Source organism: Nycticebus coucang, chromosome 21, assembly GCF_027406575.1.
Source record: "Nycticebus coucang isolate mNycCou1 chromosome 21, mNycCou1.pri, whole genome shotgun sequence".
In the NCBI taxonomy this organism is placed as follows: domain Eukaryota; kingdom Metazoa; phylum Chordata; class Mammalia; order Primates; family Lorisidae; genus Nycticebus; species Nycticebus coucang.
Window position 1 is genome coordinate 9380812 of NC_069800.1, and position 231297 is coordinate 9612108.

At 36.9% G+C, this 231297-nt stretch overlaps 1 protein-coding gene, 2 long non-coding RNA genes and 5 pseudogenes across 3 annotated transcripts; all 8 read right to left on the bottom strand.

Moving 5' to 3' along the window:
- Nucleotides 1–23731: 23731 nt before the first annotated feature.
- Nucleotides 23732–28365, bottom strand: LOC128573443 (CAP-Gly domain-containing linker protein 1-like; annotated as a pseudogene).
- Nucleotides 28366–29033: 668 nt separating this feature from the next.
- Nucleotides 29034–31122, bottom strand: LOC128574062 (succinyl-CoA:3-ketoacid coenzyme A transferase 1, mitochondrial-like; annotated as a pseudogene).
- An 11089-nt stretch (nt 31123–42211) lies between these two features.
- Nucleotides 42212–50969, bottom strand: LOC128574066 (uncharacterized). Its single transcript, XR_008376599.1, has 3 exons — nt 50803–50969; nt 49299–49385; nt 42212–42332 (listed from the first exon to the last, which is right to left on the bottom strand). It is a non-coding gene; the product is annotated as an uncharacterized LOC128574066 (long non-coding RNA).
- A 5797-nt stretch (nt 50970–56766) lies between these two features.
- On the bottom strand, nt 56767–179579 carry LOC128573444 (ankyrin repeat domain-containing protein 26-like). The gene is made up of 18 exons (XM_053573719.1): nt 179515–179579; nt 176017–176090; nt 158569–158662; nt 144118–144146; nt 143951–144032; nt 106652–106725; nt 96051–96217; nt 86693–86726; nt 85981–86122; nt 77852–78065; nt 76356–76536; nt 74219–75136; nt 73167–73319; nt 65651–65721; nt 65210–65303; nt 64022–64095; nt 63604–63688; nt 56767–56898 (listed from the first exon to the last, which is right to left on the bottom strand). Exons 1-18 carry the CDS (start codon nt 179573–179575, stop codon nt 56767–56769), a joined length of 2679 nt encoding a protein of 892 aa, XP_053429694.1. The 5' UTR covers nt 179576–179579.
- LOC128574064 (protein lin-54 homolog) lies at nt 114244–116598 on the bottom strand (annotated as a pseudogene).
- LOC128574061 (protein lin-54 homolog) lies at nt 150791–153098 on the bottom strand (annotated as a pseudogene).
- Nucleotides 179580–186140: 6561 nt separating the features above from the next.
- Nucleotides 186141–196090, bottom strand: LOC128573445 (docking protein 4-like; annotated as a pseudogene).
- Nucleotides 196091–196395: 305 nt separating this feature from the next.
- LOC128574067 (uncharacterized) lies at nt 196396–211576 on the bottom strand. Its single transcript, XR_008376600.1, has 4 exons — nt 211546–211576; nt 211383–211464; nt 208471–208538; nt 196396–196453 (listed from the first exon to the last, which is right to left on the bottom strand). It is a non-coding gene; the product is annotated as an uncharacterized LOC128574067 (long non-coding RNA).
- Between the last annotated feature and the right edge of the window lie 19721 nt (nt 211577–231297).

The following is a 231297-nucleotide window of genomic DNA, read 5'->3' on the forward strand; positions in this document are numbered from 1 at the left end:
ACTGAGATTCATCTAGCCAAGTGGTATATTATTTATATTTTAAATGTGAGTTGTTCAGATTTCCTTCCATTTAGCAGCAATGTCTTTATTTATCATCTATTCACTAGATTTAATTCTCATATATGAACCTATGTGCATTAACTAATTTCTTCTTGGATAGAATCTTTCCATATTACTGCAAATATATCTCATCTTTTCTTGATAATCCCTACACTTCCTTCATTCCAATGGGTCTACAATAGTGATTAGCACATGGATTTTCAACTCAACCTTCTTTCTGTTACTTGATATTTCCTGTTGTGACAGTTGCCTCTTTTTTGTCTTATTTTTAAAGATATGATCATTAGTATTACCTTGTGTGTAAAGTTAAAAACTAATTTTGAATAGTCTCAATAAATAGTATTTGTAAATATTATTATTAAACTTTTCCATTTAGGATAATTATTTGGGGAGGGTTTTTTTTTTGTTTGTTTGTTTGTTTGTTTGTTTGAGAAAGTCTCCTGTCACCGTCAGTAAATGTTGTGGCATCATCATAGCTCACAGAAACCTCAAAACCCTGGACTAAACTAATCCTCTTGCCTCAGCCTCACAAGTAGCCAGGACTAGAGGTGCCAGACACTACACCTCAGCTAGTTTTTTTTTCTATTTTTAGTAACACTGTTTAACCAGGGGAGTAAGAAAAAAACAACTTTCTAGGATGAGAGAGCAGAATGCTATAGTGCATGCCTCTCAGTGGGCTTCATTGTGGGGACTTGAGGGATAGTGAGATGGAGAGCAGGGGATGAAGGTCAGCATGGCAGAGGTGTGAGCCCCACAGTGAGTATCCCATGATCTACCTTATGTCTGTAATTTTATTTTTATTTGTGGGTCTGAGGCTGGACAATTTTTTTTTTCATTATTGTTGTTTCTAGGGATGTACATAAACTTTGTGCATGTCAGATTGTATGGGGCCAAGAGATGCAAATGTTGCATGTGAGACCAAATGTATCAACAATAACACACAAAAAGAAATAGTGAAGCTCATCACATGCCTGAATATAGACTCAAAATGGAATAGTAAGGTTAAATAAAATGCATTCATTTCCATTTTAAAGAAGTAATGAATGATGATCAAGTAATACTTATTTCAGGAAAATTTCATGGTAGGATGTTTGTTAACATAGTACATCATGGCTTAGGTCCAAAAAAGATTCATTATCACAAAGCAAAAAATATATTTACATATATTTGAGAATATGCAGTTGTCAGTTCTGTGTTAGCAGCCAGGGGAGAGAATCTCCAGACACACATACAGAACAAGAACAACTTCTTAATCCATTACCCAGGAAAGATTAGTGGTTTGAAAACCACAGCCTGCAAAATATTATGCATTAACATACCAGAACATTTGTGTAAATTTTATGATTAGGTGAAAACAGACTACTCCAACACAAATGATTCAATATTCTTCTAATCATTTAAAGAGATTGGTGAAAACCAATCACGGAAATGGAAAAAAGCTTGAGTGCCAACTGTCAGAAATAAATGCATTATTTGCATTATATTGTGCACACTGGAATGAAAAAATAAGGTGACAACAATAATATAGAATTTTCAGTATGTCAGACCCACCAGCAACAATGGTTGAGTAAATAAGAAATTCCAATCAAATGAAGAAGAAAATATTCAATACCTGATGCATGAGAGGTCTTTCATGAGAAGTGAATGAATTATTGATTGGAGAAAGGGAATCTAACAGGGACCTACAATATTTGGGAGACATTGGAGGAGCTGTGAAGAGTGCCCAGAAAATGTAGCATTCAAGAAACAGACATTTCTAACTCTTTCTGGAAGGAGATTATAGATTCAAGAAAGAAAAGGAAACCAAACAAGAGCTGGAAAAGACCAGTCTCAGTGGAAAGTAAATTACCCTCAACGTTCAGGGATTTTACCCTCACAGATTAAATAAGTAGAGAACTGTCTTTGTTTCATTACTGTAAAGGCAAATCCTGACACCCACTTTCCTTTTCTCCTTCTCAGCCTACCAGCCCCCCTGCTCATACTGTCTCTGATGATGTCACTGAAACTTTCTCTTCTCCAAGGTCTGACTCTTGGAAGCCCAGTACAGGTAGTATGCAGCAGGGGCATGTTTAACATTTCTAATATCTGGAGGGTTGAATTCTTTGAGCACCTCATGTGAAGAGTGGGGGGTGAGGTGGCAAGGCCCCCACAGCCTGGGAGATGTTCAGGGAACAACCTCCAGCTGCTTTCCTCCTGCTGAGTTAACATGTTTTTCCTTCTCTTAAAACTACGTTTTTTTCCTTCTTATGTTTTTGCCATAAGTCGATTATCTCTTTCTTTACCTGGTTAATCTTCAGGAGCTATGCAGAAAACTATGTAACCCTTCCCTTTTTATTTCTTATCTTTCACATGGTAATGATGTTATGCAGTAGAAAACATTAACAAAATATATTTTTCATGATAAAGTTATTTATATTTTCCAGTCATATTGTAAGACCAAAAATATGTTTGTTTGTTTGTTTGTTTGTTTTTGTTGTTGTTTATTTGTTTTTAGAGACAGCGTCTCACTTTGTTGCCCTCAGTAGAGTGCATTGGTGTCAGAGCTCACAGCAACCTGCAGCCTCCAGAGTAGCTGAGACTACAGGTGCCCACCACTGCCCCCAGCTGTTTGTTGTTGTTGTTGTTACAGTTTGGCCCGGCCGAACCTGCCACCCTCGAATATGGGGCCGACACCCTACTTACTGAGCCACAGGCATGCCCCTACAAATATGTTTTTTGTCTATGCTACTTCTTCATAAAAACCCTGCTGAGATACAATAAAATAAAGTTGATTTTACATTTTGGGGTTGGCTGCAGTGTGTCTGCTCCAGACCTACTGATCCCATCCTTGTCTCTTCTATCTTTTCTCTCATTCTCCACGATTCCCATCCTGGTTCATTTTCTTTCATGCTGGTTTGCAATAACCTCATTAAATGAACTGTTCCATTGTCTCTGCACTCTGCAAAGTAGTTTAGTCCAAGGGAACATATGTTCAGTTCCTTTGGGCTATAAAGCAGCAGAATACAATCTTTTCAGTCACTTTTGTGTCTAGGGAGACTGCTGTTGGGGAACTTGGATTTATTTTCTCCGAGGAGAAACTCTTTGCTTGGTTTCTTTGAAATGTCACAAGGTTTGCCCTAAGGAAAGTTTAATTTCCATGCACAACAGCACTCAGGCATCATCTCTCTGTGATGTGCCAGCATTGAGGAAAGATTGAGATTTTTCACATCTCTTGGTGTCCACAGATTTACTAAGGCAAAGATGTTTTTTCTTCTTAAATGTTGTTCGTTAACTTTTAACCAGTTTATAGATGTGTGATTGAAACTTATAAAGCTGTACATATTTAATGCATCAGGATACATCTGTGAAACTATGGCCACCATCAGGCTAAAGACCTATCAATCACCTGATAAAGTTTCCTCCAGAATTCTTTATTATTTATTTATTTATTTATTTTTTATTAAATCATAGCTGTGTACATCAATATGATCATGGGGCATATTTTCATGTATGATAAAATATTTAACATAAAATGCCAATTTTTGGTCAATTTTTAGTACACAATATATTATTATTAGGTAAAGACACTAAGCTGTATACTAGATCTCTAAGACTAATTTATTTGGCATCACTAAAACCCCACAGTTTTATATTATCTTCCCATTTTTCCCTCCCTCAGTCCCTGGCAATCATCATTTCACTCCAAAGAGGTTCTTTCTGATGGGCAAGAAATTGGATACCATTTTTGTTCATTTGAAAAGGACTTCCAAATTTTAGAGAGGAAAATAGCCCTTGACATTTGCTATTTGCAAATGGGAGCCATTGTTGAGAATAGGGCATCATTTATTACTACTAAATAGAGGAACAGGGCAATGTAACCTGGGTGGAGGTGGTAAATAGTGAGTGCAGAGGAAATACATGGGGCAAATATATATGAACCAACTATAAAGCTGTTCAGCGATGGGGAAAAGAGAAATTAAGCATAGCCTAAAAGAAGTATGGAGGTTTGGATGATGTTTTTAAGGTGATTTTATTGGTGTTTTAAGGTGTTTTGAAATATATGAGCATGTTTAATTTCAAGGAGAATAAACATAATTAAGGTATGCATTGGAATATATAGGAAATAACAGCTGAATAATGTGAAGAAAGTGATATGCACAGTAAATAAATTAAAAAGTTATACTGTGCTATATCTCCAATATTCAGAACATATGTGTGCAGAAAGTAAGCATTGGGGGCTGAGCGTCTCTGCCTGACATTACTCCTAGGTAGCCACTTAGAGGGCATGCACTTCTGGTCTCTGTAAGATTTAGAAGTCTTTGACTCTGAAAGGAATGGTTCTTCTAAAGACAGGGCAAAAGTCCTGCACCATGAAGCTATGTTGTTGCCTGGCCTTCAATAGTCTCATGCTAAGAAAAGGAGTCAATACCCTGGGGCCCAGGAAGGAGCATGCTGTGGTCAGTCAGTATCTGGGAGCAGCCTGGGGCAACCTTGGCACCAACAGAGTGGTGGTTGCAGGTGCCCATCAGTTAGTAATGATCCCCACAGACAGATGTTTGAGTGCCGTGACCACAGTGAAACAGCCTCCTTTAGTTGACATCTGTCAGATATCCATGCTGCCCAGGACTAGAATAATCCCCAAATTCTGAGATGTATTAGTGGGTGTTGCAGCATAGCACTCTTTCCCTCTGCAGATTATCCATCTGGATTCAGCATGTCAGTTCAGGCAGCAGCACCTTTATGGTTTCCTGGGCCTTTCTTTAGGGGAGAAAGGTCAATGGGCTGAATTTCTTTCTAGAGAAGTATCAGTGGGGTCAATGTGCAACTTCTTCTACTGAAAGTCATCTCAAGGTCATACTCATATGCAATTTGTTCTCCCTTTTTTCTGTTCTCAATTCTCCTCACCCCTGAATATCACCTCTGGTAGTCAGGATGACTGACATTGTGGAGTGAGATTGTTCCTCATTCCTGAATTTTCTGAGCCTGGCCATCATTTCCATATGTGCTGGCTGCTGCATTTCTCCATCTATGGAAAAAATTCATAAAGGGACCATCACGAAGTGCTAGGTCAATCAGCTGCATGCAAACACTGTCTCCACTTCTCCCATGATATGCCCTTATCATTTGGGGTGATGGTATGATTTATCACAAAGACATATGTTATTAAATGTCATTAGAATGTCTTAGGAGGAGAATCATGGTACAGGCCCCAGGATTCTAGAACAAGGCTATGTCCCCACCAGTCCTCTGCTGAGAATATTTATGTTTCATGGAAAATGACTTCTGGTTCATTACTGAGTTATGGATTTATGAGATGTTTGACTGTAGTGCACCTACTGACCTCATATCTGAAATTTCTCATTACAAGACTACTTTTATTAAACCTGCTAAGTCATAAAGTCAGACAGGTTCAGCACTTTTCCTTGGTGGAAATGTTACCTTTCAGATCAAATCTGAATAGGAAAAGAGGTGTGGGTAAGTGACACAACCAGGCATCCAAGATTCATTATAATTGCACCAACACTACTCCTTTAGCCTAAACCTGTGGCTTATTGAGGGCAGGTGGTGTCCTGCACTACTAACTGACAGAGAAGAAAAATATACAACTTTGTTTTTAGATAGATTGGTTTGGTTTATGGGTAGAGACCAAAAATGGACCATGGCTTCTTTATAGCCAATGTCTGGTATATGATTAAAATGTCAAGCATAAGAAAGATACTTGCAATGGGAGGAGGAATAAATGGCACATCTGGTTATCCATTTTGTGAGGAAGAACAAGTGGCTTGAGGTGGTGATACTCTCTGTTCAAGTTCCTTGAAGGGAAAGAACTGGAGGAGTAGAGACAGGTAAATGGGTGGATGCAGAAAAATGGACATGACTTATAAAATATTTTTCCCATGTCAAACAAGACCAGGTAAGCACTCATTTGAACAAGTAACATTTGCCAAGCATCACCACTGGTAACTGTATGGTGTGATGGGCAGAGGAACAGTCTCTGGACATATTGGCAGAGACTCCCACTGACGAAGACCCCCCTAGCTGCTTCTGCATCTGAATGTCCAAACCATCAGCAGTAGAGACAATAACTGACCACACAGATGGAACTGTCCTTGAGGTGACCAAGGACAAGGCCTGTGTGGTGAGGTGTCCACATACGTCTCCTTCTACCTTGGAAAAAACAGTAGTTTATCCTCACAAGCATAGTCACCTACCCCAGGTATCAGTTTGAATTTCCTACTTGTAGACCAACTCTCATCCAACAAGTGGGGCTTAGAGAATACTGGATCCACAAAACTGGATCCACAATGATGGATTCCATGCATGGAATCCTACAAAACAAAGCACTCCAGTGGTGTACCTATCTCATGATGAGGGAAATATGGGGTAGGAATGCATATATTAAATTGAGAGAATTCTAGCTTCCCTCTACACAGTATTTTGAGTTTTTATTGATTTATTTTTTTTTAAAAAAACTTATTTTTTATATTAATATAAGGGCACCTATGATTAGGTTACATGGCTTTCATTTGTTAGGAAAAGTCCAAGTTGCAGTTGAGCCCTTCACCCAGGAGATGTGCCACATACATTGTCCCCCATAGGTGAGAGCTTACCACTCTCCCTGTCCCCACCATCTTCTTGAATTTAAATATTTTTTTCCTCTCATGCAGGCATGTAGTTGCTCCTTTACTCGTTTAATATGAAGTACATTGGGTGCTTGTTTTTTCATTCCTATGATACTTTACTTTCAGTTGGCTGGGATGCTCAACTCCTAACCTAAAGTTACACCATCATATTGTAACTGAAACAGCTAGAATCATCATTTGATGGGAATAATTGACCTTGATAAGAAGAAGGGGAAGGATGATTTTTTACACTGTGATATCAAGGAGATATACACATAGGAACTATATGGTGGCCAAAAAGTTGGTTCTTTGAAAAGATGAATAATACTGATGAACCCTTGGCTAGACTAAGGAGAAACAGAAAAATAAAATATCTAATAACGACAATCAGAAATGATATAGGGAAAATACAGATGTCACAAAAATACAAAAGATTGTCAATTATTATTATGAAACACCCTATTCCAAGAACTATGAAAATGTAGAGGATATGGACCAATATCTGGAAGCACAATACCATCTGAAACTCAGACAGAAAGTGTCGCAACTGCATAAATGATCACAGGAGACACGGATTGACAGTACACGCTGCAAGAGGTGAGGCTAACCAGAGGTGCAGGATACCACTGAGCACTTCTTGCAGAGTCCTTTTATTGAGAAGATACTTAATGGTCAGAAAGATAACTAAGCAAAGACATGCAGGGGCTGCGTGCTCAGGGACTATGTGTTTTAGGGGCTATGTGCTCAAGAAAATGATCTCATATGGATAAAAAAAGATGGTAAAAAGTTATGTACTCAAGGAAATTATTTCCAAAAATAATTTCCAAAAAATTATTTCCAATTATTTCCTACATGCAATTCCCTTTATTAATTCTTCAAGGAACTGCCATAAAATGTTTGCTATTTAACATCAGCCTTACTAAATCAGGTTTGAGCTTTCCACCTCTGGGATTATTGAGTTACTTGGTGGCTTGCCTCCAAGTGATAAGAGATTTCCAGGCTTGCCAGGAGAATGTCTTATTCTCAAGAATTCCTCACATAAGTTATGAGATTGATGGCTGTTGTAGTAAATATGATTTTTAATCCTCTACAAGAAAGAGTTAGAAAGCTTCAATAGACAATGAGAAACACTGAAATAACATCAATTATAAAAAAGTCCCCCAAAATAAAAGCTCTGGACCAGATGGCTTCACATCAGAATTCTATCAAACCTTCGAACAGGAACTAGTTCCTATGATGCATAAACAATTTAAAAATATGGAAAAGGAAGAAATCCTACCCCAAAAAATTATATGAAGAATCACTCTGATCCCCAAAAAAGGAAAGGAAACAACAACAACAAAACTTTAGACCAATAACATTAAAGAATATGAGTGGAAATATATTCAACAAGATATTAACAAGAATACAATGACACATTAAAAAGGTTATACACCATGATCAAGTGTGTTTTATGCCAGAGATACAAGGTTGGTTCAACATACATCAATCTATTAATATAATACACTACATAAATAGAATAAAAAGCAAAGACCATATGATTCTTTCAATTGATACAGAAAAGGCTTTTGATTATATTCAGCCTCCTTTCAAGTTAAAAACCCTCCAGAAAATAGGCTTAGATGAAACATTTCTGAAATTGTTTGAGGCCATCTACAGCAAACTCTTAGCCAATTTCGTATTGAATGGACTAAAACTAAAGGCATTTCCATTCAAATATGGAAACAGATAAGGATGCACCCTGTCTCTATTGCTATTTAACATGTGTTGAAAAAGTTTCTGCCATCACAATCAGGCAAGAGAAAGAGATCAAAGAAATTTGAATGGGGTTGAGGAGATCAAACTCTCCCTCTTTGCATATGACATGATCTTATACCTGGAAAACCCAAGGGACTCAACTAAAAAACTCTTAGAAGGGATCAAGAAATATAGCAGTGTCTTGGCATACAAAATCAATAACCACAAATCAGTAGCCTTCATAAATGCCAACAATTGTCAAGGCAAGAATAAAATGAAAGACTATTCTTTCTATAAAATCACCAAAGACGATGAAATACCTGGGAATATATCTAACAGAAGACGTGAATGATCCCTGTAAAGAGAATTATGAGACTCTGAGAAAGGAAGTAGCAGAAGATGTCAACAAATGGAAGAATATAAAATACCCATGGCTGAGAGGAATAAACATTGTTAAAATGTCAAAGCTAACTAAAGCAATCTATAGATTTGATGCAATCCCATCAAAGCAACAATGTCATACTTAGAAAATCTTGAAAAAATAGTACCTCAATTCATATGGAACCAGAAAAATACTCTCAACAGCAAACACAATTCCTAGATATTAAAAAAAATCTGGAGGTATCAGGTTGCCAGATTTTAGGTTATACTACAAGACTATAGTAATCAAAACAGTGTGGTATTGGCACACAAATAGAGACATAGACCTATGGAATAGAAAACAGAGTCTAGAGATGAACTCAGCCACATGTTGTCATTCAATCTTCAATAATCCTAACAAAAACCTGAACTGGGGAAAAGAATCATTATTTAACAATTGGTGCTGGGAGAACTTGTTATCCACATGTAGAAAACTCTCAACCTCTCATCACTGACAAAAATTGATTCTTGCTGGATATAAGATTTAAATTTAAGACTTGAAACAGTAAAAATTCTATAAGAGATTGTGGGGAAAACATTTGAAGATAATCTGGGAAAATAACTTTATGAGGAATTTCCCCCTGGCAATTGCAGCAACATCACATATAAATACCTGGTATTTTATCAAGACAAAAAGTGTTTGCACAGCTAAGGGTACAGACAAAGAAAACAGACAGCTTTCAGAATGGTAGAAGCTTTTTTCAAGTTATGATTCTGCCAAAGGCCTGATAACTGAAATATACAGACAACTCAAATTAAACAATAAGAAAAGTGCTAAGAACCCCCTCTATAACTAGGCAAGAGACTTGAATAAAATCTCTGAGGATGACTGAAAAATGGCCTAGAAACACATGAATAAATGCTCCTCATTTTTAATCACCAGAGAAATGGATGGTGAAAGGAAGATGACAAACTGAAAGCAGCTTTTACCTGAGGCTCCTGTCCAGAGCTAGAGATATTTGACTGAAAGGGACTCAGTGAAGTCAAAGGTGGGAACTAAGCATAGAAAGAAGATAGACAAGTGTACATGATCACTGCTGAGACACGTTGTACCTCCAAGAATTAGATGGAAAGAAAACAAAGTCCAGATATGAAGCCCTTCACCAAGTGGATGGGAGATCCCTCCCCAAGCCAGAGACCTGTTTGGGGCTCTCTGTAAGTGAGCATGGAACAAAGGACCTCTCGCATTGCCCCACAGAAGAAAGCCAGTAAAGCTGGTCCTTCTTCTTCAGGGAGGTCCCATCTGTGAGCCTAGGTGTCAACCTGCCTGGAATAAAAGGAATGAAATATTTTCTCCACAATTCTGAACACACAGTTCACCCTTCTCCACTAGCCTGGCTGCCTGAATGTCTACCCTTTGCAGAATCCATAGTGTTTGGTGAATTCACCCAGAGGCTCAGGAATTGTGTGGGCTGCTGGTTACTAGCAGGGAAACTGATTCATGTGGCACCAGGGGTGTGCGGGGAGAGAGAAAAAGGCAGGAAAAGAGGGACATGAAGGAAGAGAAGGTTGCTTGGAGATGGTGCATAGTGGGCACTGGGGCACTGAAAACTCAGTTTTGACTTGGTCAGACAAACTTTCCTGACTTCCCTACCCCCCAAAGGGACCAAGCTTCAGCCCCATGGGTTTTTCAGGTGAAATGTCTGTGGATATCTACTTACTGGGCACTTGAAACTCTTTGAATTCACTCCTGTGAACAGTTATTGTACTGACTTGGACAATCTGTTAGAACTTTCAAACTGGGATGTCCACCTGGGGACCCTCCAAGGTTGAGTGGTGATTGTTTTGTAGTGGAGATGGACATATTTTCCTCCTCCAGGTGTTGCTAGTGGGGCCCAGATGAGATTTCAGCCTAGTACAGTGATTCATTAGGATAGGGTAGGGGAAGCCTGACATGAAGGTAGAGTCAGATTGTGTTATTTCAGCAAGAAAGACCTAGAGTCTTTGACTGCAGCTCTGAAAGAGACCACTGCAAGGCTCCAGGGGAAAAGCCATAAAAGCACAAGCCCCAGCTCATTGGTTAGGGGCTGGTTAGATCCAATTCTTGGGACACCAATTCAGTCTCACCACACCAGTTTTAATTTTCTGCAATATAATTGTCAAATTTCAAAAAATACTCATGGGGAGGAACCATGGAAGAACTCTTACAACATAAATAAATGTTGCATGACCAGAGATGCGAACGAACAGCAGCTTTGCCGTGGGTGTAAACTCGCTTCTGTAATTATTAAGTCAAGAAACAGACTATACACCATGGGATGGCATATAGCAAAATTCTTTATTCCAAGTTTTAGTTTTGTACTCTTCCAATCACGTACACACCTAATCTATTATCTATTAGTTTCATCATCTTATCTTCTTTTTTACATAACTGTAATTTAACTTGAAAGGAAATATTTATCATATCAATGCAATCACCTGTGTAGTAAATCTCTTCCTCTAAACAGTGACTAGTTTCCGAGCAGGTCACAAAGACGAAAATAGCCATAGGGGAACAGAGTTGATAGAATATCTTCAAGCATTCACTCAGTTCACTCAGTATGAAGTAATGACTGTGTCCTTCCTTCAGGGCAGAGTACCTATAGACTTCTGACAATATGTTGTTAACATATGTCAACCCTCTGGCCCGTATCTCTGAGGAAGGGCAGCATGCCCTTGGATCTCAGGCTTCATGGGGTGTACAGCTTCAGAGAAAAAGCCTAAGGAATTTTACAACTCCAAAAAAGCCTAACTCTGTGAGTAACCCAGGAGGGGTCCAGATCTCTTAAGCCTCAGAAAGAAAAGCAAGTCATTTTAAACTCACACTGAATTTACTTTGTGTGCTTGATGTAGGATATGTTTATTTCTAAATATTATCCTACAATAAACAGAATAGATCAACTTCCCCAAGGGATGACAAAGAAAATATAACAGAAATTACCATACATAGAGAAATGGCTGAAATGTCAGAAAGGGAATTCGGGAAAAAAAAAAAAAGAAAGAAAGAAAATTCAGAATATGGATTGAAAATAAGATGAATAGAATGGAGAAAAGGATGGAAATAGAAATGCAAACAGTAGTTCAAAAGTTATCTCAAGAAATTAATGAATTCAAGAACAATGTCACCAAGACTATGGACATAATGAGAAAACATAGCAGAGATCAAGGAAGTACAAAAGTTATTCATAAAGTTTCAAAATACAGTAGAGTCTCTCAGTAATAGATTTGAGCAGGCAGAAGAAAGGATCTCAGAAATTGAAGACAAGTCTTTTGAATGATCCCAAGCATTTAAAGAGGCTGAAAAAAGAAGAAAAAGAACAGAACATCCCATGAGAGAGTTGTGGGATCATTTCAAACATCCAAGTTGTAGGGATTCCTGAAGAACAAGAACAGAACATTCCATGAGAGAGTTGTGTGATCATTTCAAACATCCAAGTTGTAGGGATTCCTGAAGAACAAGAACAGAACATTCCATGAGAGAGTTGTGTGATCATTTCAAACATCCAAGTTGTAGGGACTCCTGAAATAGAGGATGATCCTAAAGGCACAGATGTTGTACTCCAAGATATTATAGAGGAGAATTTCCCACGCAATGCAAGAGGTACAGAAATCTAGATAGCACATAGTTTCAGAATCCTAGGATGACTCAATCCAAATAAAGTATTTCCTAGACACATTGTAATTAACTATGCCAAAATTACTATGAATTAAAAAAATCCTGCAAGCAGCCAGTCATAACAAAAGTCTTACCTACGATGAGAAAAATATTAGGTTGACTGCAGATCATTTAGCCAAAAATTTTCAAGCCAGAAGAGGAGGGTCTTCAACCTTCAATCTTCTAAAACAAAACAACATTTAGCCAAGGACCCTGTGTTCAGCTAAACTGAGTTTCATTTGTGATGGAGAAATCAAATACTTACTGATGTCCACATGTTGAGGACATTTGAAATTCCTAGACCAGCTCTCCAGAAAATACTCAGATCCATTTTCCATAATGAACAGTACAATGTTCTACCCCAAAATAAACATACCCAGATTTGAACAGCAAAATCTAACTTCCACAGGGGTGATGAGAAAGGGTACCCAAGAAGGGTGAGGTCTAGAAGAACGGGTCTTCTCAAGGAGACCACAAGGATACACATGCAGGGTCCTCTCCATGGTGACTCAGCTATTGGGAATTTGTAAACTTAACTTCCTGAAACTTGGAAATTTTCAAGTTCTGTGAAAACCTGTAGTTCTGTAGGGGCGGGAATGCCATCTCCTGCTTGATTCAAACTGGCCAATGAGAAACGTACCTGTGGGGTGGAACTTTATGACTGTCAATAAAAAGGGAAAAACCAAGACAATTGGGGAGCATTGCCATTTGGAATTCTTCTATGCCATAAGCTCCTGGCTGGTGAATAAAGCCCTTCCTCTTATAAACGTGGTGTTTGGGTGCTCTTTCTCTCTGTTGGGCCTTGTCTTCCTGCAACATTTTTGGTTCCCTGACTGGGAAGCGAGATCACCCCTGGAGAAAACAGGCACCTGGTAGTTTCCGCCAATCCTCTGAACCCCCATGTGGGGGCCCCTAATCGGCATGGGTGACGTGAACCACTGAGCGTGCCAGTGAGACAGTTTGGCCTCTCTGTGTGGACACCTCGACTGGGCTGAGAAAGGACCCTGTCAGCGTGGTTTCAAGGAGTCAAACACTATGAGGAACTGGCATGCAGGAACGGGTACCTACACAGGGAGACATCTAAAGCAAGGTATGATCGATCTGGGAATCCCACTACATGTGTGGAATGTGGTGTGACTGAGAGAACTCCAAGGGTGGAGTTGGACTCCCTTCACAGGGCCTAGGGGAGTGTTGTTTTGCCTCCTATGGCTAAGTGGCAGCTTCAGTGGGAAATCGAGGCTGCCCAGTTTAAGAAGTGAGTTGGAATTGTGTGTATGTGAGTGCTTTGAGAATGACTGAGATGGGTAACAATAGATGGGGTTTCCCACCCCCACCCTCCGCCATTCATGAGGTGAAAGGAATGTGTGAGTGTGCCCTTCTTCCCTGCTCCAACTTTGTCCCCCGGCTGTTCTGAGATAAACTGGAATTTCCAGGTTTTCAGCTTTCTGTCTTTGGTGGTGGCCACGTGGCCATGTGGGACTTGGGAGAAATGAAAAGACATTAGAAAGGATGTTGGTGTAGTTTTGTTAATGGAATTTCTTCAGTGAGTGTTTGGTCTCAGGGATTTGAGAATTGAGCCCACGGGCCACAGATCAGTGATAAAATGGCATTTTGTTGGATTGAGGGGCCTGCAGAGAGAGTGGGGGGTACCAGAGCTATTGGCAGAGGGGTCGTGCCTTGAAAAGTGTTGCGGTTGAAGAAGTCCAGTGAGCTCTGGATGGCCCTTGAAAATCTGGGGAAGAGAGTGTAAATCTCGTGCTGGACAAAGCTGTATCCATATAAGCAACAGGTCTCCAAGGTGAATAGCCCCTGGAAGGGAGGAGGAGGCCCAGATCAGAGGTTTCCTGCATAAGTCCTTTTTCTATGGGTAAATAATTGGTCCTGAGAGATATTTTGGCCAGGACTTGGTAGATGGAAAAATACCTTTACAAACTGAAGGGGTGTTCTAGCAAATGAATGAATGAAGTGCCTCACCTTGGACAAGGTTATTGGGTCTTTGCTGTAGTTTTTGTCTGGGGAGGGGATTAGGGTGTGTGCACCTTAGTGAAGGTGGAGCTGTCCAAAAGGTTTCAGGCTGATTTGTCCATGAGCTTGCTGGGGCTCAGAGGGTTTGTGCCTGGAGATGGGAGTCTGATGTCTAAGCTCACCTGAGCCTGAAAAATGGTGGTTCCCTTTCCAGCCCTGAGTGGGAAAATTCTGTATCAATGTTACATCTCATAAAATGTCTCTCATTTGTAAAATGTAATAATTTTGTTGTTTAAATTGTTGGGTAAACTGACTCTTTGTCAAAGGATAAGATTTTTGCCTTTTAAACCTTCTAGTTATCAGTTTGGCTGAGTGAATGGGTAACTTCATGGTAAATTGGGATCCTGTTTTGTGGGAAGTGAGTTTTTGAGAGTAAGAGAAATTAAACAGAAAGGAAAATGGTATTGTGTAAAGAAAGAATCTTGCGTGATAATTTTGTCCTAAAACAGCATGGTTGTGTAAGAAAGTGGAAGGCAGGGCAAACGTTAAAGAAAGTTTAAAATGCTTGTAGATGGTCTGTGCAGGTTAAAAAAGCTCATAAAAGAGAATTTGTGAAAGAATTTACATGTGACCCAGTTGACTATGCATTTCCTTTCAAATCTTTTGGCTTGTAATTTTGTTTAAACAAATGTTTTAGGCCTTTGATATTTGAGGAATCTTCCAAAATAAAAACACTAAATCTGTGGCTTGGTGCCTGTAAGACAGTAGTTGCAATGCTGGGCCACATGCACTGAGACTGGCGGATTCAAACTTGGCTCAGGCCAACCAACAAACAAACAAACAACAACAACAACAAAAAACAACTATAAATTTGGTCTTCTTGAAATATTAAGACCATTGAAAGTCACAGAAAAACAAATTAAACTTATTTGATTTATTAAAAATATATAGGAAACATTGTCAAATATGAAATGGTGATGAATTTTATGTGGATTATGGTTTTATACATATATGTTCCAATATTATAAAGCATTTGTCTGTCCTAATGTATAAAGCATTGGTCTGTCCTAATGTATAAGACATTGCTCTGTCCTAACATATATGGTTGGTAATAATTTTAATTCATCTAAAAAAAAAAACTATTTCTTATGTAACTGTCTGAATCCAAAGTTCATCCTAAAAAGAAAAAGAAATATTAAGAGAAGCTGATGAATTCTCTCAAATTCAAATTTCTGATATCTTTGGAAATTGAATACCTTTGGACTAAAAAGCCGATTTTTAGAACTTTCCTTGGAAAGTTAACATGTCTATGAGTATTGCTAACCTAACTTCAAAAGAACAGAAATCAGTTACATGGAACTTGTCTAGTGTGTAATGGCTTTTTGCTTGAATGATTCTTTCTGTGTTCTGTTTTCCAGAAATCAAGAAAATCTTTTTTTGTCTTTTGAGCTATTTGTAGCTTTTCAAGAAATGTATATATACTTATGAGCAGAGTTTGAAACATGTATTTTTCTCTCTCCTTGATTTCTCTGGAATTTGAAAGCCATTTGTAAGTACTCTTACTTTCTGACAATATAGTTATTTGCATAAGTTCAATAAGAATCTGTTTTGTTCTATAGGACATGATGAAGGCACTGGTTATTTTACCAAAGCTTTGGCTGGAATAGCATTTCCAGAGGTGTGTAGACTGCATTAAAGAATTAAGGTTGACTTTATAAGGCCAATAAAAAAGCCCTTTGGAAAACTGGCCAGATACCCATCAGTAACATTTCCTGATCTGTGGTACGTAATGACAGTCACTTGCTAACGGGTCTGGGAATTGAAATGTGCTTGGGAACTTCAAGAGAAGAGGAATTTACCCAATGCATACAGATATCTAAAGGCACAGTTGAAACCTGGGTTCTGAAAGGATTTCAAAAAGTCCAGCCTGAGATTCCTTATAAGAGGTTCCAGCAAAGTCAATTTTAAAGAAAAGAAGATCCTAGATGTCTAATAATTAATTATTCTTACTGCACTTTATGCAAATAATCAGACCCCGTATACTGAAGGTACAGTTTATTTTGGCAAATAAGTTAGTTCTACTATAATTTGCCTTTAGTAAAAAGAGAAATTGGAGAGATAAAAATAGTTTAAAAGGAGGAAAAAGAGGCTGTGGTCCACCTGTATTTATATCCCAGCCTTGTCTGTACTATCAACTCATAAAATGAGACCTAACTGTTTTACTAAATTGATCTGTTAAATGGGACTAAGAGACTGGTCAAAGAGTATAGAATTACATGCAGTAGTTATATTTTCTCTGAAGCCTTAAGACTCCACAAAGGTCACCTGTTGGCTACACTGGAAACTTGTGCAGTATTAAATGTTATCTAGAATTTCCCAGTAAATGGTGTAACTGTAAACACTTCATCCTACTCTGCTGAATCTGCTGCCAGCAGAAGCCAAGTGGCCCTCTTGTATGAACTTAAAAGAACCCTTCTTCAGTATAAGGCTGGCTCTGGGAAGCCTGAGACTGTTTGTTTTCCAGTGGGAGAGACCAGACATGGAAACAGTACACATTGACCAAGTTGCCACAGGGGTTCAAAACACCCACAATTTTTGGAGAAGGGCTGGCTTGTGACCTCCAGAAATTCCAGGCTGAGGAATTAGAATGTGTGCTGTTCCAATATGTCGATGACCTCTTTTCAGGACATTCTACCCAGGAGGCCTGTGCCCGAGGTATGGACTGTCTTTTATGACATCTAGAGGTATGTGGCTATAAATTATCCAAACAGAAGGCCCAGATTTGCCAGCAGCCAGTACATTATCGGAGATTTACTATCCAGCAGGGGTAGAGGTATCTAGGCATGAAATGGAGGCGGGTCATTAATTACCTCCTCAACCCCATGAGCCAAAAGCAGATTTAAAAATGCTTAGGCCCGGTTGGCTTCCATCGTCTTTGGATCCCTAACTTTGCCGTTTTAGCTAAGCCCTTATATGAGGCAACTAAAGGAGAGGAGAGAGTGCCCTTGGAGTGGGGAGGAAAAGAGGAACATGCCTTCTCCCAGCTATAGATGAGGCTGATGGCTGTTTCTGCATTGAGACTGCCAAACTTGGCCAAGCCTTTTACTCTGTATGTCTCAGAGAGTGATAAAATGGCTGTGGGTATATTAACCCAGCTGTTTAGGTCCTTGCCAAGGCCTGTAGCCTACCTCTCTAAGCAGTTGGATAGAGTGGCAAAAGGTTGGCCACCCTATTTACAGGCTCTAGCCGCTACTGCTCTCCTTGTGCAAGAAGCTCATACGCTGACTCTAGGGCACGATCTCAGAGTGAAAGTACCGCACTCTGTGGTCAATTTAGTGGACACTGAGGGACACTTTTAGCTCTCTAATGCAACACTCTAAACCAAGCCACGCTCCTTCCAGTCAGTGGAAGAGAGACTGAGCATGACTGTACAGAAGTTATAGATAATGTGTACTCTAGAAGAACTGACTTGTGTGACCAGCCTTGGACAGATGCAGACTGGGACTTGTATGTAGATGGAAGTAGTTACGTGACAGCGCAAGGTGAGTGGCGGGCTGAGTATGCAGTGGTTACCTTAACAGAGACTGGAGGCTAAGCCTCTACTTCAAGGGACATCTGCTCAGAAGGCTGAGTTAATTGCCTTGACCCAAGCCTTAGAGTTAAGCCAAGAAAAAAGTATAAATATTTACACAGACTCTAAGTATACTTTTTTGACTCTCCAAGTATGCAGGATATTGTAAAAGGAGAAGGGACTATTAAATTCTGGGGGAAAAAAAAGACATTAAATATCAGCAGGAGATAACTTCAGCTGCTAGAGGCAGTATGGAAACCTCGGAAAGTGGCAGTTATGCACTGTCGTGAACTTCAAAGAGATGCTTCCACCATCACTAAGGGGAGCACCAGAGCTGACACTGAGTCAAAGAGGGCTGCCTCCCAGATGTAACAGGTGTCACGAGTGGCTCCCCTCATCCCTTGGGTCCCTGTGATCACCCCTATCTACTCCTGGGAGGAGAAGAAATGGTTAGCAGCAGAGGGGAATCAGGAAGCAGAGGGAGGATGAATAAAGATGCCAGACGAATGAGTAGCAGTCCCCCAGATTCTAGGAGCCACCGTGACAGGAATATTTGATGAAGTTGCTTGGCCAATACTTCTACATCTCCCACCTGGCAGCCCTGGCCAAAACTGTCAGTCTACAGTGTGTCACTGGCAGCCAGTTCAATTCGTGCCAAGAACAAGTGGTACCCCCAGAGATCCATTCGTATGGAGCAATGCCCTTCAAGGACTTCCAGGTAGACTTTACTGAAATGACCAGGTTTAGAGGGAACAAGTACTGGCTGGTGATGGTCTATCAGACTTGGAATAAGTAAAAGCCTTCCCCATCATGATAAAAAGGACTCCTAAAGTAGTAAAAATATTTCCCAGAGAAATCATCCCATGGTTTAGGTAGCCACTGTTTTAAATTTGACAATGGTCTAGCCTTCATAACAGAACTAGGACAAATAATAAGCTAAAACTTTGAATAATTAATAGGCCTCAAAGCTTAGACAGGGTAAAGCGCGTAAACAGTACCATAAGAGCAGAAATTGGTAAACTCTGTCAGGAAGCAAAGCTTAACTGGCAGGCCTTGCCACTGGTGTTGTTCAAAGAGGCCTCTGTCAATTTTCTGCAATTAAGCTGGAACTCCTAAAAGAACTTGGAAAGACTGAACTGAATATACAAAAACCCTATAAAGAGTAACAAGGAAAATCTCCACCGGGGTAATTAACTGTGTTCTGTTTAGTCATTTGCGTCTTTACATCTTTTCTCTCTGGAAGATCAAGGGGACCAAGTATAGGTCTGGAATCAGAACTTGGTCCCCCTGAAACCAAGGTAGAAAGGACTTTACACCATCATTCTGACCACACGCACAGCAGTGAAGATGGAAAGAATCCTCATCTAGAGTCATCACAGCTGGCTGAATAGGGCTTCCCTGACCCTTGGAAAGTAAAGGTAACTTTTAAGACAATCGACATACCCTGCGACAATCGACATGCCCTGCTCCAGGCACATACTGGGAGCTGGCTGGTCAATGCATGGCTGAAGCCTGAGGAAACTCCTTGAGGGACTTATCTTAATTGGACTTTGAACTTTTGGCAAAGGGGGGAAATGTCACAGGGAAAAGTAAAAACTCGTATGTATATCAGCGCACCACCATGGTACTATTAAGGCCTGAGTAGAGAACCCACCAAGAGTCACAGTCCCTAAAATCTCAGTGCTGAAAAGTAATTAATATTTGCACCTGCAGAAACAAGCTGATATTGAGACCCCAAATTAAAATATATTGGAGTCTCAAAAAGGGGGAATGAGAGATGATACCCGAGAAGGGTGAGATCTAGAAGAACAGGTTTTCTCAAGGAGACCACAAGTATACACATGCAGGGTCCTCTCCACGGTGACTCAGCTCTTGGGTATTTGTAAACTTAACTTCCTGAAACTTGGAAATTTCCAAGTTCTGTGAAATCCTGTAGTCTGTAGGGGCGGGAATGTCATCTCCTGCTTGATTCAAACTGGCCGGTGAGAAGGGTACCTGTGGGGTGGAACTTTCTGACTGTCAATAAAAAGGGAAAGACCAAGACAGTTGGGGAGCATGGCCGTTTGGAATTCTTCTATGCCGTAAGCTCCCGGCTGGTGAATAAAGCCCTTCCTCTTATAAACGTGGTGTTTGGTTGCTCTTTCTCTTCATTGGGCCTTGTATTCCTGCAACAGTTAAATAATTAAAAATATACACAGGACCTTTGAAAAACATGACAGCCAATACACTACTATACCTATCAATTCTTCCATAATGTGAATGGCTTAAATTCTCCTCCAAGAAACACAGGTTGGGTGACTGGATAAAAAACAAACAAACAAACAAACAAACAAACAAAAAACTCAGACCATATGTCTGTAGCCTACAGGAGACTAATCTTATCTCAAAGAAGAAAGAAAGACTCAGGATGAAAGAAAGGATGGGTCATTCATTTACAGGCAAATGAAAATCAGAAAAGCAGGAGTTGCCATCTTATTTGCAGATGTAATTTGATTTAAGCCAACTAAAATAAGAAAAAATAAGGAAGATACTATATATTTGTCAAGGGAAAGACTCACTGTGAAGAGATTTCAATAATTAACATTTATACACCCTACCTGAATGCTCCTCAATTTATAAAGGAAAGACTAACTGACATGACTAATTTGATATCTTCCTGCAGTATAATAGTTGGAGATTTTAACACCCCTTTGGCAGTTCTGGATAGACCCTCCACGAAGAAACTAAAGAAGGAAACAATGTACTTAAACTTCACCCTGGGGAAAATTTACAGAACATTTCATGTTAATAAAACTCAATACGCATTCTTCTCTTCATCCCATGGATCATCCTCCAAAGTTGATCATATCTTAGGACACAAGTCTAATTGTATCAAATTCAAAAGAATAGAAATGATTCCTTGTCTTTCTTGGACTGTGATGACAGAATAAAAATTGAACTCAACAGTAGCAGAAATCTTCATACTCAAGCAAAGTCATGGAAAGAATGATAGCTGGATTAAATATGAGATTAAGAAAGAAATCATCAGATTTGGCGATCAAAATAATAATGAAGACAGAAACTGTGGGATACTGCAAAGGCAGTCCTTAGAGGGAAATACATAGTATTAGATACCTTCATCAAGAAAACAGAAAGGGAGCAAGTCAGCAACTTATTAGGACATCTCAAGAAACTGGAAAAAGAAGAACAATCTAATTACAAACCTACCATATGAAAAGAAATAACCAAAATTAAAGCAGAATTAAATAAAATTGAAAACAAAAGAATCATTCAGTAGATCAGCAAAACAAAAATTTGGTTCTTTGGAAAGGTGAATAAAATCAATAAATCTCTGGCTAGACTAACCAATAAACAGAAAAGTATAATCTATAATAACTTCTATTAGAAACAAAAAAGGAAATAACAACAGATAACACAGAAATTCAAAAAAAAAATCTTCAATGATTACTGTAAGAAAACTCTATTCTCAGAAATATGAAAAGGTGGAGGAAATGGACCAATACCTGGAAGTACGCCACCTTCCTAAATTCAACCAGAAAGAATTAGAGATTTCAAATAGACCTATATTCTGCACTGAAATAGCAGCAAGTATATAGACTCTCCAAAAAAAGAAAATCCTGGGACCAGATGATTTCACATCAGAATTCTACCAAATTTTCAAAGAGGAACTAGTACCTACATTACATGATATTTTCTAAAACAAAGTTAAGGAAGGAATCCTCCCCAACACATTCTATGAAGCAAATACCACCCTGATTCCCAAACCAGGAAATGGCCCAACAAAGAAAGATAAATATAGAATAATACCATTAATAAATATTGATGCAAAAATATTCAATAAGATCCTATAAAAAAGAATTCAACAACATATTAAAAAAGTTATACACTATGTTCAAGTTGGTTTTATTCTAGGGTTACCAGTTTAGCTCAACATATATAAACCTATAATTATAATATGCCATATAAATAAAATCAAAAACCATATAATTCTATCCATTGATACAGAAAAGGATTTTGATAATATCCTTTCATGATTAGCATACTTAAGAAATAGGCTTAGAGGGGCTATATCTTACACTGATAGAGGACATCTACAGCAAATGCAAAGCCAATAGTATATTGAATGGAGTAAAATTGAAAACATTTCCACTCATATCTGGAACTAGACAAGGATGCCCACTGTCACCACTGTTATTCAACACAGTACTAGAAGTCCTAGACTTCTCAATCAGGCAAGAGAAGGGGATCAAGGTTATTCAAATAAGGACAGAAGAGGTCAAAATCTCACTTTTTTAGATAATCTTATACCTGGAATACCCCAGGGACTCAAATATGAAGCACTTAGAAGTGATCAAGGGATATAGCAGTGTCTCGGGATACAAAATCAATACATGTGAATTAGTAGCTTTTATATATACCTACAATAGTCAAGCCAAAAATATGGTCAAGGACTCTATTCCTTTTACAGTAGTGCCAAAGAAGATGAAATACTTGGAAATATATCTAGCAAAAGATGTGAAACATATCTGTAAAGAGAACTATGAAACCTTGAGAAAAGAACTAGCCGAAGATGTTAACAAATGGAAGAACGTACCATGCCCATGGCTGGGAAGAATCAACATTGTTAAAATTTCCGTAATACCCAAAGAAATCTATAGATTCAATGCAATACCCATCAAAGCACCAATGTCAGACCTTTAAGATCTTGAAAAAATAGTACGTCAATTCATATGGAACCAGAAAAACCGTATTAGTAAATAAAATTCTTAGAATTAAAAAGAAATCTGGAGGCATCACGTTGCCAAATTTTAGGTTATCCTCCAAGTCTATCGTGATTAAAACAGCGTGGTACTGGCAGAAAAACAGAGATGTAGATATATGGACTAGCATAGAGTATCTATAAAGGAACCCAGACACATTGTCATTTTTCCTTTGATAAGTGACAGATGGTGGAGGATATTCAGTTCTTTCCCACTTTAAAACAACCACAGCTCAACCTCAGAGAGACCCCAGGTGGACAGCCCATGTCTAGAGTTCTCAACAGATTGACCTGGACAGTACAATCACTGCCTGGTAGGGAGAGATAAAAGGGTCTCTTAATTCCTAGATAGTAGAAATCCACAGACATTTACAGCCAACATACACAAGAGGATGGAGACTGCCCCCTCCTGTGTATGACCAATTCTGAAAAGATCACTAGCCACAGTTAGGACTAAGGCATCAGCACCTCCAGCCTTGTAAGTCTGAACTGGAAATCAGTTCATTTACCCTTCAAAGTCCAAACATGGTGTCAGTGCCCAGCCCTTTAAAGTCCAAACCAGGCATCAATGACTGCACCCTTTGAGAGTCCACACTCCCACAGGCAAAAGTCCCAACCAGGAGTCAGTGGCTTCACCCTTGAATGTCCAAATCACGGTCAGCACCCCCACCCATTAAACTCCCAATCTGAAGGTTTTTACTTTGATAATATCCAAGTAATGTATTTTTGGTGTTGCTTCAATTGCCTGGAGGGGTCCCCTCATAAAGGATACTGCCAGGTGAATTTCTTCAAGGGTTTGCCCTGCACTCTCTCAAAGTATCTTTATAGTGTGATGTCTTACGTTTAAATCTTTTACCTAGATTTGTTGATGGCATCAAAAATTAACATATGAGTTCTCCTGAAGTCTGTACACACAATGCTGGTGTTAAATTGCTTAAACACTAACACGCCTGAAAAAGCCAAGTTCTTGACTTGAGGCTTCATCAGAAGGTCTTGTGGTCATTGCAGTTGGCTGCCCAGTGGCCAAACATCTCTCAGATGTCACAGTACGGGCGTTCCTCACTCTGACTGCCATGGTGTGTAGAGTGGGGAGGGTCATCAGACATCTGTGTCTGAGTAGGACAATCCTCTGTGTCATGCAGCTCAAAGCAGTCACAAATGTCACAGAAGAGGCAAGACTTCTTCTTAGACTGTTTCTCCTGGTCATCACTGTCATAATTGTTGAGCTCATCCCCATTCCCATTGAGGGCTGCTTCTGACATCATCTCTACCTTCATCTTGAGATCTTGATTCTTCCTTTGAAGGTCCACTATTACTGAATTTAGGAAATCAATCTGACTCTCCTGGGCTCTTTCATCCTCTTCTGCCTGAGTATCAGTATTACCTGAGGAGCTGTTGAGCTGCCTCTTGTTTTCTTTGAGTTGAAGCTCCAAGTTCTTTACCTTGAGCTCAAGCTTCACCTTATCGGGCTCTAGAGACTGAACAACTGAATGCAAGGACTTGGCAGAGGCGTTTTCTCTCCTGAGCACTGTGACCTCATTTCTCAATTTTTCCAGCTCTGCATCCTTTTCTGTGAGTAAGGCACTAGTTATACTGATGGATTTTTGCAAGGAGGCTTTTTCTTCATCTGCATCTTTTATGTACTTGGATTCTCTTTTTTTCATTTCTAACAACTGATTATTCAGCACAGATCTTTCCTCTTCCAGCTTTCGATGACTTGTGACTTCGTCTCTGCTTCTCCCCAGCTCCTCGGCAAGTTTAATGTTCTCTTCTTGCAATGCTGACTTCTGTGTACAGACTTCAGGAGAACTCGTATGTTATTTTTTGCTGCCATCAACAAATCTAAGAAAATATTCTGTTCTTCACAAATCACACTTTAGTCTCCCCTTATATGTTAGATTGATAAATTAAATAATTAGTAGGTGAGTTTTCACCTCTTATTTTGTTTTCTTAAGTTTGAAGACATTGCACCAGATGCCATTACATTCTTTGTCCCTCATAAAAAAAATCCCTACCCATACAATACCTTATTAAAGTAACTAAATTATGCCATTACTTTTCGTATTTGCACTAAAATGTTTCCAGGCTGCATTTGTATATTTCGGTTTTTGGTTAAGCTTTGACACTGGAATGAGTTGAAAAAATGTGCCATTTTGCATTTTAATCTACTCATTTAAAAGTATTTTATTCAAAGAAATATCTGAGCTTTTTTGCACTACCTGTTATCAGTAGTGCCTTTATTTCAGGCTTTATAATACTTAGGTGTGATTATAAAATCATGAAACAGGTAAAGGGAGGGGGAAGCCCCCAACTGCTGTGGGGACATTTTATAATCTATATGCTGCATCCGCTTTCTATACTGTGTTTTGTTTATTGGTTTTGCATAATTTTAGCTTATAGATATATGTATATATTTTTTTAAAAGCTATATTTTGGGAAAAACCATATACAATCTGTCTTTCTTTTCAGGTATTTACCTTTATGAAAATGAAAACACTTAAAAAGATCATCTGAACATAAAAGACTAGTCCAAAAAATAGCATCATAAGGCTTTGCAATTATTTTTTCCTTTTGTTTTCATTTTGTTTCTTTACCAAATTCTAATAACTGGAAGAAGTTTCTCCAAAACATTTTTCCTTCTCTAGCAGATATCCCCAGCAATAAATTAATTTAATAATAAGCCAGTATAAAAAACCTAAATTAACCAGTTAATCTATAATCTTCCTTTACAAGTTTAACTGTTTTTAGATGAATGTATGATGAGAAATTCAATGTTAATAATTTTGGATTTTCTTATCACAAAAAATAAAATAAAGGACCTCAACCAACAGAACAGTCTGTCAGCCAGTTTGAATCTATTTATCTTCATTTGAATGTCTTTTAGAATATGTAAAAAGTAATAAAATGCATCTTCCATGCTACATGTATAGTAAGAACTTCTATAATTGTATATATGCTTTTGATGTATTTTCCCCTGAAGATTATCAACTGTGTTTGAGAAGTGAATATTAAGTTAATCTGTTAACAATTGAAATTTGGGGTTATAAACATAATAGGAGTTGTTTCACAAACAGAAAACATGCAAAACAGTATTGAAATTTGAGAAAAGAAGTGTTCTGTATCTACTTTAATAAACGGTTATGGTAAAAAAAAAATCTTTTACCTAGTAAGATTCAATTTTTGTTAATGGTGAAAGGTGTGGATCCAGTTTCAGTCTTCTACATGTTGCCAGCCAATTACCAGCACCATTTGTTAAATAGGGAATCTTTGCCCCAATTTAAATTTTTGATAAGCTTATCAAAGATCAAATAACAATAGTATCTGGGTTCATTTCTTGGTTCTCTTTTCTGTTCTATATAGCTACCTCTCCATTTTTGTGCCAGTACTATGCTGTTTTGATCACTATAGATTTATAGTATAGTCTGAAATATGATAGCATGATTCCTCCTGATTTGTTTTTATTTCTGAATAGTGTCTTGGCTATTAGATTTTTTTTCTGATTCCATATAAAATTAGGTACTATTTTTCCAGATCTTTAACGTATGAAAGTGGTGCTTTAACAGGGATTGCATTAAATTTGTATATTGCTTTGGATAAAATGTACATTTTAACAAAGTTGATTCTTCCAAGCCATGAGCATGGGGTATGTTTTTCCATTTGTTAACGTCTTCAGTTAGTTCTTTTCTCAGAGTTTCATAGTTCTCTTTATAGAGATCTTTCACATCCTTTGTTATGAATTCCCGAATATTTCATCTTTGGCACTACTGTAAAAGGAATAGAGTCCTTGACTGTTTTTTTCAGCTTGACTATTACTGGTATATATAAAAGCTACTGATTTGTGAGCATGGTTTTTGTATCCTGAGACACTGTTATATTCCTTGATCACTTCTAAGAGTTTTGCAGTTGAGTCCCTGGGGTTTTCCAGGTATAAAATCATATTATCTGTGAAGAGTGAAAGTTTGATCTCTGAGCTTCTGCACAGCTATGAACACAGCAAGTAAAGCAAGCAGACAGCCCTCAGAATGAGAGAAGATATTTGCAGGTTATTTTTCTGACAAAGGCTTAATAACCAGAATCCACAAAGAACTTAAAATTATTAAGAAGAAAAGAACAAGTGATCCCATTTCATTGTGGGCAAGAGAATTGAACAGAAGCTTCTCTGAAGAAGACAAGCATGTGACCTACAGACACATGAAAATCTGCTCATCATCTTTAATCATCAGAGAAATGAAAATCAAAACCCCTTTGAGATATCATCTAACTCCAGTAAGAGTAGCCCACATCGCAAAATCAACAAACTACACGTTAGTGTGGATGTGGAAAGAAGGGAACACTTCTGCATTGCTGGTGGGAATGGAGCTAATATGTTACTTTTGGAAAGAAGTTTGGAGAACACTTAAGGAACTAAAAGTAGACCTGCCGTTCCATCCTGCAGTTCCTCTACTAGGTATATATCCAAAAGACTAAAAGTAATTTTACAACAAAGATATTTGCATCAGATTGTTTATTGTGGCTCAATTCATAATTGGCAACTAATGGAAGAAGCTCAAGTGCCTTTGAATGGATTAATAAATTGTGGTATCTGTATATCCTGGAATATTATGCAGCCTTTAAAAAGATTTAGACTTTACCCCTTTTATGTTTACATGGATGGAGCTGGAACATATTCTTCTTAGTAAAGTATCTCAAGAATGTAAAAAAAAGTATCCAATGTACTCAGTACTATTATGAAACCAATTTATAATCACGCACATTTTCATATGAAAGACAAAACAGAAATATAGCCCAGGATGAAGGAGGGGAAGGGAAAGGGTGGTTGGAGGGTGGGAGGGTAAAACAGTGAGACCTCGTCTATCATGCATATTGCAAGGGTACATATCAAATCCATTAAGTGTAGAGTATAAATGTCTTACCACAATAATTAAGTGAAGTGAAGGCTTTGTTAACAAGTTTTATGTAAGGATTCTAAATTGTATATAAAGCAGCACATTATATCCCATTAATGCATTAATGTATACAGTTATGATTTAATAAAAATAAAGAAGGGGAAAATTTAAAATAAATAAAGTCCCAATTAGGTAGTAATGGCTCTGTCTTAACAGGGGTCAGTACCTCTGCACCAGAATCAGTGGCTCCACCCTTAAAGTCTGAAAAGAGGGTAGTGCTACTGCCCTCAGTGCAATGTCGCATGCATTTCTTTCTCCCAAATGTCCCTCTCTTCCCATTCCTCTCTGCCTCTACTGAAGTCACTGTTTCCCAGCTTCTATCCGTATAATGAATGCGCAGACCACCAAGGGAATGGCCACACACTCTGAGCTCTGCAGGAGGTAGACCTTCAGACTGCCAGACAAGGGGGAAAGCTTGGAATGAAAGTTCAGAATTGCAGGGAGAGTATTTATTTTCATGCTGAGCAGGATAATGCCTAGGCTTATGGGGGGGCCACTCTGGAGGAGGAAGAGGCCCAGTATTTAGCAGCTCTCACTCTCATTTAGGGGGTAAAATGAGAGGTCTTTTGTCCCCTTCTCACTTGCAGAGAAAACAATGCAGCATGCCTCCTGCTTTGGGGAGGAGACTCTTTTTCTCCTGGCAACAGACTTTCTACCTGGAATTTGTTCATTAGCACCTCTTTCTTGGAATCACAGGTTTACACAGCTGGTATCATGTGTGCTTGTCTATTTTTTTTCTTATCTCAGCTCCCCTCTTTCAGTTTCAGAGGCCAAATCTGTCCAGAATCTCCCCTTCTGGTCAGGAGCCTCTGGGGAAACTTGCCTCTAGTGGGCCATCTTCCTGCCCACCTCCGTCGAGTACTTTTAAGAGAATAAATTCTAAATGGCTGCATAAAGCCTGAAATATTAGAAGAAAACTAATCAGGTACTGCTCGTTAGTATACAGTAAACCTTTCTAGTTTTCTAGCCTTCTTCCTCTGGGCTGCCTGGAGCAGTTGAAACCTTAAATACAAAGGGTTTAAAATGAAAAACATCCAGCCTGGGACAGGTGTCCACATTTCAGTTTGTGATCTGTTTCACTGCAGGAGTTTTGCTGAAAGTGAAAAAGTCATACCTGGTGCTCTTCTGTGTGTCTTCCCGTCAGGCCTTCCTAGAGCCCAGAGTTAGCCCTTTCTTCTTGTCCTCATGGAAAACAGCTTGTGTGTGAATCCAGATTTAAGCCTTAAAATAATTATGGTCTTCAGTTGATTGATGCTTTCCTCCAGGAACAAGACATCACTGGGACCAATGAATTGCATTCTTGGATTGTTTGATGGATTCACAGATAACCTGGGTGATATTACTTTTCAGTAATAATGCAGTTGACACACTGCTTTCCAGTCAGTGGTAAGGTACATATCTTCATGTTTTTATGTACATTTTCTTTTTCTGAATGCTCTTTGGTGACCACCACTTTGGTTTTGGCACTGGATGCTAAATCCACAGCACCACCATTCCTTTTATCATCTTCCCAGAAATTGTCCAGTTAGCCAGGTCACTTTATCTGGAAACCTGCATTGTTCCTATCATTGTTAGATTGACATGCCCCCCTCTAATCATTGCAAATGATTCATGGCTGGAGAAAAAAGGCATGTTAATATGCTGTTTAGGATATTGCATCCTCATTGATAAGTGACATATGTTTGTAATTTCCCCCTTACAATAATATATTTTCTCCAATTTTATGTATTTATTTTTTTTTGTAGAGACAGAGCCTCACCTTATCACCCTCGGTAGAGTGCCGTGGCGTCACACAGCTCACAGCAACCTCCAAATCCTTGGGCTTAGGCGATTCTCTTGACTCAGCCTCCCAAGTAGGTGGGACTACAGGCGCCCGCCACAACGCCCGGCTATTTTTTTGTTGCAGTTTGGCCGGGGCCGGGTTTGAACCCGCCACCCTCGGCATATGGGGCCGGCGCCCTACACGCTGAGCCACAGGCGCCGCCCTATTTTCTCCAATTTTAATATCAGGTGTACACAGATCAAGTAGAATGATCTTGAAGTATTTTTTCTTTTTCTATCATTTATAAGATTTGGCATGATCTGTTTTTCGAAATTATCTTTTACTTTTATTTATAAATATCAGTTGTCTATTTTTTGAGACTTAAAATAAATAATAAGTTAACTAATGATTTCATCCTGAATCTGAGTCAAAGCATTCTATTATAGACATACTCTTATCCGACAATGTGAATGTTACTTTCTTTGCATTATTATCATTATTGCTTAATATTTTGATGTAGCAATTGTCTGATTTCTTTTCTGAATGTATTTATGTTCATTCATTCTTTACGAGGTTTTTGTTTCTAGTCCTTATCTTAAACATTGTTATTGTTATTAAATTTTAAGCCTTTTTAATTTTGTGAAGGCAAAAAAATGGAAACCTAATAAACACATGTATATTATGTAAAAATAAACAAATAAAAAAAGAATAACAGCTGTTTCCCTGCCTGCATTGATTAGATCTTCATTGGCTTCGTGTTGTATTGGATATGGACCATGCCATCCTCAAACTCAAGAGCTGCCCACTCAATGATACGTTCCCTTATATCATCTCCAGGTTTCCCAAATTTGGCTTTTCCATTTACATCTTTGTGAATTGATAAACACTCAATTATTTTCTCATTGTTTTTTCCCTTTATAAGGTGAGATACCTAAATCTGAGGAATATGAATGTCTTCTGGAGCAAATGTGCCAATATCCACAATTTCTCCAACCTCTACCACTGTTATTGCTGCAGCTTTGCTCATTGGAAAATTGAAATTCCTCCTGATTTTCCTGAAAATTACATTTCCTGCTCATTCTGCCTTCCAGGCTTTCACCAAAGCTAAAGCCCCTGTAATTGCTTCCTCCACAGTAAAGCACTGACCACTGAACTCCCTCACCTCTCTTGACCTGCTGGCAGTGATGATGCTGAAATCTTTTTTGTATTTGATTGGAATCCTCCTTCTTATACCAGGATCCCATACTTTGTGCTGGTGTTAAATACAGAAACCCCAGCCCCACCTGCAGGAATCTTCCCTGCAAGTGCACGCTGAGGTGTCAGCTCTACTTCTAATTCACCAGATAAGTACTGTCATTCCAATTCTGCGTTTTCTCCCCACTGGAGTAGACCATACATTTTATCTGCTTGTATCGAAGTCCAAAGTTGTCAACCTTTGCATGGTTGCTAACTGCAGCTAGTCCTTTTACTCCAGTAAGGTTCTCTGGAATTCCACACAGACCAAAACCACCAATCAGAACTGTTGCACCATTGGGTTTGTGTTTTACAGCTTCCACTGGAGTACTGGTAGAAAAATTGCAAACATGTCCCTGGGACCAGGCACCCCAGAGGCATGGGAAGAGGCACAGAACCACAGCCCACAGGAGAGTAGTTTTAAGGCAGCCATCTGTGAGCTGGAGCACGTCTGAGTATGTCAGTGTGCCTGGCCCAGGTTGCCGCCAAGTCACTGGGAAGGAACCGCCTACCAGGTGCTTGAATGTGCATCCAGTAACATCCTTGAGGCTGCCTGTACAAAGGGCCAGCCACACACTGCCTGCTGCTGGTTTATAAATAAGTGAGGCTGGGAGGGGTCCTCACTGGGGAGTGGAGGCTCTTGTCACAGTGTGGGCTGGTTGCAAAGGTTCATGGCCTCATAGTGGCCGGTTACTCTCCTGGATCTTGATGTGTTTGAGGCAGCTGTGCTGAAGTGCCCTTGGCCCTGCAGCCCCTAGGCCAGCCTTTCAGCTTTGATGGGGTGCAAATGGCCATCTTCCACTAGGTCAGCAATGATCCTTGGCCTGGGGTTCAGTGTCCTCCAGGGATGGGGTGGCGGTGTCCTGAGGGGCTTGCTACTTTTCCAAGCCATTGTGCTGTGAATGTGTGAGCTGAGGAGGGAGCATGCTTTTCTTCCCATGCCAGTGCAGCATTTTCAATTCTCAAGTTGACCTAATTTTTATAGACTGGACATGTACCACATGGACATACTGGTACAGTAGGCCAAGTGTCTTATGCTGACCATCTCTATATGCTGCCCAGTTTGCTATAGTCCCTTGGCTGGTCAACTTACAAAGGTTCTATAGTAGTTAAAGTGAACACACTGCCTGAAGGAATTTACATGTTCAAAGCAATCCCTATAAAAATATCAATGTCCTTGTTCATGGAATTAGAAAAAGCAATTCTTAAGTTCATAAGGAACCAAAAAAGACAGAAAAGACAAAGCAATCTTCAACAAAAAGAAAAAAATTTGGAGGCATCACATTGCCTGACTTCAAAATATACTAGAAGGATATAGTGGCCAAAACACTATGGGACAGTGCATATAAAAATAGTCATGTAGATCAATGAAACATCATGGTGAACGCAGAAATTAAGCCACATACAGCTAACTGATCTTTGACAAAATTGACAAGAAGAAACACTAAGGAATATTTGACACTCTTTCAACACATGGTGTAGGAAAATTGAATTCTCATATGGAAAAGAATGAAGTTAGACCTATGTCCCCACCATATACAAAAATAAATGAATTAAACACTTGAATGGGAGACATGAAATTAAAAAAATGGGAGAATAAAACCTGGGAAAACTTTTCTGGATGTTAGTCTAGGCAAATAATTCATGATTAAGACCTCAAAAGCACAGGCAATAAACAAAAATTTTAAAGTGAGACTTAATGAAACGATGAAGCTGCACAGCCAAAGAAATGATCAACCTAATTAACAGAAAACCTACAGAATAGAAGAAAACATTTGCAAACTATACATCTGACAGTGAACAAATATCCAGAATATACAAGGAACTCGAACAACTTGACAACAACAGAAAACTGTTACCCCCATTTAAACCCAGCCCTGGCCAAAAACTGCAAAAAAAATTAAAAAATAATAATAATAAATAAAAAAAGACAAAAGATTAACATGCCAGGGAAAATTTAGAGTAAAAAGAACTCTTATACACCATTGGTGGGAATGAAAATTATTGTAACCTTTATGGAAAACAGTATGGAGATTTCACAAGGAACCAAATTAGAACTACTGTATGATATAGCAATCCCACTTTGGGGTTCCTTTGTCTTTTTATTAGATCATAACTGTGTACATTACTGCATGTATGGGGTACAATGTGCTGATTTTATATATCGTTTGGAATATTTACATCAAACTGGTTAACATAGAGTTCACCTCACTTATTTAATTTTTGTGATTAGACATTTATACTTTACTATTATTGGGCATGTACCCTTGCAATATGCACAGTATGTGAGGTCCCACCAATTACCTCCTGCCACCTATCCACCCCACCCCCTACCCTCGCCCTCCTCTTCTCTCCTTCTTTCTGGACCACAATTGTGTTTTATCTTTTGTATGAAAGTGTGGGTGATTATATATTGATTTCATTATAGTATTGAGTACATTGTTTTTTTTTGTTTGTTTGTTTGTTTGTTTTTGGTCCATTCTTGAGATATTTTACTGAGAAGAATATGATCCAGATCCATCCCTGTAAACATAAACCTGGTAAAGCCTCCATCTTTTTAATGGCTGCATAATATTTCCTGGCATACATATACCATAATCCACTTTTGGGTGTCTTCCCAAAGAAAAAGAAACCAATACATTAAAAGGACACCTGCACTAATATGTTTATCACAACATATTGCCATTATAGTAGCAAAAATATGGAATCAACTAGAGTGTGCATCAATGGCAGATTGGATAAAGAATATGTGGGGTATATAAACAATGGAATACTATTGAGATGTAAAAAAAAAAAAAATGAAATCATGTCTTTTTCAGCCATATAGATGAAATGCAGGCCATTACCTTAAGTGAAACAACTCAGACACAGAAAGACAAATCCTGTATGTTCTCACTTGTTAAGTGAGAGCTGAATAATACATGTACACAGGAGCAGAGTGTGGAACAATGGATTTTGGAAGGGGGAGGAAGGTGGAGGATAGGAGGTTGCTTAGTGGGTACAATGTGCATTGCTTCAGTGACATGTATATGGAAAGCCCTGACTTCACCACAATGCATTATATCTATGTAACACAATTGTACTTATACCCCATGAATACATACAAATAACAATAAGTGGGAAAGAGTTAAAAATACAGTAAAATTGGGGCGGCGCCTGTGGCTCAAGGAGTAGGGCCCTGGTCCCATATGCCAGAGGTGGCGGGTTCAAACCCAGCCCTGGCCAAAAACCACACGCACACACACACAAAATAAAAATAAAAAAAATAAAATTAAAAAAAAAAAACAGTAAAATTGAAAAAGAAGACATACTGACTTCTTCAGTTCTATACTCACCATAGGTGAGATAGGCCTAAAGCCGTCAGAATCAGTATCCTGAGCAAAATGTCAATTCTAGTATAAATCCAAGAAAAAAAGCCTCAATAGAAGATAAAGAGCTTTATGCAGATCTTTGTATGTTGATTAGTGAGTGCTCTCCTTCTTGCATTTGAAATTAGTATGTTTCCGACAGTGTTTGCCAAGTCCCTTTAGCCAGATGTTATAAATTACCTATATGGCTGCTCCCCTTGTGCTTCCCATTGTGCACACCTCCCTGAAGTGGGGTTTCCTTGTCCTTATTCCCTCAGGCAGGCAATATTCCAGACTTAGGTGCAATAAAATCCTAACCTGAAAGAAGGTCTAACGGGGTTTAAATTTGTCGAGTCTCAAAAATGAGTGTTGTCAGTTGGAAAAAAAAATAGATGAAATAACCATGCGGTTAAACTATGAGTCCCTTACCTGAGAGCATATATATAGACAGAAAATGTGACTACAAGTCAAAAAATATTCAGGTTTGCAATAGATAAGTCTAGAACTCCAAGCAGTAAGAATAAAATTCTGATCCTCAGATGTTTTCCTCTACTCCAAATCATAATTATAATTCATATTACTATGATGATTTATGTACATACATAATTTCAAATTAGTTATTTGTATAACATGTTTTTCTAGTACATGTACTAGCATGGCCATATTTGTATATTTTTAAAAAATCTTGAGTTATTTCTATTTCCATTTCCTAGATGTTTTGCGGCTTTAGAATCATGCTTCCACTTTTCTTGCACCCTTCAATGAACCTCAAAGTCACTATGTGGGGTACCAAAAAAGATAAAGATATTATTACTGAACTCAAAGATTTTACTGCCCTGAACACATACACCAATGGTTTCACTGATTGTGAATTAAGACTTTCTGAAGACTCCCAATTATTAAAAATAAAACTTCATACCTTGTATTTTTGGCCAGGGCCAGGTTTGAACCCACCACCTCTCGCATACATGGGGGTCGCACCCTACTCCTTTGAGCCACAGGCACTGCCCTCATGCCTTATGTCTTTTATCAGATTCCCAATGGTTGGAATTTATTTCCTTCCAACCTCAAATACATGATCTTTTAGTATGATTCCAATTTGCTGGTCATTGTGTACATTCATCTCTCTCATACGAGACCATATGAGTATGTGTATAGACATGGTCTTAATTTCTTTTCACATTACAAACAAAGTAATGGCAGCATACACATCTGCCTTTCAAAATTTCTGAGTAGATGATGATGGAGGTTGACATATTTGGACATTAGCTCTTTTTTTGTTTCCAGATACGAGGCAAAAATAAAAATGGATGGCTTTCAAAATGATTTTTGAGCTAGTAACTTGATAATTTAACATGTATTTAACTTAAGTATATCACACACAAGTGTGCATAATTTATAAATATAAAACAGTGAATTTTTAAAAGAAAACATTCAGAAAACCCTTTACTATTGTCTCATATGTCTGCATGTGGTCATTATCCCCTTTCTAAACTTTAAACATTTTACATTACTTCTATTGCCATAAATTATCTTTGCCTATTTTGAAACTTTACATAAGTTGAGTTACAGGAAGTACTCTTTTATATAAGGCCACTTATAATCAACATTCACATTTGTAGAGGTTTTTTTTTTGTATGTTACATGTAGAAATGGTATATTGATATTTTTACTGTAAAATGGTATTAAAATTTGTTTCTATGATTATACCATGATTTCATTTATCTTTGGCTTTCTCAGTAAGCAGGCTGAGAAATAAAGGCTTCAAATATACATATATACATATACATAATATTTCTTTTACTTTTTAAAGAAAAAACTAAGAATTTTCTATGCAGATCTCAGTTTTCAATGCCTTTATTAAAAGGAATCCACAGACTAAATAAAGAACTTTGATAGCTAACATTTTAAACATTAATAAAGGTTTATTTCTAGTTCTGAAAGAGCAAAATTATTGAGTGAAGTCATCAAATACAGAAGTGAATGTCAATGTAACAATAATTGAATGGAAGTAAATTAAAAATAAAAGGCATTATAAAATTTAAAGACACAACAGAAAAAACAAGCTCCTTTCACTTAATTCCATTTCTACCAAAACAAGAAAAAAAGACAACACATCTCAACCAAAGGTGTTGAATTCCAAATGTAGTATTTTCTCTTAATATAAAATGATAATTTGAAGAATTATCCTACACTTCATTCTGCCTCTTGTCTTGGCAACATTTCAGGGTGGAAGAGAAAGACTTCAGTTCTTACAAGGCCAGGCCTGTGCTTGATTCGTCTCTATAACTCCATTATCTACCACAGCGTCTTTGCCAGAGTGTTCAATAAATGCTCTCAGTGAAGAAAAAAAGTGTGTATGTGTGTGGATATATACACACACACACACATATATATGCTTACATATTTTTTCCTTATACATGCACATACATACTAGGGAAAACTGATATAAGTATTTAAGCGTCTACTGTCAGCAATGGATACAAGACAATCTGCTTTTTATATTACTATAAAATTCTACTAATTCAGTATTAATCTGAATTTTAGTTATAATTAATGATAATTTGATATTTCGTTCCATGTGGATCTCATTATAATTTAATAATTTTAGATTTTAAAATGAATGAGAATGCTTTAAGCACCTGTTTTTCTTATTATAGCTACTACCTGATCAGATCTAAAATTATTCTGGCTAGAATACAGTATATATAAACAAACACGTATTTGAGTGAGCCCTACAAACACTCACAGGTAGTTTAAAATTATTAATGGAACAGGCCCATTTAGGATTGGTGGACATAGATAAATTCTAGGACCGTAATATTTATATTTTGAAGGGAAGAGAATTAGTACTATGTACCAGGCATTCAACACACAAAAATAGAATTGTGTTAGCCTTCGTGTCTCATGTTCCATAATCACTTTACTTATTTACTCTTCTAGACCTATCTAGAAAGCTCAATGTTTTCATGTTTAACTGCCCCTTGAAACCAGCAAAAGCAAAAAGAAAACTTTAAGACCACCAGAAAATCTAAAATACAGTAAATAAGTACTATAGTAATACTCTTCTAATAACATGAGGACTACTAAGATAATTTTCAGATTTAAATGAGAAATTTCATTCTAAAATGAGGATAGAAAGGGAGAATACAAAACGCAATTATTAAAAAAACATGAACCTTGATTCAGATATAATTGTTCTTTCAACAAGATCTGGACACTTTAATTTAAAATTAACTAATAAATCTCAAATCTGTATTGTTTTTAAGATTATTTTGTTTAAAAATAACACATTGCAGACTTGGTTCCTCCCCCTCTGCTGGAAGCTCCAGTGCTTTGTATTCCTTCATTTTTTTTTTATTAGTATTAGATTATAGCTGTGTACAGTAATACAATCATGGGGCACCATACACTGGTTTTATAAACAGTTTGACTCATTTTCATCACACTGGTTAACATAGATGTTGGTGTGGATGTGGAGAAAAGGGAACACTTCTACACTGCTGGTAGGAATGCAAATTAATACATTCCTTTTGGAAAGATGTTTGGAGAACACTTAGAGATCTAAAAATAGATCTGCCATTCAATCCTATAATTCATCTACTAGGTATATATCCAGAAGACCAAAAATCACATCATAACAAAGATATTTGTACCAGAATGTTTACTGCAGCCCAATTCACAATTGTTAAGTCATGGAAAAAGCCCAAGTTCCCATCGATCTACGAATGGATCAATAAATTGTGGTATATGTACACCATGGAATATTATGCAGCTTTAAAGAAAGATGGAGACTTTACCTCTTTCATGTTTACATGGATGGAGCTGGAACATATACTTCTTAGTAAAGCATCTCAAGAATGGAAGAAAAGGTATCCAATGTACTCTGTATTCCTTTCTATCTAATAAATCCTATCTTAAAACTGAAAAAAGAAATAACACATTTTAGAATTAAAATTCCCATTGTGCTAAAAGGGAGATTGGGAAGGCCCTGAGAGGCCAACTAAGGTCTGTACAACTGGATAGAAGAAGAAATTGGGTTGACTCACCAAGCTCTGTCTCCTTAAGCTGGACCCTGGCTTTGCACAGGCCTGTCCCAGGCACTGTGGGGGAGCTACGCCTCATCATAGGGGTGGAGGCTGAGCAATCAGCAGCCCAGAAACCTTTTGGAAGGATTTTCTGAAAAGGAAGCCCAGGAAATGGACCCCTAGAGGTGATGTCACTTCCTAGGCAATAGACCCCAGCAGAACCTGCAACCCTGGGAACCAGAAACTCACATTCCAGAGACAGCTCCCTCCCAGCTCCTTTGGCAGTAGTTGTCCAAGGGATGTTACTGCTCTTTCCTGACTGCCCAAAGCCCTGGGCTCAGGAAGCCCTGATGGGAGTCTTTTCTAACACTGAAGGTTGTGGCTCAGCTCTCACCAGTGACATCTCAGGTATTTTGGCAGGAAGGGCCCAAGATAACACAGGATGGCCCAGGGCAGGCCAGGACAGATGAGACCACCTCTCTGATCTCACCTGGGAAGTCCCATCACATTTTTCTGCGAGAAGAAGTGGCCATAGGGGTAGCTGGTCCTAGGTGTGAATGGGCAGTTGGGGTTAGGGCTCTGGTGGCCCATCATGCTCATGCCCAGTCATGGCTGGCAGGTAGGGGTGCTGGGTGTTGCTCTTCAGCCCTAATGCTCTTCCTGAGCCCTCAAAGTCTTATCTTCCTTCATTCTGGGTTGGAGATCAGTACAGACTCAAGTCTGTCTGTGATCTGCAGAGCAAAGGGTAACATGTGCAGAAGGAGCAGGAATGAAAAAGAAAAAAAAGGGAAGAAGAAGAAGAAAGAAGGAAGAAGGAGAAATACCGGCAGACAGAGCCATCACTGTCATGCCTCCTGGACCAGCTGCAGGTCATCGTGCTTGCACAGCTCCAGGCAGGAGACTGTGCAGGAGCTGACTAGGGGGTCACCATCACCCACAGAATCTCCTTGGGTGAGAGTCAGATACACCACACAGCCACCAGGAGTCAGCTCTGGCTCAGCCTCCTGCCAGATGCTATCCTGGAGATCTTAGTAACTCCAAGGTGTGGGGGAGTGAGGAGAATGTAACTAAATGTGTATTGTTCATTTGCATTCATTTTGAAAAGGAAACAAACAACAACAACAACAAAAAAAGACACAGGGCAGGAACTACAGGAAAGCCATCTTAGGGGAGGTTTCATTTTATTTTATTTTATTTTTTTATTTTTTTATTAAATCATAGCTGTGTACATTAATGTGATCATGGGGCACCATACACTTGTTTCATAGACCGTTTGACATTTTTTCATCACAGTGGTTAACATAGCCTTCCTGGCATTTTCTTAGTTATTGTGCTAAGACATTTACATGCCACATTTACTAAGTTTCACATATACCCTTGTAAGATGCACCGCAGGGAGGTTTCATTTTAAAAATAAAGACATCGAGTTAAAGGGATTGGATGGGATAGTAGCAGTGAGGGGCTAGGAAAGATGACACAATCAGTAATATTTTCCTACAGAGCAGGAAAGAGGGGAATATAGTTGGACAAAATCAAGGAGACAAGTTTTCAACGTAAACAGATTTGTCCCTCGTGGGATTTAATCCAATGATATTTGTTGACTTTGTGACAGTAACTTGAAGCATTTCTTTAAATCACTAGGGTAGTAAGAGGTGAATCCATTTGAAAAAATTCATGGGGAATGTGAGAATTTACAAGATTCAAAAGTCTTGGGGCAACATCTGAAATTTTTATGAAGATAACAAGACATGTTAGGACACCAAATAAATTTAAAGGTCATTGGGTGACTTGTGATGCTATAACTAAAACTGGTTGACTTTTTTTTTTTTTTTTTTTTTTGTAGAGACCGAGTCTCACTTTAATGCCCTCGGTAGAGTGCCGTGGCGTCACAAGGCTCACAGCAACCTCCAGCTCTTGGGCCAAACTGGCTGACATTCTAATGATGTCCTGTGACACAGCCATGGGAAGGGTAACATTTGGAGTCAGTTGGGACTGGAATCCTGATCACTGGAAATGGTGAAAATTGGAGAGGCATGATAATTTTGTTCTTCTACGTGTATGTTCAGATGCATGTGAACCTGAGCAGAGCTGGGGGTAATGTGAGAGTGGTGGAGACACTACTCTGGCGGGGGCACATGGGCATGAGGAGTGACCATGTGAGGATGTAGTGATGAGACAGGGTCTCTGATGGTTCATTTCAGAAGGGACACATTCAGGTCATACATCTACTCAGTATCTGTCCCCTAAAATGTGTGAGTATGGATCTGAAATTTTGGGATGATAGAGCTAAGTTTATATTCTAGGTCTGTTATTGTCTAACATGAAACTTTGTTAAATACACCTTCTGAATATTATTGACATAACATGTTAAATGGATATCTAATTCATAACTGACCAGGTTATTATAAGGATTAATAAGAAAATGCATACATACCAGTCATAGTTTCTCAACTGATACCACTGGAATTATTTTCTCCATTTGGAACCTTGGCGTCAAAGGGTTATCATCCAAACCCTGCTCATGATACATTATTATTTCTTCCTGCTATATATCTCATAATTAACACTGTTTCATAAAGGACTTCAGATATCAAAAATCTATTCATAAGCATAAATTGTGAAATGAGGTAATAATCCTACTAACATTCTTTTCCAGCTCTTCCAGTAGGAAGAGCTATATAAGTCAGTGTATAAAATAAAAAAAAAATATTTGTTTGATGATACTTGATACTGTAATGATTGTAATAAATCAAAACATAGACAATGGCCACAGTACTGGTAAACCAAAATAATGTCTATTTAAATTTGAATCTATCATGGGCACTTGGTTACTCCCTTGACTTGGCAATTATGAATTGGGCTGCAATAAACATTTGGCCATGGAATACCATGCAGCCATAAAAAGATGGAGGCATCACATGTTTTATGTTTACCTGATGGAGCTGGAACATACTCATCTTAGTAAAGTATCTCAAGAATGGAAAAAAGGTATCCAATGTATTCAATATTACTATGAAATCAGTATATAATAACCTACACATTCATAGGTATAGAAGGCACCTGTGAGAAATACTTTGGCAATAAGAGATTGGGGAAGGATTTAACATCATTAGGTCTCATTAGTGAGATGCACGAGAGCATGAAAGAATGCTCATCATTGGTTAGATGTGCATAGGTGACCATAGGATTACTTCTATAAATAGCTTCAGGAGAAGTTAGCAAGGGCTCGTCCTTTGGCTCCTATTCTTGCTCAGAGGATGGCTGATCGGTGCTCTCCTACTAAGACTGCTGCTGAGATGCTCACTTCTGCTCATATTGACTGTGACTTCAGTGCTTTGGCACTCGAGACCTGAACAAGACCTACCCTGAGTAAACTGGCACAGCAACCCACATCCAGACACTTAAGTGGGCTGGCCGGAGACCTAGGGTCCCGGCTCCTATGAGGCCCTAGGTTGGGATGAAGACATGGCATCTTGGGCTCCAACATGTAGGATTGGTAAAACATAACTATAGTCCCGAAAAAGGAGGGAAGAGGAAAGAGGGGAGGGGTGAGGAGGCTGGGAGGAAGAAGGGTTTTTGGGGGATCCAATCTAATGTGCATAAAGCAATGATACATTTCTATACTATTAAGAATAGAGTATGAATGTTTTTGCCACAACAAATAAGTAAGCAAGGAGACGGTTATGTTAATCAGTTAGATGTAAGCATTCCAAATTGTATATCAAATCAGCACATTGTACCCTGTAAATGCATTAATGTAGACAGCTATGATTTAATAAAGAATTTAAAAAAATAAATTTGAATCTATTACTACATATTATTATACTAGCTATAAAATACAAATAACCTAACTCTCAACTCCATTGAAATATCAATGACAACTTGGTGGTTTGGTTGCTAAGCAGCCGGCATGAGGGCAGTTTGTATATGGAAAAGCAGCAATACTGGCTTCAACTGCAAAATTCACTGAATAGTCAATAGGCCAAGAAACATTATTTAAAACATAAATAAATTTTTGTTTTAAAGATATGGTATAAATTATTTTCTTTTCGCAAAGATTCTCCCATGTGATACATTGAATGAAAAACAGTACACCATTTAAACAGCCCAGTAAGAACATTTTATTATCTTTCTGATTATGGAACTTTTTTTCTGTAAAATTTGTATATATTCTCATGTGCTTTTCCAACTAGAACTTGGTTTACATTTAACACATCATATGATTAAAGGAGAAGATATGTCGAATCCAGATGCATATTCAGAAGCAGCTAGGAAATAAAAAAGAATTTTTGACTAAAAGATTTCATAATTAACTGAGTATAAGTCAGTAAAGAAGAATTAAGAAGTTATCCAATATTACAGAGGATTAAAAATATATCTGCACAGTTATGTTAGTAATGAAAAATTATTAAGAATAATATGCCTAATGCTACATATTAATTATAAATTGATTATCACTGTGGTTAAATTATCAGTTTCTCCTTTTCTCATTCTTCATTCATCTATTCTACAGTCCTATGCTAAGGTACTGTGGCAAGCATTGAAATTACAAGACATAATATAGTCCATCCCTCAACAAATGTCTACAATAACCTGAAAAAAGAGCTAGGCCATTTCCAGAGTCACAGACACCATGACAGGCCCAAATCAGGACAGTACTGAAACATGCACACAGAAGCCATCCTAGTTTTGTGTCAGCATCACAGGCTTTTTGGTGGAGACAATATGTAGGTTGCCTGAAGGACAAGGGAGAGGAAGAAGCTACCGCACGCAGCTGATGGGGTGGGGAAAGAACATGGGGAATCCTAAGTGGTTTAGTTGAGCCAGTTGCTTGAACACAGGGGCAGAGCACAGTAAGTCCTAAGAGATAAAGCTGAATAACGTCACATAAACCAAATTGATTTAAGTATTTTTATTCCCATGCTAAGGAATTTGGTACTTTTCCTAAGGGCAAAAGAAAACTAATGACAAGTAAATGATCAGACATTGAAAACGTCACCTGTCAAGTGACTGCTAATGAGCTATAATGGCTTGACTAAGTGTTACCACATGTGTCTGGGGACTTTGGCCTTAAATCACTAGGTAAACCTGAGAAGTTGGTGAGTCCTTTGCTTTCCAGTAATAGCTTCAGTGTGCTGAGAATCCCTCAGAAATGGCAAAAGTGAAGGAAGTGTAGAGCCAGAGAAAAAGATGCATAGCCTTCCCTCCCGAGATGTTTAAAGCTGTGAAACATGAATTAAACGAAGCATGTGTACACTCTTCACGATGAGTGTCTATGTGTTCACAGTTTTCAGTAGATTTGTGTGAGAAAAAAAAAAATGTAATGTAGTATCCTTTGACCACACAATAAAGAGTGGTGCCACTTGCTCTATCAAGTTCATTTCAGAAATCAATAATTAATCTTAACTTAATTCATAAATTTTGGCAACAAATCCTAGATCTGAAATAAGACAAATATTATATATAATGTTAAATTTAAACAAGAGATATTATCATGGGAATGACATATTTCTTTTCTTTTTTTTTTTTTTTAGAGACAGAGTCTCACTTTATGGCCCTCGGAAGAGTGCCGTGGTCTCACACAGCTCACAGCAACCTCCAACTCCTGGGCCCAAGCGATTCTCTTGCCTCAGTGTCCCGAGTAGCTGTGACTACAGGCACCCGCCACAATGCCCGGCTAGGGAATGACATATTTCTTATAAAATGCGTCCTTTAAACAAAAAATTTCGAAACTAGATCTGACGAGCATTTTTAAATAAAAGAATAATCACATGAGTGAAAGTAAATTCCAGCTTATTTTAAGTTTACAAACTGTTTTACGTAATATAGAACATCAAAATGTAATGCTATTTATAATAATCTGATAAAATACAGTTACCATAGGTTTACTATTGAATATACATCATTTCAGCGCCCTGATTTTTCTATTTATTAATATAAAGGTCAAACAACTCAAGTCATACTTTGTAATCCATGTATTTTTTTTTGTTAATTCTGAGCAAAACTCTGTTATTTATAAAAGTTGAATCAGTTTTTTCACTTTAGTTGATTTTCTCTTAAAAATGATCTTGGCACTCTCCAGTTTTAGAAAATTAGAATTTTTAGGTATGTTCAAAGCTAATAACTTTTCATCTCAGAATCTTTTTTTTTTTTTTTTTTTTTCAGTTTGGCCGGGGCCGGGTCCGAACCAGCCACCCTCGGTATATGGGGCCGGCGCCCCACCGACTGAGCCACAGGCGCCACCCATCATCTCAGAATCTTAAACATATACATGAAGTGGCATTGTCGTAATGTCCTATCCAAATTCTACTGACAAAAGATTAAGTGTAAATATTATGCCATCTGTGCTATTATTAACCTTTCCTTATTCATACAGATACAAACACTTCAGAAAATTTGCTTGAAGAAAAGAATAAATACAGGTTAAAGCTCATTTTCAAACTTAGTTTCTTTAGATTCAAGACTTTGTGTAACAGGATTAGGTGCAAAAGTATAAATAGCTTGTTAATCATAACTTTGTTTTTTTTCAGATCAGAAATAACTACCTTTTTTTAATATTAGATTAATTACAGTTGTTAGGTAATTTATTAAATGTGTGAAACAAACTATATTGCAAGTGTCTTGAGTATTCTTATTTAACTCTTGTATAAAATGTGTTCTCTTACTAAGTGCCAAAAATAGGATCTCAAATACTCTACTGAATATAGTTAATGTTTTGTGTTGATAATATAATATCCAAGGGATTTATAAATTATAGATATAAAGTCAATTTTTTTGAAATGTTATAAAACATTTCGTAGAGATTGGGGGTCTCACTATCTTGCACAAACTAGACTCAAACTCCTGGCCTCAAGTGATCAACCCACCTTGGCTTCCAAAAGTGTTGGAATCACAGGCCACTTTGCCCACACGACATAAGTTAAAATGGTTTCCTAATATTTTCATAGATTGTTTTCCATAACATTTCTGTGATAATATTATTGACAGGATTATAAAATATATAATGAAACCATACTAACTAGGTCTTATAAAAGTAAAACTTTAATACCAAATATAAAGAGAAGCTTTTACAGAATGAATACTCACATTACCATCAATAAAGACTATGTAAAATGTACATCCTTACATAACTTGCATTAAGGAACAACTAGTGTAATCTTATTAGCTTTCCCCAGGGAGCTCTTCTTTTAAATATTCGCTACTTATGTGTGGATTTTTTTTAACTCCTTTATGCCTGATTCACAAACTGTTTTATATACATTTTACTCATATAAAAATGAAATACACTTCTCAACAGATTGCTTACTTCTGTGCTAAAGGAGTGTTTTCTCTAGATGGAGAATACTTTTTATATAACATATTTAAGGAGAGGTCATCTTTCCTCCTAACTCTTAGCACGTGGTCGAAGTAGTTGCTCTTATTCCAACCCTGGAATCAGTTCTCTTTCTGCCTCTCATTGGCTTTTGAATACTTTCCCACATAAGTGATGGCAAGGGCAACTGTCCTTGGGAAAGAGACACCAGGTCAGATGTGAGAGCTCACAGGGAAAGAGACAGACCCAGGCCAAAGGGAAGGAGCATCTCTGGGAGGGCACCTAAAAGCTTCAAGAAAGATCTTGATTTTTTCATATTTTATTTATTTATTTATTAAATCATAACTATGTACATTTATGGGGCACAGTGTGCTAATTTGATATAAAATATGGAATGCTTACATCATACTGATTAACATAACCATCACCTCAATGATAAATTGTCAGTCCAATTCATAATTGCCAAGTCATGGAAGCAACCCAAATGCCCATTAACCCAGGAACAGATTAACAAATTGTGGTATATGTACGTTATGGAATAAGATCTGGATCTATGATGACTCCAGTCTTGCACTAGATGATGGGAGGCTGCAGTTATTTTGTCTGTATTCACAAGTGAAAATTGTCAAATATTAAAGGACTTTTAAAAAGTCTCTCTCACATTTATTTATTTATTTATTTATTTACTTTTTTGTAGAGACAGAGTCTCACTGTACTGCCCTCAGTAGAGTGCCATGACGTCAAAGGACTCACAGCAACCTCTAGCTCTTGGGCTTACGCGATTCTCTTGCCTCAGCCTCCCGAGCAGCTGGGACTACAGGTGCCCGCCACAACACCCGGCTATTTTTTTGTTGCACTTTGGCCGGGGCTGGGTTTGAACCCGCCACCCTCGGTATATGGGGCTGGCGCCTTACTCACTGAGCCACAAGCGCTGCCCTCTCTCACTTTATTTTTATGTTCCTATTAAGTCATGTATTTTTCCTCATACTTCTCTTAATAGAAATGCAGAATCATTGTCCCCAAGTGAATTATTCAATACAGTGCCTGGTACAGATGACAAAAGCAAAAGGGGGAGAAAAATATCTCGGTGACATTGATCACTGACAAGGTACCACCAATGGTTTGTGAAGTGTGTGGAGCAATATCTTAGGAAAAACTGATGACTGCCAGAGGAAATAAAAAAGCTTAATGAACTGCTAATATTTTCATACATAATACTAAGTCAAAAGCTATCTTAGCTCCCTATGGAGTACAATGCACCAATTATTTGTAGGAAAAGCACTGCCCCTATCTCCATGTTCTTTCTGTTTATTTGCAGGTGGAGATTAGGTTTCAGGTGGCAGGGGTAGCTTGAAGTCCAATATTAATATGAGGAGCACATTTGCAACTTTGTTTCTAATTTTTCATTCTTAAATATAGGAATATTGTAATATTATATACAGAACACAAATGTATCAGCAAATTTTAGCTAATTAAGAAGATTCTCTCATAACTGGTAACTTACAATCTATGTCCCAGGGAAATCTAAGTGTCCAGAGAGAACACTGTAGGATTAAGAGTCAAGGAAGTCACACCTAGAGAGGCAGCATGCCTCCTTTAGCCAGACGACTGTGTTTCTGTTTTGTATAATACGGTTTCATGCATTTTTTAAAGAAACTTTATATTTGTAAAAAATTCCAAAAACCCATAAAACACATTAATGTAATCAACCCCCTAAATTCATATTAGAGGCAACACTGGGTCAGAGAGATTGTAGTTTGTCTAAAGTCAAAAAGGAAATTAGCTTCAGCCCGGGAATGGGCTTTAGGTCACCTTCTTGAATGTGGAGTTCTTTTTCAGCTACTTTCTGCACATTGATAAAACCACACAGATTTTTAAATATAACTCAGAGAAAATGGAAGGAATATACACATTTAAAATAAACATTCCTTTCCTTCTGAAAAATTATGGGAGAATATTTCCTCCAAAATCTTCCCTTTCACTGCATCTGTACTTATACATTCTTTCATCATTATTCTATAAAATGATACATTATCTGACTTTCCTGGTAAGAGCCAATGAGGACATTTTATATTTGCAGAGTATTTAACACTCATTTTCTTTTTATATCCAGTAGTTCAATTTCATGACTCGGAAGTACATAGACCCTGATCATCTCATGTTTTGTTTTTTAAAAAAACAAACACTAAGTAAGCCAAATAATGAAGAAAAATTTGTAAGCTAGTATTTTGCCATTTAAGTATTAAAATCATCATGAAAATTAGTTGCTATTTGTTTTTGTTCAAACAAATGTTTTATGGTTTTTGTAAATTCTTTTTGAGACAGGGCCATGCTATATTGCTCAGGTTGGAGTGCAGTGGCTATACACAGGGATGATCACCGCACGCCACAGCTTGAACTGCTTGGGCTCTAGAGCTCATCCTGCCTCAGACTCCCACAGGAATGTGTTCCTGTGAATGGCCTTTGTAATGTCCCCCAGAGTGAAAATGGCCAAACATTAGATAAGCAATTTAAATTGGGACAAGACAGTTGAAGTAACTTTTTCTTTATGGCCTCTACAATTGACACAGCTTGTCATCATCGGATCCATTTTGAGATTTGCAGAAATGAATTCTTACTATGAATAAAATAAAATGGCTGTAATACCAGGTTCTTGTTACATCTCCAAGAGAAATGGGAACCATGTGTTCCTTTACAAGAAATTCTGAGTAGGAGGAATTAATTGATTCTCTTTGGTTGTCATTGCTATTTACACATCTTTGATACTTTTGCCATCTTGGTCTTGGATCATTCAGCAATGGTCAAATAGAGAGGCATGGATAAACTTCATTTTAAAAGCTCAATTAGTTGCTTGATTTCACTATTTAAAAAGTATAATACAATTGCCCAGAAATCTATACATTTTATGAAACTTGATACAAAACCGCCATAAGTTCAATGGTAATTAAGGACATATGGTTATGTAATAAAGTAAAAAAAAAAAAGAAATTAATTAGAAACAGAAATTAAGGGGGGCGCCTGTGGCTCAAGGAGTAGGGCGCCGGTCCCATATGCCGGAGGTGGTGGGTTCAAACCCAGCCCGGCCAAAAACCACAAAAAAAAAAAAAAAAAAAAAAGAAACAGAAATTAATATTTCTTTGTATTACAGGCTTATTGAATTCATAAAAAGTGTCTATGTTGGATTCCTATAGGTAGTAAACATCCTATGTGGTTAAAGTTTTGGATGGCAAGCATTCCCTTGTGATTAGGGGTGGAACACTTTAGGTGGTGCAGGAAACCTTGAAGTGTTATGAAACACAGTCACAGTGAAATCAATTACAAAGTAACTCAGAGCACCTATGGGTATTCATTCGATTATTAGGCAATAATGTTCAATGCCCTAAATGTAATTTAAATGTAGCTTTTTAGAAAATGTAAAATGCATACAGTAATGCATTTATGGGGTACAGTGTGCTGATTTCATACACAATTTGGAATGCTTACATCATACAGGTTAAGATCTATCTCTTTATGATTTAATAAAAAAATTAAAAAATAAAAAATGTAAAATGCATCAGTTTAGTTATATTTATCCCATCAAGGTAACAAATGGGTATCTCTTGAAAATGAGAGCACCAGGGACTTAAAAGAAAATTTCTGTTTCTTTTCTTAATTAAGGTAGATAATTATGATCTTTGCTTAACATGTTAAGTTAATTAAACAACTCGGCATTTCCACAAATTAAAAAGAAAAGTTATGTCAGAAATTTGAAACTCAAAAGAAAAAAAGATAACATAACTAACTTTGGTTAGGTAGTTCACTAGGCTGTTATCTGAAATCTCTGGGCTTGAGGCAGAAGATCACCAAGGTTCCCTTCAAATAAACTTTCTGTTGAAAACTACACTTTTTAAATATTTTCAATACAAGTGAATCTAGAACTGACCTTATGGCAAGAGTGATACATCAAGATCTGTTACTCTTTTTTTCATCAAGCAAATCAGCAGTGTCTTCTGTTAGATTCTGATGAATTCTATGAAGATTGCAAAAGATGAGTGGTTAGTATTTCATTTTTCCTAAAGCATTCCTAAGTGGCTTGCAATTTAATATTAAGAAGTTGGCATAAGTGTAAATAAAATTTCCATTTAAACCGTGTTTTGTAACTGAAAATGTGTCAGGGCAGGCCTACTCTGTGCAACTCCAGTTATAAAACCATTCTAAATAAGAAAATAGTTTCTGGGCGGCGCCTGTGGCTCAGCGGGTAGGGCGCCGGTCCCATATGCCGGAGGTGGCGGGTTCAAACCCAGCCCCGGCCAAATTAAAAAAAAAAAAAAAAAAAAGAAAATAGTTTCTAATAAGAAAATAGTTCAAGTGCAGAGGGGAGAGGTATGGCTGTCAATGATGCAAAGATCAACAGGGTACGCTCGCTGCCTTCTGTAATGGCTCTCTTTATAATAAACACTTGAGGGTATCATTAGAAATACTTATGTTTAGAGAGCAACTATGTGCAATAGGGAATATATCAATTTGCTTGACTATACTAAACATTCCACAACAAAAAAGTTAGAAAAAAACTTATTCTCTTAAGCCAGTACAAAGATTAAAAAAAAAAAAAAAAAAGTTTCTGAAAGACCTCTTCAAGCACTTGCTTTTGCCACCCTTTTACATTTCACCCACTATATGGGGAAAGTTAAGTATTGGGCACTGAGAGATAATTCAGAGCAACAACTTCTAGGTGAGAATGAGATGGCTGAGTTGGTGATCAAGAAGAACTTCAGCAAGCACCGGTGGAAATCAGCTGCTAACATTGTTACCAAGGCACGAGTGGTGGGGCCTAACCTTTTTGTGTGTCTTCCATACCTCAGGCTGACCGTGGCATTATTTTTAAGAACTTCGTGAGTTATCCATCCTTTATCTCTGTGTTAATCAAGTATGCAAGTTTTGCAAATATGCCTTTGTGTTGAATGGAAAAACTATACCAGAAATTTTTTCTCAATGTGCCCACTAGTGCCAAGACCAAAGATCACAGCCAAGAAAAGTTAATTTTCCAGGTGCCAGAAGATGCTGAAAGAATAGTTGTAGTACTTGACTATTTGGGTTTAAGTTGTAATCTTCATTAGATTAATGAAACTCATTAATATTTTTACCTAGGGGAATGGTGGCAAGAAATTTATAACAATATCACTGTCTAAATTATAAAGCTACAAAAATATCTAGCTGAAGGAATAAGAGATCAGGTTCACTACATAATAATTCATAGGAAAAAATTTCATATAAAATCATAAAAAGGGAGAAAAACAAACTGCTCTGAATGAATATTTCAAAATTAAGTTCACTAAGACCTGTTTTTATTTCCAAATAATTTCATGAGCGTCCCTCCCTAAAAAATTATGCATTGAGGCAAATTAATGAACTTAATTTATTTTCTATGATTTTGTGTTTTGACCTACTCTCTTAGTTTTTTGTATGACAATTTTCTAATTTTCAATTCTTTTAGATAGAGTTGCTTGTATTTCCGAAATGTGGTTTCATTGATTTCTTCTTGAGAAGTTTCTGTTACAGAGATTTCAGATTCCAGATATGCAATACAGGATTTCATCTGAGCTCCTGCTGAAACAATATGCTCTAATTTTCCTTGAGATGATGTTCCAGTCTAAAACAAATTGAAAGGATACATTTTAAAGAATTATAATATGAATAGTTATTGTATATTTATTTTTTAATGTGTTGAGTCAGTGATGCTCTGAGTAAGTTTAAACATGGGGAGAAAGCATACATTGCAAATGTTCATCATCAAGATCAACTAAGTTGGCAAAGCACCAATAGCTCAGCAGCTAGGGTACTGGCCACATACATTGGGGCTGGTGAGTTTGAACCCAGTCCAGGCCTGCCAAACAAGGACAACTATAACACACACACACAAAAAAATAGCTGGGCACTGTGGTGGGTGCCTGTAGTCCCAGCTACTTGGGAAGCTAAAGCAAGAGAATTGCTTAAGCCAAAGTGTCCGAGGTTGCTGTGAGCTGTGACACAAGGTTACTCTATTGAGTGAGACTCTGTCTCAAAAATAAAAACAACAAAAAAAGTAAGCTGTTAATATAATTCAATATTAAATATAATTCTACAAAAGGAATCATTATGTTAGAACTCATGTAATATGATCATTCAAAGAATATTAGAATCAATTTAAATTTTAAAAATGTTAAATAGTGTATCTTAAGAACAATTCAAGAATGTGGTCTAATTTCTAAATCACAGCTTTTTCTTTCCTGTGGATCTATGTTAACTTCTCTTAATAATCAAATGATTTTCTTTTTGTTTTATTTATCAAATAGTAACTGTGTACACTAATGCATTTATGAAGTAAAATGTGATTTGATAGACAATGTGGAATGCTTACATTTAAATGATTAACAGAACCATCTCCTCGCTTACTTATTTGATGTGGTAAGGCATTCATATGCTTTTCTTAATAGTTTAGAAATGTCTCATTGCATTATGCACATTAGGTTATTCTTCTTAGTAAAGTATCTCAAAAATGGGGAAAAAAAGTATCCAGTGTATTCAATACTAGTATGAAATCAGTATATAATCACCTACACATTCACAAGGAGGTCAGGAGCAGTGTAGGACCAGCATAGAAAGCAGGTGCCTGCTTGCAGAGGCTGGCCGACCCTCTGGCAGAGGGGTAAAGACAGGGAAGTACTGTCCTGCAGATTTTTTGGACTTGGGTGCTCACCACAGCTGCCTTGGGAGAGCCTGAGTGAGAGAGTGAACTTGAATGGTGCCCAGTGGCAGGGATTGAACTACCAGGCAGGGTGTAACTTTGATTAGGTTGGCTGCCATCAGAGGGCTGTCATTGTGGGAGGGCCACTGGGAAGAAACAGCCTGCAGGGTCCCAGCACGTGACTGGCTGTGGTGCACCTGATGAGCTTGGTAGCCATCCTTGGGGTGAGGTGGATGGTTCTCACATCCCAGAAAAGCCACTTTGTGGCCAAGGGGCACTGTTTGGAATGTTGAGGTGTGTATCCTAAAAAGTCTGGTAAAAGCTTCAGGCCCCCACCCTGCTATGCCTGAATGTTAATGAAACCACCATGCCCTGACTGAGGGATAATAAGTCAGAAAGAAGGAAGCGGGTTTCCTCAGCAACTAGACAGTGGCTTCCCACATCCATCTTATATAGCAGAATCAGCATGTTTGTTTTGCATCTCCAACACCCAGAGTGCCACCTGAATTCCAGGTAATATATTGCTATCTGTATGTATATTTAAAATTTTTTCCTTCTAATTTTTTTAAGTTTTTCTTTCCTTGTGTTTTATTTTTTCATTTTTAATTTCTTGTATAATAAGGATTCCATTTTATGTTAGCATTTCTTTGCTTTTTAAACTTACTTTTCTATTTTTTCTTTCCTTCCTTTTTCTAGATTTTTCTCATCTTTCCTTCATAAATTTTTCAAATGAAAACTAAGGTATCCCTCTATCCCTACTTTTTCCCCCAAGGTTTATAATTTTATTTATTTTCTTAATTTTATTCTCATCTGTTTTGTTCTCTTTCATTCTGTATTTTATTTATGGGACAGAGCCTTGCTCTGGGGCCTAGGCTGGGGGTCCATGGCATTGGCATGGCTCAAGGAGGCCTTAAAACCTGGGCTTGGGTGTCCTTCTCACTTTAGACTTCCAAAGGACAGTATTAGTAGGTCCCCCCAGTGACACAAAGATGTTTTCCTTTTGTATATGGTGGAGGCAAGGTCTTGCTTTTGGTCAGGCTGATAAGGAGCTCTTGACTGTGGAGAACCCAACTTCCTTGGCCCCTCAGAGTCCTGAAATTGCATGTATGGGTCAATGCACCCTGTTGAACACCACTATTACTCCCGTATTTCTCTTCATGTCCTTTCTTTTCTTTTTCTTTCACCTTTATTTTCTGTTTCTTTTCTCACTTCTCATTTATTTCTCTTTTCTTGTTTTTGTCCCTGTACCAAAAGGCCACTCCAACATTCAAGCACAGAGACAAGAACATTTAAGAAGAAGGACGTGAGAGGAAAAAGTAGGGGAAGGATATGGATAAAGAAGAAAGCACATATGAGGAAAAACCAACAAGAAAAAAAATCTGGCAACACGAAAAACCAAAAGATCACCCCTAAACTCAAGGGACCATGAGGCAGCTACCATAGAGGATCCTACCTAGAAGGAAATTATGGAAGTAACATCAAGGGAATTTAGAGTATGGATGGCAAAAATGATGAAGGGAATTGAAGGGAAAGTGGATAATTACTGAAGAGAAATCCAAAAATTGACTTAAGAAGTGAATAAAAGATAGGAAAGAGGTACTAGACCTTAAAGAAATAAAGGAGTCACCCAGGGAAGTTGAAGATGCAGTAGAAAGTACAAATAACAGATTAGACCATGGAGAAAGAAGAATCTCAGAGCTAGGGGATATGTCTCTTGAGCTAACTCAGGCATTTAAAGAGGCATAAAAGAGTAAAAGCAGAGCTTAGAGAATTATGGAAATTCATGAAGCATACAAATACACAAATTAAAGTGATCCCTGAGGGGAAAGGAAAATAACCCAAATGTATAGAAGCCCTTCTAGAGCATATTGTAAATGAAAATTTCCCAAGCATCACCAAAATTCTGACACAGTCCTCTTAGATGCATATCAAACTCTGGTTCATCTCAACAGACACATTGTAATGAACCTGTCCAAGGTCAAAATTAAAGGGAAAATTCTGCATGCAACCAAGAGTAAGCACCAATTTAATTATAAGAGCCAATCCATTAGGGTGACAGTGGACCTTTCAGCTGAAACTTTGTAATCCAGAAGAAGGTGGTCATTGACATTTAACTTTCTTGAATACAACAATTTTCAGCCCAGGATTCTGTATACTAGGTTTTTTTTTTTTTTTTTTTTTTTTTTGTAGAGACAGAGTCTCACTGTACCGCCCTCGGGTAGAGTGCTGTGGCATCTCACGGCTCACAGCAACCTCTAACTCTTGGGCTTACGCGATTCTCTTGCCTCAGCCTCCGGAGTAGCTGGGACTACAGGCGCCCGCCACAACGCCCGGCTATTTTTAATTTTTGTTGCAGTTTGGCCGGGGCCGGGTCTGAACCCGCCACCCTCGGCATATGGGGCCGGCGCTCCACTCACTGAGCCACAGGCGCCGCCCTGTATACTAGGTTTTAAATTTGACAGAGAAATAAAATCTTTTATTGACATGCAAACATTGATGAAATCTGCCACTACACGTCCAGCTCTGCAGAAATACTCAGACCCATTCTCCATACTGACCATCACAATGGACCTCCAAGAAAAGTAGACACCCAGAAACTGAAGAACAAAACATAGCTTCCACATTGGTGCAAAAAATAAAATTAAGCAATGGACCTTCACAAAATAAGGTGAATAGAACTCCACAATACTTAACAATTCTCTCAATGAATGGCTTGGAATCCCCACTGACAAGGCACAGACTGGGTGACTGGATAAAAAAGCACAATCCATCTATATGCTGTCTCTAGAAACACACCTAATGTTGAAGGACAAAAGAAGACTCAGGGTGAACCAGCAGTTAAGTAAGCGAGGAGATGATTACCATTTGCCTGAATTATTGTTTTCCAGGCCTTCATCCTTAGTCTTGTTTTATCCTTCAACATGTACAATCACCACATTATACCCCATAAATGCATTAAGGTACACAGTTATGATTTAATGAAGGAAAACATATTTAAAATATTAAAAAACAAAAGGAAATCAGAAAAGGAGGGGTTGCAAGTTTATTTTCAGAGACAATTGTATTTAAAGCAAAAAAGTAAGTAATAACAAAGAGGGTCACTATATACTGGTCAAGAGAAAAATAGAACAAGAGGACATTTCAATTCTAAAAGTATATAACACCCAACTTATATGGTCCCAGATTTATGAAGCAAACACTAATTGTCTGAACAATATAATATCCTACAACACCACAGTAGCTAGGGACTTTAACATTCCTCCAAGAGAACTGGACAGAGCCACTAAACAGAAACTACACATAGAAACAAGGAACTTGAATGCTACCCTAGATCAGTATGCTTAATAGACATATATAGAACACACAACCCCAAAGCCAATGAGAATATGTTCTTCTATCAGCCCATGGATCATTCTCCAGCCCACAGACACAAATCAAACCTCAACAATTTTTTTTGAAAATTTTAAATAATACTTTGCATCTTTTCAGTCCACCAGGGAATAAAGATAGAAATCGATTGCAACAAAAACCTTCATCCACACACAAAGTCCTGGAAACTACAAACTTTATGCTACATGACAGTTGAATCAAGGAGGATGAAAGAAGAAAATTATTAGATTTCATGAACAGCATGACAATGAAGCCACAGATTCCCAAAACCTGTGGGATACTGAAATAGATGTCATAAGAGGAAATTTCTTGCATTAGATACCAACATAAGAAATATGGAAAGAGAGCACATCAACAGCCTAATGAATCATCTCAAAGAAATGGAGAAGGAAGAGTAATCCAATTGCAAACCTAGCAGAAGAAAAGAAATAACCAAAATTAAATTAGAAATAAATGAAGTTGTAAACAAAAGAATCATTCAGAAAATCAATAAAATGGAAAGTTCGTTCTTTGAAAAGATAAATAAAATCAATAAACCTTTGGCCAGATTAAATAGAAAGATAGCATTAAAATCTCTAAAACCTCAATCAGAAACAAAAAAAGGGGAAATAACTACAGATACCACAGAGATACAAGAGATTATCTCTGTCTACTACAAGCAACTCTATGCCCAATAATTTGACAATGTGGACGAAATGGACCAATACCTGGAATCACACTGTGTCCCTAGACTTAACCAGGGAGAAATAGAGCTCTAGAACAGACAAATATCGAGCACTGAAATTTAAATAACAATAAAAAAGCTTCCAACAACAAAAAGAAAATCCCTAAACCACATGGCTTCACGAGAATTTGATGAAATCTTCAATGAAGAGCTTATACCTATCATGCAGAATGAATTCCAAAACACTGAGAAGAAAGAAACCTTCCCTAGCATGTTCTATGAAGAAAATATCACCCTGATACCAATACCAAGAAAAGACCAAAGTAAAAAGAGAACAACAGACCAATTTCACTAATGAATATCGACAGAAATATACTCAACAAAATCCTAGAAAATAGATTTTATCTATACATTTAAAAAATTATATGTCATAATCAAGTCGGCTTCATCCCAGTGATGCTAAGATGAAGCTAGTTTAACCTACACAAGTCCATAAACATAATTCACCATATCAATAGAAGCCAAATAAAGACCATAAAATCCTCTCAATAGATGCAGAAAAAGCATTTGGCAATATTCAGCATCTTTTTCTAACAAGAACACTTAAGAAAATAGGCAGAGATGACACATTTCTTAATTGGTTGAAGCCTTCTGGGACAAATTCACAGCCAATTTCACACTGAATAAAGTTTTCCACTTAGAACTGAAACTAGACAGGATGTCCACCATCACCACTGGTATTCCACATAGCTCTGGAAGTTTTAACTAATGCAATCAGGAAAGAGAAGGACATTAAGTGGATACAAAAGATGGCCGAGGAGGTCAAACTTTCACTCTTTGCCAATGTTATCATTTTATACTTAGAGAACCCAACTGATTCAACTACACGACTCCTGGGAGTGATCAAGATATACAGTAATGGTGTGGAGTATAAAATCAATGTTCTCAAATCAGGAGCCTTTGTGTATGCAAATAACAATTAAAATGAGAGGCAAACAGGGACACAATACCCTTCAGAGCAGCTTCAAAGAAAGTGAAATACCTGGGAATATACTTAACCAAGGACATGAAAGATCTTTACAAAGAGAATTATGAAACCCTAAGAAAAGAAATAGCAGGAGACATGAATATATGGAAGAATATGTCATGTACACGACTGGGAAGATTTGCATTGTTACAATGTTTATAAAACCCAAAGTAATGTATGGATTCGATGTAATTACCATTAAAATACCAACATCATACTTTGAAGAAATGGAAGAAAGAGTTCTGCATGTTGTATGGAAACAATAAAAAAACCCATAAAGCCAAGGAAATTATTAATAATAAAAACAAATCCAGAAGTATCACTCTACCAGACTTTACATTATATTGTAAGTCCACAGTTATCAGAACAGCATGGTACAGGCACAAAAATAGAAATACAGGCATATAGAACAGAATAGAAAACGTAGAGATGAAACCAGCTTCTGATTGCTATCTGATCTTTGATAAACCAAACAAATAATCACTATTCAATAAATGGTACTGGGAGAACTGGATAATTCACATAAAAACTGAAAGTGGACCTGCACTTTTCGTCAACTTGCAAAAATTGAATTCAAGATGGATAAAAGTTTAAATCTAAGACATGAAATGATAAAAGTCCTAGAAGAAAGTGCAGGGGAAAACTTGATGATGTAGACCTGGGGAAAGATTTTATGAAGACTCTGTTGGCAATCCACGACAATACCAAAATTAAACAAATGGGACTTAATTAAGCTGGAAAGTCTCTGCACAGGTAAGGACACAAAAACTAAAGCAAGATGCCATTAATCCCCCACCCTCCACCTCCCTCCCTGCTCCCTCCCTTCTCTTTCCCCCTTCTCCCTATTATTACCTTGTAACTGGGTTATAGCTTTCATGTGAAGGTCCTACATTAGTTTCATAATAAGGGTGAGTACATTGGGTACTTTTTCTTCCATTCTTGAGACACTTTACTAAGAAAAATATGTTCCAGCTCCATCCATGTAAACATGAAAGAGGTAAAGTTTCCATCTTTTTTTAAGGCTGCATAATATTCCATGGTGTACATATACCACAATTTATTAATCCATTCATGGATCAATGGGCACTTGGGCTTTTTCGATGACTTAGCAATTATGAATAGGGCTGCAATAAATACTCTAATACAAATATCTTTGTTACGATGTGATTTTTGGTCTTCTGGGTATATGCCCAGTAGAGGAATTACAGGATTGAGGGGCAGATCTATTTTCAGATCTTCAAGTGTTCTCCATATCTCTTTCCAAAAGGAATGTATTAATTTACATTCCCACCAGCAGTGCAAAAGTGTTCCCTTTTCTCCACATCCACGCCAACATCTCTGGTTTTGGGATTTTGTGATGTAGGCTAGTCTTACTGGAGTTAGATGGTATCTCAAAGTAGTTTTGATTTGCATTTATCTGATGATTAAAGATGATGAGCATTTTTTCATAAGTCTGAAGGCCATGTGCCTGTCTTCTTCAGAGAAGTTTCTCTTCAAGTCCTTTGCCCAGCCTGTGATGGGATCCCTTGTTCTTTTCTTGCTAATGCGTTTGAGTTCTCTGTGGATTCTGGTTATTAAATCTTTGTCAGAGACATAACCTGCAAATATCTTTTCCCATTCTGAGGGCTGTTTGCTTGCTTTACTTCCTGTGTTCTTGGCTGTGCAGAAGCTTTTTAGTTTGATCAAGTCCCAGCAGTAAATTTTTCAAGCAGCTTCAATTGCCTGGGGGATCCTTCTCATGAAAAACTCGCCCAACCCAATTTCTTCAAGGGTTTTCCCTGCACTCTCTTCTAGTATTTTTATAGTTTCATGTCTTAGATTTAAATCTTTAATCCAGTGAGAGGCTATATTGGTTAATGGTGAGAGGTGTGGGTCCAGTTTCAGTCTTCTACAGGTTGTCAGCCAGTTAACCCAGCACCACTTGTTAAATAGGGAATCTTTTCCCCACTGAATGTTTTTAATTGGCTTGTCAAAGATTAAATAACGGTAATTAGCTGGATTCATCTCTTGGTTCTCTATTCTGTTCCAGACGTCTACTTCTCTGTTTTTGTGCCAGTACCATGCTGGTTTTTTTGTTTGTTTGTTTGTTTTTGTGGTTTTTGGCCAGGACTGGGTTTGAACCCACCACCTCTGGCATATGGGACCAGCGCCCTATCCCCTTGAGCCACAGGCACTGCCCAGCATGCTGTTTCATCACTATTGATTTGTAGTATAGTCTGAGGTCTGGTAGAGTGATTCCTCCTGCTTTGTTTTTATTTCTGAGTAATGTCTTGGCTATTCGAGGTTTTTTCTGATTCCATATAAAACTAAGTATTGTTTTTTCAAGATCTTTAAAGTATGACAGTGGAGCTTTAATGGGGATTGCGTTGAAATTATATATTGCTTTGGGTAATATGGACATTTTAACAATGTTGATTCTTCCCAACCATGGCATGGTATATTTTTCCATTTGTTAACATTCTCAGCTATCTCTTTTCTTAGAGTTTCATAATTCTTTTTATATAGATCTTTCACATCCTTTGTTAGATAAACTCCAAAGTATTTCATCTTCTTTGGCACTACTGTGAATGGAATAGAGTCCTTAATTGTTTTTTCAACTTGACGATTGTAGGTATATATAAAGGCTACTGATTTATGAATGTTGATTTTGTAACATGAGACGCTGCTGTATTCCTTGATCACCTCTAAGAGTTTTGTAGTAGAGTCCCTAGTATTTTCCAGATATACAATCATATCATCTGCGAAGAGTGAAAGTTTGATCTCTTCTGACCCTATGTGGATACCCTTGATCGCCTTTTCTTCCCTAATTTTGCTGGCTAAAACTTCCATTACAATGTTTTTTTTTTTTTTTTTTTTTTGAGATGGAGTCTTAAGCTGTCGCCCTGGGTAGAGTGTAGTGGCATCACAGCTCACAGCAACCTCTAACTCCTGGGTTTAAGCGATTCTCCTGCCTCTGCCTCCCAAGTAGCTGGGACCACAGGTGCTGGCCACAACACCTGGCTATTTTTTGGTTTTAGTTGTCATTGTTGTTTGGTGGGCCTCTGCTTTGGATTTGAACCTGCCAGCTCAGGTGTATGTGGCTGGCACCTTAGCCGCTTGAGCCACAGGCACTGAGCCTACTTCCATTACAATGTTAAAGAGCAATGGAGACAATGGGCAGCCTTGTCTGGTTCCAGATCTGAGTGGAAATTATTCCAATTTAACTCCATTCAATATGATATTGGCTGTGGGTTTGCTGTACATGGCCTCTATTAGTTTAAGAAATGTCCCTTCTATACCAATTTTCTCAAGTGTTCTGATTATGAAGGGATGTTGGATGTTATCAAAAGCTTTTTCTGCATCGATTGAGAGAATCATATGGTCTTTGTTTTTTAATTTGTTTATGTTCTGAATTACATTTATAGATTTACGTATATTGAACCAGCCTTGAGACCCTGGGATAAAACCGACTTGGTCATGATGTATGATTTGTTTGATATGTTGCTGGATTCTGTTTGTTAGAATCTTGTTGAATATTTTTGCATCTATATTCATTAGTGATATTGGTCTACAATTTTGTTTTCTTGTTGGGTCTTTTCCTGGTTTGGGGATCAGGGTGATGTTTGCTTCATAGAACGTGTTGGGTAGTCTTCCTTCTTTTTCTACCTTTTGGAACAGATTGAGTAATCTTCAAGGGAATATGTGAATCCTAGTAAAAGTGGAATGTAAAGGTCTTAGCCAAATAACTAACAGAATGCCACAAAAGCTATGTTAACTAGTGTAATGAAAATGTGTCAAACGGTCTACGAACCAAGTTTATGGTGCCCCATGATCATACTAATGTACACAGCTATGATTTAATAAAAATAAAAAAAAAACTAAAGCAAATAAAGAACCTTTGGAATGGGAAAAGATATTTGCAGGTTATTAATCTGACAAAGGGTTGATAATTAGAATCCACAGGGAATTCAGATTAATCAACATAAAAAGAATAAACAATCCCATCTATCACTGGGCAAGAGTCATGAACACAACCTATGAAGAAGACAAATGAATGGCTAACAAACATGAAAAAAAATGGTCTTAATCATCACAGAAATACAATCAAAATCATTTTTAGATATCACTTAACCCCACTCAGAATAGCTTACATCACAGGGTCCCAAATGAGATGCTTGTGCAAATGTGGAGAAAAGTGAACATCTTTACACTGTTGTTGAGATTTCAAACTATAGAGTCTCTTTGGAAATAAGTAGGGAGAGTCCTCAAAGAACTCAAATTATACCTCCCATTTGATCCCACAATGCCACTACTAGGCATCTACCCAGAAGAAAAAAATGGCACCTTATCATAAAGACATCTGCATTTGATTATTGCTGCTCAGTTTACAATCACCAAGATGTGGAAACTACCCTAGTGCCCACCAACTCATGAATGGATTAACAAACTGTGGTATATGTATACTATGAAATACTACTTAGCCATAAAAAGATGGAGAATGTACATCTGGATAGTTAGAAAACATTCTTTTTAGTAAAGTATCACAAGAATGGAAAAGCAAGTATCCAATGGATTCAACAGTAATATGAAGCTGGTAGACCAACTAATACATGCCCCCAGAAAACAAAAAGTCAATTTAACTCCAGTTGAGCTAAGGGGGGAGGAAAAAGGGGGAGAAGGGAAGGGGATCAGTGTGGTCCCACCTAATGGGCACATGTAAGAACATAGGGCACATCTCCCCAGAGTGAGAAACAATTATAATAGGGACTTTCCCTAACAAACTCAAAACCAAAACAAAACAAACCCCCACAAAGTTTAAGACTTCTCTATAATAAACATGCCTTTTCCCTGTTTCTTGCAGCTTTTCATTTATTTTTATTTTTACTTTCTATTTTAAATTTTATTTATTTCTGTTTTAAACTTTCTTTTATTTGAGCCAGGGTCTTGCTCTCACTCAGTACAATGCCATGATCATAGCTCATTGCAATCTCTAATATGAAGGCTCATGTTACTTTCTCACTGCAGCCTCTTGAATAGCTGGGACTATAGGGAAGCATCACCACACCCACACCTGGATAATTATTTTTTCTTTCTTTCTTTCCTTTTCCTTCCTTACTCCCTCTCTCCCTCCCTTCCTTCCTCAATTAAAAAAGAGGGTCATCAAGGCCATATCTTTCAGTCTTAGTTAGCTTTACCTCTCAGCACCACCTGCAGGTCCTTCCTTCCTTCCTTCTCTCCTTCCTTCCTTCCCTCCCTCCCTCCTTCCTTCCTTCCTTCCTCCTTACTTCCTTTCTTCTTTCCTTCCTTCCTTCCCTCCCTCCTTTCTTCCTTTCTCTCTCTCTCCTCTCTCTCTCTTTTTTCTTTTCTTTTCTTTTCTTCCTTTTCTCTCTTTCCCTTCCCTCCCTCCCTTCCTTCCTTCCATCCTTCCTACCTTTCTTTCTTCATTTCTTTCTTCTCTTTCTTTCTTCTCTCTCTTTCTTTCTTTTTGTTCTCACATTACCTAGGCTTGTCTACAGCTCCTGGTTTCAAGCCTTCTACAGTGCTTAGATTACAGGCATGAATCACCTCTTACAGCTTTTCTATCATCCTGTTTCTCCCCTTGCTTTGAACTCTATTTTTTTTTTTTTTGAGACTAGGTATAACTTTGTCACCCAAGATCAAGTACAGTGCTACCATCACAGCTTGATGAAGTCTCTAATTCCTGGGCTCAAGTGATTCACCTGACTGGGCCTCCAAGGAGCTAGGACTGCAGTTCACCATGATGGGCTAATTGGTTTATAGTTTTTGTAGAGATTGGCCCAGGCTTCAGGTGATCTTTTTGCCTTGGCCTTTTTACTTTGGCCTCATAAAGTGCTGGGATTCCATGGCATGACTGTGTATTAATATTCCTTAATACAAGGTCTCATCCAGAGATCTATTTTTCATCACTTTTTTAAACTAAAATCTTTTACAATCCTACACTTCCAATTAAAAAAGAGGGCCATCAAGGCCATATCTTTGAGTTTTAGTTTGCTTTACCTCTCAGCACTACCTGCAGGCACTGACTAGGCCCTTCCCTGTGCTCCTGGATGAGCATCTATCCTGAAATCTCCAAACCTGAAATCCAAAATGCTTCAAAATGTTATTCATCTTACATATAAAGATGACAGCACAAGTGGAAAATTACACATCTGAATTCATGTGACAGGTTTCATTGAAAACACACATCTTTGTTTCATGAAAAATTTAGTACTTAAAAATATTATATCAAGTTACATTCGGGCTTTGTGCATAAGTTGTTCATGACGCATTAATGAATATTGTGTTTAGACTTGGATCCCATCCTCAAGATATTTTATTGTGTATATATAAATATTCTAACATCTGAAATACTTCTGGGCATTTGGGGTGCAGAATGTACAGCCTGTACTAGTAGAGAAAAAAAGTTCCTTTTAAGTATGATAGAAAGTAAGAGATTGACTTACTGAACTTGCAGATGACACATACTTCTCAATGCAGTCCAGTGCCTTTCCAAAGTTTACTTTCATTTTTGAATTTTCTTTTTCAAGGCTAAAATACATATTATAAAATAATTCTTATCACAGATAAATTTTTAAAATGCCATAAAGCTTGTGAACAAATATCTAAAGGCATAATTAGAGAATTTCTCAAAGTTTAACAAAGCAGATGATTTGGCAAAGGTATTTTTCTAGGTGTCTTTTTGGAAAATGTATAAAATTTTGAAAAAATATACAAAGGCATGCATTTCAAAATAGCTTAAAGTTGAAACTTTCCTTGGCTTCACACAAACATACTTATTATCTGAACAGATACAATCTCATATTACACTGCTATTTGCTTTATGAATACTCAAGTTATTTTGTGTGCTGCTTTTAACTGTACCTTTGCATGCGGTCTTCCATCATCCTTTTACATTTTATAGTCTCTGCTAACTGATCTTCCAGAGATTTCTGCACCTAAAACAAAAGATTAAAAATAATTTACACTTGGAAAAACAAAATGTCCACCAATGGATTAATGGATAAATGAAATGTGGTATACATAAAAATATTATTCTTGGGCTATGACAATGTTTTTATTAAAATCTTACTACCCAAATCATTAATTTTAGGAATTAAGTCAATTTCTTTTGTAAAGTCAAGGGGACAGGCACTACTTGCAATAAGTACTATCACTATGAAGGGGATAGATATTTTTATCAGAGACGTTTTTCATATTGTCTACCATATTCTTATACGCAGGTTGTCCCTGACTTGGGATCCTCCAACTTCCTATTGTTTGACTCCATAATGATGTGAAGCCCTTGCAAGTTTGACATAATGATGATGGCCACCTTAATTTTTTTGACTTTAAAATGATATGAAACACCCCAATTTCAATGTATGTTGAATTTTGATTCATGATCCTTCCCAGGCTAGCAATATGTGGTATGAGGGACATACAATGCTTTATTATAGACAGACTTGTACTAGATTATTTTTTCTTTTTTTTTTTTTTTTTTTGGCCGGGGCTGGGTTTGAACCCACCACCTCAGGCATATGGGAACGGCGCCCTACTCCTTGAGCCACAGGCGCCGCCCAACTAGATTATTTTTTCAACTGAAGGCTAATGTAAGTGCTCTGAACATGTTCCAGGTAGGCTAGGCTAAGTGAGGATGGGTTTATTGGGATATAACCCCATTGAAAGTCAGTGAGCATCTGTACTACAGGTTGAGCATCTTAATATTAGAACCTAAAATACAAAATGCCCCCAAATCCTAATCACTTTTAGGGTCAAAATGACATACCAAATGGAAAATTTGACATCTGACTTCATGTGCCATGTTGCAGTGAAAACATCCTTGCTTCATGCACAAAATTATAAAACATTACATAAAATTATCTTCAGGGTGTGTGAATATGGTGTATATATTACAAATAAATTTGGGTTTAGACTTGAATTCCCTTCCCAAGATATTTCAATATGCATGTACAAATATTAAACAATCCAAAACATTTCTAGTCCAAAGCATTTTGAGTAAGATACACTCGGCCTATTCTGCCACAGAACTAAAATAAGAGATTAACTTACGAAACTTGCACTTGACAAGTCTTTCTCATACTGGTTGAGTTTTTCGGCTTGGTCTTTGACAGTAAGTTTTAATTTGGAATTTGCCATTTTGATCCTAAAATATAATTTTTAAAATAATTAATGTCAGATAATTTTTTTAAATATCATGCAATTTTTGAACAAACACTTGAAGGTATGTTTATGTGAATCCTTAGATATTTGAAAAGTAGATGATTAAGCAACTATATCATTTTTCTAGCAATGTCCATGCATAATGTGCAAAATTTAGAAACAAAGTAAAAAAAAATATGCATTTCGAAATAGCTTAAAGCTGAAAATTTTCCTAAGATTCACACAGATATAGTTACTATTACAACTAGCACTAGTCTCAAACTGTAACACTTATTTTCTTTATAATACTCAAGTCTTTTTATTTTTCTTTTTTGCTGCTTGAAAGCATACTTTTTCCATTGGTCTAGCATCTTCTCGGCACGGTGTCCTTCCTCTTTGAGTTGATCCTCTACTTCTTGAAACTAAAACAAAGATTAGAAAAATGTTTACACTTGGAAATGACCCACATTTCCCTCACTGGATGGACAGCTAAAAAATGTAGCATATAGAAAACAAGGTTTTTAGACTAACACACTATTTGCATTAAAAATAATAATGATCTAGTACAAATCTGCTCATCACCTGAAGAGATTTTTTAGCTAAATTTCATTGGAACCCTGACACACCCCTTCATTCTGCATATTATTTATAGATACTTTTCTGCCATCACTGCACAGTGGAGCTGTTGCAACAGGAATCTTCTGGATCATAAAACCTAAAATATACTATTTGGCCCTTCACAGAGAAGGTTATCTACTCCTGTTACAGGATGAAAACACAACATTATTCTTGCTTTTACAAATTATATTGTATTATTATTAATTTTACAAATTATATTGTATTACATAAATACTATTAAATACTCAATAAATACACTATTCTTAATTTTACAAACTATATTGTATGAGATAAATACTCAAATTTATAAAATTGATAAAATGGGGGAAAGAGAAGATTACATTATGATAAGCATGTATATTTTGTATTCTAAGATCACAACATCAACTTTTATTATTTTATTTTATTCACATTTAATTTTATTGTAACAAGGCAACTTATATACTTTCAGCATCTAACACTCACCATCATCTTTTCTTTTAGGAAAAGGAAAAGGACTTTTAAAAATAAATGGGAAGAAAAGTACAACAGAGAATGTCAACCCCAAAGTTAAGTCGCAAGGCTTAAGTTTTCACTAGGAGAGAATTTAATCTAAATGTGTCACCTTAAACTGTGAGGATGACTATTAAACTTTGCAATTAAACATGACAAAGGAGAGGCCATGATGTTAAAATTACCACTTAACCTACCCAGTCACGTCAAAGCTATGTTTTACTAACCATCGTGACCAGATGTTTATTTTATTTTTTTTCTTTTTGTGAACATGAGCAAGTAGACAGGCACAAGTTGGTAAATGCTAACTGTCCATATTCATAGACACATTGTAGTCTCTGAGCCAATTTACAGGGAAAATAGAGAAAAGGCTAGAACTTTGTGCACTGCTACACGGGGGACAGCACCCTTCAGCTTCCCACAGAGCAAGGGGGCCAGGTTTTCCTTTTTCTCTCACATCTCAGTTGTGTGTATGCTTCAGATGACAACCAGATGTCTCATGGAATAGTTTGAGAGGTGGACATTTACAGAGGCCAAAAGATCTGGGTTTGAGTACTGGCTCCACCAGTACTAGCTGTGTGACCTTTAGCAAATTAGCAACTTGGTTTCTTCATCTACAACATGGACAGAATAGCACTGATTTCCTCATGTGGATGTTGGGAAGACTGAACTGGGGAATACACGTAATGCACTTAGAAAAACGTGAGGCACATGGTGAGTGGCATATAATATTTACTATTAACATCTTGTTGTATTTTATGTTCTAATTTTATAGTTTAGGCAGGTGACATGCCAATGAAAATGGTCCCCGATAGCTGCACTCAACTATCTCCACACTACTGAAATGGGCAATAAATGCATAGCATGATGCCCACAACAGTCCCAAATTCTGTAGATAACAGTCACCAACTCCAGTAGCCAGCAGCGTTTTCGTCCACTCATAAGAATTCATGGCTTACCTGTCTCCATAGCAATCAGTGGGATGGATGACCATGCACTGCAGTGCACAGAGCATCTTCTAGAGTGAGTTGTATGGAACTTACATGACCCCAGGCAATAGCCTCAACCTGAAAACACTGTACTCCATTGATAAATCAAGGCGCCTTGGGCGGCGCCTGTGGCTCAAGGAGTAGGGTGCCGGTCCCATATGCCGGAGGTGGCGGGTTCAAACCCAGCCCCGGCCAAAAATCACACACACACACACACACACACACACACACAAAATAAATAAATAAATCAAGGTGCCTTGATCACTTCATTCCCAGCAACTGGATATGATGGGCTGCACTAGCAAGCACTCTGATGATCAAGTTAAGGTCATGTGCTGTGGTAGATCAGAAAGGCCAGAGCTTTTCAGTTGGAAAGGCAATTATCAATCTACAAGTCCCAATTCTGACTTTGTAATGAAGGAGTACTAATTTAATTTTTTTTTCTATAGTGAGAATGATATGAATATATTTTTTTTCCTGCTGGTTGCATCTACAGTCACTTATTTATTTGGTTGAACACTTTCCTTGGAAATTAAATTAGTATTAGCAGGAAAGAAGCAGACTGGTTTGGCCCTAACTCATTAAAACAAACAAAGAAAAAAACAAAAAACAGAAAAATATTTTCTTGCTACTGTTGAAACAGCAACGAACAATAAGAAAGAACTACAGGAAATATTTCAAACTTTATCAATATTAAATAAGATTACATGAGGAGATAAGCAAAGACATAGAGTACTTTCCAGATGTATATCTTTGAAGGAGATAAGGAAATCAAAATATAATTCCTTGGTATAGAGAATATTTTCAATGAAAAGGCCATTTTTGATTAGAATGCACTAGTCTCTCCTCTATAAAACCTGAATAACTTGATTTAGAATCAGAAAAGGGGCTGCTGGAGTCCTTATCAAATAGGCCTGGCCCTAATGTCCTTTGAAGCACTGAGACCTGTCTCTCAGGTTAAACTGCAACTCAGTCTGTTTCCCTCCATCTACCCATCATCCCTCGCAGCCACTTGCTACACATATATTTTACAGTTTCTCTCCCCCCTCCCTTCTAAAAGGCATCTTTAAAAGCCACTGACTATCACTGAAACATTGGGCAATCATTCATACTCCCCATGTGCATGGTATTTGGAAATAAACCTTTCTCTCATTATTACTATAACTGTGAGTTGATCTTTTCAGCACATCAACCTAGGGGAAAAGGGCAAGTTTCCCTGAGACTCCCCTTCACCTTCTTTCCATATAATTTCCTTAATTCCCCAATTACAAACTTCATTGGGAAGATATTGCAATGGATAAATCACAGCTAGACATATTTACAAAATACTTTTCACTAAATTCTGTTAAATACCATCTATTAATTATAAAATAACTTGGGAAAAGTCACTGAAATATATATCCCAATTAGAGAAAATTAGTAACAATAGCAAGAAAGAGTTTTTTTCTGTTTTTTTTAATAAAAAAGTTCCAATTTTATATTTTATTGCTTAAAATATATTTAGAATAAAATTTTATTATATCAATTATCAGTATAGTATAAAGTATTTAATAATATTCTAACAAATGTTAATCTAAAACATTTTCAATTTATATAAGGATAACTTATAGGCATATCAACTTTTGCTATTAAATCACAGCTGTGTACATTAATGCAATTATAGGGTACAATGTGCTCGTTTTATATACAACTTAGATATTATTCTCACCTTAAGCAAATTTATAATTGAACAAGATGACTCTTCATGAAAAAATAAAAGCCCTCAGAATGGGAGAAAATATTTGCAGGTTATACCTCCGATAAAGGTTTAATAACCAGAATCCACAGAGAACTCAAACGTATTAGCAAGAAAAGAACAAGTGATCCAATCACAGGGTGGGCAAAGAACTTGAAGAGAAACTTCTCTAAAGAAGACAGACACACGGAATACAGACACATGAAGAAAAGCTCATCATTCTTAATCATCAGAGAAATGCCAATCAAAACTACTTTGAGATATCACCTAACCTGAGTAAGAGTAGCCCACATAACAAAATCCCCAAACCAGAGATCTTCGCATGGATGTGGAGAAAAGAGCACAATTCTACACTGCTGGTGGGAATGCACACTAATATATTCCCTTTGGAAGGATGTTTGGAGAATACTTAGAGATCTAAAAATAGACCTGCCATTCGATCCTATAATTCCTTTACTAGGTATATACCCAGAAGACCAAAAATGACAATATAACAAAGACATCTGTACCAGGATGTTTATTGCAGCCCAATTCATAATTGCTAAGTCATGGAAGAAGCCCAAGTGCCCATCAACCCACGAATGGACTAGCAAATTGTGGTACATGTATAACATGGAACATTATGCAGCCTTAAAGAAAGATGGAGACTTTACCTCTTTCATGTTTACATGGATGGAGCTGGAACATATTCTTCTTAGCAAAGTATCTCAAGAATGGAAGAAAAAGTATCCAATGTACTCATCCCTACTATAAAGCTAATGTATAGCTTTCATATGAAGGCTATAACCTAACTATAGCTCAAGAATATGGGGAAAGGACCAAGGGAAGGGAAGGGAGAGGGGAGGTTATGGTGGACGGAGGGTAAGGGGTGGGGCCACATCACAGTGCATCTTAGAATGGGTACAGGAGAAACTTACTAAAGGTAGAATACAAATGTCTACATACAATAAGCATGAAAATGCGATGAAGGCTATGTTGAACAGTTTGATGAGAATATTTCAGATTGTATATGAAACCAGCACATTGTACCCCTTGATTGCACAAATGTACACAGCTATGATTTAATAATAAAAAAATTAAAAAAAGCAATGCAAAATGAAGGACTAACTTATTCTGCACAGATTAGATAACAAGTACTAAAGAATAAAGTCAACGAAAGTCAGAACACTCAGAGAAAGTTTCATGAAGAAGGAAAAATTGTGCTCAGGTCTGAATGAGGTTAGATGATCAGAAGCTATAAAAGCGGGAAGCACAGCATGAGCAAGGCAGAGAGATGGTCAAATCTGCTAACTAACTGAGGATGATAGTCAATGGCAGGGAAATAAAAACACGTCCGCTTGATATCATTTAAATTAATGTTCATGGGACTATGATGCATTGGTGGCAAAAAGTAGAAACAAACCTAAAGGTCCAGCAAGTGAAGAATCGATCACCAGTAGGACCACACAATAGAACAGTACCAGACCATGAAAAGAAATGAAGTATTGATCCATACTACAACATGGATTCATCCTGAAAACACGCTTTGTGAAAGAATCCAGTCACAAAGGACTAAGTAGTATATGGCTCCATTTATAAGAACTGTCTACAAAACAGCATGGCACTGGCACAAAAATAAAGATGTAGATCTATGAAATTGGATAGAGAGTTTAGAGATGAACCTAGCCACATATCGCCATTTAATCTTTGAAAAGCCTACAAAGAGCATGCAATGAGGAAAAAGATCCTTATTTAACAAATGGTGCTGGAAGAACTTGTTATCCACATGTAGAAGACTGAAACTGGACCTGCACCTCTCACCATTGACAAAAAATTGATTCTTCGTAGATGAAAGATTTAATTATAAGACACAAAACAATAAAAATTCTAGGAAAGAGTGGGGGAAAACACTTGAATACATTGGCCTGGGAAAAAACTTTGTGAGACAGACCCTCTTAGCAATTACAGCAACACCAAAAATCAATACCTGGGACTTGATCGAGCTTAAAAGCTTTTGCACACCTAAGGCTATCGCAAATGAAACCAACAGCCAGCCTTGAAATGGGAGAAAGTTTTTGCATGTTATGAATCTGACAAAGGCCTGATAACTAGAACGTACACAGAACTCAAATTGAACCATAAGAAAGTATAAACAACCCTCTCTATAAGTGGGCAAGAGATTTGAACAGAAACTTCTCTGAGGATGACAGACGAATGTCCATCAAACACTTGAAGAAATGCTCATTGTCTTTTAATCACCAGTGAAATGCAAATCAAAACCACTCTAAGATATCACCTAACCCCAGCAATCCCAGAACTACAGATGCTATTGTGGATATGGAGAGAAGGGACTCTTCTACCGTGCTGGTGGGATTGCAAAATAATACAGCCTTTTTGGAGAGAAGTATGGAGGATCCTCAAAAATCTAAAAGTAGACCTACCATTTTGACGCTGCAATCCCATTACTAGGTATCTATCAAGAATAACAAAAATCATTTTACCACAAAGACATTTGCGCTAGAGTTTACTGTGACTCAATTCATAATTGCCCAGTCATGGGAGCAACCTAAGTTTCCATCAACCTATGAATGGATCAACAAACTGTGGTATATGTATACCATGGGATATTATTCAGCCATTAAAAAGATGGAGACTTTACATCTTTTACATTTACCTGGATGGAATTGAAATACATTCTTTTTAGTAAAGTACCATAAGAATAGAAAAATAAATATCCAATATGAAATCCATACCTCCATACCTATATGAAATCAATATATAAACAATTACATGCTCATAAGAACAATAAAACACTCTTATAGTCCAGTTTGTGGGTAGAGTGAAGCGGGGTGGGGAACGTTTGGCAGAGTGAGGGAGGGCACGAGGCAAGATCTCACCTATTGTGCACATTGTGAGGATGTATAATATGTCCCTTGGAAAAAAATAAAATAAAATTTGATTGATAAAGTCTCCTTCCCCCCCCACCCCGCCACCCCACCACCCCAAAAATGAACTGTCTAGATAAGCAAATCTATGGAGATAAAGGTAGATGGTGGTTGCCCAGGCCTGGGGAAAGTGGAGGGATAAGATTAGGGTGGAGGTTATGGTTATAAGATGTGGGGTTTCTTTTCACATTGATGCAAATGTTCTGAAATTGATTGTGATGATGATTCCACAACCCTGTGAATATACTAAGAGACATTAAGTGGTGAACTGCATGGTATGTGAATGAGACCTCAATACATTTGCTTTTAAAAATCCAATGGCAGGATCTGGATAATTTTCTTAATTCTTTATTTTGGATGTACCTCCTATCCAAGACCTGAATATTTCTGTGCTTTTACAATATAATTAAAGTGAAATGGAAATGAAGGCAATTAACTTTGCAAAGAGTTTATAAATTAACCTAAAACATTTTCATTTTATTTATTTATTTATTTATTATTTTTTTTTTTAGAGACAGAGTCTCACTTTATGGCCCTCTGTAGAGTGCCGTGGCCTCACACAGCTCACAGCAACCTCCAAGTTCTGGACTTAAGCGATTCTCTTGCCTCAGCCTCCCGAGCAGCATTTTCATTTTAGACAAGAATATAAAGGCCTTTCTCTATGAGTTAACCTGAAATCCGTGAAATAAGTATACACAGATTTTGTATCCATTCACAAAACTGAAGATATGTTCTGGAACATTTCATTAGACATTACCCTGATTTAATCTGGCTTGCCTCACAATGGCAATAGAGAAATCACTGACAACTACTGCTTAACAGGAAAAATGTCTCACAACTTCTGTGAAAAATGATGCATAATCCTCGACTTTCCTAAGGGCATATATTATAAGAAAATATGGTATATTTCTAAGTAATTTTAAGGAAAAGTGGAAGAATGAAAGTCAGAATTTAAGAAATAAGTACATGATAAAAATAATAAAATTGTACAAAACTACTCATAATGAAAATATAAAAAGAAAGCTGTCACCTGCAGCTAGTGTTCTAAAACACTTTATTTTATTGGATCAGCTCTAGATTAACGGGTGGCATGTTAATTATGTACATACTTGGTTTGTCATCTGACTTATTTTTCTCATTGAATGTTGGGTCTCATCTTCTAAATGAATGTGACAACGTGATGTAGTTTCTAGTAACGTCTCCGATCTGGATAGTTTTTGCATGGTATCACACAGTTCTTGGCGAAGTTGTCTCAAAACTGCCTGGTAAGATATTTTTGTTGCAGATATTATAAACACTTTATTATTAGGATGTGTTAATAATATTTAACTTTAACATATATACCTTGAAGATTATCATCACATACATTGCATTGACTCACCTTCTTTTCCTCCTGTGTACACATTCCTGTTGACCACTAAATTTGGCTAAGGACACTAAGGAAAGTGCTACCTCCCCCCCAAGTCAGTATTCTACTGCTCAGACAACAGATTCAGTCCTCTATTCATTCCTCCCCTCATGAATGTGAAATGCATAAGGACCAACTGAAGGCTTAAAAGGAATGTGAAATGCATAACAATAGATTCATATGCATGTGGATGGGATGGTGGTGGCAAATTCTACCCTGTAAAATGGTTTCTTTCTTTTTGATTAGAAGCTCAGATCAGCCTCAAAGTTTCTCACAAATTCAGTCCTCTGCTCAAACTCTCCCAATAATCCCTATTTTAGAATAAAAGTAAAATTCCAATGGCTCCTGCAGGCCCTAAGTAAGCTGGCCTCCACCTCCCTCCCTAATCTCAACTCCTGCAAGTCCTACCCCTACTCAGCTTCCTACTCACTTTTTTCTGCTTCGGCTCTGTCTTAAAATGAGGCAACATAAAGACACTAAAATTATGATTTCAGCATTTTTACTCTATGTCTATTAACAATTTATAACTTAAACTCTTAAAATGTTGTAAGTGACACACTGTCTTTACTCAAGGTAAAACATTTCTCAGCACTAACTTTTATTTGCTGGAAACAAGGTATGTTTCTAGGCTGATATCACAAATATAGATCTAGATAGTCTCACATTCAACCAGATACGATGCTTAGTCACTACCAAATACCACTTCACTTTTCTTTTTGGAAGTTTGAAAAATGTTTATTTCTTGATACTTACTTCTCTTTTCACTTTCTCTTTTTTATATTGGTACTGCCTTTCTTTTAAGTGATTGCATTCATCAAGCAACTTCTTGTTTTCCTCTTCCAAAAGCAGACTGTACCTTTCATGCCCTACTTCAAGAGCCTTCACCACTGCAGCACACGGGCTGTCTCTGCTGTGTTTTGCCTTCTCTTTATCTGCAGAATCCTTGTGAACATCATCCAGCTGTTGTTGAAGTGACATAGTTTTACATTGCAGTCCGGACAGTCTCTGCTCTAAAGACTCCTGCTTTACAATGTACATACTCACTGTTCTTTGTTCACTTTGATACTTCAGTTGAATGTTCTGCTTTTCAAACTGTGCTTCCATCAGGTCTCTCTGTGCACCTTCTAGAGCAAAAGTCTTCTCTCGAAGAGCATCTTTCATGTGACAAAACTCAGCTTGCAGGCAACTGAATTTCTCTTCTGCATCACAGAGTTGTTGGAAAAGGGTTTCGGCACGAGAGTTCATATACTCCAGTGTACCAGACCATTCTTCTTTTGTTCTCTGGACAATGAAGGCAAGGTCTCTTTGGGAGACCTGACTTTGGTGACGCTCACTGTTAGCATCTGCCAGTCTGAGACGGTGGGCTTCAAGTTCTGCTTCTAGTTTTTCCTGGTTTTCTTTCGCTTCCTTCAGTTTGGCTTGTAGCACTTTATTCTCCTCTCGTAGTATGTTGAGCTGGCCATTATACTGGGCTGTTACTTTCATTAACCTTTCTTCACTGAGCTTTACAGCATTTTGAAGATCATCAGTCTTGTCTTTGATGATTTCCAAGTCCCGCAAGTGTTTCTTGTCTATCTCCTCATTGTTCATTTTCATTCTTTCTACTTTCAATCTTAGTCTGACAATTTCTTTGTTCAGGAGATCTCTTTCATGTTCATGCCTTTGACAATTCTAAGTAAAAGAAAGGAAACTTTTAGCTATCACTCAATAAAATATCACGATTTCCCCAGAAAGTAAATAATAACATGCACATTTATGAAATGAAAGGGTTGTAAAAAGCAGCTAACTGGGCAAAGAACCTGGATCCAAACCTCAAACCTTATAGAGCATAAATTCCTGAAAGTTCAAAAATTTACATGAATGCAATGAATCTGTGAAAGCAAAAAAGAAATCAGTAAAGAATTTTTATGAATCTCCAAATTGGAAAAGGCTTTCTTTGAATGACAACAAATCCAAATGCACAAAACTCTAATAACTGTGACACACTAGAAAGTTGGGTGTACACTCTGGTGTCTAACCTACATCCCCCTCCATAGTAGGAGCCTCAGCTCTGCGTACACTAGAACAGGCAAAATTTGCCAACGTTCTTTAAGTTTTTTTTCTGAGAGCATTCTATAGATATTCTACTCTTCTAACATTTTTATCCTAAGTTATAACAATTATATCTATTGATAAATGACAAATCTAGGCATTGTGCAAAGCATTTCTCTATATATCAATTAACTCAGTTACTGATCACAATTCTGAAAAGGAGAGATTAAACGTATAAGCCCCTTGTAGGATTTTCCTCAGTCTTCTGATCCTAACCCATGAGGCTCATCTACCAAATCACAGTTACCTCTCTGGAATAAATAGATAAATGCAAAATAAGCCTTATATTTCAAAACACAAATGACAAATAAGATAAAATTTGCAGAGGTCTTCTTAGAAAATCATGAGATTACTTTAGATTACAATACATTTTGTTTCTTTCCTCTTCATAATGTTTGAAGTTGTAATAAATGTGAAATAGGGGGAAAAAATCACTGAACTATTTTACTAGGAACAAAACCCCTAATAAGTCATCATTAAGTATATATTATGGTATATTATTTTCAAAAATTCTTTGTATTGAAATAAGATACTACTTGGATGCCAAGATTTATAATAAACAACTTTAGCTATAAATATCATAGTTAATTTTTAAGGCAAGATTTTTTTTTTTTTTTGGCCGGGGCTGGGTTTGAACCCGCCACCTCCGGCATATGGGACCGGCGCCCTACCCGCTGAGCCACAGGCGCCGCCTGATTTTGGTTTGTTTTATAACAATAAGCATTGAATCAAAGAGACATCACAACTAATAGTGATGAAGTAAAATAATAAATGTGATGTTAACCAAAGATTAATTTACCTCCAGATTATTTCTAAGGGTCCCCAACTCCACATTTTGGGCTCTCAGTCTGTGTTCCAATTCTTCTTTTATCGCAACTTCTTTTCTATGTTGCTCTATTTCTCTTGTTAACTTTTCCTTAATTTGTTCAAATGCTATAGAATCATTTTTTCTCATCTCTTCCATTTCTTTTAGTGTGAATCTGCAGTTAAATATACTTATCTTAAAATTCATTTTGTTAGCGAAAAGTTCATTTTGAGACCTGACTCTTAATCTATTCATTGATTATCTAATAAAATGTCTGTTTTCTTGAATATTTGTTTTTTCTAGTTCTAAGGTTTTGAATATCTCACTTCATTTTCTCCCAAAAGACATGTACACATGAAAAGTAGATGTGAAAGAACATTCTCCTAATTGGTAAGTAAGTTTCTGTTAGTTTAGTTACTCTTGAAAAGGATACTGAAAATTTTCAAATGTATAAGTTGAAAATTACTTTTTTACATAGTCATAATTACTCCCAAACTGGGACAGATCATGGAGTGTAAACTAACCAAAATTTACCATTTATAAATAAGTTTATGAATTCACTGGAGGGAAATGTTCATCTCCACAAAACAGCACAAGCATTCCTGAAAGTCACTGGCAGTGTAAGAGAACTCATTCCGATGTCTCTCACACAACATATAATTGCAGACTGCTATTTTTATATTTGCTACCCACGTGTTCTGTGTTTCTGTTCTGAGTGATAATTTCAAGGTACTTGTTGATGCTGGTATATATTATAAACAATTCTGAAATTCCTTTTGGGGAAAGACAAGGTCTAATATTTAATTAAACAATGAAGAATAATATATGTTTTCAACACAAAAGTTTAAATTAATTTTATCTGTGTAGGAGAGATGTTGAACAAGCGAATCAGTAGTCACTTTCCATTTTCCTTTTCATTCCCTGCATTATGAAAACAAACTATGTAATTTCCTTAAGAAACTTCTTCTGGGGTGAAAAAGGCCAATTGAAACTCTGTTGGTTGAGTTATAAATTTGCATAAACATTCCTGAGAACCATTTCAAAATATTGATCAAAGCCATTTTCATTAGATTACTTTAACCCAAGAATTCTATATTGAAGAATATGTTAAAGGCATATAATTTGAAAATTAAGACTTGTGTAAAAATGTTCATAACAGTATTAATTATAATACAAATATTTAAAATTCCAAATTCAATTTGTTAAATAAAAGGAGATTTCCCTAAGGTGAACTTCTAATATAGTTATTAGAATTATGATTTAAAAGAATATACATTTAATTATCAGTAATGGTAATTACAATTAAGAACTTATTTTATTATTTCCAAGAATTTTATACCGCAGAAGACTAAGATGACTTCTCTCCTATTAAATACCAGATGATATGTCAGCAATGTCAAAAATTCTCCAATATATAAATAAATAAATATTTCAAATAAATAGTTCTAAATAAATAGTTCAAATGTTTCTTTAAAGCTAGGATTTCATACCTCAAACTGTGGAGTTTTTGCTCCCATTCACATCTTTGATGGTATAACTGTAAGTTTATTCCTTTCGTTTTAGATAGCTTCATTTTTAGAAAAATAATCATAGTTTCCAGTGCTTTGATATTATCTGTAAGTTTTTTATAATAATTTTTATTACGTTCTGCATGGCTCTTACAGGGAAGAGCTGTGTTTTGAATTTCCAATTGGTTAAAAGAATCTATATCAGTATGAAAAAAAAGAAAGAGAATACAGGAACAGTTTTTATATATAAAGGGCTTCACATTCTCACAGTCACTCACTCACACATTATACATATATAACCCAGTGGGTACCGTGGTGGACATGTGATACTGAGCTCTACAGACTAGACAGGACCTCTGCTCTTATTTAGCTTGAAGTAAAGTGAAAAAAAAAAAAAGAAGACAAAACAGTGACAATTATTAATTCAGATAGATTCTGTAAGAAAATTAGTCTGTTATGTAAGAGAATTTAATCTATACTGGGCCCAGGGAAGATTTCTCTGAGGAAGAGATGGCCATACTGACAAATGAAGGATGAGAAGCAAGCAGTAAAGTAAAGCAAGAATAAAAGCATGCTGGCCAGTCCATAGCATGTGCTGAAGTTCTACTGCAATCTCCTTCTAGCCAAGACAGAGGAACAGGTGTTAATTTTCCATCTTCCCCCTTACACCCCCCCAAAAAAAAACCCAGCCAAAACACATTAAACAGTTATTATTCAGACAGTAGAATTTAGGCAACAAAGACAAAGATCTTTGAAAAATAGAAAACAAGAGAAGGAAGCCTTGGGAATGCCCCAGATCCCTGCCTTAACAGAGTTTTCAGGAAAGCACACCTGGAGAAAAAAAATAAAAAAAAGAAAAAGCCTGACCTACACGCTACCAGACTCCCCTAATTGTAGTTGAGTAAGGAGAGTCTGAAAAGACCAAAGCAGACAGTGATCACAGGATAGCAACTGAAGAGGAGAAAGCAGTATAGTGAAAGAATCCTGGAGATGTGTGGAGATTCCCCTCTCAGGTATTTATCAGAATAGTCAACTGTGCATGTGTGCTAGGAATTATTTGAGACTAAGAGAAAAATTATCTAAACAACATCAAGGTAAACCAAGCCCGGTGCTCATATAGTGCCAGGAAGTGTCCATTCTCATAATGAAGGATGGAAAAACACAGACTGCATAAGATAATCATGAAATAGGTCTTGCCTCTTGCGTAGGGTATTATCTCAAATTATAAAAGCAACAGCAGAAAGGGACAAGTTGTTTTAAAGTAATGCAACCCTATCCCTATGTAAATCTTAAGAAGATAAGTATAGACATGGAAGAAATTAAAAATTAAAAAAACCTGTACTGATAGACGTGTAAATTGTAATGTCAGAGAGGCAGACTACACCAGATAGGAAAAAAAAAAAAAAAAAAAGATTAGATATCATGAAAGAAAATATTCACAAAACTGAGATATTTGTGATCTATGAGAAACCTTTGATGAAAAAATACTTCTAATTATCCAAAACTTCACAAAACCACCCAAAGGGAACTAGATGTCACTAGGTTCAACAAATACAGACATATCACAGATTTACTCACAGATTTATCCACCTAATGTATATACATATAATGTTAGAAGAAAAACAGAATTTAAATATACAATACACATATAAAATAACATTGTAGATTGTTCTCTACTTCATAATAGTACCGTTCAACAGCATGCTGTGCATGTTGTTTTATTAATAATTCACAAACTTCTACTTTTTATATTTCCATCAGTGTACATCCTGTTTGTTACATATGAAAAGATTTCCTCTGCTATTCTAACAATTTTATTTTCATCTTTTAAGGCCTTAGACTGCTACATGAAGCCTTCATTGATTCCTGCTGTTTCGCCAGATAAATAGGCACCTCCATCCTCAGGGCTGCCTTAGTATTCTAGTGTCATCTCTACTGCAATGTTCCTACCTAAACTGTTAAGTCGTTTCTTGCCATGTCTCCACCCTTTGCCCCTGGACTGTAAGCACAATATTTCAAAACTTCTGGAACACTCTTTATCTGTTTTACTGAATAATTATTGATGCTGTAGCTGGAAGGAATATAAATAAAACTGTCAAAAATGAGTTTTCCAGAGATCATGTCTGAGTTGACACTTAGATGAGCCAAATTAAAGGGCGTAGGGGCCAGGAAAGGATGAGAGCAGGAGAGGAAGCAGAAAGCGAGAGAGAAAAATTCCTGAAAAAACATATGTATATGTATTTGTCTACAGTAGAGGGATTGGTGAGCCAGGCATTCTAGAAGCTCAGGGATGCCAGCAAAAAATGCAGACAAGGAAGAGATAGCAGAAATCCTTCTATGAAATTTCATGTGCTTGGATATTAGTATTTCAAAGAGATATTAATTATCCCATTTTCACCGAAGTAAATCACTCTAAATTCTATATGGAAGATGAATTTCAGTAAAACACAAGTGAATGGCAGAAGATGAATTACAAGGAAATATTGGAAGATAAAGTCAATGTGGGCCTGAAATAAGTGAATGTTTCTTGGAAATATTTTGGATATCAAATATCAGTGCCCCATATAGGTTGGATGTTTTTACCAAATAAATAAACATATAAACCCTGGTTTTGTATTTTAATTGTTTCAATATTAATAAAAAACATAATAAATATCTGTGGATATGTCTACGTAATACAAAAGCCATTAGGAGTATCATAACAGCTTTCAAAGAGTTTGATGTTGCAGCATTTATGTGATGGAATATTATAAAAAGCAAAATAAATTAAGCCAAATATACTTGTGTCAATATGGATTGATCTCACAAATACTGAGCAAATAAAAGAAAGTCACAGAATGACATATGAAGCCTGACAATTAAGTTTACAAACTCACAACCCTGTGCTTATGTTGGTAGTACTGTACAAGCCCCTCATTAAGGTTTCACAACCTTGGTGTATAAATGTCTCATAACTCTGTTTATGTTGACTGTCTTTCAGAATGGAGTTCATTATCAATGCTTTTACAGTTTTGGTGGGAGTGAAAACTAATGCAGCCTCTTTGGAAAGAAGTATGGAGAATCCTCAAAGAACTCAAATCAGACCTTCCAGATATCCCACAATCCCATTACTAGGCATCTACCCTCATATTAATCTGAAATAATAAATAAAATAAGATGGCTCTAAAAGAAATGAAATCTTTAAAAAAATCTAAACTAAATGTTAACAAATAAAATTCAAAGATATATTAAAAGGATAATACCTTATAAACAAATGAGGTTTATCCCAGGAACACAGGGTTAATTTAACATTCAAAAATCCCTGTTATTCACCATATTACAAATCAAAAGTGAATTATAGGACCATCTCAGTAGACGGAGGCATGAGAAAAAATTTAATACTCATTCTGTATTTAAAAACACTCTCAGCAAACTAAGAATATAAAGGAACTTCTTCAGCATGACAAGGAGCACCTGTGATAAACTTTCAGCTAACAGATGTCATGGGGAGAACTGAATGCTTTCTCTCTAAGACCAGGAACAACACAGGAATGCTGCTTTCAGTGCTGTCATTCAGCATTGCACTGAAGATTCTGGCCAGTACAGTGAGCCAGAAACAGGAATCAAAGGCATCCTAATTGGAAGGAAGAAGTAAAACGTGATCTTTATTTACAACCATGATCACATGCTAGGGTGAGTGAACTCCAACCTGTGAGCTAGCTTTGTTTTATGATAACGCAGATGTTCATTAATGTCTGTATTGACTGCTCTATGACTACTGTCATACAATAATGACAGAATTGATGATCTACATCAGAGTTTGCTTTACAACAGGTTTAAAATATTTACAATCTTTTTTTATTTCTCAATAATTTTTTATTAAATCATAACTGTTTACATTAATGCATTTCTGGGGTACAATGTGCTGATTGTATATATAATTTGGAATGCTTACATCAAACTGTTTACTCTAGCCTTCACCTCACTTACTTACTTATTGTGTTAAGACGTATTTATACTCTACTCTTAATAGATTTGACATGTACCCTTGAAATTACCTGCACCCCCAAATTACCTGACCCCTCCCCTCCCCTCACTCTCCTCTTTCCTCCTTCATTCTGGGCGATAGTTGTGTTTTATCTTTCATATGAAAGTGGGGGTGATTGCATATTGGTTTCTCAAAAGTACTGAGTACATTGGATACTTTTTCTTGCATTCTTGAGATACTTTACTAAGAAGAATATGTTCCAGCTCCATCCATGTAAACATAAAAGAGCTAAAGTCTCCATGTTTTTTTAAGGCTGCATAACATTCCATGGTATACATATACCACAGTTTATTAATCCATTCATGGGCGGTTGAGCTTCATCCATGATTGGGCAATTATGCATTGGTTGCAATAAACATTCTGCAAATATCTTTGTTGTATAATGATTTTTGGTCATCTGGATATAGGAGAGGAATTGGAGGATCATATAGCAAGTCTACTTTTGGTTCCCTGTGTTCTCCAAACTTCTTTCCAAAAAGAATGTATTAGCTTGCATTCCCAACAGCAGTGCAGAATTGTTCCCTTTTCTCCACATCCATGAAGAAAGTAGTTTGAGAAAGCAAAGCTTTGACAACATACAGTCCATTTAGAAAATCTCAATGAATCTATCAAAGAAGGTACTACAAGTCATAAATGAGTTGAGTAAGTTGATGATACAAAATCAACATATAGAAATCACCTGTATGTCCAAATACAACTGGCATTAAAATATAAAAGCAAAAATGTTTAAAATGTCATTTATAACAACATAAAATACAGATAAATGCAATAAAATAGGGAGGATGTATATACTCCATAGCACAAAATGTTAGCTGAGAAAATTAAATATGACCTTCACAAATAAAGTAATGCACTTTATTCAGGAATGAAATAATTCATTATTGTTAAGAAGTCAATTATCTCCAAATTAACCTATAGAAGCATCATAAGCACAACCTAATTCCTAGTAGGCCAGTAAGTTGTTTTTTGTTTGTTTGTTTGCTTCTTTTTGTTTGTTTGTTCATTTTTGTAGAGACAGAGTCTCACATTGTTACCCTTGGTAGGGCAATAGCTCACAGCAACCTTCAACTCCAGGCCTTAGGTGAGTCTCTTATTTCAGCCTCCTGAGTACCTGGGACTACAGGCACCTGCCACAACTACTGGCTATTTTTTATTTGCAGTTTGGCCGGGGCCAGGCTGCAACCATCCTTTGAACATGCCACCATCGGTATATGGGGCTGGCGCCCTGCCCACTGAGCCGCAAGCGCCACCCAGTAACTTGTTTTTAATTGACAAGCTATTCTAACATTTATGCACCAAAATAACCCTGAAAAATATAACCAAATTGAAGGGGTGCTTTTAGGAATTGTATGAACCCTTATTAACTAGAACAACATGAAACAGACACAGCTTGAGTGTCCCTTATCCAAAACGCTTGAGAGCAAAAGTGTTTCAGATCTTGAAACATACGTATACATAAAATAAGATCATCTTGGGGATGAAACCTAAATCTAAACACAAAATTACACCTAGGTTTTATATACATCTTGCAATAGTTTGAGAATAATTTTCTACAGGCTTTTGAATAATTTTGTGCATGAACAATGTTTGTGTACATGAGGTCAGGTATGGAATTTTCCACTTGTGGTATTATGTTGACACTCCAAAAGTTTCACATGTACAGCTTGGTGCCAATAGCACAGTGGTTATGGCGCTAGCCACATACACCGAGGGTGGCAGGTTCTAACCTGGCCCAGGCCAAGTAAATAACAGTGACAACAGCAACCATAATAGCCAGGCATTGTGGCAGGTGCTCGGAGTCCCAGCTACTTGGGAGGCTGAGGTACCTGAGAATTGCTTAAGCACAAGAGTTTGAGGTTGCTGTGAGTTGTAACGCTATGGCACTCTACTGAGCACAACATAGTGAGACTCTGTCTCAAAAAAAGGAATAAATAAAAAAATTAAAAAAAATTCAGATTGAGGAGCCTTTCGTATTTCAGAGTTTTGGAATAGGGATGCTCAACTTGTATAATGGCAGCCAAACTTAAGATGGTTTGACTTAGAATTTTTCAACTTTTTGATGGACTTATTGGGGGCATTAAATGGATTTTTAATTATGATGGTTTTATCAGGACATAGCTGTATATTTGAGGAGCACCTATAGATTAGTGGAACACAATAGAACATCCAGAAACGGACCAGCATGTGTACAGACAACTTGTTTTCAACAAAGGTGCAATGTCAATGCACCAGAGCAACAATGGCTTTTTTGGCATATGAACAAACTGGAGTTCCACATCCCCAAATTGAACTGAAATCCATACCTCAAACCATGAACAAAGAAGAATTCAAGAAGGATTATAAGCTTAAATGTAACAACAAAGACTGTAAAACTTTTAGATGTATAGGAGAAATTATTTGTGACCTTTCACTAGGTAGACCATTCTTAAATAGGACAAAACAAAAGCCATTATTAAACAAACAGATAAACCAGAATTCATTGGAATACTATTAAAAAATGAACACTGGGGTGTGGCCCCTGTGGCTCAGTGAGCAGGGTGCCGGCCCCATATACCAGGGTGGCGGGTTCAAAACCTGCCCCGGCCAAACTGCAACAAAAAAAAGCCGGGCGTTGTGGCGGGCGCCTGTAGTCCCAGCTACTCGGGAGGCTGAGGCAGGAGAATCGCCTAGGTCCAGGAGTTGGAGGTTGCTGTGAGCTGTGTGACGCCACGGCACTCTACCGAGGGCCATAAAGTGAAACTCTGTCTCTACAAAAAAAAAAAAAAAAAAATGAACACTGGGAAACATTTTTTGGAACGTTTGGAAACATTCCTTGGAATGCAAACCAGGAAAGATTCCTTACAAAAAACAAAGCTAGTAAAGAAACTGTATCCAGAATATATAAAGAACTCTTAAAACTCAACAAAGAGAAGAACAGTCTAATTTTTTAAATGGCAAGAAATTTGCAAAGACAGCTCATTGAAGATGAACAGATGGCAAATATGCACATGGGCATGGGAGGATGCTCAACACGATGAGTCATTAGGATGCTGTGTATTGAAACCAAAATAGTATGCACAATGCATGCACATCAGAATGTCTAAAATTAAAAACAATGATATACTGAGTGTGAAGATGCAGAGAGAATGGAACTGTCATGGACTGCTGTCAGGAATGGAAAATGGTACAAATACTATGAATACTATGGAAAGTAATTTAGCAGGTTCTAAAATAAGGGAATGTAAAACGCCAGGAGGAGAGTGCTGTGGGTGATGAATATGTTAACTCTCTTATTATGGCCATGGGTTCACTTGTATATTTCAAAACTTATGATATTGCACATTTCTTCATATACTAATTACGCCTCTCTGAAGCCATTGAAAGCAGGAACAAACACCTAAGACAGTGGCTGAAACACACAAAGAAAGAACAGCCAGGCACAACTCTAGCAAGATAATGCTAGAGTTGAGATCTCTAATCTTATAATAATGAGAAGTGGTAGATGTATTTTCAACAAGGATTTTTAACACGATGGGATCCTCATTTTTAAAAGTACAGTAGGCCCTCCATAGTTGACCACCTCCCTGCATTGACCACCTCAATTTGACCTCAGGTTGACCACACATCCACCACACATACGTATCTGTACAGTAGGCCTAGTTCCTTATGTTGGCCATCTCCATGTGTTGACCAGTTCGTTATAGTCCCTTGAGTGGTCAACTCACAGAGGATTGATGATATATATATATAATGGTTGCAGAGTAGAGCATGGCCTCAGGAGATGGGGTTGTGAGGAAAGCAGTTCTAAGGTTACCCTAGCATTCCGAGTGGGAGATAATGGCAACCTGATCTTGGGGAAGTGTAAGAGAGAAGTAGGGTCAGCAACACACGTGGGTGCCATTTACACTGAGAGAAGTACAGTGGGATTCTCAGAACTCTTTGACTGAGCTCATAACATAATGTAGTTCTCATTCTACATGAACATAAAGCCATTTCTGAGATTAATGTTACCATAATACATGTGTGCTCTATGGTGCAGTGCTAAGCAATGCATATGCTACTGTAGGACACATAAAAAGGTCTTACACTCATGCACTGGTCCTACCTTTATAGTGCTTTCCATGTTGTTTAGCAAGAAATGTCAAATTCTTATAATTAACAGAAGGCAACTCATAATCCTCTGAGTCTCCCTCAGATGAACAGGTTAAGTCATCATGGTCATCCATAGTGTGTATTTGTTTTTTCACCTATAAAATAAAGAACAGTGCTTCAAAATGTCCCCCAAATGCTTACAGCATAGTCTAAATGTACAGAAGTGATAGTTATCCATTTTCTTTTCTTTTCTTGCTTTTTTAATAAGTTATTTGTACATAGATCATAAACACATTTATGCCACTTCGGGATTCAATGTGTTGATTATTTGTACCACTTTACTTCTTTTATGTTTACATGGATGGAGCTGGAAAATACTCTTCTTCGTAAAGTATCTCAGGAATGAAAAAAATATTTATTTTTTATATGAGCAAAACCACAGATATTTTGTAAAGTACTGATGTGTGCTAAAAGGATGACACTTTTACCTATGGCTATGGTTCCTTAATCAGTTTTTAAAGGAAATGTCTTTATAGCAAAAGACTCTGTTTTTACTTTAACTTTATATATATATATATTTTTTGCAGTTTTTTTTGGCCAGGGCTGGGTTTGAACCCACCACCTCTGGCATATGGGGCTGGCGCCCTACCCCTTTGAGCCACAGGCACCACCCCTTAACTTTATATTTTCAAATAATGACATGTTTGATGATTTTTTAATAATACCTTGTTCTTGTTCTTAGATGTTCTCTTTGTAGGCCTAAAAAACACAAATAATTCCTTTTAGCAAATAGGAAATATTCAAAATGCAAAATATCTAAAATAATTGCTGTTTAATAAAATATCTGCATTTGTCATTTATTTCTTAGGGTTTTTAATACATAATGTAAAATCAATCATGTTCTACAAGAGGGATTGAAGTATAAACAGTAACATTAAGAGACAAAGAAAACATACTACATAACATCCTAACAAAGAATTACATTTAGATCAAGCCTTCTGAAAAAGAGAAAGGACAATCATACTTCTTGCATTATTTGATAGAAATATACCAGGTGTTTGTCACTCTCCTTTTTAATATATATGGTAATTTACAGGCACTAATACTTATTTTTATTTGCATTATCTTTCTAACATACTTATATGAGGGAAATTCTTTTTTTAATAATGTTAAATGTTTGTAATAATGTTAATAATGTTAAATTCAAGGCCAGAAGCTGTGGCTCACACCTGTAATCCCAGCACTCTGGGAAGCAGAGGCAGTGAACTGCCTGAACTCATGAGTACAAGACTAGCCTGAGCGAGAGTGAGACACTGTCACTAAAAATAGCCAGGCATTGTGGTCGGGGCCTGTAGTCCCAGCTACTTGGGAAGTTGACCAAGAGAATCGCGTAAGCCTAATAGTTGGAGGTTGCTGTGAGCTGTGACACCATAGCATTCTACCAAGTGTTACAAAGTGAGACTCTGTCTTTAAAAAAGAACAATAATTATAATAATGTTTTTCATCTGTACTTTCACAACTTACTATGTAATTACTATGTAGTATTTAAAGCACTGTATATGTATTTAATTAATGTGAATCCTTACAGAGCTCTGTGATGTAGCTACCCTTTTACAGATGTTATCATCCTGTATGGTTTTATAAAGGAGGAGACTAGGCTCAGAACACCAAGTAATTTGCCCAAGCACATACAGATGGTCAGTAGAGACCACACATTCAAACCCCAGAATTCTGGCTCCAACACATGAGCTTCATACCCTGTTGTGAAAATCAAATTTATTGTCAACTGCTCTTAAATGATAGGATAGTAGATAAATCAATATAATCATTCTTTTTATGGCCATAATTATAAACAAAATTTTCTAAATCTCACATATTTTTTAAAAACTAAAAGCCTTCATATTGTTGTATCTAGGCAATTAGAGAAACCTACTTTCAACAAGTTCAAAACTTATTTTTCTAAAGAAAATTCCTCATCAGCACTAAATTATCTATTCCACTGTTTAATCGTGTATTCAACAAATACTTATTGAGTATACAATACACGTCCATGACACTATTGATACAAAGAAACGTGGTTTTCAAGCTTTATAAATTTACGATACAAAAAAGTGTTATCTGAGATAAACTGTCAATCATTTATTTTTCTATTGTACATAATCAAAATCTTCCCTTGTCTAGGCTATAAAGATAATACCTTTGATAATTTAGAGTATCTCATAAAATCACAATGCTGCTATTGTTAATGTCATTATACTATGTATATTTTTATCTCCATGTAACACTAGAACTTCATTGAGATAAAGGAGTGTATAACCAAGAGGTACAGAAACACATCTCTCGGTTTACCTGCCAGTTTGGGGCCAAAAATTTCTGTGAAAGCTGTAATGTTGCCACAATACTGTAGTGAGAACAGGGAAGACAATATTCTGGTTTTCCACTTAAACATCAATGTTAAATTTGGTGTCAAGCCCACACAACTGAACCATCTGTGCATGGGTTTTTGCTGGTGTCAGTCAGAAACAAAGGCAATCCGGAGTCCATCTTTGGCCTTTCCATAGCCACATGAAGAAAAAAAGATTGAGGCAAATGACGTTAGGGTTATTTGAGGCTATTTAGAAATTTGGCGTGTTCTCCTCTTGGTAACAAAATTTCTCCTCTGATATTTGGCCAGAGTTTTCTTTTAGCATTCCCTCCCTTTTTTTTAGAGGCCACGATTAATGCAGTGCTTGTGTGGGAGTCTGTCCCCACAGGGACACTTGAAAAACTTTTTCATGCCATTGAGCCAGTGGAGGTCGTGCTGCTCACTGACACAGGTCTCCAGCACATGGAGATGGGTGTAGGTGCCCATCTTGCATGTCACGACCAGACACTTCACTTCTCTGATGTTTCTCATCTTTTCTTCCATTTGTTCTTTTTTCACCAGTGCCTCAAAATAGCATTTATGCAGCTCAGCCTCAGCCTCTTTCAGGACACCTGTGCACTTTGACTTTACTTTTAGAATTTCCTGAAATTACTCAGATTCCAGTCAGGCAAACTGCTCTCTCCTTTTCTTCATGGCAGGCTCCAATTCATCCTCAGCTTGGGAAGAAAACATGGTGTTCTTTTCTACACATTTCATCACTCCCACGGTATACTGGGAATCCTTTTGTATCATTTTGAGGCTAATTTGTTGTGTTTCTGTAAGAAGCTGGCCTTTGCTCATAATTTGGTGATAGCAGCCAAGTTTTTTTGTTTCTGCTAAAGCACTCAGTTTTGGTTTTGGTGGTTGTGACTCATCAGAAAAGAGAATGTCATTTCCTTTTGAGATGCCACACCCAATCTTGGGCATCCACCTGGTCAGGATGCCTTCCATCCTGGGGAAATCAGTCCCCATCCATGAAGACTGGGCATTGGGCTATTAAGATGAGGATGGCAGAGCCAGGCTCTTGACTTCATTTCAGCCTTGGAGAAATTGTCTCCAAAAAGCTTCTGATTTCCTTTCCCTCATCTACAACATTTGCTGCTTCTGTTGTTTAAGAGGGCCGATGCCAATACAGACTGCATGGCAGGTTTGGGGCTTCCCATGATCCCTGTAGTCATGGCCTTGACTAAATGCTACAGGCTTCTGGCTTCACTCAGTGGCAGATCCCTCAATTCTTTGAACTCCACAGAGCAAGACAAGCTCTTCTGGGGGCATTCTGAGTATTTGTTTTGTTTCCTGTATGATCAAGTCTGCACCTATGACAACCATATTGCTCAGAGTGGTTTGAATCATCTTCGTAGGCACAACAGCTGCTACAACTGAGGCCACATAGGACGCGGAAGAAACTCCTCAGTGGTAAAAACCATCTTGACATAGCCATTCTTCAAGGCTGGTGACTTTGCAGACAAACTTCTTTGGAATTTATCCTCTGGATAAGGTGGACTGCAGGTCAGCCTGTTGTGCACTGAGTTTCCAGTACTGAGCCTGGATGTGACACTCAAGTATTCAGAGTTTCACAAATTAACCATCTGTGCATGAGGTTCTCCATTCTTTTTCTTTGCTTTATAGGTTTCAAGATCAAGAGCTTCACCCATAATTAAGAGATTCTGGGGATGATCCATAGCTAAGGACACCTTCTCTGAGCCATCCTTGGGCTTCACGGGTGAGCATTGAGCAATCCTATAAAAGAACCTTGTTCTAACTTCAATTTTACTATTTATTCATTTATGTATTTATTTTATTTATTTTTATTGTTTGAAATTTATTAAGGGTACAAAGAATTAGGTTACACTGATTGAAGTTGTTAGGTAAACTCCCTCTTGTAATTGTGTTCCACCCCCAAGAGGTGTGCCATACACTGTGACCCCTTACCATACTGACTCCGCCCCTCTCCCCATTCCTCATTTCCCTACCCCCCACCTTCTATTAGACCACTTACAGCCTTCTTATTAGAATTGAGTACATTGCATTCTTTCTTCTCCACTCTTCTGATGCTTTATGAAGAGAAATGTGTTCCACCTCCATACAGGTTAGTAAAAAAGATGTAAAATCTCCATCTTTTTTAATGACACAATAGTATTTCATGGCATACAGAAACTACAGCTTGTTAATCCATTCCTCAGTTGATGGGCATTTAGGTTTTTTCCACAGTTTGGCAATTGTAAATTGAGCTGCAAATGTCCAGTGCAAATGTTTAGTACAATTTTTTTTCCATGTGGCTAGATGCCTCATTAAGGAAATGCAGGACTAAATGGGAGGGCTAGTTTGAGTTCTTAGAGGATTCTCCATACTTCCTTCCAAAAAGGTTGTACTGGTTTTCAGTACCACCAGCACTGTAAAAGTGTTCGCTTCTCTCCATATCCACACCAGCATCTGCAGATTTAAGACTTTGTGATGTGTGCTATTCTCATTGGGGTTAGGTGGTATCTCAGGGTAGTTATGATTTACATTTTTCTGATGATCAGGGAAGATGAGCATTTTTCAAATGTTTCTTAGCCATTTGTCTGTCTTTGTCAGAGAAGGTTCTGTTTGTGTCTCTTGCCCCGAGGTAGATGAGATTGTTTACTCTTTTTCTTTCGATTAACTTGAGTTCTCTGTAGATTCTAGTTATCAGTCCTTTGTCAGATTCATGCCCTGGCAAATATCTTTTACCATTCTGAAGATTATCTTCTTGCTTTCCTTGTTGTGTCCTTAGTGATGCAGAAGATTTTCAGCTTAATTAAGTCCATTTGTTAATTTTTGTTGTTGTTATGATGGGCCCTAAAGGCTTTGTCATAAAATTTTTCCCTAGCTCAACATCATCAAGAGTTTCCCCCTACATTTTCTTCTAAGATCTTTATCATTTTGTGTCTTAGATTGAAGTCTCTTATCTATCTTGAGCCAATTTTTATAAGGGGTGAAATGTGTGGGGCAAGTTTCAGTCTTTTCATGTGGTTATGTAGTTTTCCCAGCACCATTTTTTGAAAATTAGTTATTTTCCACACTGTGTATTTTTGTTTGGTTTATCAAAGATCAGATGGCAAGAGGAGATTGGTTTGATCTCTTGGTTTTAAATTTGGTTCCATATGTCTATGTCTCTATTTGTGTGCCAATGCCATGGTGTTTTGTTTATGGCAGATTTGTAATATAGCCCAAAGTCTATTAGGGTGATGCCTCTGACTTTGTTTTTATTACTAAGAATAGCCTTAGCTATATTGCTTGTTTTTTGGTTCCATAAAAAATGAAGTACTATTTTTTCCAGTTGTTCAAAATATGTCAGTATTTTAATCCCCATTGCCTCAAATTTGTAGATTACTTTGTGTAGAATAGGCATTTTGGCAATGTTGATTCTTCCCAGCAAAGAGCATGGTATGTTCTGCAATTTGTTAGTATCTTCTGCAATTTCTTTTCGTAGGGTTTCATAATCTTTTGTGCAAAGATAGTTCACCTCTTTTGTTAGGTATATTCTTAAATATTTAATTTTCTTTGAAGATACTCTGAAGGGAATTATGTCCATGATTTGCTTCTCAATCAAGAGAAGCTGAACTTAGTTGTTACTGGCATATACAAGGCTACTGATCTTTGGAAATTGATTTTATACCCTGAGACATTTCTGGTATTTCCTGATAACTTCCAAGAGTGTTTGGTTGAGTCTCCAGGTTTTCTAAATATAACAGTATATCAGCAGGAAAGAGGGAGAGTTGGACCTCCTCTGCTCCCATTGGGATGTCATTTATTTCTTTCTATTGCCTGATTGTATAGGCTAGAATTTCTAGAACTCTGTTGAGTAATAGTGGTGAGAGTGTGCATCCTTGTCCGGTTCCAATTCTCTTGGAAAAGCATTCAATTTTACACCATTCTGCATGACGTTAGCTGTGGACAGATGTCTTCAATCATCTTAAGAAATATACCAAATATGCCTATATTTTAAATGTTCTTGTTAGTAAAGAATTCTGAATTTTAACAAATGCTTTTTCTGCCTCTATTGAGAGCATCATTTAGACTTTGTTTTTATGGATAGGATGTATTACATTTATGCATTTACATACGTTAAAAAAACCTGCATCCCTTGGATGCAATCTACTTGATTGTGATGCATACTTTTTTTGAAATGAGTAGCTGTAATCTATTAGCTAAGATTTTATGGAGTATTTTTCCATCTATATTCATTAGTTAAATTGGTCTGAAGTTCTCCTTGTTTGTTAAGTCCCTTCCTGGTTTTGGAATCAAAACAAAAGTGATATTTGCTTTATAGAATGTGTTTGGGAAGGCTCCAGCCTTGTCAATGTTTTGAAATAGGTTCTTCAGTATAGATAGGAGCTCATCTTTGAAGGTGTGATAGAATTCTGTTGTGAAGTCATCTGTTCCTGGGCTTTTGTTGTTGTTGGTGTTAGAATCTTTGTTACTGTTTCTGCACTCTCAGCATTTGATATCTGCCTTTTCAGGAGATCTATTTCTTCCTGGTTAAGTCTAGGAAGATGGCATGATTGCAGCTATTGGTCCATTTCCTCCACATTGCCAAATTTCTAGACATAATTTCTTGTAGTAGACTGAAACTCGACCAATACCTTTCACCCCTTAAAATAATTGACTTAAGATGGATAAAAGATTTAAATCTAAGACATGAAATGATAAGAATCTTAGAAGAAAGTGTGGGAAAAGTTCTTGATGATGTTGGACTCGGGAAAGATGTTATGACAAAGACCTCAGTAGCAATCACAACAACAAGTAAAATGAACAAATGGGACTTAATTAAGCTGAATAAACTTCTGTCCAGCTAAGGACACAACAGGTAAAACAAATAGACAACCTTTAGAATGGTTTTACACATGTTATGAATCTGATAAAGGTTTGATAATTAGAATCTACAGAGAACTCAAATTAAATCAACATCAATAGAGCAAAAAAATTCCATCTACTACTGGTCAAGTGATATGAACAGAACCTTCTCTGAGGAAACCGATGAGTGGCTAATAAACATATGAAAAAATACTCATCTTCCCTGATCAATAGAGAAACGCAAATCAAAACTGCCCTAGACATCATCCAACTCCAGTGAGAATAGCCCACATCACAAAGTCCCAAAGTTGCTGATGTTGGTAATGGGGAACACTTTACACCCTAGCAGGAACTGCAAACTAATGCAACCTTTTTGGATAAAAGTATGGAGAATCTTCAGAGAACTCAAATCAGAACTTTTATTTGATCCTCAAATCACATTAATAGAGATATAACTACTCAGAAGAAAAAAAATATTTTTTAATAAAGACATTTTCACTAGATTGTTTACTGCAGCTCAGTTTACATTTGCCAAGATTTTGAAACAACCTGAATGCCCATCAACTCAGAAATGGATCAAGAAACTGTGGTATGTGTACACCATACTTCTCAGTCATTTTAAAAACAGAGAGTTTACATCTTTGATATTAACCTGGATGGAGGCGAAATGCATTCTTCAGTAAAGCATCAGAAAATAGAAACACAAATATCCAACATACTCAATAGTAGTACAAAGCCAGTAGACAATCTAATACATGTCCACATAAGAGAAAATCTCATTTCAGTTCAAGTTGGGAGGAAGGGGAACAAGGGAAGGGGCAAGAGAAGGTTGGAGGGAGATTGGTGTGCTCCTACTTAATAGGCAGAATGTAAGGGTACATGGAACACCTCTTGAATCCGGGACACAACTACAAGAGGGACTCTACCTAACTAATGAAAATAATGTAATCTAATTGTTTATACCCTTACATTAACATGAAATTAAAAAAAAAAGAAACAGGAAAAGAAAAGACCTGATTATCATTTTGTCCATGTATATAAATAAAGACCGAAGAATGACTGAAATTTCAAGGGAAGTATGTATTGTGTGATAAAAATCATCCAAATTTAGGATATTTTATACTCATTCACTATACAAAGTAAATATTTATGTTAAAATTTTGAATTCCATAATGGAAATAAAAGGGGAAAATTTGCAAAAACAATCTTATTGTATAAATAATGCAACATGAGATCTGTTGAATAATGTGATGTGGTTCATATTGAAATGCATAATCTTTTAAAAGAAGACTTGCTGCATTAGTAGTACTGGGTTTTACCACAAGAGTCAGTAAATTAACACGTGAGCCAAGCTCAGCCCACTGCCTGCTTTTGTCAGCAAAGTTTTATTGGATCACAGGCATGCCGGTTCCTTCATTTTCTATGACAGATTTTGGACTATAACAAAATCCATATGGCTCACAAAGTCTAAAACATATTTACTCTCTGGCTTTTTTTTTTTTTTTTATTTATTTTGTAGAGACAGAGTCTCACTGTACCGCCCTAAGGTAGAGTGCTGTGGCGTCACACGGCTCACAGCAACCTCTAACTCTCGGGCTTACGCGATTCTCTTGCCTCAGCCTCCCGATTAGCTGGGACTACAGGCGCGCGCCACAACGCCCGGCTATTTTCCTGTTGCAGTTTGGCGGGGGCTTGGTCTGAACCCGCCACCCTCAGCATATGGGGCTGGCGCCCCACTCACTGAGCCACAGGCGCCACCTACCTACTCTCTGGCTTTTTAAAGGAAAATTTGGCCAAGACTAATTTTATTAGATTAAACGACCTCTGATGTAATCATTTTTACACTTTATTGAAATGTATATATGGAAAACGAGTGCCAATGTGCAATCATTTGCTGATATTCAGACTAATTTGAGGTTCCAATAGTTGAGCACTCACTCATGTATTGAGAACAAAACCAAAAATATAATAACCTCCAACCTTCTTGGTTATAAGCTAGAATTCCAACAACATGTAGCTGCCTTTTGCAACCAGGCAGATATTTAAGCAATTCTATCAAAATTTGATTATATGTATCACTAAACTAAATACTTTAAGCATACTTTCATTGGGAAATGATTAGTATACTACAGATTCACCTCATTTTAGATTAGTATACTACAGATTCACCTCATTAGTATACTACAGATTCACCTCATTTTAGAAAATAATTGCATGCAACATTACTTTATGGGTGTGGTGTTTAAGTATTTCCTTACTGACACGTATTTACACTATATCCAACTTTTGATATGACAATGTTATAATAAACTTCTGTGATACACATATATGATAACATAGTTATATAAAAGTTCTTAACATACATAATTAGTACTATGTATTTTAACATAGGTTATATATATATTAGATACAAACATATTGGTTTATTTTATGTATATATCATAGATAACAAATGTTCTTAACATGTTTGTGTGTTTACATGGGTCATATTTTCCTGTAGGATCTAGCTGCAGAACTGGACCTCTTAGATTCAATGAATGACATATTTGAAATTTGATGCCCATTGCTAAATTACCTGTCAACGTGAATTTACCAGTTTATCAACAAATAGTGCATGACAATAAATTTTCTACACATTTCTCAGCACTGCTTTTGTTAAACAAAAATATCAGCATGACTGAAAACAATGATCTCCCATTGTTTGTAACTTGTTGTAAATTTGCATTGTTCTAATAGCAGGCAAAGGCTGAAAATCCTTAGGTTAAGTATACAACTGGTTAATTGTGAATGTTAGTCCAAATTAAAATTAGTTTTCTTGTACAGTAATAATTATCTACTATGAAACACCGCTACAGGCTCACCTGTCCCACTTTTCATTCTCCTTCCTAGAAAACTGCTGATTGTAGGTTTCTCCAGCCTTTCTTTTTTGAGTAAATCCATCATCATCACTGTCATCAGTTGCAAAATCACAGAGGTATTTAGATACTTCTATCTCATTAGCTTCACACTTCTTCCTTTGTTTTTTAACCTTGATGAAAAGTTTAATAGAAGGGATAATTGTTACTACTTTAGTCCTTAAAAAGAATTTTTTTGTTTTGATTGATTTTATCACTTTACTTTGTTATGATTAGAGCCAGCAAAATATTTTGTTATTACTTTAATTTTAGCATTACATTTGAGTATTATCACATAATTGTGAGATATAATTATAACTTTGTTATTTAAATTGTTTGGAGAATCTGCTTTATATCACTTTGAGTGAGTCAAACAGAATTTTTCAAAATTTCAAAAAGGGCCATTCTTAACTTTGTCATTCCCTTTTCCTGTTGGTATTGAATGAATTTTCACCCCATTTGACTGTCAGAAATTGAGAAATAAAAAGACAAACAAAAGATGCCACCTTCTATCCTTTCATTTATTTCTTTATATACTTATTTATCTAAAAGTATTATGGGGGTACAAATAGTTTGGTTACGTAGATTGCTTTTGTAATGTTTCAGTCATCGATAGAAGTATGTCTTTCACCCAGAGAGTGTTCACTGTACCTGTTAGATAGGTTTCTGCTTCCCCTCCCCCGTCACCCCCTGCTTCATTTCTATTGAGGTTTACTTCACATGTGTGCCCATCAATTTAATTCCATTTTAGTAGTAAGTACATGTGATATTCATGTTTTCATTCTTTAGATACTTCACTGAGGATAATCGTCCCTAGTTCTAATGGTCCCTAGTTATATCCAGATTGTTGCAAAGACATTAAGTCATTCTTTGAGGCTTAGTATTCTATGGAATACATGAACCATGTTTTATTAATCTACTCATGAATTGATGCGCATTTTGGTTGATTCCCCATCTTTGTAATTGTGAATTGTGTTGCAATGAACACTTGAGTACAGGTATTTTTTGATAAAATGACTTCTTTTACAAATTTGGAGGCATCACATTACCACCTTCGAACTATACTACAAGTATAAAGTAACCAAGACAACATGGTTTTGACACAAAAATAGAGACACAGGCTGATTAAACAAGACAAAATACCCATATACAAAACCATCCACATATAGCCACCTGATCTTTGACAAAGCAGGCAACAACATATGTTGGGGTATCTCTCCCTTTCAATAAAAGGTGCCAGTAATATTGTATTTGTATAGCCATATGCAGAAGAATAAAATAGGATCCATACTTCTCACCACTCAAAAAATTAATATAAGATGAATCTTATTTGATCATAATGTATAATTTTTTTTCTTTTTTTATTAAGTCTTTTGTACATAGATCATAAACACATTAATGCCATTTTCAGTGTGTTGATTACTTATACAAATTGGGAGTGCTTACACATCATATTAATCAATGTAGCTTTCACCTCATTTACCCAATTATATTATAAGGACATTTGTGGTCTACACATGATAGATCCAACTTGTACTTGCAATGTGCTCCATAGGTGTGGTCCTCCTTCTATCCCCTACTATCCCTCCCACTGCCTCCCTTCTACTTTGCCTCCCCTTCCCTCCTTCATCCTAGGCTAAAGTTGTGTTTCAATTTTCATATGCAAGTGTCAGTGATTATAAATTGGTTTCACAGTAGTACTGAGTATATTGTATACTTTTATTTTCATTCCTGAGATACTTTACTAAGAATAATATTTTCCAGCTCCATCCATGTAAACATAAAAGAGGTAAAGTCTCCATTTTTTTTTTACTGCTGCATAGTACTCCATGGTATACATATACCACAATATATTAATCCATTCATGGGTCCATGAGCACCTGGGCTTCTTCTATGAGTTGGCAATTAAGAATTGAGCTGCAATGAAAAATCTGGTGCAAATATCTTTATTGCCAAATGATTTTTGGTCCTTTGGATATACACCTAGAAGAAGAATTGCAGGATCAAACGGTAGGTCTACATTTAGATACCTGAGTGTTCTCCAAACTTCCTTCCAAAAGGAACATAATAGTTTGCATTCCCACCAGCAGTGCAGAAGTCTTCCCTTTTCTCCACATCCACGCCAAAATCTGTTGTTTTGGGATTTTGTGATGTGGGCTACTCTTACTGGAGTTAGGTGGTATGTTAGAGTAGTTTTGATTTGAATTTCCCTAATGATTAAAGATGATGAGCATTTTTTTCATGTATCTGTAGGCCATGCATCTGTCTTCTTCAGAGAAGCTTCTGTTCACGTTTCTTGCCCACAATGAAATGGGATCACTTGTTTTTTGCTTAGTAAGAAGTTTGAATGGATTCTCTGTGGATTCTGGTTCTTAGACCTTTGTCAGTAGTATAACTTGCAAAAACCCTCTCCCGGGCGGCGCCTGTGGCTCAGTGAGTAGGGCGCCAGCCCCGTATGCCGAGGGTGGTGGGTTCAAAAACAGCCCCGGCCAAACTGAAACCAAAAAATAGCCGGGCGTTGTGGCAGGCGCCTGTAGTTCCAGCTGCTCGGGAGGCTGAGGCAAGAGAATCGCCTAAGCCCAAGAGTTAGAGGTTGCTGTGAGCCGTGTGACGCCACGGCACTCTACCCGAGGGCGGTACAGTGAGACTCTGTCTCTACAAAAAAAAAACAACCCTCTCCCATTATGAAGGCTGTCTATTTGCTTTACTTAGTGTGTTCTTGGCAGTGCAGAAGCATTTGATTTGATCAGATCCCAGTATTGTATTTTTGATGGTGCTTCAATTGCCTGGGGTGTCTTCCTCATGAAGTATTCTCCCAGGCCAATTTTTTCAAGCATTTCCCTTGCACTTTCTGTAAGAATATTAATAATTTCATGTTTTAATTATGAGTCTTTTAACCAGTAAGAGTCAATTTTGTTAAAGGAGAAAGGTGTGGATCCAGTTTCAGTCTTCTACAAGTTTCCAGCCAATTCATCCAGCACCATTTATTGAATAAGGAATCTTTCCCAAAATTTATATTTTTAATATGCTTTTTGAAAATCAAATGACAATAAATGTCTGGGTTTACCTCTTTTTTTTTTCCCTTTTATTTATTTATTTATTTATTTTTTATTGTTAAATCATAACTGTGTACATTAGTGCAATCAAGGGGTACAATATGCTGGTTTCATATACAATCTGAAATATTCTCATCTAACTGTTCAACGTAGCCTTCATGGCATTTTCATGGTTATTGTATATAGACATTTGTATTCTACCTTTAGTAAGTTTCGCCTGTACCCATTCTGAGATGCACCGTAAGTGTGGCCCCACCCATTACCCTGCCTCCACCATAATCACCCCCCTCCCTTCCCCTTCCTTGGTCCTTTCCTCATAGTCTTGTGCTTTAGTTGGGTTATAGCCTTCATGTGAAAGCTATAATTTAGCTTCATAGTAGGGCTGAGTACACATCTACTTCTCTATTTTTGTACCAGTACCATGCTGCTTTAACCACTATCAATTTATAGTATAGTTTGAAGTCTGGAAGCATGATACCTCCCAATTTGTTTTTATTTCTGAGTTATGTCTTGGCTATTTGAGGTTTTTTTCTGTTTCCGTATAAAACAAAGCACTAATTTTTCCAGGTCTTTAAAATATGACAGAGGTGCTTTAATAGAGATTGCGTTAAATCTGTAGATTGCTTTAGGTAGTATAGACATTTTAACAACATTGATTCTTCCCAGCCATGAGCATGATACATTTTTCGATTTGTTAACATCTTCAGCTATTTCTTTTCTCAGAGTTTCATAGTTTTCTTTATAGAGATATTTCACATCCTTAGTTGGATACACTCCCAGATATTTCATCTTCTTTGGGACTATTGTAAAGGGAATGAAGTCCTTGATTGTTTTTTTCCCTGTGACTATTGTTGGTATATATAAAGGCTACAGATTTATGAGTGTTAATTTAGTATCCTGAGACCTTACTATATGCCTTGATCACTTCTAGGAGTTTTGTCGTTGATTCTCTTGGATTTTTCAGATATATAATCATATCGTCTGTGAAGAGTGACAATTTGATCTCCTCTGGTCCTATTTGGATCCCTTGATTGTCTTCTCTAGCCTGATTGTGGTGGCTAAAACTTCCATTACAATGTTAAAAAGTAGTGGAGACAGTAGGCACCCTTGCCTGGTTCCTGATCTGAGTGGAAATGATTTCAATTTTACACCATTAACTATGATATTGGCTGTGGGTTTGCAGCAGATGGCCTCTATCAGTTAAGAAATGTTACTTCTATACTTATTTTCTTTCTTTTTTTATTGTTAAATCATAGCTGTGTACATTTGTGCAATCAAGGGTTACAATGTGCTGGTATCATATACAATCTAAATTATTTTCATCAAATTGTTCAACGTAGCCTTCATGGCATTTTCTTAGTTATTGTATGTAGACATTTGTATTCTGCATTTAGTAGGTTTTGCCTGTACCCATTATAATATGTACCGTAGGTGTGGCCCCACCCATTAACCTCCCTCACCCTGAATTCCCCTCTCTCTTCCTTGCCTATGGCCCATTCCCCAAATTCTTGTGCTACAGTTGGGTTATAGCCTGCATATGAAAACTATAAATTACCTTCACAGTAAGGCTGAGCACATTGGATACTTTTTCTTCCATTCTTGAGATACTTTGCTAAGAAGAATATGTTCCAGCTCTAGCCATGTGAGCATGGAAGAGATAAAGTCTCCATCTTTCTTTAAGGCTGTATAATATTCCATGGTATACATGTACCACAATTTGCTAGTCCATTCATGGGTCGATGGGCACTTGGGCTTCTTCCATAGCTTGGCAATTATGAATTGGGCTGCAATAAATATTCTGGTACAGATGTCTTTTTTGTATTGTGATTTTGGGTCTTCTGGTATTTACCTAATTAAGGAATTATAGGATTGAATGGCACCTCTATTTTTAGGACTCTAAGTGTCTTCCAAACATCCTTCCAAAAGAAACATATTAGTGTGCATTCCCCCCAGCAGTGCAGAAGTGTGCACTTTTCTCCACATCCATGCCAACATCTCTGGTTTGGGGATTTTGTTATGTGGGCTACTCTTACTGGAGTTAGGTGATATCTCAAAGTAGTTTTGAGTTGCATTTCTCTGATGATTAAGGATGATGAGCATTTTTTCATGTGTCTGTAGTCCATGCGCCTGTCTTCCTTAGAGAAGTTTCTCTTCCATTCCTTTGCCCACAGTGAGAAACTGGCTGGCGATCTGTAGTAGACTGAAATTGGATCCACAACTTTCACCATTAAGTAAGATAGACTCTCACTGGGTAAAATCTTTAAACTTAAGACATGAAACTATAAAAATACTAAATGAAAGAGCAGGGAAAACTCTTGAAGGGATCGGCCTTGGTGAATATTTAATGAGGAGGACTCCCCAGGCAATTGAAGCAGTATCAAAAATACACCACTGGAACCTGATCAAACTGAAAACCTTCTGCACAGCCAAGAACATAGTTAAGTATAGCAAGCAGACATCCCTCAAAACGAAAGAAAATATTAGCAGGTTAAACCTTTGACCAATGTTTAATAACCAGAATCCACAGAGAACTCAAACGTATTAGCAAGAATAGTTGTCTATTTTTTGAGACTTTGGAAAAATAAAAACGAAAAAGAAGTTAACTGATGACCCCATACTGAACCTCAAAGTCAAAGCAGTCTATGATAGACATACTCTTATCTAACAATATGAATGTTACTTTTTTTTGCATTCTTATTATTATTGCTCAATATTTTCTGGCAGCAATAATCTGATCTCTTCTATGAATGTTTTTATCTTTGCTTGTTCTTGATGACGTTTTTGTTTCTAGTGCTTATTTTAATCAATGCCATTGTTTTTAAATTTTAAGTCTTCTTAATTTTGTGCAGGCAAAATTGGAAAGCAAATAAACACATTGATTTGTATGGAGAAAATAAAAGAATTAATGGAGTTGATAGAAAGGGAATTTAAAATATGGATGATAAAGACACTAAAAGGAATGGGCAAGAACATGGAAAGAAAGAACCAAAAATCTGATGATTGATATGTAGAACATAGAAAGGATAAGGTGGAGATTAAGGAAATGAAGGAAACAATCAGGGAATGTAAACCTGCAGTGAAAAATATCAAAAATAGGGTAGACTATGTAGAAAAAAGAAGCTCAGAGCTACAGGATAAAGTTTTTACTTAACCCAGAGAGTTGATGAGCAGAAAAGAAGAGAAAGAAAGCATAACATGCGCTTAGAAAACTACAATACTCCATGAAGTATTCAAATATATGAATAGGGATTCCTAAAGGGGAAGAAGATTGCCCCAAAGGAATGGAAGCCATTCAGGAGACTATCATAAAGGAAAACTTCCCAAGTTTCACTAAAGACCCCCACACACCCCTTTCAGATGCATATCAAACCCTGGGTAATTTCAATGCTAACAGAGCCTCTCCAAGACACATTGTAATGAACCTGTCTGAAGTCAAGATGAAAAAAATTCTTCAAGCAGCCAGTAGTAAGCATCAATTGATCAAATTAGAATTCCAAGCAGTAACCCAAAAGATGTCTCAAGAATTCAGTGAATTCTATACCTATTTTCTTAAGTGTTCTGATCAAGAGAGGATGCTGGGTATTGTCTAAAGCTTTTTCTGCATCAATTGAATCATATGGTCTTTGATTTTTAATTTGTCTATGTGATGTATTGTATTTATGAATTTATGTATACTGGACCATCCTTGGGACCCTGGGATGAAACACACCTGGTTGTGGTGTATAATGTGTTTGATGTGTTATTGGATTGTTTCCTAGGATCTTATTGAATAGTTTTGCATCAATATTCATTAGAGATATTGGTCTCTAATTTTCTTTTCTTGTTGGGTCTTTTTCTGGTTTAGATATAAGCATGATATTCACTTCATAGAATATATTGAGAAGTATTCCTTCTTTTAGTATGTTTTGGAAAAGATTAAGTAATATAGGTACTAGTTCCTCCTTAAAGGTTTGGTAGAATTCTGATGTGAAGCCATCTGGTCCTGGGCTGTTCTTTTGGGGGAGATTTCTTATACTTGATGCTATTTCAGAGCTTGTTATACGCTTGTTCAACATTTCCACTTCTTTCTGGCTAAGTCTAGGAGGCTGGCATGTTTCCAAGTATTGGTCTCTTTCCTTCAGATTTTCATACTTCTGAGAGTAGAGTTTTATGTACTATTCATTAAGGATTTGTTGGATTTCTGAGGAGTCTGTTGTTATTTGGCCTTTATCTTTTCTGATTGATGAATAGGGGATTCTACTCTTCTACTTCTTGTTAGGTTAGCCAAAGGTTTATCTATTTTATTGACCTTTTCAAAAAACAACTCTTTGATTGGATGATCTGTTGTACGATTCTTTGGTTTTCAATTTCGTTTAGTTCTGTTCTAATTTTAGTTATCTTTTTTTTCTTCTGCTGGATTTAGGGTTGGAAATTTCTTCCTTTTCCAGTTGCTTGAGATGTCCCATGAAGTTATTGACTTCCTCTCTTTCCATTCTCTTGAGGAAGGCTTGCAATACTATATATTTTCCTTAGGACTGCCTTTGTGGTATCCCAGAGGTTCTGATAGTTTGCGACTTCATTATTGTTTTGTTCCAAAAATTTGGTAATTTCCTTCTTAATCTCATCTATGACCCAGCTATCATTCAACATGAAGTTATTTAGTTTCAATGTTTTTGTATGCATGTGAAGATTCCTGTTTTTACTAAGTTCAACTTTTATTCCATGATGGTCTGAGAAAATACAAGGAATGAATTATATTTTTTAAAATTTGCTGATGTTAAACTTGTGACCCAAGATGTGATCAATTTTGGAGGATAATCCCTCGGCTGATGAGAAGAATGTGTATTCAGTTTAATTAGGATGAAATGTTCTGTAGATGTCTATTATATATAAATGTTGAATGGTTTAGTTCTAAAATTTCTTTGCTTAGCTTCTTTTTTGTGTGAGGATCTATCCAACACTGCCAGAGGAGTGTTAAAGTCTCTATCTATTTTGGTGCAGGGGGAAATCAAATTGTTCATGTCAGCTAAAATTTCTCTTATAAATTGAGGTGCATTCTGGTTGGGTGCATAAATGTTGATAATTGAAATCTCATCATGTTGAGTGTAGCCCTTAAGAAATAAGAAGTGACCATCATTATCTTTTCTTACTTTGATTGGTTTAAAGCCTATTGTATCTGAGAATATAATTGCCACACCTACTTTTTTCTGATTTCCATTTGCCTGAATTAAAGGTGACCATTCCTTCACCTTTAGTGTATGTTTATCTTTTAAGGAAAGATGAGACTCTTGAATGCAGCAGATGTCTGGCCTGAGGTTTTCTATTTAGTCAACCAACCTGTGTCTCTTTTGAGGGCAATTTAGTGACCAATTATTACATAAATTGGATTTAATTTTGACCAAGGTACATTATTTGAACATTAATTTTTTTTTTATTAAATCATAGCAGTGTACATTAATGCAATCATTGGGCACCATATACTGCTTTTATAGACTGACACACATTCATCACACTGGTTTACATAGCCTTTCTGGCATTTTCTTAGTTGTGTTAAGGCATTTATATTCTACATTTACTAAGTTTCACATGTACCCTTTTAAGATGCACCACAGGAGACCACCAATCACTCTCCCTCCACCCATCCTTCTCCTCCCTCTCCCCCTTTCCCATATTCTTAAATTATAACTGAGTTATAGCTTTCATATGAAAGCTATAAATTAGTTTCATAGTAGGGCTGAGTACATTGGATACTTTTTTTTCCATTCTCGAGATACTTTGCTAAGAAGAATATGTTCCAGCTCCATCCATGTAATAAACATGAAAAAGGTAAAGTCTCCATCTTTCTTTTTTTCTGTTTTTTGAATATAGGCTTCTAAAGTGGTATTTTTTTTCTGCTTTTGCTGTATCCCACAGTTTCTTTTTAGCTTGTATCTTCATTGTTGTTATACTCAAGGAAGTTAATAATTTCCTTTTGTATTTCTTCCAGCACCCAATTTTCATTCAGCATAAGGTTGTTGAACTTCCATGCGTTTTTGTGAGGTTGAACGTTTTTGTTGAAGTTGAGTTTGACTTCTAGTGCCTTGTGCTCTGAGAAGATGCCCGGTAAAATTTCAATTCTTTTGATTTTGTTGAGTGTCATTTTCTGTCACAGGATGAGATGATTTTGGAGAATGTTTCATGGGATGATGACAATAATGTATATTCTTATTTTGGGGATGGAGTGGTCTATATACATCTATCAAGCACAGTTTTTCTAGGGTCTCATTTCAATCTCTTATATCTTTGTTTAATTTCTGTTTAGAGGATCTTTCCAGCTCTGAGAGAAGTCAACTAATTCTTTATAGATGGGGTCTTCTGCAGTAGGTGCCTCATGGTTCATTGCGGGGGATTCTCTGTTCTTATTTTTCAGTTTGCCTGAATTTTTCTATTGGTTCCTCCTCATGTGTTCTTTCTTCTTGTTTACCTCCTTATGCTCCTTTTTACTTCTCACTACCTCGTTTGTTTTAAAGAGAAGTCCTTGCCCTTGATGACAGTATGTTGCATGATGACAGTATGTTTCTGGGGCATCAGGTCGTGCTGTGGGTTCTTTAGGAGACAGAGAGCACAGCAGCAACCTCTATCATCCTAATTCCAAAATTATTGCCTTGGGCAATCACCTGATTGTTTTCTCAGCATTCAGATGCTGCTGAGTTGGGATCTTAAAGCTGGCTAGAATCCTTCAGGGGCAGGTTTCTCAGTGCCCCCTGACTCTAGTTCCTGTAGGTTGCAGGAGTCCCTCAGCCTGCCCCAATAGATGAGTTCTGATCTTGGCAGAAGGTATTAAGACAACAGTGCTTTAGGCTCCTGCTAAGACCTTGTCAGGACTTCCCACAATGACAGCCACCTGGCGACCGAGAACTTCTCATTATAGCTGCCTCACCAGGCACAAACCTATGGCACATCCACTCCAACCAGCATTTGAATATGGTTAGGCTGTTTATTGTTTGAGCTTACCTTCTCTTCCAAGCTTTCCACTCAACACACAGCTTGCCCCAATAACTGAAAGTTCAAGAAAGGCTTCCTTCCACAGAGGTTTGTGACAGCTGATCCCAGCCAGTCACAATTACTTACCTAATTCATCAGATTTCCACCTCTCCAGATCATAAGCTATATCCTTCTCACCACCTCCTCACTGTGCTCCCTTAGCTAGTACTCTGGGTAAGGTACAGCTGGTTTCTCTCTTTTTCCCCAGTTGTTCTAGGAGAACTCAGCTGAATGATTTTTCTGGTTCCCCAACTTGCTCCATCCCAAGCCCAGAAATTCTTTACCTCTATTCCAAAGACAAAGGCTATCTGAGTTTTCAGGATTTTTAAATATTTTAACTAGTTAAGAATATATTTTAAAGAAAATATTAAATTGTGACCTATTCAGTATAAGATGTTAGTCCAGAAGATATTTTTATTTGGACTATTCTACATTGCAAATACCATTCAAAATACCATTGCAAAAGAAAGCAATATTAAATCAGAAATCTAAAATTAAATTGTTTCATACCTGTGACTGTTTATTTTTATTTCCTTCATGACTTTCTTTCTCTTCATCTGATGACATCTGCAAGGCTGGCTCTACTGATAGACCATACATTTAGTTAAGTGGACCACAGTTCAACAAAATTGACATTGTTTGATAAAAAGGGGTAAAAAAGTAATTTATGTGTAAATTGAGAGTTTATGTTAAGCTTAATCTTTAGCCAAATATTTACTTCTGTAAAAAAAATAAAATAAAATACTTCTAATTATCCAAAACTTTGCAAAACAACCCAGAGGGCACTAGATGTCACTAGGTTCAACAAATACAGACATATCACAGATTTACTCACAGATTTTTCCACCTAATGTATACACACATAATGTCAGAAGAAAAACAGAATTTAAATATACAATACACACATATGAAATAACATTGTGGATTGTTCTCTATTTCATAATAGTACCTTTGAAAAGCATGTTGTGCATGTTGTTTTATTAATAATTCACAAATTTCTGTTACTTTTTGTATTTTCATCATTGTGCATCCTGTTTGTTACATGTGAAAAGATTTACTGTGATATTATAACAATTTTATTTTATCTTTTAAGGCCTTAGACTGCAACATGAAGCCTTCATTGATTCCTGCTGTTTCTCCAGATAAATAGGCATCTTCTCCCTCAGGGTGGCCTTAGTACTCTAGTGTCATCTCTACTTCAGTGTTTCTACCTAAACTGTAAGTCGTTTCTTGCCATGTCTCTACCCTTTCCCCTGGACTATAAGCACAATATTTCAAAACTTCTGGAACAGTCTTTATCTGTTTTACTCAATAATTATTGATGCTCTGGCTGGAAGGAATATAAATAAAACTGTCAAAAATGAGTTTTTCAGAGATCATGTCTGAGCTGATACTTATAATGTTAGATGAGCCAAATTAAAGGGCATAGGGGCCAGGAAACAATGAGAGCAGGACAGAAAGCAGGAGAGAGAGGAAACAATTCCTGAAGAAACATATGTATATGTATTTGTCTGCAGTAGAGGGATTGGTGAGCCAGGCATTCTAGAAGCTCAGGAATGCCAGAAAAAAATGCCGACAAGAAGGGATAGCAGAAATCCTTCTATGAAATTTCATGGCGCTTGGATGTTAATATTTCAAAGAGATATTAATTATCCCATTTTCACTTAAGTAAATCACTCTAAACTCTATATGGAAGATGAATTTCAGAACAACACAAGTGAATGGCAGAAAATGAATTACAAGGACATATTGGAAAATAAAGGCAATGTGGGCCTGAAATAAGTGAATGTTTATGGAAATATTTTGGATATCAAATATCAGTGTCCCATATAGGATGCATGTTTTTATAAAATAAATGAACATATAAATCTTGGTTTTGTATTTTAATTTTTTAAATATTAATAAACAATACAATAAATATCTGTGGATACACCTATATAATACAAAAGCCATTATGACTATCATTCATATATATATATATATATATACACACACACTATATATATGAATATATATAAAAAAGCATTCGAACAGTTTGATGTGGAAAGCAATATGACAGAAATAAACAAAGAAAAGTAAGGGAACATACATTTAGTACAACATCCACTTAAGATTTCCAAAGTATTTCAGAGGAAAACCACTCAAACACGGCAGTGCGCATATGGCAATGTGAATGGTGTCTTTAATCAGAGGAGCAAATCATACCCCTGAGAGAACAAATGACAAGACTGATGGCAGAAGCCTTTAGCATAGCTTTAATGCGACACAAAAGCATCATTTATGCACGTAAGTAATCATCTGATCTTTGTTTTGTTATTTATAAAGGACACACTTCTAATGACAGTAGGGTTGAATCTATAATATATTTCTCTTAGAGAAAGTATTTTTAATAGAGCAGCATGGATGTACACTTGTAGAATAATAGTTAATATAAACATTCTCTTTGTTCCATATCCATGTAAGCTGCAGATACACCTACATTTCTTCTACCATCTACTTTTGCCATCTAAGAGTTTCATTACCCACTCACCTAAGGACATATAAAATACATCAAAGAAATTATGAACAATACATTTCAAGTATCAAAACATTTATCCAAAAAGAAAAAAAATTGAGATTTCACAGAATTATATGAAATTAATAACCTTTTACATTTCAAAATAAAAGCAATATTTGGTAAAAATAAGAAAGTTTTGAAAAAAACATGAATACATAAATATATATACACACATATATATTTAATTAAGTCACTTGTACATAGATCATAAGTACATTTATGCCAAATGGGATTCCATGTGTTGATTATTGGTACAAACTGGAGTGCTTACATCCTACTAATCAACATAACCTTCACCTCATTTCCCCAATTGCAGCATTAAGACATTTGTGTCTTAATGATAGATCCAACTTGTACTTGCAATATGCTCCATAGGTGTGATCCCCCTACTAACCCTCCCTCCATCAACCCATCTCCCTCCTTTCTCTTCTCCCTCCCCTTCCCTATTTCATTCTAGGCTAAAGTTGTGTTTCATTTTTCATATACAAGTGTGAGTGATTATAAATTGGTTTCACAGTAGCACTGAGTACGTTAGATTTTTTTTTTCCATTCCTGAGATACTTTACTAAGAAGAGCATTTTACAGCTCCAACCATGTAAACATAAAATAGGTAATGTCTCCATTTTTTTTTTTAATGCTGCATAGTATTCCCTGGTATACTGGCTGGCAACCTGTAAAAGACTCAAACTGGACCAACACCTTTCTCCTCTAACAAATATTGACTCTCACTGGTTAAAGGACTTAAACTTAAGACATGAAACTATAAAAAATTCATTGAGAGAGTGCAGGGAAATGCTTGAAAAAATTGGCCTGAAAGAATATTTGATGAAGAGGACACCCCGAGCAATTGAAACAACATCAAAGATACATTACTGAGATCTGATCAAATTAAAAAGTTTCTGCACTGCCAAGAAAACAGTAAATAAAGCAAATAGCGTCAAAATGGGAGAGGATTTTTGCAAGTTATATTTCTGACAAAGGTCTAATAACCTGAATCCACAGAGAACTCAAACATATGACTAAGAAGAAAAAAAAAAGTGATTCCATTTAATTGTGGGCAAGAGACATGAACAGAAGCTTCTCTGAAGATAGGCAGATGGTCTACAGACACATGAAAAAATGCTCACCATCTTTAATCATCTGAGAAATGCAAACAAAAACTACTCTGAGATACCATCTAACATCACAAAATCCCCAAACTCTAGATGTTGGCGTGGTTGTGGAGAAAAGGGAACACTTTTGCACTGCTGCTGGGAATGCAAGCTAGTACATTCCTTTTGGAAGGAAGTTTGGAGAACACTCAGGGATCTAAATGTACACCTGACTTTTGATCCTGCAATTCCTCTTCTAGGTGTATATCGAAAGGACCAAAAGTCATTTGGCAATAAAGATATTTGCACCAGATTGTTCAATGCAGCTCAATTCATAATTGCCAAGTCATGGAAGATAATTACATTTTTATAAAATTAGTTTCCTTTGGTATATCCTACTAATCTTTTAAGATCTTTGGAAAATAGTCATTTTATAGAACAGAAAATCTGTATTAAAAAAGCAGCCACTGCTTGTATGCAAATTAGTCTTATTTGATAACGTAATATCAATGCAACATGCATCTCTGATGCCTGGCATTTGTGAAGAGGAGACATGCATCTCTCTGCTTTACCACAATTCCAGCACTCTCCTGCTTCTAGTGATCTCTGGGGCAGCAACAATCTATCTTGTGTGACTGCCAGTTTCCTAAATCCACCTTGGTCAGTACTCTCAAGTTTCCTCATCATTAACTACAAAATTACCTAGTTAACTTTCTTCTTTCCACTCTCTTTCCCTACCCAGAATGTCTCTTCCCTTCAAAAAGTATTCTGTAACCCTGTGGTCTTCCATTGTTTTCATGGATTATTTCTGCCATTTCTTCCCTCTTCATTTAGCAAAACGATCTCACATTTATAACTTGATTTCTTTGTTTCTTTGCTCCTTCTCCTCCAGCTAAACTCATGCTCAGAAATAAGAGCAAAATAATGCCTTTTCTTGATCCTGCTATGGTGAAACTGTTCTTCCAGGCTTTTTTTCCAGATTTCTCTATAGGCAAGTGTATACCCTGGCTACTCATGGGGATCCAAGGACCAGCAGCCTCAGCGTCACTTGTGTGTGTTAGAAATGAAGATACCTAGACCTACTGAATCACAAAGTGCATTTTTAACCAGGTATCCAGGAGATATCAGAAAGTTTGAGAAGCTCTGGTCTGCAGTGATTTGCGTCCACATTTCCTTACCTGAGCTTCCCCTTTAGAATCTCACCACCAGTCCCTCCGTGTAACATACTCCAAGATGAAAAGGCATCACAAATCATCAAGTTTCTGATGGACTTTTTATCAGGCTATACTTTCCAATATATCTTCATAACTAACCCTCTTCTCTCCATTCTAGCTTCCTTATTGTGAAGTATATGATACTACTGTTCAGTAAAGTAAAATAGTTTATATGACACTGAATTATAGACATTTGTGCCTGATCCTATGCTTCCTTTCCTCTGTGTTAGATGAAACACACCTCTGCATGATCAGAGACTTCAGTCTTTCATGCCTCCCTAACAGTGAGGAACATGGGAGCAGCGAGGGTATGTGCTCTCTGTCTCTGACACATTTTGAAACTGGGAGCTCACTTTATATTCTTGCCACCTTTGTAATGCCCTGTTCCACTTTGCACTAAGAAATTACTTTTTTTTCCTGTGTACTCAATTTTAATTTAAGGACAATTAATGAAATTAAGGACATGGTGGGGGTAGGGAAAGTGGAGAGCAGAGAGAGAAAGGAGGGAGGTGTGGGGAAAAGAATAGTAGAAGTGGGGAGGAGGGGGAGGTGGAGCCTTGGTGTGTTCCACACCTTTTAGGGACAAGATAGGATTGCAAGAGGGATTTTGCCTAACAAATGCAATCAGTGTAACCTGGTTTCATGTACTCTCAATGAATCCTTAACATTAAAAAAAAATGAAATTGATTTAAGACAGTATAAAAGTTAAATTTTTTTGTATTACTAATTGGCTGTCCTGTTTCTACAGTGTAGAAAATTGTATTCTTTGAATAGCTCTAACAAATATAAATTTAATCTTTCTACTTTGTGATAGAATTAGAGCTAAAAAATTATATGCCCAACCCTCTTCAAGTATTTTTTAAAATTGTTGAATTAATATAGCTACTTCTTTTGTTCAGCAATTTGATGCAAATGCTTAAATACAAAATGTTCAGTACAGAGGAAGGAAATGGCTTAGTATTTTACAAAGCTTCTTGAAAATCAGAAAAAACTGGTAGCATTTGATTGCACCTCAAAATTTCTATAAGCAAACACTCTTAAACAATGCCACCACATATAATCTACAATTGTAAACAAAATTTCACATTTTCTTCACACTGTATAGAAATACACATCACAAATGTGCAATTAGAATTAATACAGAATATTTGCAAAATGAACAAAATTTAGGCCTAGACCAAAAACATATTCCGATTTGTTGAAAATAAGTTGACTAGACATTATTTTATCATCTTACGCTAATTTACATTTATAAAAATTTTAATTAAACATACTAGATTGAGGTGCTAAGAATGTGTGCACTATCTATACTTAAAGTCAATGCCCTATAATTTTATAAATCCAAATTTCAAAAGGAAGGATTCTGTTTATTGAATAATGGAATCCTCTTTTGGATCACTTAGTTTCTACTGCCTATATCAGGCCCGTTCATATGAATGTATATTCTCACTACATACAGAAACACTATAGAGTCCCTTTAGGAACTGCAATAATCATACATGAATAATTACTGAGGATTAAGGTACCTAACAAAATTACTGAATTCCAACATGGTCTTTTTATTGTTATAAACCAAGAGTCCCATTACAACACACTCCTAAATTCAGAGTTTTAGAATTACTGAAAATGATTTAGATTATTTGAGTAATTATACTCATACCTTCCGCTTACCCAAATAACTGAGTAAAATCATGCTACATTAAACTTCCATTATAAAAACAAACCAATAGAGCAATGGACAACACGCCTGACTGCTGTTATAAAAAGAATTTTTCCCATTATAATTTTGAAGGCTTTGTCGGGAAGCCCATTTCAGTAAATCAAGTAAGAGTCATGTATTGATTTGAAACTTCTTAGTTCAAAAGTTTACAAAGAGAAATATTTGTATAGATGAAAAATCCTTCTCCAAATTCATTTCTTACAGCTTCCTTATTCTTTATTTCTTCATCTAGGCTAAATTTTATACTTGATAATTATGTGAGGTTCTATAAAATCACTACATGATAAGTTTACTTCTTATACACACCTCTTATTTGCAAAGCACCCAGTAAACACTTTGACAATTTATTATTTCAAATACATGCCACCTCTTTGAGAGAAAATGGAGTCTTTGTTGGCCATTCCTTATCATAGAAACACATTGTTAATTCTCTAAGTATCATTTATCATTTACTGTCTTTTTTAATTTTTTTTTTTTTTAGAGAAAGAGTCTTACTTTTCACCCTCTGTAGGGTGCAGTGGTGTCACAGCTCACAGCAATCTTAAGCTCTTGGGCTTACGTGATTCTATTGCCTCAGCCTCCAGAGTAGCTGGGACTACCGGTGCCCATTATAATGCCGGGCTATTTTTTTGTTGCTGTTTGGCCAGAGCCAGGATTGAACCTGCCACCCTCGGTATATGGGGCCAGCACCTTACTCAATGAGGCACAGGTGCTGCCCCCCTTAATATTTTATATGTTTATTTTTTTCTTATTGAATCATAGCTGTGTACATTAATGCAACTATGGGGTACAGTGTGCTGGTTCTGTACACAATCTGAAATACTTTCATCAAACTGGTTAATATAGCCTTCACCACATTTTCTTAGTTATGTGTTTAGACATTTATACTACCCTCCCTCCACTCACCCTATCCCTCTCCCCCTCTTAATTTTAAGAGTGTGCCTGAGGGTTCCCTTCTGACATTCCCAAATTAACAACAAGATATTATTATTCCAGAATCCACCTTAAAACTTGATTTCTCTTTAAAATATGGTGCTTTCTAAACACAAAAGGCCATCTGAATGTTTCTCAAGAATTTTTTAAGTTAGAGATTCTGTCTGAATACGCTCTAAATCATACTCAAAGGATGACTGGTTAACAACCACTGGTACTTTGACTTTCTCTACCGAGAAAAATCATGTGACACCACACATTGTAAATTATAGTAATTTATAAATATTCTTTGTCAATAGAATCAGAAGGATAGACCATCTAACTGTTTAAAAACCTAAGCCAATGAAAACTCTATATAATACAAGAAAGAAAAGTTTAATTTAGGCCATAAGCAGATTTAACTAAGATTTAAAATGTACTAATTTCCTCATTTTAAATCTCTTCCCTTTCAATGTTATAATTTGAAGTCTCTTAAAACAAGAAGTGAATTAAAACACAGTAATTGTTAAAAAATTTTCCAAAAAATCAAGTGTCCCTGCACCTTAAATTTTCTGTACTGTACCATTTATCAGTCTTTTGTACAAGAGCTAGCAATTCATGGCACAGGGGTCATATTTTGCTTTTCCTGCTAAGTTAACGATGCTCATCAAACCTCATCCAAATCCTTTTCTTTTTTTATTTTTGGGGATTCATTGAGCGTACAAACATCCAGGTTACACTAATTGCACTTGTCAAGCAAAGTCCCTCTTATAAATGTGTTCCTATTACTCTTTCAGCTGCTGATTTTTATTTTCCCTTCTTGTCTGCCTGCTCTGTCTGGGCAAGAAGGTAGTCACACATGGCTTCAGCTACTTCCTTAGTCACGACTGTAAACAACAATTTTCCTCATCCACTATTCAAAGTTGGTTTGGCCTACTAAAGTAGTCTGAAATTGGGGAAGACAACTTAGTTTTTGCTGCTGTTTGTTGCTGTACTCTTACTTCAGCTGCCTCTGCCAAGTGCATCAATGTCTTTCTTTCTAGGCTTTCTCAAAATTTTACACCCATTATATTTGGATATTGAGGAACACATTATTTTTGCCTCATAGCATTCACAATAGTTTTTAAGACAGCCTGATCATTTGCAATTACATCCTTTGCTATGATGTCAATCTGATTCTCCCTCCTTTCCTTTCCCTATCTTAGGCTTGAAGCCTTCTGGATTTCTGTCAAGGCATGCTTTTATTGCTTTTTGCCTTTCATTTTCATGTTCCAAATTGTTATAATAACTAGTACAATTGTGGTTGTTGTAAAATTCACTATTTGCAAAGCAATCAGAATATAATGCCAAACACAGTGATATTCACACTTACAGGGCTTTCTATGCCCAATGGAAGACACAGATGGGATTATGCCTTTGAATGGAAGCCTCGACTGGATCTGGATACCAAATATTCCAACGAAGTTAGAATAGCTTGCTATACACACATATGAAGACTGCTGTAGCTGACTAAAGTACTGAGCTGGAAGCACAGCATAGCCCACAATCCCTGTTCCCAGAGTTGGGGCCAAGACACTGCCAGGACAAGGCCTAGTGGTCCATTGGTGAGGTTGGGCTGAATCTGTGGCAGTGTTGCGGCAGGCATGATGAGCCGGTCCTGTGGGTGGCTGGTAGTTATGATTTGTGAAGTTGGATTGATTGGTTGGGAGCAACTTGTTTGACAACCTAAGGCAAGATAATTGGAACGGACATCTGCACTGTGGTAGTATTCACAACCAATGGCTTTGCTTGCTGAAAAGGTGGAGTGTTTGTACTGGGATTCTGACTAACTGGCTGGGGTGAGCTACTGGTTGTGAGGCAGTAACAAGTCAGATATAATAAAACTTGTTTCCAGGTAACTGAATCTTCCGGACATTGAGAGCAGTTTCCAGAGGTGTAATTGCTTTAAACTTTGATGTGCTTACTCCCCTAACAGTGATGGTATGCACAGTTGATTCCACTGCCTTATTTGGTGATTTCAAAGGAGATATGGCTATTTTCTTTAGTGTCTGTGTTGTATAATTTAAAGGCGATCCAATAAAACCACTTTCAGATATTGTTGTGGTCTTTGATGGAGTTCTGGGAATAGACTGTGAAAGAACCCTACCTGCAATGACTGGAGGTGATACTTGAGTTGTCTGTCCTGTAACTGCTTTCCTATTACTTGGTTTTGCAAAGATCAGCTTCTTGATTACCAAACCAGAGGTTGGTATTTGAGGCTTCTTAGCAATCTGTAGTGTTTTTTACTGTTTGGTCTATAACACAAAGGACATGTGTTACATGTCATCTGTTAACTTCCTGGGGTCAGTGCTGAGACTCCAATGACAGGTTTCACCTCTGGCCTTCTTCCCATAATTAACTATTTTAATTTGCTACAGTGGTAACTTAGTATCTCATGATTGGGCCTCAGTTGTAACTTTTTGAGTCTGTTGTAGTTGGCTATGGGGTAGTTCTAGAACGGGACTTAACCAAAGTGGTTAAAATTAACTTCTGTTCATCTGGTTTAAGTTTCTGACTACAAGTTTAACATCAGCTGTCTGTGATACTTTGTTTAACATAATATGATGGACTGATATAGTCATAGGAGTCTGAGCACCAAATTTGTGAATGCCACTTGGAAAAGCTGGTTTCGCTGTGGTGTTACAATCTGCCTTAGGAATTATGGCATTCGCTGTAACTTGGTTAGTGTGCTTACTGTCCACTGTGATTGGTTCCGTGGAAATAGGCATGGCTGTAGAGCCACCAGTAAAATTTATGTTGACAATTTCTTCCACTTCTGTCTCTATGGGAATTGGGTCTTCCCCAGCTTCAATACTATGGTCACCAACTGAAGTTATACCAGTGTCCATTATCTCCTCTGGAAGCAAACCTTTCACTTTGGCAGTGACCACCTCCATGATCATTCTCCTGCTAGATAGTTAATCAGGCACAAACCCAGCAGCTCTCTGGGCTCCCACTATCTGTGGCAGCAGCAGTAGCTGCCTTGGAGACTCAGGGCAGGGACTGTTCAAATTCACTCGCCCAGAACCATTCTACCGCTTCACCCCATAATACGTAGGCCCTTGCCACCCATGCACCCTCTCCAGAAATTTTATCATTTGACCAACCTGAATCATGCCACCTAATCCTTTTCCCTTAATGTACTTCCTCTTCCAGGGAGGTCCCACCTATGAGCTTAGGTGCCATCCTACTGGTCATAAAAGCAATCAAATATTTTCCCTAAAACTCTGAATGCACAGTTAACCCTTTGCCCAGAGCCTGGCTGCCTGAAAGTCTACCCCCTGCAGAGCTCAGAGTGTTTGGTGAATTCCCAGAGAGCCCCAGGCATTGTGTAGACCTCTAGATGGCATCACAAACAGTGACTACTGAGGAAGCAGGGGGCTGCAGAGAGAGAGTGGTGTCTGGAGAGAGAGGGACGTGGAGATGCCATAATTAAACAAACAGATAAAACAGAATTCATTGGAATACTATTAAAAATGAAAACTGGGAAACAGTTTTTGGAATGTTTGGAAACATTCCTTGGAATGCAAACCAGGAAAGAGTCCTTGCAAAAAACAAAGCTAGTAAAGAAACTGTATCCAGAATATATAAAGAACTCTTAAAACTCAACAAAGAGAAGAGCAGTCTAATTTTTTAAATGGCAAGAAATTTGCAAAGATAGCTCATCGAAGATGTACAGATGGCAAATATGCACATGGGAGGATGCTCAACATTATGAGTCATTAGGATGCTGTGTATTGAAACCAAAATAGTATGCACAATGCATACACATCAGAATGTCTAAAATTAAAAACAATGATATACTGAGTGTGAAGATGCAGAGAATGGAACTGTCATGGACTGCTGTCAGGAATGGAAAATGGTACAAATACTATGAATACTATGGAAAGTAACTTAGCAGGTTCTAAAATAAGGAAATGCAAAACGCCAGGAGGAGAGTGCTGTGGGTGATGAATATGTTAACTCTCTTATTATGGCCATGGGTTCACTTGTATGTTTCAAAACTTACGATATTGTACATTAGAAATGTGCACAGTTGATCATATACTAATTACGCCTCTCTAAAGCCACTGAAAGCAGGAACAAACACCTAAGATAGTGACCGAAACACACAGAGAAAGAACAGCCAGACACAACTCTAGCAGGATAATGCTAGAGTTGAGATCTCTAATCTTATAATAATGAGAAGTGGTAAATGTATTTTCAACAAGGATTTTTAACACGATGGGATCCTCATTTTTAAAAGTACAGTAGACCCTCCATAGTTGACCACCGCCCTGCACTGACCACCTCAATTTGACCTCAAGTTGACCACACATGCACCACACATACGTATCTGTACAGTAGGCCTAGTTACTTATGTTGGCCATCTCCATGTGTTGACCAGTTCGTTATAGTCCCTTGGGAGGTCAACTCACAGAGGCTTGATGATATATATAATGGTTGCAGAGTAGAGCATGGCCTCAGGAGATGGGGTTGTGAGGAAAGCAGTTCCAAGGTTACCCTAGCATTCCGAGTGGGAGATAATGGCAACCTGATCTTGGGAAAGCGTAAGAGAGAAGTAGGGTCAGCAACACACCGGGGGTGTCATTCACACTGAGAGAAGTACAGTGGGATTGTCAGAGCTCTTTGACTGAGAGTTCACAACATACCCTAGTTCTCATTGTATATGAACATAAAGCACATTTCTGAGATTAATGTCACCATAACACTTCTGTGCTCAATGGTGCAGTGCTAAGCAATGCATATGCTACTGTAGGACACATAAAAAGGCCTTACACTCATGCAGTGGTCCTACCTTTATAGTGCTTTCCATGTTGTTTAGCAAGAAATGTCAAATTCTTATAATTAACAGAAGGCAACTCATAATCCTCTGAGTCTCCCTCAGATGACCAGGTTACGTCATCATGGTCATCCATAGTGTGTATTTGTTTTTTCACCTATAAAATAAAGAACAGTGCTTCAAAATGTCCCCCAAATGTTTACAGCATAGTCTAAATGTACAGAAGTGGTAGTTATCCATTTTCTTTTCTTTTTTTTTTTTATTAATTCATTTGTACATAGATCATAAACACATTTATGCCATTTCGGGATTCAATGTGTTGATTATTTCTACCACTTTACCTCTTTTATGTTTACATGGATGGAGATGGAAAATACTCTTCTTCATAAAGTATCTCAGGAATGAAAAAAAAATTATCTATTTTTTATATGAGCAAAACCACAGATATTTTGTAAAGTACTGATGTGTGCTAAAAGGATGACACTTTTACCTATGGCTATGGTTCCTTAATCAGTTTTTAAAGGAAATGTCTTTATAGCAAAAGACTCTGTTTTTTACTTTAACTTTATATTTTCAAATAATGACATGTTTGATGATTTTTTAATAATACCTTGTTCTTTTTCTTAGATGTTCTCTTTGTAGGCCTAAAAAACACAAATAATTCCTTTTAGCAAATAGGAAATATACAACTGCAAAATATCTAAAACAATTGCTGTTTAATAAAATATCTGCATTTGTCATTTATTTCTCCTACTTATAGTTTTTAGGGTTTTTAATACATAATGTAAAATTAATCATTTTCTACAAGAGGGATTGAAGTATAAACAGTAACATTAAGAGACGAAGAAAACTTACTACATAACATCCTAACAAAGAATTACATTTAGATCAAGCTTTCTGAAAAAGAGAAAGGACAATCATACTTGCATTATTTGATAGAAATATACCAGGTGTTTGTCACTCTCCTTTTTAATAAACATGGTCATTTATAGGCACTAAGACTTATTTGCATTATTTTTCTAACATACTTATATGAGGGAAATTCTTTTTGTAATAATATTAATAATGTTAAATTCAAGACCAGAAGCAGTGGCTCACACCTGCAATCCCAGGACTCTGAGAAACAGAGGCAGTGAACTGCCCAAACTCATGAGTACAAGACTAGCCTTAGCGAGAGTGAGACACTGTCACTAAAAATAGCCAGGCATTGTGGTCGGGGCCTGTAGTCCCAGCTACTTGGGAAGCTGAGGCAAGAGAATCGCATAAGCCCAATAGTTTGAGGTTGCTGTGAGCTGTGACACCATAGCATTCTACCAAGTGTTACAAAGTGAGACTCTGTCTTTAAAACAGAACAATAATAATAATGTTTTTCATCTGCATTTTCACAACTTACTATGTCCTTACTATGTAGTACTTAAAACACTGTACATGTATTTAATTAATGTGAATCCTTACAAGAGCTTTGTGATGTAGCTACTGTTTTAGAGATGTTATCATCCTGTATGGTTTTATAAAGGAGGAGACTAGGCTCAGAACACCAAGTAATTTGCCCACCACATACAGATGGTCAGTAGAGACCACACATTCAAACCCCAGAATTCTGGCTCCAACACATGAGCTTCATACCCTGTTGTGAAAATCAAATTTATTGTCAACTGCTCTTAAATGATAGGATAGTAGATAAATCCATATAATCATTCTATTTATGGCCATAAGTATAAATAAAATTTTCTAAATCTCACATATTTTTTAAAAACTAAAAGCCTTCATATTGTTGTATCTAGGCAATTAGAGAAACCTACTTTCAACAAGTTCAAAACTTATTTTTCTAAGAAACTTTTCTAAGAAAAATTTTTCTAAGAAAATTCATCATCAGCACTAATTTATCTATTCAACTATTTATTCATGTACTCAACAAATACTTATTGAGCACACAATACACGTCCATGACACTATTGGTACAAAGAAACGTGGTTTTCAAGCTTTATAAATTTATAATACAAAAAAGTGTTATCTGAAATAAACTGTCAATCATTTATTTTTCTATTGTACATAATCAAAATCTTCCCTTGTCTAGGCTATAAAGGTTATACCTCTAATAATTTAGAGTATCTCATAAAATCACAATGATGCTATTGTTAATGCCATTATACTATGTAAATTTTTATCTCCATGTAACACTAGAACTTCACTGAGATAAAGGAGTGTATAACCAAGAGGTACAGAAACACACCTCTTGGTTTACCTTCCCGTTTGGGGCCAAAAATTTCTGTGAAAGCAGTAATCTTTTATTTTTCTATTGTACATAATCAAAATTTCCCTTGTCTAAACTATAAAGGTTATACCTCTGATAATTTAGAGTATCTCGTAAAATCACAATGATGCTATTGTTAATGTCATTATACAATGTATATTTTTATCTCCATGTAACACTAGAACTTCATTGAGGTAAAGGAGTGTATAACCAAGAGGTACAGAAACACACCTCTTGGTTTACCTTCCAGTTTGGGGCCAAAAATTTCTGTGAAAGCTGTAATGTTGCCACAATACTGTAGTGAGAACAGGGAAGACAATATTCTGGTTTTCCACTTAAACATCAATGTTAAATTTGGTGTCAAGCCCACACAACTGCAGAAATAAGCAGACAAGGCTTATGGGCTTAACCAGCATGGGTTTTTGCTGGTGTCAGTCAGAAACAAAGGCAATCCGGAGTCCATCCTAGGCCTTTCCAGAGCCACATGAAGAAAAAAAAGATTGAGGCAAATGACTTTAGGGTTATTTGAGGCTATTTAGAAATTTGGTGTGTTCTCCTCTTGGTAACAAAATTTCTCCTCTGATCTATGGACCAGAGTTTTCTTTTAGCATTCCCTCCCTTTTTTTTAGAGGCCACGATTAATGCAGTGCTTGTGTGGGAGTCTGTCCCCACAGGGACACTTGAAAAACTTTTTCATGCCATTGAGCCGGTGGAGGTCGTGCTGCTCATTGACACAGGTCTCCAGCACATGGAGATGGGAGTAGGTACTCACCTTGCATGCCACGACCAGACACTTCACTTCTCTGATGTTTCTCATCTTTTCTTCCATTTGTTCTTTTTTCACCAGTGCCTCAAAATAGCATTTATGCAGCTCAGCCTCAGCCTCTTTCAGGACACCTGTGCACTTTGACTTTACTTTTAGAATTTCCTGAAATTACTCAGATTCCAGTCAGGCAAACTGCTCTCTCCTTTTCTTCATGGCAGGCTCCAATTCATCCTCATCTTGGGAAGAAAACATGGTGTTCTTTTCTACACATTTCATCACTCGCACGGTATACTGGGAATCCTTTTGTATCATTTAGAGGCTGTTTTGGTGTGTTTCTGTAAAAACCTGGCCTTTGCTCATAATTTGGTGATAGCAGCCAAGTTTTTCGTTTCTGCTAAAGCACTCAGTTTTGGTTTTGGTGGTTGTGACTCATCAGAAAAGAGAACGTCATCTCTTTTTGAGTTGCCACACCCAATCTTGGTCATCCACATGGTCAGACTTCCTTCCAGCCTGGGGAATTCAGTCCCCATCTATGCAGATTGGGCAGTGGGCTATTAAGATGAGGATGGCAGAGCCAGGCTCTTGACTTCAATTGAGCCTTGGAGAAATTGTCTCCAAAAAGCTTCTGATTTCCTTTTCCCTCATCTCCAACATCTGCTGCTTCTGTTTTTTTTTTTTTTTTTTTTTGTAGAGACAGAGTCTCACTTTATGGCCCTCGGTAGAGTGCCATGGCCTCACACAGCTCACAGCAACCTCCAACTCCTGGGCTTAAGCGATTCTCTTGCCTCAGCCTCCTGAGTAGCTAGGACTACAGGCACCCGCCACAACACCCGGCTATTTTGTGGTTAGAGTTTGGCCCGGGCTGGGTTTCAACCAGTCACCCTCGGTATATGGGGCCAGTGCCTTATTCACTGAGCCACAGGTGCCGCCCTGCTTCTGTTGTTTTAAGAGGGCCAATGCCGATACAGACTGCATGGCAGGTTTGGGGCTTCCCATAATCCCTGTAGTCATGGTCTTGACTAAATGCTACAGGCTTCTGGCTCCACTCAGTGGCAGATCCCTCAATTCTTTGAACTCCTCAGAGCAAGACAAGCTCTTCTGGGGCATTCTGAGTATTTGTTTTGTTTCCTGAATGATCAAGTCTGCACCTTTGACAACCAGATTGCTCAGAGTGGTTTGAATCATCTTCGTAGGCACAACAGCTGCTGCAACTGAGGCCACATAGGATGCAGAAGAAACTCCTCAGTGGTAAAAACCATCTTGACATAAAAATTCTTCTAGGCTGGTGACTTTGCAGGCAAACTTCTTTGGAATTTATCCTCTGGATAAGGTGGACTGCAGGTCAGCCTGTTGTGCACTGAGTTTCCAGTACTGAGCTGGATGTGACACTCAAGTATTCAGAGTTTCACAAATTAACCATCTGTGCATGAGGTTCTCCATTCTTTTTCTTTGCTTTATAGGTTTCAAGATCAAGAGCTTCACCCATAATTAAGAGATTCTGGGGATGATCTATAGCTAAGGACACCTTCTCTGAGCCATCCTTGGGCTTCATGGGATTAGCATTGAGCAATCTTATAAAAGCACCTTGTTCTATCTTCAATTTTATTATTCATTTTATTTATTTTTATTGTTTGAAATTTATTAAGGGTACAAAGAATTAGGTTACACCGATTGCAGCTGTTAGGTAAACTCCCTCTTGTAATTGTGTCCCACCCCCAAGAGGTGTGCCATACACTGTGACCCCTTACCCTACTCCCTCCGCCCCTCTCCCCATCCTTCATTTCCCTACCCCCCACCTTCTATTAGACCACTTACAGCCTTCTTATTAGAATTGAGTACATTGCGTTCTTTCTTCTCCACTCTTCTGATGCTTTATGAAGAGGAATGTGTTCCACCTCCATACAGGTTAGTAAAAAAGATGTAAAATCTCCATCTTTTTTAATGGCACAATAGTATTTCATGGTATACAGAAACTACAGCTTATTAATCCATTCCTCGGTTGGTGGGCATTTCGGTTGTTTCCACAGTTTGGCAATTGTAAAGTGAGCTGCAAATGTCCAGTGCAAATATTTAGTACGATTTTTTTCCATGTGGCTAGATGCCTCACCGTGGAAATGCAGGATCAAACGGGAGGGCTAGCTTGAGTTCTTAGAGGATTCTCCATACTTCCTTCCAAAAAGGTTGTATTGGTTTTCAGTACCACCAGCAGTGTAAAAGTGTTCCCTTCTCTCCATATCCACACCAGCATCTGCAGATTTAAGACTTTGTGATGTGTGCTATTCTCATTGGGGTTAGGTGGTATCTCAGGGTAGTTATGATTTACATTTCTCTGATGATCTGGGAAGATGAGCATTTTTCAGATATTTCTTAGCCATTTGTCTGTCTTTGTCAGAGAAGGTTCTGTTTGTATCTCTTGCCCCGAGGTAGATTGGATTGTTTACTCTGTTCTGTTGATTAACTTGAGTTCTCTATAGATTCTAGTTATCATTCCTTTGTCAGATTCATACCCTGGCAAATATCTTTTACCATTCAGAAGATTATCTTCTTGCTTTCCTTGTTGTGTCCTTAGTGATGCAGAAGCTTTTCAGCTTAATTAAGTCCATTTGTTAATTTTTGTTGCTGTTATGATGGGTCTGAAGTCTTTGTCATAAAATTTTTCCCTAGCTCAACATCATCAAGAGTTTCCCCCTATGCTTTCTTCCAAGATTTTTATTGTTTTGTGTCTTAGTTTGATGTCTCTCATCTATCTTGAGACAAGTTTTATAATGGGTTAAATTTGTGGGGAAAGTTTCAGTCTTTTCATGTGGTTATGTAGTTTTCCCAGCACCATTTTTTGAAAATTAATTATTTTCCACACTGTATATTTTTGTTTGGTTTATCAAAGATCAGATGGCAAGAGGAGATTGGTTTGATCTCTTGGTTTTAAATTTGGTTCCATATGTCTATGTGTGTCAATGCCATGGTGTTTTGTTTACGGCAGACTTCTAATACAGCCCAAAGTCTGGTAGGGTGATGCTTCTGACTTTGTTTTTATTACTAAGAATAGCCTTAGCTATATTGCTTGTTTTCTGGTTCCATAAAAAATGAAGTACTATTATTTCCAGTTCTTCAAAATATGATGTCAGTATTTTAATCCCCATTGCCTTAAATTTGTAGATTACTTTGTGTAGAATAGGCATTTTGGCAATGTTGATTCTTCCCAGCAAAGAGCATGGTATGCTCTGCAATTTGTTAGTATTTTCTGCAATTTTGTTTCCTGGGGTTTCATAATTCTTTGTGAAAAGATAGTTCAGCTCTTTTGTTAGGTATATTCTTAAGTATTTAATTTTCTTTGAAGATACTCTGAAGGGAATTATGTCCTTGATTTGCTTCTCAAATCAAGAGAAGCTCAACAGCTTAGTTGTTACTGGCATATACAAGATCTTTGGAAATTGATTTTATACCCTGAGACATTACTGTATTTCCTGATAACTTCCAGGAGTTTGTGGTTGAGTCTCTTGGGTTTTCTAAGTATAAGATTATATCATCAGGAAAGAGGGAGAGTTTGATCTCCTCTGAAGCAATTTGGATGCACTGTATATCCTTCTCTTGCCTGATTGTATTGGCTAGAACCATGTTGAATAATAGTGGTGAGAGTGTGCATCCTTGTCTGGTTCCAGTTCTCTTTGGAAAAGCTTTCAATTTTACACCATTCTGCATGATGTTAACTGTGGACAGATGACTTCAATCATCTTAAGAAATATACAAATTTGCCTATTTTTTTTAAATGTTCTTGTTAGTATAGAATTCTGAATTATAACAAATGCTTTTTCTGCCTCTTTTGAGAGCATCATATAGACTTTGTTTTTATGGATAGGATGTATTACATTTATGAATTTACATATGTTAAAACAACCTACATCTCTTGGATGAAATATACTTGATGGTAATGCATAATTTTTTTGAAATGAGTAACTGTAATCTATTAGCTAAGATTTTGTGGAGTATTTTTCCCTCTATACTCATTAGTTAAATTGGTCTGAAGTTCTTGTTTGTTAAGTCCCTTCCTGGTTTTGGAATCAAAACAAAAGTGATATTTGGTTTATAGAATATGTTTGGGAAGGCTCCAGCCTTATCAATATTTTGAAACAGGTTCTGCAGTATAGGTAGAAGTTCATCATTGAAGGTGTGATAGAATTCTGTTGTGAAGCCATCTGGTCCTGGGCTTCTGTTGCTGCTGTTGGTGCTATAACCTTTTTTATTGTTTCTGCACTCTCAACATTTGATATATGGCTTTTCAGGAGATCTATTTCTGGTTAAGTCTAGGAAGATCTCATGATTGCAGCTATTGGTCCATTTCCTCCACATTGCCAAATTTCTAGACATAATTTCTTGTAGTAGACTGAAACTCAACCAATACCTTTCACCCCTTAAAATAATTGACTTAAGATGGATAAAAGATTTAAATCTAAGACATGAAATAAGAATCTTAGAAGAAAGTGTGGGAAAAGTTCTTGATGATGTTGGACTCGGGAAAGATTTTTTGACAAAGAAATCAGTAGCAATCACAACAACAAGTAAAATGAACAAATGGGACTTAATTAAGCTGAAAAACTTCTGTCCAGCTAAGGACACAACAGGTAAAACAAATAGACAACCTTCAGAATGGGTTTACATGTTATGGATCTGATAAAGTTTTTATAATTAGAATCTACAGAGAACTCAAATTAAATCAACATCAATAGAGCCAAAAAGAAATCCATCTACTACTGGTCAAGTGATATGAACAGAACCTTCTCTGAGGAAGCAGATGAGTGGCTAACAAACAAATAAAAAATTACTCATCTTCCCTGATCAACAGAGAAATGCAAATCAAAACCACTCTAGATATCATCCAACTCCAGTGAGAATAGCAAACATCACAAAGTCCCAAAATTGCTGATGTTGGTAATGGGGAACACTTTTACACCCTTGCAGGGACTACAAACTAATGCAGCCTCTTTAGAAAAAAGTATGGAGAATCCGCATAGAACTCAAATCGAACTTTTATTTGATCCTGCAATCCCATTAATAGAGGTGGAACTACTCAGAAAAAAAATATTTTTTAATAAAGACATTTTCACTAGATTGTTTACTGCAGCTCAGTTTACATTTGCCAAGATTTTGAAACAACCTGAATGCCCATCAACTCAAAAATGGATCAAAAAACTGTGGTATGTGTACACCATACTTCTTAGTCATTTTAAAAACGGAGAGTTTACATCTTTGATATTAACCTGGATGGAGGTGAAATGCATTCTTTAGCAAAGCATCAGAAAATAGAAACACAAATATCCATCATACTCAATGGTAATATAAAGCCAATAGACAACCTAATACATGTCCACATAAGAGAAAATCTCATTTCAATTCAAGTTAGGAGGAAGGGGAACAAGGGAAGGGGCAAGAGAAGGTTAGAGGGAGATTGGTGTGCTCCCACTTAATAAGCAGGTTTTAAGGTTACATGGAACACCTCTTGGGTGTGAGACACAACTACAAGAAGGACTCTACCTAACTAATGAAAATAACGTAATCTAGTTGTTTATACCCTCACATTAACATGAAATTAAAAAGAAAAAAAAAAAAAAAGAGGGCGGCGCCTGTGGCTCAGTGAGTAGGGCGCCAGCCCCGTATGCCGAGGGTGGTGGGTTCAAGCCCAGCCCCGGCAAAACTGCAACAAAAAAATAGCCGGGTGTTGTGGCGGGCGCCTGTAGTCCCAGCTGCTCGGGAGGCTGAGGCAAGAGAATCGCATAAGCCCAAGAGTTAGAGGTTGCTGTGAGCCGTGTGACGCCACGGCACTCTACCCGAGGGCGGTACAGTGAGACTCTGTCTCTACAGAAAAAAAAAAAAAAAAAGAAACTGGAAAAGACCTGATTATCATTTTGCCCATGTATATAAATAAAGACCAAAGAATGACTAAAATTTCAAGGGAAGTATGTATTGCGTGATAAAAACCATCCAAATTTAGGATATTTTATACTCATTCACTATACAAAGTAAATATTTATGTTAAAATTTTGAATTCCATAATGGAAATAAAAGGGGAAAAATTGCAAAAACAATCTTATTGTGTAAATAATGTAACATGAGATCTGTTGAATAATGTGATGTGGTTCATATTGAAATGCATAATCTTTTAAAAGAAGACTTGCTGCATTAGTAGTACTGGGTTTTACCACAAGAGTCAGTAAATTAGCACATGTGAGCCAAGCTCAGCCCACTGCCTGCTTTTGTCAGCAAAGTTTTATTGGATCACAGGCATGCCGGTTCCTTCATTTTCTGTGACAGATTTTGGACTATAACAAAAACCATATGGCCCACAAAGTCTAAAACATATTTACTCTCTGGCTTTTTAAAGGAAAATTTGGCCAAGGCTAATTTTATTAGATTAAATAACCTTTGATGTAATCATTTTTACACCTTATTGAAATGTATATATGGAAAATGAGTGCCATGTGCAATCATTTGCTGATATTCAGACTAATTTGATGTTCCAATAGTTGAGTACTCATGTATGGAGAACAAAACCAAAAATATAATAACCTCCAACCTTCTTGGTTATAAGCTAGAATGCCAATACAACATGTAGCTGCCTTTTGCAACTCAGCAGATATTTAAGCAATTCTATCAAAATTTGGTTGTATGTATCACTAAACTAAATACTTTAAGCATACTTTCATTGGTAAATGATTAGTATACTACAGATTCACCTCATTTTAGAAAATCGTTGTATGCAACATTACTTTATGGGTGTGGTATTTTAAGTATTTCCTTACTGACACATATTTAGACTATCTCCAACTTTTGATATGACAATGTTATAATAAACTTCTGTAATACACATATATAGATAACATAGTTATATAAATGTCCTTAACATACATAAATACTATGTATCTTAACACATATTATATATTAGATACATAAATATTGGTTTATTTTAAGTATATATCACAGATAACAAATGTTCTTAACACGTCTGTGTGTTTAGATGGGTCATATTTTCCTGTAGGATCTAGCTGCAGAACTGGACCTCTTACATTCAATGAATGACATATTTGAAATTTGATGCCCATTGCTAAATCACCTGTCAAAAGGATTTACTGGTTTTATCAACAAATAGTGCATGACAATAACTTTTCTGCACATTTCTCAGCACTGTTTTTGTTAAAAAAAAAATGTCAGCATGACTGAAAACCCATTGTTTGTAAATTTGCATTGTTCTTATAGCAGGCAAAGGCTGAAAATCCTTAGGTTAAGAATACAACTTGTTAATTGTGAATGTTAGTCCAAATTAAAATTAGTTTTCTTGTACAGTAATAATTATCTACTATGAAACACCACTACAGGCTCACCTGTCCCACTTTTCATTCTCCTTCCTGGAAAACTGCTGATTGTAGGTTTCTCCAGCCTTTCTTTTTTGAATTAATCCATCATCATCACTGTTATCAGTTGCAAAATCACAGAGGTATTTAGATACTTCTATCTCATTAGCTTCACACTTCTTCCTTTGTTTTTTAACCTTGATGAAAGGTTTAATAGAAAGGATAATTGCTACTACTTTAGTCTACAAAAAGAAATTTTTTCTTTTCATTGATTTTATCACTTTACTTTGTTATGATTAGAGCCAGAAAAATATTTTGTTATTAATTTTAGCATTACATTTGAGTATTATCACATAATTGTGAGATATAATTATAATTGTTATTTAAATTGTTTGGAGAATCTTCTTTATTTCTCTTTGAGTGAGTCAAACAGAATTTTTCAAAATTTCAAAAAGGGCCATTCTTAACTTTGTCATTCCCCTTTCCTCTTGGTACTGAATGAATTTTCACCCCATTTCACTGTCAGAAATTGAGAAATAAAAAGACACACAAAAGATGCCATCTTCTATCCTTTCATTTATTTATTTATATACTTATTTATTTATCTAAAAGTATTATGGGGGTACAAATATTTTGGTTATGTAGATTTCTTTTTGTAATCTTTCAGTCTTCATTGGAAGTATGTCTTTCACCCAGAGAGTGTTCGCTCTACCTGTTAGATAGGTTTCTGCTTCCTCTCCCCCTGTAACCCCCTGCTTCATTTCTATTGAGGTTTACTTCACATGTGTGCCCATCAATTTAATTCCAATTTAGTAGTAAGTACATGTTGTATTCGTGTTTTCATTCTTTAGATACTTCACTGAGGATAATCGTCCCTAGTTCTAATGGTCCCTAGTTATATACAGATTGTTGAAAAGGCATTAAGTCATTGTTTGTGGTTTAGTATTCTATGGAATACGTGTACCATGTTTTATTAATCTACTCATGAATTGATGCGCATTTGGTTGATTCCCCATCTTTGTAATTGTGAATTGTGTTGCAAAGAACATTTGAATACAGGTATTTTTTGATATAATGCTTCTTTTACAAATTTGGAGGCATCACATTACCACCTTCAAACTACACTACAAGGCTATAGTAACCAAGACAGCATGGTATTGACACAAAAATGGAGACACAGGCTGATGAAACAAGACTAAATACCCATACAGTAAACCATCCACATATAGCCACCTTATCTTTGACAAAGCAGGCAACAACATACATTGGGGGAATCTCTCCATTTTCAATAAAAGGTGCAGGTAAAATTGTATTTGTATAGCCATATGCAGAAGAATAAAAAAGAATCCATACTTCTCACCACTCAAAAAATTAATGTAAGATGAATCTTATTTGATCATAATGTATGATTTTTTTCTTTCTTTTTTTATTAAGTCTTTTGTACATAGGTCATAAATACATTAATGCCATTTTCAATGTGTTCATTATTTGTACAAATTGCAGTGCTTACATCATATTAATCAACATAGATTTCACCTCATTTACCCTATTATATTATAAGGACATTTGTGGTAAACACATAATAGATCCAACTTGTACTTGCAATGTGCTCCATAGGTGTGGTCCCCCTACTATCCCTCCCACCCCCTTCCCTCCCCTCACTCTCCCCTTCCCTCCTTCATCCTAGGCTAAAGTTGTGTTTCATTTTTCATTTGCATGTGTGAGTGATTATAAATTGGTTTCACAGTAGTACTGAGTATATTAGATACTTTTATTTTCATTCCTGAGATACTTTACTAAGAAGAATATTTTCCAGCTCCATCCATGTAAGCATAAAAGAGGTAAAGTCTCCATTTTATTTTTTTTTTTTTTACTGCTGCTAGTACTCCATGGTATACATATACCACAATTTATTAATCCATTCATGGGTCCATGGGCACTTGGGCTTCTTCCATGAGTTGGCAATTATGAATTGAGCTGCAATGAACAATCTGGTGCAAATATCTTTATTGCCAAAAGATTTTTGGTCCTTTGGATATACACCTAGAAGAGGAATTGTAGGACAAATGGCAGGTCTACATTTAGATCCCTGAGTGTTCTCCAAACTTCCCTCCAAAAGGAAAATACTAGTTTGCATTCCCACCAGCAGTGCAGAAGTGTTCCCTTTTCTCCACATCCACACCAACATCTGTTGTTTTGGGATTTTGTGATGTGGGCTAGTCCTACTGGAGTTAAATGGTTTCTCAGAGTAGTTTTGGTTTGCATTTCTATGATGATTAAAGATGAGCATTTTTTCATGTGTCTGTAGGAAATGTGTCTGTCTTCTTCAGAGAAGCTTCTGTTCACGTTCCTTGCCCACAATGAAATGGGATCACTTGTTTTTTGCTTAGTAAGAAGTTTGAGTTCTCTGTGGATTTTGGTTCTTAGACCTTTGTTGGTAGTATAACTTGCAAAAATCCTCTCCCATTCTGAGGGCTGTCTATCTGAGGGCTTTACTTAGTGTGTTCTTGGCAGTGCAGAAGCTTTTTAATTTGATCAGATCCCAGTAATGTATTTTTGATGGTGCATCAATTGCCCGGGGTGTCTTCCTCATGAAGTATTCTCCCAGGCCAAGTTTTTCAAGCATTTCCCTTGCACTTTCTCTAAGAATATTAATAGTTTCATGTCTTAAGTATGAGTCTTTTAACCAGTAAGAGTCAATTTTTATTAGAGGAGAAAGATGTGGGTCCAGTTTCAGTCCTCTACAAGTTTCCAGCCAATTCATTCAGCACCATTTATTGAATAAGGAATCTTCCCCAAAATTTATATTTTTAATAGGCTTATCGAAAATCAAATGACAATAAGTGTCTGGGTTTACCTCTTTTTTTTTGCCTTTTATTTATTTTTTATTTTTTTATTGTTAGCTGTGTACATTAGTGCAATCAAGGGGTACAATGTGCTAGTTTCATATACAATTGAAATATTCTAATCTAATTATTCAACGTAGCCTTCATGGCATTTTCATGGTTATTGTATGTAGACATTTGTATTCTACCTTTAGTAAGTTTGGCCTGTACCCATTCTAAGATGCACGGTAGGTGTGGCCCCACCCATTACTCTACCTCCACCATAATCTGCCCCCTCCCTTCCCCTTCCTTGGCCCTTTCCTCATAGTCTTGTGCTTTAGTTGGGTTATAGCCTTCATGTGATAGCTATAATTTAGCTTCATAGTAGGGCTGAGTACACATCTACCTCTCTATTTTTGTACCAGTACCATACTGTTTTGATCACTATTGATTTATAGTATAGTTTGAAGTCTGGAAGCGTGGTACCTCCCAATTTGTTTTTATTTCTGAGTTATGTCTTGGCTATTTGAGATTTTTTCTGTTTCCGTATAAAACAAAGTACTAATTTTTCCAGGTCTTTAAAATATGACAGAGGTGCTTTAATAGAGATTGCATTAAATCTGTAGATTGCTTTAGGTAGTATAGACATTTTAACAACGTTGATTCTTCCCAACCACGAGCATGATACATTTTTCAATTTGTTAACATCTTCAGCTATTTCTTTTCTCAGAGTTTCATAGTTTTCTTTATAGAGATATTTCATGTCCTTAGTTGGATACACTCCCAGATAATTCATCTTCTTTGCGACAATTGTAAAGGGAATGAAGTCCTTGACTGTTTTTTCTCCTTGACTATTGTTGGTATATATAAAGGCTACAGATTTATGAGTGTTCATTTTGTATCCTGAAACATTACTATATGCCTTGATCACTTCTAGGAGTTTTGTAGTTGATTCCCTTGGATTTTCTGGATATATAACCATATCGCCTGTGAAGAGTGACAATTTGATCTCTTCTGGTCCTATTTGGATCCCCTTGACTGTCTTCTCTTGCCTGATTGTGGTGGCTAAAACTTCCCTTACAATGTTAAAAAGTAGTGGAGACAGTAGGCATCCTTGTCTGGTTCCTGATCTGAGTGGAAATGATTTCAATTTTACTCCATTCACTATGATATTGGCTGTGGGTTTGCAGCAGTTGGCCTCTATCAGTTTAAGAAATGTTACTTCTATACTTATTTTCCTTCTTTTTTTTATTGTTAAATCATAGCTGTGTGCATTTGTGCAACCAAGGGGTACAATGTGCTGGTTTCATATACAATCAAAAATATTCTCATCAAACTGTTCAAAGTAGACTTCATGGCATTTTCTTAGTTATTGTATGTAGAAATTTGTATTCTGCATTTAGTAGGTTTTGCCTGTACCCATTTTAATAAGCACCGTAGGTGTGGCCCCACCCATTACCCTCCCTCCACCCTGACTTCTCTCCTCCCTGACCCTCTCATGGCCCATTCCCCATATTCTTGTGCTATAGGTGGGTTATAGCCTTCATATGAAAGCTATAAATTACCTTCACAGTAGAGCTGAGTACATTGGGTACTTTTTCTTCCATTCTTCAGATACTTTGCTAAGAAGAATATGTTCCAGCTCTATCCATCTTTCTTTAAGGTTGCATAACATTCCATGGTATACATGTGCCACAATTAGCTAGTCCATTCGTGGGTTGACGGGCACTTGGGCTTCTTCCATGGCTTAGCAATTATGGATTGAGCTGCAATAAATATTCTGGTACAGATGTCTTTGTTATATTGTGATTTTTGGTCTTCTAGGCATTTACCTAGTAAAGGAATTATAGGATCGAATGGCATCTCTATTTTTAGGTATCTAAGTATTTTCCAAACATCCATCCAAAAGGAACGTATTAGTGGGCATTCACACCAGCAGTGTAGAAGTGTGCCCTTTCTCCACATCCACGCCAACATCTCTGGTTTGGGGGTTTTGTTATGTGGGCTACTCTTACTGGAGTTAGGTGATATCTCAAAGTAGTTTTGAGTTGCATTTCTCTGATGATTAAGGATGATGAGCATTTTTTCATGTGTCTGTAGTCCGTGCGTCTGTCTTCTTTAGAGAAGTTTCTCTTCCATTCCTTTGCCTACCCTAAGAAACAGGCTGGCAACCTGTAGAAGATTGAAATTGAACCAACACCTTTCACCATTAACTAAGATAGACTCTCACTGGGTAAAATCTTTAAACTTAAGACATGAAACTATAAAAATACTAGAAGAAAAAACAGGGAAAACTCTTGAAGGAATCGGCCTCGGTGAATATTTAATGAGGAGGACTCCCCAGGCAATTGAAGCAGTATCAAAAATTCACTACTGGGACCTGATCAAACTGAAAATCTTCTGCACAGCCAAGAACATAGTAAGTATAGCAAGCAGACAGCCCTCAAAATAGGAGAAAATATTTGCAGGTTAAACCTCCGAACAATGTTTAGTAACCAGAATCCACAGAGAACTCAAACATATTAGCAAGAATAGTTGTCTATTTTTTGAGACTTTGGAAAAATAAAAAAGAAAAAGAAGTTAACTGATGACCCCATACTGAACCTCAAAGTCAAAGCATTCTATGATAGACATACTCTTATCTAACCATATGAATGTTACTTTTTTTTTGCATTCTTATTATTATTGCTCAATATTTTCTGGCAGCAATTATCTGATTTCTTTTATGAATGTTTTTATCTTTGCTCATTCTTGATGACATTTTTGTTTCTAGTGCTTATTGTAATCAATGCTATTGTTTTTAAATTTTAAGTCTTTTTAATTTTGTGCATGCAAAAAGTGGAAACCAAATAAACACATGTATATGTATGGAGAAAATAAACAAAAATAATTAATAGAGTTGATAGAAAGGGAGTTTAAAATATGGATGATAAAGACATTAAAAGGAATGGGCAAGAACATGGAAAGAAAGAACCAAAAATGAGACAAGAGATATGTACAATACAGAAAGGATATGGTGGAGCTTAAGGAAATGAAGGAAACAATCAGGGAATGTAAAGCTGCAGTAAAACGTATCAAAAATAGGGTAGACTATGGAGAAAAAAGAAGCTCAGAGCTACAGGACAAAATTTTCACTTAACCCAGAGAGTTGATGAGCAGAAAAGAAGAGAGAGAAAGCATAACATGTCCTTAGAGAACTACAATACTCCTTGAAGTATTCAAATATATGAATAGGGATTCCTAAAGGGGAAGAAGATTGCCCCAAAGGAAAGGAAGCCTGGAAGCCATTCAGGAGACTATCTATCATAAAGGAAAACTTCCCAAGTTTCACTAAAGACCCCAACACACCCCTTTCAGATGCATATCAAACCCTGGGTAATTTCAATGCTAACAGAGCCTCTCCAAGACACATTGCAATGAACCTGTCTGAAGTCAAGAAGAAAAAAATTCTTCAAGCAGCCAGTAGCAAGTGCCAATTGATCAAATTAGAATTCCAAGCAGTAACCCAAAAGATGTCTCAAGAATTCAATAAATTCTATACCTATTTTCTAAAGCGTTCTGATCAAGAGAGGATGTTGGGTATTGTCAAAAGCTTTTTCTGCATCAATTGAGAGAATCATATGGTCTTTGTTTTTTAATTTGTCTATGTGATGTATTATATTTATGAATTTATGTATATTGGACCATCCTTGGGACCCTGGGATGAAACACACCTGGTTGTGGTGTATAATGTGTTTGATGTGTTATTGGATTGTTTGCTAGGATCTTATTGAATATTTTTGCATCAATATTCATTAGAGATATTGGTATCTAATTTTCTTTTGTTGTTGGGTCTTTTTCTGGTTTGGATATCAGCATAATATTTGCTTCAGAGAATATATTGTGAAGTATTCCTTCTTTTAGTATGTTTTGGAAAAGATTAAGTAATATAGGTATTAGTTCCTCCTTAAAGGTTTGGTAGAATTCTGATGTGAAGCCATCTGGTCCTGGGCTGTTCTTTTGGGGGAGATTTCTTATACTTGATGCTATTTCAGAGCTTGTTATAGGCTTGTTCAACATTTGCACTTCTTTCTGGCTAAGTCTAGGAGGGTGGCGTGTTTCCAAGTATTGATCTCTTTCCTTCAGATTTTCATACTTCTGAGAGTAGAGTTTTATTATATAGTATGAATATTATATAATATATATATATATATATATATATATATATATATATATATATATATTATAGTATTCATTAAGGACTTGTTGGATTTCTATGGAGTCTGTTGTTATTTGGCCTTTATCTTTTCTAATTGATGAATAGGGGATTCTACTCTTCTACTTCTGGTTAGGTTAGCCTAAGTTTTATCTATTTTCTTGAGCTTTTCAAAAAACCAACTCTTTGATTGGTTGATCTGTTGTATGATTCTTTGGTCTTCAATTTCATTTACTTGTGGTCTAATTTTAATTATTTTCTTCTGCTGGGTTTAGGGTTGTAAAGTTCTTCATTTTCCATTGCTTGAGATGTCCCATTAAGTTATTGACTTCCTCTCTTTCCGTTCTCTCGAGGAAGGCTTGCAATGCTATACATTTTCCTCTTAGGACTCCCTTTGTGGTATCCCAGAGGTTCTGATAGTTTGCGACTTCATTATTGTTTTGTTCCAAAAATTTGGTAATTTCCTTCTTAATCTCATCTATGACCCAGCTATCATTCAACATGAAGTTATTTAGTTTCAATGTTTTTGTATGCATGTGGAGATTCCTGTTTTTACTGAGTTCAACTTTTATTCCATGATGGTCTGAGAAAATACAAGGAATGAATTATATTTTTTAAAATTTGCTGATGTTAAACTTGTGACCCAAGATGTGATCAATTTTGGAGGATGATCCCTTGGCTGATGAGAAGAATGTGTATTCAGTTTAATTAGGATGAAATGTTCTGTAGATGTCTATTATATGTAAATGTTGAATGGTTAAGTTTAGTTCTAAAATTTCTTTGCTTAGCTTCTTTTTTGTGTGAGGATCTATCCAACACTGCCAGAGGAGTGTTAAAGTCTCCAACAATTATGGTGCGGGGGAAATCAAGTTGCTCATGTCAGCTAAAATTTCTCTTATAAATTGAGGTGCATTCTGGTTGGGTGCATAAATGTTGATAATTGAAATCTCATCATGTTGAGTGTAGCCCTTAAGAAATAAGAAGTGACCATCATTATCTTTTCTTACTTTGATTGGTTTAAAGCCTATTGTATCTGAGAATATAATTGCCACACCTACTTTTTTCTGATTTCCATTTGCCTGAATTAAAGGTGACCATTTCTTCACCTTGAGTCTATTTTTGTCTTTTAAGGAAAGATGAGACTCTTGAATGCAGCAGATGTCTGGCCTGAGTTTTTCTATTTAGTCAACCAACCTGTGTCTCTTTAGAGGGCAATTTAGTGACCAATTATTACATAAATTGGATTTAATTTTGACCAAGGTACATTATGTGAACATTAATTTTTTTTTATTAAATCATAACAGTGTACATTAATGCAATCACTGGGCACCGTATACTGCTTTTATAGGCCGTTTAACACACTTTCATCACACTGGTTAACATAGCCTTCCTGGTATTTTCTTAGCTATTGTGTTAAGGCATTTATAGTCTACATTTACTTAGTTTCACATGTATCCTTGTAAGATGCACCACAGGTGTAATCCCACCAATCACCCTCCCTCCGCCCATCCTACCCCCTCTCTACCCTCCCCCTCCCTGGTCCCCATATTCTTAGGTTATAACTGAGTTATAGCTTTCATTTGAAAGCTATACATTAGCTTCATAGTAGGGCTGAGTACATTGGATACTTTTTCTTCCATTCTTGAGATACTTTGCTAAGAAAAATATGTTCCAGCTCCATCCATGTAAACATAAAAAAGGTAAAGTCTCCATCTTTCTTTTTTTCTGTTTTTTGAATATAGGCTTCTAAAGTGATCATTTTTTTCTGCTTTTGCTATATCCACAGTTTTTTTTTAACTTGTATCTTCATTGTTGTTATACTGAAGGAATTTAATGATTTCCTTTTTTATTTCTTCCAGCACCCAACTGTCATTCAGCACAAGGTTGTTGAACTTCTATGCCTTTTTGTGAGGTTGAACATTTTTGTTGAAGTTGAGTTCGAATTTTAGTGCCTTGTGGTCTGAGAAGATGCATGATAAAATTTCAATTCTTTTGATTTTGTTGAGTTTTGTTTTCTGTAATAGGATGTGATAATTTTTGAGAATGTTCCATGGGATGATGACAATAATGTATATTCATATTTGGGGGATGGAGTGTTCTATATACATCTATCAAGCACAGTTTTGCTAGGGTCTCATTTCAATCTCTTATATCTTTGTTTAATTTCTGTTTAGAGGATATGTCCAGTTCTGGGAGAAGTCCACTAATTCTTTATAGATGGCGTCTTCTGCAGTAGGTGCCTCATGGTTCATTGTGGGGGATCCTCTGTTCTTATTTTTCAGGTTGCCTGAATTTTTCTATTGGTTCCTCCTCATGTGTTCTTTCTTCTTGTTTACCTCCTTATGCTCCTTTTTACTTCTCACTACCTCGTTTGTTTTAAAGAGAAGTCCTTGCTCCTGATGACAGTATGTTGCATGATGACAGTACGTTTCTGGGGCACCAGGTGGCGCTGTGGGTTTTTTAGGAGACCGAGAGCACAGCCAGCAACCTCTATTGTCCTAATTCCAAAATTATTGCCTTGGGCAATCACCTGATTGTTTTCTCAGCATTCAGATCCTGCTGGGTTGGGATCTTAAAGCTCACTAGAATCCTTCAGGGGCAGGTTTCACAGTGCCCCCTGACTCTAGTTCCTGTAGGTTGCAGGAGTCCCTCAGCCTGCCCCAATAGATGCGTTCTGATCCTGGCGGAAGGAATTAAGACAGCCGTGCTTTAGGCTCCTGCTAAGACCTTGTCAGGACTTCCCACAATGACAGCCACCTGGCGACCGAGAACTTCTCATTATAGCTGCCTCACCAGGCACAAACCTATGGCACATCCACTCCAACCAGCATTTGAATATGGTTGCTGTATGCTGTTTGAGCTTGCCTTCTCTTCCAAGCTTTTCACTCAACACACAGCTTGTCCCAACAACTGAAAATTCAAGAAAGGCTTCTTCCTGTCCCAAGCCTCTGTGGGTGGCCAGCTGATCCCAGCCAGTCTCAATCACCTACCTAATTCATCAGATTTCCACCACTCCAGATCATAAACTATATCCATCTCACCACCTCATCACTGTGCTCCCTTAGCTATGACTCTGGGTAAGGTCTTCATGCCAGGTATAGCTGGGTTCTCTCTTTTTCCCCAGTCCTTCTAGGAGAACTCAGCTGAATGATCTTTCTGATTCCCAAATTTGCTCCACCCAGAAATTCTTTATCTCTATTCCAAAGACAAAGACTATCTGAGATTTCAGGATTTTTAATTATTTTAAGTATTTGAGAATATATTTTAAAGAAAATATTAAATTATGACCTATTGAGTCTAAGATGTTAGTCCAAAATATAATTTTATTTTGGACTATTCTACATTGCAAATGCCATTCAATATATCATTGCAAAAGAAATCAACATTAAATCAGAAATCTAAAATTAAATATTTTCATACCTTTGACAGTTTATTTTTATTTCCTTCATGACTTTCTTTCTCTTCATCTGATGACATCTGCAAGGCTTGTTCTGCTGATAGACCATACATTTAGTTAAGTGGACCACAGTTCAACAAAATTGACACTGTTTGATACAAAAGGGTAAAAAGGTAATTTCTGTGTAAATTGAGAGTTTAAGTTAAGCTTAATCTTTAGCCAAATATTTACTTCTGTAAAAAAAAAAAAAATACTTCTAATTATCCAAAACTTTGCAAAACAACCCAGAGGGCACTAGATGTCACTAGGTTCAACAAATACACACATATCACAGATTTACTCACAGATTTTTCCACCTAATGAATATACATATAATGTTAGAGGAGAAACAGAATTTAAATATACAATACACACATATGAAATAACATTGTGGATTATTCTCTACTTCATAATAGTACCTTTTAACAGCATGCTGTGCATGTTGTTTTATCAATAATTCACAAATTTCTGTTACTTTTTCTATTTTCATCAGTGTACATCCTGTTTGTTACATGTGAAAAGATTTCCTCTTCTATTCTAACAATTTTATTTTCATCTTTTAAGGCCTTAGCCTGCTACATGAAGCTTTCATTGATTCCTGCTGTTTCCCCAGATAAATAGGCATCTCCTCCCTCCGGGTGGCCTTAGTACTATAGTGTCATCTCTACTGCAATTTTCCTACCAAAACTGTAAATCATTTCTTGCCATGTCTCTACCCTTTGCCCCTGGACTGTAAGCACAATATTTCAAAACTTCTGGAACAGTCTTTATCTGTTTTACTCAATAATGATTGAGACTGTGGCTGGAAGGAATATAAATAAAACTGTCAAAAATGAGTTTTTCAGAGATCATGTCTGAGCTGATACTTATAATGTTAGATGAGCCAAATTAAAGGGCATAGGGGACAGGAAAGGATGAGGGCAAGACAGAAAGCAGAAAGAGAGAGAGAAAAATTCCTGAAGAAACATATGTATATGTATTTGTCTACAGTGGAGGGATTGGTGAGCCAGGCATTCTAGAATCTCAGGAATGCTAGAAAAAAATGCAGACAAGAAGGGATAGCAGAAATCCTTCTATGAAATTTCATGGTGGTTGAATATTAATATTTCAAAGAGATATTAATTATCCCATTTTCACTGAAGTAAATCACTGTAAATTCTATATGAAAGACGAATTTCAGAAAAACACAAGTGAATGGCAGAAGATGCATTACAAGGAAATGTTGGAAAATAAAGGCAATGTGGGCCTGAGATAAGTGAATGTTTATGGAAATATTTTGGATATCAAATATCAGTGTCCCATAGAGGATGGATGTTTTTATAAAATAAATAAACATATAAAACTTGGTTTTGTATTTTGATTTTTTCAGTATTAATAAACAATACAATAAATATCTGTAGATACACCTATATAATACAAAAGCCATTATGACTATCATTCATATATATATATATATATATGGATATACGACACACACACACACACACACACATATATATATATATCAGCTTTCGAAGAGTTTGATGTTGCAGCATTTATGTGATGGAATGTTATAAAAATCAAAATAAATTAAGCCAAATATACATGTGTCAATATGGATTGATCTCACAAATACAATACTGAGCAAATAAGAGAAAGTCACAGAATGACATATGAAGCCTTGACAATTAAGTTCACAAGCTCACAACCGTGTGCTTATGTTGTTAGTACTGTACAAGCCCCTCATTAAAGTTTCATAACTTTGTTGTATCAGTGTCTCATAGTTGTGTTTATGTTGACTGTCTTTCAGAATGGAGTTCATTATCATTGCTGCATGATTGTGTGCTGTTATGAGAATTTCAGAACCTGAATTAGAGCGATGAATAAATGTTAATCTTGTTAAACTTAGCAAGCATGAAAGGGAAGTCAGGGACATGTTAGTTTGCAGATAATGCCACAAAAAAATCAGCAGTTTGCAAATAGATTAAATAGTTTTCTGAAGGGATAAAAAGCAGCATTGAAGAAGAGAGTTAAGGGTGCCCAGTGATAAGAATGAAAGTCATGAAAACCTTACAAAAATTCATTGAATTTTGCATCAAAACTATTAGCTGACTGTGAGAAGCATAGCATATCAAGTAAACATCAATAGAGAAATAAGTAGGAAAGTCTTTTTTTTAATTTATTTTATTAGATCATAACTGCATACATTACTCCATTTATGGGGTATAATGTGCTGATTTTATATACAATTTGGAATGTTTAAATCAAACTTGTTAACACAGAATTCACTTCACTTACTTACTTTTTGTGTTTAGACATTTATACTCTACTATTAAATATTAACACTACTCTTAAGTATTGTAGAGACATTTATAATCTACTATTAGTTAAGCATTAATACTATTAAATATTAAGAATTAAATATCAATACTATTAAATATTAATACTGGTATTAAAATTTGTAGACATGTATATTCCGCTATTAATATTAAATTTAATATTTTATTAATAGTAGAGTATAAATGTCTAAACACAACAATTAAATAAGTGGGTGGTGCCTATGGCTCAAAGAATTAGGGAGCCAGCCCTATAGACCAGAGGGGGTGGATTCAAACCCGGTCCCAGTAAAAAACTGAAAGAAAAAGAAAATAAATAAGTGAGGTGAATGCTATGTTTTTTTTTTCTTTCTTTTAGTTAGCAAACATTTATTTACATAAGAAGAGTGTAGCATTAGATAAATGTAGTATAAAGTGTGTTTGAAAGGTCAATATACACACATACGTCTGTCATATCAATAGTTGGGTTATATGGATTAATGGAATCAACCGGGAAATTTTTTTTTTTTTTTTTTTTTGTAGAGACGGAGTCTCACTGTACCACCCTCAGGCAGAGTGCCGTGGTGTCACACAGTTCACAGCAACCTCTAACTCTTGGGCTTACGCGATTCTCTTGCCTCAATCTCCCGAGGAGCTGGGACTACAGGTGCGTGCCACAACGCCCAGCTATTTTTCTGTTGCAGTTTGGCCGGGGCTGGGTCCGAACCCGCCACCCTCGGCATATGGGGCTGGCGCCCTACTCACTGAGCGACAGGTGCCGCCCTTGGGAAAATTTTTTTTTAAATACCGAATTCAAACAGGGGAGGGAAGGAGGGGAGGTGAATGCTATGTTAACCAGTTTGATGTAAACATTCCAAATTATATATAAAATCAGCACACTGTACCACACAAATGCAGTAATGTACACAGTTATGATCTAATAAAAATATCAGGAAAATCATAATGGAAAATCTTGACAAGAAAAAACTTGGACAAAATGATTCCCAAGTAGATCACCAGTGGAAAAAAATGGAAAGGAGAGTCAAATTTTGACAAGACCTCACAGAGAAGCAAGATGAAGTTTTGAGCCATGTTATCACTGGTGATGAAACATGGGCATACCAACGTGAACTGAAGAAAAGCATCAAAGTGCACAATGAAAGTCAGTCTTCTCCACAATCAAAACATTCCTTTAGTTCTAACAAAATGTGAAAATGATATTGCTAACCTTCTTGATATCAGAGGGATTGTTCATTAGGAATTTTCGACAACTGCACAGTTAACAAAGTTTACTATTTGAAAGTGCTGAAAAGGCTACATGGAAAAGTTAGATGAAAATGACCTGAACTTTTTGCCAAATCATGGCTCTTGCATCAGGGGGGCAATGGTTCTTGCTGTGTGACAATGCACCAAGTCACACAGTACCGTCTGTGTGGAGTTTTTACTCAGTAAACTAATAACTGTATTAGAACATCCTCCCTACTCATATAATCTGGCTCCCAATGACCTTTTTCTTTACCCGAAGATGAAGGAACATTTTAAAGGATGATATTTTGATACCATTTAGGACATCAAATATAATACAATGTCAGTGCTGATGGCTATTCCAGAAAAAAAGTTCCAAAATTGCTTTGGAACCTGGATGAGGCACTAGTATTGGTGCACAACTTTCCAAGGGAAGTACTTCAAAGGTGACTATGGTGATATTCAGCAATGAGGTATGCAGTGCTTTTTCTAGGATGAGTTCACAAACTTCATCATCTTATTTTGTACAAAGTGTATATATCAGTTATATGAAATTTTACGACATGGAAACAAATTATGATTGTACACCTATGTCACCTATGAAGTAAAACATTTTCAGAGTATGAGTTCATAGTAATAACATACAGCTAATTCTAGGTGTTGGATACTTCCACTCAATTATCTGTAATAGTTTGAGAGGACCCTAAAGCCAAAACATTTAGTACTGCCATTTTAAAAGACTATGTCTTTCAAATAGCCATGGAAGGATAATTTATTATTTTCCTTGTTTTTAATAATTAATGATGACACACATGCACATAGGTTCTGCTAATCAGACATTTATTGCCTTAATATCATCAGTCTAAAAACTGGATAAAATAACTAAAGTTAAAAGAACTTGTTAGTATAATGCATTCCACTATGTAAAGTCAGAATTTCATAAATTCTTTGAATTACTGGAAAATTGTGTAGTTTCATAGTTCATCTCTATCCACTCCCTAACAAAAACAGGAATTTTAAGTTGAAAATTAAAGAAGGAAGAAAGATCCCTTCACCCCAGGATTTTGAAGTTACAGTGAACTATAGTCACTACACATAGCAAGAACATGTATCCACTTTCCCCCCAAAAAATTACCTGATCTGGATAGTTGCACATTCTTCTGTTTTACTGCATTCTTGCCATGGGAAACTTCCATCTTAATGGCATGCTGAGTGGACTTTAAAATAAAGGGTTTCATAAGTAATGTATATTTCGTATGACATACAGTGAATAATTCCAGATAAAAAAATAAATGTGGTTACCTTCAACTGGCAATGTTTCTCGGAAAACCCTAAAAAAAACAAAAAACACAGACAATCAATGTAAATGACAATATAAATGTAAATACGATAGTGCCAAACGTGCAGTTATGGAGAGTTAATATTGAGCTTAATCCTCAAGTTTGACATTGTACATGATTATTTTAGCTCTGAAGTTGTTTTCCTTTTTCTTTTTTTATTGTGGACAGCAATATGACAGAAATAAACAAAGAAAAGAAAGGGAACATACATTTAATACACCGTCCACTTGAGATTTCTAAAGTATTTCAGAGGAAAACCATTCAAATACAGTAGTGCACATATGGCAATGTGAATGGTGTCTTTAATCAGAGGAGCAAATCACACCACTGAGAGGATAAATGACAAAGCTGATGGCAGAAGCCTACAGCATAGCTTTAACGAGACACAAAAGCATCCTTTATACATATAAGTATTCATCTGATCTTTGTTTTGTTATTTATAAAGGACACACTTCTAATGACAGTACAGTTTAATCTATATTTCTCTTAGAGAAAGTATTTTTAATAGAGCAGCATGGATGTACACTTGTAGAATAATTAATAGTTAATATAAACATTCCCTTTGTTCCATATCCATGTAAGCTGCAGATATACCTACATTTCTTCTACCATCTACTTTTGCCATCTAAGAGTTTCATTACCCACTCACCTAAGGACATATAAAATACACCAAAGAAATTATGAACAATAAATTTCAAATATCAAAACATTTATCCAAAAAGAAAAAAATTGAAATGTCACAGAATTATATGAAATTAATAACCTTTTACATTTCAAAATAAAAGCAATATTTGCTAAAAATAAGAAAAAGTTTTGGAAAAAACATGAATACATACATATATACACACATATATATTTAATTAAGTCATTTGTACATAGATCATAAGTACATTTATGCCATTATGGGATTCGATGTGTTGATTATTTGTACAATTTGGAGTGCTTACACCCTACTAATCAACATAGCTTTCACCTCATTTCCCCAATTGCAGCATTAAGACATTTTTGTTCTACACCTGATAGATCCAACTTGTACTTGCAATATGCTCCATAGGTGTGATCCCCCTACTAACCCTCCCTCTATCAACTCATCTCCCTCCTTTCCCTTCTCCCTCCCCTTCCCTCCTTCATCCTAGGCTAAAGTTGCGTTTCATTTTTCTCTCTTTCTTTTTTTTTTTTTTTGCAGTTTTTGGCCAGGGCTGGGTTTGAACCCACCACCTCTGGCATATGGGGCCAGTGCCTTACTCCTTGAGCCACAGGCACCGCCCCATGTTTCATTTTTCATATGCAAGTGTGAGTGATTATAGATTAGTTTCACAGTAGCACTGAGTACATTAGATTTTATTTTCCATTCCTGAGATACTTTACTAAGAAGATTATTTTCCAGCTCCATCCATGTAAACATAATAGAGGTAAAGTCTCCCTTTCTTTTCTTTTTTTTTTTTTTTTAATGCTGCATAGTGTTCCATGGTATACTGGCTGGCAAACTGTAAAAGACTCAAACTGGACCAACACCTTTCTCCTCTAACAAAAATTGACTCTCACTGGTTAAAGGACTTAAACTTAAGACATGAAACTATAAAAAATTCGTAGAGAGAGTGCAGGGAAATGCTTGAAAAAATTGATGAGGAGGACACCCCGGACAATTGAAGCAACATCAAAAATACATTACTGAGATCTGATCAAATTAAAAAGTTTCTGCACTGCCAAGAAAACAGTAAATAAAGCAAATAGCGTCAAAATGGGAGAGGATTTTTTCTAGTTATATTTCTGACAAAGGTCTAATAACCTGAATCCACAGAGAACTCAAAATTATGACTAAGAAAAAAAAAAGTGATTTCATTTAATTGTGGGCAAGAGACGTGAACAGAAACTTCTCTGAAGAAGACAGGCGCATGGTCTACAGACACATGAAAAAAATGCTCACCATCTTTAATCATCTGAGAAATGCAAACGAAAACTACTCTGAGATACCACCTAACTCCAGTAAGAGTATCCCACATCACTAAATTCCCAAACTCTAGATGTTGGTGTGGTTGTGGAGAAAAGGGAACACTTTTGCACTGCTGGTGGAAATGCAACCTAGTACGTTCCTTTTGGAAGGAAGTTTGGAGAACCCTTAGAGATCTAAATGTACACCTGACTTTTGATCCTGCAATTCCTCTTCTAGGTGTATATCCAAATGACCAAAAGTCATTTGGCAATAAAGATATTTGCACCAGATTCTTCACTGCAGCTCAATTCAAAATTACCAAGTCATGGAAGATAATTACATTTTTATAAAATTAGTTTCCTTTGGTATATCCTATTAATCTTTTAAGATCTTTGGAAAATAGCCATTTTATAGGAAAAAAATCTGTCTTAAAAAAGCAGCCACTGTTGTATACAAATTAGTCTTATTTGATAATGTAATATCAAGGCAACATGCATCTCTGGTGCCTGGCATTCGTGGAGAGGAGAAATGGATCTCTCTGGTTTACCCCAATTCCATCACTCTCCTGCTTCTAGTGATCTCTGGGGCAGCAACAATCTATCTTGTGTGACTGTCAGTTTCCTAAATCCATCTTGGTCAGTACTCTCAAGTTTCCTCATCATTAACTATAAAATTACCTAGTTAACTTTCTTCTTTCCACTCTCTTTCCCTACCCAGAATGTCTCTTCCCTTCAAAAAGTATTCTGTAACCCTGTGGTCTTCCATTGTTTTCATGGATTATTTCTGCCATTTCTTCCCTCTTCATTTAGCAAAACGATCTCACATTTATAACTTGATTTCTTTGTTTCTTTGCTCCTTCTCCTCCAGCTAAACTCATGCTCAGAAATAAGAGCAAAATAATGCCTTTTCTTGATCCTGCTATGGTGAAACTGTTCTTCCAGGCTTTTTTTCCAGATTTCTCTATAGGCAAGTGTATACCCTGGCTACTCATGGGGATCCAAGGACCAGCAACCTCAGCGTCACTTGTGTGTGTTAGAAATGAAGATACCTAGACCTACTGAATCACAAAGTGCATTTTTAACCAGGTATCCAGGAGATATCAGAAAGTTTGAGAAGCTCTGGTCTGCAGTGATTTGCGTCCACATTTCCTTACCTGAGCTTCCCCTTTAGAATCTCACCACCAGTCCCTCCGTGTAACATACTCCAAGATGAAAAGGCATCACAAATCATCAAGTTTCTGATGGACTTTTTATCAGGCTATACTTTCCAATATATCTTCATAACTAACCCTCTTCTCTCCATTCTAGCTTCCTTATTGTGAAGTATATGATACTACTGTTCAATAAAGTAAAATAGTTTATATGACACTGAATTATAGACATTTGTGCCTGACCCTATGCTTCCTTTCCTCTGTGTTAGATGAAACACGCCTCTGCATGATCAGAGACTTCAGTCTTTCATGCCTCTCTAACAGTGAGGAACATGGGAGCAGCGAGGGTATGTGCTCTCTGTCTCTGACACATTTTGAAACTGGGAGCTCACTTTATATTCTTGCCACCTTTGTAATGCCCTGTTCCACTTTGCACTAAGAAATTACTATTTTTCCTATGTACTCAATTTTAATTTAAGGACAATTAATGACAATTAAGGACATGGTAGGGGTAGGGAAAGTGGAGAGCAGAGAGAGAAAGGAGGGAGGTGTGGGGAAAAGAATAGCAGAGAGCGGGGAGGAGGGGGAGGTGGAGCCTTGGTGTGTGCCACACCTTTTAGGGACAAGATAGGATTGCAAGAGGGATTTTGCCTAACAAATGCAATCAGTGTAACCTGGTTTCATGTACTCTCAATGAATCCTCAACATTAAAAAAAGAAAAAGAAATTGATTTCTTTTAAGACAGTATAAATGTTAATTTTTTTGTATTACTAATTGGCTGTCCTGTTTCTACAGTGTAGAAAATTGTATTCTTTGAATAGCTCTAACAAATATAAATTTAATCTTTCTACTTTGTGATAGAATTAGAGCTAAAAATTGTATGCCCAACCCTCTTCAAGTAGTTTTTAAAATTGTTGAATTAATATGGCTAGTTCTTTGGTTCAGCAATTTGATGCAAATGCCTAAATACAAAATGTTCAGTAAGTACTACAGAGGAAGGAAATGGCTTAGTATTTTACAAAGCTTCTTGAAAATCAGAAAAACTGGTAGCATTTGATTCCACCTCAAAATTTTTATAAGCAAACACTCTTAAACAATGCCACCACATATAATCTACAATTGAAAACAAAATTTCACATTTTCTTCACACTGTATAGAAATACACATCACAAATGTGCAATTAGAATACAGAATATTTGCAAAATGAACAAAATTTAGGCCTAGACCAAAAATATATTCTGATTTGTTGAAAATAAGTTGACTAGACATTATTTTATCATCTTACGCTAATTTACATTTATAAAAATTTTAATTAAACATACTAGATTGAGGTGCTAAGAATGTGTGCACTATCTATACTTAAAGTTAATGCCCTATAATTTTGTAAATCCAAATTTCAAAAGGAAGGATTCTGTTTATTGAATAATGGAATCCTCTTTTGGATCACTTAGTTTCTATTGCCTATATCAGGACCGTTCATATGAACGTATATTCTAACTACATACAGAAACACTATAGAGTCCCTTTAGGAACTGCAATAATCATACATGAATAATTACTGAGGATTAAGGTACCTAACAAAATTACTGAATTCCAACATGGTCTTTTTATTGTTATAAACCAAGAGTCCCATTACAACACACTCCTAAATTCAGAGTTTTAGAATTACTGAAAATGATTTAGATTATTTGAGTAATTATACTCATACCTTCCGCTTACCCAAATAACTGAGTAAAATCATGCTACATTAAACTTCCATTATAAAAACAAACCAATAGAGCAATGGACAACATGCCTGACTACTGTTATAAAAAGAATTTTTCCCATTATAATTTTGAAGGCTTTGTTGGGAAGCCCATTTCAGTAAATCAAGTAAGAGTCATGTATTGATTTGAAACTTCTTAGTTCAAAAGTTTACAAAGAGAAATATTTGTATAGATGAAAAAGCCTTCTCCAAATTCATTTCTTACAGCTTCCTTATTCTTTATTTCTTCACAGGCCAAATTTTATACTTGATAATTATGTGAGGTTCTATATAATCACTACATGATAAGTTTACTTCTACTTATACACACCTCTTATTTGTATAGCACTCAGTAATCACTTTGACAATTTATTATTTCAAATACATGCCAACTCTTTGAGAGAAAATGGGAGTTTTTGTTGGCCATTCCTTATCATAGAAACACATTGTTAATTCTCTAAGTATCATTTATCATTTACTGTCTTTTTTACTTTTTTTTTTTTTAGAGAAAGAGTCTTACTTTTCACCCTCTGTAGAGTGCAGGGGTGTCACAGCTCACAGCAATTTTCGGCTCTTGGGCTTAGGTGATTCTATTGCCTCAGCCTCCAGAGTAGCTGGGACTATCCATGTCCATTACAATGCCTGGCTATTTTTTTGTTGCTGTTTGGCCAGAGCCAGGATTGAACCTGCCACCCTTGGTATATGGGGCCAGCACCTTACTCAATGAGGCACAGGTGCTACCCCCCTTAATATTTTATATGTTTATTTTTTTCTTTTTTTATAGAATCGTAGCTGTGTACATTAATGCAACTATGGGGTACAGTGTGCTGGTTCTGTACACAATCTGAAATACTTTCATCAAACTGGTTAATATAGCCTTCACCACATTTTCTTAGTTATGTGTTTAGACATTTATACTACCCTCCCTCCACTCACCCTATCCCTCTCCCCTCTTAATTTTAAGAGTGTGCCTGAGGGTTCCCTCTGACATTCCCAAATTAACAACAAGATATTATTCCAGAATCCACCTTAAAACTTGATATTTTAAAAATATGGTGATTTTCTAAACACAAAAGGCTATCTGAATGTTTCTTAAGAATTTTTTATGTTAGACATTCTGTCTGAATACGCTCTAAATCTATACTCAAAGGATGACTGGTTAACAACCACTGGTACTTTGAATTTCTCTACTGAAAAAAATCATGTGACACCACACATTGTAAATTATAGTAATTATAAATATCCTTTGTCAATAGAATCAGAAGGATAGACCATCTAACTGTTTAAAAACCTAAGCCAATGGCCGGCGCCTGTGGCTCAGTCGGTAAGGTGCCGGCCCCATATACCGAGGGTGGCGGGTTCAAACCGGGCCCCAGCCAAACTGCAACCAAAAAATAGCCGGGCGTTGTGGCGGGCACCTGTAGTCCCTGCTACTCGGGAGGCTGAAGCAAGTGAATCGCTTAAGCCCAGGAGTTGGAGGTTGCTGTGAGCTGTGTTAGGCCACGGCACTCTACCGAGGGCCATAAAGTGAGACTCTGTCTCTAAAAAAAAAAAACCTAAGCCAATGAAAAATCTGTATAATACAAGAAAGAAAACTTAAATTTAGGCCATAAGCCGATTTAAGTAAGATTTAAAATGCACTAATTTCCTCATTTTAAATATCTTCTCTTTCAATGTTATAATTCAAATCTCTTAAAACAAGAAGTGAATTAAAGCACAGTAATTGTTAAACCATTTTCCAAAAAATCAAGTGTCCCTGCACCTTAAATTTTCTTTACTGTTCCATTTATCAGTCTTTTGTGCAAGAGTTAGCAATTCATGGCACAGGGGTCACATTTTGCTTTTCCTGCTAAGTTAATGATGCTCATCAAACCTCATCCAAATCCTTTACTTTTTTTATTGTTGGGGATTCATTGAGCGTACAAACATCCAGGTTACACTAATTGCATTTGTCAAGCAAAATCCCTCTTATAAATGTGTTCCTATTACCCTTTCAGCTGCTGCTTTTTATTTTCCCTCTTGTCTGCCTGCTCTGTCTGGGCAAGAAGGTAGTCACACATGGCTTCAGCTACTTCCTTAGTCACGACTGTAATCAACAATTTTCCTCATCCACTATTCAAAGTTGTTTGGCCTAGTAAACAAGTCTGAAATTGGAGAAGACAACTTAGTCTTTGCCGCTGTTTGTTGTTGTACTCTTACTTCAGCTGCCTCTGCCAAGTACATCAATGTCTTTCTTTATGGGCTTTCTCAAAATTTTACACCCATTACATTTGTATATTGAGGAACACATTATTTTTGCCTCATAGCATTCACAATAGTTTTTAAGACAGCCTGATCATTTGCAATTACATCCTTTGCTATGATATCAATCTGATTCTCCCTCCTTTCCTTTCCCTTGAAGCCTTCTGGATTTCTGTCAAGGCATGTTTTTATTGCTTTTTGTCTTTCATTTTCATGTTACAAATTGTTATAATAACTAGTACAATTGTGGATGTTGTAAAATTCACTATTTGCAAAGCAATCACAATATAATGTCAAACACAGTGATATTACACACTTACAGGGCTTTCTATGCCCAATGGAATACACAGATGGGATTATACCATTGAATGGAAGTCTCGACTGGATCTGGATACCAAATATTCCAACAAAGTTAGAATAGCTTGCTCTAGACACGTATGAAGACTACTGTAGCTGAGTAAAGTACTGAGCTGGAAGCACAGCATAGCCCACAATCCCTGTTCCCAGAGCTGTGGCCAAGACACTGCCAGGACAAGGCCTGGTGGCCCGTTGGTGAGGTTGGGCTGAATCTGTGGCAGTGTTGCGGCAGGCATGATGAGCCGGTCCTGTGGCTGGCTCGTAGTTATGATTTGTGAAGTTAGATTGATTGGTTGGGAGCAACTTGTTTGACAACCTAAGCCATGATAATTGGAACGGACATCTGAACTGGGGTTGTATTCACAACCAATGTCTTTCCTTACTGTCTTTGAGTGTTTTTACTGGGAATCTATCTGGCTGGGGTGAGCTACTGGTTGTGTGGCAGTAACAAGTCAGACAAAATAAAACTTGCTTCCAGGTAACTGAATCTTCCGGACACTGAGAGCAGTTTCCAGACGTGCAATTGCTTTAAACTTTGATGTGCTTACTCCCCTAACAGTGATGGTATGCACAGTTGATTCCACTGCCTTATTTGGTGACTTCAAAGGAGATATGGCTATTTTCTTTAGTGTCTGTGTTGTATAATTTAAAGGCGATCCAATAAAACCACTTTCAGATATTGTTGTGGTCTTTGATGGAGTTCTGGGAATAGACTGTGAAAGAACCCTACCTGCAATGACTGGAGGTGATACTTGAGTTGTCTGTCCTGTAACTGCTTTCCTACTACTTGGTTTTGCAAAGATCAGCTTCTTGATTACCAAACCAGAGGTTGGTATTTGAGGCTTCTTAGCAATCTGTAGTGTTTTTTACTGTTTGGTCTATAACAAGGGCTGTGTTACACTATTCATCTGTTGGCTTCCTAGGGTCAGTGCTGAGACTCCAATGACAGGTTTCAACTCTGGCCTTCTTCCCATGATTAACTATTTTAATTTGCTGCAGTGGTAACTTACTATCTCCTGATTGGGCCTCAGTTGTAACTTTATGAGTCTGTGGTAGTTGTCTTTGGGGTAGTGCTAGAATGAGACTTAACCAAAGTGGTTAAAATTAACTTCTGTTCATCTGGTTTAAGTTTCTGACTACCAGTTTAACATCAGCTGTCTGTGATACTTTGTTTAACATAATATGATGGACTGATACAGTCATAGGAGTCTGAGCACGAAATTTCTGAACGCCACTTGGAAAAGCTGGTTTCACTGTGGTGTTACAATTTGCCTTAGTAATTGTGGCATTCCCTGTAACTTGGTTAGTGTGCTTACTGTCCACTGTGATTGGTTCTGTGGAAATAGGCATGGCTGTAGAGCCACCAGTAAAATTTATGTTGACAATTTCTTCCACTTCTGTCTCTATGGGAATTGGGTCTTCCCCAGCTTCAATACTATGGTCACCAACTGAAGTCATACCAGTGTCCATTATCTCCTCTGGAAGCAAACCTTTCACTTTGGCAGGGACCACCTCCATGATCATTCTCCTGCTAGAAAGTTAATCAGGCACAAACCCAGCAGCTCTCTGGGCTCCCATCTGTGGCAGCAGCAGTAGCTGCCTTGGAGACTCAGGGCAGGGACTGTTCAAATTCACTCGCCCAGAACCATTCTACCGCTTCACCCCATAATACGTAGGCCCTTGCCACCCATGCACCCTCTCCAGAAATTGTATCATTTGACCAGCCTGAATCATGCCACCTGATCCTTTTCACTTAGTGTACTTCCTCCCTGTCTTCTTCTTCCCGGGAGTTCCCACCTGTGAGCTTAGGTGCCATCCGACTGGTCATAAAATCAATCAAATATTTTCCCTGAAAATCTGAATGCACAGTTAACCCTTTGCCAGGAGCCTGGATGCCTGAAAGTATACCCCCTGCAGAGCCCAGAGTGTTTGGTGAATTCACAGGCCCAGGCATTGTGTAGACCTCTAGATGGCATCACGGGCAGCAACTAGTGAGGAAACGGGGGCTGCAGAGAGAGAATGGTGTCTGGAGAGACAGGGATGTGGAGATGGTGTGCAGCTGGCAGAGGAACTGACATCCAAGTTCTGACATTAATGGGCAACTTTCCTGACTCCCTTACTCACGAGAGGGGACCAGAGTCTAGCCCCATGGGTTTGCTGGACAGAATGCCTGTGAATTCCTAAAACTGGATGCTTGAAACTCTGAACTCTTTCTCGTGAACAGTGATTGTACTCCCTGGGACAATCTGATTAGAACTTTCAACCTGGAATGTCTACCTGGGGACCCTCCAAAGTTGAGTTGTAGTTGTTTTGTAGTGGAGAGTTATAGATTCTCCTCCTCTAGCTGTTACTAGTGTGGGGGAGGTGGGGCAACCCAGATGTTGATATAGTTCTACAGCTGAGATTCAACAGGATTGACCTTTCACAATGGTCAAAGGCTGTAGGGGAAAAGCCACAATCACAAGCTCCAGGTCATTGGTAATGGACTGCTTAGCACCAGTACCTGAAGCCACCAAACCAAACTCCCCCCACAAGTTTTAAAGGCAATATTGGAGAAAATACTCCTGAAGAAGAACCAGTGGAAGAACTTTGGCAACATGAAAAATCAGTGAAGATCACATACACCAATGGATGAAAAAGGAGATACAACAAAAGATACTATTCATAGAGAAGTGGCTCAAATGTCAGAAACAGAATTCAGAATATGGTTGAAAAATAAGACGAATAGAGTGGAGGAAAAGATGAAAAGAGACATCCAAAAAACTGTTCAAAAATTGTCTCAAGAAACTAAAGAATTCAAAGACAAAGTCACCAAGGATATGAACATAATGAGAAAGATATAGCAGAGCTTAATGAAATGAAAAAAGTGTTCTCAGAACTTTGAAATACAGTAGGGTTCCTCACTAATTGAGTTTAGCAGGTAATAAAGTGTATCAGAAATTAAAGACAAGGCTTTTGAATGATACCAATTATTCAAACAGGCAGAAAACAGGAGAATCAGAACAGAACATTCTCTGAAAGAGTTGTGGGGCCATTCCAAAAGATCAAACATCCAAAGTATAGAGATTCCTGAAGAAGAAAATGATGATCCTTAAGGCACAAATGCTTGACTCCAAGATATTATGCAGGAGAATTTCCAAAGCATTGCAAGAGATACAAAATTTCAGATAGTAGAAAGTTTCAGAACCCCAGCGCAATGCAATCCAAATAAACCATTTCTTAGATACATTGTATTTAACTTTGCCAAAGTTAATATCAAGGAAAAAGTCCTACAAACAGCCAGGTGTAACAAAAATCTAACCGACAAAGGGAAAAATACTAGGTTGACCGCACATCTTTTAGCCAAAATTTTTTAAGGCAGAAGAGGATCATCATGGACCTTCAATCTCCTAAAACAAAATAACTTTTAGCTCAGAATCCCATATCCAGATAAAATGAGTTTCATTTGTGATGGAGAAATCAAATACTTCACTGATACCCACATGTTGAGGAAATTTGCCATAACAAGATGAGCTATCCAGGAAATACACAGAACCATTTTCTGTAATGACCAGCACAGTTTTCTACAACCCAAAGAAATACACCCAGAATTTGAACAACAAAGCCTAGATTTCACAATGGTCAAAGGGTTAAAAATATGCAATAGACATTTGAAAAACAAAACAACCAAAATACTACCATACCTATCAATTATCTCAATTAATGTGAATAGCCTAAATTCTCCCCTAAAGGCACAGAATGGCTGACTGGTTTTAAAAAACTAAGGCCAGTAATTGTTGCCAATGGCGTCTCATCTTACCTCAAAGGACAAAGAAAGACTCAGAGCGAATGAATGGAGATCAGGCAAATGGACATCAGAAAAAAGCAGGGATAGCAATCTTATTTGCAGATATAATTGAATTAAAACAAAAACAAATAACAAAATACAAGGACAGATACTAAATATTTGTCAAGGGCAACAATCAACATGAATAGCTTTCAATAATTAACATTTATGTGCCCTTTCTGAATGTTCCTCTATTTACAAAACAAACCCTAATGGATCTGAACAATATGATACCTTCCTGTACTATAAATAACTGGACATTTTAAATACCCCTTTAGCTATTCAGGATAGATCATCCAAAAAGAAACTAAGAAATAATGGTCTTAAACTTGAACCTTGAAAAGAATGGACATAACCGACAACTACAGAACCTTTCATCCTAATAAAACTGAATACACATTTTTTTCACCAGCCCACAGATCATATCTTCAAAACTGATCATATCTTCAAACACAAGTCTAACCTCAACGCATTTAAAATAATACCAATTATACCTTCTAGCAAAAGAAATAGTCATACTCAAAGTCATGGAAGTGAAATAACCTTAGTATAAATGATAGCTAGGTCAAAGATGAGATTAAGAAAGAAATCATCAGATTTGCTGAACAAAATGATAATGAAGACACAAACTATCAAAACCTGTGGGATACTGCAAAGGCAGTCCTAAGAGGGAAGTTCATAGCATTAGAAGTCTTCATCAAGAAGAGGCTGAGGCAAGAGAATCGCTTAAGCCCAGGAGTTGGAGGTTGCTGTGAGCTGTGTGAGGCCACGGCACTCTACCGAGGGCCATAAAGTGAGACTCTGTCTCTACAAAAAAATAAAATAAATAAATAATAAAAAAAAATAAAACGAGGAGAGCAAGTCAGCAACCTAATAGGCTATCTTAAGCAACAGGAAATGAAAGATAAATCCAACTGCAAACCCAGCAGATGAAAAGAAATAACCAAACTTAGAGCAGAATTAAATAGAATTGAAAACAAAAGAATCACCCAGTAGGTCATCATAACAGAAAGTTGGGTTTTTGAAAAGATTAATAAAATTAATTAACCTTTGGCTAGACTAAGCAAAAGAAGAAAAATAAAATCTCTAAGAACATCAATCAGAAACAGTAAAGGGGGGAACACAGATACCACGCAAATTCAAAAAATTCTTAATGACTACCACAAAATAACTCTATTCTCAGATACATGATAATATAAAGGAAATTGACCAATACCTGTAAGCATATCACCTTCCTAGATGGAACCAGAAAGAATTAGAAATTTTGAATAGACCTTTATCAAGCACTAAACTATCAACTATACAAAATCTCCCCAAAATAAATATTCAAACGGTTGCACATCAGAATTCTATCAAACCTTCAAAGAGGAACTAGTACCTATATTACATAACCTATTCCAAAACATAGAAAAGGAAGAAATCCTCCCCAACACATTTTACAAAGCAAATATGACCTTGATCCTCAAAACATGTAAGGCCCCAACAAAGGAAGAAAAATATACATGAATATCATTAATGGATATCGATGCAAAAATATTCAATAAGATCCTAGCAAACAGAATTCAGTGACACATCAAAAAAGTTTTATACCATGATCAAGTTGGTTTTATCCCAGGGTTATGAGTTTGGTTCAACATACATAAATCTAGAAATATAATATAGCGCATAAAAAAATAAAAAAAAATATCACCACATGATTCTATCTATTGATGCAGAAAAGGCTTCTGATAATCGAGATCATTTCATGTTTGGAACACTTAGGAAAACAGGGTTAGATGGGACATTTCTTAAACTGATAGAGGCCATCTACAGAAAACCCACAGTCAATATCAAATTGAATGAAGTATAATTGAAAACATTTCCACTCAGATCTGGAACTAGACAAAGATAGTGTCTCCACTGCTATTCAACATCCATTTCAATCAGGTAAGTGAAGGAGATCAAGGGTATTCAAATGGGGACAGAAGAGGTCAAACTCTTGCTTTTCACATATGACATGATCTTATATCTGGAAAACCCAGGGACCCAACTACAAAGCTTTTAGAACTGATCAAGGAATATAGCAGTGTCTCAGGACACAAAATCCATACCTAGAAATCAGTAGCTTTTATATATTCCAATGATAGTCAAACTGAAAATATAATCATAGATTCTGTTCCTTTTACAGTAGTGCCAAAGATGATGAAATATCTGAGAATTTATCTTACAAAGGATGCAAAAGAGCTTTATAATTATACCATGGAAAATATTCAGCCATAAAAAAATGGAGACTTGTTGGAACAAAGTTTTCTTAGTAAAGCATCAAAAGAATGGAGAAGCAAGAATCCAATGTACTCTATTCCAATATGAAGGCAGCCCCTAATACAGGGGCGGGGGCTAAGAGAATGAGCAAGTGGGAAGAGGGGTGGAGGGAAAGGGCTGGGGTGGCAGGGTATGTTACACCTCTTGTGCGTGGGGCACAACTATAAGAGAGACTTCATCTAACAAATGCAATCAGTGTAACCTTATTCTTTGTACCCGCAATGAATCACAAACAAACAATAAATAAACAAATAAGTGAATAAATGAATTAAAATGGAGACTTTACATCTTTTATTTTTACCTGGATGCAGTTGGAACATATTCTTCTCAGTAAAATATCTCAAGAATGGAAACAAACAAACAAAAAAAGTGTTCAATGTACTCAATACTATTATGAAACCAATATATAAACACTTCTACTCTCATATGAATGACAAAACACAAATACAGTCTAACAAGGGGAATGGGAGATGGGAGGGGAAGAGGGAAGGTGATAAGTGGGAAGAGGGAGGTTATTTGCTTGGATCTCACCTAAAGTGCATAATGCAAATGTATACTTCAAAATAACTGAAGAGTAAATTATGTCTTACCATAAAAAATAAATGAAGTGGTGGTTATGTTAATCAGTTTGATTTAAGCATTCCAATTGTATATCAAATCACCATATGATGCTCCATAAATGCATACAGTTATGATTTAATAAAAAAATTAAAAGAACACGCACAACTTATCACCATTTCACTTCTCTTTCTTCTCCTTGTATGCATGCAATTGGTGACTTTCCTTGGCTCTTACAATATATCAATGCATTTTAAGCAAATTTTGTGTCAAATAGCTTTTTCAGAAATATACAATTGTTACCTTCGACTTGTTCATTCGCTGTATTTTTTCCTTTTTGATTAGAAGCCTCAGATGAATACCCAAGATCCTTCTTTTTAAGATTCTGTGAGATGCTCTGTGAAAATTAATAACAACATTGAGTTTTAAATAAATTAAAATACTAAGGTCCTTGAAGATTTCCTAATCACTACCTTAAATTAAAGTATTAAGGTTCATGAAAATTTCCCAATCAGAATTTTTTATGCAAAAGCAGTTATAATAAAAGCAGTATCTGTTTAAAAGCAGAACACTGCAATTGAAGACTTCATATTTGGTCTCCAGATGAAGCCTGTATTACATCTGTTTTTCATGACTGATTCTGTGAACTAAACAGGGAGCTAAAAAAAAAAGAAAGACTCACCTAATATTCAATGGTTAATTGAGAAAATATAAATTTATATGCCTATGCCAACAAGCAATTTTCTTCAAAATACATAACTCTAATCTTCACTCCCCACCAAAAATAAGTGAACATTATAAGAACATACAATATACTGACTATAATACTTACAACATTAAATAAATTGGTATTCCTTATTCTAGAAATATGTTGGTGATAAATTAGTATTGGCCAAATGGGAACCTTTGGAGTATGTCATTATGAACATAAACTGAACATTATCAAAGCTTCTTTATTTAGGGAAATAATACTTTAAAACAAATTTATATTTTTCAAACTTTAGATTGAGATGAGGGCATAAACTTTTAGATTACATTGTTTTCATTTCTAAAATAATTTTCAATTTTTAGTTGAGCCCTTCACCCAGGATACATGCTGAACAGTTTGACATTGTGCACATTAGATCGGATCCCACCAATCACCCTCCCTTCATCTTCTCTCCTCTCTGCCTCCTCTCTCCTCCATCTCATGAGACTAGCATTTTTGTTAGATGTGGGCTTGTAGTTGTTTATATATTGGTTTCATATTAGTATTGAGTATATTGGATACTTGCTTATCCATTCTATTTTTTATTATTTATTAAATCATAGCTGTGTACATTGATATGATCATGGGGCATCATTCACTAGCTTCACAGACCATTTGACACACTTTCATCACACTGGTTAACATAGCCTTCCTGGCATTCTCTCAGTCACTGTGCCAAGACACTTACATTCCACATGTACCAAGTTTCACATATACCCTTGTAAGATGCACCACTGATGTAATCCCGCCAATCCCCTACCCTCCAACACTTCCCCCCTCCCTCCCCTCCCATTCCACCTTCTCCCTATTGTTAGGTTGTAACTGGCTTATAGCTTTTATGTGAAAACGCTAAATTAGTTTCATGGTAGGGCTGAGTACATTGGGTACTTTTTCTTCCATTCTTGAGATACTTTACTAAGAAGAGTATGTTCCAGCTACATCCATGTAAATATGAAAGAGATAAAGTCTTCATCTTTCTTTAAGGCTGCATAATGTTCCATGGTGTACATATACCACAATTTATTAATCCATTCGTGGATCGATAGGCACTTGGGCTTTTTCCATGACTTAGAAATTATGAATTGGGCTACAATAAACATTCTGGTACAAATATCTTTGTTATGATGTGATTTTTGGTCTTCTAGGTATATGCCCAGTAGAGGGATTACAGGATTGAATGGCAGATCTATTTTTAGATCTCTAGTGTTCTCCATATCTCTTTCAAAAGGAATGTATTAATTTGCATTCCCAACAGCCATGCAAAAGTGTTCCCTTTTCTCCACATCCGCGCCAACATCTCTGGTCTTGGGATTTTGTGATATAGGCTAGTCTCACTGGAGTTAGATGATAACTCAAAGCAGTTTTGATTTGTATTTCTGTGATTATTAAAGATGATGAGCATTTTTTCATATGTCTGAAGGCCGCACACCTATCTTCTTCAGAGAAGTTGCTCTTCAAATCCCTTGCCCAGCCTGCGATGGGATCCCTTGTTCTAGTTTTGCTAATGCATTTGAATTCTCTGTGGATTCTGGTTATTAAACTTTGTAGGAGACATAACATGCAAATATCTTCTCCCATTCTGAGGGCTGTTTTCTTGCTTTAATGTGTTCTTGGCTGTGCAGCTTTTTAGTTGGATCAAGTTCCAGTAGTGTATTTTTGATGCTGCTTCAATTGACCGGGGGGTCCTCCTCATAAAATACTCGACCAGACCGATTTCCTCAAGGGTTTTGCCTGCACTCTCCTCTAGTATTTCTATAGTTTCATGTCTTAAGTTTAAATCTTTAATCCACTGAGAGTCTATCTTTGTTAATGGTGAAAGGTGTGGGTCCAGTTTCAGCCTTCTGCAGGTTACCAGCCAGTTAACCCAGCACCATTTGTTAAATAGGGAATCTTTTCCCCACTGAATGTTTTTAATTGGCTTGTCAAAGATTAAATAATGTTAAGAAGCTGGATTCATCTCTTGGTTCTCTATTCTGTTCCAGACATCTACTTCTCTGTTTTTCTGCCAATACCATGCTGTTTGATCACTATCGATTTGTAGTATAGTCTGAGGTCTGGTAGAGTAATTCCTCCTGCTTTATTTTTATTTCTGAGTAATGTCTAGGCTATTCGAGGTTTTTTCTGATTCCATATAAACGAAGTATTGTTTTTTCAAGATCTTTAAAGTATGACAGTGGAGCTTTAATAGGGATTGCATTGAAATTATATATTGCTTTGGGTAGTATGGACATTTTAACAATGTTGATTCTTCCCAGCCATGAGCATGGTATGTTTTTCCATTTGTTAATATTTTCAGCTATTTCTTTTCTTAGAGTTTCATAGTTCTCTTTATAGAGATCTTTCATGTCCTTTGTTAGATAAATTCCCAAATATTTCATCTTCTTTGGCACTACTGTGAACAGGATAGAGACCTTAACTGTTTTTTCAACTTGACTATTGTTGGTATATATAAAGGCTACCGATTTATGAATGTTGATTTTGTAACCTGAGACGCTGCTGTATTCCTTGATCACTTCTAAGAGTTTAGTAGTAGAGTCCCTAGTGTTTTCCAGATATACTGTGGATACCCTCGATTGCCTTTTCTTCCCTAATTGCGGTGGCTAAAACTTCCATTACAATGTTAAAAAGCAATGGAGACAATGGGCAGCCTTGTCTGGTTCCTGATCTGAGTGGAAATGATTCCAATTTAACTCCATTCAATATAATATTGGCTGTGGGTTTGCTGTAGATGGTCTCTATCAGTTTAAGAAATGTCCCTTCTATACCGATTTTCTTAAGTGTTCTGATCATGAAGGGATGTTGGATATTATCAAAAACTTTTTCTGCATCGATTGAGAGAATCATATGGTCTTTGTTTTTTAATTTATGTGCTGGGTTACATTTATAGATTTACATATATTGAACCAGCCTTGAGACTCTGGGATAAAACTGACTTGGTCATGATGTATAATTTGTTTGATGTGTTGCTGGATTCTGTTTGTTAGGATCTTGTTGAATATTTTTGCATCTATATTCATTAGTGACATTGGTCTATAATTTTCTTTTCTTGTTGGGTCTTTTCCTGGTTTGGGGATCAGGGTGATGTTTGCTTCATAGAACATGTTGGGTAGTCTTCCTTCTTTTTCTACCTTTTAGAACAGCTTGAGTAATATAGGTACTAATTCCTCTTTAAAGGTTTGGTAGAATTCTGACATGAAACCATCTGGTCCCGGGCTTTTCTTTTTAGGGAGGTTTTGTATGGTTGATGCTATTTCCAAAGTTGATATGGGCCTGTTCAACATTTCCACTTGATTCTGGCTAAGTCTTGGAAGGTGACGTGCTTCCAAGTATTGGTAAATTTCCTTCAGATTTTCATATTTCTGAGAATAAAGTTTCTTGTAATATTCATTAAGGATTTTTTTTGATTTCTGAGGAGTCTGTTGTTATTTCATCTTTGTTGTTTCTGATTGATGAGATTAGAGAGTTTACTCTTTTTTTTTTCCTGATTAGGTTGGCCAAAAGTTTATCTATTTTATTGACCTTTTCAAAAAACCAGCTTTTTGATTTATTGATCTGTTGTATTATTCTTTTGTTTTCAATTTCATTTAATTCTACTCTAATTTTGGTTATTTCTTTTTATCTACTGGGTTTTGGGTTGGAATGTTCTTCCTTTTCCTGTTGCTTGAGATGTCCCAGTAAGTTGTTAACTTCCTCTCTTTCCGTTCTCTTGAGGAAGGCTTGCAGTGCTATAAATATCCCTCTTAGAACTGCTTTTGCGGTGTCCCAGAGGTTCTGATAGTTTGTGTCTTCATGGTTGTTTTGTTCCAAAAAATTAGCGATTTCTTTCTTAATCTCATCTCTGACCCAGCTATCATTCAGCATAAGGTTATTTAACTTCCATGTTTTTGTATGAGTATGCAGATTCCTGTTGTTACTCAGCTCAAGTCTTATTCCATGGTGGTATGAGAAGATGCATGGAATAATTTCAATTCCTTTAAATTTACTGAGGTTAGACTTGTGATTGATTTCTGAGTAAGTTCCATGAGCTGTTGAGAAGTATGTGTATTCAGTTTTGTTGGGATGAAATCTTCTGTAGATGTCTGCTAAATCCAAATGTTGGATGGTTAGGTTTAAATCTAAGATTTCTTTGCTCAGCTTCTTGTTGGAGGATCGATCCAACACTGCCAAAGGAGTGTTGAAATCTCCGACTATTATGGAGCTGGAGGAAATCAAGTTGCTCATATCTCTTAGAGTTTCTCTTATAAATTGAGGTGCATTCTGGTTGGGTGCATAGATATTAATAATTGAGATCTCATAATATTAAGTATTACCCTTAACAATTATCAAGTGACCATTCTTGTCCTTCCTTAATTTTGTTGGTTTAAAGCCTATTGTATCTACAAATAGAATTGCAACACCTGCTTTTTTATGATTACCATTTGCCTGAAATATGGATGACCATCCTTTCACCCGGAGTCTGTATTTGTCTTTTAAGTTAAGATGTGACTCTTGTATGCAACAAATATCTGGCCTGAGTTTTGTATACAGTCAGCTAACCTATGCCTCTTTAGAGGACAGTTTAAGCCGTTCATATTAATGGAGAATATTGATAAGTCTGGTGACGTTTTGGGTATCGAGTTTTTCAAAGGTCCAGTGGCCATTTTTAATCCTTTTGCCAGTGTCGAAATTGGAGTTTCATCCGAAGTTTATGAGTGAGTTTACTTTTGTGGTATAGGATTGGGTTGGTCATTATGGAGGATAGGTCTGAGAATATCCTGAAGAGCTGGTTTGGTTATGGCAAATTTCTTCAACATATAAATGACATTAAAGTATTTAATTTCTCCATTATAAATGAAACTCAGTTTAGCTGGATACAAGATCCGGGGTTGAAAGTTATTTTGCTTTAGGAGATTAAAACTCAGTGACCATTTTCTTCTGGCTTAAAAAATTTCAGCAGAGAGATCTGCAGTCATTATAATATTCTTCCCTTTGAAGATAACGGTTTTCTTTCTCCTGGAAGGTTTGAGAATTTTCTCCTTCATATTAACTTTAGTGATGTTAATTATGATATGCCTTGGGGATGTCTTATTGGGGTTGAGTCGTGCTGGGGTTCTGAAGCTGTCCGCTATCTGAATTTCAGAATCTCTAGGCATGTCTGGAAAATTCTCTGTCGTAATATCATGCAGAAGGGCCTCTGTGCCCAGCGAGGCCACTTCATCTTTTTATGGAACTCCAATGATTCGGATATTCGCCTTCTTCGAATTATCCCAGAGCTCTCGGAGAGAATGATCCGTTTTTGCTCTCCATTTCTCTTCCTCTTTGAGAGTTTGGGAGTGTTCAAAGGCTTTATCTTCAATGTCAGAAATCCTTTCTTCTGCTTGCTCCATTCTGTTGCTGAGGGATTCTACTGTATTTTTCATATCTTTGAGGGCTGCAAATTCTTGCTTCAGTATGTCTAAGTCTTTGGTGGTTTTGTCTTTAAATTCACTAAATTCTTGAGACAACTTTTGAATTTCTCCTCAAATTCCTAATTCCACTTTATTAATCTTGTCTGCAATTCAAATTCTGAATTCGATTTCTGACATCTCAGCCAGTTGTTTATGAATGGGATCTTCAATTACGTCTGCCATATCTTTCCTTGGGGGTGTTGATCTATTCTGATTATTCATGTTACCAGAGTTTTTTGCTGATTCTGCCCCATGGTTGTTTTACTCCCTTTGGTTTTTCCCCCCTGGGGCTTTGTTGAGGGCCTGTACAGTGCTGTTTCCTGAGAAACTGGGGCCCTGTCTGGTGTGGTGGGGCTAAGTGGTTCTGTCTTATTTTCAGTTGGTTTCTGTTCCACCCTAGTGAAACAGATACTCTGGATTGAAGTCTCAGCTGTGGAGAAATATCAGCAATTGAGTCACCCCACCCCACATCGGCAAACAATTGGAAAAGAAAAATCAAACCTTCCTACCACCGTGCACCCACAGCACCACCTGATTTGTCCTCAAGCGATTGGTTCAGTTCAAAAGGTCCAAATCAATTGTCTCAGTCTGCACCTGTCTCGGGTGAGAGAGTTTAAGAGGTCTCTGGGAACTGGATCACAGGGGTCTGGGGACTACTCTGGTGTGGCTTGCTCCAGTGCTGCGTGGAGTCAGGAGGAGCCACCCAGCCAATAGATTAGTCTGGTAAGGTTGCTGCCTCCTTCCCCACCTTGCACCACTGTCGCACCCAGTCACTGATAGCCCTGAAGTTGGCTGATCAAGTTGCCTGTAGTGAACCGGTACTCCAGGAGTTTGCACCTGCCTGAATCACAAGGAAGTCTGCCAGGCCGCTGCGCTCAGCCTCTCTCTAGCTGGAGGAGGTGAGGACTGACAACCTCGGACGCTTGATGAAGGTTGGGGGGTTTTCACTCAGGTCCAGTCTTGCCCCTGATTAATGTTACTGACAGAACAGAACAGACCAAATTTTCGGTTCCCCTGCAGAAGAGAAGCTGAATTGAGTTTCAAATCAGCTTGTCTTTGCTCTTGTATTGTCTATAGGCTGACTATCCCCTGAGGGCCAGGTGCATCTTAGGTTTAGTAAAGTGGACCTCTGGGTCAGCCCCGCCCTGGGAGTTTCCCTGGTTTGCAAGTTGAAGTTGCCTAAGGCAAATCCTATACTCACAGTCTCTGGTTGCCCAGGGAGACGGGGGTGTGGCTTCAGAATATTCAGTAGTGAGCTGTATTGCTAGAAAAAGAGGGCTGCTGTTTTATGCCTCACAGAACCACTGCTCCAGTGCAGCTCCCCTCTGACCAACCGTCCTCTCTCTGCTCCCATGCCCCAGAGTCTGCACCGACTGGCTGCAGCCCAGCACTGTCTATACCCCTCGAGCAATCGCCCAAGAGTCTGGACCCCTGGGGAACAGGCCTCCAGACCTTACAGCGAGAGCAGACGGGACTGCAGGGAGCACTGGGAGCCTGGGGTTACGGGCAGAGAACACACACAGTTTTATGCCTGGCCGTATTGTCACCAAAATATGGCTGTTGCACTGTGCCTCAGGGGACTGCCGCTCCGGTGCGGTCCCCTCTCCGCCAACCATCCTCTCCTCACTCCCATGCCCAGAGCTGGTGCCGACCAGCTGCAGTCAAGGCCTCGTCCACACCCCTCGAGAAATCACCTAAGACTCTGAACTCCTGGGGACTGGCCTCCAGACCTCCGTGTGAGTGGAGGGGAGCGCTGGGAGCTCAGAATTCCAGGTAGAGACTATACACAGTTTTATACAGTTTTATGCCTGGCAGGAGAACGCTGTGGCACCCTAGTAGGGGAGGTAGGTCCAGTTGTTAGAGGGTCTGTCCCGTGGAGTGTAGTTGGAGGAACTTTGAACTCTGCCCGATTGTTTGTGGGGCACTCTGAGCTATTCTCATGGGGGAGGGGACTCCCGTCCACATGGTGATGGATTTTGTACCTTTTGTTTGTATGTTGGGGTCGCAGCTTGCCTCAGCGGGGTTGATGTGCATTCTTCAACCTTCTCTCTTAGTGCAGCTCAAATCCACTAGGTTACTGGCTGAATTTTTGTCCTTTAACTCTCCTAATGGATGGGAGCCTCTGTGGAAAGCTGGCTTCAGTCTGCTTATCCATTCTTATGATACTTTACTAAGAAGAATGTGTTTCAACTCCATTCAGGTTAACACAAAAGATGTAAAGTCTCCATCTTTTTATGACTGAATAGTGCTCCATGGTGTGTGTGTGTGTGTGTGTACATATATATATATGTATGTGTATATATGTATATATATACACACATATGTGTATATATATACATATATACACATATATACATATGTGTATATATATGTATATGTGTATATATATATATACGCTGTATGCATCTCTTTCTCAATTAAGATATAAATTCAATAAAGCATAGCAAGACTTAATAAAAAGGGAAGAATAAGAACATTTGCTTTTGAAGCATATAAAACATGCCAAGCACTTACTTGTGTTTTGTCTTTTCTACACATTATAATAATAAAGATTAAAATCATGGTGACCTCAGGTTCTGCTTTCTGGTCATTTCAAGAAGTTCAGAATAAAATGGTGAATAGATGTGATTAATACAACATGCAAAAGTGGAAAATCAGAATGGACCAGAGGGATAAAAGCAGCAGTGACAAATGAACATCTACTTCATTTTGAACTTGAATTTTTCTTCTCCAAAGGTGGGGATTCTACTTGTAACATGTCATCCTCATTCTTACCCTTTTGCATATCCTGCCATATTTCTTCCTTTATAAACACAGATGCTTTTGATGATCTGTCACTATGTGGTGGGGAGGGATGCATATTTTCTGATTCAGGCTTCATGGTTTGTACTTTTCAGCATCTCTGTCCTCATCTAATGCCTCAGGAACACATACAGTATGTACTGGTTTTACTTCATTATTAGTGGATATAGCAGCAGAAATACTGCACCTTTTTGTTTGAAGCACACACTTCATTTCCTTTTAAGCCACAAAGTTTGGATTTCTTGACAGGTACATTTCTGATGCCAATTTCCAAAAAAAAATTGTTTTGGCCATTTCAAAATCAAACTTCTTAGTGTTCCTTTGTTTCAACTGTATCTTCTGAGCTCCTTGCTTTTTTAGTGTGTGTGTCATTATAATATTCTCCTCACATGCCCGGTGCTGGGAAAGGGACAAGATGGCTGACTAGAGGCAGATTTTGTGGAAACTCTCATCCAGAAGGAGGGAAATTTTAATGAAGTAACCCAGAGTAGTGTAATTGGGGGCTAGATTGCAAGAAGAACCAAGGGGTTCAGTAACCCTGCACAGACAAACTGCGAGGACCAAGATGAGTAAGAGGAAGGAAGAGAACTGAGGAGAGTTAGATTGGATCAGTCTAGATGATTCTTGAAAACAGAAGAGTAAGGGTGAGCCTTCTCCCACCTGCAGTCTTTCTGCAAACAGCAAAACACGCCATCACTTGCCTGATAAGGAAGTCCCAAGAAGGATAAAACATTCCACTATTTTTGCACCAAGGCATATCTGCTTCTGAGTCTGTATCCTGCCTGGCAGAATAGAGAGCAATTTTGGCACTAGCTTCCTTTCGACCACAGCCAATACCCTCTCTTTTTTGGGTTGCCCAACAGTCTGCCCCCACTGCAGAACTCTGCTTTCCAGTGGCACCAACTAGAAGCACTAGCCCAGACCAGACTGGGGGGGGGGGTTGACCCACCCACTGGCAACAACAGGTGAAAGTGCTTTGGACCCTACCCACCCATAGAGCAACTGAGGGAGCGAGGGTTTACAGAGGTTGCTTTCTCTGTCACCAAGAATCATCAGGGTCTTTATCAGGCCATGTGGACTCTGAGAGATCTCTGCATTGTGTGGCCCAATGAACTGAGCATGCCTCAACCCTGTTGGAGGAAATGGTGGCTTGGCTGCACTGACAATGCATGACAAGGTCCCTCCTAAGCCTCCATCCTGCTAGGGGGGAACTTTCCCTACCCATTGGAATGGCATTGTCTAGCATCTGTGCCTAGCAGGCCCCTCCTGGAGGTTTGGCCCCTGACTCCACTTCTGCCAAATTGAAGGTGGATGGGCCTAGTCTGTGACAGGCAACCCAATCCGGGAAAGCCTTGGAAGCAGATGGTAGGCCCAAGATCTCCCTTCCCTACCATAGTCAAAAAGCCTCCTCAGTTTGAATCTGTCACAGCTGGGACTTCAGAGAAAAAGAAGAGTTTGTTTGAATAGTTAGGTGTAAAGTAGAGTGAGCAACTCCATATACAGGAGCCTCTGGATCTGACTTCAGCCCACCAGATTTAGTTTTAGTCACCAAGGATCTGGACACAATTATAGCAGAGCTTAAGAAATGGAAAGAGGCATTCAAGGAGATTCAAACAGTATGGAGTCTCAGCAGTAGAACAGAACATGGAGAAGAAAGAATCTCAGAAATGGAAGACAAGAATTTTGAACTAACCTAATCATTCAAAGAGACAGGGGAAAAAAGCAGAATAAAAACAGCTTTATCTGAGCAAGTTATAGAACTACTCCAAAAGATCAAGCATTCAAATCATTGGGATTTCTGAAGGATAAGAAGAGAGTGAATGGTAGGAAAAAAAACATTTCAGGCAAATGGAAATCAGGAGAAAGTAGGGGGTACAATTGTATTTTTAGATATTATGAGATGTTTATTAGATTTAAACCTATAAACAAAAACAAAGATGGATGCTATTCTCTGGTCAAGGGAACAATATAACAATGAGACATTTGAATCCTAAATATCTATGCACACAACTGAAACAGTCCCAGACATTTAAAATGAACCCTAACCAATTTGAACAACATGATATCCTGTGAAACCATATTAAGTGGGCATTGCAACACTCTTCTGACAAAACCGTACTGACTCTCCAAGCAGAAACTAAACAAATAAACAAGGGAGTTAAATGTGTGCCTAGAACAATTGGGTTTTACGGAAATATACAGAACATAAATCCAAAAACTACTGAGTATGCGTTCTTCTCTCCAGCTCATGGATTATATTAAAAAAAAATGGACACAAATCAAACCTCAACAAAATCTAAAGAATAGAAATTATATTTTGTATCTTTCCAGATCATTAGGGAATAAAGGCAGAACTCAACTAAAAAAAAAAAAGATCCTTATGCCTGCATGCCTGTACAAAGTCATGGAAATGAAGTAACCTTAGAGCAAAGAACTGAGTCAAGGAGGAGATAAAGAAATAAATCATTATCTTTCATGAAAAAATGACAACGAAGCCACATACTATCAAAACCTGTGGGATACTGTAAAGGCAGTCCTAAGGGTAAAAGTTATTGGATTAAATGTTCTCATTCAAAAAACAGAAAAAATGCAAATCAATAACCCAATAAACCATCTGAAGCAACTGGAAAAGAAAGAATAATCCAATCTCAAACCTAGTAGGAGAAAAGACATAAAATAAATCAGAATTTGATGAAATTGAGAACATAAGGACCATTCAAAAGATCGGAGAAAGAAAAAGTTGTTTCTTTTAAAATATTAATAAAATCAAAGTACCCTTGGCCAGACTGACTAGCAACAGAAAAGATCTCTAATAACTTCAATCAGAAATAAAAGAGGGAAAATAACAATAGAAACCACAGAGATACAAAACATCTTCAGTGACTCTACAAAAATCTATATTCTCAGAAATTCTAAAACGTAGAGGAACTGTACCAAAATGTGGACTCATATCATCTCCCCTAAGCTCAACCATAAAGAACTAGAAACTCTGAACAGACCAGTATAAAGCACCAGAACTGCAATAACAATAAATCTTCCCTCAAAAAGTCCTGGAAAAGCTGGTGTCACACCGGAATTCTACCAAACCTTCAAAGAATACCTATATTGCAGAAACTATTCCAAAACATAAAGGAAGGAAACTTCCCCAACACGTTCTATGAAACAAACATCACCCTGATTCCAAAACCAGAGGAAGAGCCAACAAAAAAGGAAAACTACAGACCAATATCATTAATAAATATTGATTCAAAAATATTCAATAAAATCCTAGCCAACAGAGTACAGCTACACATTAAAAAATTACACATCATGACCAAATGAGTTTTATCCCAGGGATAGAAAGTTGATTCATAAATCCATAAATATAATTCACTGTTTAAATAGATTCAGAAGGAAAGACCATATGAGCCTCTCAATAGATGCAGAAGAAGCATTCAACAAAAGTCACCATCCCTTTCTGCAAGAACACTTAAGAAAATAGGCATAGATGGGACATTTCCTAAACTGATAGACACCACCCCACAACAAACCTACAGAAAATAGCATACTGAATGGAGGAAAACTGAAAGCTTTTGCACATAGAATTGGGACCAGACAAGGAGGTCCACTATCACCACTGCTACTCAACCTAGTGCTGAAAGATCTAGCCAATGCAATCAGGTAAGGGATGGATATTAATGGCATTGAAATAGGAGCAGAGGAGGTCAAGATCTCCCTCTTTGCTGATCATACGATTTTATACTTTGGAAACCCCAGAGACTCAACTACAAGGTTCCTGGAAGTGAGCAAGGAATAAAAAGTTTTATTCCAGATATCTACTTCTCTGTTTTTGTGCCAATACCATGCTGTTTTGATCACTATCGATTTGTAGTAAAGTATGAGGTCTGGTAGTGTGATTCCTCCTGTTTTGTTTTTATTTCTGAGTAATGTCTTGGCTATTCGAGGTTTTTTCTGATTCCATATAAAACGAAGTAATGTTTTTTCAAGATCTTTAAAATATGACAGTGGAGCTTTAATAGGGAGTGCGTTGAAATTATATATTGCTTTGGGTAGTATGGACATTTTGATAATGTTGATTCTTCCTAGCCATGAGCATGGTATGTTTTTCCATTTGTTAACATTTTCAGCTATTTCTTTTCTTAGAGTTTCATAGTTCTCTTTATAGAGATCTTTCACGTCTTTTGTTTCGATCCACGAATGGATTAATAAATTGTGGTATATGTATACCATGGAATACTATGCAGCCTTAAAGAAAGATGGAGACTTTACCTCTTTCATGTTTACATGGATGGAGCTGGAACATATTCTTCTTAGTAAAGTATCCCAAGAATGGAAGAAAAAATACCCAATGTACACAGCCCTACTATGAAACTAATTTGGGACTCTCACATGAAAGCTATAACCCAACTACAACTTAACAATAGGGGGAAGTGGGAAAGGGGGGGTAGGTAGAGGGAGGGGAATCGGTGGGATCACACCTGTGGTGCATATTACAGGGGTATTTGCGAAACTTGGTAAATGTAGAATGTAAATGTTTTGGCACAGTAACTGAGATAACGCCGGAAAGGCTATGTTAACCACTGTGATAAAAATGTGTCAAATGGTTTATGAAGTGAGTGTATGATGCCCCATAATCATATCATTGTATACAGTTATGATTTAATAAAAAAAAAATTTAGTACATAAAATCAAGGTCCACAACTCAGGCCCCTCCAGAATGGTATGCCAGTAACAGTCAAGGTGAGAATAAGGTCAAAGACACATTATTCCTTCACAGTAGCTTAAAAAAAACAATGAAATGCTTGGGAATATACTTAACAAAGGATGTGAAGAATTTCTACAGAGAGAACTACGAAATCCTGAGAAAAGAAATAGCAGAAGACATTAACAAGTGAAAGAACACACCATATTCACTCACAGTTGAGAAGAATCAACATCATAAAATGTCCATACTACCCAAAACAATCTACAGATTTAATGCAATCCCCATCAAAGCATCAATGTCATATTTTGAAGATCTAGAAAAAATAATACTGTGCATCATATGGAACTAGAAAAAAAAATAATAAATGCAATTCTAAACAATAAAAACAAATCTGGAGGCATTATATCACCAGACTTCGGGTAATGCTACAAATCTACAGTGATCAAAACAGCACGATACTGGCAAAAGAATAGGTACCTATGGAAGAAAACAGAGAACCTAGAAGTGAACCCAGCCACTTACCATCTGATCTTTGATAACCAAACAAAAGCATACACTGGGAAAAAGAATTCATATTTAATACATGGTCCTGGGAGAACTGGTTAGCCACAACGGGAAGACTAAAACTAGACTTCTCACCACTTACAAAAAGTGACTCTCATTGGATAAAATATCTAAATTTAAGACACTAAATGACAAAAAATCTGGAAGAAAGGGTGGAAAAAACTCTTGGCAAAATCAGCCTGAAAAACAGCTTATGAACAAGACCCCCTTGGCAACTACAGCAATATTAAAAATAAATAAATTGAACATAACCATACTAAAAAGCTTCTGCACAACTAAAGGTACAAGAACTAAAGAAAACAGCCTATGAAATGGTAGAAGGTATTTGCACACTATGACTCGGACAAAGAGCTGATAACTGGAATTTACAGAAAACTCAAACTAATTCACAAGAAAAGAACAAACAATCCTATGTCAAAAGTGGACAAAAACTTTCCTGAAGAAGATGGATGAATGGCCAAAAAACACATGAAAAAATACTTATCATCAGATGAATGCAATTCAAAGCTACATGAAGGTATTACCTAATCCCAGTGGAATAGCCCACATCACAAAGTCCCAAAGATGCAGATGCTGGTGTGGATGTGGAGAGAAGGGAACACTTCTACACTGTTAGTAAAACTGCAAACAGATATTTTCCATAGCCTCTGTGGAAAGAATTATGGAGAATTCTCAAAGAACTAAAAGTATACCTTCTATTTGATCCTGCAATCCCTTTACTAGGTATCTACCCAGAAGAAAACAACATTTTACAATAAGGACATCCACACTAGAATCTTTACTGCAGCTCAATTCATAATTGCCAGGATGTAGAAGAAACCCATGTGCACATCAACCCAGGAATGGATTAAAAAACGGTGGTATATGTATACCATGGACCCCTTTCAGTCATAAAAAAGAAAAAGATGAAAACTACATATTTTGCTTTTACCTGGATGGAGTTGAAAAGCATTCTTCTTAGCAAAGTGTGCATGAATAGAAAAGTATCCAATATACTCAATACTAATATGAAACAATTACATAAAGGTACACACCCACAGGAGACAAAAATACAATTGAGTTGAAATGGGAGGGCTGAAGGAGAGTGCATAGTGTGCACATTTGCTCTCATCAAATGTACACAATGTGAGGACACACAGCACACTCCGTGGGTGAAGGGATCAGCTCCAACCTGAATTTTACCTAAGATATGCAAACAATGTAACCTAATCATTTTTACCCTCATAGAAATATGAAATTAAAAAAAAAAACAAAACAGCAACAACAACATACCCAGGGTCTGCCAGGGCTGTTCTCATATTCCTGATATACTGTGTTTTCTTTTAAATAAAGCTTAGAAGATAAGTGTCAAGTTTATTTCAGGGACCCAAAGTAGAAATGGGATGAAAAGACATTTCTGAGACTGATGTGCTTTTGTTCAGAGAATGCATGAGGTATTTTAGAGATGGACACTTCAGGTGGACCTATTATCCTCACAATCAGGAGGAATCTGTAATTTTGCCAAATTACAGGTTTTTTTTTTCTTTTTAATATAAGCTTGTTACTCTTTTGGAGTTGTGTAGTAACTGCCTAAGGACAAACTGGACTTTTGTGTTATATGTATTCACAAATTTAACCAAACCTTTGGTTTTACTCATTTTTCTTAAATTTTAATTTATTTCACCACTCTACTTTGCCTTGATCTATCCACAATTACTCTAACTTTTGCACATAAGGAAATCCATAATATACAGTATATCCCCTCTTCCACAAACCCTATGTATTTCTAGTTTTTGAGAACTGTTTGCAGATGCAAACATAAAAGATTAATGTGTTTATTTTGTTAGTTATGTTTTCTGTCAGGTTACAGGTTTTCAAAATGATGTGATCCTCTCACCCAAATATGGGCAAAGATATTCAGAAAATAAATAAACTTTAACTAACACATTTCTTAAATCTGTATTTAGCTACTTCCAAATCCTGGACTGCAACTAACAAGTGAAAAATAGTTTTCCTCAGCCTCCAATAGGAACTAGACAACTTTATCACTCTCTGTTTGAAATTAAGTTAATTTATTATATTTTAATCTACCAAAACTGAATAAGCAGGTAATTTTGTAATATTACAATGCCTTCCTTCCTCACTTAAAATGATTTTACCTAACTTCAATAGTAAACCTCTACGTTGTACTTCAGTACTCTTCTAAAGGGCAACATTTGGAGACTTGGAAAGCTTTATGCTATTAGCAGACTAAATCAATGCAATCAGACATAAAAGTCAATTATTTAGATTTAATTAAAATTATATAAAATAATATGACAGTGCTATGTTGTGACACAGCCTAACTGCTTAAGTCTAGGTCTAATACATCCTAATGTCCTCTAATGACAGTGAATAAAATCATTTTGATACTGTTTACTGATTTGCTACATGTAAATATGTTATAAGCTTGCTATTGTTACCCCAAGAATAATGAGCCCCGTTACCAAAGGCCTCATTCTTTTTTTTTTCCTTTTTTTATTAAATCATAGCTGTGTACATTAATGCAATTGTGGGGTACAATGCGCTGGTTTTATATACAATTTGAAATTTTTTTTTTTTTTTTTTTTTTTTGTAGAGACAGAGTCTCACTTTATGGCCCTCGGTAGAGTGCCGTGGCCTCACACAGCTCACAGCAACCTCCAACTCCTGGGCTTAAGCGATTCTCTTGCCTCAGCCTCCCAAGTAGCTGGGACTACAGGCGCCCGCCACAACGCCCGGCTATTCTTTGGTTGCAGTTTGGCCGGGGCCGGGCTTGAACCCGCCACCCTCGGTATATGGGGCCGGCGCCCCACCGACTGAGCCACAGGTGCCGCCCTACAATTTGAAATATTTTCATCGAACTAGTTAACATAGCCTTCATGGCATTTTCTTAGTTATTGTGTTCAGACATTTATATTCTGCATTTAGTAAGTTTCACCTAAGGCCTCATACTTTATGATACAAACTCTCTTCATAGACACAATATTTATGACTCAAATCTCTCCTTCAATATAGACACTGAAGTGAGTTAGGGATCACTAGGCATAAGAAATATTTAGCCTAAGCATTACTGACTGGCAACATAAAATTGTAAATTTGGAAACACTGTGAATGATTATTCTTTTAATGTACTCAGTGGCCACCACTGTAAAATTGTTCACAAATTCTATTGCTTAGCAATATGATTAAACAGCTGATGTTACCTTCCTTATCACATAAGAAATTTATAATACAAGGAATATAATTATAAAAATTATAAAATACACAAAATCCCAGAAAACACTTGCCTCTATACCAATGGCAAATTTATCTATAATTTATTATTTATTTTAAAAAATGTTTTAAACTTTACAATAGTTAAATAGATTTTTAAAATTTAATATCAAATTATAACCTATCAATTCTTAAATGCTAGTCCAAATTTTAATTTATTTTCAACTATTCTATGTTACCAATGCAAATAAAACCATAATTAACCCGAAATTAAAATTTCAATTTTTTTATACCTGTGGATGATTATTTTTCCTTCCATCCTGCTTTTCTTCTTTTTCCTCTGATATTACCATAAAGTCTTGTTTTGCTGTCAAAACCATAAATTTAGTTAATATAATCTACTTAGAATGATCCAATTAAAGCTATAGTGTTTATAAAAGAAGAGAGAATTTTTTTCATTTTATAAACTGATAGTTTAAATGGAAATTAATCTTTAGAAGAGTATTTATTTTCTTATAAAAATTTTCAAAATACACTCAGGGAGGCATCTGATGTCCCCAGATTCAAGGCATACCAACATTTCAAATATTCATTCCTCCATTTGTCTACCCAACATAAATGAACAAAATTTAAAATTATCATAAACATATGAAGTATCACTGTATACTAGTCTCTACTTCATAATTGTATGTTCAAAAACATTGCCTGTGTGTTCTTATATTAATGGTTCACACAGTTGGCGTTGCTTTTTATACCTTCATCAGTGTATATCCTGTTCCTATGTCTGAAATGTTCTCGTCTATGACAAACCCACAGCTAATATTATACTAAATGAAGTAAAAGTGAAAGCTTTTCCACTCAGCAACTGGAAGAAGACAAGTTTGTCCTCTGTCACTACTAATCAGGATGAAAGTCCCAGCCAAAATAATCAGGCAAGAGAAGGAAATAAAGGGCATTCAAATGGGGGCAGAGGAAATGAAACTCTCCCTCTTTGCTGATGATATACTTAGAAAACCCCCATGCCTCAACCACAAGATTCATAAAAGTGATCAAAAATACAGTAATATTGCAGGATACAAATTCAATGTCTGCAAATCAGTAGATTTTGCATATGCCAATAATAGCCAAAATGAGAAGTAAATCAAGGAAATAATTCCCTTCACCGTACTTCAAAGAAAATGAAATACCTTGCAATATACCTACCAAAAAGATGAAACACCCTTTAAAGAAAATTACAAAACTGTATGAAAAGAAGTAGCAGAAAATATTAATAAATGGAAAAACATACCATCTCATAGCTGGGAAGAATCAACATTGTTAACATTTCTATACTTCCCAAAGCAATCTACAGATTCAATGCAATCCCCATTAAAATAACTTTGTCATACTTTACATATTTGGGAAAAATAGTACTTCATTTTGTATGGAACCAGAAAAAATTCCAGATAGCCAACGGGGAATTCTTAGTAACAGAAGCAAAGTCAGGGTATCAACCTACCAGACATTAGGCTATTCTACAATGTCATCATAATGTAAACAGCATGTTACTGGCAAAAAATAGAGACATAGACATCTAGAACCGTATAGCAAATCATGAAATGAAACTATTATAGCCATATGATCTTTAACAAACCATACAATAACATACACTGGGGAAAAGAATCCCTATTCAATAAATGGTGCTGGGAGAACTGGATATCCACATGTAAAAGACAGAAACTAGACCCGCATCTTTCTCCACTCATTAAAATTGATTCAAGATGGAGAAAGGATCTAAATATAAGGCATGAAACAATAAAAATCCTTGAAGAAACTCTGGGGAAATCACTTGCAGTTATGGCCCTGGGGCAATTGCAACAAAAGAAAAACAAATGTGACTTAATTCAACTGAATAGCTTCTGCACAGCTAAGGAGAAAACAACCAAAGCAAACAGACAACCAGCAGAATGGGAAAAGATATTTTCATATTATGAATAAGACAAAACCTTGATAAGTAAGTTGGGCATTGTGGTAGGTGTGGTAGTCCCAGCTACTCGGGAGGCTGAGGCAAGAGAATTGCCTAAGCCCAAGAACTGAAGGTTGCTGTGAGCTGTGACACCACAGCACCCTACCAAGGCAACAAAGTGTAACTATGCCTCTTGAAAAAGAAAAAGAAACAAAAAAAAAATACTTTAATAAATAGACTCTACAAAGAACTCAAATTAAGCAACAACAATAAGAGCCAACAATCACTTATATCAGTGGGAAAATGAGATGAATAGAACCTTCTCTAAAGAAGATAGATGAATGGATAACAAATATGAAAAGATGCTCATTGTCTATAATCATCAAGGAAATGCAAATCAAAACCACTCTGAGATATCATCTAACCCCAGTGAGAATAGCCCACATCACAAAATCTCAAAGATGTAGATGCTGATGTGGAAGGGGAGAAAAGGAAACACTTTTCCACTGCTGCTGGGACTGCAAATTAATACAACCATTCTGGAAGGAAGTATGGAGAATCCTCAAATAACTCAAACTACACCTCCCTTCGATCTTGCAAACCCATTACTGGACATCTACCCAGAAAGGAAAAAAAAAATAATTTTATCATAAGAACATTTACACTAGACTGCTTACTGAAGCTCAATTTACAATTGCCAAATTGTAGAAACAACCTAAATGCCCACCAAACCAGGAATAGATTAACAAGCTGTGGTACATGTACACCGTAGAATACTATTCAGTCACTAAAAAAGATGGTGACTTTACATCTTTTGTGTTAACTTGGGAGTTGAAATACATTCTTCTTAGTAAAGCATCACAAGAATGGAAAAGAAAGAAAGCAAGGTCCTCAATTCTATATGAGGACAATTAATTATGGGGTGGGGGATTTTGGGGGTGGGGGAGTTGGGGAACAGAGAGAAGGAAGCGGGGAGGGGGTTGGCAGCTCACAGTGTGTGACACACCTCTTGGGGGCGGGGCACAATTATAAGAGGGACTTTACCTAACAAATGCAAGCTGCATAACCTGGTCTTGTACCCTCCATGATTCCCCAATAATAAAATTTTTAAAATGAATAAAAAATAAAGGCAAGGGGTTAAAAAAAGAACCTGCAGCAATTTCTTTCTTTCTCTTTTCCTTTGCTTATTTTTTTCTTTTTTCTGTTTCATTTTTCCTACACTTTCTTTCCTCCATCCCTTCCTCTCTTTTCTTTCCCTTCCTCTCTCCCTTCCTTTCATTACAAATGATGTGAGAAAGCCACCACAACTAGTTGTGTAGAGTTTTCACAATGAATTTGTTCAGTAAATATGAAACAACCATTTAATTTTTCTCATATTGCTGCTTTTATTATTATGAATCTCCTGCTTTATATACCTAAAATATGTTAGAAGAAGAGCAATCTTAAAAAAATATTTACTGAGTTTTTGTTTTACTCACTGGAGAAGAGTAAGGATGATCATCTAGTGAGAACTATACAGTGTAAAAAGGTTTTTCAAAACAGAAGACAACTAACAAATGCATTTTTAAAACTAACTTTCTATAAGACTCAATGAACAGTAAATAATGACATTTTATAAAAGATTCCCTGTGTACAGTTATGCTTAAAGTCTTTTAAATGGGGATTTTATCCATATATTAAAATGTCATGGCCTATGGAATTAAAAAAATGTTAACATTTGTTATTAGTAACACTTCAATATTCTAACAGATATTTTAATAAAAATAATTCATAGTAAACATGGCTATATAAACTTTAAATGCTGTATTGCAATGAAAGGATTTTTATCAAAGAAAAAACCAATTACCTGATCTGGATATTTTCACATTCCTCCTTCCTACTGCTTTCTTCAGACTGGAAACTGTCATGTTAATAGTGCTCTGAATAGCCTTGAAAACACATTGTAACATAAATAATGAACATTGCACACAATGTGCCATGAATAATTCCAGATGAAAAAATGAATGTTATTACCTTCAATGGATGTTTATTAAAAGACCCTAAAAAACAAATGGAACATATAATCAATTTAAATGACAGTAGAAATGCAAATATGACAAAGCCAAACATACATTCATGGAAAGTTTCTATTGAGCTGAATCCTCAAGTAAGAAAATAATTTAATTACTTTAGGTTTTGGATCATTCTATTATTGTTATTATTTTTCTTGCTGCTGACAGAAATGTGACAGAAATAAGTAGAAGAAAAATAGGAATATAATATACAATAAGCAGCTAAGATTTCAAAAGAAAGATTATGTTTCAAATAAGAAAATTTAAATAGAAAACTGAACGTATGCCAATGTGAGCAGTGATCTTTAATCAGAGGAACAAACCATAAACCTAAAAGATAAATAACAAGGCTGATGGTTGAAGCCTATAGGATATCTTCAGAGCAACACATAAGAATTATTTATACCATTACACTATAAGTTCTTCAGTTTGTCATGTTATTTAGGAAGGACACAGTTGGGATCACAATTTAGTTGAATGTATACTGCGTTTCGTGTTTTTAATTGACAAGCATGTATATATTCTTGTAGAATAACAGCAGAGAAAAATATTCACATTTTCCCATGCTCATGTGAACTAAGAATAGGACTACATGTCTTATGTCCTCTAGTTTTGTCATTTTAAAGACTTTCATTGACCCAATCAAGCGGTATATAGGATATAATGGAGAAATTACATAAAATAAGCTGTCATTATTAAAATATTTATCAAAAAGGAGACAGTGAATGCCATAAAATTACTACAAATTTCATTAATAACCACCATAATTCAAGATAAATGGAAAATTAATTGAAAATAACAAAAAAATCAAGAAATAACCTATATAATTTTATCTTTTCTAAAATTTGTTTAGTGGAGTAGACATATCACTTTAATGGCTTAATGACTATTTCTATATCTTAATGACTTAATAATTTCTTTTTTAAGTTTAAAAATTAGCAAATTTTAATAATATAAAAACATCAGCAATCTCCCAAACTCACGTAAATCTTAAATAAGAAGAATCATAAATAGGATTATAGATTATATGTAATACAATATTAATGGTTTCCGTACGTTTAAAAAATACTTTGACATGCAGTCAGATGAATATTTTCTAGATTGAATTAGATGATATCTACCTGAAGCAATGTCTTTTATTAAAAAAAAAAGATTTAAAATAATCACAACACGGAGCTATTTCTTATAAGAAGATTAAAGAAAAAACAAAGTTATCATTTGGTCAGCAAGTGATCTTCCTACGTACCCTCCTAATGGAATGGAAATCCTAGGCAAGATAATAGCTAAGTCCTTTTTAGGATACCATAAGTTCATATTTTTTGTTTCTTCTTTAGCTATCTTACAAGTCCTTTCCTTGTAGAAGTCATATAAAGAGGTCTGACACTTACAAGACTAATATCATCTGCCACATTGTGTTCTGTGTTCTTTAAAGTGATTGCAAGTTGGGAGAGAAATTCTGCTGATAAATTTCAGGTTTTGAATATACAACCACTTATCTATATTTGTTCAGATCTTTAAGGAATTTCATCTCTAAAATTGCCCTAAATGAGCATTTATGTACATTCAGGTTAATTTGCGTGTTTGTACTTGATACACACACAGAAAAGATGCTATATCATCCACATTTCGTGCATTCTTGGAACTGAGTTTCTTCTGTCTTCCATAAAATTCTGTTAAATAATATTGCCTTTAATTACATCTGCAATTATCTTAAGGACCCTACCATAAAGAGTGTTGTGTCAGGCATTGAACATTTCATTAATTTTAGTCAAAGTTAAATTCTTATACTAGTATAATTTTCATTAAATGATAGCTGTGTATATTAATGCATTTATAGGGTACAATGCCTTGGTTTTATATATAATCTGAAATACTTTCATCAAATTGGTTAACATAGCCTTCACCATACTTTCTTACTTATTGTGCTAAGATAGTTGTACTCCACACTTTACAGATTTGACATGTATCCTTGTGAAATGTACCATAGGTGTGGTCCCACCAATTACCCTCCCTCCACCTGTCCTTCCCCCTCCCCTCCTTTTCCCTTCCTCTTTTCCCTTCATCTTGGGCTGTAGTTGGGTTATAGTTCTCATATGGAAGTGTGGGTGCTTATGTATTGGTTTCATAGTAGGGTTGAGTGCATTGCTATTTCTATAAAATAGCTAGTTCTGAAAATAGTAGTCAATGCTTGTATATGTAAATTAATTTCCAATTAAATAATATCAATGAAACACAGATCTCTAATGACTGATAGTTATGGAGCAATGAAATGGGTTATTGTGGTTTGTCCCAAATCTAGCACTCCCTCCTGCTTCTAGAGATATCTGGAGCCTAATCTTACCTCTGAGTGCAAATCTGCTGAATCTATCTGCAGTGAGTTTTCTCCTGTTTTCTCATCATTAACTGCATTGTTACCCAGCTAACACCCTCTAGCCTCCCTCTGTCCCCGTTTAAAATGCCTATTCCTTTGCAGAGTAACCTTCAGATTTGAGGTCTGCATTCTCCTGCTGGATCATCTTCATCACGTCTTTTCTCTTAGCAGAAATATATTGTATCTATTATTTCAAAGTCTTAATTTCTTTGTTCCGTGCCTTCTAGCTGGAAACATGCTCAGACATAACAGAAAAACAATGCTTTTCCTTGATTAACACATCATGAAAGTGCTCTCCAATGGCTCTCTCTACAGATTTCTCTACAACAAAGTTTGCACACTTGCCACTCAGGGTGGCCCAACAACCAGCAGCACCAACATCACATGTATAAAAAATGCAGAAGCCCATGCCGACTAAATCAAAATGTGCATTTTAAACAAGATTCCCAGCACAGTTCTAATTTGACAGTTCTGATCTATACTGAGTGGGTATAACACATAACTTACCTGAATTTACCTATTTAGAGTCTAACCTCAAGTTCTTCCCTATCACATCCTCCAAATAGAAAGGAAATCAAAAATAATACAGATTTCAGTGCAATCTTCATAAGGTGAGAGATGCCCTGAGCACTTGATAGATACAACTACTGTATTCTTCCTGCTTCACAAACCTTCAATTACATGATAAAATGCTATGAAGTACCATCACTTTATATGACATGAAATTGCATACACGTACGGCTCACCTTCTCTGCTTCCACTCCTCCACACTACATCCAACAGCTCTGCAGGACCAGGGCCCTCAGACCTTAATGCCTTCCCAACAGGGAGAAACATAGGAGAACAGGGAAGTTTGTGCTACTTCTCTGAGTCATTTTGGCACTGGAAGCTCATTTTATTATATTCTTCTCACCTAACACCTTGCTCTACCTTTTTATTTTTTTTTGAAAAGCAATTGCTTTAATTGCATTTCAGCAGGGAGCCTCAACACCATGTAGGGAGGAGAAAATGGGAAGGTCTTGGTTTCTGAGTGCTTTTGGTTGGCCAAGTGTGGCTAGACACTGGGCAGAGGGCCTCCCTCTGCTGGGGCATTGTCTACCCCTGGTCAGTGACAGAGGGCAGCAGGAGTGCTCTGTAACCTTCCCGCCTGGCCCTGGGAAGAAACAAGCTCTAGCCTTCCTCAGCAAGGCTGAGGTAATTGACACCCCACCCCAAGGGCATCTTCTCCGCGTTCTAAGCAGGAAAGAGTTTGTGTGCAAATTACATTGCAAAAACAGATTTTCACCTGAGGCAAACCCAGATATCCCCCTGCTTAACATGCCAAGCCCAAGACTGGCAAGTAGCACAGAGGAAGGTTAGGTCCTTCTTGTGCCATTCTAGGCCCAGAGAAACTGAGAACCCACCTGTTATCTGGCCCCCAGGCTGTTCAGAGTGCCAGCCTGCCTCAAGTTCTGACTGTCCCCCTCCTCTGGCCCTCACAGTTCAAACAAGGCCTTGCAGAAAGAGGGTTGTGTTCAGTTTCAGGCATACATATACCACAATTTATTAATCCATTCATGGGTTGATGGGCACTTGGGCTTCTTCGATGACTTGGCAATTATGAATTGGGCTGCAATAAACATTCTGGTGCAAATAACTTTGTTGTAAAATGATTTTTGGTCTTCTGAATATATACTTAGTAGAGGAATTGCAGGATCGAATGGCAAGTTTACTTTTAGCTCCCTAAGTGCTCTCCAAACCTCTTTCCAAAAGGAACATATTGGGTACTTTTTCTTCCATTCTTGGGATACTTTACTAAGAAGAATATGTTCCAGCTCCATCCATGTAAACATGAAAGAGGTAAAGTCTCCATCTTTCTTTAAGGCTGCATAGTATTCCATGGTATACATATACCACAATTTATTAATCCATTCGTGAATCGATGGGCACTTGGGCTTTTTCCATGACTTAGCTATTATGAATTGGGCTGCAATAAACATTCTGGTACAAATATATTTGTTATGTTGTGATTTTTGGTCTTCTGGGTATATGCCCAGCAGTGGAATTACAGGATTGAATGGCAGATCTATTTTTAGATCTCTGAGTTTTCTCCATATATCTTTCCAAAAGAAATGTATTAATTTGCATTCCCACCAGCAGTGCAGAAGTGTTCCCTTTTCTCCGCATCCACGCCAACATCTCTGGTCTTGAGATTTTGTGATATAGGCTAGTCTCATTGGAGTTAGATGATATCTTAAAGTAGTTTTGATTTGCATTTCTCTGATGATTAAAGATGATGAGCATTTTTTCATATGTCTGAAGGCCTTGCGCCTGTCTTCTTCAGAGAAGTTTCTCTTCAAATCCCTTGCCCAGCCTGCGATGGGATCCCTTGTTTTTTTCTTGCTGATGCGTTTGAGTTCTCTGTGGATTCTGGTTATTAAACCTTTGTCAGAGATATACCCTGCAAATATATTCTCCCATTCTGAGGGCTGTCTGCTTGCTCTGCTTACTGTGTTCTGAGCCCTACTATGAAACTAATTTGGGACTCTCACATGAAAGCTATAACCCAGCTACAACTTAACAATAGGGGGAAGTGGGAAAGGGGGGGTGGGTAGAGGGAGGGGGATCGGTGGGATCACACCTGTGGTGCATCTTACAGGGGTATTTGCGAAACTTGGTAAATGTAGAATGTAAATGTTTTGGCACAGTAACTGAGATAACGCCAGGAAGGCTATGTTAACCACTGTGATAAAAATGTGTCAAATGTTTTATGAAGCGAGTGTATGTTGCCCCATGATCATATCATTGTATACAATTATGATTTAATAAAAAAAATAGTATCTTCTTGGGGAGTTGACATTGTTAGTGATTTTTCTAAATATCTTTATGTTTTAAAAATAAATGTCATAAATAAATAAATTATCAATTAAAGTAACTTTCAAAGTATAAAAAAAAAAACAAAAGGAACATATTAGCTTGCATTCCCACCAGCAGTGCAGAACTGTTCCCTTGTCTCCATATCCATGCCAACATCTGTAGTTTGGGGGATTTTGTGATGTGGGCTACTCTTCCTGGAGTTAGATGATATCTCATACTGGTTTTGATTTGCATTTCTCTGATGATTAAAGATGATGAGTATGTGTTTATTTGTCTGTAGGCCATGCACCTGTCTTCTTCAAAGAAGCTTCTGTTCAACTCTCTTGTCCACAATGAAATGGGATCACTTGTTCTTTACTTATTAATAAGTTTGAGTTCTCTGTGGATTCTGATCACCAAATCTTTGTTAGGAACATAATCTGAAAATATCTTCTCCCATTCTGAGGACTGTCTGTTTGCTTTACTAAGTGTGCTCTTGGCTGTGCAGAAGCTGTTTAGTTTGATCAGTAATATATTTTTGGGGTTGCTTCAATTCCCTGGGGGGTGCTCCTCATAAAGTATTCTTCCAGGCCAATTAACATATTGTTCTTAGTATAGTATCTCAAGAATGGAAAAAAAAGTATCCAACTTACTCAGTACTTTTAGGAAATCAATATATAATCCCCCACACTTTTACACAAATGATAAAACACAAATATAGCCAAGATGACAGAGGGAAGAGGAGGGAGAGGGGAGGGAAGGGAGGATAATTGGTGGGACCTCACCTATGGTGCATATTGCAAGGGTACATGTCAAATCTATTAAAAATAGAGTATAAATGCCTTAACACAATAATTAACTGAGGTGAAGGCTAGGTTAACCACTTTGATGTAAGCATTCCAAATTCTACATAAAATCAGCACATTGTACCTAAAATAAAACAAAACAAAACAAAATAAAGTCATTGAGAGAAAGAGAAACAGGTGTGTGCCATGGAGGCAATGGAAACTGCTGCCCTTATACCCCAAATCAGCCTCACACATGCTCGGGTGGTGTGGCCAGCCCTTTCCCTTGGTCCAGTCTCCCCTTTGGAGGCAAGGAGCGGACCGCTTCCTCCCTTTCTTCAGGCTGTTGGCCAACAGCCCCTTGAGGCTGGCTGTCCATGGAAGGCTACAGGCTGCCCCCTGCACCCTTCTCTGTTCACCAGCACAGCTGTCACAGGAAGGGGGTCTTGGCCTCGCTGCTCTCCCTCTGGCTGGGTTTTGGCTTAAGCAAGATGAATCTGTAGAGGAGGGCCATTTCTGAACTCGCCTGGGCTGCTGCATAGCCCTCAGGAGTGTAGCTGGAGGCTTCAGCCATGTTCTGCTAATCTGTGTTGTGGTGCCAGTAGCATGCGGGGCAGCAAGGTGGTGGGTGTGTGAGGACATGAATAATGTTCTGTTTCCTTGTTAAGCAGCCTCACATTCTTCTCCATCTCCAGCAAGACCCACTTGTGATGCTTGGCGATGGCCAGTGTGGCACTGTGGGCCTGCTGGTAAATCCACTCCAGTTCCTGTGTCTGGAAGGTGCAGAGCTCTTCTCCAGTGTTGCACAAGCTGCCAGCCTCAAAGGTAAAGCATGTTGCGTCCCAGTCATAGAGATGCAATGAGACAAGCTTCAGACTGCTGTGTCCCAGAGGAAGAAGCTGTTCTCCTAGGTGATCTGCAGTTTGCACTCACCATACACGTCCAGGTGGGGGCAGTTAGGCAGGAAGATGCCATGCGCCCCTGGGGCCAGGTCAGGCTTTCCCTGACTGGTGTCATTCAGCCGATCCCAGACACTCCACAGATAGTGTCTTGCACCACTATTTAGCCTCCAGCTCTGGGTCCCAGGTGAAGGCTTGTGCCCAGTCATTGGTGAATGCGATGGCTGCTGCCTGCCGCTAGGTCTCCTCAGGAAGCCATGTAACATACTTGACATTGCTGATGTCAGTCACCTTGGGACAGCCTCGGAGGTGCACTGACGTCTCATCTGGATACTTCTCCAGCCACAGAGGCCCCTTGTTGGAGGATTTGCAGAACACCAGTCAGCACCGCTGGTAGATTCCCAGCTTCCTGCTCTTCATCATGTGGCCTTGCTTGAGAATGTGACTGAAATCAGTTTCAATGGTTTCTCCCCCATCCCTGGGCACCAGGCTTGTTGAGGTGAGGGGAGGGATGTCCAGGGCCCGGCTTGGGGCACCTCAGATCACCACTTCCAGATACTCCTCTTGCTGGCCACTCCTGACCTCCCCGCCTCAGTATTATTCTAGCAGCTCCTTCACCAGGCGCCTATTGGGCTCCAAGCCGGGTCTGGAGCCTGCTGGGTGAGGCCTCAGGGCAGGAACTTGCACGCCTAACTGCTGGGGACTGCCAGAGCAGGCAGGGTAGTTACGGAGATGCAGCCAGCAGGCTCACGCTCCAGCTGAGACTCCTGCTCTACCTTTTATTTAGGAAGTATTTTATTGGACCACCCTGACATTACATCCATCTGCTCCTTTTCTCTCCATGTACTCCCTGTACTGTCTGCTTTCCCTATTCTTCATCCCCTTTTGTAAACCTGTCCTCTTCCTGATTTCCTGACTTTGCTGAGCTCTCAAATTGTATTGAGATGGGACTAAAGCTTCAGCACCTTTAGTCATACACTGTATTTCATCTTTACCTGTTGCTAACACCTGAGAAGAGATACAATTTAACACTATTCGCTTCTTCATTTTTTTTTTACTATACATTTAATAGGTCATTTTCCTTGGCATTTAGAATATGTTGGTGCTCATGTTTTTCGATAAACATTTTTTCAAATGACTTTTTCAATAAAATGCACTGCTTACCCTTTACTTGTTTGGGTACTGTCTTGGTTTCATTTGAATTGCCACTCCCAGAAGAACAACGAAGATCCTCTTTGGTAAGATTCTCTGATAAATTCTGTTAAAAATAACGTAAGTATTGAGTTTCAATTACAGTATAATGATAATATGTGGCACTAAGATTTCCTAATCACTTCCTTCAAAAATGTCTGAAATTTCTACTCTAAAAACAATTAATTTTACCTTTAAATAGAAGAATGTCTTGAAAACCAAAGCATTGCAACCTTACATATGCTCTCTAGATGAACCTTACCTTCTACCTGTGTATGGCTACTGATTCTGTAAATGGAGCAAAGGCAGCCAAAGGAAACATTAACTCATGTCATATCACAATAAGGAACTATCTTCACCTTCCATAACATTACTTTGCATTCTCCACCAACACAAACAAATGTTGCAAAAAGTTTAATACATTGGCTATCATACTTCTGGCATTACATCATTAAAATATTTCTTACTCAAGAAATATTTCAGTGTTAACACTAGATACCAGCATAATGGGCAACTTTGGAGTATGTCATGTTGAGTATAGGCTCAACAATAAGGCCTTGAAGACATCTAAATGTTTTGTGATACAATTTTTACTGATAGGTAAAATTGCTGAAGAAACAGAAAACCTATGATAAGCAAAACTTGCCTTATGGTTTATGTTTAAGTAAAAGCAAAAGAAGTATATATACCATGTAACTCCTTCCCAATTAGGAAACACCTTTAAGAAAGTATGGCAAGGCTTAATAAAAATTGAAGGATGGGAACAGAGAAGACGTCTTCTGGAAACTTCTAAAGTATTCCAGTCACTTACTTGTACGTTTTCTTCTCTACACATTATAGTAATGAAAATAAAAATCATGATGAAGATGGTGACCCCAGGTTCTGCTTTCTGGTCGATGTAGGAGATAAGAGTAAAATGGTAAAAATATGTGATTAATACAGCGTGACAAAGTGGAAAATCAGAATGGACCAGGCAACTGACCAAGGACAAAGCTGCAATGACAAGTGCAGCAGCCACCTCATTTTGAACTTGAACTTTTTCTTCTCCAAACATGGGAATGCTACCGGTAACCTGCCTTCCTCATTCCTGACCCTTAGCATCTCTTGCTGTATTTCTTTCTTCATAAACACATATGCTTTTGATGATCTGTCTCTATGTGGTGGGGAGAGATGCAAGTTTTCTGATTCAGGTTCATGGTTTATACATAGTAGCACTGTTGTCCTCATCTAATGCCTCAGGATCATGTGCAGTATGTACTGTTTTTCCTTCCTCGTAAGTGTCTGTAGCAGCAGAAGCACTGTGTCCTTTCACTTGAACAAGCACACACTTCATTTCTTTGTTGTTATCAAGTCAGATTTTGCATCACTAGACTGAAGCATAGTTCTGATATCTAATATCCAATTAATGATGTCTGGGCACCTATTTCTTGCCACTTCACTACCAAACTCTCGGTGTCCCTTGATTTCAACTGTGACTTCTGAGTTCCTTGCTTCTTTTGGTGTCTGTATCTTTTTCACATGTCTCCTCACCTATCTTAAACACATGCCCAGAGTGTCTGTCTCCATTGTTACAATATTCACTGTATCTTTTTTTTTTTTTCATTTCCATAAAGTTCAGAAGTTGAGTGGTGAGTATACTTCAGGGACACAAAGTAGGCATGAGATGGAAAGATATTTTTGTGACTGAGGCCTTTTTCTTGAGAAATGCCTGAAACACTATATAGGTGGACACTCCAGGTGCATCGGCCTTTTTCTTGAGAAAATACCTGAAACACTATAAAGATGGACACTCCAGGTGCATCTTTTCCTTCACAATCAGCTATATTATTTTTCAAAATAAATGGTGCTTTTTAAAAATTAAATCTTTTTCACCTTTAGTTTCTTGCTTCTATACTCTGGTACAGGACATGAATGTTCTTTTTTTTTTTTTATCACTAACCATGTGGCTTAACTCATTTGACGTGGGATTTACCTAATTTCTTTATTCTCCTTTGCCTTGTTTGATCTGTACTTTCTCATACTTGTTTACACAAGGACAGATATACAAGTATATTCTCTCTACCATAATTCTGATTAATTCTTATTACTTGAAACAAGTTTTCAGATGCAAACATGCAAGTTCAATGTGCTTATTTTGTTACTCAGTTGTATTTTCACCTATCAGGGAGCATTTTTTTTCCAAATAAATATATCCTTACCAATCATGTGTGCACCAAGTTAGAAAAAAAAAACAGAAAATTCAAAAATAGAACAGGAAAACACCTCGGATCTATATTTAGCTACTCCCAAATCATTGGATTGCAAATAAAAAGTTAAAAAAAAAAAATTTTCCATAGTCTACATGACAGAAAAGTGTGAACGAGTACTTCAGCATTTTCATTCTTTGCCTATAATTCACTGATTATCTATTAAACCTACTAAAATGTATTAGCAGAAGACTTGTAGTACTGCAAAGCCTTCCTCAGTTGAGAAACTTTCATGCATATACCTTTGATAGCAGATCCCTACATTGCTTCTCAGTACTTTCTCTAAAGGTTAACAATGAGACACTGGACAAACTTTACATTGCCAGCAAAGAACATCAACAACAATCAGAAAGATAAGTGAACTTTCAAATTTTAATTCAAATAATATGACATAATATGACTGTGTTATGTTCTGACACAGGCAATCTGCTTAAGCCTACGTCTAATAGATTCTAATGTCCTCATAAAACAGTGGGTGAAAGAACCTTGATACCGTTTAAAGATTTCCACAGGTAAGTGAGTTACAAACTTGCTGCTGCATCCTCACAACAAGGTCCCATTCTGCAAAGTAGGATTCTCCTCAGAGGCACAGTCTAATGACCCCATTCCCTCTCTCAACACACACTGAACTGAGTTAGAGGCCACAAGCAGGAAGAAGTACACTAGCTGGCATGAATGACTGATGGTATAAAACTATGCTACAGTTTGGGACATTGGGAATGGTGACTCTTTGAACATGAGTCCAACTCAGTGGCCATCATGGTGAAATTACTCATATTTTCTCTTGCTTAGTAATATGATTCTTTACTTGGCATTACCTTCCTTATCATGTAAGGTTATAAAATTGCAGAACAAGGAAAACACCAGAAACCCTCTACCTCTAGTCCAAGGGCAAAGATTAGATGTAAGTCATTCTTTACTTTTGGAATCTTTAAGTTTTAAACTAGTGAAAAAACTTCTTAAAATTAAATATTACCTTCAGCATATGGATTATAAAATGCTATCCCAGTGAAAATGTCCCTTGGACTATGTCACATTACTCATGTAAAGAAAATAATATTAAACCAGGAACTGAAATTAAAATTTGTTGATACCTGTGGGTGGTTATTTTCACTTCCTTTAAGCTCTTCTTGCTCTTCCTTTGATATGGATACCGACTTTAGTACTGTAAATTTCATATATTTAGGTAAATGAGTTGCTTAGAATGATTTCATAAAAGCTATCATCTTTATAAAAATTGATAGAAAGCAAAATTTATTTTTATTTTATAAATTGAGGGTTTAGATGAAGGTAAATCTTTAGCAGACTACATACTTCTTTTTAAATATGACTAATTAGCTTACACATTATTTTTATTCATTTTTCTTTTCAGACAGAGTCTCATTGTGATCCCTTGAGTCAAGGTCCATGGCTTCCGAGCCCACAGCAACCTCCGTCCCTTGGGCTCAAGCCATCTTCTTGCCTCAGATTCCCAAGAAGCTGGGCCTACAGGAATCTACCACAATGCCAGGCTAGATTTTCTATTTTCAGTAGAGATGGGGTCTTGCCCTTCCTTAGGGTGATCTCAAATTCCTTAGCTTGAGTGATCCACCAGCTTTGGCCTCTGAGTATTAGGATTATGGGCATGAGCCACCATTCCTGCCCTAACTATCTAACACTTTAAACCACTGAGAATGCTACTAGATAGCTTTTATGAGGATAAAAGCCACAAATATCATAAATTCATCCACTCAATAAAAATGGCAAAAAATTCATAAACAAAGCAAGATTTACAAATCTAGTAAAACATAAAGGTATCACTGTATACTCTGGTCTACTTCAAAATAGTACCTGTAACATAGTGTGCATGTTGTGTCACACATTATGGGGGCAAGACATGATTGCAAGAGGGACTTTGCCTAACAATTGCAATCATTGTAACCTGGCTTATTGTACCCTCAATGAATCCCCAACAATAAAAAAAATAAATAAAAAATAATAGTTCTCAAATTTGCTATTAGGTTTTATTCCTTTATCAGTGTATGCCCTGCTCCTTATATGAGAAATGCTTTCCTCTAATATTCTGACAAATCACCTTGCACTGTTAGACTGCTATATCAAGCCTTCACTGATTCTCGCATTTTCCCCAGATGAACAGCTATCTAGCCTCTCTTGGGGCTGCCTTACTACTTAGATTTCTCCTCTGCAACTTTTAATCCTGAACTGTGGTTCATTTATTTCCTTTTTGCTTCACAATATAATTTAAATAAATTTATTTTCTTTTTAAATTTTTTGATTTTTTGTCTTGTCTTTATCTGTTACAGAAAATTATAGAGCCATAAAATTATTGGTTATTTAAATTGCTTTTGAACCGTTTTTTTTTTTTTTTTTCCATTTCTATCCCTTTGTCTTGTAAGCCATTTAAGGGTGAAATCTTCCAAAGTCCCATTAGACCAATAGTCTGAATCTTGTTTTGTGTGGCTATTCTTGGCTCTAAGTTTAAAAATATGTACATAAAATGCATCAAGGTTGGCTTTTCCAGAAGTCATGTCTGAGCTGAGAAGTAAAGGGTGAGATGAACAAGGTGAAAAAGTGAGGAGGCCAGGAAAAAGGGAGAGCAGGACAGAAAGCAGCAAGAGGAAAGAGAAGCCTGCAATAGGGTGTGCATTTGTCCAAAATAGAGGGATTGGCTCAGAGGGCACTCCCAGAGGTTCTTCGGTAGTGCTAGAGTAAGGCAGACACACAGGGAGAGGGCTAAAATGGAGAGTTGAGAACAAGTCAGATTACAAAAGCCTTCTGTGAAACTTAAAAGTACTAGGATATTACTAATTTAAAAACATTTAATCATCCTACTGGCCCTGGAGAGAGGCCACAGTAAATACTGTCAGGAAGATGAATTCTAGGGGCACATGAATAAATAATACAGGCCATATAGCAAAAAAAATGCACTTCTGAAATATATGAATGTTTCCGGAAATGCTTCACATAGTGTCAGTGCCCAGTGTAATGTGGATTTTTATTTAATAAATAAAAGAATCTGGGTTTGGCATTTCATTTTTTTTTTCAATTTTAAAGCACAGTGTAATACTTAATTACACTAAGTATTTATGTTTACAACCCATGGTATACGAAAGCTCCTAATGATCCCAATCACTTTTACTTGCAGTTGCCCCCTTTTTAATCTGAACTCAGAGGGTTAAGTGTGGTACACGTATGTTGGAATGGTATAGAAAGGTTAAATTAAACAAGGGCACTAGGGTCAATCTCAACAGATCCAAAAAATGTAATGTTGAGAAAATAAAGAAGTTGCAGAATTTTACTAATAAGGATACACTCTCACACGTACACAGTCTGCTAATTGGATCATCTGATTTCAGTAAAATCAGTAAGATGGAATAATTAAAGTTAAAACATGACTGACGTGTTAACATGAAGTGTTGCTCTAAGTAAAGATTTGAATTTCAATAAGCACTTGAAAAATTGTGGAGTTACAAAATTCACCTCAGTCAATTCCCTAACAAGGAAAGGGATGCCAAATCAGAGAACTATGTGAGGCAGAATAACCAAAACCAGAAGAACAACAAAAGAAAAGAAAATTACCTGTTGTGGCTTCTTGCACTTTAATTGTTTCTACTCCTTTATCTGGAGTAACAGCTTCTGTGTCACAGGTACTTACAGTGAACTTTGAAAAAAAGTATATCATAAGTAATGCATAATTTCACAAAATATACAGGGAATAATTCAAGACAAACAATGAATGTTGTTACCTGAAACTGAGGTTCTATCTTAGAATCCCCTAAAAAACAAAGAACACATAAAATCGGTGTAAATGACAGTGTAAATGTAGATATGATGAAACCAAGCATACAGTTGAGGAGTGTTCCTATTGAGCTGAACCCTCCAGCTTGGCTTTAAAAGTAATTACTTTAGGTTTGGGTCTGCTTTTTCCCTCTTGTATTGATTGTTTTATTGATTGACTGATTTAGGGGTAGACAGGAACATAACAGACAAAAATTGAACACAATAGGATATAATTTTAATATCATGTTCAGTTCAAACTTCAAAAGTGGCATTAGCTTTCACTCAAATGAAACATAAATAATAAAAAAAAAAACATTCAAATGAAAAAGTGCACATACAGCAGGGTGAAGAGTGGTCTTTATTCAAAGGAGCAAATCATGATCCAGAGAGGATAAAGGACCAGGCTGATGTAAGAAGCTTACAGTATGTGTTTAGTGCAACCCACAACATCATTTATACCATATGCTGCAAGGATCTGACATGTTCTGCAGCCTGTGCTCCATTTCAGAAGGAACACAGCTGTGATGACAGTTCAGTGGAGGTTATAATCCATTTCTCATTAGAGAAAGGGTTCAATCGATCTACATGGATAGATCCTTGTAAAATAAGTTTTAAAAATGTGATTTTTTTTTCCATACCCATAAATACACAAGTATACCAATATTTTTTGTGTCCTCTACTTTGTCATATTATTTTTCTTCCTCAACTCACATAAGAGGTATGCAAGAAATTATATATACTGACCTATCAATCATGAACTATTTATCAAAAAGGAACACACTGAATGGCCACAGAATTATGAGCTATAAATGAAATTTTATATTCCAAAATCACTAGACTATTCACTGGACGTGACATTAAAATTTATAAAAGGCATACATAAGCTTTTAGGCAGTTTTTCACATTTTTAGAATATTAAGGGATACGTATTTTGTTTACCTACTTTCCTCTTATACAGATTTAATCAAGTGATAAGTGTATTGTTTCTAAAATTAGTGTCCTTGGGTTGTCACATTAATCCATTAAGGGATTTTAGGAAACAGCTGCTTTATAGGAAAAAATAGCATTTAAAAGCCAGTCATCTATTTTCAAAGTAACCTCATCTGATTAACTAGTATCAATGAAAAACATATCTCTGATGCCTGATAATTCCAGAGAAAAGAAATGCATCTCTGTGGTCTGCCTCAATCCCAGCATTTCTTCCTCCTTCCAGTAATCTCTGGGGCTGCAATAATCCAATCTTCTATGTGTGTGCCAATTTCCTGAAGCCACCTGAACTGAGTTCTATCACGTTTGCGCATCCGGAATGAGAAATTACCTAGCTAACTTCTTTCTTCCCTGCCTCTGTGCCCACTCACAAACCCTCTTGCTTTGCAAAAAAAAAAACTTGAAATCTGACATTCTGACATTTGCATTCCTTTGATGGATTATTTCCACCACCTTTTTCCTCTTTATTTAGCAATAACATTTTATACCTAGAATTTCAATCTCTCTATAATTCAGTGTTATCCTTCATCTGGAAACATGCTCAAAAATAAGACCAAAATAAAGCTTTCCCTTGATTCTAGGTTGGAGGTATTCTTCAATAGCTCCTCCTACAGATTTCCTACAGAGAAGTCTATACCCTAGTTATTCAAGGTGGTGTGAGGAACAGCAGCCCTGGACTCACCTGAGAATGCATTAGCACTGCAGAATCACAAACCTGCTCAATCACAATGTGCATTTTAACATGGCCCCCACCGATGTCTTTATGTTTGAGAAGCTCTGGTCTCTAAAGGGTGTGAATATACATTCCTTTCCCTGAAATTATCCTTTGGAATATAGACTCCAGTTCCTCTCCATCACATATTCCACACTGAAATGGTATTTAAAATCACAAATTTTCTAATGGAATGTTAGAGGTTTATAGCTTTCCTGGCCTCTCCACAACTAAGCCTACTGTCTTCCATCCAATTGCATCCAATTGAACCATATGTTATGAAGAACCATCACTTTATACGACATGAAATTGCATACATGTAACATCTCCACTCTCCATCAGACAGCTCTGCATGACCAGGGGCCTCAGACCTTAATGCCTTGCCAACATTAAGAAACACACAGAAAACAGGGAAGTTGGTGCTACTTCTCTCACTCCTTTTGGCACTGGAAGCTCATTTTATTATATTCTTCCCACCTGTATAACACCTTGATCTACCTTTTATTTAGGAAGTATTTTACTGAACCACTTTGCCATTACATCCATCTGCTCCTTTTCTCTCCATGGACCCCCTGTACTGTCTGCTTTCCCATTCTTCATTCCCTTTTGTAAACCTGTTCACTTCCCGATTTCCTGACTTTGCTCAGCTTTCAGACTATATGGAGATGGGATAAAGATTCTGCTCCTTTAGTGATACTCTCTCTTTCATCCTCACTTGTTGCTAACACCTGTTTCGCTTTTTCATTTTATTTTTTTTTAATTGTACATGTAATAGGTGGTTTCCTTTGGCATTTATGAGATCTTGGTGCTCATGTTTTTCAATAAATATTCTTTCACATGACATTTTCCATATGATGCAGTCCTTACCATTTACTTGTTCTGGTACTGTCTTGGTTCCATTTGAATTGCCAGTCCCAGAAGAATGACTCTGTTAAAAGTAACATCAATATTGAGTTTCAATTACAGTATAATAAGTGGCACCAAGATTTCCTAATCACTTTCTTAAAAAATGTCTGAATTTTCTACTCTAAAAACAATAATTTTACCTTTAAATAAAAGAAGAATTTCTTGAAAATCAAAGCTTTGCAACCTTACATATGCTCTCTAGATGAACCTTATCTTTCACCTAGGTGTTGCTATTGATACTGTCACCTCACATGGACAGCCAAAGGAAACATATTCAAATGCAAAATCTTAACTCATGTCATATTGCAACAAGGAACTTACTTCACCTTCCATAACTTTACTTTGTATTCTCTAACACAAGTGAATGTTGCAAAAGATTAACACATGGGTTGTCATAGTTCTGGCATTACATCATTAAAATATTTTTAACCCTAGAAATATTTCCATGTTAACATTAGATACTGGCATAATGGACAACTTTGGACTATGTTAAGTATAACATCACCATTGTCAACACTCCTCTATTTAGCTGAACAATTCCTTGACTACATCTAAATATTTTTGATAAAATGTTTGCTGATAGGGAAAATGCTTTAAAGAAAGGAAACCCTATGAGAAGAAAAACTTGATGGGCCAGAGCATGACAGTGGATGGGAAAGACATTTAACTGAGCTCTCCTGGAGAAGGCCAGACCATTGCCAGCATGGAATATTGGCATGAGTGGTAATTCAGGGTGTATGGTGATGTGGTGTACTATTGGATTTGCCGGAACAGTAAAGCCCCACCACAACAGGCAAGTTTCTGTGAGTCCACTCTGGCTTCAGTGGAGGCTGAGTCACCAGTAGTGGCCTCCATGACATCCAGTCTCCCCACAGCTGTCCCAGAAGAAGCCTTTCATGGTTCTTGGTTCTTAGGGGAAACTGGGCATTGAGTGAAAAGATTGTAGTGTGTACTCCTGAGCAGAATTTGATGGTCAGAGTAGGGTGCTGTTTAGCGCAGTTCTGCTGCAGTTTGGCAGTGGGTGAAATATTCTCATGGGGAAAGTCCCCATATAGAATGCCACCATTGTCATAAAGGGCACCAGATGGTTGTGGGGGGACCCTCTTGCTGGGGGCCTATGATGTGGTAATCTGTGTTCTGCCTGTGAGGAGTAGACCTACACTCATGAGGGGCTCCCGAACTCCATGGGAACTGTTGTAGAAGAAATCTGTCAGACCTGTGGCTAAAGAATTTTTCAGAGCTGTGGAATCTCAGATCAGTAGAGCCTGATCGCAGGTGAACATGTGATCACCAACAGCTAACCTGGGAAACAGCTCTAAGCCTTAGGACCAGAGAGAAGTTAACAGTTGTGTTGTTTGTCCCCCATATTCCCTGCACCATCAGGTGTTCAGGAAGTACATATTGCAACATAAATATATTCCTACTAAAGTTGTATCCCTACCTCATATACATGTGTATGTTTATATACATGTACTATATAAACAAGCTAAAATCCTGCACCCAAAAAAAAAAAAAAATACAGGAACGCTTGCCCTTGTTGAATGTAAATATTGAAGTTAGTTAAAGAATCAGCCATATATATACACACACACACACACAATTTCTTTGGGTTGATATCATTGTTTCTTTTATTTCTCTTCTTTCCTTCCTCTATTGGTTGCTGAGATTGCTTACATCAAGCTATTTGAACTTCTTCCCCCCCCCCCACTTTATCTTATTTCAATGTATTTTGTTTCCTGTTAAGTTGTTTGGCTGATTCTTTAACTAACTTTCATTTTTACATTCAAAAAGGGCAAGGTTTCCAGTATTTTGTTGTTGTTGCTGTTGTTGTTGCTGAATTTTAGCTTGCTTTTTTCTGTCCGCACTTCACTCCTCAGCATTCTCTCAGTTGATAGAGACTCTTCTCTATCACCTCTCCCAAAGTGCTTCTGCATCAGCTAGGATATTCCCCTCCCACATTTTTTTTTTCTTCTTGGTGTGTTCTCTTTCTTCTTTATTTATTTGTCTCCTCTCTCTCTCCTTTGATTAAACAGTACATTTAATTTTATGTATCTATTCTCATATTTGTATTTTTATTTTTTCTTCTTTTTCCATCCTTTCTTTTCTGAGGGTGGGTGTGACACAGCGGTGGTCTGGCAGGTCGATTTCAGCAGTAGTCTGGCTCAAAGAAGCCAGGAAAACTTTCTAGTGTTGGCCCCAGGAAGATAGTATTGGGAAGATCATGCTGTAAAACTTTCCTATTTTGCTATATATTTTTTTCTTTCTTTTTTCATCCTTACTCAATTTTTCCTTCTTGGTTTTTGGGTTTGTTGTTGTTGTTTGTTTGTTTTTATTAATGGCAGAGGAAGAGTCAGGATGTGTTCAAGCTTGTAAGGAGTGCCTGAACTAGAGGAATCCACCCAGCCCAGCTTCACAAAAACCTTGAGCTATAGGCTTGGCCATAACATGCATGAAATATAACCTGCTGAAAAATAACATTTGTGCCATCACTCTCATGCTCCCTTCCTATTCTCCTTTTCACCTGTTCTTCAATTTTCTTCCATTATTCCCCCTACACACTTTGGCTTTTTTTTTTTTCTTTTGTGTTCCTTTCTTTTGCTTTTCTCTTACTCTTTCCTTCTTTTTTCCATCTTTTTTTCTCTTTTTCTTTCCTCTTGCCTCTCCTTGCTTACTCCTACTCTCCTCTGCCTATTGACCCCACAACAAGAGGCCTCTTCTGAGGCCTAAAATCTGAGACAAGGTAACTTGAAGGAGAGGAGGAAGTGAGAAGGAGAAAGGAGCAAAAAGAAGTGAACAAGAAGAGAGCACAAATGAGGAGGGACGAAAAGAAAACTCAGGCACCATGAAGAACCAAAATAGAGCAACTCTTCCAAGGGACCGTCAAGAAATTTTTAAGGAAGACTCTTCCTATAAGGAATTAATGGATTTAACAGAAAGGCAATTTGAAAATATGGATGATTAAGACACAAAAAGGATTGAATAAGAAAATGGAAAGACAAAACCAAAGGTCAGATGAGAGATAGGTAGAATATAGGATGCAGATGAGCTGAAATAAGTGAAGCAGACAATCTGGGAATGTAAAGAAGCAGTCAAAAGTATCAAATAGAGTATACCACAGAGAAGAAAGAACATCAGAGTTAAGAGCATAAAGTCTTTGAGTTAACACAGGATGTTACAGAGTCAGAAAAGAAGAGAGAGATAGCAGAGTAGGAGCTTATAGAACTAGGAGATGCCATGAAGCATTCAAACATATGAATGATAGGAATACCAAAAGAGGAAGAAGACTGACCCAAAGGCAAGGAAGCCCTACTGGAGACTATGATAAATGAAAACTTTCCTAGTTTTACTAAAGATCCTGACACACACTTTTCAGATGGATATCAAACCGGAGTCATCTCAATTCTAACAGAGCCTCTCCAAGACACAATTTGATCAACGTGTCACAAGTCAAGATGAAGGAGAAAACTCTGCAAGCAGCTAGGAATAAGTGCCAATTGACCTACAAGGTCAGTAGGTTGATAGCAGACTTTTCAACTGAAACGTTCCAAGCCAGAAGAGCATGGTCATACACCTTCAACATCCTTAAACAAAATAATTTTCAGCCCAGAATCCTGTGTCCTGCTAAACTTAGCTTCAAAATGGATGGAGAAATCCAATCTTTTTCTGACATACAAGCACTGAGGAAATTTCTCACAAGAAGACCAGCTCGAAAGGAAATACTTAGACCTATTCTCAATACTGCACACCACAGTGAACCACTAACAAAGAAAATACCTAGCAGCCAAAAACCAAAGCTTAGCTTCCACAATGGCAGAAAGAATAAAATTACAGAACAAACCATCTCATAATGACATGAATAGAATTCTACCACTCTAATCAACATTCTCAATAAATGTAAATGGATTGAATTCCCCACTGAAGAGGTACAGGCTGTCTTATTGGATAAAAAGACAAACGAAAACAAACAAACAAACAACAATAATAACCCCCAAGACATCCATATGCTGTTTCCAAGAGACACACCTAGCCCTGAAGGACAAATCAAGCCTCAGGGTTAAGGGATAGAAAACAGTGCACCAAGCAAATGGAAATCATAAAGGGCTGCAATTATATTCTCAGATACAATCAGATTCAAAGCAACTTTAGTTAAGAAAGACAAACAAGGACACTTCATAGTTGTAAAAGGAACAACACAACAAGAAGAGACCTCAATTTTAAACATTTATGCACCTAACTTAAATACTCCCAGATTTATACAACAGACCTTGAATGGTCTCAGCAATGTGATATCCCAGAATATCTTTTTTTTTTTTTTTGTAGAGACAGAGTCTCATTGTACCACTCTTGATTTGAGTGCCATGGCATCACACGGCTCACAGCAACCTCCAACTCCTGGGCTTAAGTGATTCTCTTGCCTCAGCCTCCCAAGCAGCTGGGACTACAGGCACCCACCACAACGCCCAGCTATTTTTTTGTTGCAGTTTGGCAGGGGCTAGGCCTGAACCCGCCACTCTCGGCATATGGGGCCGGTGCCCTACTCACTGAGCCACAGGCGCCGCCTATATCCCAGAAAATGTTAACAGTCAGGACTTCGACACCCTTCTGACAAAATTGGACATATCCTCTAAACAGAAACTAAACTAGGCTATAAATGACTTAAATATGACTCTAGAACAAACGGGTAGAATACACCATCCTAAAGCAAAAGAATATACTTTTTTTTTCATCAGCTCATGGCACATGCTCCAAAATATATCACATACTATGATACAAATCAAATCTCGGCAAAATTAAAGGAATAGAAATTATATCATGCTTCTTCTCAGAACACAAGACTATAATGCTGATGATCAACTCTAATAAAATTGTTCATGCCCACACAAAGTCTTGTAAACTTCACAACCTTATGCTGAATGATAGTTGGGTTCAGAAAGAGATAAAAAAAAAAGGAAAGGGTTAATTTCTTCAAACATAACAACAGTTATGACAGAAGTTACCAAAACCTCTGGGATGCAACAAAATCTATCCTGAGAGGAAAATTTATTGTGCTACAAGCCCACCTTCAAAAACCCAAAATTGAGTGCATCAGCACACTCACAAGTCATCTTATGGAATTGGAAAAAGACCCTAATCTCAGCAGAAGAAAAGAGATAGCCAAAATTAAATCAGATGTTAATGAAATTGAAAACAAAACAAAACAAAAATTCAGAAAATGAATGAAATAAAAAGTTGGATTTTTGAAAAAGTAAATAACAGATAAACTTTTGACCACACTAACTGGAAACAGGGAAGTAAAATCTCTAGTAACCTCAATTATAAATGATAAAGGTGAAATAACAACAAATGCTACAGAGATATAAGATATATTATCACTGAATACTTCAAGAAACTCTATGCCCAGAAATTTGACAATGTGGAGGAAATGGATCAATAATTGGAAACATGCCCTTGTACTAGACTTAAGAAGAAATAGACTTTCTGAACAGACCAATTTCAAGCACTGAGATCAAAGAAGCAATAAAATATACCCCCACCCTAAAAATGCCCAGGTCAGATGGCCTGACACCACAGTTCTATCAAACTTTCAAAGAGCAGCTTATACCCATACTGAAAAAATTATTCCAAAAAATTGAGGAGGAAGGAATCTTCACTAAAACATTCTATGAAGTAAACATAACTCTGATATCAAAACCAGGAAAAAATCCAACTAAAAAGGAGAACTACAGACCAATTTTACTAATGAATATAGTTGCAAAAATTCTCGATAAAATCCTAGCCTGTAGATGACAGTTTATCATTAAAAAATTCATACATCATGGTCAAGTAGGATTCAGCCCAGGGATGCAAGGCTGTTTTAACATATACAAATCCATAAATCTAATTCACCATATCAATAGAACCAAAAACAAAGACCATATCATGCTCTCAATAGAAGCAGAAAAAAAAAATTTGGTAAAAATGAAACATCCTTTTCTAATTAGAACTCTGAAGAATATAGGCATTGGTGGTGTATTCCTTAAACTGCTTGAAGCTATCTATGACAAAGCCACAGCTAATACTATACTGAATGGAATAAAACTGAAAACTTTTCCACTCAGAACTGGAACAGACAATGTTGTCCTCTATCACCACTACTATTGAAGGTAGTGCTGGAAGTTCTAGCCAATACAATGAGGCAAGAGAAGGAAATAAAGGGGATGCAAAAGGGGGCAGAAGAAGTGAAGCTCTCCCTCTTTGCTGATGATATGACCTTATAGTTAAATAACCATAAGGATGCAACCAGAAGACTCCTGGAAGCGATAAAAAAAAAAAAATACAGTAATGTCTCAGGATATGAAACCAATGTCCAAAAATCAGTAGCTTATGCAAATGCCAATAACAGCCAAGATGAGAAGGTAATTAAGGACATAATACCCTTCACAGTAGCTTAAAAGAAAATGAAATGCCCAGAAATATACATCACCAAAGAGGTGAGCGACCTCTACAAAGAAAACTACGAACCCTAAGAAAAAACATAACAGAAGATATTAACAAATGGAAGAACAGACTATGCTCATAGCTGGGAAGAATCAACATTGTTAAAATGTCTATACATCCCAAAGCAAACTACAGATTCAATGCCATTCTTATTAAAGTACTCGCTGTGCTTTCAAGAGCTGGAAAAAATAATTCTTCATTTTGTATGGAACCATAAAAAATTCCATATAGCCAAAGCAGTTCTTAAGGGTAAAAACCAACCTGAGGGCATCAGCATACCAGACTTTAGGCTGTACTAGTGGTCAAAACAGCATGACACTGACAAAAATAGAGACATATACATTTGGATTTGAGTAGAAAACCAGGGAATGAAACTAACATGGTACAGCCACCTAATCTTTGATAAAACAAACAAGAACATATACTGGAGGAAAGAATCTGTAATCAATAAATGGTGCTGGGAGAACTGGATATCCACATGTAAGAGACTGAAACTGGACCCACACTTTTCTCCACTTACAAAAAATGATTCAAGATGGAAATAAAGACCTTAATTTAAGGCATGAAATGATAAAAATCCTCAAAGAAAGCATTGAAAAAACACCACAAGATATCAGCCTGGGGAAAGACCTTGTGAAGAAGACTTACATAGCAATTGCAACAACAAAAATAAACAAATGGGACTTAATTAAATTAAAAAGCTTCTGTGCAGCTAAGGAGACAAGAACCAAAGCAAATAGATAACTACACAATAGGAAAGGATATTTCCAGATTTTGAATCAGACAAAAGATTGATAACTAGGATCTACAGAGAACTCAAATTAATCCACAAGAAAAAAGCCAACAATCCCATAAATCCCTGGTCAAGAGAGATGAATATAACCTTCTCTAAAGAAGATTGACTAATGGCTAACATATGAAAAAATGCTCATGATCTCTAATTATTAGAAAAATGCAAATCAAAACCACCCTGAGAGATCATCTAAACACAGTGAGAATAATACACATCACAAAATCTCAAAACTGCATATGCTGGCATGAATGTGGAGAGAAGGGAACACTTCTACACTGCCAAAGTAATACTAACTTTTTGGAAGGCAGTGTGGAGAACCCTCAAAGAACTCCAGGTAGACCTCCCATTTGATCCTGCAAACCCATTACTTGGTTTCTACCCAGAAGGAAAAAAAAATCCTTTTACCATAAGGACACTTGCACTAGACTGTTTACGGCAGCTCAATTTACAATTGTCAACATGTGGAAACAGCCTAAATGCCCCCAAACCCAAGAATGGATTCATAAGCTGTGGTATAAGTATACAATGGAATAATATCCAGCCATTAAAAAAGATGGGATGAATATTTTCTGATTCATGCCTCAGGAACACGTGCAGTATGTACTGCTTTTCCTTCTTCATAAGTGCCTGTAGAAGCAGAAGCACTGTGCCCTTTCACTTGAACAAGTCACAAATTTTGCATTGCTAGATTGAACCATAGTTCTGATATCTAATATCCAATTAATGGTGTTTGGTTCCTATTTCTTGCCACTACACTTTGAAAGTCATGGTCTTCCTTCATTCCAGTGGTAACTTCTGAGTTCCTTCCTTCTTTTAGTGTCAGTATAATTTTCACATTTCTCCTCATGTTTGTTAAATACATGTCCAGGTTCTTTGCGCATTATTAACATTTTCACATTATACTTCTTTTCATTTAAATAAAGTTCAGAATGGGAGAAGATATTTGCAGGTTATGTTTCTGACAAAGTTTTGAGAACTAGAATCCACAGAAAACTCAAGCTAATTAATAAAAAAAGAACAAGTGATCCCATTTCATTGTGGGCAAAAGATTTGAATGGAAGCTTCTCTGAAGAAGACAGGTGCATGGCCTATAGACACATGAAAAAAACTGCTCATCATCCCTATTCATCAGAGAAATGCAAATCAAAACCTCATTGAAACATCATCTAACTCTAGTAAGAGTAGCCCACATCACAAAACCCCAAAAGTGCAGATGTTGGTGTGGACGTGGGGAGAAGGGAACACTTCTGCACTACTAGTGAGAATGCAAGCTGAAATGTTCCTTTTGGAAAGAGGTTTGGATAACACTTAGGGAACTGAAAGGAGACCTGCCATTTGATCCTGCAATTCCCCTACTAGGTCTATATTAGATGACCACAAATCATTTTACAACATAGATATTTGTACCACAATGTTTATTTAAGCCCAAATCATAATTGCTCAGTCATGGAAGAAGCCCAAGTGCCCATAGACCCATGAATGGATTAACAACTTATGGTGTATGTGTGTGTGTGTATAATTGAATATCATACATCCATAAAATGATGGAGACTTTATTTTATGTCACATAGATGGAGCTGGAACATATTATTCTTAGTGAAAAGTATCTCAAGAATGGGAAAAATGTATCCAATGTACTCAGTACTATTATGAAACCAACATATAATCCCACACACTTTTACACAAATGATAAAACACAAGTGTAGCCCAGAATGAACCAGAGAACAGGAGAGGAAGGGCAGGGGACCGGGAAGGCCGGGTAGATGGAGGATAATTGGTGGGACATCATCTATGGTGTATATTAAGGGTACTGGTGGGACATCATCTATGGTGTATATTAAGGGTACATGTTAAATCTACTAGGAGTAGAGTATAAATGTCTTAACACAACAAATAATTAAGTGAGGTGAAGGCAATGTTAACCAGTTTGATGTAAGCATTCCAAATTGTGTATAAAATCAGCACATTATACCCCATAAAGGCATTAAGGAACACAGTTATGACTGAAAAAAAATTATGAAATAAAAAATAAAATAAAAACATCATATTAAAGACAAAAAAAAAACTTAGTGTCCACTCATTTCAACTGTAACTTCTGAGTTTCTTGCTTATTTACTGTCTGTAACATTTTCACATTTCTCCTCACCTGCGTCAAGTGTATTCCTAATGTCTATCTGGATTGTTATAATTTTCAGAGTTTATTTTTTTCATTTAAATAAAGTTTAGAGGGTGAGTGGTGAGTATTCCTAGGGGACACAATGTAGGCATGAGATAAAAAGATATTTTTTTATGACTGAGGACTTTTTCTGAGAAAATGCCTGAAGCACTAAGGAGCAGACACTCCAGGTGCATCTTTCCCCTCACAGTCTGGTATACTATTTGTTAAATTGGATGAAGCTCTTTTTTTTTTTTTTTTAATTGTTGGGGACTCATTGAGGGTACATAGAAGTAGGTTACATTAATTGGTTTTGTCAGATAAGGAGACTATTATATTTGTGTCCTGCCCCACAAAAGGTGAAATCTATCCCCCACGCCCTCCCTCCTTCCTTTTCTCAGCTCTCCCCATCCCTCACCCCCATTGTGTACTAGGACCTTAATTGTCCACATATCAGAATTGAGTACATAGGGTTCTTATTTCTCCATTCTTGTGATGCTTTACTAAAAATAATGTGTTCCACATGCATCCAGGTTAATACACAGGATGTGAAATCTCCGTCTTTTTTAGTGACTGAGTAGTATTCCATGCTATACAAATACCACAGCTCTTAATCCATTCTTGAGTTGGTGGGCATTTAGGCTGCTTCCACATTTTGGTGATAGTAAATTGAGCTTCAATAAATAGGCTGGAATAAATAGGGAAAGGTTATTGGCATATTTTGATTCAGACAAAAGCTTGATAACTAGGATCTACAGAGAACTTGAAGTAATAAACATTGAAACAGTCAACAATCCCTTAGATCACTGGGCAAGAGAGATGAATAGAAACTTTTCTAAAGAAGACAAACAGAGGAATGGCTTATTAATATATGAAAACTGCACATCATCCCTAATAATTAGAGAAATGCAAATGAAAACCACCCTGAAATACCATCTAACCCCAGGGAGAATGGCTCACATCACAGTCTCAAAACTGTAGATGCTGGCATGGATGAGGAGAGAAAACACTTTTACACTGCTGGTGGAACTGCAAATGAATACAGCCTTTTTGGAAGGCAGTGTGGAGAACCATCGAGGACCTCAAGCTAGACTACCCATTTGACCCTGCAATCCCACTGCTGGGCATCTACCCAAAAGAAAAAAAAATCCGTTTATCACAAGGACACTTACAGAAGGTGCTTTTAAAAAACTTTGCTTCTTCCTTACAGTAACTCAGCTATAGGGCAAGCAGGAATTTTGTATTATTCATAGTTTTAGTCAGAACACTGTTACAACTCATTTCTTAGGTGTTTTTATTGATTTCCCCATTCCACTTCACCTTGATTGACCCCACATTTGCTCATACTTTTGCACACAAGGAAGTTCTGAATATACAGATATATTCTATCAGTCCTCATTTATTCCTAGTCAGGAGACATGTTTTCATATGCAAACATGCAATATTCTTGTGCTTATTTTGTTTCTCAGTTGTGTTTTCTGTCAAGGAGAATGTTCTTTCCAAAATAAAATTAGAAAATAAGAATCGTACTGGAAAACTTCCTAAATGTATTTATCTACTCTGAAATCACTGGATTCTAAATACATGTTAAAAAGTAATATTCCTTAAATAACACATAGAAAAAAATTGTGAACTAGCAAATGTAACATTCTCATTCAGTCCAGAATTAACTTATTATCTTTAAAAACGACCAAATGCATCAGCAGATAACTAGTGTGAATACAGAGCCTCCCTAACTAAAACCTTCTAACCTCAATAGTGGCCCCCCCCCAAGACTGCATTTCCAAACTGTTTTTAAAAACTGATGATAACTCAAACCTGGGAAACTATACATTATTACATGATAAAATCAATAGCAATCAGAAAGAAAAGCCAATCCTCAAATGTAAATTCAAATGATATCCATAATATGACAGTGCTATTTTCTGACACAGACTATCTATCTGCTTAAGCCTATGACTAAGATATTCTAATGTCCTCTTAAGACAGCGCGTGAAGGAACCTTGATACCATTTAATAATGTCCTGCAGGTAAGTAGCTACAAACTTGCTGCTGCACCCTCACATCAAAGTCCCATTCTTAAGGTAGGATTATCTTCATAGGCACAGTCTAATGACCCCTTTCCCTCTCTCAACACACACTGAACTGAGTCAGAGGCCATAAGGAGAAAGAAATACTTTACCTGGCATGAATGACTGGCAGTGTAAAATTGCACTACAGTTTGGGACATTGGGAATGGTGATTCTTTGAACATGAGTCCAACTCAGTGGCCATCTTGGTGAAATTGCTCATAATTTCTCTTGCTTAGTAATATGATTCTGTACTTGGCAATACCTTCCTTATTATATAAGGTTATAAAACTAAAGAACCAGAAAAACATCAGAAATTCTCTGCCTCGATTCCAAGGACAAAGATTAGTTATAAGTCACTCCTCACTCTAGCAAGGTTTAAGTTTTATAACTAGTTAAAAAAACTCCCTCAACTTAAACATTAGCTTATGACATATGAATTCTAAAATACTATTCCAGTAGGAAATGTCCCTTGGACAATGTCACATCATTCACATAAAGAAAACAGTATTAAACCAGAAACATAAATGTAAATTTGTTTATACCTGTGGCTTGTCATTTTCATCTCCTTTAGGCTCTTCTTCCTCTTCTTCTGATGTAACAAAGTTGTATACTGTAAATTTCATATATTTAGGTAAATGAGTTGATTAGAATGATGTGATAAAAGCTATCAGCTTTATAAAAGTGGATAGAAAGCTACATTTCTGTTGATTTTATAAATTGAGTTTAGATGAGGTTAAGTCTTTAGCAGACTATAGACTTCCTTAAAAAATACTCCTAATTAATCTAACAATGAGTTGCTTAGAATTATGTGGTAAAAGCTATCAGCTTTATAAAAATGGATAGAAAGCTAAATTTCTTTTTATTTTATAGATTGAGAGTTAGATGAAGTTGTCTTTAGCAGACTATATACTTCTTTAACAAATACTCCTAATTATCTAACACTTGAAAAACCACTCAGAAAACTACTAGGCATTAGTGTGTAAAAGGCACACAAAGATCACAGATTCACGCAGAAATTCATCCACCCAACATAAATGACAAAGCCATCATAAACAAAGAAAAAATTTTCAATCCAGGAAAACATATGAAGTAGCCCTGTTTACTTCTTTCTCCTACTTAATAGAACCTGCCAGGCATTGCACATGTTATTCACTAAGTTGCTGTTACTTTTTATACCATAATCAGTGTATGCCCTGTGACTTACGTGTGAAATGCTTTCCTTCTAATATGCTGACAATATTTATTCCGTTTGTTCTTTACTTTTTTCTTCTTGTTATTTTTCTCCTTTCTTTTATTTTCTTTCATTCTTTCCTTCTCTATTTTTGGACACAGATTGCTATGTGAGGACTCTGTTAATTACAGCTCTTTCCCTGGACAAACGGCATCTACTCTCTCACTGAGGCCTCAGCATTTATGGATTTCTCTTCTGCACCTTCCCCACCTGAACTATAAGTTAATTCTTTCCATTTCTATTCCCCAGATCCCAAGGCTGTAGGTCACAATATTCCACAGCATTGTTGGGCACACAGTTTTTATCTATTCTACTTGATAATTATACTGTGGTTAAAGGGAAATAAATAAGATCTGTCAAGGTTGGATTTTCCAGAAGTCATGTCTGAACTGAGAAGTAAAGGGTAAGATGAGCAAGATGAAAAGATGGAGAGGCCAGGAAAAAGGGAGAGCAGGACAGGAAGCAGCAGGAGTAAAAACAAGTCTGAAAGAGGATGTGCATTTGTCCAACAGAGAGGGATTGGTTCAGAGGGCACTCCCAGAGGTAGTTCAGTAATGCTAGTGAAAAGACAGACACACAGGGAAAGGGCTAAAATGGAAAGTTGAGAAAAAGTCAGATTGTGAAAACCCCATGTGAGACCTAAGATACTATTGTAGGTACTATATTACCAATTCAAGTTCTGCTTAATCATCCTAATGGCCCTGGAGAGGGACCACAGTTAGGGAAGGTAAATTCCAGGGCCACATGTATAAACAGAAGATGACTTACAGGCTATACTGCAAAATAAATGCACTTCTGAAATATATGAATGGTTCCAGAAATGTTTCACATAGTGTTAGCCTCCAGTGTAATGTGGTTTTTTATGGAATGAATAAAATAATCTGAGTTTTGTATTATAATTTTTTCAATTTCAATGCTCAGTATAGTAAGATTTTTTAAATTAAATCATAGCTGTGTACATTAATGTAATCATGGGGTACAATGTGCTGGTTTTATATACAATTTGAAATATTTTCATTGAACTGGTTAACATAGCCTTCATGGCATTTTCTTAATTATTGTGTTCAGACATTTATATTCTGCATTTAGTAAGTTTCACCTGTACCCTTTTAAAATGCTCTGTAGGTATGATCCCACCATTTACCCTCCATCCACCCATCCTCTCCCTCCCCTCCCTTACCCCCTTCCCCATATTCTTGTGCTTTAATAGGGTTATAGCTTTCATATGAAAGCTATAAATCAGTTTCATAGTAGGGCTGAGTACATTGGATACTTTTTCTTCCGTTCTTGAGATACTTTGCTAAAAAGAATATTTTCCAGCTCCACCCATGTAAACATGAAAGAAGTAAAGTCTTCATCTTTCTTTAAGGCTGCATAATATTCCATGGTGTACATATACCACAATTTATTGATCCATTCATGGATCGAAGGGCACTTGGGCTTCTTCCATGACTTAGCAATTATGAATTGGGCTGCAATAAACATTCTGGTACAAATACCTTTAATGTTTACAATGGACTGTATACAAAGGCTCCTAGGGATCCCCAATCACCTTTACTTACGAATGCCCCTTTTCTAATCTGCGTTCAGAGTGTTCAGTTAAGTGTGGTACACATATGTTGGAAAGGTATAGAGAGCTTAAATTAAACAAGGATACTAGTGTCATTCTCAACAGATGCAAAAAATGTAAAGTTGAGCAAATAAAGAAGTTGCAATGTATACCATTTTTGTACAGTTTTATGACACAAAGACTAATTATCAGCAATATTTATCACCAGACACACTTTGAAAGTCTATGGAAATAATGTCCAGACAACTCCCAGTGTTGATTACTTCTGTGTAATATATTCAATAGTACGGAAGCACTATTTCCTACTATCAACCTTTCAGGATCATGGTTTTAAGACTGTGTCTACCATATAGTCATAAAGGAATGATTAATTATTTTACTAATAAGCATACTCCCTCACACAAACACACTCTGCTAATTGGATCATCTGACTTCCTTTGCATCATCAGTGCAAAATCAGTAAGATGGAATAATTAAACATGACTGAGATGTTAACATGAAGTGCTCCTCTAAGTAAAGATTCGAATTCCAAGAAGCACTTGGAAAGTTGTGGAATCACCAAATTCACCTCTGTCAATTCCCTAACAAGGACAGGGATGCCAAATCAGAGAAAAATGGGAGGCAGAATAACAACAACAACAAAAGAAAATTACCTGTTGCAGCTGGTTTAACTTTAATCCTTTGTACTCCTTTTTTTGGAATAGGAGGTTTTATATCAACATCACGCACAGTAAGCTTTGAAACAAATTGTATCATAAGTAAAGCATAATTTCACATAATGTACAGAAAATAATTCAAGACAATGAATATTATTACCTGATACTGAGGTTGTGTCTTAACATGCACTGAAAAACAAAGAGAATATACAATCAGTGTAAATGACACTGTAAATGTAAATATGACAAAGCCAAACATACAGTGGAGGAGAGTTCCTATTGAGCAGAAGCCTCAAGCTGGGCTTTGAAAATAATTACTTTAGGTTTCTGGCTGCTTTTTCTCTCTTTTATTGGTGGATTGATTGATTTTTGGGCAGACAGGAGCATAACAGACGAAAAGTGAAGACAATAGGAATACAAGTTTAATATAATATACAGTTAAAACTTCAAAAGTGAGATTATGTTTCAAATGAAAATCACTCATATAGAAAAGTGCACATACAGAAGAGTGAAGAGTGGTCTTTATTTGAAGGAGCAAATCATGACCCAGAGAGCATAAAAGGCAAGGCCGATGGCAGAAGCTTACAGCATGCCTTTACTACAACCCAAAACATCATTTGTACAATAGGCTGCAATTAACCGCCAAGTTCTTCAGTTTGTGGACGTCATTTAGGAAGAAACACAGCTATGATGACATTTCAGATGAGGGCATATAATCCATTTCTCATTAGAGGAAGGGTTCAATCGATCTGCATGGCTAGACCCTTGTAGAATAGCAGTTTTAAAAATTTGATCTTTTCCACACCCACAAGAGACGCAAGTATACCAATATTTCTTAGGTCCTCTACTTTTGTGCTGTTAACTTTCTTTCTCAATTCATATAAGAGGTATGTGAGAAATTATACTGAGCTATCTATGGTGAATTATTTATCAAAAAGGAAACACTGAATGGCCATATAATTATTAGATGTTGGGTGGCTCCTGTGGCTCCAAGGAGTAGGGCACTGGCCCCATATGCCAGAGGTGGCAGGTTCAAACCAAGCCCTGGCCCTAAAAAAAAAAAAAAAAAAGTTCAAGTGTTTTTAAAAAAGAATTATTAGATGTTAATGAATTTTTGTATTCAAAAATCACTAGAATATTCACTGCACGTGACATTAAAACTCAGAAAAAATAAGCTTTTAGGCTTTTTTTTTAAATTTTCAGAATATTAGGGGATACATATTTTGCTTGCATAGTTTACTTTTATACAGATTGAATCAAATGATAAGTGTACTGTTTCTAAAATGAATGTTCTTGGAGATCTCACATTAACTCATTAAGGGATTTTACGAAACACCTACTTTATAGAAAAAAATAGCATTTGCAAAAAAAGCCACCCATCTTTGTTCAATGTAACCTCATCTTATTAATTAGTATCAATGCAACATATATCTCAGATGCCTGATCCTTCTGGAGAAAAGAAATGCCTTTCTGTGTTCTGCCCTAATCCCAGCACTTCCTCCTCCTTCCAGTAATCTCTGGAGCTGCAGTAATCCAATCTTGGTTTGCCAAAAAAAAAAAAAAAAAAATCTTGCAATCTGCCATCTGCATTCTTTTGATGGATTATTTCCACCACCTCTTTCCTCTTTATTTGCAATAACATCATATATCTAGTATTTCAATTTCTCTATCATTCATTGTCATCCTCCAGCTAGGAAGATGCTCAGAAATAAGAGCAAAATAATGCTTTCCCTTGATTCTCCGTTGGAAGTGTTCTTCAGTGGTGCCTCTTACACATTTCTCTACAGAGAACTTTACACCCTAGTTATTCAGGGCATTCTGAGGACCAAGAGCACTGGAAACAAATGAGAATGCATTACGACTGTAGAATCACAAACCTGCTCAATCACGGTGTGCATTTTTAACATGGTCCCCAATGATTTCTTAATGTTTTGAGAAGCTCTTGTATTTAAAGAGTCCACATTTCTTTACCTAAAAATATCCTTTGGAATACAGCTCCCAGTTCCTCCCAGTCACATATTCCACACTGAAATGGCATTTAAAATCACAAAATTTCTAAGGGAATGTTAGTTGGCAACAGCTTTCCTGACCTCTCCATGAATAAGCCTATTGTCTTCTATCAATTGAATTGAACCATATGATATGAGGAAACATCACTTTATACAATGAGAAATTGCATACCAGTACAGTTCCACACTCCTGCATGACCAGGGGCCACAGACTTTAATGCCTTCCCAACAGAGAGAAACAGGGAGAACATGGAAGTTGGTGCTACTTGTCTCACTCATTTTGGCCCTGGAAGCTCATTTTATTATATTCTTCCCACCTGTCTAACTCCTTAATCTACCTTTTATTTAGAAGTATTTTATTGGAACACTCTGCCATTACATCCATCTGCTCCTTTTGTCTCTATGTATTCCCTGTACTGTCTGCTTTCCCAGTTCTTCATTCCCTTTTGTAAACCTGCCCTTTTCCTCATTTACTGACTTTGCTCAGCTCTTGCACTATATTGAGATGGAACTAAAGATTACATTAATTTAGTGATACTCTTGATTTCATCATCATCTGTTGCTGACACCTGAGAAGAGATACAATTTATCACTGTTTTGCTTCTTCTTCTTCTTCTTTTTTTTTTTTCTACCATACATATCTAAAAGACAAGGTTGTTTTTGGTGCTCATGTTCCTCAATAAAGATTCGTTCACATGACATTTTTCATAAGATACATTGTTTACCCTATAATTGTTTGCATACTTTCTTGTTTCCATTTGAATTTCCATTTCGAGAAGAACCACCAAAATCATCCTTGGTAAGATTCTCCAATAAATTCTGTTAATATTAACATCAACTATTAAGTTTCAAGTATGTTATAGTTACAATAAGTGGTATCAAGATTTCCTAATCACTTTTGTCAAAAATGTTTGAATTTTCTTTTCTTTTCTTTTTTTTTTTTTTTTTTGTATTTAAAGAGTCCACATTTTTTTACCTAAAAATATCCTTTGGAATACAGCCTCCCATTCCTCCCAGTCACATATTCCACACTGAAATGGCATTTAAAATCACAAAATTTCTAATGGAATGTTAGAAAAAACAGAGTCTCACTTTATGGCCCTTGGTAGAGTGCCATGGCCTCACAGAGCTCACAGCAACCTCCAACTCCTGGGCTTAAGCGATTCTCTTGCCTCAGCCTCCCGAGTAGCTGGGACTACAGGTGCACACCACAATGCCCGGCTATTTTTTGGTTGCAGTTTGGCCAGGGCCGGGTTTGAACCCGTCACCCTCAGTATATGGGGCCGGCGCCTTACCGACTGAGCCATAGGCGCCGCCCAAAAAATGTTTGAATTTTCTACTCTAAGAATAATTTTTTTTTAACTTTAAAAGAAAAAAAGAATGTCTTCTAAACCAGAGCATTGCAGCCATACATATGTTCTCGAGATGAACCTTACCTTCCACTTCTGTATGGCTACAGGTTCTGTAAATTGAGCATGGGCAGCCAAAAGAAACATATTCGAAAACACAACATTAACTCATGTTATATAGCAACAAGGATCTTACTTCACCTTCCATAACATTACTTTGCATTCTCCACCAAACACAGATGAACATTGTGACTAATATAATACATGGGCTATCATACTTCTGGCATTACATCCTTAACATATTTCTCACTCTAGAAATATTTCAGTGTTGACGTTAGATACTGGCATAATGGGCAACTTTGGAGTATGTCATGTTGAGTATAAGCTCAACAATGTCAATGCTGCTTCATTTAGCTAAACAAAGCCTTGAAGACATCAAAATGTTTTGTGATAAAATATTTACTGATAGGAAAATTTGTTGAAGAAAAAGAAATTCTCTCATAAGAACAACTTGCCTTATGTTTATGTTTAAGTAAAAGCAAGCAAACAGTACATAAACTGTGCATCTCCTTCCCAATTAGGAAACAACTTCAAGAAAGTATGGCAATCCTTAATAAAAATGGAAGGATAGGAACAGAGAACACATCTCTTAGAAGCACCTAAAATGTTCTGGGCACTTACTTGTACATTTTCTTTTCTACACATTATACAAATTAACATAAAAATCATGATGAAGATGGTGACCCTCAGTTCTGCTAATCAAATCTTTATTAATTAGATGTAATTAATAAAACATTCAAACTTGGAAAATCAGAATGGACCAGACCACTGACAAAGGATAAAGCAGCAGAGGCAAAGGGAACCATATACCTCATTTTAAACTTGAACTTTTTCTTCTCTGAAGAGCTCAATCCACATAAAGCATCTCCTGGATGCACTGTAATTAACTATGCCCAAGTAAACATTAGGGAGAGAATTGTGCAAACAGCCAGATGTAACTAAAGTATAACCTACAAGATGAAGAATATTAGAATGACTGCAGATCTCTCTGTTGAAACTTTTCAAGCCACAAGAGGATGGACATCCATTTTCAATCTCCTAAAAGAAAATAACTTTCAGCCTAGGATCCTGTATCCAGCTAGACTGACTTTCATTTTTGATCGAGGAACCAAATACTTCACTGACACACACATGTGGAAGAAATTAGCCATAACTAAGCCAGGTATCAATGAAATTCTCAGACTCATCCTCCATCATGATCAGATTAATGGTCTACCACTGAAGTAAACTCACCCAGAAAACCTGGAATGAAATCTAACATCCACCATGGTGAAAGGATTGAAAATGTCCACTGTCGGGGAGGAGGCAAGATTTCCACAGAGGCACCCGTCCAAAAGGAGGGTGAAAGGACAGAAGTTTAGCAAGTAAGCTGATGGTTTGGAGCTGAGCCAGGAGTGAAGATTGAAGAACACATCACCCCTGCTGAGGCGAGCTAAGAACCCAAGGAAACAAACAATAAGTACAAAACCCATCACCAAGTGGATGTAAGTCCTCTCCCCCATGAGAATACCTCGCAGGATACTTTCTACAAACAAGCAAACAGAGTTCAGATCTCCTCCTATTTTATCCCATGTGAGAGACACTCTATAAACCAGAACTCCTTCCCCAGAGATGTACCACTAGTGTGCCATGGTGCTCTCCCATGAGGCATAAAACTGAACATAGACTCTACCTGCAATTCTGAACTCCCACCACTCCCCTCCACTCTCACTCTATATTTTGGAAAGCCTGTCCCCCATGGAGTCCAGATTTGTGGGCATTTTCTCGAGAGCTGTGGACAGGGCATGGGCTGTTATGAGTCTGTGCTGAAAAAGAGGCATGGGTGGAAAGTGGGGACTGTGAAGCAAGGGAGCCATACAAGAGAAGAAGAGATGGCACTCCATGGGGGCAGCGCAGCAGTGGCAGTGGCATGAACAATAGGGCTCACACCCCTGGTGATGTTTTGAAGAAACACTTCCCGCCTCTCTTAGCAAGAACAGGCAGCTGGCTTCTGCTCTGGGGGCAGCCATGGCTGGAACAGATCTGAGATGGATACACAGGCCCATGACCAAAGGATACGCCTGAGGCAGTACCTGCCTTGGAGTGGCGTGACAGGGACAGACAATAGTATCCACGTGAACACAGAGAAGGTATACAACCAGGGCAGGGCTGAGTCAGAAATGCTGCTTCTGAGAGCCCAAGATGCAACTGGCCCCCAGAGGAGCATAGCTGGGACAAAAGCAGGTGGAGCAGCAGCATCAGTCCAGGGAAGGGCTGAAACTAGAGCCATATCTAAGCTCTAACTGTACCTGCCCCAACACAGAGTGTAATGGAGACAGAGATGCCAGCTCCATGAGAACTGATGCAACAGGAGTGATATAGGGCAGTCACAATTTCTGTTAACTCAAATAGCACCTGGCCTGCAGGAGAATATACCCAGGAAAGAAATGCAATTTCTGTGAGAATTGAGTTGTCTCAAGAATTCAATGAATTCAAAGACAAAGTCAACAAAGTTTTGACACATTGAGGCAAGAACTTGTAGCCCTCAAAGATCTGAGAAATATAGTAGTATATCCCTCAGTAACAGAGTGGAGCAGGCAGAAGAAAGGATTTATGACATTGAAGACAAAGCTTTTGAATGCTCCCAAATGCTCAGTGTGGAGAGAAAGGGAGAGCAAAAATGGATCATTCTCTCAGAGAGCTCTGAGACACTTCAGAGAAAACTAACATTTGCCTTTTACCAATTCCTGAAGGGGATGAGGTTGCCTCGAAAGCCACAGATGCTCTACTGCAAGGGATAATTGAGATCTTATCAAACATGGCAAGAGATTCTGAAATTAAGAGAGCAGACAGTTTCAGAACCCCAACATGACTCAACCCAAATAAAGCATCTCCCAGACATATTATAACTAACTTCGCCAAAGTTAATATGAAGGAGAAAATTCTACAAGCAGCCAGACATAAGAAAACCATAACCTACAAAGGTAAGAATATTAGAATGACTGCAGATCTCTTTACTGAAACTTTTCAAGCTAGAAGAGGGTGGTCATCGAACTTTAACTTCCTACAATGAAATAACTTTCAACCCAGGATCCTGTATCCAGCTAAACCGAGGTTCATTCATGATAGAGAAGTTAAATACTTTAATGACATTCACATGTTGAAGAAATCTGCCATAACGAAACTACCTCTCCAGGATATTCTCAATCATATCCTCTACTGTGACCAGCACAATCCTCTACCACCAAAGTCAATTCACTCAGAAACTTTTGATAAAATTCCAACTTCGCAGTGGAAAAAGGATTAAAAATGCCCAGTGGACTTTTGAAAAAACATGATACCCAAAATACTACTAGGCTTCTCAGTATTGTCAATTAATGTGAATGGATAGTGTCCTCTAAAGAGGCACAGGTTGGCTGACCGGATACAAAAACTCAAGTCAGATATCTGTGGCATACAAGAATCTCCTCTTACCTTAAAAGATAAATATATACTCAGGGTGAAGGGATGGTCATCTATAATACAGGAAAATGGAAATCAGAAAAAAAGTAGGGGTTGACAATTTATTCACAGATACAATAGTCTTTATACCAAAAAGCAAGGAACGATAATGAAGGTCACTTCATTGTTGGTAAGGGAAACGTTCAACATGATGAGATTTCAATTATTAACATTTTTGCACCCAACCAGAATGCACCTCAACTTATAAGAGAGACTCTAACAGATATGTGTAATTTGATTTCCTACAGCACCATAATAGAGATTTTAGCACTCCTTTGGCAGTGTTGGATAGATCCTCCAGTCAGAAAGTACACACAGACATTTTGGACTTAAACCTAACCATTTAACATTTGGAATTAACAGACATCTACAGAACATTCCATCCTAAGAAAACTGAATACACATTCTTTTCATCAGCCCATGTAACATCCTCCAAAACTGATCACATCTTAGGTAACAAGTATAAACTCAGTACATTTAAAAGAATATAAATTATTCCTTGCATCTTCTCAGACCATCATCATCAAAAGTTGAATTAAGTAACAAGAGAAATCTGCATACTCATACAAAAACATGAAAACTAAATAATCTTATGCTGAATGATAGCTGAGTCATAGGTGAGATTAAGAAGAAAATTACCAAATTTTTGGAATAAAAAGATAATGAAGACACCAATTTCCAGAACCTCTTGGATATCACAAAGGCCGGCCTAAAAGGGAAATTTATAACACTGCAAGAGAACATCTCAAGCAACTGGAAAATGAAGAACATTCCAATCTCAAACTCAGCAGAAAAAAAGAAATAACCAAAATTCAGGCAGAAATTGAAAACAAAAGGATTATACAGCAGATCAATACATCAAAAAGTTGGTTTTTTTGAAAAGGTCAATAAAATAGATAAACCTTTGCCTAACCTAACCAGGAATAAATCAATCAGAAATGACAAAGACAAAATAACAGCAGACTCCTCAAAACTTCAAAAAATCCTGATGAATATTATAAGAAACTCTATTCTCAGAAATACAAAAATCTAAAGGAAATAGACCAATACTTGAAAGACGCCACCCTCCTAGACTTAGCCAGAGTGAAGCGGACATGTTGACCATGCATATATCAAGCTCTGAAATAGCATCAACTATACAAAATCTCCCCCAAAAGAAAAGTCTGGGATCAGATCGTTTCACATAAGAATTCTACCAAACCTTTAAAGACTAACTAGTATCTATATTACTAACTTTTTCTAAAATATAGAAAAACAAGGGATACTATCCAACACATTCTATGAAGCAAACATCACATTGACTCTAAACCAGGACAAGACCCAACCAAAAAAAGAAAATTATAAACCAATATCTCTAATGAATATTGATACAATAATATTCAATAAGATCATAGCAAATAGGTTGGTGACTGTGGCTCAAGGAGTATGGTGTTGGCCCCATATACCGGAGGTGGAGGGTTCCAACCAGACCCCAGCCAACAACTACAAAAAATAATAATAAAAATAAATAAAAGTTCCTACAAACAGAATCCAGTAACCCATCAAACAAATTATACACCATGACCTAGTGGGTTTTATCCCAGGGACTCAAAGCTGTTTCAATACCCATAAATCTATAAATGTAATTTATGACATGAACAAAATAACAAACAAAGGCCATATGCTTCTCTCAATTGATGCATAAAAAGCTTTTGATAATATCCAGCATCCTTTCATGATCAGAACACGTAAGACAATTGGTACAGAAGGGACATTTCTTAAAATGATAGAGGCCTACAGCAAATATCATATTGAATGGAATTATACTGAAATCATTTCCAGTCAGATCAGGGATGAGGCATGGTTGCCAATTGTCTCCACTACTTTTTAACATTGTAATGGAAGTCATCTCAATCAGGCAAGAAAAGGTGATCAGGGTATCCATATAATGTCAGAGGAGATAAAACTTTCACTCTTCCCATATTATATGATTGTATATCTGGAAAACCTCAGGGATTCAACTAAAAAACTCTTAGAAGTGACCAAGGAATATAGCAAGGTCTCAGGTTAAAAAATCAACACTCATAAATCTTTATCCTTTATATAGACCAACAATAGTCAAGCTGAAAAAACAGTCAAGTACTCCATTCATTTTATAGTAGTGCCAAAGAAGATGAAGTATTTGGGAATTTAACTAGCAAAGGATGCTAAACATCTTTAAAAATGAACTATGAAACTCGGAGAAAAGAAATAGCTAAAGATGTTAACGAATAGAAAATCATACCATAATCATGGCTGGGAAGAATCAACATTGTTAAAATGTCCATCCTACCCAAACCAATATCCCTATTAAAGCATGACTGTCATACTTTAAAGACCTCAAAAAAGTAATACTTCATTTAATATGGAATCATTAAAAACATCAAATAGCCAGATATTCCTCAGAAATAAAAACAAATCTGGAGGAATCATGCTACCAGGTGTCATATTATACTATAAATCAATACAGATCAAAACAGCACGGTACTGGCACAAAAATAGAGAGGTAGATGTATGGAACAGAATAGAGAACCAAGAGAGGAACCCAGACACTTATAATCATTTGATCTTTGATAAGACCATCAAAGATGTCATTTTTGGGAAAGATTCTCTATTTAATCTGGGTGCTGGGTGAACTGGTTGGCAATGTGTAGAAGACTGAAACTGGACCCACACCTTTCAGCATTAACTAAGATAGACTCTCACTGGATTAAAGTTTTAAACTTCTGGATATATACCTAGTAGACGTATTGTAGGATCCGATGGGAGGTATATTTTTAGATCCCTATGTGTTGTCCAAATATCCTTCCAAAAGAAATGCATTAGTTTGCATTCCCACCAGCAGTGCAGAAGTGTTCCCTTTTCTCCACATCCATGCCAGCATCTCTGGTTTGGATATTTTGTGATGTGAGGCTAATCTTACTGGAGTTAGATGATAGCTCAAAGAGGTTTTATTTGCAATTCTCTGATGATTAAAGATGATGAGCATTTTTGCATATGTCTGTAGGCAGTGTGCCGGTCTTCTTCAGAGAAGTTTCTCTTCAAGTCCCTTGCCCACCCTGAGATGAGATCACTTGTTCTTTTCCTGCTAATATGTTTGATTTCTATGTGGATTCTGGTGATTAAACCTTTGTCAGAGACATAACCTGCACATATCTTCTCCCATTCTGAGGGCTGTCTGCTTGTTTTACTTACTGTGTTCTTGGCTGTGCAGAAGCTTTTTAGTTTGATCAGGTTACAGTAATGTATTTCTGGTGTTGCTTCAGTTGCCCAGGGGGTACTCCTCATAAAATATTCACCCAGGTCAATTTCTTCAAGTATTTTCCCTGTACTTTCTTATAGTATTTTTAAAGTTTCATGTCTGAAGTGTAAATTTTAATACAGTGTGAGTCCATCTTAGTTAATACTGAAAGGTGTGTGTCCAGTTTCATTCTTCCACATGTAGCCAGCCAGTTCACCTAGCAGCATTTGTAAAATAAGGAATCATTTTCCCACTGAATGTTTTTAGTTGGCTTGTCAAAGGTCATATAATGGTAAATAGCTGAGTTCTCTCTTGGTTCTCTATTCTGTTGCAAACACCCACCTCTGATCAAAAAATACAGCATGTCTCAGGATACAAAATCAATACTTACAAATCTATAGATTTTACATATACCAACAATAGTCAAGCTGAAAAAATAGTCAAAGACTAGATTCCTTTTACAGTAGTACCATAGAAGATGAAATATTTGGGAATTTACCTCAAAAAGGACATGAAGTATCTTTATAAAAAGAACTATGAAACTCTGAGAAAAAAAAAAGCTGAAGATGTTAACGAATGGAAAAACATACCCCATGCTCACGGCTGTGAAGAATATTCATTGTTAAAATGTCCATATTACCCAAAGCAACATGGAAAAACTAGTACTTTGTTTATATGGAATCAGAAAACACCTTGAATAACCAAGACATTACTCAGAAATAAAGACAAAGCAGTAGCAATCAGGCTACCAGACTTCAGCCTATACTAGAAATCTATAGTGATCAAAACAGCATGGTAGTGCCACAAAAATACCGAGGTAAATGTATGGAACACAATAGAGAAACAAGAGATTAACATGGACACTTACTATCATTTTATTATTTATCTTTTATAAGCGTATCAAAAACATAAATAGGAGGAAAGATTCCCTATTCAACAAATGGTGCTGGATGAATTGGCTGGCAACTTGTAGAACACTGAAACTGGGCCCTCATCTTTCACCATTAACAAAAATTGATTCTCCCTGGATAAAAGATTTAAACTTAAGACATGAAACTATAAAAATACTTTAAGAGGGGACAGGTGAAACACTTGAAAAAATTGGCCTGGAAGAATATGTTATGAGGAGGATCCCAGCCCCTGGGCAACTGAAGCAACACTGAAAATATATTACAGAGATCTGATCAAACCCCAACTTCTGCACAGCCAAGAACAAAGGAAGTAAAGCAGGCACACGGTTCTCAGAATGGGAGAAGATTTTTCCAGGTTATGTTTCCAACAAAGGTTTGATAACTAGAATAAACAGTAAACCCAAATTAATTAATAAGGAAAAAAAACAAGTGATCCCATTTCATTTGGGGCAAGAGAATTGAACAGAAGCTTCTCTGAAGAAAATAGGTGCATGGTTTTCACATGAAAAACTGCTCATCATCTTTAATCATCAGATAAATACAAATCAAAACCACTTTGAGACATCATCTAACTCCAGGAAGAGTAGCCCACATCACAAAATCACAAAACTACAGATTTTGATGTGGATGTGGAGAGAAGGGAACATTTCTGCACTGCTGGTGGGAATGCAGGCTAATATGTTCCTTTTAGAAAGAGGTTTGGAGAACACTTAGGAAACTAAAAGTAGACCTACCATTTGATCCTGCTATGCCTCTGCTAGGAATACATCCAGATGACCAATCATCATTTTACAACAAACATATTTGCACCAGAATGTTTATTACAGCCCAATTCATGATTGCCCAGTCATGAAAGAAGCCCAGGTACCCATAGACCCCTGAATGGAGTAAAACATTGTGGTATATGTATACCATGGAACATTATGCAGCCATCAGAAAGATGGAGACTTTGCCCCTTTTATGTTCACATGGATGGAGCTGGAACATATTTTTCTTAGTACAGTATATCAAGAGCGGAAGAAAAATGATCCAATGTACTCAGTACTATTATAAAAGGAATATATAATCCCTCACACTTTTATATGAATGATAAATCACAACTATAGCCCAGAATGAAAGAGGGAAGAGGGGGGAGAGTAAGAGGGGCGGTGTGTGAAGGAAGATAAAAGGTGGGACATCACCTATGTTGTATATTGTAAGGGTACATGTCAAATCTATTAAGAGTAGAGACTCAATGTCTTAACACGACAAATAATCAAATGAAGTGTTGGCTATGTTAACCAGTTTGATGTAAGCATTCAAAATTGTGTATAAAAGCATTAATGTACAGTTATGATTCGTTAAAAAATTATGATATAAAAATAAGTACATCAGAAAAAAAAAAAAACTCTTACTGTCCCTTCATTTCAACTTTTAACTTCTGATTTCCTTGCTTGTTTTAGTGTCTGTATTATCTTCACATTTCTCCTCACCTGTGTTAAATGCACGCCGAGTGTCTGTGTGCATTGTTAGCATTTTTACAGTATACTTTTCTTTTTTTTTCATTTAAATAAACTTTAGAAGGTGAGTGCCGATTATACTTCAGGAACACAAAGTAGGCATGAGATGGGAAATATTTTTGTGACTGAGACCTTTTTATTGAGAAAATGCCTCAAACAATAAAAAGTGGACACTCCAGGTGCATCATTCCTCTCATAGTCTGGTATAGTATTTGTTACATTAGATGGTGCTTTTTCAAAACTTCCCTCCTTCTTTACACAAACTCCACTATAGGACAAGCAGGAATTTTCTATTATTCAAAGTTTTAACCAAAACTCTGTTTCAACTCATTTCTCAGGTGTTTTTATTTACTTCCCCATTCTACTTTGCATTGTTTGATGCACAGTCACTCATACTTTTGCACAAAAGGAAGTTCTGAATATGTAGATACATTCTATCAGTCCTCATTCATTCCCGGTCACTATTAATGTGATTATTTCTGTACTGTTTTTATTTTTTTTAATTTGTTTTTATTAAATCATAGCTGTGTACATTAGTATGATCATGGGGCACCATACACTTGGTTCATAGACCGTTTGACACATTTTCACCACACTAGTTAACATAGCTTTCCTGGCATTTTCTTAGTTACTTTGCTAAGACCTTTACATTCCACATTTACTAAGATTCACATATATCCTTCTGTACTGTTTTTAAAAACTGATAACTGAAAACTTGGAAATTTTACATTATCACAAGGTAAAATTAATAGCAATCAGAAAGAAAAGGCAATTCTCAAATGTGAATTCAAATGATGCTGTCTTCTGACACAGACTATATGCTTAAGCCCACATCTAATATATTCTAATGTCCTCATAAGACAGTGAGTGAAGGAACCTTGATACCTTTTAATGATTTCCTGCAGCTAAGTGAGTTACAACCTGCTGCTATATCCTCACATCCAAGTCCTTTCCTGCAAGGTAGAATTTCCTTCATAGACACAATCTAATGACCTCATTCCCTCTCGCAACACACACACTGAACTGAGTTAGAGGCCACAAGGCAGAAAAAGTAAACAAACTGGCGTTAATGACTGGGAGTATAAAATTACACTACAGTTTGGGACACTGGGAATCTCTGAACATGAGTCCAACTCAGTGGCCATCATGATAAAATTGCTCGTAATTTCTCTTGCTTAGTAATATGATTCCGTACTTGGCATTACCTTTCTTATCATGTAAGGTTATAAAACTAAAGAGCCAGGAAAACACCAGAAATATTCTGCCTCGCTTCCAAGGACAAAGATTATCTATAAGTAACTCTTCACTTTAGGAAGGTTTAAGTTTTATAACGAGTTTTAAAAACTTCTTAAAATTAAATATTAGATAACCACGTATGAATTCTAAAATGCTGTTCCAGTAGGAAATGTCCCTTGGACTATGTCACATCATTCATGTAAACAATATTAAACAAGGAACTTAAATTTATATTTCTTGATACCTGTGGCTGGTTATTTTCACTTCCTTTAGGCTCTTCTTCCACTTTCACTGATGTTGATAAAATGTTCAGTCATGTAAATTTCATATATTCAGTTAAATGAGTTGCTTAGAATGATGTGATAAAATCTCTCAGCTTTATAAAAATATTTACAAACCTAAGCCTATTTTTATCTTACAAATTGAGAGTTTAGATGAAGTTAAATCTTTAGCAGACTATATACTTCTTTAAAAATTACTCCTAATTATCTAACACTTGAAAAACCACTCAGAAGACTACTAGATATCACCAGGTAGAAGGTATACAAAGATCACAGATTCACTCACAAATTCATCCACACAACATAAATGACAAAGCCATCATAAACAAAGAAAAATTTCTCAATCCAGGAAAACATATCAAGTAGCCCTGTGTACTCCTGTCTACCTCCTATTAGAACCTTCAATGCATTGCTCATGTTAATCATTACATTGCTGTTACTTTTTATACCTTCACCAGTGTATGCCTGGTGATATATATGTGAAATGCTTTTCGCTCAAGTGCTCACAATCTTCTTTCCATTTTTTCTTTCTTTCTTTTTTTTTTTTTTTGACACAGATTGCTAAGTGAGGACTCCATTCATTATGGCTCTTTCCCTGGATAAACAGGCATATCCTCCCTCAGTGAGGCTTCAAGACTCTATGAATTTCTATTTTGCAACTTCCCCATCTTAACTGTAAGTTATTTATTTCCATTTCTATTCCCCAGATCTCAAGGCTGTAGGACACAATATTCCACAGCATCATTGGGCAAGCAGTTTTTACCTATTTTACTTGATAATTACGGAATGGGGTTAAAGGAAAATGAATAAGATGCATCAAGGTTGGCATTTCCAGAGCTCATGTGTGAGCTGAGAAGGAAAGGGTGAGATGAGCAAGGTGAAAAGTTGGAGAGGTCAAGAAAAAATGAGAGCAGGATGGGATGGAGCACCCTGCGGCCTACAGATTAGGTGTACACTGTATCCTCTAGCTTTCCCATCTTCATATTTCTTCCTCCACTCATTCAAAAGCCTTGTAAGATACATCTAAGTAATTATGCATATTCACTCTAAATATGACATATTTATAAAAAAAGGAAACTGATTCACCTCATCATTATAACATAGTAACTAATTTTTCCATTTAAAAATCAGTGTCATATTCATTGAAAATATTAAGAAAAGTCATGAAATGGGCTCTATAAATTTATGGGTTTTGACTTTATTTTATGTGGGATATTACATTAATCTCTTTCTGATTTTAGAAAACACCTATTTTAATAAAGAATATTTTTTAAAATGACCAGTGTTTTTATATTCAAGTTAATCTATTTTTGTGAATGAATATAGACATAGCACATTTCTCTGATGCCTAACACTTACAGGAGGAGAAATGCATTTTTGTTATAGCCCCACAGATTCACCATTCCCCACAATTTTTTTTTCTCCCAAAATGTTCCTTGAATATCCAGACTGGAGAATTCAAACAGAAATAGTTTCAAGTACCAGATTCTATCCTTCTAAATTCCGCATTATAATTCTAGCACACTCTCTTGCTTCCAGTGATCTCTGTGGCAGAAGTAATCTTTTTTTTTTTTTTTTTTTTTGTAGAGAAAGAGTCTCACTGTACCGCCCTCGGGTAGAGTGCCGTGGCATCACACGGCTCACAGCAACCTCTAACTCTTGGGCTTACGCGATTCTCTTGCCTCAGCCTCCCGAGCAGCTGGGACTACAGGCGCCCGCCACAACGCCCGGCTATTTTTTCGTTGCAGTTCGCCTGGGCTGGGTTTGAACCCGCCACCCTCGGCACATGAGGCCGGCGCCCTACTCACTGAGCCACAGGCGCTGCCCGGCAGAAGTAATCTTAGTAATCTTAATCTGTGTAAAGGAAACTTTCTTGAATCGATACAAAAGCATTCTCTCGGGTTTCTTCATGATTAACTGCAACATTACATGGCTAACTTATTCCCTCCTTCTTTCCCTGCTCAGGAATCTTTCTTCAAATCTCTGGTCACCACTCTTTTCAGGGATCATTTATGCCACTTCTTTCCTCTTCAATTACTAGTAATAGTTCATATCTATAATTTGGAATTGTTCACTTTTTTCTTTATCCCATCTGGCTAGGAACATGTTCTGAAATACGTGTAAAAGCAATATAAGGCCCTCCTTTGATCCTTCTGTTGGAAATGTTCTCCAATAGATCTTCCTATATATTTCTCTACAGGGATGTCTATAGTCTTGTTACTTAGTGTGGTCCAAGAACCCGCAGCATTGGAGTCACCTGGGAAGTATAAGAAACACAGAGTCCCAGGGGAGCGGTAGCTCGACCCTGTAATCCCAGCACTCTGGGAGGCCAAGGCAGGTGGATGCCTGTGCTCTGGAGTTCAGGACTAGCCTAAGCAAGAGTAAGATCCCATCTGTAAAAATGAGTGGACACTGTGATTGGTTTTTGTAGTCCCAGCTACTCAGTAGGCTGAGGCAAGAGGATCAATTGAGCCCAAGAGTTTGAGGTTGCTGTGAGCTATGACATCACAGAATTCTACTGAGAGTGACAGAGTGAGACACTGCCTCCAAAAAAAAAAAGAAATGGAAAGTCCTGGATATGTCAAATCAAATTGTCTTTTACAGGAAAATACAGTTCTTACCTTCTACTTGTGCATTTACTCTGTTTTTCTCTTCTTGATTGGCATCCTGAGATGAATAACTAAGATCCTTCTCTGAAAGACTCTCTGAGATATTCTATTAAAATTAATATCAATATGAGTTAAGTTAAAAATAATAAGTTACATCAAGATTTGCTAATCATTTTCTCCAAAGCATCTTAATTTCTTTTGGTAAAAGCAATGACATACAAAAGAAGAGGAACAAGTATTGAAAATCAAAACATTTCAGTAAAGAAGTTCACATATGCTGTCTAGATTAAGCTCATCTTTTATCTGCATATCGATGTGTAAACACAGCATGAAAGGCCAAAATGAGTCATATTCACAAAAAATATGAACTAATGTGCATATTTCAACATGTAACGAACTTCAAAATAAATGATTACTTCACATTCACCACCAGGAATAAGAGAACATTTTTAAAAAAAAAATACACTTGCTATAATAGTTATGCATTAAACACATAAAATATTTTAATGAAATTTTAGCATAAAAATTTGAGATATAGCATTCTAAGAAACTTTTGTTATGTCATATTGGGCATAAACCAAATATTCATTTTTAATTCATATTAATGTAAGTGTACCTAACAGAAAATTTCTGAAGCTGCTTTATTTAGGTAAACAAAAGGTTAGAAAAATCTAAAATATGTTTTGATAGAGTTTTTACTTATGGTTGAATAAAAAGATACCACAGCTAAAATAACTATTTTTTATGTTTACATAAAATCAAACAAATATTAGATATAGTATGTAACTTTATGCTAATAAAAATCAATTTCAAGAACTATAGCAATCCTCAATATAAAATAATAAGAACATTTATTTTTGAAGCATCTAAGGTATCCCAGACATGTATTTCCACATTTTCTTTTCTATGTATTATAATAATAAAATTAAAGTTGGCTGCTGCTGATGATTACCCTACTTTCTGCTTCCTGGAGTTCCCAGGATGTTCAGAGTAAAATGATTTACATATGTGATCCATTGTTCTTTCTGCCCTATCTTCCTCTCCGAATTTCACATGGCTGGCTCCTCCTCAGCCTTTAGCTGGTAGCTTGAACTTCACACTCAGAAATATCTTCCCTGACTGTGGATTTCCACCCCAGTCCCATCCCCATTAACTGCAATCTTCCTCAATATTGTCAAACCTGATATTCTCTGCTTTCTCTATATGAAGCCCACATAGTAAATCAGAATTTTTTGCTGTTTGGTTTTCTCTTGCTACTACTATAAGGCATCCTATTGTACATTCAGTGTCTAACTACTTAGCACATAATTGGTACTTATAGTCCCTGTTACTTCGGAGGCTGAGGCAAGGGGATCACTTGAGCCTAAGTGTTTGAGGTTGCTGTGAGCTATGACACCATAGCACTCCACCCAGGGCACAGAATGAGATTTTGTCTTTACATGTTCAAGGTCAAAAAATGTACAAATCTCATTGGGAAGATCTTAAGCACAAAATCACTAGAGTGATTTTATTCTTACAGGATATTGGCCACGATAGTCTCCTGAAACTTATTATACCCAAATTACAAAGACTCATGCCTGTTCTAACTTGCTTAACTTCCCATTTTTTCCTTGACACTACTGTCTTAAGGTTTTGCTTTGTTTGTTTTTTTTTTAAAAGAAATACTTCCCATATTTATTAAATCATTAAATAAAACTGTGAACATTTCTTACATTTGCATGCATACTTTTCAGACTATAAAAATGTTTCCAGATTTCATACTGTATTTGTTCATTACACACACCTAAAAGGTTGATATTAGTGCCATGTCTATGAATTAGGTCACAGACATTCAAAATTAATTAAATAATTTCCCTCAGTTTCCACAGAAAGTGAAAGATCCAGAATAACATGTCTTTTGACATCCATTTGAATCTGGTGCTGCTGCCCAACCACTGCTTCTAAGAGGTCAGCCTTAACATGTCTTCCTACCTGAGCTCTGCTTCGGAATAAATTGTCAGTATTTCACACCTACAGTATATCAGAAGCATGGCTGCCACAAAAGTACTCTATGTGTTCTATTTTAGAAAATGACTTCTGCTTAAAACGCCACTAAATCAAATTGTTACTATTACAGCCCCACATGTTCACTTACTCCCCATGATTTTTTTTTTTTTCTCCTAAAACGTTCCTTGATGATCTAGCCTGGTCAATTCAAACATAGTAACAGTTTTGAGTGCCACATTTTATCATTTCAAGTTCCAAGTTATAAAAATCAACACTCCAAACTGCTTTTCCCTGAATTTCATTAGGACTTTTATTACACATCCATATTTACTACGGACTCATGCATTTGGCTATAGGTTGATCTTGAATAATTCTTTAGTTTTTAAATAAACTTAACTTCAAAGCCAAATGGGATTCTTATAACTCCTAAGCCTTATCATTTTGTATTATATTACACTGTCTTTTTAAATGAATCTTGCAAATTAGCAGAATTTTACTATTCAGCAGCTCATTCTTTCCACATAATTACTTTATTAATTATGGCCTGATAATGTAAGAAAATAATTCCTTGTGGGCACATACACAGCTGAGAAAAGGTAATTAAAAGCATCCCTTTTATGTTTTAAAGTTGTCAATGCTTATATTTTAAAGTAATGATAAGAAAAGACATTACCTCCAAATACAAACTTGGTTCTTTTGGTCTGTCTTGTCTTGATAATAGTACAGAGATTTCATCTATAAAATGTTATTTGCAGATAAATTAATGACAAAAGTATTACTGCATTTTAAAAACATATTCAAATCTACCTCTTTGTGACTATTTCAGTAAAATAAAACTCATAACAAAAAGAATTTCACAAGGTTAAAGCAGTTTCAGGAAAAAGTTTATAGTATAAAAAAAGGCAAAAGAAAGATATTAAAAAGGAGTGGACATTAAATACTTGTGTCCTCACCTATGGTGCATCTTGCAAATGTACATGTGAAGTCTATGAAGAGTACAGTATCAATGTCTTAATACAACAATTAAGTAAGTGACGTGAAGGCTATGTGAACAATCTGGATTTTGGGCGGCGCCTGTGGCTCAGTCGGTAAGGCGCCGGCCCCATATACCGAGGGTGGCGGGTTCAAACCCGGCCCCGGCTGAACTGCAACCAAAAAATAGTTGGGCGTTGTGGCGGGCGCCTGTAGTCCCAGCTACTCGGGAGGCTGAGGCAAGAGAATCGCTTAAGCCCA

Excerpts from the sequence above, each read along its gene's own strand:
- LOC128573444 (XM_053573719.1), bottom strand. The coding sequence starts at position 179,575 with ATGACAGTTTCCAGTCTGAAGAAAGCAGTAGGAAGGAGGAATGTGAAA. Across the intron at positions 144,033-144,117 it reads AGAAACATTGCCAGTTGAAG|TCCACTCAGCATGCCATTAA; the intron begins GTAACCACATTT and ends TTTATTTTAAAG. Across the intron at positions 96,218-106,651 it reads ATAAAAATAAACAGTCACAG|GTTAAAAAACAAAGGAAGAA; the intron begins GTATGAAACAAT and ends CTTTTCATCAAG.